Source organism: Syngnathus scovelli, chromosome 2 (assembly GCF_024217435.2).
Source record: "Syngnathus scovelli strain Florida chromosome 2, RoL_Ssco_1.2, whole genome shotgun sequence".
NCBI lineage: Eukaryota > Metazoa > Chordata > Actinopteri > Syngnathiformes > Syngnathidae > Syngnathus > Syngnathus scovelli.
The window spans coordinates 5,936,103-6,205,936 of NC_090848.1; the positions used below are offsets into that span (position 1 = coordinate 5,936,103).

The 269,834-nt window shown below is 40.4% G+C and overlaps 10 protein-coding genes, 2 long non-coding RNA genes and 44 other non-coding genes across 64 annotated transcripts; 47 read left to right on the top strand and 9 right to left on the bottom strand.

Annotated features, from left to right (window-relative positions):
* Nucleotides 1–721: 721 nt before the first annotated feature.
* Nucleotides 722–36,580, bottom strand: LOC125988663 (uncharacterized). Its single transcript, XR_007488427.2, has 3 exons — nucleotides 34,848–36,580; nucleotides 24,780–24,856; nucleotides 722–4,833 (listed from the first exon to the last, which is right to left on the bottom strand). It is a non-coding gene; the product is annotated as an uncharacterized lncRNA (long non-coding RNA).
* spry2 (sprouty RTK signaling antagonist 2) lies at nucleotides 28,131–33,448 on the top strand. The gene is made up of 2 exons (XM_049754111.2): nucleotides 28,131–28,454; nucleotides 29,569–33,448. Exon 2 carries the CDS (start codon nucleotides 29,617–29,619, stop codon nucleotides 30,496–30,498), a length of 882 nt encoding a protein of 293 aa, XP_049610068.1. The 5' UTR covers nucleotides 28,131–28,454; nucleotides 29,569–29,616; the 3' UTR covers nucleotides 30,499–33,448.
* Nucleotides 36,581–38,514: 1,934 nt separating the features above from the next.
* ndfip2 (Nedd4 family interacting protein 2) lies at nucleotides 38,515–44,093 on the bottom strand. The gene is made up of 8 exons (XM_049754115.2): nucleotides 43,891–44,093; nucleotides 42,745–42,946; nucleotides 42,483–42,613; nucleotides 42,308–42,395; nucleotides 41,490–41,614; nucleotides 41,359–41,425; nucleotides 41,159–41,263; nucleotides 38,515–40,052 (listed from the first exon to the last, which is right to left on the bottom strand). The coding sequence occupies exons 1-7, from the start codon at nucleotides 43,915–43,917 to the stop codon at nucleotides 41,160–41,162; spliced, it is 744 nt and encodes a 247-aa protein (XP_049610072.1). The 5' UTR covers nucleotides 43,918–44,093; the 3' UTR covers nucleotides 38,515–40,052; nucleotide 41,159.
* Nucleotides 44,094–48,575: 4,482 nt separating this feature from the next.
* On the bottom strand, nucleotides 48,576–91,438 carry LOC125988651 (gamma-aminobutyric acid receptor subunit beta-3). 4 transcript variants are annotated; one of them, XM_049754095.2, is made up of 11 exons: nucleotides 90,955–91,438; nucleotides 73,994–74,044; nucleotides 72,712–72,803; nucleotides 72,475–72,542; nucleotides 62,757–62,977; nucleotides 60,889–60,971; nucleotides 60,068–60,205; nucleotides 58,588–58,740; nucleotides 53,920–54,167; nucleotides 53,508–53,576; nucleotides 48,576–51,155 (listed from the first exon to the last, which is right to left on the bottom strand). In XM_049754095.2, the coding sequence occupies exons 1-11, from the start codon at nucleotides 91,071–91,073 to the stop codon at nucleotides 50,787–50,789; spliced, it is 1,611 nt and encodes a 536-aa protein (XP_049610052.1). In that variant the 5' UTR covers nucleotides 91,074–91,438; the 3' UTR covers nucleotides 48,576–50,786. The 4 variants fall into 4 exon arrangements, with proteins under 4 accessions (XP_049610052.1, XP_049610055.1, XP_049610053.1 ...); XM_049754098.2 differs by lacking the exon at nucleotides 90,955–91,438 and adding an exon at nucleotides 74,125–74,389; XM_049754096.2 differs by lacking the exon at nucleotides 53,508–53,576 and having other exon boundaries at nucleotides 90,955–91,436.
* Nucleotides 74,575–96,836, top strand: LOC125988654 (gamma-aminobutyric acid receptor subunit alpha-5). 2 transcript variants are annotated; one of them, XM_049754105.2, is made up of 10 exons: nucleotides 74,575–75,693; nucleotides 76,089–76,167; nucleotides 76,821–76,945; nucleotides 79,073–79,140; nucleotides 79,934–80,154; nucleotides 82,444–82,526; nucleotides 87,004–87,147; nucleotides 92,483–92,635; nucleotides 92,732–92,943; nucleotides 93,424–96,836. In XM_049754105.2, the coding sequence occupies exons 1-10, from the start codon at nucleotides 75,678–75,680 to the stop codon at nucleotides 93,721–93,723; spliced, it is 1,401 nt and encodes a 466-aa protein (XP_049610062.1). In that variant the 5' UTR covers nucleotides 74,575–75,677; the 3' UTR covers nucleotides 93,724–96,836. The 2 variants fall into 2 exon arrangements, with proteins under 2 accessions (XP_049610062.1, XP_049610063.1); XM_049754106.2 differs by having other exon boundaries at nucleotides 76,092–76,167.
* A 625-nt stretch (nucleotides 96,837–97,461) lies between these two features.
* Nucleotides 97,462–145,697, top strand: LOC125988655 (gamma-aminobutyric acid receptor subunit gamma-3). Of its 2 annotated transcripts, none has more exons than XM_049754108.2 (10): nucleotides 97,462–97,771; nucleotides 97,997–98,172; nucleotides 116,056–116,123; nucleotides 126,155–126,246; nucleotides 126,375–126,506; nucleotides 127,622–127,704; nucleotides 130,784–130,921; nucleotides 134,377–134,529; nucleotides 139,727–139,920; nucleotides 143,924–145,697. In XM_049754108.2, exons 1-10 carry the CDS (start codon nucleotides 97,716–97,718, stop codon nucleotides 144,206–144,208), a joined length of 1,377 nt encoding a protein of 458 aa, XP_049610065.1. In that variant the 5' UTR covers nucleotides 97,462–97,715; the 3' UTR covers nucleotides 144,209–145,697. The 2 variants fall into 2 exon arrangements, with proteins under 2 accessions (XP_049610065.1, XP_049610067.1); XM_049754110.2 differs by having other exon boundaries at nucleotides 97,466–97,771; nucleotides 98,018–98,172.
* An 8,928-nt stretch (nucleotides 145,698–154,625) lies between these two features.
* Nucleotides 154,626–154,697, top strand: trnaa-ugc (transfer RNA alanine (anticodon UGC)). Its single transcript has one exon. It is a non-coding gene; the product is annotated as a tRNA-Ala (tRNA).
* Nucleotides 154,698–154,798: 101 nt separating this feature from the next.
* Nucleotides 154,799–154,870, top strand: trnaa-agc (transfer RNA alanine (anticodon AGC)). The gene has a single exon. It is a non-coding gene; the product is annotated as a tRNA-Ala (tRNA).
* Nucleotides 154,871–154,966: 96 nt separating this feature from the next.
* On the top strand, nucleotides 154,967–155,038 carry trnaa-ugc (transfer RNA alanine (anticodon UGC)). The gene has a single exon. It is a non-coding gene; the product is annotated as a tRNA-Ala (tRNA).
* A 101-nt stretch (nucleotides 155,039–155,139) lies between these two features.
* On the top strand, nucleotides 155,140–155,211 carry trnaa-ugc (transfer RNA alanine (anticodon UGC)). The gene has a single exon. It is a non-coding gene; the product is annotated as a tRNA-Ala (tRNA).
* Nucleotides 155,212–155,306: 95 nt separating this feature from the next.
* trnaa-agc (transfer RNA alanine (anticodon AGC)) lies at nucleotides 155,307–155,378 on the top strand. Its single transcript has one exon. It is a non-coding gene; the product is annotated as a tRNA-Ala (tRNA).
* Nucleotides 155,379–155,479: 101 nt separating this feature from the next.
* On the top strand, nucleotides 155,480–155,551 carry trnaa-agc (transfer RNA alanine (anticodon AGC)). The gene has a single exon. It is a non-coding gene; the product is annotated as a tRNA-Ala (tRNA).
* Nucleotides 155,552–155,647: 96 nt separating this feature from the next.
* Nucleotides 155,648–155,719, top strand: trnaa-ugc (transfer RNA alanine (anticodon UGC)). The gene has a single exon. It is a non-coding gene; the product is annotated as a tRNA-Ala (tRNA).
* A 268-nt stretch (nucleotides 155,720–155,987) lies between these two features.
* trnaa-cgc (transfer RNA alanine (anticodon CGC)) lies at nucleotides 155,988–156,059 on the top strand. The gene has a single exon. It is a non-coding gene; the product is annotated as a tRNA-Ala (tRNA).
* A 101-nt stretch (nucleotides 156,060–156,160) lies between these two features.
* Nucleotides 156,161–156,232, top strand: trnaa-cgc (transfer RNA alanine (anticodon CGC)). Its single transcript has one exon. It is a non-coding gene; the product is annotated as a tRNA-Ala (tRNA).
* Nucleotides 156,233–156,333: 101 nt separating this feature from the next.
* Nucleotides 156,334–156,405, top strand: trnaa-agc (transfer RNA alanine (anticodon AGC)). The gene has a single exon. It is a non-coding gene; the product is annotated as a tRNA-Ala (tRNA).
* A 97-nt stretch (nucleotides 156,406–156,502) lies between these two features.
* Nucleotides 156,503–156,574, top strand: trnaa-ugc (transfer RNA alanine (anticodon UGC)). Its single transcript has one exon. It is a non-coding gene; the product is annotated as a tRNA-Ala (tRNA).
* Nucleotides 156,575–156,670: 96 nt separating this feature from the next.
* Nucleotides 156,671–156,742, top strand: trnaa-agc (transfer RNA alanine (anticodon AGC)). Its single transcript has one exon. It is a non-coding gene; the product is annotated as a tRNA-Ala (tRNA).
* Nucleotides 156,743–156,843: 101 nt separating this feature from the next.
* trnaa-agc (transfer RNA alanine (anticodon AGC)) lies at nucleotides 156,844–156,915 on the top strand. The gene has a single exon. It is a non-coding gene; the product is annotated as a tRNA-Ala (tRNA).
* Nucleotides 156,916–157,012: 97 nt separating this feature from the next.
* trnaa-ugc (transfer RNA alanine (anticodon UGC)) lies at nucleotides 157,013–157,084 on the top strand. The gene has a single exon. It is a non-coding gene; the product is annotated as a tRNA-Ala (tRNA).
* A 101-nt stretch (nucleotides 157,085–157,185) lies between these two features.
* On the top strand, nucleotides 157,186–157,257 carry trnaa-agc (transfer RNA alanine (anticodon AGC)). The gene has a single exon. It is a non-coding gene; the product is annotated as a tRNA-Ala (tRNA).
* Nucleotides 157,258–157,353: 96 nt separating this feature from the next.
* On the top strand, nucleotides 157,354–157,425 carry trnaa-ugc (transfer RNA alanine (anticodon UGC)). Its single transcript has one exon. It is a non-coding gene; the product is annotated as a tRNA-Ala (tRNA).
* Nucleotides 157,426–157,526: 101 nt separating this feature from the next.
* trnaa-agc (transfer RNA alanine (anticodon AGC)) lies at nucleotides 157,527–157,598 on the top strand. Its single transcript has one exon. It is a non-coding gene; the product is annotated as a tRNA-Ala (tRNA).
* Nucleotides 157,599–157,693: 95 nt separating this feature from the next.
* trnaa-agc (transfer RNA alanine (anticodon AGC)) lies at nucleotides 157,694–157,765 on the top strand. The gene has a single exon. It is a non-coding gene; the product is annotated as a tRNA-Ala (tRNA).
* Nucleotides 157,766–157,866: 101 nt separating this feature from the next.
* Nucleotides 157,867–157,938, top strand: trnaa-agc (transfer RNA alanine (anticodon AGC)). Its single transcript has one exon. It is a non-coding gene; the product is annotated as a tRNA-Ala (tRNA).
* Nucleotides 157,939–158,034: 96 nt separating this feature from the next.
* trnaa-ugc (transfer RNA alanine (anticodon UGC)) lies at nucleotides 158,035–158,106 on the top strand. Its single transcript has one exon. It is a non-coding gene; the product is annotated as a tRNA-Ala (tRNA).
* A 268-nt stretch (nucleotides 158,107–158,374) lies between these two features.
* Nucleotides 158,375–158,446, top strand: trnaa-cgc (transfer RNA alanine (anticodon CGC)). The gene has a single exon. It is a non-coding gene; the product is annotated as a tRNA-Ala (tRNA).
* A 101-nt stretch (nucleotides 158,447–158,547) lies between these two features.
* Nucleotides 158,548–158,619, top strand: trnaa-cgc (transfer RNA alanine (anticodon CGC)). The gene has a single exon. It is a non-coding gene; the product is annotated as a tRNA-Ala (tRNA).
* A 101-nt stretch (nucleotides 158,620–158,720) lies between these two features.
* Nucleotides 158,721–158,792, top strand: trnaa-agc (transfer RNA alanine (anticodon AGC)). The gene has a single exon. It is a non-coding gene; the product is annotated as a tRNA-Ala (tRNA).
* Nucleotides 158,793–158,889: 97 nt separating this feature from the next.
* trnaa-agc (transfer RNA alanine (anticodon AGC)) lies at nucleotides 158,890–158,961 on the top strand. The gene has a single exon. It is a non-coding gene; the product is annotated as a tRNA-Ala (tRNA).
* Nucleotides 158,962–159,057: 96 nt separating this feature from the next.
* Nucleotides 159,058–159,129, top strand: trnaa-ugc (transfer RNA alanine (anticodon UGC)). The gene has a single exon. It is a non-coding gene; the product is annotated as a tRNA-Ala (tRNA).
* Nucleotides 159,130–159,230: 101 nt separating this feature from the next.
* trnaa-agc (transfer RNA alanine (anticodon AGC)) lies at nucleotides 159,231–159,302 on the top strand. Its single transcript has one exon. It is a non-coding gene; the product is annotated as a tRNA-Ala (tRNA).
* A 438-nt stretch (nucleotides 159,303–159,740) lies between these two features.
* trnaa-agc (transfer RNA alanine (anticodon AGC)) lies at nucleotides 159,741–159,812 on the top strand. Its single transcript has one exon. It is a non-coding gene; the product is annotated as a tRNA-Ala (tRNA).
* Nucleotides 159,813–159,908: 96 nt separating this feature from the next.
* On the top strand, nucleotides 159,909–159,980 carry trnaa-ugc (transfer RNA alanine (anticodon UGC)). Its single transcript has one exon. It is a non-coding gene; the product is annotated as a tRNA-Ala (tRNA).
* Nucleotides 159,981–160,081: 101 nt separating this feature from the next.
* On the top strand, nucleotides 160,082–160,153 carry trnaa-ugc (transfer RNA alanine (anticodon UGC)). The gene has a single exon. It is a non-coding gene; the product is annotated as a tRNA-Ala (tRNA).
* A 95-nt stretch (nucleotides 160,154–160,248) lies between these two features.
* trnaa-agc (transfer RNA alanine (anticodon AGC)) lies at nucleotides 160,249–160,320 on the top strand. Its single transcript has one exon. It is a non-coding gene; the product is annotated as a tRNA-Ala (tRNA).
* A 95-nt stretch (nucleotides 160,321–160,415) lies between these two features.
* Nucleotides 160,416–160,487, top strand: trnaa-agc (transfer RNA alanine (anticodon AGC)). The gene has a single exon. It is a non-coding gene; the product is annotated as a tRNA-Ala (tRNA).
* Nucleotides 160,488–160,583: 96 nt separating this feature from the next.
* trnaa-ugc (transfer RNA alanine (anticodon UGC)) lies at nucleotides 160,584–160,655 on the top strand. The gene has a single exon. It is a non-coding gene; the product is annotated as a tRNA-Ala (tRNA).
* Nucleotides 160,656–160,756: 101 nt separating this feature from the next.
* Nucleotides 160,757–160,828, top strand: trnaa-agc (transfer RNA alanine (anticodon AGC)). The gene has a single exon. It is a non-coding gene; the product is annotated as a tRNA-Ala (tRNA).
* Nucleotides 160,829–160,916: 88 nt separating this feature from the next.
* On the top strand, nucleotides 160,917–160,988 carry trnaa-ugc (transfer RNA alanine (anticodon UGC)). The gene has a single exon. It is a non-coding gene; the product is annotated as a tRNA-Ala (tRNA).
* A 101-nt stretch (nucleotides 160,989–161,089) lies between these two features.
* trnaa-agc (transfer RNA alanine (anticodon AGC)) lies at nucleotides 161,090–161,161 on the top strand. Its single transcript has one exon. It is a non-coding gene; the product is annotated as a tRNA-Ala (tRNA).
* A 101-nt stretch (nucleotides 161,162–161,262) lies between these two features.
* Nucleotides 161,263–161,334, top strand: trnaa-agc (transfer RNA alanine (anticodon AGC)). Its single transcript has one exon. It is a non-coding gene; the product is annotated as a tRNA-Ala (tRNA).
* Nucleotides 161,335–161,776: 442 nt separating this feature from the next.
* Nucleotides 161,777–161,848, top strand: trnaa-agc (transfer RNA alanine (anticodon AGC)). The gene has a single exon. It is a non-coding gene; the product is annotated as a tRNA-Ala (tRNA).
* A 97-nt stretch (nucleotides 161,849–161,945) lies between these two features.
* On the top strand, nucleotides 161,946–162,017 carry trnaa-ugc (transfer RNA alanine (anticodon UGC)). Its single transcript has one exon. It is a non-coding gene; the product is annotated as a tRNA-Ala (tRNA).
* Nucleotides 162,018–162,112: 95 nt separating this feature from the next.
* trnaa-agc (transfer RNA alanine (anticodon AGC)) lies at nucleotides 162,113–162,185 on the top strand. Its single transcript has one exon. It is a non-coding gene; the product is annotated as a tRNA-Ala (tRNA).
* Nucleotides 162,186–162,409: 224 nt separating this feature from the next.
* On the top strand, nucleotides 162,410–162,481 carry trnaa-agc (transfer RNA alanine (anticodon AGC)). The gene has a single exon. It is a non-coding gene; the product is annotated as a tRNA-Ala (tRNA).
* A 670-nt stretch (nucleotides 162,482–163,151) lies between these two features.
* trnaa-agc (transfer RNA alanine (anticodon AGC)) lies at nucleotides 163,152–163,223 on the bottom strand. Its single transcript has one exon. It is a non-coding gene; the product is annotated as a tRNA-Ala (tRNA).
* A 449-nt stretch (nucleotides 163,224–163,672) lies between these two features.
* trnaa-agc (transfer RNA alanine (anticodon AGC)) lies at nucleotides 163,673–163,744 on the top strand. Its single transcript has one exon. It is a non-coding gene; the product is annotated as a tRNA-Ala (tRNA).
* A 683-nt stretch (nucleotides 163,745–164,427) lies between these two features.
* On the bottom strand, nucleotides 164,428–164,499 carry trnaa-agc (transfer RNA alanine (anticodon AGC)). Its single transcript has one exon. It is a non-coding gene; the product is annotated as a tRNA-Ala (tRNA).
* A 472-nt stretch (nucleotides 164,500–164,971) lies between these two features.
* On the bottom strand, nucleotides 164,972–165,043 carry trnaa-agc (transfer RNA alanine (anticodon AGC)). The gene has a single exon. It is a non-coding gene; the product is annotated as a tRNA-Ala (tRNA).
* A 7,736-nt stretch (nucleotides 165,044–172,779) lies between these two features.
* Nucleotides 172,780–183,595, bottom strand: LOC125988645 (cilia- and flagella-associated protein 221). 4 transcript variants are annotated; one of them, XM_049754084.1, is made up of 26 exons: nucleotides 182,651–183,595; nucleotides 182,467–182,567; nucleotides 181,845–181,997; nucleotides 181,603–181,703; nucleotides 181,254–181,340; nucleotides 181,086–181,181; nucleotides 180,901–181,001; nucleotides 180,698–180,801; nucleotides 180,187–180,346; nucleotides 179,716–179,824; nucleotides 179,435–179,564; nucleotides 179,264–179,351; nucleotides 178,919–179,006; nucleotides 178,709–178,798; nucleotides 177,979–178,074; nucleotides 177,733–177,820; nucleotides 177,496–177,587; nucleotides 175,986–176,063; nucleotides 175,756–175,863; nucleotides 175,557–175,676; nucleotides 175,361–175,446; nucleotides 175,195–175,267; nucleotides 175,013–175,110; nucleotides 173,672–173,764; nucleotides 173,446–173,531; nucleotides 172,780–172,928 (listed from the first exon to the last, which is right to left on the bottom strand). In XM_049754084.1, exons 3-25 carry the CDS (start codon nucleotides 181,933–181,935, stop codon nucleotides 173,471–173,473), a joined length of 2,238 nt encoding a protein of 745 aa, XP_049610041.1. In that variant the 5' UTR covers nucleotides 181,936–181,997; nucleotides 182,467–182,567; nucleotides 182,651–183,595; the 3' UTR covers nucleotides 172,780–172,928; nucleotides 173,446–173,470. The 4 variants fall into 4 exon arrangements, with proteins under 4 accessions (XP_049610041.1, XP_049610040.1, XP_068506077.1 ...); XM_049754083.1 differs by having other exon boundaries at nucleotides 181,845–182,000; XM_068649976.1 differs by having other exon boundaries at nucleotides 182,467–183,595.
* Nucleotides 183,596–185,729: 2,134 nt separating this feature from the next.
* On the bottom strand, nucleotides 185,730–186,932 carry LOC125988662 (acyl-CoA-binding protein). Its single transcript, XM_049754118.2, has 4 exons — nucleotides 186,775–186,932; nucleotides 186,543–186,660; nucleotides 186,166–186,234; nucleotides 185,730–186,085 (listed from the first exon to the last, which is right to left on the bottom strand). Exons 1-4 carry the CDS (start codon nucleotides 186,778–186,780, stop codon nucleotides 186,009–186,011), a joined length of 270 nt encoding a protein of 89 aa, XP_049610075.1. The 5' UTR covers nucleotides 186,781–186,932; the 3' UTR covers nucleotides 185,730–186,008.
* A 1,158-nt stretch (nucleotides 186,933–188,090) lies between these two features.
* Nucleotides 188,091–192,527, bottom strand: LOC125988652 (metalloreductase STEAP3). Its single transcript, XM_049754099.1, has 6 exons — nucleotides 192,392–192,527; nucleotides 191,595–191,828; nucleotides 191,155–191,421; nucleotides 190,551–191,078; nucleotides 190,319–190,483; nucleotides 188,091–188,725 (listed from the first exon to the last, which is right to left on the bottom strand). The coding sequence occupies exons 2-6, from the start codon at nucleotides 191,820–191,822 to the stop codon at nucleotides 188,438–188,440; spliced, it is 1,476 nt and encodes a 491-aa protein (XP_049610056.1). The 5' UTR covers nucleotides 191,823–191,828; nucleotides 192,392–192,527; the 3' UTR covers nucleotides 188,091–188,437.
* A 16-nt stretch (nucleotides 192,528–192,543) lies between these two features.
* LOC125988666 (uncharacterized) lies at nucleotides 192,544–194,449 on the top strand. The gene is made up of 2 exons (XR_007488430.1): nucleotides 192,544–192,656; nucleotides 194,278–194,449. It is a non-coding gene; the product is annotated as an uncharacterized lncRNA (long non-coding RNA).
* Nucleotides 194,450–196,661: 2,212 nt separating this feature from the next.
* On the top strand, nucleotides 196,662–199,203 carry c1ql2 (complement component 1, q subcomponent-like 2). The gene is made up of 2 exons (XM_049754114.2): nucleotides 196,662–197,739; nucleotides 198,055–199,203. Exons 1-2 carry the CDS (start codon nucleotides 197,143–197,145, stop codon nucleotides 198,232–198,234), a joined length of 777 nt encoding a protein of 258 aa, XP_049610071.1. The 5' UTR covers nucleotides 196,662–197,142; the 3' UTR covers nucleotides 198,235–199,203.
* An 8,131-nt stretch (nucleotides 199,204–207,334) lies between these two features.
* On the top strand, nucleotides 207,335–210,352 carry en1b (engrailed homeobox 1b). The gene is made up of 2 exons (XM_049754113.2): nucleotides 207,335–208,191; nucleotides 209,738–210,352. Exons 1-2 carry the CDS (start codon nucleotides 207,666–207,668, stop codon nucleotides 210,055–210,057), a joined length of 846 nt encoding a protein of 281 aa, XP_049610070.1. The 5' UTR covers nucleotides 207,335–207,665; the 3' UTR covers nucleotides 210,058–210,352.
* The last annotated feature ends 59,482 nt before the right edge of the window (nucleotides 210,353–269,834 follow it).

A 269,834-nucleotide genomic window follows, 5' to 3' on the forward strand; every position in this document is an offset into this window, starting at 1 on the left:
TAATTAAAATGGCATGTATAGTGCATATAAAAGTCTACACGCCCATGTTCAAATGCCAGTGTTTTGTGATTTAAAAAATGCCTTAATATCATTTCAGATTATTTTTCTCCACTATTTGTCTGACCTATGCCCATTATGGTATATGAAAGAATTAAAAAGTTAGTTGTTTCAAGAGGGAAAGCAGAAATAAATGCCCAAGAAATTGTGGTTGCATTTATCTGCTGTTTAATAATTATAAGTATGTTCGATAAATCAATCAATCAAAGGAGCTTTAATTTATTACATTAAAAGGATTGGAACATGTTTTCTTGTAACTTCGAATAGAGTGGATATACAAAGTTTATACACACCAGATCAAATATTTCGGTGATTTAAAAAAAATGGGATCTAGATGACTCATTTAAAAAACCTCTGCACCAAAATCATGTTAAATGGAAGATGAATAAATGAATGAATGTGAGTTAACAAGTCTGCGACCATTTAACGCTAAATGCAGTTTTAATGTACATACTATTAAGGTTTTTCTGACTTCCCCCCATATGTAGATATTACACAACATTACACTCTTACGGTTACTCAATTTGGATGGTATGATGACTTAATTGACTTTTGTAAACCCGCTCTGTGGTATGGATACTGCTGGGGCCTGAATTTCCCTGAAGGAGTATTCCCAAGGGATTAATAAAGTTGAGTCTAAGTCTAAGTCTAAGTCTAAGTCATGCGGTTAAGTTTTAAAACTTGTGTTATGAAGTGAGGCACCATGGTGAACAAGTGATTAGCACATCAGTTAAGTTGTTTTGTGTTTGCTTCCCGGATACTCCAGCTTCCTCCCGCAGTCCAAAAACATGCATGTGAAACATTTATAAGACAGACATACTTTATTGATACTGGCTTTCTCGTGTCTTTCATTGCATATTTGGTGTTGGAGTAAAGTACCCGCCAATTAGACTGTTCATTTTTTCTCCAATATTTTCTTTTGCTTAACATTTTGCTCAATTGCTTTGCTTTACACTCTGCAGTTGTTAACTCTAGCCACGAGCAACTACTAAAACAACTGGACATGTAATGTAAATATTTAATGCTCTGATTTAAATGTCTAAAACTATATGCAAAGTCATGTAAACACTTGTAGGAGTTTAAATGCCTACAGTTTTTTTTTTTCCCCATAGGATTTCACACATTTTAACATTTAATGGTCGTTCATAGTAAATGTTGCAAAATTTTACCATGAACATAGATGCTCAGTAGTTTGGTCGAGGTAGTATCAATACAGCCCGACACATTGTTGGATAATAAGATTAGCATTTAAATTTGCAACCGTATTTGCAAGCTTAAATATGCTTATTTCTCAAATTAAGTAGGACACGAATACTGTATGCGCTGACAAAGCTAATCACTTTGCAAACATGGTGGCTCCAATGTTTTACACGCGCTGACAAACAATTCAGTGTGAGTTTGAGACAAAGACAGCTGTGCATTTATTTTCTTGCATTCACTGAGGAATCATTTAATTGCTTCAGTATGCCAGGATAAGAAATTTGTTTCTCAAGCCTATGGGACTAGAAGGTAGGTCTGATATTTATGCTTTCAGGTACAAATATCAACTAGGAAAAAAAATAAACAGCAAAAAAAACCTGTTCACAAAAAATTCTTAAAGCCACTCACTATTATCAGTGTGAATAAAACATTGATAGCTGTGCTCTCCCTGAGCTGGCATGTGCAAGGGTCACCAATTCATCTATTTTCTATAGCACTTGTCCTTGTTAGGGTATCTGGTAACTATGGAGCCTATCACAGCAGACTTTAGATAAGAGGTTAGGTACTGTATTGAAGCTATTGTTCGGTCAAACCAGGGTTAATTTCCCACGCGAGTCCAGCCCTTTTATGCAGGTGTGACAAAGGAACCTTGGTGAGCATACAAACAACTGAACCAGGGACCACCTTTTGAAGTGGTCTCGCTGTGCTTCCAAACAGACTTGGTACGCTTCGCTACAAACCACTGCTGATCTGCACCAAATGCAGGATATAAGCAACTTTTTTTGCTTTACATTACATTTACCATTGTGGGAAATATTATCTTGTAGTGAATGCTGATTGTTCATCTTAGGTTGGTAGGTAGGTCGGTAGGTAGGTCGGTAGGTAGGTAGGTAGGTAGGTAGGTAGGTAGGTAGGTAGGTAGGTAGGTAGGTAGGTAGGTAGGTAGGTAGGTAGGTAGGTAGGTAGGTAGGTAGGTAGGTAGGTAGGTAGGTAGGTAGGTAGGTAGGTAGGTAGGTAGGTAGGTAAGTAGGTAGGTAGGTAGAGAGAGAGAGAGAGAGAGAGAGAGAGAGAGAGAGAGAGAGAGAGATTCGCAATGTATTTCAGTTATTTAACTAAATACATTTTCAGTGAACTCCAAACAAGATATAACAATTATTTTCTCAACTGTGATGTATAAATATGTGTCAAAGAATGTAGAGTAAAATATTAATGTTAATTTGAACTACCTCATATTGCAAAAAAAAAAAAGAGGAGGTGATTTTGTTTTTCATAGCAGGTAAACTGTTTTAAGATCCATCCTTCCATTTTCCATCCTGCTTGTCTCCACGGGTGCCACGAGACCGATTGAGCCTATCCCAGCAGTCATCAGGTAGTAGGCGGGGGACGCCCTGATTGGTCGTCAGCCAATCGCAAGGCACACAGAGACAAACAACCATTCACATTCACACCTAAAAGCAATTTGGAGAACTCAATTGGCCTACCATGCGTGTTATGGGCATTGGCCTTCTAACCAGTGCTCCACCGTGCCACCCTTTGTTTCCTCTTTTCGTGAAACGTATTTCCTGATTTTGTGGATTATAAAAGTGTATGATCTTAAAATCTGTATGACAACATAATAATAGACTGTTATATTATAGTAAAATCCTGAACAGGAGTGTATGTGTAACACTTTGTTCCTACGCATACACCTCCCACCAGCTATTACTGTAACTCCGCATGTTGTGAAGTGGAAAGTGAGATTTGCTTCATTTAGCATGAACAAATTGGGAGTAGCCTATTTTGCTAGTTTAATGAGCTCTCCAGTATGAGTGAGAGTGATTCAAGTGTGAGTATTTGCAATGCAATGTTAGACAAAAAAAAGTCATGAGGAAATTCACAAACTTTCATATTCTTAAATAAAAGCACCATAAGGCGCTTCGGGTTAAAAGGCGCGGACTCAATTGCAGGGGCTATTCTGGACTTAATCCACACATAGGGTGCATCGCATTATAGGGCGCATGCATGCCATGACTTACGGTAAGCAAAAAAACAAACATCACGGGAGCAAAACAGTGAGTTCAGTTGTAGTTTGGTGTCATGTTGTTCGGCGGCAATGATCCCGACTTTTCGGAAAGCTTGAATGGTGCCTTGTAAGCATGTCTCTTCTTCTATATCATTTTAGAGGGCCCAAATGCTGTTTCCTTTGCACAAACCAATAGTATTCATTTACCATCTGGGACAGAGGTACATACTCTACATATATTACATACAGTTCTCTGATTGGTTTACCGCCCCGGTCTACGTAAAATGTAATGTCCTCTGATTGATTCATCGGGTCTACATAATCCATCCATTCATTTTCTGTACCGCTTGTCCCTACGGGGGTCGCGGGCGTGCTGGAGCCTATCCCAGCAGTCATCGGGCAGTAGGCAGGGGACACCCCGAACTGGTTGCCAGCCAATCGCAGTGCACACAGAGACAAACAACCATTCACACTCACACCGACGGGCAATTTAGAGCACTCAATCAGTCTACCATGCATGTTCAAACATTTCTTACAGGAACTCTTACAAAGAACCCTTGAAAAAAGATTTTCAGAAAAGGGGTTTTCAGAAGCAAATGGTTCGAGGTAGAACTTCTGCTCTTAGCAAGAAACCCTTTCGGAACCCTTACTTCTAAGAATGTAACATTGAAGGTAATGGGGCTTGGCCTAAGTTTAAATACGTCAAACTATCTCTCGATCTGTGGATCTGTTTCTGTCGACCTATCACTGACTGAGTGCTTTAAAGGGTGGCGATTAATGCTTCCTATTAATTACATTCACATTTTTACACTTCTTCTTGCTTGTGCATTGTTTTAGGCAAGAGCAAGTAATTGATTTCCCCATTTCTTTGTGGATGGTCTGTCACTGATTCTCTTGTCTGCCTGGCTGCTCTATTGACTGTTTACTGAAAACCAAAGTCTGGCACAAGGGAATGCATTCATAGTCTGACTCTTGTCTTCTAGTTTCTCTTCCTGTTAGCTTGTAACGCGTGAATTGGTTTTGTGTCCCAGTACATTTGTCCATAGGAGGTTCAACATACAATGTACTAAATGATGTGGCAGAGGGGCTAACGAGAGGAGACAGAAGATGGAAGAACAAAAGAATAACCTGAAGACGAGAATGTCAAATAGTTTTTCATTCGCTGGCTGAAGATAAAAGAGAGCTGACAAGAGTTTTCTGTCGATTGTGTGCTCGCGAGGTTTCCACTTAACACAAATGTCAAGGGATTGCAAGTTTTGTGAGGGTTATTTGTTCAAGTGCGCTCTAATTACCACTCGTGCCATCTGAGGCAAAAATTCGTATTTGTTGTCTGAATTTAGACCATCTATGCAACCAGTAAAAGTGGTTGGATCCCCAGCCCTTCATGAATAGATTGAGCAGTCAACAGAACCACAAGTTCTTTACACAGCGTGACCCAGTGTGCCTATGCTGCACCGTAAATACCCTTCTTCACATCAAACAAGAGGGGAATCATTTCCACTTACATCCTCTGACGCACCAATGAAGAGCCAGGGTGGAGTGCCTCATAGCAGCATCATTATTTCACATTGTCTCTGAAAGAAATGAAGAAAATAATTATCGCGGATCAGCAGTATAGGGATATATTTACAGATGGGATGACACAAGAGAGTTCTTCTCTGAAGGTGTGCGCTAAAGAGAAAAACCCTGACAAAGAAAATAATGTCCTTATTTGGTTTTCAATAAGCAGGTTTTAGTAATGGCAGGGCAAGCCAGAGCACTTGAAAAATCACACACAATCAATCACGTGGAGAATTTTTAAGATTTCCACAGAAATATCTGACCCAAGATTCCAACCCAGATTGGATGGATGGATGGATGGATGGATGGATGGATGGATGGATGGATGGATGGATGGATGGATGGATGGATGGATGGATGGATGGATGGATGGATGGATGGATGGATGGATGGATGGATGGATGGATGGATGGATGGATGGATGGATGGATGGATGGATGGATGGATGGATGGATGGATGGATGGATGGACGGACTGATGAACAGATGGATGGATGATTGGTCGGAGGGACAGATGAACATGAAACTTGCCTTCGTAGCTATAAGAACATTGATAAGTTCTCTCTCAAGTCCTCCAGTCATTTTTTTATCTGTTGTTACAACTTTCATTGTTGTATGAATTCAGAAACCCATGAACGACAGTACGAATTTGAGTATATATCCCTTCTCTTGCATCAGACTCACATTGCACTCAATAGGGGTAGTCGGGCATCCAAGAGAATCAGCAACAGACCAACTATGAAGAAATGAGGAAATCAATTACCTATCGTTGCCGTGAAACAATGACGGAGGAAGACGAAGTGTAAAATTCCTCAATGCAATTAGCAAGAGGCATATAGTCAATAGGCTGCCTGGGTTTTTTTCATGTTTGTTCGTAATTGAGCTTATCTATCCATCAATGCATACGTTAATTTACCCACACCTCTGACATTCACAATCCAGTGAACTGGTAACATTTCTCACCCATTAGAATGGCACGCTATGCAAACACTGCTCACATGCATGCACAGGAAGAGCAATGAGCAAGGGAAGCTGAGGCCAGTCGACCAAGGTTTTCCACTACACGGATCTCCTCTCACCACATGTCGCACTAAGTTGTAGTTAACACTGCTGTGATTCGAGGTGCTCCTACACTCTATTGTTGCTGTGGCACTTCAAGATAAAGCAAGGTAGAGAACAAATGAAGGGGAACAAAAGAGGGAACAAAAATAATAATCATAAAAAAAGAAGGCAGGGTACAGAAGGGGATTGTGCGTGTGTGTGTGTACGACTTAGTAGTTATGCAATCAAGTGTGCGCGCATGCACATGCACGTGTCAATCATGTGTGTTTGAGGTAATGGTCGAATGAACCGAGCAGTTTTGCTGCCCGGCTGATTCACCTTTTCTCCTCCAGGTTTTCACCTGGTCACCAGAGCAGTGCGTTGATACGACCTGACACCTGTCCGCTCGGATGGCTGGGAACAAGTCTCACACATGTACGTATAGATGTGTACACACACACACACATTCCTGCTTTGCCACACACATGCGTACGTAGAACAATGCGCAAATGGTGCTAACAAAGGATGAGAGGTACACACGTGAGGACTTACAGTACACGTACAATCCATCGCCACCTTTCCCCTGACTCCTCTGCCGCTGTCCAACATGCACTAAACCCCAACAACATGTAGAACCTCGAAAGCCGACAAAACCCTGGGGTGTTAAGCAGAGCGGTCTTGCGGAGTTGTCTGTAAATATTTCACAGTTTATCTCGCGCTGTCTTTTCGTGAGACAACAAGGCACAGTGATTCACAGGCCAATGCATGCAACACCACTCTTCACACGATCAAAAACTGCACTGCTCTTTTGGATGCCAACTTTTATTTAAAAGAATCATAAATATTCAAGCTTGTGTTCTTCTGTTTGTGCAAAAATATAACAAGCTCATTGTCTTTCACCTGAAATAAACCCAGAAGTACAAAAAACCTTTAATGTGGGCATAGTTGTTGGACCAGGAGCCAGTCACGCAGGGAGATGGGCTAATAAAAAAAGATAACACAAGCGCAACTACATAACATAAGATTGTAGTATTAGGATGAGAGAGGACAATAGCACAGCAAGTTCAGTCTCCTCTGGGTAATGAGTCATTGGTGCTAACTTTAAATAGACTGCTGGCATAAGACAGCTTGGAATGTAGGCCATGTCAATAGACGACTTCACTGATGGCAGCTCAGAGAGATGTTATCTTTTGCTGAAATAAATATACGTATTTTAAAAAGAAAAAAAGAAAGTCTAATTGAAAGAGGCTGAAACATTTTTGTACGTGTACAAAAGGACACCAAGGACACAATTGAAGTCACTCCACATAGAAATGTGCTGAAGGCCAGGCTGCAGTGTACAGACATAACTAAGACAAGTATCTATGTTACAGAAAACATTTTAGCTGCTATATAGGCTATTCGGAGAAACCTGAATCGAAGATAGTTCAATGTAATTGTGTGAATAAAATTAGATGCTTTCATAGTCACACATTTACTCAGTTGTGACTCAAATGTAATGATTCAGAGATGTGGCAGTTTCAAAAGCTGCAAGTACACTTGATAATGTGCGATCTGGATGCTGTTCGCCTGCATGCCGCCAGTAGCAAAGAACAACTCTGACAGGGTGATGGCTCCCAAACTAGCCAGCCAGCAGTGCAGTTGACGGTGGACTCTGCGAGGGAAGCCCCAAAGACAATTCAGATGATAATGTGGTTAATGAGCAGATACAAATAAACCAAGAATGGATCCGGGGCGAAAATGTCACATGTTCTGCCCCCTTAAATGACTACACAGTGTTTTCCATCTGGTTTTGTCTACTCCACATGCGGTTTTTGCTTCAGCATGCCCACATGGCTCCCACAGATATAATAGCTGGAGTGCTATTGTGTTCCATGGCAACTGTTCTAATGATGCTCAGCACACATTGTTAGGTTGTCAAAGTAAGTTCCTTCCAGTTTGGGAAAGTGCAGGGAATGTGGAGGCACTCAGCAATAAAATGATGGATTTATGTGGATGAAAGCAGAAGAAAATGACAATTTGGTCACAGAAAAATAACCCATCAAACCTGCAGTCGTAGCAGACCCCCAAGCAATTCTCAGAGGCTCAAACCACTCTGGTACCAAAGTTGAACCGACCATCTGGAGTTGCAGACTTCCTGCTCACCAAGCTGTGTTGGATACATTAGTACCTGTGTGTCGGTGATTCTATTTTTGTTCTCCATCTGCCGGCCAATAAGTAAAATTTCTGTTTCTGCTTTTGAAACCGTCTGAACCTTTGACACACACTTCTGGCACCATGTACGTTCACTGATCCTGCTCATTGAATGTCCCAACATATAAGACGTGAAAGATTGCTGTGGCAGCTGCCAAGGCTAATCTGAGGCGATGTGGAGGGGGCTAGTGCATATGAATGACAACATCTAAAAGTATATGTTCCTCTTGCTCTAATTCCACAGACATGGCTCAGTTCTTAGTTTGGGGGCATGGCAGGGTAAGGGGGTTCTGTCTCAATAAATATACATTAGATTATTCTGCCCACGGGTTTATGTCTGCATCCAATCTGGAGTTCGGAATTCTTTCAGAGTTAATTGAATTCCACTCTGATGCCAGAATTCTAGGGACCCGCATTCTCTTTGCTCTACTGTGCTGGCTTCTGTGACGGTCACACTAAGGCACTAGGGAGGAAGTAAAGAATAGGTGTCCTGCCAGACTATGATAGTGAGCAGATAAGACAGGTTCAGCCTGCCGTCGCTCTCCTGACAGCCAACCTGGGTGAGGCCGGCAGCCATGGGAACAGTAATGGGCTAAGGAGTGTGAGTGCGTGCTGATCTTGGACTGAGTGTGTATTTCTGCAGTAGATGTATGGCACATGCACATGAATGAGGAAACGCTCAACGTTAAGGAGATCTGAATGGTCATGCTATCCAAGCATTATATCTCTTTTCAGCCTTTTGGCTGTTGGTGTCAGTTCCATTCCTTTTGGCTTTGGCTTGGTTGATTTTGAGGAGGGAGCCAAGATACAATAAAGAAAAGCGAGGTGGTTATATTTGCATTTGCAAAAGGTCAAACGAGGTGGTGTACTGAATGATCACCTGTCACCAATCACAGGATTGACACATGGCAGATTTCTATTTTGAATCACACTTGCAAGCACACTTTGACTACAAATGGTTTTGAACTGCAACTGTGGTTCACTTTGCACTCAGTAATAGTGTGACTGGGGTGTGAATCCTTGCCTATCTCTGTATGCCCTGTGATCGCAAGCAGTTCAGGACATAGCCTGACTTCACCAAAAGTCACCTGAAATAGGCTTCAAACCTAAAAAGGATGAGCAGTCTAGAAAAAGGGAACGGTAGATCAGAGAAAAATAAAAGGCTACAATATATTTATGGGAACTCGGAGTAAGGCATGGTGGGGGACTGGTTAGCACGTCCGCCTCACAGAGCAGAGGTATTCATTTCGATTTCAGCTCTGGCCTCCCTGTGTGGAGTCTCCTCCCCGTGCCTGGGTTTTCTCCGCATACATGGGTTTCCTACCACATCCCTGCACGGTAGGCCGATTGACCACACCAAATTGCCGTGTCATAGGTGAGTGTGGTTGCGTATGATTGTCTATGTGCCCTGCGATTGGCTGGCAGTTCAGGGTGTCCCCCGCCTCCTGCCTGAAGATGGCTGGGATACCCTCATGAAGAAAATGGTTGGATGGACAGATGGATGGACGGATGGAAACAATGATGACAGGGTCATACTCTTCATCTTGAAAAGAATACACGTTTTTGTTACAGCTATAGTTATAGCTATAGAGCAGCTTCGTCTTAACTAAACTCAGCTAGGGATGTCTGTTTTTAGGGGAGGTCAAAAATTGAAGCCTCCACTTCAAACATTTTCACACCTACTTCTTATAAAATGCTTTCTGGCATGAGGGGATGTAGCACCGCTGAGGTGTTCAGCATGCACGAGTGGGAGAGAGATTACAAGCTTGACATCACCACGCGAATTAACATTAATAACAATCCAAATGAGAGGAGTGAACAAATGCCCACATGTGCACCTGGCCTCGTAAACAGATGGGCTCACTGCAGGCCAGTTCCTGAGGAGAGGATGCTCCACAGTCACATACACAGAAAACTACATTCATCCTTTCTGGCCCAGGTGTCATCCAAGGTGATGGCAATGCCCAAAAGATGACGGAGTGCAAAGATGCCCAGTGGCCAGCTGCTGGGTGGACCTCACCTTATCTGTCATCATGGCTAAAATACAAATCCAGTACTGCTGCTTTTCCTTTTGAGGGGCCAGTTCAACCTTATGCCAAAGGAGGATTTTAATCCCTTTTAGGAGTGAGAGTTTAGACTTTTTTGCTGTATTTTTAGACAGAATGATGAAAGGACACAAAGTACTTCCCAGATATGAGCAGGAGAGGGGAATTTCATGCAAATGAGTTGAGACCCCAATGACATTTTCAGTTTACAATTTTTGTAGTGCACAGAGATATGGCAAGTGTGCATGACCTGATTGAGGAAATGATGAGGTAAAATGCTGCAGAACCACCAAATGCAATGTGCTAAACATGTTGCTTGCAGTTTCTTCAGGGGAAAAGGGTCAAGCAAATGGCGTATTTAACAGCTGTCATTTGCTGTGACATTTTTGCCAGAGAAATTCTGCAGAACCCCTGCCCTCTCTGTGGTCACCTTTAAGCACCTTTTCTGCAGTTATAATGGATTTTATACAACAGGAATAGAATTCCCCACTCTGAAAGTTCCCCGCTGTTATGCTGTGATGGTGACCTTTTTAAAAGTGTTACAGATATTGAGAAAATATGTGTGTGAGATTGCATGCATTAAGATCACCTTATTCAAGTATCATACCTAAAAGTAAACCAAAGGGTAACCATACCAAGTAGTTTTGATATCCTTTCATGCCTTTTGATTAGGAAGACAGAATGGACTTGTATTGAACCAGATTTTACTGCCTGGTGAAACTCAGCCTTAAAGATCTCACTGTACTGTCATGTGCTAATTTAAGAAGAGAAAGAAATGACCAGATGCATGCTGAGCGGCCGCATAATTCCCTTTCTTTATTAAAAATCATATCTACTCACACAGCTGAGATAATGAAGCCGCACCTCCGTCGTTTACTGGGTATGTGTGTGATGTATTTTAAGGGTTATGTGAAAAATGTGCATTCAGGCGAGCCACGACCTTAAATGATCTGCGAGGAAGAGCGTTTGGATCAACAGAGGGAATTTCGGGTTGGGTTGTCGGCGCTGTTGCAAGCGTGACAGTGCTGCAGGATCAGAATCACTCACGCTGTCTGACTGGTGTGCTCTGTGTTAATTAGCTCCCTCTGCTCCTCTGTCGCTCCACTCTGAGGTTGAGCAAGCAAGGTCTGTAAATCTGAAAACAAATGTCAGCCTTCTCTGGTCTCCCCCCTTGCTTCGCACTCATCCTCTAGCTTTTCTTCACCCGCATTTGATTGCTCCAAATGTCCCACCCTGTCTCGACATGTTAGATTACACTGTGCCGAGAGACTCCATTTTGACATGCTCTCATTTCCCCATTCCTTCGATGTAGGTGATGTTATATCGTGGGGATATATCTATATGAGATAGGAGCATAAAAAGACTGTATTCTGTCACTCGCTTGCTCTCTTTCTCATGCTACCCTTCCATCAGCAAAACAGAGAATCAAATTGCAAAGCAATAACAGGCTCAGTGTTATTAAAAAAAATCTCAGAAACTCAAAACTAAAAAGCACAGACGTTTGACAGCATGACCACGTTTAGTGCAATACACTGTGTACGAATACAAATGCAATTTAATGAGTAGATCAACAACAGTGACACACACTTGGCTTGATTGAGACATCACTAAGATTTTGGACCAACTGTTTTTGAACAAAAAGTAACATGGGGTTGATGTCTGTGTGTTCCTGACCCAGGCCGTTGTCAAACACAGCAAAAACAAAAACTAAATCAAACCAGCGTGTACATCGGGTTTGACCTAGTTGAAGAATTCAAGGAAGGTAATGACTGACTTGCTGAGGTCAGACAGATAAGGAGACTGCAGGCTATGTCTTTGTTTTGGGGGTTTGGCAGTGAGTGCCCAGGGGAGGGGGAGGGGCTTAACAGCTTCAATGAGGACAGGTAAATGTTGACACCTACTGGTAAATCACAGTACTGTGCAGTGGCATAAGAGTGAAACTGGCTACCTACCTCATGCTACAAATTGAGTTGACAATCTCTGCACAAACCCACATACACTCCATGTGTGTCAAGAATCCATTCGTTTGATGACCCCTGACCCCAACCCTTGAATGCTTTCCATGGAGTGCCCAATGCATTAATATCTCACCCAGCAATATCACAATTGTATTCAGCAGTTTCTTATTTGCATACTGCTAATTAATTGTTCTTAGATTCAGGTTTTTTAAAGCAAAACTGTGATAGGGGCTGTATTTGTATTTATGTATCAAAATGCACAATGCCGTGAATATGTATTTGCCCTCTTCACAATTTTCTTACATTCATACATTTCATACTTTCGTTTGCCCACTTTAAAATGTCACAACGAACAGTTTCTCAAATTAATACACATTATTTTATGGATGTAGTTTGTTTACATTACCATATAGCGAATTGGCAGGCACTCAATGCTGTAAGTTTTTTCTCCTCTCATTAGAGGAGATTTGTTGTGAAAGATAGAAAAGTGTGCAGTGTCCGCGTTCGGCTGATTTGAACAATTGCCTAGAAGTTGTGTGACAATTGATTATATATTCTATGCTTATTTTACATTGGTGTTCAAGGAATATTAAGCTAAAAGAAGTACTGGTCTATGATGTTCTTTACTCTATGAACCTGCTCGAACATCTGAATTATTTTACATAATCGAACATTTTTGAAAATGTAATGCAGTATTTACTTTTCCTAGTAACTAGTTACATTTATGAGGGAGTAACACAAATACTAATTCAATTACTTTTTGGGAAACTGTAACTAATTACATTTTGGAAGTAATTTGCCCAACACTGTCCGTCAGTGCTGGACTTACGGACCATCCCATCAATCTGACTGACCATTACGTATATCAGTTTGACGGAATGCCCGCATCTGCTAGTACAATAGACAGAACACGTTCCCACAACAATTATGTACAAACTATGAAAGCACATGTTTACACTGGACACACCATTTTCATGAAAAATACTCAGAGATTACAAGTAAGTCATTTTGGTTCTGGTTGCCAGGCAACATTAGTGCAAAGCTGCTGCTTCCATTTTCTTTCAGGCACTGTGGTGATTTGTCTTGTGTTGTTTATGCACATTAGTCTGAGAGGAAATAGGGGGAGGAAACATGAAAAAGGGTGTGTATGAATGGGTTTGGGGCACAAAGGTAAAGCCAAAACCAGCACATATGTCCTGCTCCCATGATTAATTATATTCAATGTACTTTGTTCTTCCCTCATGTATTCTTTGTTATAATCGTAGAGGATATATTTGTCATTGAAGCGCTCTCTCTCGCTAAGCAACACACACATGCACAGACATAATCCTTAATGGTTATACATCGCTGTTTACAGTAAATGTTATATAATACAGATGGAAGAGGGTAATGTAGGCACTGACCCAGACTGTGTATGGTGCAATTTATGTTAAGAGCCACCATTCTTTGGTCAAGTAGTGCTAAAGTGCTAATGCAAAGCTGTCTGTGTGCGTGTGTGCGTGCGTGAGCGTGTGTGTGTGTGTGTGTGTGTGTGTGTGTGTGTGTGTGTGTGTGTGTGTGTGTGTGCGTGCGTGTGTGTGTGTGTGTGTGTGTGTGTGTGGGCATGCCGGGAAGGGTAGCTCAGACAGGCACACTCCATCATTCCCCAGATTCATCCGTCACTAAGGGACAGGCCACAAACGCACATGTACAGATGCCCGTCCAAAGGTTAACAAGCACACATCGATGTGTGTGTTTAGCGCTAAGTGGCGATGGCGTGTGATGTATGTGTTGTTGTCTGCAACGGCCACTGTCACATTTTCTTCCTGCTTGAAGTAGGAAATGAATGTTCTTCTTTGGTTTTCATCTGGTGCACATGGGGAATAGAATGGCCTTCTGATTTGAAATAACTAAAGGAAAAAAAATAATGGCATCACTGTGCAGTAACACTTCGACGGGACTGAAGCAACAGTTAATGCAGTTACAGAATATGTTGCCGAATGTGGCTTTCACATTCTTTCAAGGACATTTTCTCCATGAGCAATCACATGCAGGCAAATGCACGATTTGGTCCTGTGTTGTGTGAGTCACGATGCAGTTGGGAGGGCGAATGGCCCTTTACTGGTGAAATCAAGTACAGTATGGATTTCTAACTATCCATCCATCCATTTTCTGAACTGCTTTTCCTTACAAGGGTCACGGGTATGCTGGAGCCTATCCCAGCAGAGACGGTCAACAATTTGCACTCACACTCACACCTACATGCATGTCTTTGGAATGTGGGAAGAGGTACGAGGAAGGTCAGAATCGGAATCGAACTCACCACTTCTGCACTGTGAGGCGGACATGCTAACCAGTCTGCCCACCATGCCGCACTCCGAATTCCCATAAATATATTGTAGGCTTTTTTTTTTTTTTATTTTACCATGCTGCCTAACTTTTAAGTATTATTTTTTTATTTTGCAGTCATAAGAATTCCCCTTCACAAGAAGGGTTGCACCTTGGATCAAACCAAAAGCTAATAATAATAAACAGCTGTAATGTATGTGAAATGCCCATTCGAATCATTGTAAAAGCACAAAATTGTTTGCATGTATGAGGAAGTCAATTCGATAGTTTGAAGCTAATCTATTATGACAATATTTGTCATTTCATATAAGTGCCATTATTTTAAAAGTGGCCATGCACAGTAAAATCCCTGAAGCATCATCACCACATTTGTTTCAGTCAGTAATATTCAAGCCCATAAAGCCGGCTTCACTATTCTCAGTAAAGCCCACTGACACATGAGCATTTTTGGTCAATTAGATAAAGGTTACAGATAAGCAGAAGATTCGCTGATAGCATAATTATAAGAGAGGAGCGCAAATGTCAAAGACGATGTTCAGTCTTGTTGGTGCCAAAAACGTTTGAACACCTCTGCTTTAAACCAACCATTTAGAGAAGGAGATAAATACAATAACGGATTCATGAAGCATCTTTGATGCTTCATTTTCCCATCACCACCTATAACTTATAAAACTCAATTGATAAAGAATGAGGCTTTTGAGGGATAAGTGAAAAAAAATGAGATAATGTGGTTGAATAAGTGAATACACTCTTGAAATCTTGTGGTTCAATGAACATCTATACATTCAAACTCAAGTTAAATGGGAGTCAGTCCACAAATGCCACTACACACACTTCTGATTAAAGGCAAATAAAGTTCAGCTTTTCTAGTAAGCTTTTCCTAACATTTCGTGTCACATCGAATAGCACAAACTGTCGTCCTCAAAGAGCTTCCATGGCATCTCATTGTTTTAAAGTATCAGCCATAGGAAGGGTAAAAATAATCTACAGTGTAGACAGTGATCATCAAATGATTATAGTATGGGAAAGCAATGACATTGCCAAGAATTGGACATCCCTCTAAAATTAGGACAAAAAAATGAGGCTGCCAAGTGGTTGACATTGAAGAAGCTGCAGAAATTTCTGGTAAGTACTGGCTGTTTTGTACATGTGACAACAATCTCCTGTATTCCTTAGCTATAAAGTAGAGTGGCAAGATCTTATCTTAAAGTAAAACAGCCTCCCTGCATTTTACAAAAACACACGTGAAGTCTACCAAACACAAAAAAGAACTTGTTGCGGTCTGGTGAAACCAAGGTTGAACTTTTTGTTCATAATTTCAAAAGGTATCTTTGAAACATGACACACTGCTCATCACCAAAAGAACACCATGCTTGAAGTGAAGCAAAGTAGTGTCACCGTGGACTTGGTCTATTTATTTATTTATTTATTTATTTATTTATTTATTTATTTATTTGTCGATTGATCAGTCGATTGATCGACTGTCTTATGTTGCAAGTCATATTAATAATGGAAAATGTTTAAAGGCTACCTCTCTATTTCTCATTTTTATATCACGTATCCAATAACTAGCATTTGAATAGGGGAGTGTTGACATTTTTTATTAACTGCACATCTTTTGGACTGTGCCAGAAAGCCAGAGCACCTAGTAGAAAGTCAACACAAGTAGGATATTGAAACCCAAAGCGCAACACAAAAGTTCTTTGCTGTGCTAAGCAATATGCCACTGAGCCGCCCATAAAGGCGCACTCCCCGATGTGTTGTGAGTCTGAGCCTGACTATAAAAAATTTTCAAGTCTTTTTATGTTGTCACTATTAAGTCTGTCTTTGCCTGAAAACAGTCTGCCGGCTTTGAACGTGTTTTGACGGCGTACTTTCAGATCAATGAATTGTAACTGAGGCGTGTGTGGGTAAATATTTGAATTTCATGGTTTTTTAATTAGCCTTCATCTTTGCTCGTTCTTCAACTCACAAAGCGGGTTTGTACTTACTGTTTGACTTTAATGCATGCATTTTTTTTTTTTAAGTCGGCAGTGAGTAAAGATTAGAGGCAACATGCAAATGAAAACGCGATCGTAAAAACTACTGGTGTGCAAGGGAATGTAAAAAGTGAACCCCCGCTATTTGAGCGGGATATGGACCTGGCTGGCCTGCAAATATCAAAAATAATGCGTAACATTGATGTCTATATATGAACTTTTTCATTCATCTTCATAGCCGTACAACTTTGCATGACTGCAGTTTCCTGAGAATTTCTTACAGGGGCAAAAATTCATTGCAAGTCTGTGATTTCCCCTGGCGATGACAATAATAACATCACACATTCCCACAATCAATAAAACAGATCTAACGTTCACATCGGATACTTGATTTCTTCATCTTTCATCATCAAGCAAACCAGCAGCAGCAGCCACCTGGTTAAGGTAAAGCTGAGACTAAGATAAATTCTCTCGTCATAAAGAGATCCATACGATAATAACGTTGAGAACTGGCTACTTGTTGGATTAAATATCCCCCTCACAGGACCTCTTTCTTCATTGTCACGTCGGATGAATTACTCAAGGAGAAAGAGCTCAAATAGTGAAATGAAAATTTTATATTTTGTAGGGTTTGTTCAAAGCTTAGCAGTCCATCTTATTCATTGGCTTCAGAGAATAAGTGGAAGGACAGGGAGACAAAGAGATCATGTGGATGGAATCAGCGGCAGGAGAGTGTGTGGGTGGACTGAAAGGCAGTAAGCAGTGGGCTGAGGAAGCTTATCGCACCTGGATCGGTTCCTCACATGTTTAAGATTAAAGTTCAAATAGAAGTTTGGTTAGGTTAAGGTCAGCAACTGCTCAGTGTTGTTGTCCAAAACCCACTTCAAGTGTGAATGTTTGCTGTCACATCATTCTAAACGAAAAGTGTTATCTTTTGGTGATGGTTGCCTGCTTAATATTAAAAACTGGGAGGCAGAAAGTGAAATGAGCTTAAGTGAAATTGTTAAATTAATGTATTGCAGTAAGTATGGCTGTTCGTTTTGTATCTGTAATTTATGTAAATGTAAGACTGCCAGTCTTGGTGAGGACACTTGAAATTTTTAATCTCAATAGGGGGGTAATTATCAACTGTGCGTTGATGTTCGTCAGCACCATAGTAAATTGCCAATTAAAACACTGAAATGTATATGGAATAATGAAACAACTCCAATACTTTCCGTTTGTTTAATGTAACATTCCGCTCTATAATCAAATTATAAGAATAATGTCTTTTCTTTCTGTTGCCGGTCCTTCCTTTCAGAATGACCTCCCCTTAAATATTAAGCAAGCCCCCCGCTATGTCTATTTATGAAACTCGTTTGAAGACCTATTTTTATTGTTTGGCTTTCAACTGATTTTTTTTTTTACTGTTATTGTTCTGCAAATGTATGTTTGAGTTTACTGTTTTTACTGTCCCATTGCTATTTGTGACGTGCTTTGTTATAGATGTGTCTGTTGCAAAATACTATCTATAAATAAAGTTGTATTAGATTGCGTTGTATTAGGATCCATGTTTTTGCTAAGTTTCTAAAATCAACTAAAGGAGTAGGTAATGTGAAATGAGTGCTTGGTGAAAATATCCTAGAATCTCTCTTAGAACCAATGAATTATTTTTTAAATGTAAACAAATGTGCTGACAAGTACATGCCAGCAAAACTGTTGGTACTGTCATCCCTGTTGCTAATTAAAGACAATCTGAGCCAATTAAATGCATGAAAAAGGTCATGTTTGTTTGTACATAGTCTTGACTAAAGTTATGAAGGACTTCAACACTTCAATTACTGCAGCCCTAGCTTATTTAGCGCCCTTGACGGGATTCAATTGTTTTAACATTGGTTTAATTCATAAGATAACATCACACAACTTAAAATGAAAATGGAACATTTTCTGAATTTGACTGTACCATTAATGCCAAACAAATTATGCAAGTGACTCGCTGTGTGACACCTAATTAGACCAATTGCCTAATTAAACCAAAAATGGGCTATAACTTGGCCTCTTTTCTGCAATTTTCACTATTCTTTTTTCCTTTTTTTTTTTTTTTTAATATTTTCCTCTCCAAGTGCTCAGGATAGTTTTTGTCATTTTTAAAAGTTTAGAAAGTTCTCTGGAGTATGTGTACAACCCGTCCCCAACCTCCATAATATCAATTATTCAGAGAAGAGTATTTGGTAATACAATTTTTTTGTGTTTGGACATTTCTTTAAATTCAGATCTACGTTAACTGTTCCATGTTCAGGATTAGTTTTCAATATGTTCAGCTTCCCCACTTGTAAGAGATTACTGTCATATTATATTGTTAAATTCTACCCAGTCAAAGTCACACAAAACATGGAAGAGGCTCCCCAACCGAGGCACAAGGCATGGGTGTAATGAAATGATGCCATTATTAGGTTGCAATATAATGAAAATCCTTTGCACTAATGGAAATGTTGATGATTAATGGTCTCAGAGGGAGAGCCTGTGTTAGTTTTGCACTGGAATTCAGATGGGATTGCAAAGATTTTTGTGACTTAAATAGTGTCTTGCTGCAGGGGGGTTAGCATAGCAAAGTAAAATCATTCTGTCATTGTGGATCATTTTTATGTGATAATTGATACATGATGTGACATATGTGTTATGTGACGTGCAAGAGTGGAATGTTTTCTCAACAGGTGAAAGAATGCATTGAAATGTATATAGAGTTGGTTTCGACTTGCCTCTGTATCTGTATGTAAAGATGGGAATTGAGTCGAAAATCAAATCACATACTGTAGAAACTTTTGCAGTGTGCATCCCTAGCACAATATGCATTTGGCAGCTTCCTGATATAGTAGCAAAATGCCGACACGATTGTCTTCTACGTTGTTGTGAAAAGAAAATGGTATTTGCAACTCCTTGTTGAGATTAAGTAAAATAGAGGGTTGATGGTATGCTAACATTACATGACACAAAAACAACAAACAGAGAACGTGCCTTATTCAGATAACTATAGCATAAATAACAAGCTAACAAGTTTACCAAACCATCCGCGTCACTCTAAATCATAAATTCAATGAAATATTCACCCTCTGTGTCACTTTTAAACAACGCAAACTTTGGAGGGAAAAGTTGAGACACTTCCTCTTCTACGTCGCTTACGTCAGATTCATCGTCAGTTGCAGTTCCAATTATTCCACTGGCCAAGAGCGCCCTTATGCGGTTTAGTGTGAAAATAACATGTGAAATTATATAATAATGTGGTAATAATTTCACACATAAGTCACTCCTGAGTATAAGTCGCATCCCCGGCCAAACTATGAAAAACACTGTGCCTTATAGTCCGGAAAATACGGTGCAATTATTCAACTTTAAATGTGGTGAATACTGTAAGTCGTGTCAGAGGGAAGCAGAACAAGAGTTGGCCTGTACTTGAACCGGCTGACTATATGCTATGTCAATCACATTGTTTCTAACAACATTACACTTTAATGAGCTTGAGCAATGAGGTGGACTTGAGCCAAGCAAAACTGTTGAACAAAGCGATTTGGGCATATTGTTTTCTGATGTCCCACATCTCGGCTTAATTGCCCATAATGAAATAAAAACTTGCTTTGTTCGTAAAAGGCCAAGTGTTTCTGCATAATGTCCCGTCTGTCATTTCCCAAGCACAAATGCAACACCATTGTCTTCATTTCTCCACCAAGACTAGTGTTGGGATCTGTTTCATCTGCAAATAAACGAGCTGATGTGCCTGAGAACCAAGGAAATATCTTCACCAGGTTGGCAAGTAGTGAGAAAGGAGACAGTGAATTGCAACCAAAGAGATAAAGATGTAGTGTGTGTGAGAGAGAAAGAGAGGGGGGAGCGAGAGAATGGAGAGAGAGAGAGAGAGAGAGAGAGAGAGAGAGAGAGAGAGAGAGAGAGAGAGAGAGAGAGAGAGAGAGAGAGAGAGAGAGAGAGAGAGAGAGAGAGAGAGAGAGAGAGAGAGAGAGAGAGAGAGAGAGAAACAGAGAGTGGGGGAACATAGAGAGAACGAGACAGACAGAAACAGAGAGAGAGAGAACGACAGAGACAGAAAGAGAGCGAGAAACAAAGACACGGATACAGAGAGGGAAGAGAGAGAGAGAGGGGACTACTGCAGCATAAAAAGTCAATTTTCTAAACCTTTGAAACCCCCTCCTGCTTGGGAACAATTACTGTCGATAGGGAGACCGTTATGACTAAACACGCCGGTGCCTGACAGTGAAGATAAACTTTGGAGAGAGAGCAGACAGTGTGCCATGTTTGTTGCAGATTATGATAGCGGCTTCGCTGGAGCTGGTCATTGCCTGCAGTAACAATGCAGAGAATCAGAGGCAATGAAACAATCCACAGCAGAATTTATTAGCCAGCAGACGCCAGTTATCAGCCAATGTCAAGCGTAGTTATCCAAGAAGAAAAATTACATAAACATCTCAGAATGTCTGGAGGAAAATATCTGCAGCAGACAAATACCTTGCGACCTCTGGTATTCAGAAACTCAGCATTCATGTCTTCTGCTAACATATGAGAGGCTTAAATCAATCTGGCACCTGGGTTTAACCCAATTTGAGTTAAAAATGAATCAATTTAACTTGTTTCGCCCAAAACAAACAATTTTATTGTACAAACGATTGGATTGGGTTTTTTTGCAATCCAATCCTGACCCTACTTCCTGGGTTGGTCCAATATTTAACTCAGCAGTTTTAAGGGTGTACACAAATCATTTAGGCTCCCAAAGCAATGATTGTTTTTTTTAATGCCTACTCTCACTAGATCACTACTCTAGATGTGATCAGATACATTTACGTGATGTTAAAATCACAGTTTTTGGTTTCCTCTAACTTTCTTGTCATATTTGACGATGATGATTGAAGCTACGTATTTAGACTTGGTACGTTTAATGGCTTCGGTGTAGCCAATTGTGTTCGCTATATTAGCACAAATACAGTACCTTTCTATCAAGTAAGCAGATGCATCAAACATATTAACCTTGAGTTTGCCTCAGACAATATATGCCAATAATTGTAGGTAGATTGGTGTAGAAGATAATAATGATATAATAGTGAGAGGCAAGAGACCCCGGGAGACCTTTGTCTTTTTATAGGCGTTTCATCTTTTGCAAGCTCAATACTTTCCACAAACCTAGACTCAGGAAAAAAAAAAGGTTGTGTAAGAGGCACTTGTTGAGAGGTTTAAACTCCACGCACCATTTCAACTTCCACTAAACAGATGAGGAGTCAGTGGCTTTGCCCAAGAAAAAACAAATATTATCCACTCCCAGCCTACCCTCCCAAATTCAGTACTTTTATTATTTCCTGGCAGGAGAATAAGCGCACAAGCATTCATAGATTTCACCTCTACTCTGATAAAGGTTATCTTGGCAATTTAGTTTCGGTGATATCACATTATGGAGAGAGTTATGAGGCGGAAATCAAATTTTCTTCGTACAGACTTGCAGGAGAGGAGATGAAAGCTGTATGAGACTGCACAGTAATGATATGGTTGAGGCTTGTTTAGACTGTGTGTGTGGAGTGTGCGTGAATTCCATTTTGCGCAAGTTCACTGCCAGCATGAGCTATTTCACTATAGTGCATTTTCAAAATTGCCTCATGCCACTGCAAGCTGATGTTGCACGTGGGAAATTGCATAGAGGTTTGCAAATAAGTCTCAGGACTGCTAATTGGGCTTTGCAGACACATGCCAGTAGTTTAGGACAGACAGTTTGTTTTTGGACTCAAATTCATCAGGAAGAAAGAAAAAAAAATGCAGGTGTGTGTTATCTATTTATTTATGGACGTGTTTTTCTTACAAATATTTACTAACATTACAGCTTAACTACTGCGTTAGCCTAGGTTAATGATCAGAGGTGGGTGATCGTTTTTTCCCGGCCCACATGAACAATGTGTTTATTTATTCATGTATATTCCATCCTCGTTCCTTTTCAAGAAGAGTCGCCAATCAGAACGATACACAAAATCGCTGTATATCAGTAAAGTGTCTGGGTCAGTTCAGAACAATAGAACGAAAAACCTTTTAAAAAAATGCATCATGTAGGTTTTTAGCTAAAGATCACTGATTCATTCATTTCACTGGCAATCAGAGGGGTTCCGCCTCAGCTTGATCACACTTGAATATAATCTGTCGTCATCAAAATACGACGCGTTTATGGAGTCGATGTAAACACATGCCGTGCGACTAGCACCGCCACGCACCCTTTCTTGTCAAACAAGGATATGGTATCATCCTGTGAGAACATTCAGGAATTTTAGGATAAGTTATACTGCTATAAATGGCGTTGAACCACAAGTTACTCTTAATGAGATTGCTTTTTTATTGTTTTAGTAATTTATTTGGGCTTTGCACCCTTTGCAAATATGTCTCAAATTATAAAAGTTTTCTGTTCAGAAATAACACATTCACTATAAATAAAAAGATCGTTAAAGCAAATGTAATGGAACTTTAAATGTTTTGCATTTCATTTGTACATGTTTTGTTTCCTACCTCAGTCTGTCACCTCCAGCAGATTGTTTGTGTTTGCCCATTCTGGACCGCAGCCATGTTTTTACTTCAATTCATTAAAGTAAAAGACAATTCAAATAATTTTGTCTTGTGCTTGGGATAGTAAGGTGACAGCAGCACCTGGATACTAGTGTGAATGATATAGTGAAAATGCCAATATGCCGGAGGGTAACAGGTCACAGCAACCTTTGTTTTGATTGTGGGGAAGAAAAGAACTATGAACTTATCATTTTTTAGTTAATACATTTTCAATAATGAACTATGAATTGAACTAGTTCATTTCAAAAGTTGTGAACTGAACTAGTTCATGTAGAAAATTAACATTAACATTTATTGTTAACAGGCTTTCATATACAATCATAGTGTATAAATTGAGAATAGCACTATTCTATGAAGGCAGCAGAGTGGGATATCTTAATAGATTTTTAAAATGCCAAAGACTTACTGTAGTCCTTGACCTTAGCCACAATACGGTACAAGTTCTTTCGAGCGACAAACTGATAACCTCTTGCCAGAAATAATTCATCTTGTGGTTAATACCTCTTTTCAAACTCGGATTCTCCTATCTACATTATTTTTTGCTTAACAGGGATATTGTTCGTAAGGAGAGTTGAGGGGGTCATTTGAGGGGGTGGGTTTAATCAGAGAAAGGAGCTCATGTGGGGTGGTCAATGAACAAGAAGCAAGGTACGTCTGACAAGTGCACGGATCAGAGAGACCAGAAAATAGATGGATAACAAATGAGGAAGAATAACTAAATCCATTTGTATGCCATCCCTGTGTTTAATCCAAAACATAACAGTCTTGTCTTCAAACAAAGTTAATCAACAAGATGAGACGTAACTCATTTGATCATATTTCAATTGGATTTCCCTGAGCACCAACAATGAAACAATATTGAAAGGCACTAAAGCCAAATTAAATCATTTTCACCAAATGCGCTCATTTGAATATGAAGCGCACAATAATTAATTAATTGTCATTTAGCGGCAGCGGTCACCCCTATGAATAGCCACGTTCTCTCCACTCAGACAAAAGAGAGGCTTGGATCAGGCTCACTCAGTACCCGTATCACGACTTGCAGCGCATTAGCAACTATTATGTGGCTCCCTTCTCCTCTCTGGTTCTGCCCCAGCAGAGCGAGTCACTGAGTGCTGCGTGCTTTCTTTTTGGTGCAAGGCAGAGGCTGCCATGAAAAGAGTGCAGCTCATGTTCAAAGCTGTAAACTCCATAGGGTCGCACAATTCATTTTAGTATAATTCGTTTTACAGGCATAAATTTGACACACTGTATAGCCGTTTATCAGTACCGATGGGATGTGAAGAAGGTGCACTTTCATTACAATATGTTATACGTAATACTAATGTGGTGATTTTGACATAATTCCCTCACGAAACTAAGGACTGATTAGAATTTTCCGCTTGTGTTTTTGGCTTGCCAGACTTCTGCTCAGAACAATGCGTCCATCATGTCTGACTCATAGTTCTGACGTTCAGGACTTTAATCTCTGTACCGGCCAATTTGTTTGGAGATTGCTGTTTGCTCTGGGGACTCGCACCCAAGCATGCGTGGGTGGTTTATTGAAGACAAGTGTACTGCACAATGTCCATAGGTGTGAATACCTGTGTTTGGATGCTCTCTGAGAATTGAGGGCAGCTGGAGTCGGCTTTAGCTCACTTACCACCCTAATGAGCCTAATGGATGGATTGATGATGGCAGTGAATGGACGCACACCTTATGATTATAATGAATTGTTGCCAAATAACTTAATTGCACATTCAGCATCTTCTTTCAAAGTTTTCCCTATTTGGGGGTCACCGTTATTGATGCATACAAGTTGTAATTAAATCAGATAGAAGAAAAAAACTTGAATTGACCTGTTTCTTCAAATCCATGGCATTGGCATTCAAGCAATAATCATTCTGTCAGTTTGAATATTGGTGCAGTGGAAAACCTGTAGACAGTTAGGAGAGAAAGGGGGAAATAAATTATGTGACTCGGCAGATGATGTTTGATGATTAGATGCAATTAATTTGAAGGTGCCCAATAACTGAACATCATTTATAAATAGTTGTTCCTCAAGGTGCTTGAAGATTCTGCCTTCCGTGGAGGATTTTGCAGTGTGGCTGTGGGAATTTTTGTCAACTGAGTGTGAGGTCAGAGGTGGAGGGTGTTGGATTCCATGGTCTGGCTCCCATTCTCTGTTCGTGAGGTTTCAATCATTTGACATGAGGGCTCTGTGCGGTCTAGTCTTCAAGGACATTGCAGAAAGGGGCCTTTTTGCAAGATGACCGACCTCTCTGTGGAACAGGTCAACTGCCAAGGATGAGAAGAAAGCTCTAGAATTGTTGCTTGTCAATGGGTGATTTACAAAAGTGTTTATGAATACACGCACGGAAGCGAAGCTTTCACGAGTCCTGATTTATTCGGTCGTCTTCGGGCTCCAGCTTGTAACCCAGCAACAGCGCTTTCAAGGTTTAATAGCACTGCCTGCCTGCAGTCACAACCAAGCGGCTCCAACCAACCAAGCGGTTCCAGCCACGACTGAGGATTTCCATTTCCTACCGCCATGTGGAGCTGACAAAGATCCATCTAATTCTTCTTCTTTATAATCTACTGCTATGGCGAACATTCAAGGCTACACCTGACACCCACAGCACCTGCCTACTACTTAAGAGGAGATCAAATAGTCCATCAGAGTTCCCAACCTATCTGTCGTGTAATTTGCACCACATTCACCTGTATCTTTAAGTAAGTTGACCCGAAAAGGGTTACAGCATGAGAGGGAACAGATGATAGCGGTGAAGTCACACTCAGTACCCACAGGAACATCTCAGGCGACGCAGCAACAGCATGTGAGCCAGTGAGAGATGACACGATGCACTGTGATTTGGTGTCCTCTTTTTGACCACAGAGATGCAGTTACTCTCCTTAAGTAGCAGGGGTCTTCTTCTTCATGTCAATTTGATCTTTTTTTTTTTTTCTTTTGTGCGTGCGTGCGAGCGTGCTGGGGTCGTTTTCTTAGCTCAGCAAAGTTATTCTTGATCTGAACATTGTCACAAAAATACATTAATTACAGGTTGTTAAGGCCTCACTGAAGGCAACACTCAAATGGACCATGTTTATCTATCATTTCTTTTGATGGAGTATATCCCTAGGTGTAACTTGTGTCGGTGTTTAACAGGTTCAAAGTGAATTGTCACGTTTGAGAATTCTTTTTATATCGTGGCCAAACGCCACCTAAAATGTGAAAACCCAATAAACAAAACTTGTATCCTTGAGTCTGGGAAGGACATTGCTGGGATTTGGCAGGGGAGCCCTCAAAACAAGAGAGAACAGCATCTGCTCCGACAGATAACATTCAGCATTTACTGGTTCGGAAAGAAGCACCATGGAGACAAGCCACAAATGTATACTTTGCAGCATTATTGAATGCTTGGAACCAGACAGCAAATACCATCATTTCACAAGAGGGAAACATTCGAAAAGGCACCAGTGGTCCCTAGTGGTCAACTTTGGAATCGCGGCTCTTGGAAATCAAAACAAAAATTTGAAGGGAGCAAACGCCTTGTCACATTTCTTGTATGTTGTCTGAAAAGAAACGCATTTGATTGTCAGCCTTGAGAAAAAAGATTTTTCCATTGCATTCTGTCTTTTCATGGACAGATCATGGACAGATTTTAGAAATGAATGTAATTTCAACAAAAATATACATTTTTCCACACGTTTTCATTTGCATAGTGAACGCCAGAGTGGCACTGAGGTGCTCATTGTTTCTTGAGTTTGTAAACACACGCAATCAAACACAAACAATGTGGCATGAATACAAATGCTGCATGAATGCATGCTAATTCTCAAGTCTGCAATAATCATTGCCCTTCAGAATGCCATCCAAAATACGATTTATGAAATTTATGCTTTCTTTTTGTGTTTAAGCAGCATTCTTTCACCAAATATTATTCTAATGTGGGCCAGCTGTAGGCCATAAAGAAGAAGGATAACAGGGAACAGTTGGCAATCGAGTGAAAAAATAGGGGGAAAATAAAGAGAGATGCTGAGCGCTTCCTGGTTCGATTCCAAATTGATTAAAGTCACCCTAGAAGTTGGTGAAAGTGACCTCAACCTGGAGTGTGGTGCAATGGTTTTAATTACATAAAGTGAGCTGGATTGATCAATCAACTTGAGCTAAAACAAATCACATTTGCGAGTGTGTGTTTTATTGTGACTATAACAAATTGCAGGTTTATTTCATTCTCGATTTGAATTTTCTCAGACTTGACGTTGGAAGTTGTCTTGTTAAGGCTTATCCACAAGAGATCACTACTTCATGCCAATTTGCAGCAGTCAGGAAAGGGAGATAGGTTGATTTACTAATTCATTGTATTGACCGGTGAGACGTAGGTGAGTGCCATCCTGGCACATTACCTGGGAATTTCGGCTACTCCTTAAAAAGGGCGTATTTGAATTCCTGGTGATAAATTTGCAAAAGGCACACTATAACCTTGGCAGGTGAGCTGAATAGAATGTTCACGCACTTGGAATATCAGTTGGATTTTATAAAACACAACAGCCATGCAACTATTAAGATCAGATAGGAATAAACAGCATTTTGTCATTAGTATTGTGTCAAAAGAGGTCAACACATTAGTTTAATTAGCCGAGAGAGCGTAAATTCATTTAATCATGTGTTTAATAGATGTCTCCATATTGGCCTGTCAAAATTTTCGGATGTAGGCTATTTGTTGTGAACAAACATTATGTTTACAAGTTATGTTTATGTATTTCCGCACACTTCATCCAAAGCTGATGAAGCGTTTTACAATTGAAAACTCAATTTATAGTGAATAAAATATCATGGCCAACAATACAAGAGTACAAAATGCCCATCACGATGCAAAATAAAAAAACAAACAATATTCAACTAAAATATATCTTTAAGCAGATTCTTCCAATTGATGTTTCTTTTATTGCCGCTTAAGCGTATAAAAATATGTGCTTAAAAAATCACAACGTTGCGTCAAGACGTAGCTAAAGTAGCTATAAGTTTATAACATGTTCAGGGTCAGCTGCACCCTGTTGCACCTTTGCCCTGACCAACGGGGTTCGGATCGATCCAACTGCCTGTGTGAATGAGTGTGAGCCGCCAGCCAATGACTGAGCACCGGATGCGAGATATCCGCTGGAACAACAGTCCCCCCCCTCCCGCCCCACACACACGCACACACTGCCACAACCACCACCACTCTCCTCCCCCATCATATGACGCAATTTACAGCCCCATTCCAAAACCTCAGTTCTGGACAGCGCGAGTTGGAAAGGAACTCACGAGGGCGAACAAAATACTTCTCAAAGCTTATTGGATTTAATAGGCAAAACTTTTTGGAGCGGCTTTGTAACTTGTGCCTACTTTTTTTTACTCTTCCTAAAAACAAAGTGGAGTAGGTGCATACCACGCATGCGCCAAACATGGGATAAACAGTCTTCTGTTTTGGTTGCTTTTATGGATAAACTTTCTTGAAAGCTGAAACTGAAAATAAAGTGTTGTAAACCCGGTAAGTCAGCATCTTCAATCTGGCTCTGAGTAAAAAAAATAATATTAATGACTGAATTTGAATGTGAAATAAACAGGTCTTACACATATGTACACACAGCCATTACATTCTCTGCTTTCAACCGCACCACTAACCTATCTCGACATGCGTTGTTTGTTTTTGCAACTCACAACTTCTTGTTGCATGTAGGCGTGTTCCTTAGAGGCCAGTAAGATGCACATTGCATTTGTTTTCTTCCTAATACAAACAAGAAAACCAAAGTTATGCCAAAACACACATGCATGCACATTGCATTTATTTTCTTCCTAACACAAACAATAAAACCCAAGTTATGCCAAAACACATGCTCAGCGGTTATATATGACCGTGTATCGTAAATGAACACTTATGCCATCTGTTTGCCAGGCATGTCAGTTGCCGCTGTGGCTGCATGCACACTGCACAGAAGAATGGTGGCAGTATGAAACCCCACCCCCATCCTCTTCCCTCATGAGTGAACTAACCAGTGGGGCTTTTTTGCACCCTCCTAATCTCTCTGCCCACAAAGTCACATTTAAATTCACTTAATTACAGGACTTGATTATTTGCATGTCTCTGTTTAACGTTTGAGCATCCAAATAAGATCTATGTTCCACGTTTCTATCCCCCGCCAGCTTCTGTAGGGGTACCAGCTCCTTTCAACAAAAGCTTGCCTTTTTTCTCCCCTTTTTTCCGTGTGAAAATGGATTTGCAAGCCAATTAGCACTAGGAAGGAGAAAAGTGGAGCGTCATTAACCTGTTGGATTTTGGTGTGAAATATTGATCAGAACAAAGCTGTACCTTTAACACAATGCACAAATGCAGAGTAACATGCAGTATGCAAACCAATTATGTATTCAATTAACAGATAACAGTTTTCTTAGAGGTTATTTATTGAAAGTGTGCATGCTCAAACTGTCCCTCTCATATTACAAAACATAACACAAAAAAGATATGCGCAGAGATGAGATCCAGTTTGACACATTGGCTTGTCTGAGCGCACTATTTGTCACTTTTGCCCGCTTCGGCGTCTGTTATCATTTGCATGGCATCATTTGCATGCTCGGTAAGTATAAGCTGTCTGTCCCTCTTGCAGAATTTCAAATGCGTCCCATGTCAGCTCGAGTGACCCTTCACTCCCGCAATGGATTCCAGAAATGTGAGTTTCCACGACGGGGGAGGAGGACACCGCAGGCGGTCATCACAGGACGATGGGAGCCTGCAGCCGAGGCCTTTGCTAGCCCACGATGGCATGCTGGCATTGGATCAGATGAGGATAATTGGGAGCTGCAATGAGTACACAGAAGGACCCACAAGGACTCCGGCCTCACAGAAGAGTGACCCAGTTAAGTCACAGTTTTCCGGCATTCATCAGGACACCCAGGACGAGAGGCCCAGTGATCTTCAGAACCTGCGTGCCAACCCAATGCCGTCGTCCGGGACGGAGGACTCTCAGAGTAGTGCGGGGAGCACTTGCTCGGGTCAGAGACTCCTCGACATCACGGGAAACGGTGACCGGATAGTCAGTGCCCAGCCCACATCTGCAGCACTAATTTCAAGTGAAAAAACGTTAAACGAAGAGCCAAAGTTGTCTGTGGCTGAACCCGGCAGCGGCGGGTGTAAAAGGCACTCCAAGTGCGAGCGCTGCGGTCTGTGCCGGTGCGATGAATGCAGGCGCCCTCGCCCGATGCCCTACTGCGTGATGTGCGGCAGGCGTTGTGTATGTTCTGTGCAACACGCGGTGGAATACTGTACATGCGTGTGCTGTGTCAAGGGGCTGTTCTACCACTGTTCCACCGACGACGAAGACACGTGTGCCGACAAGCCCTTTTCCTGCACGCAGACGCACTGCTGCATCCGTTGGACGGCCACGTCACTTATGGCTGTGATCCTCCCGTGTCTCCTTTGCTACTTTCCAGCTCGAGGATGTGTCGCCGCGTGCCAGAGCTGCTATGACCACGCTACACGGCCCGGCTGTCAGTGCAAAAACCTAATCCACTTTGAGGTTGGGAGCAAGCCAACGTAGAACGTGTGTGTGTGAGTGTGACTATGTTTGCATGCAAAAATGAATCAGTTTGCTTTCTAAATGCACTGGGTTTAATTGATCGACATCCTAACTACGATTACTATGTTGGGAAGATTTGGCTTTGGGGTGAAATTTTAGAATGGAAAAAGCACTCGAACCTTTTCAGGGGAACTTAATGTGACCTTTTTCAAACTTGAACAACTGTTGGGTAATTTTGCACAGGTTGGTGTTCTCTTACAAGGAGCTGGAAATTCACAACAATGGTTTGATCCATAAAAAAACATCAAAAGACTACCACTCCTCGACATTTCTGTGACTCCCCCAGTCTCTCTGCTGCAAGCTTTTGATGGCACTCTAAGATCCTTCGCCACTTTCTACTGTGATCATCTTTTGTGTTTAACCAAAATAAGACATTTGCAAACATCTGCTTTTACTTTGGAAAACAAAAGCCATTAATCCTTCTTGTGTGATATCTCTGAACTGATGTTTAGTTGTTTTCAATCACTGAATAATATCAAATAAACAAAAATAATTAGCAGTAAGTAATTGGGGGAAAATATTTTTAATACACTTTAATGCAACTGACACTGGATCCTATTATTCAATTTATCAATGGAATAGTTGATTTAAAAATCTTGGAGAGTAAAACATATTGTGAATGTTGCTGTTCAACTCCTTGTTAAGAGAAATGCAAGTTGTGCAAATGTACAATGAATAGCTCGGCATATGCATTCCAAAATTCTGAGATAGATGATCATATTAAGTTCACCAATAATGGTTGTCTTGCATTTTAGGTCCATCCTGGAATTTCTCACAAAAGCTAACTATTGCCAACATTGTACAAATTTGTACTTTGCTGACAACATGAATGTGCTAAATATCAAAAGATAAATAATAATACTAAACTGAGTACAAATTGAAACATAATACAAAATGAATGAGTCTGAAGTTTGATTAAATAGGTACAATATTGTGCTTGTTGTAGATGATCTTCACACTATTATTTACTATTTTTCCTTTGGGTTAAAGCTTATGTTTTGTAGAAGATCTGCTACTCTTGAAACTTGTGTTTCCCTTCCATCTTTATATTCTTATCTGTCCAAACACGGACCCTACATGGCATCAACTGGTCCTCTTGTGAGTGTTACCATGGTGCTCATGCGCAGAAAGCAGGTACTATAAGAGATTTTTTTTTTTCTAATCACATAATATAGACTTTTTTAAAAGTTTTGCACATAGTCAGATTCAGATGTTTATATGCATTCTAAAACATTGGTGTCCCTGTTTTTGCATGTAAACGTAGCGTGGGAGTGTGAATGAGTATGAAACTGACTGAAGCCGTGTTTGAGTCCTGCGGGTGAAGTGAGATGAGACACTCTCCATGACTTGAGCTACGGCCGACACCGTGGGTGCATGGCAGCATTTTGAGTCGTACTTGAAAGGAACCAAAACAAGCGCTGCACTCTTCTGAAGGCATACAGCCTTGCCGAACTTGTTTTTTTACCTCTCCCAAGGTGGTTGGTTGTACAATTTCAACGATGTTTGTGTGAGGGGTGTGGCACAGCCCAAGGATGAACCAATTACATTTCGATGCAAGTTCGTATTGATTTAATTCTTCTTTTTTTTTTTTGCTAACATTTGGCTTGAATTCCCATCATGAAGCTCGGTGACAAATACACGGTCGGAGGGATACCTATCAAAGTATATGATTTGGTGCTGATCCAACATGGATTTTGAGGGGGCTTGGTGGAGGAGGTCTGCACTCAATTCAGCTGTACTGTAGTTCTAAACTTTGTGGACTTATGTAATTCTCAGAACTGAAACTAACTAGTATGTTTTCATTAGTGAGATGCTTTATTTTTGTATCATAGAATATTGCCAACTGTGACAACTGCTCTTTATGTTCACTGCAATGTAGATTTCATCACTTCTCGTTTCAGGTCAATTGCTTAAGAACAATAGAGTTTGTACAATTGCACAGTGACCTATCAAACAATATTTTCTAATTTTAATATTTCTTAGTGTGAATTCAAAAACTATATACATATATTTATTTGATGGTTTACTATTTTATAGTGCAAAGTATTTATTTGTGTCAGTGCTGGGGACTAGCTGAGTGTCAGTGAAAAGGCAACTAAATTAACGTTTAAAATAAAAATAATCTTGATGTTTGACAGAGTCTGATTTTTATTTGATTGTTGTAACATAAAGTGTTTTTCAACTCTGCTGACAATCGGTGTCATCGGTTTTAATCAAAGGTTTGTTCTGGAATTCCTTTGTTTTGAATATCCCCTGCAGGCCAAACAAGAATATGACGCTTGTTGACAGCACACATTTGTGTTTGCAGCATTCAGTGTTTTGATTGACACTCAGAGGTGCAACTTGCTCTCACTTGTTTGCTATTCATCTGCAGCCTTTCTGATTGACAAGAGGGCTATGGTGGGAGGGGGGGGGGGGGGGTGTTATGTGATTATCAACTCTCACCTATTCTGTTTCATGATAGAAATGCCCCAAATCCCATTAGAGGCGGAAAAAGGGGACTTGTCCTTGTGTTTGGTCTTTATCTCGCCAACCGCAGGCCTCTCTGCAACCATTGTCACTTCAGTGAATGAAGATGGGGCTTATGTTAGGAACAAGGAGTGCGAAGGGTTAACAGCATCACTTTGAATAACAAAGACCGAACAGTTTTGCCGAGTTTTTAGTAGAACATGCATTCAACCTGTTTTGAATAACAGAAGAGGTTTACTTTGCTTCCCTAATGCTCCATGAAGCTACCTGCTGCTATTTAGGATTCAAGGAGGTGGTACTAGTCTGATTGGGTTGTGGGACATCCCAGATCTATTTTTTATTTTTTTCCATTATAAGCATATTTTAAAACAACATTCCAATTTAAGTACAAACTAAACACTTTCTGAATAGACAAAGTATATGTTATAATTTGAACACAAATGAGATAATGTCATGCCGTATTGTTTTATTTTTGTTTTGTGATTTTTGTTGTTTTATACTATTGTAGTTTTGTTTTTAGGTTGAATTGCATTTCAACATGATGGTACAATGCCATTAAATTACTTTTAGATTTATATTTTTGTTTTACCGACTGAGATTAACCACACTTCACACATGCATATTTTCTTGCTCCATAAAGAGTAAATTAAAAAAAAAGGCGCATTTGCCTTGTGTGTGCAAAAGTTAAAATGCGACTGCGTGAGCACCCTTTGTTGGTTTTAGCTGCACCTTCCCCACCGTCTGTGGCAGCTGACGGACGTAGTAGCTTATTGAGCCTGCTCACCAGGGCAGAACACAGCATAGGAAGACAGGAAGGAAGCAAAGCTTTTCTTCATGGTGGCTTTTGTGTGTGTGATGACCGATCTTTGAGCAATCAAACATCAGTGCTTGGAAGGAACTGCGTCACAGTGAGGGGAGTCACCCACCACCGTGTGAAAGCGCAGCTGTTCAAAGTTTATTCAGTTCAAGGTGAAACCAAATGACCTAAGGTCAATATGCACTGCATGCACAAAAGTACTGCAAGTAGGCACTGACAAATACATCTGTCTTTTTTTTATCATTTTCATGAGCTGAACTCAAATTAAGACAGTTTTTTTTTATAGTATGTACACAAATGACCTACTTCTCTCAATCACAAATCTTTCTAAAGTAAAGTTTAGATTTTTTAGTTTTTAACTTGCTGGAACACAATGTGATGGTCATGGAAGAACGGCACAAGTGATGTACTCTATACAAAGGAGATGTGTTAGCTTGTCCATCCATGAATTTTCTGAACCGTCAAAGTTCGCGGGTGTGCTGTAGCCTATCCCAACTGACTTTGGGCAGCAGGCGGGGGACACCAGTGAATGCCAGTGTGTTAGATTGTGTGAGGTAAAATGTGTTCACTCTCGATACTTGATCGGTTTTCTGCTGCCCGCTTTAACCACCCACAATACAGTGAAAATAAATGTAATTCCATAAGAGTGGCCTTTTATTATGGGTAGCCTAGGCACGCCTGTGCAAAAAGAGATGCTTGCACCGCGTGATACAAATGGTCACACCAGGTTCTATGATTTGTTTTTTGGAGGGGGCTTTTGTTACAATGAAAAGCAGGATGGTGCAAGGCTGCTGAATAAGTCTAGCAGCTTCTACTTGCAGAAGTGGAGCTTAATGTGGAGAAAAAAGCAAGTACCCATAAAGACAATTGAATCATCATTTGGTGTATTTGTCCATACAGGTGGCCCATCGTGTGTGGCAGACAAACAGAATTACTCCCCATTCTCACACCATTCGAATTCTCATTTTTGCCCAAGAAATCCAAATAGTTTCTTTATGTAAACTTTGAATTAAACTGCACTCACCTGTTATTTGTTGGGCTTGTTGCGGTTGTCATTAAAAGTCGATTTTCAGCTATTCCTGCAGTCTGGTGGTTTTGCGGCAGCACGGCAGTCCTGCTGGATTAAAACCCGGAAATGTATTTTTAGGGAGCAGAAACATTGATGCGGTTTCACTGTGTGCTTATGTAATTGATGATGCTTGCGCTCTGAACGTTCTAAGGAGACACATAAATGTTTCTCCTAATGATGTTACAACGTCCCAGCCTTATATTGATGTTCAAGCTTCAGGGATGGATAAGTGTCACAATAAAAGGTCATCTGACAACAAGAAACAACTCAAGGTGGAAAGAGAGGAGCAGCAAGCTGAGTCTGGGTCCGAATATAAAACCGGAATCAGCCAAGGCCCTTCGTGTGGTCAAATGAATGGCTTTATTGTTATCACATGCAGACAGCGAGGAGGAACAATGTGGGCATTGTGCACCTCCAACACCCCTATTCATTCTTATTTGCATGCATAGATGATAATGTGAGATCCTGTTATTCAACAATTAGAATACGTACATCATAAAAGCAAACAATAGCATGGACCGATGCCGATGTGGAAGTTAGGAGATCTTGTCTATGCCAAAGCACCACAGTATGGCACACTCCCTTTATTGTATTGCCCTCTCACTATGACTGTATTTGCACTGTCTGGTTCATTAGTCACAGAAAATCTTCAGTTCAGGATCAGGCCTCTTATGAATATAGACATTGAAAAACATTAGTTCTACAGTAAATAGAATCTAATCACAGAGATAATGAAACATGCTCTCAAAATGCTGCATTCAAGATGAGTCCATTAATCAATCAATAATAATAATGCGGTTACCCTCATGTATTGTACATTGGTGTGGTAGGTTGAGGGCGGGCGTAACATTTAATATTTGTACTATTTATTCATGATTGTTTAATCCTGACCAGCATTTATGTTTTTGTCGTTATTCACATGCAATTCTAGCATCTACGCATTCATTTCATGTGTTACATGCACTTCCAGTGCAGTCTAGCCTTCCACACGTAAGTCACAGACTCAATGAAGAGCAAGGCATCTCATTTGAAATTGGGAACTGGAAGTCTTCCACAATCAAATTTCAAAACCTATTCCCCAATCTTACCATCCATGTTTATTTTATTTCATCAGTTTGCCATCTGCTGGGAAATTTCAGGGCATTTGCTACTAGTATATAAGTGCGACTTATTCTTAGTTTGTACCCTTACTCCAACATCCTCTCTTGGACCTCATAAGTGGAAAATTGGGTCTGGAAAATTAGGGAGGAGAAGGTTTATGGTGTGAAGTCCCTCCACCCTGCAGAATTACCGTCTAAAAGATGCCCATAATTAATATTTGAGGAAACATTTCAAATTATTAATAGGGCCCTTAAGCAATGGCACTGAAAGGATCCCAGTGTTCAGAGGTGGAGGAGAGGTAGCAGGACTGTTTACTAAGAAAACAAGACAAAGTCGCTCTCCAGGAAATCTGCACCTCCACATGTCAAAGCTCTCCACATATGAAGGAGTTAAAGGGAATGCAGGTCTCTCCAGTAACCAGAGAGACCAGGCTTCATCTTAAAAAGTCCTCAAGTGTGAAGTGGGGTGTACCGACATGAGTCAATATTTTACTTTTACTCAAAATGAGCATTAAAGCTGTTTTTTCATTTTTAAATGAAAGCTGTTGTTGGATTGTTGATTGAAGAACCGGAACACGAATGCAACATTAACACGATGTTTAATCTCAACTCATTTTTTTTTTCCAGAAAGATACAAGTATTCAACTTTTCAGTATTCACTGATACCAAGCAACTGATACCAATGAATCAGATTCCTATTAAAACACTGACAAAGAATTTTGAGGGAATATTTATTTCTGGCAAAAGGTAGTTACTCTGCAATTCATCATTTAAATTCAAAATAAATAAATAAACAAATAAATCTGTTCAGTAAACTAATAATGAATTTGAATGTGGGATCTTCTGTTTAGTTGAACCTAAAGCTAATTTGACTGCCATTTAGTGGAAGGGCATGTAATTGCTCTGTCTATATGTGCAAATTGTAATCAATAAATAATCATTATTGGACTAATTATGTGAAATTTGATCCTTTACTGCCCCATGCCCGATGGCAATCATTGAGAATCACCAGAGTGAAAAAGATTATGACGTGAAGATAGGGCCCCCCCGTGGTTCAAAGAAACTATTACAGCCGTTATACAATGACAGTCGCATTGGCTGACCAAATACTTAAACAGAGTTAGAAAACACACATTGTATATTTGAATTCTAGAGATATTTTCTCTTTCATTTAAAATTTCAGTAAACCAGAAACAAAATGACATAGGAAAATAATTTATTGTATTTGCGTTTTTCTGACCAACTGATGGCGATCGTCATCATCCATCCAGCAATTTTCTCTGCGGTTGACATGGCAACCATTCTAGAGTATCGTCAATTTTGTCATAGTCTATATAAAGTCACCTTGAAAATGATGAAATGGAAAATGGATGGATGGATGTGTATGTAAAATCCTTCCCTATTTTTTGTCTTTTTGTGTAAAAGTACCCACTACCCAAACAACTTAATATTTATACAGTAGTCCCTTTCAAGTTTGTGACAAGGTTTATGTGAACTTTGGAGAAAGAGCCAAACTTTGACTAGATTTGACTCTCAAAGCCACCTAGTGAATCTTAAAGGAGCATTTAACAACATTAGACCTCTGCAATAATGAATTCAAAAGACAGTTCTTCTCTGACCATTAGGCCATCACCAGTGTGTTCCAAGTTTTATCTTGAACAGCGGATCAATGAGTGACTGATTTTGCTCTTCCCTCCCAAGCTATATGCAGCCTGATGAGATTGCATTTAATGGCCCGATGCCTGATGCACTGTGGTGTGAAGACATCTTTTAGTCATCTAGCTCAGAGCTAAAGGTAGGTGGTTCAGTGAGCCTACAGCACCGTGGTTCAGTCCTGTTGTAATTTCAACATCAATAAAGCCACAGAAGGAAAGCATCACATATCACTGATGCAATGTAGCATTACTGATCCTCTGAAGAGCAAAAACATTAAGATTTATATCCACAGCGATGAAACTGGAGCTTAAGATAAAATGTGCACTCAATCGATATTGTAGAAACCCTTTCAGAGTACCAGTAATGTCCTCTCATCAAAGTCACTCAAGTTAAACTGTCACATTTAAAGTTAAGAAGATGCTTTCAAGGAGGCGTAAAAGAATCCATTTATGTCAAGCTAACAGAGGAGGTTTGAAGCTCACTTTTTTTTTTTTCTGCTGAATAATGTTATTTGAAGAATGGCTTTCTGAGTCATTATTCTAATCTAGACAGTAATATTGAGTAAAATATATAACTACTAAATATTCAGTCCACCTCAGTCTAAAAGATGGGAAAGGGTCCAGCTCACCTGTGACCCAAGCGACTATAAGCGGTACAGAAAATGAATAGTTCTGCTGACATTTGGTGCATATTGAAGATTTTTCTTCATACAATCAACAATGGCAATACCTGCATCTCATTGTCTGTCAACGCGAAAAAAACCAGATGAACACAGGACAGAACATTTTCCTATCATAAATGTTAGCGATGAGATGTTTTCTGTGCTATGGATATAAAATGTCCCAAACGACAACCAAAGATCAACATATTTGTACGTCTTCGAACTTTATTGGCATTTTCCAATACATCAATTAATTCCAGTTACAATAAAGGACGTTACATGAGCTAAAGCAACAACAAATTGACTGTCATTTTGTATCATTTTTTTCTTACTGGTTCAAGGCTTTGTAAATAAATTGTGGATTCCTGATAACCCTGCTAATCATTCAAGCACAAAAATCATGCAACAAATTTGAATATTGCTGAAAAAGACTAAGGGGAAAAAGGCGATTAAGAAAAGATTTGGCAATACAGTCACAGTTCAGATGACGAAAGAAAAGAATCAGTGTGAAAAGTAAAAAGTGCTTAAGAAAACTGAAAAACAAAACAGCAGTATTTTTCACATGATTAAGATTTCAAGTTGAAAAACATGGAAAGCAGGTTTAATTTTTAAACCGCTCCACCACCACATCGAGTTAAGCAGACGCATATTCTACTGTACAGAAGTTCAAAGTGCAAATATGAATTGGTATTAAGCTGGTATTTACATTTCATTTTCAGGTTGACGTTTACTTTGTCCAATCAGGCTCAGGTCTTCTTGTCACTTGTACTGAATCCGCTGAACAATGGCATCTCTTTTACTCGTACAAATTTGCCAATATTAGGTGCCCACGTGATTCTGGGTGTTCCCATCGCCACAAATCACTTCCATTTAAAGAACGGACGTTCATATAAACATTTGTGTTAAATGCATGCCAAGTTGGCAAGTCACATTTTTAGTTGTATTGCCAAACTCGTTAAATTGTTAAACAATCGTTACCATAACTTCATAATCCACAACAATTACTGCAGGTAACTCAAAATAACTACATTGCATAGGACTTATAAAACTTGCTTTCTGGCCATGGCTTACTTGTCCTCCTAGAGCACAATGTGGCTCAGAAGCTTTCTTTTCCACCCCTTTCTTCACTGCTCGATGATCAATCACAAACACAGCCGATGGTCAGATATTTTTCTTTTCACTGTCAAAATGACAGCAGTGAGAGTAGCCCTCGTCCAGTATTATCATCTGGCTGGTGCTGCATAGGGCAGGAATAAAATCCTGAAATTCATACCGTTGACCATTTGGCTCAAACATACTATTTTGTTCACCTAAGAATAAAAGGATTAGTTTCTAATTACACTGGCTGCTGACAAAAATCTCCTTAATGTTCAGCCCTCAATGGTGAGCCACCATAGGATATGTAACCTGATCCTACATGCATTTATAAATTGCTGAAAATTGATCAAAGTAAAAGTGACTTAAAGTTTTTATAAGGATGTAGGCACTCCCACCGGAGGTGACAGTGCAACATCCTGGATGGAGTAAGACTTGATCAAAATCGTTCATTGGCTGCCTGGCACAACTCACTCACATGGAGAAAATTAAATTCTATTTACTATGCATTCAACTATGTCTATATCCCTGCATTTATTTTGCTGCCCTTCTTCCTCTTCACTTCAGCGATGGCCTGGCAGATCATTCGAGGGTGGATGGTGGTTGTTGGGCATCTCAATGAAATGGAATGGCGATGGGGCAGAACCCCTGCAGAGAATCACAAAAGGAGTCAGGGTCCACAGCAGCAGTCAGACCAGGGATGGGCAACTGGCGCTCCACAGAGTAACATGTTCATTAGGGATCGGGGGTGAGGGGTTGCAACCCACCCACACTTTTTGCAGACGATGCTTATTTGTGGTTCATTAGCGTTTTGTGAACAATTTCCTGACATCCCCCCAAAAAAAAACTACAACTTGAGTAGGGCGATGCGCCGTGTTTCCGCACTGACAGTTGCTGCGTTGGAGACTTTCGGCAACACTTTTCCAGCAACAGATTATTAACACCCATCGTTCCTGATATAAAATCAAACTTTTATGTCATGACTCTTTTATGTCATGACTCAGTGAAACAGCTGAAAAAAATCTCTAGTAAATCCCAAGTTCCTGGCTGTCAGTTCTCCAAGCCTGCTACCGTTTGATTCAGTCCCAGTACTCTTACATGGATGTGTTGTAGTTCTCGGGATGATCATCTTTTCCTGCATTTGGTTTTCTTCTTCACACAGTTCACGGGTACACGTGGTATGTTCCCGAAGCTGATTGGCTGACGCGAGGCGCAGCTCGCCTCGGAGAGGCAGAGTAAGCTTTTTTTGCCTTGCGTGTCCCACGCCTCGAACGCACCGCTCTGCAGTCACACGTGTTAACTCAACTGACTGTGATTGAACCGCATCCCCAGAAACGCGGGCAACAAATACGGTGTGAACGCAGCATTAGAAACTTGTGCTGCTCACATTGAACAGGCTTTTAAAGAGTCATCAGAGTTAGGGTGGAGTATGCATGTTCTCCCCGTGCCTGTGTGGGTTTTTTTCTGCGTACTCTGATTTCCTCCCACATCTCAAAAACGTACATAACCACCTACTGCCCAAAGTCAGCTGGGATAGGTTCTAGCACACCCACAACCCTCATGTGGATAAGCAGCACACATAATGGACAGATAGATAAATAATTCATCACATCAGCTGGAGCATATATTCATATGTAAAATGGTATTTTTGTCATGTACTGTTTCTGGTTCATAAGTGCGTGGTCCAATGTAATGCCCTTCATCACATAAGTTACCTCTTCCTGAGTTAGACTAATAAGATGTTGCTTTTTTACCTTAATATAAGAAGAAGAGACGTGTTCTGTGTGAGGAGGCCATGTTGTCTGTCATGTTGCGAACTTTTAGATAGTTGACAAAACCTCTGAATAACAGCAAGACACCTGCAAAAAAAAGATTGCCAGAAGCCCTTGAAAATTAGGATAGGTGTGAGGGGTTGGTTTTAGTAAACCATCCAAGTTGAATTGTCATAACTTACCAAGCAAAAGGAAGATCCACCACAGCCAGTACTGACCATTAAAGTAGCCAGTGAAGTAGTCAGAGAACTGGAAAAGAAGACAGTATTGAATGAATACACCACATCAAATCGAGGGCAACATCATCACATACCCTGACAATGAGAATCCACTTGATGAGGGAGAGGCCAAAGCCAGAAATGGCACCGTAGCGCCCTGCAATGGTGTTGGTCAAACAGAAGGACAAACAGAAGCCAATCCAGTTGAACAGAAAGGCCACTAGAGGGAGACAAACACAAAAGGATGAGGTCGATTGTAACCTTGCTTGCTAGTTGAATTCTTGCAGTATTTTAACCTCACAAAACCCTGAGAATCCATCTTGTTCTAAGCCCATTGTTTTTCTCTCAGGCAAACCACTGGCAGTGCAGGCCAATCACAAAGCAACAGTGAGTTGAGGGCCAGGTATGTGGCTGTGACAAAATCAAGTGACGCCAGGGAAATGAATGCATGCATGCTCGCAGTCACCGGTTTCCTTTTCAAAAAGAACAACAGCGAGATGCGCTTTGTTCATTTTCAACTGGTAAGGACGATATAATCCGTTGTTGTGATTGGTCAAAACAAAAGTTTGGTTGGCATGCACAAGATGTAGCATCGCCCAATCAGATATTTGTACCGCCACTCAATTGAATCACAGGCACAATAATCACAAAGTGGCAGTCAAGTGGCCGCTACGACCATTTATCTCTATTTTTCAACACCAACATGTGCAATAATAACTGACCCAGATGATACCGTTGGCCCCAATGCAATGTAAGATTTTACTTCATGTAAGCCATTTGGAACCGAAAATAATTCAGTAGTTAGAACAAAACAATGTGTCTGCTGATTATATTAATACATAAATGAATCACAAGGGGAATTATCATTTGCATTGGAATTCTGAACTCAACACAGCTCCAGTGTTTTACTTACTGAAAAAGGCCAGCATGAAGATTCCATCATTCCCAACTCGCAGTTGTTCAGCATCACTGAAATCATCTCTGGGAAGAAATTCATCCTCCTTATGTGGACAAAGGCACAAATGATTTTGAGAAAAAGCAAAGAAACATTGGTGGAAAAAAAAACAAGCAGTAAAATGGATTCGTACCCGTGACATCACCTCCGCAGCAGAAGCTGCCATGGCGGCAGCTTTTGCTTTTTCTGCTTCATCGTATGTGGGCAACGAAGTGGCCACGCTATAAGGTGGCGGCACTGGGAAGTCAGTTTGGAAACTAGTCTCTGTCGTGAATAAGTTGAGAAAACAGTATAATGAACAGAGGGCATACTGTGGCGACATCATCACAGAAACCAGGACTCAGTCTGAAGGGATTTCAAAAACAATCAACTAATGTGTTACATACTATACAAACCTTGTACTGCTGCAGTTGCACCCAATTCAAGACAGGCATAAGGTGGTGGCGACGCATCTGCCCCCTCATTTTCTGCAGGTGAAGGTGCAGGTAGCACGCTGCTTTGTGTCTGGCTTTGGTCCTGCGACGGTCCAGCCTGGGGGGTGGCACAGGGCTGTAACTCACTGCCGGAGGCCTCAGAGGAGTCCTCCTCGTTATGCAGCTGAAAGAGAAGACAGGACAAGTCCTTAAGAACACCATCCAATCCACAAAGGGTGTCTTTGAGCCTGGCACAATTTTATACTGGTAGGAACCAAGGCAATATTACTCGATAAAACGATTGAATAATAATCGACATGCTAATAGCCACAACGATTAAAATCAATAATAAATGGCAGCTGGTCAAAGTGCATAAATTCTCAGCGTCATCATGAGCCTCCTTCTGGGTCCAAACAACGTGGCCCGGCCTTTGTTGACAGCACTTGAAATGTTGTTAGTTACCTGAATATTGTCAGTCACTTAAATGTTGTACAGAGGCTAACATCAATCGGAGTCAAATTCCTTGTTTGGCATGCACAAACTTGGTCAATAAAGCTGATTCTGATGATATAAAGAAACAAGTCTCCGACGAACAGTACTGGGCATCGAAACTAGTGAAGGAAATGCTAAAAATATTCCCAAAAACTGCTAGCAGGGAACGCAACTAAACAAAAATGTGAAAGTACAAGTTTGAGAAAACATCAGGGGAGCCAATGTAGCTGAGCATGAGCTCACGTCATGGAAGGTCGTAGCACCCACGGTAAGATTAGGGCTTTCCATTGCATTTCTTGTCCGAACGCCGTCCAAGCCATCCAATGATGGCGGCGGCGCAACCCAAACAAGATGAACGACGTTTTACGTCAAGAACCACAACATACTAATGACGCAAAGTAACAACTATTTATCGGATCCGTTTGCCAAGACTAGCCTAACATATGCGGAAGTATTCACTCGTTATAAACACGCGCAACGAAATTCAAAAAACCTACTTTTCAAAACACCGAGCGGAGAACGTAACGAACATAATATAACGCGTTCTAATTAAATGGCAGAATACGGTGACAAGGCCCTGTTGTTTGGTTGTGTTTGGTTAGGTAGGCCAAATAGCATACCATTCTCAATACTCACCACTTGGTATCGACTTGTTGGGTCCATTTTGAAAAAAATCGACTGGCGAACAAGCCAGTCAAGAAAGCAGAGAATTTTTTCCCGTTGATCCAAATAGAATTGTCTTGTCTAACAAACACCTAAAGTAAAACCGACAGCGTAAAAATGGCCGCAGTTCACAGATCACTTGCTTCGTTGTTGCTAAAAATGTCGACGAGCGTCATCATGTTTGTTCAAAATCTAACATTTCCGTCATGTTTTTACAAAATAAAAGACTTGACGCAAATGTTTTCGACTCGTTTTAAAGGCTTGTAATTAAACATTTATATCTAGAATACGGGCTGGAATACATTTTACGTGTTTTTTTCTTGTGTGTAAAATAGCTTTAATCAAATTGAGCTACGTTAACGTATTTTATTTTGTATTCCGCAAGATGCTGTTCCGATATTAGATCGTCCTTCTCTTTCCAGACCCGGAAGCGTGAGCGATTGGATGAACTAAATGACGCAAATCGAAACCATGAAAGTCTGACAGTGTTTGTATTTTTCAATTCATATAGATATTTTTTACACCTTTGGTAGTACGTATTAGGGTAATTACTCTCCAACGCAACATTGACAAGCAAAAAGCTTTTGTGAGTACAAGAAGCCCACGCATATTTGAGTTGGACAAAGGACAAATCGTGCAAACTGAAAAGATAGGATTGCATTTAGTGCAGTGTTCTACATTTGTCAGAGGGTCAGGACAGTCACCTTGGGGACCAGACAGACAAATAAAAATCACATTATGCTACAACATTATTATTTGATGTTTATTTTTTATATATTATCCCATGACATAACTAAAGGCATCTTTATTTTATAGTCTCAGTTTCCAGGGTCTACTCTGCTTACTGCCCAAACTCAGCTGGGCTAGGCTCCAGCATATCCGTGACCCTCTCGTGAACATTTTTCAAATTATTTTTGCTGGTTGCAACGCATTGTGTGAATACGTATCTTGGTGAACAAAACAGACAAACATGACAGAAACAGGATTTTAGCTGGCGATGATTAAAATCAACATTTCATGACTGCAGAGCCTTAACTGTGATTTAAGTTTTTGTTTTTGCTCTTATGGTTTTGTCCAAAACCACAACAAGATGACATTTTTCTACATAAACGTGTTTTAAAAGTGTCATCGTGACATAGGCCGGAAAGGGGTCCACAGAACCTCCCTTTTATATCCAACAGTCACTTGTTGGGACAAAGTGATGTCATGTGAATTAACAAATGTAATTAAATTAATATAAAGACTACAGTTCACGCTATTATAAAACTACATGCATAAAATAGTAACAGGTCTACGTTAATATAGATGTATTATTTTGGGAGGCCCATAAAGTCTATTAGTCGGAACCAATACAGGAAAAAATAAAACTACATAACATTTTTACAATAGACATTGCACCTTATTCTGCTGTAAGGAAAAGGAGCAAGCTGCACCAAAACTGCAACTCATTACACAGATTTTGAAACAGCAATGTTAGAAAGGGCACAATGAGATGAGAGACACCCCTACGATTGCAACTTCCAATTTAACTTTGTGTGTGTGTGTGTGTGTGTGTGGGGGGGGGGGGGGGGGGGGGGTTCTGTTCCACTTCTGTAGAAATCTTTCATGTCCAGCAGAGGGCAGAAACTGTTAGATTATAATTTGAGGAACCTTCTGATACTTCAAAGGGTTTCTAAAAGAATTTAAGATATTTATAAATGATAATGATTGGAACCATATATTGTGCAAAAAAAGTTTTCCCTTGAAGAGGTTGTTGATACTGATCTAACCCACCATGATATTCAAAACACAAGGGTGTATAGAAGCTGACTGTTTTAATAAATTTCCCACATGGAGCCTACAATATTCATTTGCGATTTGAACATGCTTGTGTGATTCTTTGCCAACAAACAGCTGTACTGCCTCTTGTGCGTGCGATTTCTTTTGACTTGGGTGCAATGATGTGGTTTAGTCAATCATATAAATGTTCTCTCCAGGGACAGAGGCAGCTGTGCAACCCCGCATGCGGAAAGATGCTGTCATGTTCGTTTCAACATAGCGTTAATCACGTCGGTATGTGGTTGCTGATCTGACGATACAGTATGCAAGATCATCATTCCTGATTCTTTTTGTACAATTGTACAGAGCAAACAAATTTCTAGGGCACGCACGGAGGGTCAAATGAAGACCGCAAACAACACTCGGTTTTAATGTTTAATGATTGCTTCTGAAAGAAAAGCTAATAATCTGGCAGGAAAAAGGACTGGTTCATTGCCAGTACAAAATAAATGACTTATAATGAAACAGAAGAAGGAGGAGTTAACTGGTGTTACATTTTGAGCTTTGCTGCTCAAAAGATCATAAAGACACAAGTGCAACATGAAAAAGTGTACAGAAAACGCAACGTATTCCCTAAAGTACCCAAGGCCGGGTGCTTGATGCTGAAACCCTTTCTTTCCCTCGCCTATCCCACCTCCCTCTCCCACGCTCCCGCCGTCACTTGCTGTGGTGCTGATGAATTAGAAGAAAGTATGTCATTTGGCAGCCAGGCGGGGAGGAAGGAGGAAGACATCAGAAAGAATTCATTCTGTGAGTTTGCCCAACATGGGCCCAGTCTCCGCAGCTTTGTGGCTTTTCGGGGTTTGCATGCGGTTATTTGGGTCAGTTATTGGGAGCAGCTCTGTTCACCAAGCAGTTGGTGAAAACAGGACAAGTGCAGGACAAGTGATGTTTCATTTGCCTGCATTCATATTCCGGAATTCTCAGCTTCAGTGTGAGCTGGTTTGTATTTTAACGAGAGACACTCAACACTTCTGCTGCAAGCAAGCTGCTGTTGCTATGCAACTCCACTCGGAGTGAAGCATCACTAAAGCCTAATGGCAACACAGGTCTTTCAGCAGGCACCTGAGAGTTTTCCCTGTGAATCTAGGCCATAATGTTTTTTGCGGACTGTGCTGCAACTCATTATCATGTTTGCCATTATCACGATAAGTAGGGCTATGCACGAATCAGCGGTATGTCAAGTAAAGGGGCGAATTGGTCGATCAAAACATATACAGAATCCAATTTTTTTTATTTTGAGTCACATCGTTGAGTGTATTGCCACAAATGAATGGGTGGCAATGCTGTGTGATGTATTGTAGCATTGCAGAACGCTAGCAAAAAAAACCTTTAATCAGAATCAAAATAATGATTACTGTTGGCCATAAACACACTCAAACAATATTAACTAATGTGTACCTTACAGCGTCATTTCTCTCTTCCCTCGCCCTCTGACATCCATTAATTGTGTTACCATATTTTGGACTATGACAAATGTTTCAGAAAAAGTACAATTAGTAACCCATTTAGTAAACTGATTTGAGACTTGCTGGTTAAATGGTAAATGAATAGTGACCACAGATTTTGGATGCGAGTCCGATCTCGAATAAACATTTTACATTTTGGTTAATCCTAACAGAGGATGGAGAACAAAATCAAAGCAAATACCGTACAATAATTTAATTAGTGAACTCCATTCATTTTGGATTAAGAAGCTAAAATCCAAGGTCAAACCACATTAGACCAATTCTGGTTCCGAGCAAATCTCAAGAAAGCGGCAGCTTCCTGGAATAACACAAACGTGTCTACTGACATCACAGAAATTTCTGAAATGTGTTTTCCTGCGTGCCATTCCAAATATCAATCGACATAGACCACCCTTCTTGTTTCGAATAAAATCTTGATAGGAATGGCAATTAAATAAAATAAAATAAAAAATCCAAGGATAATCTGCTGAACAAAGCAATAGTGGAACGGCGTACTTACTGAGTGCTCAAAACAAGAACTAGAAGAGAAATTATGAAAATGTGGAAATAGTTCCAGTTGGTAGATGTGACGGCAGAAAGTAAAACACCTCACAATCTATCTTCTTCCTCTAACGTCTATTCATTTATGTAATTGCAGCACCAGTGTGAGAGATCACCGTATGTGGTTTATTTAAGTCTTGTGAGTTCTTCCTCATTGCTGCAACCTGGAGGCGCTTAAATGCAATTGACTTTGATAAGAAAAGGCACTACTCTTTGAAATCCGTCAAGTTGATGTAAATACATTCGATGCATTTAGTGTTATTTGAAGAGTAACTGAGGTCTGATTCCTTGACTGGAAAAGATAATGCGTTAGATTAATGGTTACACCTAAAAAAGGTGCACAGCTTGGAGTCACTTTGTAACGCTTTACCGACATCATTGCATACAACAGAAGCCCAGAAAGAAGAAGGAGCCAGATGGACTGTCATTGAAGGGAAAGCCTGTGCATGATAATTGAAGCCCGTCTGTGACGCGTCAGCCGGTTAAATCTTTCTCATGTAAAATAAATAAATAAATAAATAAATAGGCAGTGCTGGACCCGACCCCAGCTGATTTGAGGCAGTAGGTGGGGGACACCCTGAACTGTCTGCCAGCCAATTGCAGGGCACACATAGACAAACACTCACAACCACACCTATGGGCAATTCATTATGATTTAGAGCAAACCCCTCCTGTTTGGACTGGCGCTCGATGGTCTGTGATGATTTAATAAACAACATTGAGGGAGATTTGGTGGGGCAATTATGTTTTAAAACAGGCCTATGGGTGGACATATATTTGTAGTTTTATGTCAACTTAATGTGAGTGTCAAGCACGCTCACAACCAGAACATTTACAATGTATATCATTTATTCAATGATTTAACGTAGTCCTCCTCTGAAAACGTAACATACAGCCATATACAATATAAAGCTAATCCTAAATACATTTGTGGCAGCACAGAACAATTCACATTCCATGATGGGACCAAGGCCATACAACACCTGACTTTTTTTTTCTTTCTTTTCAAATCAGCAACAAAGTGTAGTCTTCTCAAGGATGAGCGTCCGTTAGTTCTCACGAGGCTGGGGGGGGAAAAAAGTTTTTTCTCTTCCTCTTTAAAAGTCTCTCCAAATGTGTTGTTGCATGCACAGTACACAATAACTTAGATAACTTAGGTGTCAGCAGTTTGTTTGCTTTCTTTTTTTTCTTTTTTACTTGTTGACAGAAACAAAAATAATAGCCCTGGAATATGAGCCTTTATTGACTGTTTTCATACTATAGATGTACAAATATTTATTTTTTCTGGAGCATGAGGATTCTTTAAAACCACCTCACATGTACGTGAGGCCTCGTCTACACAGTAGAAAACAAGACCAGCTCGGGGACTGCATCACCCCACCTGCCCCCAGAAATATTTGATCTCAAAATAAGTGCAGCCAGACAGCAACAATCCAAGTACAATACATTCGGTTATTTTAAGACTGTCACAAGTTTAAAGTTGTACTCTTAAGTATCTCTTAGTAGTCCTATTAAATATATGTTCATGCACAAAGCTATGTGAGTGTTTGGTGGGAAAGGGTGGGGGTACCAGTGGTCATGAAAAAGAAGTTTCAACTTGATCATTCATGAGTTGGAAGTTGATTATTCTAAGCCACAATCCAATTCTACATGCAGCAATCGAGTCACAGCATTTGAATACTTACGCGCAACTTGTCTGTCTTGTGCATGTGTACAGTACATGCCCCCCCCCCCCCTCGCACACACACACAAACCCTGCTCACGTGCAATATTACAATCATTACAGGTGGGGAAAAAACTATGACCATGGCTCATTATCCTCTACCTGAAGAACAATGGATCTGATACATTCAACGCCAGCATGAGCTCATCAGACAGCTTGACGCGGTTCAACTGTGGAGTCCATTGAAATCCATTTGCATCGATTGGAACTCCAGCATGGTCACGTTTTGGAGAAGAAAATAAATGGATGTTTTTTTTTTCTTTCTTTTTTGGAATTAAATAGACTGACATTTGCCAGCATAACAATCACAAACTCAATGTTGACTTGATCATCTTTTTTTTTTCAGGGTTGTGCACAAATCATATATTTATATATATATATATATTATATACATGTTTAAATATACACAGCATTTCTCCAGTGTTTCACTGTTTGCAACAAGACAAGGTCGGAACTCAAATGAACATAAAGAGTACAATAGTGCCCTAAGTAATGATGGATGAGAAATTTGCAGGATATCCAAGGAAAAAAATAGCACATGAGTAACAAACACACACATCCATGAAGATTACTTGAAAAAGCTTCTGAATAAGAAAAATTTAGCACTAAACATTTTGTTGAATATTTTGGTGAGACAATACTGGGTGGATAACAATGCCTCCCGCAAAACACTTGGCAGTTTGATCAATTTGGATAAAATTAGGTTCCACGTTTGCTTCAGGAGCCATTATACGGTGGGAAAAAAAATGGCAGTGTTGTTCATTCTTGTGCTGTTTTGTCGTCCCTCTCCACGACCAAATGATGCCAAGAATAGTAGAAACCTGGAAGCCTGAGAGTCATGATAATCCTGAAGTAGAAACTGTCGGTAAAAGTTAACCCCACATTGGAAGATCATTGCATGCATTTACAGTGCATAGGGTACCAATCAAACATATTGTTTACTGGATTTTTAGGAATTGCCTGCATTTTTCTGATCACCTATGTGGTATCAAGTTCTCTTTTTCTCTTAGAATACCACTTTTGGGATTGATTTGAATCGTTTTTTTGCAACTACTGGATGTAATCAATTGCTGGCATTCTGTTTTATGGGAAATGACTACAAGTCCCAATTACAGTACATACTACAGAAAAGAAAACAGATTCAAAGACGGCAAATATAAAAAGATACTTGACGAGAACTTGGTCTGGAACTTTCTCAGTCTTTCAGTCTGTAGTCTGATGTTGATAGATTCAATGCATGTATAAAAGCGCAGACAAAAAAGGAAGTAAACCAAACCAAATGGAAAGAAATAAAATGACAAAACACCAAAACTGTCCAGTCAGACATAATAGAGCCAGTAGATAAGATTAAAAAAGGAGAAAACTGAGGGGAAGATGATCCGTGACCAACGGTCGATGGCGTTCACGTCGGTCAGATCAGGGATTTTGATTTTTAGCTGCGAGGACCGCCTTCTCAGTCGGCTGCGTTTCTTCTGAACAGACCGATCTAGGGAATGACGACTGGCTGAACGTGGACCGATTCCACCGCTCTGCTTGCGATATTGAATGTGCGATGAGGCTGTGCTGTCCAGCTGCACCATGGACTGAGAGTTCCTGATGTCTGCTACGCTGGTGGTAATCTCGCCTCCGGCCACTTCATTGTGGATTTCCAAGGTGGTCAGCAGAATGTTCCCATGTCCTGGTTCCGCCTGAGTGAGTGAACAAATAAACATTATTAGATGGATGTAAGTGGACTCAATTGAAACTCTGCCATGAGATGTGGTATGTCTTAACTGTAATTCTCTAATGACTCATCATAATCTCAGAGCCTGAAGACTCTAATAGAAAATCAATGAGGGAGTTGATCCAAGCAGGCGTGCACAACAAGAAGGACTGACATAACGGGCTGGTAGTCTCACTAAAACATCATCATTCAACAATTTCATTGAACACATAGCAGATACAACACATTGCATGCCCACGATGTGTGCTGGTGACAGGAACCAAATTGGTAGCAATGCACGATGGGGTTCATGCAAATATGGCGGCTGAGCAAGTCCAACATTGTTCTACTTTTTTTTTTTTTAAACATCAGCTAAGCAGGTTGTGACTCCATCAGCGTGGGTTGTAAAGTTTTTGCTTGAGTATGTTCCACAGTGCCGTAGAATATAAAGTGTACACTTACACTCCAAAAGTATTGGAACAGCAAAGCCAAATGCTTTATGTTTGCTGCAATCTGTCTGGGTTTGGTTCATACGCTGAATACGAAACAAGAGGTCAACAGTTCAGCTTTTATTTACACGTACTGACTGACCGGATTGGCATGCTTTGACTGAATGCGGGGAGATGACTGAAAGGGAGGATGCTAGCGGCTAAAGTCTCCTCTCTCTCTGACGTCGGTGCGGAGAATTTGGCACATCACCCGCGAGTGCACCGTGCAGTTCAGCTTGCCCCCACTGAATCAAATCATGCTGAGAAGTACACTGCTATCCGATCGTTACAATATATTGTATTGTATATGAACGATAACCATATTAATAACCATAAAGGTGAAATAGCAAAACCTCATGGCCAAAATGTAGGGCATTACAGACCACGTCGAGAACATTCAAATTATTAATTTTATCCCATTTATTCTATTCATTTTTTTTGTTTTTATTTTATTATTTCATCCAACTGTTATTTTTTGCAATGGTTTGTTCCAGATATGTCTCATATACATTGCACGGTGGTGTGCGCAGAGAACAAACACAATTATTAATTATTTCCACTCCTTTCAGTCTCCTTAGTCTTTTGTTGTTTTGGCAGTGTTCTTTGGGTCATTACCTTGCTGAATAATGAATGATCACCCAATCAGTTTTGTTGCGTCTTTTTAAAAGCGGACATCTTTTGGAAAATTGGCTTCTTTTTCTTGTTTGTATACAAGTAGTTTGGTCTTTGAAACTCAACAACCAATGAATCTATTATTATATGGCTATTTCTGAAAATATTTCGGTGAACTACAGCAACGAGTACCTCAGCCATTGACAGCTAGGCTGGGCAAAGTTCCAGAGGAAAATTACTGCTTTGAAGAGGAGGGAGAAGCACTTTCATGCCAAAGCCAAGTGGCTGTTTATGTCTGCCTCCGTAAAATAAAAGTCTTTATTTGTCTTCAGCTAAGGGGACTCGCTTGCTTTTCCACACTCTGTGTTACGCTTCAGTGAGTAGAAGCAAACAGCCGGTTTCCTCGCACATTCACTGCTGTGTGAGATGTAAGAGGAGACAATGAAGGATGGACGGCCCAGCAGGATACTGTATGAGGTGGGAAGATAGCTGGTTGACAGCTTGGGACAGAACCACCCAATACGAGCCGTTTTCATGAAGGCAAGAAATATGCCATATTTGACAATTTGTGATCCTTGGAGTATTTTGACAAAATCAGGACTTCTCTAATTTGAGAGACATTTTTTTTTCCTGAGCACATATTTTTGCTGCGACCATGATATCTTACACCAGTGAAGAGAAATGAGCCCATCCCAGATGAAGCCATGCAAGCACAAGCCATGACACCACCTCTACTGGTTTGCACAGCTTGTATGTTTGGGATTATGAGCTGAGCCATTCCATCACTTTGGTAAAGAAAACTGTTTTTGGAAAAGACATTTTTAGGCTAGTCTTTGCGTCAAATTGCAGCTGACTTAACTCTTTTTGTTAACAAGTGGTCTGCATTGCTGTGGTAGCTAATGCGGTTCAGTCTTTTGCGAGAAGTAAATCGTACAACCTCCACTCTTGCCCCGTTGTTGGTGATCACCAGTTGTCTTTTCCCAATTGAACGAGTGGAATAATTACGACTCATTGGTGCAACGGCATTTGGTGAAAGGTGAACTGCGATTTTACCGATGCTTCTTTTAATGTAGAAAAAAAAATTACAATGCAAAAAGTCCAAATGAATGAGAGATTTTCATGCTAACCAGCAATTGAATCCATGGATGAGGGCGGATGTGTCGTATTTTTAGGTCAAAATAGCAAAAAAAGAAAGATCCATGTTGGCAATGGTGCCAATCTTAACTGAAACAACTCACCGAGCGTGAGTGGCGAAGGCCTCTAATCTGATTGGACCGTTTAAGGGATGCAGCCCTACTACCTGCCTCCTGAGAAGATGACAAAGTTCAATACTGATTTTGTCGTTCACTGAAGCCTCAGCTTTACAGAAGCCTGTTAATTAATGTAAACAAGTCATCCGGTTCAGCCATGCACACGGGTTCTTTTCACAGCTTCTGTCAAGGGTGAACAAAAGTTAATTTTAAGGGAGTTGATTTATCATTTGACTCCTGGAAGGGGAACAGAAAATACCATTAATTCTTTTTTTGACTGATTATGTAGCTGAGCGGTTCTCCAGCCTGTTTTCCAGGGTCAAAATATGATTTTTCAGCAAAAAGTACATTCCATTGCTTATTCACTAATTCTGTGAGTGAGCGATCCTGTCAAACTTACCCTTGCAGCGTCATACTTGGCTGCTCTCTCATTGTTGGCTTTCTCAGCCTTCTCCGCCAGCTTTTTTTGCATCTGAGGCCCCCTTCCAAAGAAGATGTAGTTGACAAAGGCATACTCCAGAAGGGCAAGGAAAACCATGACAAAGCAGCCCATCAGGTACATGTCGATGGCCTTCACGTAGGGGATCTTGGGCAGCGTCTCTCTCAAGTGTGTGTTGATAGTGGTCATGGTCAGCACCGTGGTGATACCTTCACAGCAACACAAACATGATATATATTGTGACAAAGCTCATAAAAACAGACTTTTGCATGTTTTGATTCAACCTTGGGTTTCCTATGACGGTTTATGAAACTATAACAGGATTTATTCTTTTTAAGGGGAAGGGGTCAAAAAGGTCAGTCACAAACATATCAAAGCCAGCTCATTCATTTGATTCTCTCTCGCCTCTTAAGCTTTAGAGGACACTACGTATATGTAATTGTGACTTTTTATTGCTTAATTTATGTCAAAAGGACAGATTAGCATTACCTTTTGACAAATAAGACAAAGTTATCAACATGGTGGTGATATTATGAGTTTGGTGATGAGTCTGCTGCAGACAGCACTCGCACAAATCTGGTAGCTAATTGACTAGGATAATTTCAATGGCTTGGTGATAAAGTGCAGCCTCCATAAGTGAAAATGCAATATTCTTTTATTATCTTAATGCAGGCTCGCTTTTCTCTTCGCACATAAGCCGAAGTCACTTGCTTCGTCACACCCCGACTCAACTGTACTCGACCAACTCAAAACAGCCTGCGTTCTGCAAATGCTTCAGAAATAAAAAGCTGGTTTTAATTCTTATTCCTTAGATTATTTTCATGAAAAGTGTTTAAAATTGTGAAAAGCGCGTTTTCTTTCAAATTGGTCTACGGCACTTAAATTCTTTTAGGATTCATTACAATATTAGAAATCTTCTATGCCGTTCGCTTTCTGTCAGACATTTTGTTTACGTCATGCACTTTTGCAATATTTGTGTCCATTCTAAACAAACTATTTCACTATGTTTATGCCTTTGCAGCACACGCTCCAGCTGCGCTACTAATATCAGGTATATCATCTTTTCTGTTCACCATCTTCCAGAAAAACAGAAAATATCACATATGCATGTTGTTCCTTAGTGTGTATCCAACTGTTAAAAATATTAAGCAGAAAATTCCAGAATTACAGTCATGTGAATACTTGACTTTCAGAATTTGCACACTTGGTCCCAAGTCCAAATAAAGCTTCTGCTACCTCATGAGCTACACTTACCGTATCTCCTGCAGATATCCAAGGTGTTACTATAGAAACAAGAACAGTTTCAAGGAAAACGTTTATTCCGGGTCTGCTTCCCCTGCTAGTTTAGTGGAAGATCATACAATTTGTTGTGCATTGGAGGGTAAGAGGACATGGAAAATTACCTCATGCATTTATACTCCTTTCCTGAGGGCTTTTTAGTTTGTGAGGTTATTTTGTTAGCGAAGCTATTTCACAATCGGCAAGAGTCCTCTCGGTTTCATTGAAATTCAAAGGTATGCCTTTAAAACCTGGCGCGACCCTTTGGTCATCATGTAGAAATAACTCATTAAAATAATCTCATGCCGTGAGCACCGGATAACCTTAACCACGAAGGTTACCAAATAATAGAGTGCTCCAACATCACTAATACACACACACACACACACGCACAAACACACGCACACACACACACACACGACCTTGAACTGATTGGCAGACATGTGTCAAGTAATTCATAAAGGCATGCAATTAAACATTGACCTCTTGCATCACATCTTATTTTATGACGTGATCACAGTCAATGCATCCATAGCACTTGTCATGGACAAATGATCATCAATTGGGGTTTGTTCAGGAGGGTGTTGTAAAACACAGTGAAGAGACAGGGAACAGTCAGTGGATTGGGATGAGGGACAACTGAGGTCAATCAAGCCTTTGGTTTGAATCATCGACGCATTTACAAGGTCAGCAAGGAGAGCATGTACACAAGCTTGTCTGAGAAGGGATGTCGATCACTCCTGCAAATATTCTGCACCGCCACAACTCAGCCTAGTGACGTTTTATTATTTTGTTCTTATTTTTCTATTTTATGGGTCTTCTCTCAGCTTTGCCATTACGCTTCTCTCCTTTTTGCTATTACTCCTACTCCCCGTCCTTTTTCTACTTCCCTCCCTGTTTGGACAACATAATCAAGAGGCCATGCACGCACCGATGGGCCTTCTTCCTCTTTCATCACGTCGTTACAGTCTCTTGGGAGAAATATAGTTTTATAAGCTTTCTCTTGCGTCTGTCTTTTTCTGTCGCATTCCATTGTGTCGCCATCCAATTCTTGCTCTCATTTCACCCATCTGTTATGTCACCACCTTCCCCATTCCCTCTACATTTATTTGTATCTCTTTTCTTTCCACACCGCATCTTGCCATCATTTAGTGGTGGCTCTCAGTGTACCCCTCCCCCAGCACACCTTTTTATGTTACAGTATATGTCCTTGAGTCTTTCTTCAACCTGTAAAAGCTGAAAAGAAAGGCACAAGGCAATCAAATCTCCTTTAATCAGGGATGACTGTGTGCCATTAGCAGCCCAGTCTAACATAATCAAAAAATAAAGGATCAGATGAAAGCGGCAATAAAATGTGTCAAATTGCATTGGATGTTCATTGCAATACACGGGCAGCATTGCAGACACATATCAAAGAGCATGTTCAAAAGTACCCAAGGGAGCGTCTTGAGGTGGTCGTCAAAGGTATGTGTGTCTAACGTTACACTAAAAGCAGTGCTATTAGCAACACTTTAACGTGATTATGAATGAAAGGCTTGACTGCAGTAAAATGGATATTAAAACAGTTACACCACTGGGTGTGTCAATTCCGACGGAATCTCTCTTCAAATTTTTTTTTTTTTCAATTTCAATCTTTTTTCCATCATTTTTCCTTCAAATTGCATTCCCACAACCAATCATTACTTTTCTCTTACAGGAACGTATCCGCGTTTACACACACACACAAACGCAAGCACGCACGCAAGTACACACACACACAGATTTACAGCAACTTGATGCAGAAAGGTGGTAATAAGCCATCAACAGAAATCGTGAATGGACCCTACAGCTATTGCAGCTCCAGGAACACCTCACACTTGCACACGTCCTCCTCCAAATAAGGAAAACAAACCCACTCAGGCGCTCATTAATTAATGGGCATGTAGTCCACGCAGGATGCAATAAAAGAAAACAAACTCTCATTGGCAAATTTGCGGTTGTAAAACAAATCCAAGTGTGACATGTCTGTTCAGCCATTAAGCTATGTAAGAAATTGATGTCTGGAGGAAGGTAATAGATCAAAGCATGCTCTCTAAACAGTGACGTGTTAAGGTCGTTACTCATCCATGAGCTAGCCACACAAAGATGATATACACTAAAAGGTACAATCAGATTAGTGGAGCAAGATTAAGAATGTGCACAGGTTAGGAATATTGATGTTTTCCTGGTAATCTGAGTTTGTGTCCTATTTTCTTCAATGCAGTCACTTACTTTAATGGGGCTGTGATGATTACAGTTAGAGGGTTAATGTTTCCATGAGGGCTGACGTCTATTGGTGGGCTGGTCAACAAATTCTTGTCCGACCAAATTCCTATTGGTTGAGCAGTCGCTGATATCAATTTTGCAGGATGAAAATTACTTCGGATTAAAACTGTTATTATGGGTGCAGGAGGTACATAAACAGACTATACAATTTCAAAATAAATATAACAGTCCAAAACTGATAGACATGAAATCCCCTCATTTTTTACTTTACAATTTTCAACTCTGCAACCAGCAGGAGAGACCACTGCGATAGATGGTACCGGTGGCCGACCTGACATTTGGATGGCCGTCATGATTAAAATTGTGACCGGACCATTCTGTGAGTGATAGATTACACCTAGATGAGCCTGTCAGCACTGATATGCGCTACCAGTCCACCGGCCCGTGTGCGTCAGCGGAACCCAGTAACGATGAGTAACACAGCTAAATACATTTTATCATGTTTTCATTATTTGGTCTAATTTTGGGTTGTGTTAAGGACCCATCGGGTTGAGAGCACGCAGTGCTCTGTATAGCCACTTTTAGGTTCACCTGACCTGGGGGGACTTGAGGTCATTTTTTCTGCTTGGTGATTCAGCCTTGTCAACCAGTGAGCTGCTGTTGCTTTGATAGGCTTTTGAAGGATGTGCAGAGGATTGCCAGAAGACCAGTTCATGTAGCATCAATATTATTCCAATTATAATCTGACAGCCTCGTTTCTCTCTCCCTATTCTGCTGTGTGTCGTGAGTTGCAAACAAACAACCTTTGAAAACAATACAAATCATGCAGACTATAATGCATAGACAGATGCAATAGCTGTCACGTCCGCATACCAATAGAGACTTTTTTTTTTTTTATTAGTAATAAGTTTTGGCTTTTGATCCTGTTCCTTTCAGGAACTCAATTTCCAAACAATTTCCTGGAGCAACCTCTGCTACCATGACTTTTGGAGATTCCTCACATTCCTCGAAGTGCATTAAGAACGTGGGAATGTGCTTGGTGGCTCCAAATGGATTCTGTCCTCATCTGAGTGAGTCAACAACATTACAGCTACTAGAGCTTCTCACCTAGAGCCACCCTGGCCGCCGAGGCGTCGTAGTTTATCCAGAAGGATACCCACGAGAGGATGGTAATCAGGATGGATGGCATGTACGTCTGCAGAATGAAATAGCCGATGTTTCTCTTAAGTTTAAAGCTCAGAGAAAGCCGAGGGTAAGCACCTGTGAGGAATGGAAAGAGAAAATACACTTACATTCTTAAATAATGACAATGAAAATATCTTACTGAGTCAATGAGCAGATAGGGACACATTGCCTTTCTATCTTTCCATGGCCAAGGTTGGATCTATTGCCATGGTAACAACACCCAATTCACAAGTGCACACACACACGCACGCACACACACACACACACACGCACACACACACACACACACAAACACACACACTTATAATGACGTATTACTGAAGATAGTGGTAAAAACTCGCATACAGTACTTTCTATACGAATCTCGTCTGCATAATTTATGAACGCGTCTTGAAGAATTAGCACTATATTTCAGCTATGCATTGCTTGGAAGTGGGAATGTGTCATTGTTTAGAGCTCAAACAATATACTTGCACACATTTGCGTGTGCGTGTGTGTGTCGGTAGGTGAGTGTGTGTGTGTAGGCGAGTGTGGGCGTTGAGCTGTACTGGCTGTACCTGCGACACAGTACAGTATCTGTGAGTGGGAGGAACGAGCATCTGTGCAGGCCGGCACACAAAGTATCCAAAAGTTAAGATGAAGACGACAACAACCGCATCAAAAGCCGAGTGGGTTAGCTAATTTTGACCTCATTCATAATTATTTCTAGTTCCAAGCATGAATCACGTAAAGATGTTCTTAGTATTGTTTGTGAAACAAACCATTTCGATCGGCCTGAACCCTTTGAGTGATTTTCCTCACAGTTTGTTGGTGTTGTGACTTGCCAGGCTTGTTACAGTCTCCCAAGACGAAGTATGCAAGCAATCCCAACCAGTGTTTGCCATAAGGACTATTTTTCACTATTTTACAACACCACTGTGCAATAACTGACTCAGATTCTACCGTTGATCACAGTGCAATCTGAAATTTTATTTGAGCCTATTTGGATTTAAACATGTACTTTGTACAATGACAGATTTGATTGCTTGTTTCATGGGATTTTATAGGGACTCCAAAATCCTACAAAAAACCCTAAGTGGATGCAGCATGTGGGTAATGTAGGTTTAGTGGTCAAGGGACTAAGTCAAGATAAGAAAACAAACTTCAGACGCACAGTTGCATTTGGAGTGAAAATAGATTATTGACGCAATATCCAGTGTTCAAGTTCAAGTTTACTTTATTGTCAAAAATCCTATGTAACAGGGTTACCACAGAAGTTTGAAATTGCGTTTAACCAGTCTCCAATGTGCAGTTTAACTAAAAATATTTAAATAGACATTGACATAAATCTCTTTCTTTCTCACACACACATACACACAACACACACAACACACACACAGTGTGGGCGTGTGCGCATATTTACCTGTGGAAAACACAACATTTCTGGAAACCAACTTGTAATCAACAATGGAAAACTGCGGCAGCTCAATGCGCGTCACCCCTGTGACGGCTGACTCGCCCCCTTTCCAGTAGAACTTAATGTCGTCTGTGGTGTAGCCATCTGCATGAGAGGAGAGACACGAGACACCAAGGTGTAACCATCTGCTTAAGAATCACTGGAGAGCAAGATGCAGCAGCCTTGCTTATTATCATCCAACAGGGCTGTCGCAAGCATGGGAAAAACAAAAAAACATGTTTGAAGTTGATTCCAAGAACCAGATGTTGCTTTGACAAGTCATGTAAGTTCATGGAAGTCAACATTTTCTGTACACTGTTGTATGTGCCCCCCAATAGTCTAAGCATAGAATTTTGGCAACAGTTGCCTGTCAAGTCATTTTCAGTCAACAGCAAGTGGAAAAATGGCCGCTCCCTTAGATGGGTAAAAACAGATGGATTTTTCTGTTTAATCCATATTCCACAAACAAAACACTAATCAGAACACTGTGGTTTGACTAATTGGGCTGCAAAGAACATATTATTACAAATAATTTTTGGGTTGACTTCCTCTTTGAATTGTAATAATACTTAGTACTGTATATAACGATGGATGCAGTCACAGTAGTCATAACAACAAATGTTTTTTAATATTAGTTTTTGAATGACTTGAACCGTGAGCTTAGTTTCAGAATGACTAAAAACATGAGCTTTGTGTCCAAGTTCAAAGTGCAGTACTTCACATGCATTGATGGACTCTGCCTGTGCAGCAAAATGACAGCTTGGGCAAAATGAGGTCTCTTGACTCACAGCTCTCTATCTCCAGAGTGCAGTTCTGCTCATCCAGGGGATACCTCCTGAGATCCATCATGCATGCTGCTGTCGTAGTTATCCTGCCAAAGGAAGACACAGGTAGGGGAGGAGAGGACATAGGAATATATTTTTTATATCGTATTGTGTGTAATAATGCTGAAGAACCATATCTGAGGTAAAATTCTGTTTTGGTAATTGTATTTAAAAAGCTAATACAGAACTGTGGCATACTGTAGACAGTATATTTGTATTCAGTCTTGAATTGTTTCCACATTATAATACAGCCTTAATCAAAAACAGATAACATTCCTCAGATGTCCTCAAATTTCAACAAATGAGGATTTTATTTTTGCAATTTTGTTAAAAACTTTAACAAAAAAAAACTGAGCTCTGGTGTTTCTGCATCTTACTTAGAGTCTAGCTATGGTAGATTGGAAAAGTACCCTCTACGTAAGGTCCCGCAGTTAACAGTGCATGTCAGAGCACAAAGCAGGCATGGAATTGTCTCTGGATGGCCAATACAGAATTGTCCCGAGGCAATGATCTGGGGTAGGGTACAGATAAATATCTTCTACTTTGGTGCAGTTGTGTAAATCTTTAATAAATGAAAGAAGATTAGAACCACGAGTACTAATTCTAACTCTTATCCTAGAACAGGCCGGCCATCTAAACTGAGCAATTGGGCAGGTGACCAAGAACCTCAATGTTACTCTGTGGACTGAATAGGACTGTGGAATATTGCATTAAGACAGTTTGGCTGAGTTTTTGGGTCATGATGAGGTGTGTTGTTTGTCAGATGTACAAGCTCAAACGGCTGATAAGGAGACAGTCGGAAATAAGCAGCAAACTGAAATGCAAATTCGCAATGATTTTGAGGCCAACTCAACCCCGACACAAAGCCGGCAGCTTGGCAGTTTGCCACTGGTTGTCTTTATTCAGTTAAGACTCTCACGAAGCTTTGAAACCCACTATGTGACAACATTACACAGCTATTATTACAGTAACATCAGGTCCACAAGATACATACATATAGACAGAATGCTCTTATCTGTAAACATAATCTTTACACATCCCATGTCATTAATAAATAACCCTAATTTTCAGATTAAATAATGTTTGTAATGCTCTAACCACGGTTCGTAAATTCTTGAGTTATTTTCTGATTAAGCAATGCGATTCTATAGCATTACAATATATTAGAAGAATAAATAAATCCGACTACACACAGACTTCTGCCAATGTATTAATTAAAATGAAACAATTGCATTACTAACTATCAATATCGTGAACGCTATGTTTTGTTGTAGTGTATAACTCCACTTGCAACGACAAAAGGTGACAGATACATCACTGTTGTGAGAAAAGCTGCATTCATTATTTGCGTTCTATGCAGTTTTATTCATGGGTCGCTCACTTGTGCTTGTCTAGATCAATAGAAATGAGGGCTTTATTAAATCATGGGAAAACAGTAGTTTGACAAGCTTGATATGATTGCTTATAACCTGCTAAAATATCGTTTTCAGGACTTTCTCACTTCATCCATCTCCCATCCATTCTAACTTAATGCTGAGATGCCCTTGACCATGTCACATAATCCTTTGGGTGCTCAGTGGCCTGCACTAAATAACTGCCAAAGTATCATTTTGGGGAAGTGTAGTGCCATGATAGGGCATTAAACACACTGAAAAACTTGACACTGGGACTTGAATTATTTTTGTTACCCTAAGATTCACTTTGAAACCATTTGTGGATGAGAATTAGTTTCAGTTTCATTCAAAGGGGCTGGTACCCAAGCAACCTTCCAAGTCAAGGACAGAAACTCCACTGAAATGTGAAAAAGTATCATTGTGGTGTAAGTACCTTACCTGAGGCCATAAAGTACGGTTCCATCCGGATGAAGACGGATCATTCGATTTTTGACGGTGACACCGTGAACAAATGACTTCTTGTCGTTGAGGAAATAAGTGTCTGGTACCCAGAGCTGGTCTGCTACTCTATTATCCAAGGTCAGGTTGAGCGGGATTCCAACATAGGCAAGTCGTTTGTCTCGCCAGTATTGTTGGAAATACATAGTCAAAGTGTAGTCCTGTAAAATTACACAAGATGAGCATAGTGTTAGTTTGGGGGAAGTTCCAAAGCACCGCTTGGAGCCAAATTATTTTTGTATTGATTGACACATCCAAAGATTCATCGGAATTGGAATAGGAGAGTCCATAGCAGTATTTCTTTATCGTTTAAGTTAACTTTACGAACACTTTTCATCCTTAGGACAACTTTTACCTTTGAATCCTCCAAAATGTTTAGATATTTCAAAATTTTTGAGTCAGATACTTTGTTTGCTAAGAGGCAGACTACACCCTGAACTGCTCTACGCAATTTTCACTGCTATGTGTGACACATTTCCTGCAGTGTAGTATGTCTGACATAAAATCTGAGAAAAACACAAAACGTGTTGAGAGACATGGTTGCTCGAAATGCTGCCCTTCAAGTGTCACCAGCCCCTAGGCTTACTGTTGCTTCGCCCTTTGACTTGTATACTTCTGCCAAAACGAACAACCAAGTGGGTCACATACAAGACTTTCCGACTGTCCCCATATTTGTCCTCTCCGGTATTCTTTGAAGAATTCATAAGCTGCTATTTTATGTCTTGGATCGTTCTGACATCATCATATCTGTAACTTTCTTTGAAGACTCTGGTAGGATTAATTCTGCTCTGTTGTTCAAGTAGACTTTAAAATTTTACGGAGAGTTATTTGCTGTTGGTTGTGACACAGATGTGGTTCAACACTGAGGATATAGTTCTCATGAGAGGAGGGTGCCTTTCAATAAGATGCCATGTCCTCTATTTCACTTTTGGGGCCAAATAGATTTGACAGAACCTCAATGACAGAAAACATTTTCTGAGAAGTTATTTTTGGTTGAGAGTGCAAAAAGAAAGAGCAAACAGCATAAAGAAAAAGGGTTTAAAATTGGTGTGTGATATCAGCAGTTCTCCCACCTCTACAGTCAGGGTTATACTAAGTTAGAGTCCTAAAGCTTTTGGATGGTTATAAAATTGTATGATTTACTGACCTCAATAACCACAACAACCAGGATGAATGCGCAAAATGCTTGTATTTTAGATACGTTCCATACAGCTCAAATTTGACTCCAACAATTACCACATAACACCCAGTTCAGCCCTTCCAACTTGGAAAAAGATGCAATGACTGAATAACTGAATATATATTGTCAATCATATATTCAGAGAGGAAAAAACATTGAATGAGTCAAATCGATGACCAAAACAATAAGAAGGTTCAGCAAATAGGAGGTAAATATAGGAACTGTTTTCCACAAACAACAAAATACTCAAGGTGTCAGGCCACATCCCCCATTCTCTTTCTGCTATTCTGCACCCCCACTCCCTTCTGTACTTCTCTTCCCTCCCTCTTGAGCTAACGCCATCTTTTCCCCTCTGCCCGCTGTGGCTCTGAAATGAAACCAGGCTGCACCAACCTGGCGCTGGCAAGGCACTCAACACCTGCTGGTTGCCGTAGCACTCAGGTTGACACATAACAGCAAAACAAGAGGCATGTTCAAGCAGCACTACACTTGTTATATAACTGCAGGCATTTTTTTTCCTTTTTTTTTTTTTTTGCACATCCCTGGTGTGCATGACCCACACACTTACAAAATACAAGACCAAAACACAAAAGACCCCAAATTAACATAAACCCTTAAAGGTCCAATGGAATATTCCAAAGTTGAAGGCATATTCATCAGTATTTAATTCTAGACTCTTCCTAAAGTTTCTCATTTATTTCTGACACCTTACTAGCACTTGATAAATGTGCAGAGATATGAACAGGGAATATCAACGCACGCAACACAGATTGTACACATTGCTTGAGAAGTAATTGCTGGTCCTGCGTCACAAGATGGTTAGACAAGGATTAAAGCACACCATTTAATGGTGTTGGATGTAGGGAGAATGTAGAACATATAAAAGAATGGCTACACCAGGAAAAACAAATGTGGTGCAATGACTCTCATTGCTGAAGTGAACACATACCAAGGCAAACTTATATGTGATATTTAACAGCAAATAAACCATGTTTAGATGTTCAATATGGACCCACACATCTTACAATATGTTATGATTTCTCACAGTCATCAAAAATAAAATAATGATGAATCAATTGCTGAATGTTGGGCTGACTTTGCATCTATAGGACGTACAGGTATGTGACGATCTATTTTCTATTTACTAATGTAGCACGGAAGTCCCCCGCCGCTATGTGTGACTCACAATGAGAATGAGTGGGATTCAGTTGCACTGCCATCTGATTTGCGTATGCACCATATGGTGCTAAACACCGCCAGATAAAATATTCGTTCTGAGCTGTAATAAATGTATATATCAACTTAAAGGTCAGACACAGTTCATTTTTGGTTACGATTTGGAAACAATCGTTCCTGGAAGAAACAATGGAAATAAAAAGTGTAGTTAGTTCAAGACTTTTATTAACTTGAGGAGGCCCATGAGCATGAGATGGGGAGATACCAGTCCTTCGTGTTCTACAACCAGCAGAGAAGAGTGGAGAGTGGATGGAATCTACTAGTTGATTATTCCCTCGTAGAGAGCACTGGGGTTGCTTGAGATCAGAGGAGTAAACCAACAAGAATCTGGTGGAGGAGATCTCAAAGCAAATGAAAACGGCATCCAAAATGGCTGTAGCTAAAGGAGGACAAGTGGTGGTTGAACTGTGCTGGCAGATAGAGTCAGAAATGAGATGAGGATGAAGCAGTAAAGTGGTGGGGTCCCAATTTAAAAACAGCGCAAACTTTCCAATTCAAACTCAAACAGATCTGACCAAGTCGAATCAGGAGGAGCCAACTTAGTGTTGTGTGAGCAGTATTGTACTAAGTAGTTCAGACAGGGAAATGTGTTAAACGTTTTATTTATTCTCATTTTGCATCTTTGGTTTGCTTCCAAAATTGTATCACCTTCAGGGCATTCAAATTGTGATGTTTGACTGTAATTGTATTAAACACTGGACCACAAAGTTGCTGAACACCACAAATCCTGAGCCAAAGTTAAGATCAGTTCTGCGCTCTCCATGTATGAAGTTAAACATTCATATACTGTACAGTCAATGTATTTATCATCTGGATGTAATAATTCTCCAGGAGCTTCCCAGGTCGAGAAGGTAGTAGCTGTGGTACATTATTGGGCACTCCATAGTGTTCTATAATTAATTTCTCCTGTTGATTTTTCCTCTATATCTCCCACATCACAATCATAACTTGACTCTGCAATCCCATCAAATGATACCACCCATACCTTTTCCCATTGAGAAGGATTGGATTTGTATTCCCAACTCAATCTGGAGTGACAGTAGGTAGGCAGTCAGTCCAGCAAGCATAAGCATGCCTCAACATAAATAATTGAATCCAACCATGTAGCCATGTATAAACACATGGCCGTCATCAATCTTGCATGGTTACAATCAAAGTGAATTTGTGATGAGGGCTAGCGCAACTCTCCGCTACCTGCCCTCTAGTGTGGGTTCTGATTTTCTATGTAAAAGATAGATTTGTGGCAATAATTCTATAGAGACAATAACAGTGACCAGTGCAGATAGATGATGAGCCTCAATTATTCAATTAAGCTGCATGGATTAACACATTCATTTGTGAGGATCCAGATAAGCAGTGTTTTGGCTGTGAAGTGACCCATATTTAATTTAATCTTTTCCTCTGCAGTGCAAGCGCTCTTACGTCGCATAAGAATTGTCTTGTCTGTCAACAAAAACTGAAATTCTGTTATCAGTGAGTGGTGGGTTGCAAAAACTCTGATTGTATTCATGAATCTTATGAAACAAAAGTGTGACTCCAAAGGTTTTGGACAGATAGCAAAATATTGCTTGTAGATTGAACTATTAATAAAAGTAATTGTTAAATTGGTTGCATAGTACCACGAGCAGCAATGAGAGGCACGGTTAGCAAAATTTGCCAAATGGCATACAATGTACTTACTATGTACTTCCATGATGTACATCTTACATAATTCTAGGACAGAAGAAGAAAATGCATTTATAAGGTGGAAAAGAAATTACGACTTCCAACAGGTGACAATGAAACTTGCTGATTTTCCTTTACTGTAACTCCCAATTTAGACTTAGACTTCCTTTATTTGTCATTCAAATATACTCAGCAATGAAATCTCATTGCACAGCTCGAGCAGAAGAATAATTAAAAAAAAAAAGATCAGCAGTGCAAAATATTGGAGTATAAATAAAGATTCAAAAACGGAATAAAATATTGTCAAATAAATCATGGCAATAATTATAATGGAATATATTGTATTTCCCATGTTGCAGAGAAAATTGATACGTAACCAGCATGTCCTCCATAGGAACCAATTTGAGTCACTTCAATGTAATTTCAGCCTATTCCTTTGGGATATCCCTGAGGCAGTATATTGCTGCAGTGCGGGGAATCCCTGAGTGGTTTCCTATCATCTTTATCTCTTGCCAAAGAAGAGTAAAAATAATCCTTACTGTGAGCAAAAAAATAAATAAATAAAAGTATCAAATTGGCCCTTTACTTCTAAATGACAAGGTATCCCTTCGATATGAAGGATAAGTTCCTTTCTAATATTGTATGATGTATCGCTTCATAAAATGCTAAGAAGGCCAAGGCAAAGAAACAGTCATAGAAGTTATTGAATGGCTTTACAAAACTACACACATTGTCTCTTTTTGGACAAGATGGTATTTTTGGATGCCAATTACTGGCATGGTCACATGGCATTTTGGATTTATAGGCAAAAGGAGACAAAGGAGAGAATGAAATCAAATGAGATGATTATTTTTCAGTAAATCAGTCAGCAACACAACTATAATTATATTTTTAAAATTTTATGTTATTAGAGGTGCAAGCATTAATCCCATACCCAACAAAAACTAATCCATATTAAAATCTGTGTTATTTTTGATGATTATTCAGTTAGAAAACTAAAAGTGCCCATATCAGAATTTCAGACTCTGATTTATTTAGCCTTATAATTGTGTTGAATCAAAATATGACATTGACAATCATCTGCTTTTAGTTTGGAAAACAGCAATTAATATGTTTTCCCATTTTCTGACATGTTAGTGATCAAATCACTGATTGAATCATAACCAAATTTGTTGGTGAAATTTCTGCAGTGGCAATTAAAAAAAGAATATAATACTGGTTTTAAGTAAAGGAATGCAAATGGATGTTTCAAATGTGATTAATTGATTAATTGACATTGTAATCAACAAATTAATCAATTGTTAAAATAATCAAGAGTAGCAGACCTGTATGTTATTATTAATATATAAAGACATTCTTTTATGTTAAGACACTGGTTATATTAATGTTTCCTCACAATAATTAGGAAAGAAACAAGTATGCAACACCATTTCTATAAATCCCTTTCATTGCAGAACACCTGTGGAACATCTGCCACCACCATTGAGATCAACAAGGAGCTTTTTCCTCTTCTAAATATTTGCAACCATCACTTTCTCCAACAGCATGTGGCCTCCTGAGGCCAATTACATTTCATCAGTCTGGAAGTAGAATGTTGGATAAAAGACATGCGAGTATATTAAGCCACACTGTAGAGAAAAGATCTGTGGGAACTATATACAGTCAGATAATGATGGTGACACACTTAGGGCCTACATTAGTTACCTTGCTAACTGTGTGGGCTTATTTTCATAACCAAGTGAAGCTGATGCAATACAAAACAGACAACCCAAAAATAATTCGATATATTTAAAAAGTCAGGGTGCAAGAAAAGCAACCAACTAGTAGGAAAATAAATGTGGCAGTATGAACATTTGGAGAAAGAGATGTTTTCAGTGCTCTGTGATGAATCGCTTTCTCTTTCGCCCACATACAGCCGTGGGATGACTCGCTTGTTCAGCCTGTTAGTGTAACTTGGTGCTGACCATTTGCCCACGTGAGGGTCTGTAAATTAATTTACCCTAAAAAAGAAGCTAATACATGCGATGGGATCAGAGGCGTTGATTACCCCTGTCAGCAAATCTTGACTGTTCACCTGAGACATAACAGTTGGAGTGTGAACTGGAAATGTCGCTACATCAACCAAAGATGAAAGTGAGTACAAGCTCCTTCTGGCAGGAGGATAATAGTCAATCAAAAAGTTTGTGTAAGTGCCTTCTAAATAATTGCACGGCCCACTCCTATCAATTTGGGTATGTCAGCCGCTTTACGAGGTCACTGGCTCAGCACAAGGCCCCAGTTGATCACTTGGGGAGCAAGGTAACTAAATCCCACGCACCTTAGCATAGTTCTACTTTAACAAAAAGTGAGTTAGGTCATTTCTACCACTTTGTCCTGTTTTGAAATTAGCAAATTTACTCCTCAGAAAAAAGCTAGTTTGAACCTTGCCATCATATTCACACTTAAACAAAACACTGACAGTTGATTTTAAGGACTTATTTTCATTTGCTTCCTGAAATCACTGCTTCAGCAGGTCCTCTTAATCTATTTTGCTTGGCTCTGATCTTGTTCCCACATGCCCCCAGTGCCCCCCAAACAAATTTCTGATGTAATTAGTGTACCTCATCTCGGCCCTTTTCACATCTGCTGAATGAGGAGCTTGTGCCCTCATAAAGGGCAGTGGGAAAGCGACAGTACCTGCTGTGCCAGATGCTCACACTGTGCTGTTTTCTGTTTCAATAAATATTTACATCTTACAGCTCTCTTTCTCTCTCTTGCTCTCCTCCCATATTTTTTAAACTCTTGATTTGCTGCCAGACTTGATTCGATCTGCAGTTCATTTAATCAACATAGGGCAGAATTGCAAATAAGGAAAATGTCTAGAGAATATATACTCACTGGCCACACACTTCATTAGTTATGCCCAATGAAATCCAAAAGAGCCGTATCAAAAGCTGCCTCACGCCGAGAACTGCATCTATAATTCTGACTTTCCTTTTAGCAAAATAATGTAGCCCACAAATGAGAAGACTCACTAAAAATGCAGTCCACTTTTAAATCAAGTGTGTTGCTGAACTGGAAAAAAGCAGGACGGCGGCTCCAAAGAACCGGACTTTGGCGTTTGTGTTGATGTGTGTGGTCCTCCTATGTGCAGCTCAACAATTAGGGAAATCATCGAAACTGCTGTCATAGTCACACCCACCGTATATTCATGCTTCACTAATGGTGCCAGCTTACTAACTGAGCATTATTACCTTTGTACATCAAAGCCTGGTTGTGAAGGTATACCATAAATGAACAGGAGGGCTCAAAGAACTAGTGAATTATTGAAATAGTCAGAGATGAACTGCAATTGTCTTACCTGAATATTTAAAGTACATTTAATGCGCGCTTTTTCATCTAATCATCCACAAGGTATTGAAAGCATTTTATTACTTGCATGTTTTATTTAATTACTTTTCTAAATGTGTGCATTTGTATTTTTAAAAGTAAATTAATGACTCACATTCTATTCCTAACCTTCAGTTTATCTGCATTACCACTAACTATATTCTTTGACATTTGCATTTATTCCCACAGATTTTTTTTTCACATTCTGTGGGAGGGGGGTGACCCCAACATCCAGCAGTCTACATGTTTTGACAATTCCTGAAATTTTAGGAGCATTTTATGACTTGTACCCCTGGGCTTCTTTGTTTGGCTGGTGAAGTGGATTCAGTGTCTAGAATTGTACACAAGCAAATACAGGAAAGTGACCATTTTGAAAGGCTTTACTCCAGGGAACCACTGAGAGCTGTGACTGTTGCTGGCTGGATAATGCATGTCAGTGTCACAGTCATTATTTCGTTCTCTCTTATGAGCCCTTAACCAATTTATGGCAAGGCCATTGTTTTTTGATTGGGTAAAACGGGGATGTGCTGAAAATGACAGCAATTTTGCACAACAAGAAGCATGCAACTCAAAAAGTGGTATTAGAGTACTAAAACTCCTATAATAATAATAATAATAATAATAATAATAATAATAATAATAATAATAATCATAATCATAATCATAATAATAGTCATAATAATAATAATAATAATAATAATAATAATAATAATAATAATAATAATAATAATAATAATAATAATAATAATAATAATAATAATGTGCCTGTACAACATTATTAAAATACTAAAGTAAGCAAAACATTGATGTGTCCCGCTTGGCTGATCAGTAGTCCAGTTATTTCTTGGACAAATTCTCATCAATCAGAAGCCATAACAGGCTGATGTTGGCTTTGGACCCCTAGTGAATAATATTGAGATATTGACTGAGTCTAATCTGCTCATAAATCTGAGGTACACAATTTATCAGAAGAAAATTGTGACACATAAATGCAACTCACTGGAAGCGGTGGTTGCTATGGGAGTGACTGCTTGAAAGGTCCAAGCCAGCAATCACCTGGTGAAGTAATCATCGAGTCTTTAGTATTGATCAGCGACCACCCACACAGACGTCCCTTTGCGGTCCAGCGTATAACAAAGCTGCAGTGTTCTGATGAGTTCTAATGACCAAATCATTTCAGAATCTCAAGGGTCCAGGAGCCAGAATACAGTTGCCATCTACAACAGCCCTTGTAATGTGTCAATGCTGATATTGCTCATTGTATGATTTTTTTTTAGTATGGACTTGAACCAAATGTACTTGATTAACCCAGTCGATTGGGCGATGCAATTCAGGTCATCATCTGCGAATGTTTTTGGAGCAGCCTCAAATGTTAAAGAAGAAAGGTAACAAAGACCAGCAGCATCCCCTTATCAGTGCAGCCAGTCGGAATTGTCTGGTAGCTGTCAGCTGAGTAGACCCTCCTGAGAGGGTGCTCCTGTATGTTCTGGCTCACAAGCTTAACAAGCAGCACCATGTGTGAGCTATAGGCTTCTGTTGGCTGCTGAATGCAAAGGTTAATAAGGTTTAAATGGTCCATGGAAACTGACAAAGAACCCTTAATGGATAAACACAATAAAATTGTGGATTTCAACCCAGTACGTATACAGTCAAGCTTGAAATTATAATTTCAAGACTCATCTACACCATAAGGATACGTGTTGGACTTAATGTTGTTTGCACCTTCTTCAGGGCAAAACTGAATCTTCCTAAACTGTAAAACTCTGTGTCTGAAATGTTCCAAAAGATAACCTAAAACCACAACAGTGACAAACCAGAGCCTCAACTCTCATCAACCCTCCACCCCATTATATCCACACATACAAGAGATAAAAATCTTCCTTCCCAGCAATTGCATTATCACCAGAATTGGCTCACACAGCTTGAACCTATTTGTTCCCGGGGCCTATACAGTAGGCACAATGATGTACGGCGTGTGGAGGCATTCAAATGTTCAGTGCCAAGAAAACCATCCAATCTGCTACACGTCAAACAGTATAATGGGCTGAAAGGCGAATCTTGATTTACACGGGCAGCCGTCACCACTTCTGGCTACATTTGTAATTATATACAAGCACCGGTGCAAATGTATTTCGGAGCAGGCAAAACGAGAAGCATAGTTTTTATGTATACACAAGCAAACGATGTTTATGATCTAAATCCACTCACCATGTTGACTTCAGACACCATGTCTATGCTGGCCACATCTATGCTCATCCCCACTTCTACCGGGGCCCCTGCAAGAGGTTAAACAGCTTGTTATCATGCACACCTAACCCTAATTGACTGCAACATACTTCATGGTGCCAAACAAACAAACAAACAAACAAACAACATAAATAAATAATAGAAAAACATAAGCTACTGGGGGGGGGGGGGGGGGGGGGCATAATGATGGGTGAATACCTCCAAAGTCTGGCCTCAGTCGGATGTCGTACCCTTTGAGGAGTTTATCCACCGTCTCCTTCACGAATGACATGTTACCAGGCTCGTTGACACTGAAACGACAAAAGAGCTTCACCGTGACTCGCGCGTCATGCAAACCTGATCAGTAACCTTGACTTAGCGATGCGGGCGCGAGAGCTCACCTTTTGGCGCAACACACTATGGACCCGATCACTAGTGCGGACAAGACGCGCAATTGGCGAGCCTTGTGCAAAGTCAACATGTTTACGAGCACATACGACGGCAAAAGCAGCAGTGCGACGAAATACAAGAATCTTCTCGATCAACAGTCTTTTAAACCACAGTCAAATCCATTGATTATCCATGAGAAAAGTCGGTTGGAGAAAGGGGGGCGCGCGCTTTGAGTCAACAGCTCAGATATGAAATATGGGGCGACATCGTTTCGCCGTCCAATACCGGTTCTTCGGTCTGACTGTACGGGAGCGTTGAGTAATCAGGAGCGCATATTGATGAGGAGGGTGGACGAGAAAGCTCCTGCTGCCGCCGCCGATGCTGCTGCTGATGCTGGCGGCGGTGAAGGCACTCGTCTCGTTCCAATGAGAGACTGAGCCCAATACTTGCACGCTGCAAGAAATGCCCAACAGTCGAAACAACAGGGGCGTTCCTGTTGTCGAGCATGCTACCCACCCTCAATTAGTTCTTCATAAAACCTTTCCGATTTCTCTTTTCCCCAGCAATTACGACCAAACTAAGTTTTAAAAGAATATACATAATTGGTGATGTTGCGTGATTGTGTTATTTGGTTGATTAACCCGATGACATCTTGGACTAATTGGTTTCATTTGAGAATGGAAAAACATAACATTCTTCTTCTCTGCAGAACTTCCAAGTTTCCTTTTTATCGAATAACAATGTTTTTTTTTCTTGACATTTTTTACAGCGTTCCAATAACACCATCTGCAGCAACCCCCTCCCCTTTTTTTCCTTCTAAAAATGGTAAGACTCGAACACAATCCGAGCTAGGTGCTTCTTTTGGCTGCATGAATCAACCTAATTTATCGACACTTGTAATTGATTGCCAAATATTATTTTTTCTCTTAAAATACTTTTAAAAAATCTTTTATAATAGTATATGTTTATTGCCCGGGTTGATTCGTTGTCTTGACTATAGTTTATTCCTTCTGTTATTCAGTGTGTGAATAGGAAAGAGAATCTCAATGGTCAGCCAGGATGGTTTGGGAGAAGGGGAGTAGGTGGGGGTTTTGGTGTTGGACCTACTTACCCGCTTGTGTCATAGATGGCGAACAACTTCTTATTTCCGTCAACGGCATTCCTGGAAAAAAATACAGTTCAAACACATCAGTTAAGGAGGTCTATTTAAGGTTTAAAATTTATTGGCAGGATCAATTAAACCTCTATAGCTGGGGGAATGTGACGTCCACGTATCAATTTATACTATTTACTTGTTTTCTCTCAGTTAAGACGTAAATTCCAGACAGTCCTTATTTGTTTGTTCAAATCTCCCTCTAGATGTCCATCCTTCCATTTTATGTAGCGCTTGTCCCCACGGGGGTGCCGGAACCTATCCCAGCAGTCATCGGGAAGTAGGCGGGGTACACGCTGAACTGGTTGCCAGCCAATCGCAGGGCACACGGAGACGAACAACCACCGCACTCGCACTCACACCTAGGGCCTGCCAAGCATGTTTTTGGGATGAGTGCCCTCAGAAAACCCACACGGGCATGGGGAGAACATGCAAACTTCACACAGGGAGGGCTGTAGGTGGAATCGCACGCTCCTAACTGTAATATTAAAAATCCCCTGCATCCACCCCACAAACAAGAGGAAGGAACCCCTCAAACCCCCCCCCCCCCTCTCTCTCTCTCTCTCTCTCTCTCTCTCTCTCTCTCTCTCTCTCTCTCTCTCTCTCTCTCTCTCGCTCTCTTCGCGCTCTCGCTGTCTGTCTCTCGCCCCTGATCAGTGGTCATTCTACAGGAGCTGTCCACTGCCCATGTGGTGCTGAAGACAGCCTCCCCTCCCTTTCAGTCTCGCTTCATCCTGGAACGCATCTTCATAAAGATAAACGTCAAGAAGATACATTTCAAAGTCAGTCTCTATTAAACCTCGAACGCATTTTCATAAAGATGAACGTCAGGAGGATATATTTCAAATATCAAACTGTTATCAATGAATCGTGGAACACGGGTACCCTCTTATGGCAACCATCAGGAAGAGTTTTCTTTGACATATTCAGCGAGAGGTGGGGGTGGACAGCTCTAGCACCAGCCAGCAACTGCTAAAAATTAGATTTTTTTTTAAGCAACTAAATTCAATGGATTAAAATAATGTAGGCTTTCCACACCACTCGCAGCCTTTATGTTAACAAAATACTTTCCTCACATTGTTTAACCCATCTTAAAGATTAAAATCAATCAATTTAGTTTCATTTTAGATGAACACATTCTAACTGATAGCATTAAATGAAGCATTGACTTTTAAGGTTTCCTCCTTGGCTTCCGTTCCTTCGAATGAGATTAAACATTTGTGATTAAATTATTGACCTCCATTGCAGCACTTTTATTTCTTCTCCACCACCACCAGTTGGCGTCATATACCGAAACTGATAGCGTGGAGTCACTCTACTGTTCTCGGAGAAGAGTCTGGCGATGATGTGTGTGTGAGCCAAGAGTGCGACCGCACGCCAGGAGAGATGTAGACATACCTACTACTCTAGCAACATCTGACAAATAGTGAGAGAGAGGAGCGGAGAGAGAGAGAGAGAGAGAGAGAGAGAGAGAGAGAGAGAGAGAGAGAGAGAGAGAGAGAGAGAGAGAGAGAGAGGGTGGTTGGGAAACGGAGCAAGTGGACGCAAGCGACCACATCGGGCATTAGGTGACTGGACCGGTGGAGAAATTCCTCATCACTCCCCAGGCAGAGGGACTAAACAGCCAAAACCATTGTGAAGGATGGAGCAGCATTCAGGTATTTTCTCTCCTGTCTTACTGCAGTTGAAGCTGTCAAAATACTGTGAAATGATTTTGATCAAGTCGCTAACGAAGAGAGTGGGACACAAAGATGGGGGGGCTCTGTAGTAGTGAATTTTGCAGAATGTGTTTCTGAGCCGCACGAGAGGGCCATGCTGCGGCGAAATCTTCTCCCCGGGTGGTGCATGATGACCGCCAGGTATGGTGAGGTGTGAAAGAGTTGTAGCCTCACTGAACAGAGTTTTAATAAGTGATTCCTCTGAACGGGAAAGCGTTTATAGCAAGCCTCACCTGAGTTTACAAATTGTGCTTACAAGCTTTGGCATAATATTAATTTTAGTGGTGCTGGTTTGTTTCATTGGTTGTTGTTTTTTTTTTTTGTACATGTTGCAGCAGCAAAGAAAGTGAGCACGATGTCAGCCTGCATGGCGTGGCTTCTATTTACCCTTCTTCTGTTTGGATGCCAAAATGGGTAAACTCAATGTAACTTTAACTTGAATGCATCGCGCCCACTTCAAGATCCTTATACTGACTGGAGAAAGTACATTTTCAAAAGCAACATTTACTAAGAAGTAATTGAAAAAGAAACCATTTTGTAAAAGAAGCTCTTGGTTGTTGGAGGACATTTTGCTGAGCTTTCCTTTTAGCTCTGCCGCTTTCTTACTGATTGATGACATATCCCTGCTGCACGGTTACACTCTGCCTTAAGTGCACAGGGACCCTTGACTGTGCTGTCAGTAAATCAGCAGAATAGCCCAATCTCATCAGTGGCTCGTCAAACACCTTCAAATCTGACTCAGTAGCTTACTTTCAATACTTTGTAACAACGTTATTTTTGTTTCAGTCACAGACGAGTGTTGCCCCAAAAAAGCTTTCAGTCGTGTTATGCATAATTTGAAGGAAGTAACATTTGAAATAGATTTTTGGAAAAATCTTTACAAGCTGAGACTTAAACTGTCTCCAATCGTGGATGCAAGCAATTAATAATTCACCACAACAAGACTACCCAAGCGTTGAACAGGCAATGAATCACATTTAACCACACAGCATTTGACATGTCTGTACTTTGACTAACAAAGTGGTTAAAGTGGCGTCAGGTCTTTGACTTCAATTCTCCCCTCACAGCGGCTGTCAGTCCTCTCCCGAGGCTCAAAAGGAGGCGGCCACAAGCGACAACAGCACAGTGTTCACCAGGATCCTGGATGGGCTCCTTGATGGTTATGACAACAGGCTGCGGCCTGGCCTTGGAGGTTGGACCATTCAACCATTCTATCTATCTATCTATCTATCTATCTATCTATCTATCTATCTATCTATCTATCTATCTATCTATCTATCTATCTATCTATCTATCTATCTATCTATCTATCTATCTATCTATCTATCTATCTATCTATCTATCTATCTATCTATCTATCTATCTATCTATCTATCTATCTATCTATCCATCCATCCATCCATCCATCCATCCATCCATCCATCCATCCATCCATCCATCCATCCATCCATCCAACCACCCACCCGTCCGTCCGTCTGCCTGTCTGTTTGTCCTTCTGTCTTCCACCCAACCCATCCATTTACCCCACCTAAAAGTCTCATTTCAAAGTCACGTATAGACAAAATTCTGCGCATCTGAAAGCCTGTTGACATTTTGCTTCGTAATTTCTGGGAAATGCACAGCACTGGCAGGTGAATATTTGAATTTTGCAAGTTAAATGGCATCAATGTTGAGAGGGTGCGTCACTCCCTGCAAGCACAACCTGAGTGTTGTCATCACAGTGTTCACCTTAGCAACAGGAGCAAACCTTGGGACTTGACGCACAATTTTTTTTTTCTGATGGTGATAAACTAAAAGCTTTTCAGTTTCACTAACAATGAGCTTACAGCAAACATATTCATCTCTTTATGTGCATTTCTATACTACGTTCCTCTATTTTTGTTGTGTACACGGTATATACACAGAGACGGCCGTATATAGGGAAGAAGTGATTTTTTTTCATTGTCAAGAGCAAAAGCCTGCCGTCACATCCTGGAACAGTCGCTTCCCTTGACATGAGTGTACATACAGTTTGTCCAATACAGAGGCAGAAAACATTCAAGGCCTCTCTCTCCATGACAAGCAATGACAGTTTGCCATAAACAGAATGATATGCATTAAGGAGAAATTTGGAGGTTTTATTTGGACACCACACTTATATAAAATGCTTCACTAAAAAAATACAAGGTGTGTTCTGTTGCTACAAATTAGGGCCTGACCAATTAATCGTCCTGCCAAATAAATCGGACAGTTATATTTTTTTCAAAATAATCTGAATCAGCTCAAATATGGCCGATTATTCTATTAGTGTCTCACAAAACAGTACAGGAGTCTGAGTGGTGCAGAACGGTGTCCTTACACTAATTGTCCACTAAGTTGCATTGCTAAGGTTTTAAAGTTGTTCCACATGTACAATAACCTTAATCCAATTTGCAGCAACAAATACAAGACCAAAGGCTTTTCGAAATTCAATTATAAATTGATTTATTTTTAATTTAGGTAAATAAGTAATTTCCAAACAGTTTAATGCTATTGTTTACTTTTTTTTTGCATGTTTTTGTCCCTAACTTTACTCTGTTTAATAACCAAACAAATACTGAAGAGCCACGTATTGTAAATTAGTCATGTTATAACTTAATTCATATATTGTTGGTAGTAGTGAAAAAAGTTAATGTATTCTGTATGTTTTCTTAGAATTAATCAGCCGATTAATCATTAATCGTTTTTATTTCTTTCAAGTATTGCAATTGGCCTAAAAAAAAATTCATATGGGTCGTGCCCTACTACAAATGCCTACATTTGTCTTTAAATATTATATTCTTTGTTTTGTTTTTTTAACTAAAAGGAGTCTATAGACATTGTTGTACAAAGGTTTGTTATAATATAACAGCAAGCAGAAAATAACCCTTATGAAATTGACATCATATTCTTTTTGAGATGGATTGGCTTTAATTGTACATATTGTTATTCAGCAACAGCGGTGTTAATTCAATTAAATAATCAGTTACATCTCATTGCAAACACTAATGAGATCATTTTTTTAAAAATAATACTTGACTTTATGCTGAAGTTTTTCAATAGATTTATTTTGTGTTTGTTAATTCTTGCTTGTGTCTTTATAATGTACACGTTTTTTTTTAATATAGCTAAATGCTAAACAAATACAATACAGATTGATGGGATTAGATTAGATATATTCTTGAAGGTTGTATATTTTGCTCTTCTCCCAATAAATAAATAAATGAATAAATGAATAAATGAATAGATAAATAAATAAATGCTTCACTAGTGTTCCAAATTTAGGCCCCATTGTGAAGCTTTCTCTATGGTCTCTCCACAGAGAACGTCACAGAGATCAAGACAGATATTTTTGTCACAAGCTTCGGCCCAGTGTCTGACACAGAAATGGTGAGTTCACCTTCATGTGGGTCATACAGTAATTAAGTCAAAATGAAGCTATTATACCTTACGGATGGCCATCTCCAACATTTTCCAAATGATTCATGCCCTTAATAGACCTATCCTGATTTTCTAATTATATATTTATGTATATGTATGCTCTGATTAGCACATCCGCCTCATCATTCAGACGTGGGGGTTTTAACCTTCTTGCATGGAGTTTACATGTTCTCCCTGTGCCTGTGTGGGTTTCCTCCCACATTAAAAAACACGAACATGGTAGGCCGATTGACAACTTCAAATTGTCTGTAGGTGTGATTGTGAGTATGAATGGTTGTTTGTCTATGTGTGCCCTGCAATTGGCTGGCGTTCAGGCTGCATCCCGCCTCTTGCTCAAAGATAGCTGGGATTGGATCCAGCATCCCCGTGACCTTCGTGAGGATAAGCGGTTCAGAAAATGAAGATGAGAAGAGAAGATGAGTCCTCTATTAGTCCAGTATTCCTGGCACTCTATGAAAAAGCAATGATCAAAGACTGATATTGGCGAGGGGCTTCTGCAGGTCTTCGACTTGATAAATGTATGTTCATCAAGAGTGTGGAGGGTAAGGTTAGTTTGCTTGATAATATACGTAATATTTTACTCATTAAGAAAATAAAGGCAACTCAATATTTCACAGTGTCATATTTCTCACAGATTCCAACTTTTCAGTTTGATCTCTCCCAATGTCAGAGTGGATTTGAGAAAGCTAAGAACAGTGTTGCTGCTCATATTTTTCTCATTCTCTTTGGTGTTTGCTCCTAGGAATACACCATTGATGTGTTCTTCCGTCAGACTTGGAAGGACGAGCGCCTGTGCTTCAAAGGGCCGATGGAGAAGTTGTCCTTGAACAACCTGCTTGCCAGCAATATTTGGACACCTGACACGTTTTTCCTCAATGGCAAGAAGTCCATTGCTCACAACATGACCACGCCAAACAAGCTGCTGAGGCTCACTGATGACGGCACTCTCCTTTACACTATGAGGTACGTCCTAATACAGATGAATTATGAAGATTGATAGATTAAAAAATTATAAACTAACCAAACAACGGTTGTTGAAAAGAAAAGGTCAACCAAAAGAATTTTGGAAAGAGAGACAGAAATTATTTCAGTAATACAACAGCGACATCCAGTGTTTTTTTTCGGACCTGCCTTCAAAGCGAATGGAAAAATAGTATAAGTAATGTCTATGCTTACATCACGGAATAATTAATGGGATGACACACATTCAAAGTTTATTTTATCCAAATTTCATTGTAAAACATTTTAGCCATCACTTCTGTAAAAGGTGGAGTTTATATCCGGCCTACCAAATTATTCAAAAGACCAAGAATTCTGTAATATTTGTTGTGTTTAGTCCTTTTTCAGTTAGTTGATCAAATTTATTTATTAATACCGTATTTTTTAAACTCACTTCATTAAATAATTGGAGAACAAATAAACAGTAAATTCCACACCCTTTACAGTGTTTTATTTTTTAAAATGGTCAATAATTTCTAATTGAATGAACTTCGTAAAATACATTCAAAAATGAGCCACATTTTTGGGCCACAGTTTTTATTTTCTATTTCTTTTTTAAATCAAATGAAATGTCCTTGAAACTATCATGGATTAGCTTGTCTCATGGTTCAGGGGTTTCCAGGGCTTTTCTGTGGGTACAATGGCTTCCTCAGGTATTCTGAAAATGTGCATTTTGTGTGCATTACAGACTCCAAATTATCACAACTGTTGGTCAGAGATGTTCACATTAAATGGTGTGAGGAGCTGTTTTGATTGATGCAGAATCGAGTGAGCTATGCTCACGTCCACAATGGCGCAAACCACCTTTTGTTAAACATGCCAGCCAATTAAATTACCTGGTCGAGCAGACCACACAGAATTCTGTCGGTCATGAAAATAGAGGCCTGAGTATTCAGACAGGACTGGACTGGATGAAGAAAAATGACCTTCATTTGTCATGTACACACACGTACACAGATATTGACCTCTGCATTTGGCCCATCACAGTAGTGGAAAGAATCACTGGAGCTTACTTCACATGGGAGTCATTCACATGGAAACACTTATTTGTCTTATCTCTTTCCAAACTTCAGTGGGCTCTGTATGACACACAAAAGCTACCATTAGCTGTGAGCAGAATGCATATAGACTTGCTTACAGCCATATTCAATTTCAAAAAGCTTTTAGCCATTACTGCTGTCAAAAATTCAAGTTCATACGAATAAGACGAGTAAGACATTCATTGTACTCAATACATTCTGGTTGTTTTAAACTGAGTAATGCATTAGTGTAGAATACATTTGCCTCTTATCCAGTTTGTTCATTTGAGTCATACAGCCCTCGATCGCTTGCGTCTGTACGCAGGATGCTTTTGAACATGGAAAGAAAGAGGTCCCAAGTGGATTCCAGCACATCTTGGTCAAACAGTTATCAGATCAGTGTAAAGCTCCAGAGAAAAATAAGATTCCTCAGAAGGATAACTAAGGTATTGCTTTGTGCTCCATAGAATAAATAAAGTTCACTGAACTTCTATCATTGTATCGCTGTATATTATCATGTAAGGGACAAGATTAATCCAAAAGATTTTGATCTAGTAAACTTTTATTAATGTATTTAAGGTATTATTCAGCTCCTTTTTATTCTGACTAACATAATAACTGACAAATTCGTTTGAGTCTCTGCTTATATAAGAAAAAATATAAGAAAAAAAGCCCATGATGTCAGATTTCTCCACCACACAAACTTATTTTTCCTACAGTCAAAATTTTTAATATTTTCTCATCCTAATCTTCCAACTCGTCAACATGTCAAGGTATATGTAAATGAGTAATTTATTACCCATGTTTGTGTTGGTTATTTATTTCTATTCTTTAACTGTTTTTATTTTATTTATTTCTCCCTTTATTAAACTTTTAATATTTTTGTATTTACATATTAATACATATTCGAAATAAACCTTTAAAGGAAAGAATAAATTGTTCAATCCCCCAACCCAAAACATTCTTTTACCATGGTAGTTACTTAAAAAAGTGCATTGTAAAGAGGCAAGTCCTACAATTCATGAGGTTGATGCTATAAACGAGAAAGTGACCACCAGGTGGCAGGGCTGTCATCTCAAGTACAACACTGGAAATGAAGAAAATTATTGAACAACCATTATTGACAGTCACCCATGTGCGCTCACCCCCCCCCCCCCAACCCCACACGCGCTATTTCTTATTCACCTCTTGTAAAAATAGTCATCTCTTTTTTTTTTTTTTTTTTTTGCCTTAGACTGACGATATCAGCCGAATGTCCAATGCAATTGGAGGATTTCCCCATGGACGCCCACGCCTGTCCTCTGAAGTTTGGCAGCTGTGAGTAAATAATGTTTGGTTCACTCTCAAACAAAAAGTGTCCGCGTGTGTCGACCCAGCCACAGTGTACGAAGCACCTTTGACTGCAATCCAATTACAGTATAAGGGGCACTTGGGAATCTGAAGCAAACTCGTACCAAATCGCCTTAGCCTTGCAGGTGAGAGGTGTGTGCATTATAGCAATAATCTGCTGTATAACAAACCCTTCCTTTTTATTGTTTTCTGACCAGCATTAGAGGTCCCGTTCCACTTAGGTTTTGTTTCAGTTTATTATTATTATTATTATTATTATTATTATTATTATTATTATTATTATTATTATTATTATTATTATTAATGTTAAAATTGATCGGGTTTACTAGATAATTCAAGTTGGAAAATGGAGAATGAAATGTTCTCAAGCTTATACTAAAATACTCGTATTATTCTTGCACTCATATGCGCTGCTGTGACAAGAGAATTTACCCGCTGCGGGATGAATAAAGTTCTATCAATTACAACAAAAAAATCAATATATGAATTATCTTTGCTTTGATTGAGTCTCCGTTCCACTAACTAATTCAGTTAGTTCCTGAAATGTGGGCGTCCTGTGCTCACCATGTATTTGTTGTTATGTTAGACTTGTTTTCCACAGTGTGCTTGGAGGCGGCCGCTGTAGGGCAATTGCCTGGACTTCAGTAAAAGAAATATCAAAAATTCTAGTGCGCTCTCGCCTGGACTGAGCGACACAAAAAAAGCCATGTTCCCCAGCTCATCCTCATGTACGCTGTACTCCTGATTTTTTTTTTTTAAATATAGTACTCCACCATGGCGTGACCTCATGGCCGCCCAGCGACTATTCTTTTCGAATTCAAATCTGCTCATTTCTGCACGCCTTTTTCATTCAAAGGGTATTGCATGAAATGACAAAGTGGGCAACCTTAAACCATGTCAGACTCATTTTGAACTATGTCATGCATAAAACAGTAGGGAAAAATGATTTTGATTGCATGGGACTTTTAACAAGACCTGTTTTAACAACGATTCATACTCCTCATGATGCATTTGACTCCACAGCGTGCAAGATCATTGTCGAAGTAATCAGTAAGAACTCTATAGGCAGTGGTTTTTCTCTATCCTCTATTTCCTGCTGGAAAGAAAAATGGCGCAAATCGATCCTCGACAAATCTGTGTTGTGACTTGGTCATTTAACTCTTGGCTCCCAAGACACAGAGTATTGTGTTAAGCCTGGTTCACACTGCAGATTATTGTTCCGAATTTAGCGGTCCGAATCTCCCCTTCCGACAATCATAGGTCAGCCCTGATTTTAGTAATGGCTCCAAAGATAATCTTACCAGATAATCATGCAGTGTGTGGTGTCTGTCTTCAGGTTGATCTCGGCTGCTCGGCAGGATCTCAATATTAAACATGTTGGATATTTTTTTTTGGCCCAACTTCACACCGTTTGCGGTGTCCGCCAATGACAAATGGGCATTTGACAGTGACGTATATCTATCTAGATCCAGATAAATTTCTAAGTAGTGTGATGAAAATGCCGCTTGTGGACCCGACCTTTTCAGCTCCAAGACCCCCAATGCGAGACATTTGAATGCATGATTTTGTAACATTTCCTGTGCTTAAATCTGCTGGATTTGCATTGAATTCACTAGGCCATGAGTGCTAAACCTACGTTGAGAACTCTAATTAGCTTGAGTTTTTGGGCTCTCGACCAGCAACCACCACACAAGTGGCAGATTAGTTGTGACGAACTGGCTTTCCGGAGCTCTGACCTATATTTTTTCAGTGTACATTGTTTCTGCTAATATTTACATTACTTGGTGATATCAACTGATGTAAACAAACAAACAAACAAACAAACAGACAGACAAAAAAAAAAAAAAAAACACCATTGCATATATGGTGTTGCACCTGAACGTTCATGAACTCGTTTATATTTATTTGGGCTTTGCACCCTTTGTATTTTTATGTCCCAAATTCGAAACATTTTCTGGGCCTTTGGGCAAACAAGATAAGAAATATTACATTCACTATAAATGATAATTTAGTTAAAGAAATTAATGTTTTGCACTTTATTTGTCCATCCTTTGTTTCCTCAGTCTGTCACCTACAGCAGATTGCTTGTGTTTGTACATTCTGGACCACAGTCATGTTTTTGTTTTTGGCAATTGAAGAAAAGACAATTCAAGCAATTTTCTCTTGCATTTAAGATTGTAAGGTGATAGCAGCACCTGGATACTAGTGTGAATGGAATGGGTGAAAATGCCAATATGCCAGAGGGTAACAGCTTGCAGCAACCTTTTTGGGGATTGGGAAAAGAACTATGAACTCTTCATTTTTGGAACGATGAACTTAGTTAATACATTTTCAATTATGAAAAATAAACTGAACTATATTTTCAAAGTTGTGAACTGAACTTTAAACTAGTTTATGTTGAAAATGAACTTTCCCAACACTGCTTGAAAACAAATGTAGGGCAAATTAAAGCAAGCAAAGAGCAGCTCTAAATTTGGCCCAGGTAAATTCCATTAATCCCCTACTCTCTCCTACAAAACCTAAATCCTAATTTACCTGCCAGCCTTCCAACAGTCAGTTCTCAATCATGTAGGGATGAGTCACTACAATTCACACAGTGTCTTGTTCAGCAAGCATGTTTTTGGGGTGAATGCACATCCGAGGGGGTCGGCCCTCGGATGTGCATTCACCTTGTGTGCATTTGCATGGTCAAACTCATTTTGGGGAAAAATAATGGTTATCTGAAAAAAAAAACCCATCATCAAAATGAACCGAATAGATGACAAAATTTGTATTCTTGATCGTTCTGACAGCCAGATAGGATTTATTAAGTAAGTAGTCTGACAACCTTTTTGGCACGTAGTGTTCAAGCACTTAGTGTGTATTGTGGGAATGTTGGCACAGGTATGACATCATGCCTGCCAAAGTCATTAGCTCTTCTTGGGAGTAAGGCAAATCTGTGAAAGTCCCTTATTCCAATCTATCTATCGTCCAATTAAAGCCAAACCGCACCACAGGTGAGCATCAACAAAGTAAATGTATTTATTATATTTATTCGAGCAAAACACCTTCCTGTTAGTTCATTCAATTGTATGTAGAGTGCGCCTGCTGTCTTAGTATGTCACACAAATGATAACACTTGGTTGACATAGCAGGTTGAAAGGCAAACTTTGAGTTTTGCACCTCATCAAATCACTAGGAATAGTAAATAGTAAAACAGATAATCAACCGCCAAACGATCCCAAAAAGCTTCGCTGGGCTGACCGCACGTGCGTTATTCACGTCAACTACTGCAGGTAGTCAGCGATTGAGGAAAGCTTATTGCTATGTACACTGGACCAGGTACATCAAGCTTACACTTCTGACAAGTATTGTTCCCACAAAGGGATCACAAGGACAGACAGAGAAGTCAAGCAGCTAATTGCTAAGATAACGTAAGATTAGTGTTGCCAAATCCCTGATAAAAATAAATAAAAATAAATAAGGAACACTTCACCGAGCTGATTACCTTCACACTTCCTGGTGTTTGTGTGTTTTTTTTTTTTTTGCTATTTTTTTTTGTAGGTGAAACAAAGTCGGAGATGAGTAAATGCATATTTCTGAATGATGTGAAGACATGAAAAAGTATCCAGAAATTTACTTGACTATAAACCAACAAAATCATCTAAATAAATATCTCTCAAACAGAAACCAGAGGATTAAAAAAATCATTCTTTACAGACTATAGCTATCTCTGGCGTTGCCTAGTGGACAACAAATCTGTCTAGGGTTCCCCGAGTTTTGTTGTGCCATGTGTTCCGTATGTGTCCACCACTGGAAGCATTGTGCTTAAGGTCAGTAGGTCCACTATGGGCTGTGGAAATAGTGCACCAACAGACATTGCAGTGCGCTTGATAGATATGTTCTTGCACTTTTTCGGCCCATGTGTTTTCTGCTTCTGAGTCCTCACTGTATTTTTGCAACTTTTTTTTCCAACAAATTTTTTCTTTTCAAAATCCCATGGCAAACTTTGCTCTAGGTAGGTAGTGAAATCACAGCAAATTAAACTCATGATAAATACACAATTTCTATCTGTGATTAATACATAATGCCAGCCCCTGCACTAAACACATGTATAGTATGTTCAATCGTGTTGTTACATTTCACTCAAGGTGCAAATGACAGATAAACTTCATTTGTTTGCGCAAGATGAAATCACGGGCTTTTCATCACAAGAGTGATGCAACAGATGATGAAGGTTAATCTGACTTGGGCTGGCTTTGGTTGACAAACTGTCATCCCTAATCCAGATGGGTACCTTGAACAACACTTAAATAACCATATGCGAACAAACAGATTTATGTTCTAATCAGAAACTGCCTGCCACCACATTGGATATTTACAAATGTTGCTCCTTTTTGAAATTTGGGTCTTATTTACAGGATGAAATTACATGAAGCGATTCTGTCTTTCTTTTTTTTGTCAGATGCCTATCCGGTGTCTGAGGTGGTTTACACGTGGACTCAAGATGCTGCCACGTCTGTGGTGGTGGCAGACGACGGGTCAAGACTCAACCAGTACCTTCTGATTGGATTAACTGCCGGCACAGAAGACATACATACAAGCAGAGGTTGGTGTGCAAAATGAATGCAAAAAGCAGTTTCTCTAATCACTGGCAATAAGGCCAAGATATCATAATTGAAAGGTTAAAGGTCAAGGCTACAAGGAACAGTTTGGACACAAGACAAGAAATTTACTGACTTACTGACTCGATCCACCCAACTTAATTTGAATTGTAACGTTTAATTTTCAAAAGGTGACTTTTCTGTCAGTTCATCAGCTAAACTCAGGAAACCCGTAGTTATATTTACAAAACTTTCTCATATGAATATGGAGGCGCATTGGATTAATCCACTTGTTATGTCTCTACCAGGAGCTATTTGTGTGCATGACCACCAAACAAAATCCTCTCTATACAGCAAGTAATGGGGTCAAAAGGCAACAATGGCGAGTCATTTCTCAGTAAACAAACCTTCCATCGACCAAACTTGACTTTTATTCTTTACCTGCTGAAAGACACACTACACCATGTGCCATTGGTAACACCCGATAAAGCGAGGTGACTAGTAATGCTAGATTTAAAAAAAGAAGAAAAAAGAGCGTGTGAGGCCGATAGTAAATGTGGGATACTTTATCGGGGGATCAGCGTCAATGAGCGGAGGCCAGTATGTGAGAGTATCCCTCACACTACCAGCTGTCTGCAGGCCCTGGGCAGGCTTGTAAAACAACAATTATGCACACTCACAGACACACACATACACACGCGCACACACACACAGAACCAGAGAGAAGCCTCGGGTTAATCCTCAAGCAACACCCGCTCACCCCCACCCCCACAGCCACCCATCTAACCACCCCCATCAGCTTTTGCATAAGAAGATGACATCACAGATCAGTGAGGGATTGGTTGGTTTGTCCCGAATGTGTGGGTGAGCAGGAGTCTACAGATTTATCTTAATGACTGTCCTGACTAGGGCATCTGCAAAGTAAGGGAAGACATCTTGGAGGCAACCTAGTGATGTCTTGAGTTAATTTTGGCATGTAGGAGATTTAATTATCTGATAGTTGTTCAGCTTGCTTAGGAACATGGACCTGTATGGATGTCAGAATGGGATTGGACAGCCAGCTGTGACACGTGGGAGAGTTGGTGGAGGGGTAGGGATGTGGGTTATTGAAAGGCATCTGCTTAATACTCTTATGTAAAAGAGAACTGTAATACAAGTCCATCCAGTTTCGAGTAGAATCATTATTAAAAGTGTGCAATTTGCTTTTTTTTTTTTTAATGTATGCCCTGAGCTCAATAGTGCCCACTGACGCATTGGCCACTTACACAACCTTGCTTTAAATTAAAAAAAAAAAACTAAGTGCAGCAACTCGTATGTGAAGTACCATGGCTTTGAGAATCTGATCAAGCTGTTTTGGTGAAGGTCTTTCTCTCTGTTGTTGGTCCAATGCACAAGCATTAGCCCACTAGCTGTACCCTTTCTTCTTCCATTTAATAGAATGAGTGCATGTAATTTACAGGTTGTTCTGGACATCTTTTCAGCTGTATTTACAAGCCATGGACTGATTTTTTTTTTTTTTTTTCAGGGCCAATACTGATCCAGATTATGAGTTGTTAAGGAGGCCGACAAGTGATCTTTTAACCTGATATTAATTTGCAATAAAAAGGAACATGTTTACATGTTTTTTTTAATTAATACAAACCCAACAGTTACAGTTATTTAAAAGCCAAAAGGCATTTGGTTATTAAACAGCAGGCTTTCATATTTGTTATTATGTTGTTTCTTTCTTTCATATTTAGAAATGACAGATTTATTTTAAAATTGGATGAAAAAGTGCAAAAGCTCAAAAATAAAAAGCGCAGAGTTCCAAGGGTTACCAGCAGCTCATAAAGTTCAATGGAAATTTGAACTAATAGCTCCCTAATGTTTCATGAAATAGTTATTATTTAAATGTGAATCTTTCACACTACCGCATCCCAGCATCTCTCATAAAGTTAACTAAAACTGAGTATCTAAATGTAAATATTATATTTTAAATTGTGATAGCAAAGACCTTGTCATTTATTAATTAAGACACATCTGAGAAAAAGTACAATAACTATAAGAGAAACTATTAATCCCTGACCCAGTTTCAAATTGAACATTTATCAGCCATCGGATCAATAAAAATAAGACAATGCCGATAATCGGCAAAATGCCAAATATTGGCCCCCATTCATTCACAGCCTTGATCATATTCAGGACAATGGAGAATATTCTTGTTGTATCGTGCACCACGCATTTTCAATAGGAGACAGTCTGAGCTGTTAGTAGGTCAGTCTCGTCTTCACATACTTTTCCCGTGAAGCCACTTGCGGTGCCTTCACACATATGGAAGTTATCCATTCCATGGTCACTAACACATCCCCATACCATCACAGATGCTGGCTTTTAAACTCTGCGCTGGTAGCAATCCAAATCGTCCTTTTCGTCTTTGGCCCAGAGGGCACCACATCCCATGATTTCCCCAAACAATTTGAAATGTGGACTCGTCAGACCACAGCACACTTTTATGCTTAGCCTCCGTCCATCTTAAATGAGTTCAGTCGCAAAGAAGCCAGCCAGTGGCATTTCTGTGTTGTTGATATATTGCTTTCACTTTGCATGAGAGATTTTAATCTTGCATTTGTAGATTTAGTAACGAACTGTGTTAGCTGACAATATTGTCCTGTTCCTGAGCAAATATGGCAATGTCCTTGTTACAATGTCTTTTTGTGTGCTGTCTGAGTCTTCGAAGGTCACAGATATTCCGTGTTGTTCTTTGCCCTTGCTGCTTTTGTGCAAAGATTTCTTCAGAGTCTTTGTATCTTTTGAAGATATTATGGGCCACCAAGAATGAAATCCCATAATTTATTGCAATTATACATTGATAAACGTCATTGGTCAACTAGTGGTCTACTTGCTAACACAGTTGCTCTCAAAAAGGTGAACCGTGCTTGTAAACAACTTTAAGGGATGCTCCTTCCACTCACTGACTTAACCTGTGTAATTTTTTTCAAACCCGTATTTTTTTTCTTTAAGCATTCTTTATCTTTCCCAATCTCTTGTTGCCTCCATCATAGAGAATATTTTCAATAAAACAATAAGGTTCATCAGGTTCAACATTATCTTGTCTTTGAAGCATATTCAGTTGGCTGTAGATTGAAAAAGTTTGCTAATGATTGTTCTGTTTTGTTGATATTTTACACAACATCCCAACTTATTGTACTTATACTTATTGTATGATGCTCACGATGACTCAAAAACTACTGATCAAAGTACTTAGCCATAGCTATTTATATGCAATACATATATCCTCAACCTTGGTGCTACATGCTTTTTAGCATGAGCTCTGACTTTGATATTAACAAAAAAGCAAGATTATTATAAATCCAACTAGGACTTGATATTTTTAAACTTATATTACCCAACAGTAGAATGACAGAAAATGCACTGATATTCCTTGCGTAGGTATTCCTGAAAAAACATTGAATGTCACTTAAAAAAATAAAACTTATTTGTCCTTTATCCAGGTTTGTGACTAAGGCCTACATTTTTTGCTTGAGGTGCAGTTAGAGAAAAAATGCTTAGTGAGATAAGTGACTAAAAATAACTGGTCTTTTATTAGCACCGTTAGTCCTCTATACCAATTGAGTGTCTGGAGGCGGGGATTAGTGTACACCCATCTTGAGGACATCACTGCTTGCGTCTCAGGTGTTCTTTAAAAAAACTCTAACCCCATCTGTAAAACTGGATTAAAAGTGACAACAGTAACATTTCTGTCAAAAGTCTGAGCTATTGTCGCAAGTGCCACGTGGCTTCACGTATGTCGAAGGCAAGAAGCTCCTACTTACCAGTTGACCAGCATTGTAGCATCGTTCCCTGATATAAAAGGAAGTTCTGCTTGGATGTGACGTATGAAGTAGTGGTTAAAAAGTGCTATGATCCACCAAAGGAACATGTTCCTCTTCATTCCTTTGCTCCCAGTGCTGCTGGGATCCTTGCATTAAACGTGACTCTGGGGCGTCCCAGGTCAGCGGTGCCTTGTGTCCGGTGTCCTCCAGCAAATGACGGGCCTACTCTCCGGCAGGGGCACTGAAGTCATCAGGGAGTTAGAAGGTGCTAGTGTTTGGGTCAGAAGACCAGTAGTTTTGGGGATCTCCGGATCCAGTCATGGCAGGCGGCCACATGGTCAAGCTTTCAGTGGGACCCACCTGCAAAACTGCTATCAGCTGATCCTGGCATACAATATATTTTTTTCTCTTTGTGATTCAGCAAAATCCACCAAATTAAAATGAAGAAAAAAAAGGATGTGCCGTCCCCCACCCCTCCCACCTAGCCCCCTTCCATCCCACCCGTATTTAGTTGAGACGACTGACGTGCTCTATGGCTGAGAGGTGTGCACTGCCGTCACCACACAAGAGATCATGCCTCATGGAGATTGGCATGGCTGAGTGGGCGGGGCACGGAGCTCTGCGAGGATCCCAGGACAGGAAGGCTCACCCTTCTGCGGCCGTTGCCACCCCCCCTCCCTCGCCCCTCCCTTCTCTTCCACTCTTAGTCTTACTGATGGCAGGATGCAGATTGTAACCGGGGATTAGGCTGGTTCAAAAATCCGATTTTGCCCGTAGAAAGCCTTGCGTATTAATGGGTGTGTGTTGTGCGTGTGTGTGCTTGCAAGAGAGTGTGTTTGAGAGCTGTTTGTGTTTGTTTGGACTTTGTGTGAGAGTAGTGTAGTCACTAGGTTTTTCGTAGTTTACTCGTGGCTGCAATCGGAAACTCCTCTTGGCAAATAGTCGTTTTAAGCCTCAAATGCAATCTTCACTTGTTTAAATAAAAATTGCATGGTCGGCCCCCCAAATTACACACCAACTCAATCCTGCCCTTTCTGTTTTTTGGTCAAGACCCTTTGCACTGTCATAACTCTTTATATAATCTCATCACATCCTGGAAAGAATTCACAGGGCTTGATTTCATTTGTCATAGTAAGAATCAGTATGCTTCATTATATTCCATTTTCTCTTAAACCTGACCTCATTTTTGGCTGCTCCATCATCTGCGATTATTGGCGACAATCCTTTCTCCTCTACTATCTGGAGAAATGAGGCAACATTGCGTGCTTGTGGTCACAAGTCTCCAACATTTCTGTTGTTTACTATTATTCTATAGAAAGTCAAAGCAAGAAACATTACTTTTACACACTATTTAGGATAAAATGGTCTATTTTAACATTTCTTGTCGATGAGAATTGCATTTGTACCTTTATTTTTTCAGGTGTTTCCCAGTTATTGTTGAGCATCTGCAATAATTGTTCAATCCAACAATAATGTTTTGAGGCTCTCACTTTTTTGTGTTCTACTTTTATTCTTTGTTTCCCTACAGGTCAGTATACAGTCATGATGGCTCACTTCTACCTGAAAAGGAAGATTGGATATTTTGTCATCCAGACATATATGCCATGTTTTATGACTGTAATCCTGTCCCAGGTGTCCTTTTGGCTAAATAGAGAATCTGTTCCTGCACGGACAGTTTTTGGTGAGTGTAGTCCGCTGACAATAGTCTTCCTTCTTAAAACATCCATTCCATGTAGCTTGCAATCTTACAAAATAAACATGTCACATTTGTTGACAGGGGTGACCACAGTGCTGACAATGACCACCCTCAGCATCAGTGCCAGAAACTCCCTCCCTAAAGTGGCCTACGCTACAGCAATGGACTGGTTCATTGCCGTCTGTTACGCATTTGTCTTCTCGGCCCTTATTGAATTTGCAACGGTGAACTACTTCACCAAGAGGAGTTGGGCGTGGGATGGCAAGAAAGCTCTGGAAGCACAGCACCCAAAGGTACAACACCTGGCACATTCTTCATTTTGATTGGAGCCAGAACCCACAAGGGCTGCAAAGCACACTGTTATTATATCTGTACTTTTCAAAACTTATTCTCGGAACAAGCTGACAGATATTATTGCACAGAAATTGCTATTTTTTAATCTGCAGTGGCGCTCCGGCAATCTTTGGACAATTTATGATTGCAATCCCAGTTTTTGCTTTTATGACCTCCATCTCTCCGTTCATGTTAATCTTAGAAGAAATGTACTTCTAGTATTTCCAGCAACAACTTTTATTTAAAAAAAATTTTTTTATCATGCATGTGTGTATCGGCATAAAAATCCAGTGGATGTCGCACTCGTAAGGACTTTAGATCAAACTCAACTGCCCGTATCAGACCTCATTTGCTGGTCCACTGGGACAATCAATGTGTTGCGGCGGAGAAACTAAGATCTTTAGCGCGTCATAAAACTTTTGTTGTCTGTCACGCTGCAGAAACGGGACCCCATGGTGCTGTCCAAAAAGTCCAATAACGTTTGCTCGGCAGCCCTCAACTGCACGCCGAACATCACCAAGGACATCTCAATCTCTACCATCTCCAACACAGCATCGCTGCAGCTGCGAGCCTCTGAGCTAAAGATGGCGGACCCCAAGAAGACCTACAACAGTGTCAGCAAGATTGATAAAATGGCTCGGATAGTGTTTCCTGTTCTCTTTGGAACCTTCAACCTTGTCTACTGGGCCACCTATTTAAACAGGGAACCAGTGATTAAGGGAGTTGTAGCCTTGCCCTAGTCCTTTTTGAAATTTTTGATTCAGGTTCATCCTGAAGGGAAAAATAACTCAGAAATGTTTGAAAAAGGCTGCTGGACTCCTGACGTATTTTGGATGGCCCTAAGTTCTTTTTGACAGCACCGTAAACTCTGATCGGTGCTATTTATCTTGCTCGTCCATTCTGCTGGGGGCCGCATGACGCATTCCTTAGAAGACAACTGAGAACACAATGTATCTGCCAATCACAGCTTGAAGCACAGGAGCACGCCACTGCTCTTACTTGACAAAGGTTTTTTTTTATATGTAGTGATACAAAAAAATCTCTAGGTCGTTATGCGTCGACGATTTGCTTTCACGTCCCCTTTTTTTGTTTGCTTTTAAAGTGAACTTTTTTTCTGTTGGAGTGAGGCATCTTGACTTTCACATTCAAACCTTCCATGTTAGATCTGGTTTTCCAATGCTGGGAGTAACAGGGAAACAATCTGTGCGGAGATAGAGGACTAGCTTTGCAAGGGATTTCTGAAAATTGAAATCATCAACTTGGGAAATTCAATGTGGAAAAATTCTTCTCTCATAAAACTTTCAGTTTCATTTAGGGCATACCAACAAGGATATTAATAAAAATGTCTTGGCCCACTTTTACTGGATGACTGGACAGATGTAAATAATGTGTTCTATGCTGTAATTTCCCATGTGCGTGCTAAATTAAATTTCAGCCTGTATAGCTAAAGTGTGAAAATCGATTCACAGATGAGTGATCAAGTCTTGGTTCGACTAGCAATGTTGATGCCGAGACCGAGAGGATGTATTACCAGCCCAGCATCGTGAGTCCAACGTACAAAGTCCAACATTTTCAACAAGTTTGTTTCTGCAACAACCCCTTTTTCTGTTCATACAAATCCAGAAAAGTAGAAATATTTGATTTAATCCAATACAACACCAAAGAGAGGCACAGCTGTATCTGATAACTTGTTTTTAAAACACCACGAATAACTGCTGGTATGGCTTAACATTATGGTCGTTGTATTTTGCAAATTGTGGGAAATGTGTGAATATATTTCGTAACGCTTTGCTTTGTCAAAAAAAAAAAAAAAAAAGAGTTGATGTTTCTCTTTATATGTTTGTGCAATAACTCTTTGGTGGGGGGGGGGTGCTCGTTAAATTTAGAAGATGCAGTTTTTGGTTTTATTCCTACAGTCAAAGTAGTGGTACAGCAGTTTGACAGTAGACCACTTTAAAGAGGAAGTCCCCCCAACATATTTCATTACAATAACATGTTGTATGTGCCCCCACTTGTCTAAACACAACATTTTGATTAATATGTGTTGCGTTTGTGGGCTACGAGTCAGGCAGCACAATTCACCCGTTTTTATCCATCACAAGGGGCAGCCAATTTGCCAGTTGCTGTCAACTAAAAATTGCATCACAGTTGCAAGGTCTCGGGTCACAACTAATCATGGCTAAGCTTCAGAAAACTGGTGAGGCGTGATTGGTTGTGACCAGAGACCTGGTAACTGTAACTTGATGTTACAGTATATTTCAGTCAAATGGAAGTGGCAAAATGGTCGCTCCTTTGGATGGATAAAAACAGGTGGATTTGTCCTGTTTGATTCATATTCCACAAATGAAATATTAATTGGAAGATTGTGTTTCAAATAGTTGGGCTGCACAGGACATACTGGGAAAAAAATGATTGATTTTCCCTTTAACACGGTTTTTAGTCATTGTGGGATAAACTCAATGACACAGCCTGCTGCTTTGAGCAATTACCAAAGTGAATTTGGTTTGTTGTCAAAGGGAACTTTCTGCTGATGAAAAGATGATGGCTTGCAGCACCATGTCAATAAAGATTAGCTGCGCTGTACCCGCTTTGCTTTGTGACTACAATCGGTTTCTTTATATCATTTGTGCCCGTGTCAATCGAAGCTGCCTTGTTTTGAAGGTTCTGTCTGTAACATGACGAGCAGCAGGTTTCAGTCAATTATCAGACAAATGCAAGCTAAAGTTGTATGAATAGGAACTGAAGCTCTAAAGTAAACCCATTCACTTGACATTATGTCTTATAGCACAGAGCGAAGGAAGACTGTTGTGGTTGAAGTACATCAGGTGGATGCCAAGGGCTACCCACACCACTGAGTTTCATTAAAGTTTGGCATGAAGGTGTGTGTGTGCGTGTGTGTGTGTGTGTGCGTGTGTCTGTGTCTGTGTCTGTGTCTGTGTCTGTGTCTGTGTGCGTGCTTGAGACAAGGAGCCGCTAAGGCTCTGCTGCCATTTGTCCCCTGTGGTCTGATCAATGCGGGAATATTATGGCATTTAAATGTCTCACAGACATTGAACTATGTGGAAATTACTCTAGTTATGTTACTGTACGTACAGAAAACTCCACCACTGTGTAATAATAATATGCAAAAGATATGTTCTATTACATCAATTAACATCAACACATTTTTTTGTATGATTGTAGGTCTAGTAAAGCTAATTATATTGCATTACATATTATCTGAAGGTACTTTTTCAAAATAAGTGTAATGCTGCTGATTAGAGGCATAATTTAGAAAGGTAAGGATTAGTTTTAGCCAGTGGATACAATAAATTGTACATCTTAGTGTAAATTGGGGTTGTTCTTATTTTCAGAATCAACATTTGTTAGTGTTCCCACAACTGCATGTCCCTGCAAAGCTGGCTGTAGGCCAGTGAAGGACAATTGAAAGGCTTCCATAGCAACCGTGACCATCACACATGCTCTTCTTAAATCTAAACATCATTCAAGACTTTCTTAAAGGGGCAGTGTGTAGAATGTTTAGATTTTTCAATGTTCATTTAGTAAATAAAAATAAGTTTTGTATATATAATCATAGGTCTTGTAATCACTAATTATAGTAGTACAATGTTTGCACCTCACCAAACAGGATGCTGCCATATTTCTGCTACAGATATTCAAAATGCATGTGTTTAGGTCTTGCATTCTGTTATTTAAAAAATCTGCACACTATTTCTTCAAGTTCTGCAGCAAAATAATTGTTGGGCGATTTGTGTTTTGTTTCATATACGCTACTGATTTAAATGAATGAAAAACTGTTGGAAACATGATGTTGGAAATGTTGGACATGTGAAATCATAAAATGTTTTATGCATATCATAGTACGACTTTTTATGCTGAATATGAAATCGTCTGTTGCACCATTTTGTGCTTTTAAGTCTATCTTATTTAATGTTTTGCAATTAAGTGTCATTAGATCTGAGTTGGGAGTTATTTTTCAAATCACATGTTTGTGCTCTAGAGGGCAGTGAAGCCTCTAAAGTGGCTGAGACAATGTCCACTGTTGGCTTGTGAACCTTTTCTTTTGCAATTAGTGTTACGATGGGCTATGTGTCATAGAAAACGGCGCTAATATTACTTCTAAGGATAATCCTCATCATTATCATCATCCAAAACACAAGGAATGTCTGCGTTTTATGTGCAAAACTAATTCACACGCTTGCAGCATAATGGCCCATTTAAAACGGTCCATTTAATATAACATGCCACTCTAGTTGATTGTTTTTTTGGGGGAAAAATAAACTAAAAAAAAAAAAATCTTCCAGACATCAAGTGCATGTAAAATGCAGGTGAAATCCACGTTATGCATGTGCGGTGTATGACTCACGTTAAATGATCGTCTCCGTACAGAAAGGGGGAGGAGGGCGCAGCTGGAACAAGTACATCTGAATCCAGCGACCCCCCCTCGCTTGAATGATCGTCAATCGATTGTCTGAGGATCCGCGTTGCCGCCTCCCCCACACACACCGCGCCCCCTTCGCAGGAGAGGACCGCGAGCCCAGCTGTGGTCGGGCGCTCACGGCAAGCGAGTGGGGGGGAGTGCGTGGGCGGATGAGGAAGTTCAGCGCACAGATTGATGGCCACACACCCATCAGAGTGACTACTTTTTTCTCCTATGAGTGGCGCACCGGCGGGGATCTCCATTCAGCAGGAGACAAATAAATAAAGCTGGATTTGTTTTCCTGTGGTGAAAATGACAATCAAGTTGGGGTTCGTCCTTTTGTTACTTCTGTCAATCCACGGTGCTCGGTGAGTTGGATTCATATCGCCTTCTAATACCTGCGCAACGCTTCTGCACACCTTAAAAAAAGTTGCTTTATGTAAATTGGAACGAATGCATTCATTCCCTCGCGCAACTGCACAGCCGTCAAACAAACCTAAACAACGACAAAAGCTGGGCACAAATGAATATCGTGTCATTTGCACAGCGAAGGGACATTAACAACGTGCACCACTTGGCCATTATGTTTACAGTTTGTCGGTGTTGTGTTCCAGTCTAAATCTGCTGCCACACGGGGACGACGATGAAGATCTCCACGATACCACTGTCAATCAAATGCTGGTGCCTAGATCGCATCAGGAGGACGCCACGCTGATTCTGAACAATCTCCTCAAGGAATATGACAGGACACTTCGGCCCGACATTGGAGGTAAGACACCAAGCGTCAGAAGTTATAGATGTGTTTATGGTCCTCAGGACCACTCATCAGGCGTCCACATTCTTTTACATTTCATGTGTGCAGTCAAGCCACCCTCAGTGTGAGGACAGTCTAAATTAAAAGGCCTAATATAAAATACAATTAACGTCACAATGTCTATAATGTCAAAAAATTACTATATTTGTCAGTGGGCCAACATTTTACTGGACTAGATTGACCTTGGGGGGCTGGACCCCAAATGAGTAAACTTATTATTTGATGTTTATTGTTTATATATTTTTTTCCCCCATTGCATCACAAAGCTGAAGACATTTCGGCTCTTACAGTCTTATTATGGCCATGAAACAACTTAAAATCACTTGATGTCAGAAAATTGTAATCGTCACCCAAATTTATGTGGCATAAATAAAGGTATTTATGCCAACTTCAACCTTTTCCATTAGAACAAGCACCTTAACGTTTAGGATTTTATGTGCATTGCACTCATGTCTGCTTTTTCATAGGCACTCACTGCAGCTTAATGTCACTTAATGAGGAAAACAATTAACGACAATAAAATTAAAAATATTGAGGTAATTTGTTATTTGCAAAGGGTGAAATGGGCATCGATAAAGTTTTTCATTTTATTATCAGGACGATGTTTGCATTACGTGTGATTGGCTGGCAAAGTCAGCTGGGATAGTCTACAGCTCGACCTTTTATTACGTTATAAAAAAAAAATATGGAAGGATGGGGAGGGGTAAGGGAGAGAGGGAGAAATAACCATCATTTCATGCTGTACCACACTGGTGGGAATCAATCCTGCTTTGTTCAACAGGAAATCTTTAGTGCATGAACTGGACCGAGAAGACAGCATGTGTGATTTTAAATAATTGATTGAATTACAACAGTGTGAGATTTAAACCCATTTGTTTTCCTCGTTTACGGATTACGTGAACACATTTTAAATTATTGCTGTTGCTTCCTTTCTCTCTGTTGAATTTATCGGTATGTTTGCACTCATTTTGCAAAAGTATCTTGCTCTGGTGTCATACTACTTTACTAAGTTGGCTGGCAAAACACAGCTTTCTTCACACCTTAATGTGGAAACACACGCTAGATAAGGGTTGAGTGTACCAGATTGCATGTTTGATAGACATGGGGATTTTCACCCAGTTGGTGAAATGGTGAAAATAATACCTTTCTTGCACCTACTTGACAACCAGCTGGAGGCAAGCGTTCCTTTGATTTCACCCACATCTCAAACTCCTTGGAGAAGAATGTTCCTCTTTCCAGAGGTGGGAAAGATAGTCGCTAATCATAGAACTCCTTCCCAGGTGCCTTTTCTGAGGCGTGAAGCCATGATTGTGAGTGGTGACAACACGGACGTCGGTCTCTCGGGTTAAGTGTGGGGGCGCCATGTTGCATGTGACTCACATGCCTAAAATGGAATATCTTTGTGTTATTTCTCCATCATATGCTGTAATCATTGTGTTTTGTGACTCAAGCAGTAATAGAGAGCCCAAGTGTATAATTTCGGAAATGACACCATAGGTGGATGTAAATTGGTTCTAGTTTAGGAAGAGTGCTAAATACTGGAGGAACAAAGTGGGCTTGAGGGATCTTTTGTGTGCAATGGATATTATATACTAAAAATGACAAAGGATGGCAGTGGTTGGGGGTTTGAAACTTGGCCCTAGTCTTCCTGTGTAGACTTTGTATTTTCTGCAGTGAAGTACTTTTTCACACAGGGCCAGGTAGCTTTGAATATGTTTTTCCATTCAATAAAATCACAGTTTTAAAAAATACATTCAATGTTTACTTGGTTTATCTTTGCTTACATTTGTTTGATGGTCTAAAACAATAAAATGGGGAAACTGAAAAAAAGCACACATTTGAGAAGCATGCAAAGACTTTTTACGGCAGTATATACTATATATTGATGCCGTGACCCAGTAGGATCTGTTTATTTCTATTTGGGCCAGCGTTTTTTCCTTTCCGCTCCCAACTCGAATAATACTCACATGTGTGGACATCGCCAGGGAATTGCTCCACTCCGCATTTTGGAGTAAACATGATGATGTTTTTTATGCTGTTTTTTTTTTGTTTTGTTTTGTTTACTGCAACCTGGTGGGACTCTGCTTTTCACCTAAATCTTGACACACTTCTACATTTGTGCATGCTGATTAAGACCTTGCTTTTGCAGGCAAGACGTTCATGTAAAGACCTAAAAATAATGACAAACAAACATTCACTTTGATTAAGAATGAGGGAGATTCGTTTAAAAACTGCCATCAGAGACACCTGACAAAAACATGGCGTGTACTTTGTCTCCAGATATACAAGATTACTGTGATTCTTGACCACTTTCCCAACAGCAAGTGAAAATGGAAAAATGCATATAGAAGAGAGCTTTCTCTCTTCTTGGAAGTCTTTCTACATGTGGCAAACATGTGCAAACCTGCCCACAATATGTGGTTGTCAAAACTAAAAAAGGCTGATATTGTGAGACAATACCTAGGAGGAAAAGTGTTGTCGGTCTGAATTTGTGTCATCCAGAAGTTGATGAATTTGGAAATGGTGTGGCTCACAGTTCACTGTAGAAAAAAATATTTTGTTGTTGCCATAAAAAAATGAAAATTTTGAATCATTCAAGCACAAGTTAACTTGTCTCATTTGAAGTATGGTATTTAAGTATATATCAACACTTGACTTAAATGGCAATTTTAAATCCCAAAGTGTGGTATGGTGTGGGCTTCCTCTATTGGTACGTGAAAGAGTCACTGATTGAAATGTTTAAAATGTGCATAACGTTAGTGTTTTTAGCATTTTTTTCAATATAGTAAAGTGCTGTTAAATACAGTTCAGTTATGTTAGCTTTTAAGTACAATATATTTGTATTTCATTATTTACAAATATGTGTTTTCAAACATTTATTTGGGTGCACTATTGGTATAATTTTCATGGCCAATACATTTTTAACTATTATTAATATCCATCCATCCATCCATCCATCCATCCATCCATCCATCCATCCATCCATCCATCCATCCATCCATCCATCCATCCATCCATCCATCCATCCATCCATCCATCCATCCATCCATCCATCCATCCATCCATCCATCCATGCTATTATTATTATTATTATTATAATTATTATTATTATAAATTAACAGTAGTTTTTATTTTCTATATTTGAGCACAGTTAATGTTGTAACTGCATTTTTACAAGAACATTACATACAATATATTTTATGGGAGTAAGACCCATGGCTTGTTTTTGATGAAAATGTGGGCCAACCACGCTAATTTTAAATGCATTACCATGATTATGTATAGAACAACAGCCTCGAGCAGTTGAGTTCTCAAATGTGGTATGGTGCGGGCTCACTCTAGTGGTATGTGAAAGAATCGTTAAAATGTTCAAATGTGCATAATATTACAGTGTGGACACTTTTTCCAAGTTTGTGCAGTGCTGTTGTTAAGTACAGTTAGTTCAGTTGTATTTTACTTTTAGGTACAATACATTTGCATCTTACCATTTACATATGTTTTATTGTGGTACTTGGAGGGCAAAGTATTTTTTTTGCTTCATTTACATTTCACAATATTATGCTTTGGATATCTATTTTTTTTAAATCCAAAGTACTTCCAAATAATGGAGGACACCTTTTGTTATCACAAAATCCTTGTACATGTTCTGCCCACTCAATAATTTGCGCTCTCCTTATAAATTCCCCTGCTGTGTATGAAGAATGCGCTTATTATCCCCATTGCGCCCGCACCTTGCATGTTTGTCAGTTGCTGGCTTCTGCTGTCGATCCACTGATAACATGAAATTAATTTTGTGATTAGCTAGCTGTAAGAGAATCTATATTGTTGATTTGGAGATATTAATACAACTCATTTCTGCAAAGTTGCAAAGGACATTTCCCGAATGTCCCTCTGCAAATTATGCTGATGATTTAAGGCATGGGTAGGCAACTCCGGTCCTCGAGGGGCCTGTATATTGCATGTGTTCTATGTGTCCTTGTTGCAACACAACTGATTCAAATGATCAGGATTGTTATCCAACTTCTGCAGACCTTGCTCATTATGTACTAATCTACTACTAGTTATCTATTATAATAATCTCCCCATGATTTAAGGCATCCTTTGATATTATATTCCAAGAATGTCAGTCAAACTTTAATTTCATGTCGAGACTATCACATGTATCAGACACGCACAGTTTAATATACTCACCTAAATATAATGGGAGCAGCACACTTGATCGCGACAGCGAAACCTGCTGTGAAGTGTCGCCCAGGTTTAAACTGCAAGCCAACCTTTCAGAGGACGGGGTATCTCCCTAAAGCTCTGCTTGCATAATGAGGGATGAATACTTGATGAGATCCAGTTGACAAACCTCTGTGTCGCAAATGAATTGTTAATGCTGAGGCAAAATCGTATGCGGCGAGTGTCTAGCGACACATCTAGGCCAATTACTCAAAGTTACTGATTTTCCAAAGACTTTTTGTTATGATGTACCTCAAACAAGTCTTACTCCTTTGCATAGAGAAGCAACTGAGGCTTTTGCAAAGGTCAGGTTATGCCCTTTTGTTTGTTGTTGTGAGGTAAAGCAACTGTTTGCCATCCAGCTGATTAGCAAGATATACTTCTATTTTCTATACTGTATCTCAATTTTTCACCTTCCTGTCAGACCTGTCTCGTTTGTCAAGCCTTTATTGTTCCAAGCATTCCATGATTGCTACTCCTTGTTTTTCTTTAAAACTACTTTATATTTAGGTTTATGTAGTGATTTATCTGATTTTTTTAACGTCATAAAAGTGCTCTCCTCCTCCACTCCAGCATAGAAAAGCAAGGAAACAGTCGACAGCCAGTATAATAGACCAGAAATGTTATTAGCTCTGAGTTCCCATGTTTGCCCCTGTGAGGCTATCCTCGAGACTAATCTTCATATAAATTGGGTGACTGGTCGACCACCGAGGAGTACTGATCCTCACCTTAGTCGATAACAAGCAGTTTGCCTCAGATTGGACTGCGATTTTGTCCCTATTGTGTCACATTTCCTTTGGATTCTGACCATGATCCTTGCATGACCCACTCGCGTCTATGCTCGAGAGTGTGTGTGCGCGTGTGAGTGAGTGAGTGAGTGAGTGAGTGAGTGAGTGAGTGAGTGAGTGAGAGAGAGAGAGAGAGCGAGAGAGAGAGAGAGAGAGAGAGAGAGAGAGAGAGAGAGAGAGAGAGAGAGAGAGAGAGAGAGAGAGAGAGAGAGAGAGAGAGAGAGAGAGAGAGAGAGAGAGAGAGAGAGAGAGAGAGAGAGAGAGAGAGAGAGAGAGAGAGAGAGAGAGAGAGAGAGAGAGAGAGAGAGAGAGAGAGAGAGAGAGCATGGTTTTGAATGCTTTAAAACAGTATATGTCACTTAGGATACATCTTTGTATTGAAGCTCATATACTCATGAAACAATGGCAACAGCTATATATATACAGTACCTTTTGTACTGTGGTAGCCCAGTATGATAACACATCAAGTTATTTAACTATGCCATTGCTATTATTAGCTCCTAAAAATGTTTAACACATGCAACCAAAGACTGTGCAACATGTTCGTGCATTGTGTTATGTTCACTTATTAATTTCTGTCAACATATACCGAGGTATATTAGAGGCTTTGAGCTTTTGAAGTCAAGGACTGTTAAGTAGTGAAATGATGCACTTGGTCTTAACAAATGATTCTGATTTCCTTAAAAATAGTGACTTGCAGTTGCACAAAAGAGACAGCAGCAGCATCTCCTCACACTGGCTTTTTCTCCACACTCTCCCTCCTTGACTGTGGTCAAAGTCGCTAAGCCTTCTATCTCTATTGAGCAGCCCTGCATGTACAAAACTGCAGCTAACAGGGCTCCTGCCACATAGTCAGGCAAAGCACAGGGGAAGTGACTGAGTTTCAGTATTTGACCAGATGGAAAACGAGAGTGCTCTGTAAAAACTTCAAAGTCCATTTTAGAGGTCACATTTGATGTAATCACTCCAGGGTGCAGGGTCATAGTGCTCACTCAATTACTGCTGTCTTCCACGTTATACAGCAGTGGTCTTACTTCACCCTTTTTGTTCGAGCAAAGGCAGCCTTGTGTACTTACACTGCTGTTTACAAGCAGCAGTGTGATGAGATTGAGGAGATGGCATGCTTGGAAGTTGATATTCAAGGCCAGTGTCCTTCAGTAATAGCTGAAACATCATAAAATCCACTTTCGTCTTGGCGCATCACCAACCATGGAGTCCCTTTTCTCCTGTCCATCAGCTACGTAGTTCTCTTTCTCCTCTACAGTATGTCATTGAAAGGCCTTCAGGAAGTTTGAACCACTGTCTGTTGTCATCTTAGTCACGTTTTTCCTGTTGTGGTACTGAATGGAATTCTTCTAATGCTGCAGCAAGTACATGAAACTCGTGATAGAGCTGCATGCCAATGCAGTTTGTCAAATGCGTGTCATCTGGCAGACCAGTCCAGTGTTGTTGGCCCTCGGAAATGACAGACCATCCCTGAACTGTCTCATAGACATAATGATCCGGTTACACAGTAGAAAGAGAAGCAGAGAAGACAATAGAACAATGGGCGACAATCTCACACTGACTATCAATTCACCTCCTTCACCCAGCACAAATCACATTACTCATGAGAAGCACCCAAAATGGCGCCAACCTCCGGTAGTTGGGACAGATATGCCTGACCCCAGCTGCCTCTACTGCGGTACAAAAGGACTCTTCCTCGACTTCTGTCCTGAGCTGGCTAAAGGCCAGGCTCATCAGTAAACAGGAGCTATTTGGATGTAAGTGTTAGATGTGTTACTTGTCACTAAAAACTCAACTCTGGCACAGGTCTTAGTTGACTCCATTGCTGATGCCAATTTCATAGAAATATACTATCATAGACTTTGTTATAAAACATAACCTCTCTGTTTACAAGATATCCACTCCGAAGGAAATACTTTCGATTGACAGAATATTATTAGAGACTATTACACGCAAGAAGAAGATATCAATCCCAAAGTAAATACTTGCGATTGGCAGAACAGTAATAGAGACCATTACACACAAGACTGACCCTCTCAAGCTAATTTCCCCCACCAACCATTTACCTACAGTGTTGACTCTATGGGAATGGCAGCACTGGTCGAAACCAAGGACCTGAAGGCAGCATTACGCTGCATGGCCTCCCGACTCCTTTCCTCCTGGTCTTTCCACCTCCTATGGGTTGAATACGCACACAACTCTTTAGTTAGCGCCGCCACAGTTATGTCATCATTTATGATTAATTGGTTCTCACCCCCTTGTATGTAGAGTCAGAGTATGGCAGGAAGGGCGAGCTGCTCTGGGCAGACAAGTGACTTTTGTGTTTTTCGCCCAGATAAATTCCGTGAAAATTCTTAACCTGGTCCTTGCTTGTCGATCACACCTCGATACGGTGCTCATTTTTTTTTACCATTATGCTCTTCATGTTCTTTGCAGCTTCTTATATTCCTCATGTATTTTACCCCTGTCATCACTGTACAGTTGGTGGCGGTGTTTCCATCATGGTTGTGTATGTGAATCACCGAAAATGTTTATTCGCTTCACATTAAAAAATTAGGCACACGCTTGTCAAACTTTGCATGTGTCACAAGCTGTGCTGGGACAGCATGGGAATTTGTTTTGCATTCTTAAAAGGAGTTTCATCAGAGGAGGACTTACGCTATCTGTGGGACTCCATTAAGTTCTGTGTACTTCTTTAGCTTGTAGGGGTGGATGCTCTGGTGGCAGAAAAGTATTATTAATGCGACAGGGAATTTAACCATTAAAATAGACTCATCACCACACCATGATATTCTGTGACCTAGATATTTGAAAAAATAATAAAACACATCCATAGACGCTGATAGAAAAAATGCTTCAGTCACTGAACGGAATACATGAAGAAGCTGCTTGTTGACCAGGATTATTGATCAAATCTAGGCTTTTTTAGCTGTTTTATAGTAGCCTACTTCACTGAAGTTTCACTACAACAATATTTAGCGTGTTTGTGTGTGTTGTGTGGTGTGGCTGTATGTGTATTATGATACGGCACAGCAGCTTTATACTACATATGTACATGTAAAATATTGACAATTTCCTCAATTTGTTTTTACTGTCATTGATGGGTCATGCCTGATTACTTACTTGCTACATCATTCATGGAAAAATTGTTACCACTGGCAAAATATGGTGTTATTTTATTGCAAACAATTTCCATCTCTAGTTTCACAGGCTGGTGCATCACAATGCCTTTTATGCGCTTTATTATCAGAATGTCTCCTGCAGCCTGTTGTCCATTTATGATTTACAATTTAGGTTGCAATCTTGCAATGTGTTCACATTATGCACCATCTATGTCATCTTGGGCAAAGTTATGTTACCATGGTGATCGCTTCCCTTCTATATCATCCAGTTCAATGGGTTTTTCTTTTTCTTTGTACTCCATTGAAAACCCTGCTATATCATATTTATTTATACACAATGATTGTGTCCTACTCATTTAAGTGGAATTGAACCCAAACATATTTATTATATGTTCTATGCAGCCCAACTAGTCTTAAAATTAGTATTCTGATTAATGTTGTTTGTGGAGTGTGAATTAAACAGCAAAATCCACCTGTTTTTACCCATCTACGTATTTTGCTACTTGCTGTCAACTGAAAATGACCTTCACAATTACTCAGAAGGTAAAACCAGTCGCAGCAGGAAATCTTTTTTTTTTTTTTTTTTTTAATAGCCTTTGGAGTTTGATCAGTTTACTTCACTTGGGAAGGTGATGAAGCTTCAGAAAACCCTTTTTATTGTCAACCCCTTTTGAATTCCTGCACTAATAAGAAAGGAAAAAGGAATGGCTTTGGCTATAATGTAGCGCCTTGACGTTGAGGCTTCTACCAAACTGGGGTGCAATATGTGTTGACAAGAACAGGCCGAGACTGAATGAAGGCTGACACTTTCCTCCTAATCCTTTGTGAGTCATGACCACTTAATTGATTTCTGTTTGACCCTCACGCTGCCCTGTGTCTCTCCTTTTACCACAGCAGTGGTAGTTCACATTTCCACACTTGCTAAAAGCATACTGTGCTGTTTCTTCGAAGAGACTAAAAAGAAATATGAGCTGTATTGACCAAAGCAAAGAAAACATGGATCCCCTGCCTTCGACCTTTTGCAAGTGTCACTTAAAAAGAAAATTGTCACTTTTGAAATTGAAATGAGGATAAATAAACCAAATATTCACTTCTTAATGTACGCTAGACAGCAGCTTATATTTGGCTCTTTGATTACATTTTTATGGTTATGATTAATAAACAGCAAAATCATTTTGTTGCCCTCCTCTCATTACACCTTCCATTCTCAGATCTACTATAGATACTTGCTTAAAAGCCGCTTACCCAAATACAGTCAGGCACCTGTGCAACAGGTTCTCATCCACACAGCAAACACACAAGAAAAGCACTTGCCGCTTCTACAGAGTATTTCTTTAAAAGCATTTTTTCTGTGTGTGTTTGATGTATGCTGCTGCTTTTGGAAGAAGATAAACAAGTCCAGTTTCTCAGGGTTTGTATGATTGCATCTGAATTGTTTCCCAGCTGTGTGGCTGCTTCCCTTTTGCTTGAGTATCTGGAGAAACCCAACAGGTTACCTATACTGGAGTAGAAAATTAAAACAAACATCACATCATAATTATGTAACTCTCAATACCTCAGTGATCATTAAATACATACAACCAATCATGGCTCATTTAACGTTTGAAAGCTGAGCTGTGATTGTTTGTTACCTGACTTCTAAGCACGTAAGGCTATTTTCAGTCAACAGCAAGTAGCAAAATGCGTTTTTAAAGGTGTTAATTGTAATGGGAAATCATTATTAAATTCACAAGAAACAAAATGTTACTGCTGAAAATGGCTAAATAACTTAAGTATCCCTTTAACCTGTCATGATTGAAGGCATTGATTATGGTGAGTTTATTTCAAGTGCTGTTGGGCAGACAACAAGTGGAAAGGAGTTGCAATTGGCAAGGCAGACCATCACACTGAGTGCTTTTCTTGCACAGACCAATGAAGCACAATCACAATTTAGCTCGTATCGTTGCATCCACCTCTGCTATGTCATGCCACAGACTGTACCTCACCGACTGACACCACACAATGTTTTGTAGTTTCAGTTTTTATTTTGACTCTGATTATGAATCTAGTCCTGAATGAGTAATTATTTAGTTTTCAATACTTGTGTTTCATTGAGATTTGGAACGTGTCATTTAAATGTTTCATGTTTATACTTATATATCTTGTCCATAATGATTTCCAGAACTGGTGGAATCCGCTGGTGAAAATTATTTATTTGAATTGGAAGATAAGCCTCTTCACTGCAAATTTAATTATTTATTTATTTATTTTTTATCTAAGGGAATTGTAGAGTGATGTAAAATGAAGTGTTTTGGCATTTAGCTCAGATGTTAAGCATATAAATCTATTATCTTGCAAATGAATACCATCAATGTCAATTAAAATGTTTTTTAGGGAGCTTTTTCTCAGAGTCCTTCAGATCGTGTTTTCCAAACACACATTTTTTTCTGTAATCAGCCGTTTAATTGAAAGAGACACCAACATCTTTTAAGGGAATACAAAGTGTGTCGTATCACAAACTCAAATAGTGCAACAGGAGTGGATCGACAAAGAGATGAATGGTTTTTGGAACTGCCAGCATTACGGTGACTTGAATGATTTGTTCCGACAAACAATGACTGTGATTTTTATAAAAATATTTTGAAAATGTATGCGAAAAATTAAAATAATTTTCAACTGTTTTGTTAAAAATGCTCATTAGCTGTCTTGAAACTGGATGACAAAGGCAACTTGGTCTTTTCTCTGGATTTTTCATGCTTGCTCATTAACTGTCGACCTTTTAAAAATGTGCATGCTAATTGATCATTTCAGTGCTCCCTGACTGATTTGACTTAATAGCTCTATGACACCTCCCACCCTCCCTCCCTTATTCAGATATAACTATTACATAAATAATATGCTCACAAGTTTAACAAACCATCCGTGTCACTCTAAATCATGAAATCTTCATCCTCTGTTTCAGTTTTGAACAACTCAGCTAACACCAGAGATAGAAGATGCAGCTGCTTCCTCTTCTACGTCGCTTACGTCAGACTCATCAACACAATTATCAACACATGCCTAGAGCGCCCTCTTGCGATTTAGTGTGAAAATAACATGTAAAATGATTTAAAAGTGTGTTAATAATTTCACACATAAGTCGCTCCAAAGTATAAGTCGCACCCCCGGCCAAACTATGAAAATAACTGCCATTTATAGCCCGGAAATTACGGTAATCCTTGCCTTCGTTACATTTCGTTTAGACTACTGTAGTGCACTTTACTTCGGTGTCAGCCAGTCCTCCATCAAACTTTTCCAGTTTGTCGAAATTCTGCTGTTCATCTCCTAATTGGAGCTCGTAAGAGGGAACACATAACCCCAATTCTGGCATCCCTCCACTGGCTCCCAATACATTTTAGAGAGCATATATAAATAAAATTGAATTGTATTGTGTTGTATTCACAGATACAGTTAATAGTCTCACTGGCGTCTTAACACTTTAAAATTTCATAAAATCAGAATGACTTGTTGTTTATAGACAACCGTGGGAGTTTATTTTTTCTGCCAGGTCAACGTGAAGTAATGTGAGTTCGAAGGGCTTCTTCACATATTAACGAGCAGTCGCACACGAAATGGCGCATGACGAGAGTGGCTACGTTTGTGGAGAGCAATGGATTATGGTGTTTACAAACTACTCTCCTCCGTAGCCCACTTAAACTCTATGAACCATAAATGTGATTTTAATTGAGAGAGGGATTGAGGTTCTATGTATTGGTCCCACTGGAATAATCCAAATGGAAATGTTTACAGGACACAACAAAGTAAGACTATTCAGCAGAGATGACAATACACAGAACACAGACAAAAAAAGTTGTTTCAACTTTACCTAAGTTACTCTATGGCAGTCTTATCCTATATGCAGTATGTATATACTATACACAATGTAAGGGAGTAGTTGGAATTCCACACACCCAAAATCATTTAAAACATTTTTGAAATGGTCATTATGAATTGACAGGAATACATGATCAGTATGATGTTTGAAAAACATCTGCGTGGTTATATCCAGCTCATTTTGTATTTAGTCATGCTGTCTGTGTCCACACCGGCCAAGAGCAGTGCCAATGCCTCTGTTACGCACGGATTACTCTTCCCCACAGGGATATCTTCATGAGATACTGTCATTGCACCATATTTAATACTTGAACTACCTTGCCGTCATTTTGACGTTTTCCCCAACTTTTATGTGTTATTACGCTGCACATACAGTATAGATTGACCTGGTCTCTTGATTTTCTGTAAATATGTCATTCCTATAGTATACTTTATGGTAATATAAAAATGGTTTTGAGTCAGTATTCTTTGAAATACCGAGCGCCCGCCAATTTGTTGACTCTATTCATCTTACGCACATTGCGATGGGAGGGCGCCATCAGGTTTACATAGCCAGCGGCTGCATTGAAATGCTACTTGTCATCATGAGCTATAAAAAACATTATAGAGTATAGGAGGCATTACAGCTGCTAGAAAATATTGACAAGTCTGAGGATGAATTAGGAGGCTGTCCGAGGCAAAAAGTCCCCATGCCCCGGCAAAGAGGAGCCGTGTCGCGTCAAGTATAATAGGCTATGTGATATTTATGACATTTTAGACAGTAACGATATAAAATAGTAAAATTTCTATTGTCTTAAAATACGTATGCTTTTTTAGAGGTATATTTGTAATTAAACAAATGGTGAACCATATTTATTCTGTGCTATTGAGTGTACTAGTTTGCACAGTGTAAGTGAGCAAATGATCAACTTACTGCAGCTGAATCACCAACACTGAGGACGCTGTAAACTAGAAATATATGATATATATAATGTTTGGATGGATGGATGCTTTTAATAATGCTACGCAAGCTAACTTGGCTGTAATATTAAGTCACCGTTAGTTCTTAACGTTAGCAGTACATCATCGCGGGTTCGCTTTATCACATCAGCGACACGACAAAGTATTTATTCCTAACAAGTAGTCTAATATAGCATTCAGCAAGCCAATTTCCAAACAAAGCTCCAGGTCACACCGTCCCTAATCAAGACGGTAACGAAGCAGAGTAACAAAGGATGCCTATCCCTGAGAGAGCCTTATACAATTCATCAAATGGGCGTGTTTGTGTGTGTTCTGTTGTTACCAGACGTTGGTGAGTTGTGTGTGTGAGGCCGGTTTGCAAGGAGGCCCAGCTGCGTTACCAAATAAGGAGTTGTTTTGTCTTATCTCCGTGGGGCCATTCCGGTGAAGATTCACTTTTGGTTGTGCAGTCGCATCGTCTCGCATCTGTCGGGTGCTTCCTTTTGCAATCATCCACCACCTTTTGTTTTTCCATACATACTCACAAACCCACTCATCATTATCAATAAATGAAAGTGAAAGTGATGATCAAAAACAGCACTACAATTGTGTCCTTTTTATGCATCTAAATGGCAGCATAAATGCATGTCCCTTGAATATAACTTCCTTCAGAATTCCTTCATCCCCCCTTTTAATCCCTTGTAAGAGGTTATGACTTCTGACCCAAGGTCATAGCTCCTTGAGTCACGTTCCTGATGAGGGCATCATGTACTTGGGGCCTTCTCTGTCTGATCCCTCTGTGGTAGTAACAATAAATCTGGCGCGTAGCATAGTAATGTGATGGGTGTGTTCTGTTTCATTTTATTAATTTGATTACCAAGCAAGGTCAGTGGAGTCCAGACAGACAATGGCGCACATCCCCTGCGTATCTTCATTCTTAACAGACCGCCCATAAACAGTCAAATTTGGACACCATTTCCTCACTATAACACTCAGCAAAGGTTCCCAACAAGGATGTGTAGTGAGTCCTTTACTCACTGTACACTTACAACTGCACACCATTCTCTGGCCAACTCCATTTTCAAATTCACCAACAATACCACTGTAGTCAGGCTCATCTTAGTGGGAGACAAGTCAATTGAGAGACTGTCGGTGAGGAGTCAAGAGCACAACCTCACTCTGAAGACCACAGAGACAAAATAATTCATCCTGGACTTCTGCAAACACAGCACTCAATTTTTTCAAAGGGTTACCAAAGATGTGAGACTAATCTTGAGGGCAACATTTGGCTCACTGATACCTGTAGCTCTCCCCGAGTGGAGCTGTGTAGTCACCTGGGATCTATGCTCACAATGCGTAATGTATTTGTCACGCACCGAGCTGGTATGAATGCTCTTTCTTCTTAATGGAGGCGCTCAGGGTAATTTTGTAATACAAAAGGGGCCAGCTATTTTTCTTCTCCAAAGCAAGATTGGGAGGAAGATGAGAAAAATGAAGAGGAGGGTGATGAATTCACCTGGCCTCTGTGGATCTGCTACTCCCATTAGTGGAAGTTGTTTGATCCACGCAACTCAGTTCATGCTGTACTTTGTTCTTCATCTTTTCCCTTTTGTTCTCATGAATGAGATGTCAAAGAAGCTCTGCAGAGACAGGTTTCAGACCCCGTCTATAGTCTCCTTTCTGTATTACTTTGTAAAAGGCTATTCAGGTGCCATTGAGCTTCAGACTACAATGACCACAATCTGCACTTTGCTTTTAGTCATAAATACATTTTAAGTATGATTGTATCATTTGGAAAAGTTGCTGATGATATATTGTCCTGTAACCTTAGGGTGCCAGAATACCCCAAGTGAAAAATCAAGATTTTATTGTGGGCCTGAATAGGCACTTGTTGCCCACTACTGTACTTGCCTTCATTATAAGGTTAAAGAGTGTGGGAGCGGCCAACAAAACTCCAAAAGAAAATAGCCGTAATTTGGGGATGTTGTGAAGTGAATTCTGTTCAAGGTCTGGTAAAATACCCGGTCTACCACAGTGGGTGTTCATTGCATTGGTGCTTCCATTTGATGCATCCAAGAAGTCTCCAATTGATCGAGTTCAAATCTGATCAAGTCCAAATCAGGTGTTGTGTCTTTTTAAAACACACATAACACAAAAGTCCTGAATCTCTAATGTGGCCAAACATCAAGAATACGTCCCCTATTTTTACCAACAGACTTGCAAATGTGAATGACAACTGAGGAGTGGCACAAACTGAAAGGTGGACATGTAGCGAAGTTCCTTTTGCAAGAGAATTGTTATCCCTAATTGGACAGTTGGTGGAGCGTGACACATTCCTGGAATGGAACCAAGCCTCCCAGCAGGCATCCACCAACGCATGTCCAGCACAGCAGGTTTCTTAGAGGCTCAACACTCTGATCCACACGCATGAACACACCCTAGAATCTGTTATGTAGAATGACCTCTTAGATTTGTGAATTCTTGCATAATTAGGGGAAATACAGAACTCTAGAATATTGAAAAGCATGACAAATTACGGAAATTAATATTGTCATGGATTGATGTAATTTTTTATTTCACTCGTTAGATTACATGGAGACTGTTTGACTTCCTTAATTGATTTGGCTGCTGTGTCAAAGTATCTTTGAGGTACTAATTGCGGTCTGCTCTTCTTAGCTCGCCTGCATCTTTATTTGCTTATGCGTAGCATCACCAAGCATAATTTCTACCCTTTCTAACCTGCAGTCAATCCTGGAAGCTACCTTCGCTTGACAATGTAGATGTGTGCAAAATTATCCCATCATATTTAAACTCATGTTAAATGACTAATGTTTATCATCAACTAAAACGTGTGAATGGAGAAAATTCTAGAAATGTCCTCAAAATCATTCTCAACATTTAGTATCCAACAAATGAATGATCTCGCCACTTTTACTGTCATATAGACGCTTAAACATCATTGAACATTTGCTATAGCTTACCATTCCGACCGCATTAATACTCAGTCTCGCGAGGTTACCTTCGCATCTTTTCCGCTCCACTGGGATAACACTGCCTCATTTTCCACACAGCAACAGTTGTTTATTTTTACTTCCCCTCTTGTGAAACAAAGAAAAAAACTCAATTGAATTTTACAGTTAGTAGGTCACATTAATGGTGAAAAACAGGGGTGTTTAACGTATCCTTCAAGTACCAGAGGCCTGGGAGCTTGACGGTTCTGCCCAGTTTTGGCCAATGCATAAAGCAATGGAAAATAAAGTGTTCTGCAATAAGTATTTAGGAAAAAATTTACGAGAAATACGTACCCCACTAGGAAATGATGAATCCACTCTGAAGTCCTTTGCTGAAATTGACACAAATGACGATTGGGGAGTATAGGAGCCAGTCCAGGCACTTTGTATGTAGGCACCAAACAACGAAAATGTGTCCTTGTCCCAAAAAATATGAAACTGATTTCTTTTTTTTCCCTCCCTCTTATAATTATTGCCTGGAAACTTCCAATCGCCTCAGTAGAAAAGAAAATGCACATGAATGTACAGTGCTATTTTTTGTCGACGATTTCGCAGGTTAATAACCCTGCAAGACTGAAAGACTCCTATGCATTATTCCTTTCTTGAGTCACTTTAATTTCTTCCATTAACGGTATATTTACACAATTATTTACAAGCACTTGTCTTAATTAAATGTTTAATGAGTCAATGCAGCCCCTGGCTGGAGGTTTTGCGCTCTACTTTGCTCTTCTACAAACAATAGTAACCAGATGCAGCTAGTGGGGGGCAAGTTTGCTTGTCACAAAACAATTCACACTTGTCAGATTTTTATTTGAAGGTAAGTTATTCAAATTAGTTACTTTTACCAACCTGTTAAGGACTGAACTTTTTATGAAATTGAGGATGTCCATCAGCAAGATTTTACACCATATCAGTGGTGTTCCCTTGTCTGGTCTTTCTAGCATATTTCGCAGACAGGCTTTGCAATATTTTGTAGCATCAGCAAAATGTTTCGCTATGTCACAGATTACACAAAAAATGCAAATGCAATGGAAACAATACATTGTAGTGGGATGGCGCATGAGATAAATAGGGGAAAAATATTGTCACGAATCCAAGTAAATGTGCTGATACACCAATGTAAGTTTTAATATACATATAATAGGACGTTGCATCTTTATGTCATCATTCATTAACCAGGAAGGAGCCTGCTAAGTAACTAACAAATGGATTCTCAATCACATTCACATTGTGTTTTTTATGCGTGCGTGCGTGCGTGCGTGTGTGTGTGTGTGTGTTTGTGTGTGTGCAGACATTGTCAGCAAAATAGCATTGTGGTTAGTACTATATCTGTCTCACAGTCCAAAACCATGAGCACGTTCCAGAAAAATTTCATCGGAGTTGCCGGATGGGAACACCTAGATTCTTAAGGTGTACACCCTCTGCTTATGAGCGATAGGCGGCAAGGGAGCTGTAATTGTAGAGAGTGGCCCCTAGCCGAAATTTATTCGTCGACTGGGACACACGCATCTGCTTCAACCCTCCTGGCCATTTTTGGAAAATCCATACATTTTCCTGAAATTCCAGATGGCCACAACACCCCTGTATATTCATTTTAAACAAAATAACTCTGCTTTGTAATTGAAAGTTGGAATGAAAAACATAACTGACGCTAATATATTCGATTCTGGCCAGTGTCTGTGTGCTGGCCAGTAAATTTATAATGGCCACCCCTGGTGGCACGCCTGTCCAAAACTTCCATTGCATAGGTTTTTCAGAGTACACTGTCTGGCTTCCCCCATTCCAAAGTCATACTATAGTACTGTAATATGATGTAATGTAATATTATGTATAATATTATTTGACAATATTTTAATGCAGATTGTACTCACTTTTGGTTACTCTTGACTCTTTCAGTGAAGCCAACAGTCATTGATGTGGGCATATATGTCAACAGCATTGGCCCTGTTTCATCCATCGATATGGTGAGTTCAAACACTTTCCTGATCTTCTTTTCTGTCGATGTGTCATTGCCAATGAACTTTTCTGTTTACGTCTCATGAAACTGTCATGAGCTTAGAATGTTTTTTTATCATGAATTATGAAACCTCTGTCGTGACGTCACACTGTGATGCATGGCAAAACATGTAAGCTGCTGATGGCGGCTGGATAATATTGTGTATGACGCCGCAACTTGGATTTGATTCTACCCTTGGCTACAGTGAACCGTGTGTCCTCCTGGTTATTAAAGTAAATCATTTTAAACTTGAACAAAAGGTGGAGGATGGACTGGCAAAATTTCGTAAAGTGCCCATTGCTAGTAAAGGCTTTTTATAGTCCTTGAATTCCCTTTTATATATTTTCCTCAAACATTACTTATTGCTTTGCTTTGATTTTTGGAGGCCTTAGAGGCTCCCACACTGAGTGCAATAAGTTAACCTGTAACTTAGTAAACGGCCTTGGTCTATTACACTTGTATTTTAATAGACATTACAAAGCCTAACATTTCTGTAGACAGTGCCAATTGATTAATTTACTTACATGATACAGTAAATAATTGGTAAATAAACCGTAAGTGGAACAAAGTTGCAGAACAAGCATACTGTTTTCATGTTTACTAGATTGCTGTTATTTGCACAGTGAAAGAGTAATGGGTTGCCAACTGGCCATTATTCCAGCTGGATCCCTGCAGCTCGGTTTAGCAATTAAATGGACAACTCACCGAGACCATTAAAAGCTGAGGAAAAAGATAATTGTAGCTTCAGATGCACATTCTGAAGCCTGATTAAATGAACTCAATCTTTTTTTTAGATAGTATATATACTGCATCTTGGCCATGAAACATCTGACCAGCCAATACTCCCATTACTCTTAGTCCCTTACAAAGTGTGACTGAGAGTGAAAGTCTGCAGTTAAAGGACATCTTTGTTTTATCTCACATCCACTGTGGTGTAGACCCAAAAACCTGAGAATTGTGTCACTGTCTTGATATTGATGGCTCTGTATGATGATGCTAGTTTCATGGCATGAGCAGGCATGGCTGCCAACGTAATTGGTTTCCTTGTATTTGTTGATGATGTGACTGCTGACAACAGCAACAGGATACATTTGGGCCATGTTTGCTCATAGGCTTAAAAATTATTGGACAGTGCTTTACTATGCAGAAGGACAATGACCCCAAGCACACTGGAAAAGCAACCCCAGAGATATTCTTTTTCATTTAAGGCAAAATATAAATAGATAAATAGCCAAGTCAGTCACCTTCCCTGAATCTGACTGAACATGCATTTCACTTACTGAAGACAATACTGAAGGAAAAATGCCCCAAGAAGCAGCAACCACGGAATTAATTTACAGTAGAAGCCTGACAGAGCATCACCAGGGATAAAACCCACCATCTGGTGATGTTGCTGCAATCCACACTTCAGGGTGTAATTGACTTCAACTCAGAATAAAAAAAAAAAGGCAAGTTTGATTTATGATTGTTAATTTATTCATTTCTGATGCTATCTTACAATACACAGGTAAGTCCAAAGATACAGCTGTTTGCCTTCAGTGTAATACCAAATTGTGCCAAGTAGTGTGTGGGTCTGAAACAGATCCCCAGCTATGTTGTTAAATTTCACACTTGATATTTGTAATAGTACACTCTCGTATGTATGCATACCGACATTTAAAAAGTACATTTTCCAGAATGTGTTAAAACAATCAAAATGTACAATATATAGTGATGCCTGTGAAAAAATGTAACAATGTGCTTATAAAAATCATTAATGGGAAATATCAGCATTTGATGAGACTATTGCTATGATTTATGTTCATTTATGTTTTGTGCAAGAGGATGTTTTCCACAAATTTCCATTTAAGGACCCCCTCACATTATATTGACGATTGCATGATCGTTGTATTGTGATATGTCATCATCACGAGTCACTCTGCGGTTCTCAACACCAATCAGTAGGCCGATAGGTCAGCCTACTCTACACTGAGCGCAAACCTTTACAATCATGCACAGTGATTGTGATTCACCATTCCTCCAATTTTTTTCCTCTATGTTGCACTGATTGGCGACACCCTGTCAGGGATAGCGAACAGTGGGCACCACAATGCAAATCCCCTGCTGTCCTGGGAGTTTGCTGGAGTGGATTTATCTCTAATGCTCCCACTCTCTGTCTGCCTCGGCATGTCTTTCACTTTTGCCAATTTTTTTCTGCTCTCTTTCCTCACTTAACTGCACACGTCAGGCTAAGACTCACCCGAGTCCAATTGGTCATTCGTCTGCAGACCTCGGTCTCTCTGAAGTCTGTCTGGTTCATATGAAGAACCACTTCAAAACTACCATATCACCCCACCTTCCGTTGCATATTCTACTAGCTAACACTGTCATTATATAGTGGAAACTTGATTTAACAGAACTGCAACCAACAGAATATGGATTTTATGGTAAAAAAAAATATTGTCCAGTTCGCTCAAAACGACCATTTGTACAGAAGTTGTTAAAGTCTGTTCGTTCCAGAATAGACCCCTTGATAGACCACTACGTCACCGTGACGTCACATTGTTAGCTGGAGGCAAATGAAAGAAAGCCATCAGTTAACATCGCTATTGTTATGTAAAAACATGTCATCTTGTTGCAGTTTTGGTTGCCAAAACCGTAAAAGCAAAAATAAAAACTTGAAATGATATCACAGCCCAGCCTCTGGCAGTTATGAAATGTTGAAATTGATTATTGCCAGCTAAAGTGCTGTTTCTGTCACATCTGCTTGTTTTCTTTCATAAGTCACCAAGATTCACAAGTACAATGCGTTCCTAGGGGCTGTTTGTAATCTGAATTGTGCAGAAGTGGTTATTTACTCAATTGAAATCTGTAAGGGCTCATTTCACTTATATTTCCCCTGAAGTCCGCAAATAGCCTAATCTCTCCATGGCCTATCCGGAAAGGAGGTGCTTTAAGTGGCCACACTCAGCTGGCCACACATGTATCTGTGGCTAGAGCAAACTCTCATCATGTTGTAGGTGTACACGTCTTTCGAACATCCCATTTTTGATATAGTATACATTTTTGTTGTCAAGCTATTTTCTAAAGACATCTAAACATTAATGGGAGTGAAAAAAGGAAGCCCACTCACCAGCGACCAGTTGCACCACCATTAAGCGCCCACCCCTTCCCACAAAGCAGCAGCGAGATAGGTTTGGATACAACTTGAACAATTCAAACAGTTTCAAACTATTATAATTATTGTACGGAGCTCTGCGTTGCAAGGCTGAGATGCCCCATGATCGACCCTGCTGTGGATCCCACCACTTCATCGGCATCCCTTCCTCACCCACCCGCGGCGACGAAACTGGATGCCGTGTGAGCCTGCGGCGGGCCTTCCGGTAAACGCTGCGTTGCTTTTCTCGAGGATTAAGTCATGCAATCCTCAGTATGATTGCATTGTAGTTCTGCCCATCTGCTGTAGTCTCACGCTTGTTACGGATCTGTTTATCCGACTTGTCCAACGTGCTCATGTATCTAATTATGTCCTTGAATTGAGAATATGTTGACTGATTTTCATCATTCTCCATTATTAATCCTTGCCTTGCTCCCGCGGCTATGCAACCAGGATGTCTGCATGTGATGTTTATTTATTTATTTATTTATTATTGTTATTATTTATATATTTATTTATGCTTTATTGTTTTAAAATAGGGGAAGGGTAGATTCTAAACACACTTTTTAAACACACTGTGGAGAAAATGTAATGAACGTTTATGATAAAAAAATAAAATAATAATATGGGTTGATTAACTACCAATGGGGTGGCAAAACATTTGGTAAAGGTGACAGCTGCCACCACTTATCAACTTGTAAAACTGCCAATGCTTCGCATACATTTCTTTCCTACTGGTGTTGCCTGAACCACAATGAATGTAACTCTGGAACGTTTGTCAGCTTTTTGCAGCACCCTGACATTGTCTTTGTTGTTTTTCTGTATGCTGCTGTCAGAGGGAGCTCAAAGCTTGCTGATTGAGACAGAAAGTCATTTCATACGACATGCTTGCTCATTGAGCTTTGAGATGAAGGTCATCCACTGCAAAGGAAAACTAAGTGGGTTGAAAATAGCTCAACTCTCCGATTATAAGGACACATTTATCATTCCACAATTAAAAGAAAGAGGGCAAGAGGGTCAAGCATGAAGACAATGAGTTGTTATTCAACACCATTAATGCAGCTCAACCTTCAGCTGTTTTCTTCGCAGAGATCCATTTGAAGATACAATCAGTGAACCAAAGATTGTCATTCGAGAAATGTAACTCAAACATGTTTTTAATTTGCTGCAACTGGATGAATGTCGTTAGCGCTTAATTGTTGTGCTTGCAGCACTCTCCTTTGCCTTTGTCGCACCAAAATATAATTGTATTTGTATAGATTAACTTTCAAATGTTCACTGCACTTCCTGTTGTTGAAGTCTTATGAAATGTGATGCAATATGATGAATCTAAAAATATACAGCCAAGTTCATTCAATTGTGGCAGTAACAAAAAAGGCCTTTATCTATCTATAAGGGGAGACATTTCATGGTGATGCTGGATCTCTCGAATCTCTGGATGACACTTGAGTTCCTACAGATCTCTGTGATTAAGTTGAATAAAAATAGGAGGGCTATTTTTACCTGAAGGTTCATCTCACAATAAATCCAGATGCATCCTGATCATTATAAAAATGAATTTAGCCTTGTATAGGGCTGCAACAACAAATCTATATTCTAGCTAATAATCGGTATTTAAAATAGTTGGTGACAAATTGAAGTATTGATTTGTTGTGTCACACGGTGGACACATAATTTAAGAAGTCACTGTCCATGCCATTTTTAACAGGTTTAAAAAAATTGTGTGCAACCTTTCAGGAATCTAGACAAAATACGTTTGTTTTCCCTGAGCTCTTCTCGGAAGACAAATACTATCAATAAGATCCTAAACTGCATGACAGTAATACCATATTTATGTCTCCAAAAATTACAATATCGAAGATTTTATTCAGGATATTTGCAACAACAAAAGAAAAAAGGCTGTTCTGTTCAGCTTCCAGGTCGCTGAGCGTGTAGGTGTAGACACGCCTGACTTGTGTGCGGGCAGCGTGGGATCGATTCCCGCACAGTGGCGGTCTGCATGTGTGTGAGACTGGTTCTTCATCTCTACATGTACCCTGCGACTGGCTGGCGACCAGTTCAGGGTGTAGTCGGTCGGCCTTTACCCCGATGTGAGCTGGGATAGGTGGCCAGCATTCCCCGTGACCCTGAACAGGATAAACGGTGCTGAAAATAAATGGATGGATGTTCAGCTTCCATTATACAAACAGGTTTGATGGTGAGAAAATGACATACGCACACCGAGTACCCACTCCACATTTCATGTCATTTTGAAGAGCTGTCTGTACAACAACGTCCTTGTGCTTGTCAATTTTTTTATGGCTCCCCTACTCCAACAATCCTGGAGTGATACCGTATTGAACATAAGCTCCAAAAAGCGCATCCAGCCACACCAAGAAACCAAGGTCATTGTAACCAGAGGTGTGCCAAATGTGTTTTAAAAAAACTTGTTTTACAAGCGCCCTGTCAATTCCTATCACTTTACACTCTTCATCTCTTTTTTAGTATTCCAAATGCCTATGTGAATGTGAAGCAGACCAGAAGGCAAGAAAGAACCTTTTGTTGGAGAAATTGACCACAGAATTTGACCTCAAGAGAAAGACAGTCTTTACTGAGGAATTGTGACCAAGTAGCCTGCAGTGATTTTCTTTGACACTACTTTTAAAGAAGAAAATAGAACCAATGATGAATGAATAATTGATGCTCAAGTAGAACCAAGACATCAATATCAAATCATATAAGATGCACCACATTGAACTCGAGTTTTTCTAAGGGTGCCATAATTTGTGTGTGTGTGCGTGTGTGCATGTGTGTGCGTGTTAGTGTGTGTGTGTGTATAAGGGTCAAAAGCCTGGTGTGCAGGTGTGAGTTACAGACCGCTTTAGTTTGCGATCATCATTCATGTGTGACTGCATCACATCGGTGTGGCTAGAAAGACTCGATGTAATTAAAAAAATGAAAAGAGTATCGCTAAAATCGTTTTTAAAAAAAAACAAAACAAACATTTATATGCTCTGTATGTTGCCATGGCATTTTTTAATTTTTCTTTTTTTTGATGCAGTGCAATGACTATTGGAACATTGCTTTGTTATGGAGGCTTAATGTGGGTAGGTATCTTGATTCAAATATTTATTGCTAACAAAAGATATTGTATCGCTATAGAACAATATTGTTGAGGATCAATATGTGACTAACGCATATATTTGTTTGCTTTGAAGTAAAAGATGGGAAATTTTTCATTCGTTTTCATCATGTGTAATTGATGTGATGTTCCAATTAGATAAATCCAAAATACGGAAAAAAAAAAACGTTATTTTCCAATGTCTACAATATGTAATTGTATTTAATCGAGTGCCAATCTGTATCAGCACTGTTCAGCCTTGGATGTTGGGAGGTGATGTGTTTATTTTAAGATGCCATGAGTCGTGGTAATAGTTAGCTGAACTCTTCTTTTTAAATTTGTGCTGGCCAAATCTTTTATTCTCACTCACAGTCAAGGATAAAGGTCAAGTCAGATCGAAGACAGGTCTTTTTCATGAGACAGAATGAAAAGCAAGGTTGGACGGAGTGGAGCTTGACAACAAAATTATCATTTATCGCAGAATAGCAGTTATCAGCCGCCTGGTAGCAATGATAAATTAGATGATTGTGAGGATGGGCGTAAAGAAACTCTCACTTGCACTATCATGAGACTGGAGCTTTCATCACCATGGAGACCTGGAAGGAGGGCAGGAGGTGAGGGGTGTGCGGGTGGGGGGGCAGCAAATATAATGAAGCGTACAAAACATGCACAGACATGGACTATTTTTCCGTCTTGTCTACAGTACATGATCGTGTGAGACTCATGAGTGACATGTGGTTTTGCCGGATATGCTGTGATTGATGAAGTCTCATAGATAGATAGACGCACATTTTGTGTTCAAGAGAGATCAGTTTGACAGGCTGTTGAGCAACAGGCAGCTGTATTGAAGGAAAAATAGCATGACTGTGCTATCGCTCGGGGATGAGGTGACGGAAGGAGTGCTTTGGACAACCATGTTTTCAGTCTAAATCAAACACTAAGCAAAACCTCTTGTTGGATTAAATATACAAATTATTTGCTACACCAATGCACATCTTCTAATGTGGTTTGGGGTTTTGCGGGCGTTAGTAAGAAAACTATAGATTTGACCAAGGTGAAGCATTTCTTAGAAACTAGGTTTTTTTTATTTACTGTTTTTTTTTTGTTTTTTTTTATGACAGTCTGCAAGCATACTGACAAAGCTTGCCAGTCTAGCATCTCTGCAAAAAGGTAGAATAACAAAATGTTTTTCTTGGAAAACAGTGACTGAGCAATAAATTGGAATTGGAAGATATTAGGATATCTCCTTGCAACCATGATGATCTTGGATAAGGGGGAAGCTATTTTTTTCCCTAGCAGTTGAAGTCAGTTTAATTAATTCCAGTCACATGCACATTGCTGTCAACATAATTTTCATTATTATCACACTGGTATTTGCATCCCCGAAGAGAGCTTTCGCTTATCTTAGCACACGCAAGTCTATTGTCACTGTTTGCTCGGAGGAATTACAATGAAGATACCACCAGTATTTTAAAATTGACTAATATGAGATTGTGCTCTCTACCATAAAAAAAGATTGTGCCCTCATTGCTGAGGTCAGAAAATTAATATAGCCTCAAGGGTGTCCTTTATTTTCAGACATTGCTGTACATGAAGCCCAAATATTACATTTCAATTAATGGAGGTCTCTTAAAGAAATGAATGGTGTAAAAAATTGTGTCATTGTCCTTGATTGATTGAAATTCACAATCAATCAACAGTTATGGGGTTTAAATATTTTAATACCGATTTAAATGGCAGATGAACTTGGAAAGTTTTGTAATTCCACATTCTCACCTGTGACCTTGACATGCTTACAAGCATAGACAGAACTTGTAAACTCCAGACAGAGAAGACCAGGACTAAACTTGAAATGCAAACCTGTGACTAACCATGCTGCTTCCAAATTAGTCAATTCATGTGAGTCATGGTAAGCAGAATAATTTGGAACACCTCTTACTTTTACCTGTAACACCAGTATTACAATTCAGTGTCACCACAAGATCATCCATTGAATAAATCTACATTAATATTCTGACAAATTGGATTTATTGTAAGATGTGCTGCTTTACAGCCATGTGCTGCTTTATAGAAAAAAAAAAAAAAGAGCAGAGCTCAAAATAAGTGGTTTTGCATCACCGATTTTCTTCTAAATTAATATATTGCACCTCATCATTACATATTGAATAGTAAAACTGAGAATCAAACACCAACGGTCAATAACAGTGATGTGTATTACGAACCATCTCATATTCAATTGAAAGAACCACATATAATTGCCAATTACAAATTGTCCAAGACTAATTGTTAATTAGTCACTGACTGCAGGAGCTGAATGCTCGGGGCAGGAAGAGCTCTCAGAGGAGAGTCAAAGAATAGTGGAGAAAATGAGAGACAGCAGGCAAAAGAGTTATATCTGCACACACGGATCAGCTGCTCAAAGCACAGGCACATTTTAGTGCCAATCTTATATTCAAAAGTTACCCGTAAGCCATTTTTTGTTTGTTTGTTCCTGTAACACACACACACACACACACACACACACACACACACACGCACACACACACACACACACACACACATACACACATACACACACACACACTAAATATCCAGCTGTGTAAGAACTATCATAGACAAAAGGGAATTTAGTTGATCATGGTCTGAATCTTTAAGGCGGAACATCAAATATTCATGTCCCTGATAATAAACTTGCTGCTTTCTGTTTAATTTCCCTGCTGAGAATACACAACAGCAGCCCCTCTTTGTCATCCCCCTGCCAAATCGGTCTTTGTCTCTTTGTTGTCCAGCCATGAGTAATGCACTTTCTTGAACTCCTTAATTTTCTGCACGTGTCTATATCCTGTTTGCTTCAAAATGTACCTATCCTCTGGGGAATTTTGCCAGAACCCCCACCTGATTTTACCTAGATAAGTCCAAGCACTGATCTTGATTGTGTTGCATAACACATATGAATAATTCAGTGGCTGCAATACCTTCTCTTGTTGGGATTTTCCCAGGAAGTACAGTCGCTCAGAAATCCCCTTCTTGTCAATCAGTGCAACAAGTCAGCGCACCGCACTTCCTATTTCACTATCGTTGCTAGCATGCTTCAAGGCTCACCAAAGATCATTGGTGGGAGACAAGTGAGGACAATGTGTCTGATTGTCAGATACCAGTCAGTGTGTAATACTATTTGAGAAAATCTGTTTGTAATTAGTACACTGTATTTTTAAGTCAAAGTCACAGAAAATATGACCAGTAAACAAGCTGAGTCGCATTCGTTCAATGAAAGCCTTGAGCGAATGACACCTTCTGCAACAATTGCACAAAAATGAATCAGTACAGTATTGAATCAAAATGATATTGCCATTACTACTGGCTTACTGCTTTAGACAGATCCGCCCTAAAGGGAGCCGATTTCCCCATTGCAATAAAAATGCTGTCAAAATATATGTATTCATTACGTATTGATCTATATGGTATTTTAATGAAAGCACGTCATGGTCAACTTATTAAGACACCTTGAAAGTGTTTTAAAGTATGCAAAAGTATAATATGAGGCCTGATAATATCTTCCACTTGGCATGCCAAAAGTGATAAACTACAGCTCAGGAAATGCAACTGCCATTCCAAAACTAAACCGTCTGCTTGGTGGAATCGGGGCTCTAAATCTATCCTGAACCAAAGGAAGTAATTAATAACAGCTCATGCAAGTAGAAAAAAATATGCTTGTTGTGAATGCATCTTACAATGGCGAGAAAATAAATTCTGATTTCCACAGGAGTACCAAATCGATATCATCTTTGCCCAGACTTGGGTGGATACACGCCTACGTTATAACAGCAGCAACATGCGGATTCTCACTCTCAACAGGTACTCCATTATTGCCTGAGTCAACAATTTCACATGCTTTTTGGAAGCCTTCAGTCATGGTGCAAATTGGCTGATTGGCTTCAAACCTTGCCTAGAAGTCTGAGGTATCCTCTCTCTCTGTCTGCCAGTAACATGGTGGGCTTGATCTGGCTGCCCGACACCATCTTCAGGAATTCCAAGACTGCAGACTCTCACTGGATAACAACACCCAATCAGCTGCTCCGTATCCGAAACAATGGAAAAATTCTCTACACGCTGAGGTGAGAGCTGTGTGTGTGGGTTACAGTCTTAACCTTAGAATCTTTTGTCCTTGAAGTGTCATTTAAATTATGAATGTCCACGTCTGACTTAAAGGCCATTATTTGAATCAATATGTTGTGGATTTTAAAGGACAACTTGTGTAAATAGCAAACACAAGTGCGAATGACTGTTAGTTGAGGCGTGTTCTGCTCCATTTAATGAAGACAACAGTCAATCCAACATACATTCTCCTCAGACACTTTGTTCATAGTGTTTGCTTTCAAGCTGACAGATATTGCTAAGTGTGAGAGGCAGTGTTTGTCCAGACCACATGCCTTTTTTCTTTTGGTTCTGATTCCGCTCACACTTTGAGCCATTATTTGCTGACGCTCATCGCGAGCATGCATAGAGAATCACTGAAACGTCCAAGTTATTCTATTATTCTGGTTTAGGGTTGCTGTAACAGTCTTTTCCGGTTGATTTAAGGTGAGAGGTGAGACATTGCACCGCTGGACGTATCACCTGTCAACCATATTGATTGGGTCAATGACTGGAAATGAGCCTGCTTCTGCTATGTGAACTAGTACGCTAGCAATGCCCCAAGTCATATATTGTTAAATCAAAAGCTGCCTGATGGTGCCAATCAAAATTGACCATTCTAATTATTTTTTTTGTAAAGTTGTGTTTTTGATTCTGCTATTGCACTGGATCAAGTTATACCTAGATTATTCTACAAACATATTAGATTATATAGTTTACAGAGGATGGTTAATAGCATAGTGGGTGAAATGTCAACACTTTCCAGCTTCTTTCAGATGTTGGGAAAAAATATGCTAGCTGTTCACACCTCAGCTCCATATTTGGGCTTTCTGGCACATCAGTTATTGCAGAAAGTAAATCTGCAAGTTGGGAAGACAGCAATGTGCACTTACCACAGAGAAAAGCGGGATGCGGGCTGCTCGCTGTTCTGATTGAGGCACCACTTTGGTGCATATTTTACATGGCACAGAGCTGTCAGGCAACTCACATCATTACGTTGCGTGGCAATAAGTTCTTTTCAGGCAATTGACTGAAGAACAGGACGTGACTTGAGTGAGCGATGTGTCTTTCTACTTTTCTCTGTCTGTCTCTTTAGAATGACCATCAACGCTGAGTGTCAGTTGCAGCTCCATAATTTCCCAATGGACGAGCACTCGTGTCCTCTCGTCTTTTCCAGTTGTGAGTACTGACAGTCACAAGCCCACAGACACATGAGCTGACACTTATGTTTATAGGCGTCTGTAATTCCTAACCTTAATAGAATAGAAGTCAAGTCCGCAAAAATTTCATTGTAACAATATTGTCTCTGCAGCCCAACTAGTTGAAACACAGTGTTCTGGTTAATGGTCTGGTTAAAAATTTGTTTTGGGTTGACTTCCCCTTTAAGACAGGGAAAAGTTTGGGAAGGTAGCAGACAGTTCTGCCTCCCAGTGGCTTGCAACAGTCATAAGAGAGATCAAAAGATGCAGATGATGATTTTGCAAGCCAAAATGAGGAGAGCAGCTGCACTATCTCCAAATCCATAACCGACTAGTAATGTGCTTGATGCTGGAGTCTCCCTCGCACAACTGTTTATTTAGATGTGTGGTTTAGGATGTGGTTGCTCCCCGCTGAATCAAATATGATTAAATTAATTTCAGGTAACCATTTGAGGCAACACCAGCTGTGCTGTGTGTATCTGAATTCAAGCAGCAGGTGTTTCCATGCAAAAATGACAAATTAATATGAATTAAGAACCCTGACCTTGAACAAATCTACTGTAAAAGAAATCGGAAACATAGTTATTAATATCAAGGCATAAATTAAATGTTTGCAGTTCAAATGAATAGATGACTGACTCATTTTCCATTGGATTTTTTTTTCCAATCACTACCAGACTCTGTTTTATATCTTTCCTTCACAGAAAACTCATAACTGTGCTTAATACTGGATTTTTAAATCAGCGTGTGATCTCCCTTGTAATTAAAGAACAACGGAAATTGCATTTGGAGAAGCTGCTCGCTCTGTCACTTTTTTTTTCATAGACCAACAGAGCCTCTGTTTCTAGAGAAGTAACCATAAACACCTTGACACACGCATGCATACATGCTATATTGTTTTTTTTTGTTTTTTTGTTTTTTAACAATGATTACAAGTGATCGATGTGATGATTAGGTATATCTATACAGGTCCCCAAATCACAGACATGGCAGCGGTCACACTGAAGAGGTCCTCTTGTGTCAATTATATACTGCCCACATATACTCTCATTCGCTTTAGGTACTGTACAATATGACAACCAAGCGCACATTGATTGAGGGTCAGAAGCTAATTTGCCTGCAGGTAAGAGATCATGTGTCATTGTGTCACCTTTCAGTACTACTCCGCCTATCTTTTAGCAGCGGGGAATGGGATAATGAACATTTCCAACACAACTGTAGTCATTTCTTTCGGTGAAGCTGACATTTTATGTACTTTGCATGCCAGCAGGTCTACATATATTTCTTTATATATTTACAAGGTAGGCAGACAACTGCCCCTCCATCTGAAAACATTTTAGATTGTACGATGTGATGATTACGTATTTCGCAATTTGGGTCTTTAAATGAAGAGTGGCAAGCAGAGCTGCTGTGATTCGCAGCTGAATTTACTTTCACATGTGGATGGATAAATAGATGGATGACTATGGATGGTATAGATTGGTGGATTAGAGCAAAGGAAAACTATTTTTTTTTTTTTTTTTTTTTTACTAAAATGGTGCTGTAGTGGCGTCTTCAAGAGCTCTGACAGAGCTCTGTTGTTTTCTGTTTTTTTTTTTGGGGGTTTTTTTTGTCCTGAGTAGTTTTTTTTGTCAGGTGTGATTTTATTTTTATTTTTTTTTGGTGTAATGTGTGGACTGTTCCTGCATTTTGGCCGTGACATTCCCTCGATGGATCAATTTCTATGCATGATGGTAGCGCCTTCTCAGCAGCATGCGTGTGGTAGCACTGATTTTGATGGAAGGAATGTTTGCACTAATTGACTGTTGCCATTTGATGGCCATGGGGCTGCATTATTCACGTCCCTGTTTTGTTCGGGGGAATATGTTGGAAGGTCTGCAATGCTGTGGCTGAAAGGTGGCTGGTTGGAGCTGAGGATAAAGACATAGGAGCAACGCGGAGTGCCTCGAAATGATTTGAAATCGAAGCCAATCTACAATATGTGACAGGAGACCTGAACCATACTCTCTTAGTCTCTCTATTTGTCAATGGACAACAGATAATTGTTTATCTTGAAAACCTAGCGAAAGCAGATGCCTTTGATCCACTTTGAATCTCTCCTCCCCTCAAGGGAGGGATAGCTTTGTTTGTATTGTTGCCAATGTTTTATGTGCTATTTTCCATGGTAAAGATATTTTATGTTTTTGTAAAGTGCTTGGTTATGTCAAAAGCCTTTGTGAAAGCGCCATATAAATAAAGATGTATTGTATTGTATCTAATGGAAGGCCATTGTCTTAATGAGCGTACAACAAGGACTCACTCTCCTCTAGCTCATTATTGCTGTCATTCATTTCCCCACGTTACATCTCACTGACCCAAGCTCAGCCTTCCTGTCAGATGCAGATTTATTTTTATATATTTCTGTGGCGTGCATTAGGCGTGCCTCCGACTTGGAGCTTAAGTAGTTGGATTTTCCACACCAACTCAGGCTGGTGCAGTCCCAACTAAGTTGTTACATGAATTGGAGAGGTAAGGGTGGGTTTGAATTTTGGGTCGACGCTCCTGTTTGGTCTTTATATATTCCTTGCTTGTGCGAGTTTTCTCTCTTTGAACATCCTCTCACATCTCAAAAACATTCACATTTGGTTAATTAAGGTTTCTAAATTTTCTTTTGTGAGTGCAAATACTTGTTCAGCCTTATGTCGTCTGATTGACCAAACCAGGGAATACCCTGCCTCAACTCACTCTTGTACTTAAAGTGGTCAAGCGATACAAAAATTAATTGGATGTAGAAATGTAACACTGACTTCCTGATCATTTTAGTCATTGTTATTTTAAACGCATGTCATATGATCACACTAACGTTAACATCAGCTCTAGCATGAACACAAGTGGTGTCCTGGCTAGTCGAACATTATAATATTAGAACATTCAAGGCTATCTGGGCCACCGACTCTCTCTCTCTCTCTCTCTCTCTCTCTCTCTCTCTCTCTCTCTCTCTCTCTCTCTCTCTCTCTCTCTCTCTCTCTCTCCGGTGTCCTCCTTCCAGCAATCTAAAAGAGCATATGTGTTGTTTCTAGATGGCTACCCACGAGATGAAATTATATACAAGTGGCGAAGAAACTCAGTGGAGACATCGGACCAGAAATACTGGAGACTCTACCAGTTTGACTTCATGGGGCTCAGAAACACCACTGATGTACTGACCACGACTGCAGGTATAAAAGAAGCAAAAGCGTGCTGACCCCATTTCATACATCTGAACCTCATCTATGGCTTCATGGCAGTTGCTTTGCCCTATGTGATGGAGACTGGTGTCGTGGCTTCAAGCCTGAAAAGGAAAAAGGGATATTAATCACCAATAATAAAGATGAACCGTAAAGTTAAATTATTCAGTTCTTTTCACTTTGTGATGATGTTGTTACTGCTTATTGTTTGGGGGCGGCAGTTGTAATGTTGTCACTCCAATAGGTGCTACTAATTACACCCTCGACTAGCTTCACGTAGGCCGGTGCCCAATTCATTTGTAATGGTGGTTTTAAAAGCTGATTATGCTGAGCACTATAAATGAGGGGGATCGGGTCCACAACATGACAAGGTTATTGTAAACCCCTTTTTTGCTTGCTGATGAACCACACTGATCCTACTTTCACTTTCCAAGAGCTTCCTTTATGAATACTCTCTTTTGTCACCAGTGTCAACTGAAAAATCAGTAAATGAACAAGTAAGAGCATAAAGCGGAGTAATATTTAATCCAAATGCTTGATTCTGATTCCGTGGGATAAAAGAGTAAAAACATCGTATAGAAGTGCAACATATCACAAGTAGAGCCTGTGTAATTTGACAGGAGCACAGTATAAGTGTCAGGACATGTTGAATGGCCCCTTTAAAGGTTAACGTTAAATCACATCACGATAGAACTCAGACATTACGGCTTCTTAGATTTTTTTTCCTACGAAAAAGAAATAAACAATCCTTCTCTTTTTCATTTTGAAAAACAAAATGTAATAGTAAATATTCTTGGTGAAAACTACAGTTTGCACACAAACAGGCAACTCAGCCCCAATGTACACATGACCTCATTGGTGGGGGTAACTAAATGATGACAGATGAGCGCTGTCATCCTTACGGCTGCCTGGGCTCTCGCTGTATTTTTACAACACACTCACTCATTGTCCTTTGGAGATATAGTGATCCCTCGCCACTTCGTGCTTCACCTTTTGCGAATGCTGTACTTGGCGGGTTTATAAGTGACAGGAGAACAGCGTTTAATACACGCTAAGAGGTAAGTTTGTTAAAAAAGAAAGATTTAGACTAAATGCATACTGCAGCTCAATTCAGATTATTTTGCCCATATGTGACCAGTCAGATTTTTTTTGACAATCTGAACGGCTCAACAGAGCGAAAAGAAGGAAGATTGACTTTTGATAGGCCGTGGATCTGAAAATTTTTATTCAATAACTTCCGGCTTGAACACGAAGCATTAAGTAGACATTTGTATTCATAGTAGTAATTCAGTGACATAGACGTTTTTTTTTTTTTTTAATTTGGCACGGCAATGCATGAAATGGATTGAAAATCCTCACCTCATTCCCCCAAAATCTGTATTTCCACCTCACCAATTCACCAATTGCTCCTCTGTGGCTATGAAATATCTGAGAGATACGCCTGTGGCGCCTGCTCAATGGACCACATTTAGTACTTCCACAAACACTACGTTGCACGTGACGTCTCTTTCTTCTGTGCATGCGGTCACCTTAGGGGTGCATATGTTCACACATCAGAAAAACTGAAGTTACAATTAACATGGAATGTGAACACTTACACACACACCAAAAAAAAAAAAAAAAAATTCGATCACACTAAAAAATGACAAATTAGGCATTAAGACATGTGGTGTGAACGTAGCCTTAGACTTCACCTCACATAAATATACATTTTTGAATAAAATATCTAATACAGGCCAACTTTCTTTACTTGTCACAATTAACTATTAATGTGGTAAAGCTGCAACATTTATAAAGTACATTGTTCATAAATATAACAAATCTGGAGACCTCCTGCAGTCTCAGACTCTGGTGGGACTTTCTCTTTTAAGCTTAAATGCATACTGTACTGGAATCCATGTTTTTTTAACTTACTGTTGACAGCAGACCTTGTTGTTTTCAGCTAACACAACCTCATAATAATGACTATATTTCTAGCTTGAAAATGCAAATTTCCCTCAGTTTATGAAGTCTGGTATGGACACGTGATGATTCGTGAAAACATGACACGACACATTCGTGACATCACTACCTCACATAAAAATTTGATTTTTTTTTTTTTTTTTTAATCAATTCTTTCTCAAAGCTTCAGTTAATTGCAACTGCAGTTGATGGTGAAAGATGCTGCTCTTTGAGATATACTCTACTAATTTCACATTCAAGTAGAAGTAATTATCTTCTGCATAGTAACTAGTCTTATTAGTTGACTGGCAAAGTAACTCGTTAGATTTGTCATTAACTGAAAACGTGCACCTTTTACAGTAACACATATGTTACTTAACTTATATTGTGTTTCTTTTTATTTTTTTCGTCCTGTTCCATTTCACATCTTGCTCTTTGTTCCTTCTCCTGTTGGGTTTAGTGAGTAGAGTGGCGAGAGTCACTGCCCTTTAAGTCCAGCATGTTGACAAAGCTTCAGGATGTTGCAGTTTGGATGACAAATAAATAGTCTTGTGCATTAGGATGAAACAAAATTTATAGTTAGAAAAGTAATCTTAGTTGTTTCATATTACCTTGAGACATAAATCTTTCATTCCGGAATACTTCAGGCAGTTTAAAACTTCAAGGTGCTTAAGCTTTCATCAACTGACAGATAAAAATAAAGGCAGTTTAGGGGTGGTGTTTACCAGGTAGTAACTCATCCCAAGTCCCCAACTAACATTGCATTACTTTTAGAACTTGGGGCAGCACACCTGAAATACTGCTCAAGGCAAGGCTTGCAGCAGACAATTGTCACAGTGGACTGAAGTGATCCAGACCCAAGGAAAAGTAAATTATAAAAGAAGTTTTGTCATGGGACACGTGACATGATTCCTTCCTGTGACTAGCTCCAAATTAGCTTTTAGATCATTCAGAAGCTTTAAAATGGCATTGCTGAACATATGTCGTAACTTTATGTTGGAGAAGACCCCGGACGCCTCTCATCATGCCTACACCTACGTACTTGTATGGTGGGTCCCATTCAGAGGAACTATTTAAAGACTCAAAATCAGCCCTTTGATAAATCACATTGCGCCAGCTAAATCAATCAAAATTAACTGCAGAAATGTTTGGTGGATGCAATCTTGGGTGTGCCTGTTTAGTTGACCAACTTTTCGACTCTTTTATGTAAACAATGACTGTGCTTGTTTTTGTACATGCTGGTAAAACTCCAAACTGTTTGTAGCAGACAGTCCTATCTTGTGCAAATGAGCCCCCCGCTCCATCTGTATTGTAACATCAATCAGAACTACGACTTTTCATTACCATGACGAAGAGGGGTGGAGCTGAGTCAGGAAAAAAAAAATGCAAAATGTCCCATTGATACTGTCACTTTAATCATCTAGTATACATTGTCATGATGTGGTTTATCACAACTATAGACATCATTTTCAAGTGACAAATGTCTTCTAATTTCCTTCCAACAGGAGACTATGTGTTGATGACAGTATACTTTGACCTCAGCAGAAGGATGGGCTACTTCACCATTCAGACTTACATCCCGTGTATCCTGACTGTGGTCCTGTCCTGGGTCTCCTTCTGGATCAAGAGTGATGCCACACCGGCGAGGACAGCCTTGGGTAAGCTGCACATTTGGTGCAACTGGGCATTATGAATAACATTTTTTGTTTTTAAAACTTGCTACCCATCAGTGACACTTGCTTTTCCACAAGCATTAATAATTTCTTTTACTTGCATGATTAAGTGTCCTGCATGTTGACACTTTGTTTGTTGCTGTCTTTTGGATGATGAGTTCTGCCTGGAAGTCTTATTGTGGTAAGTGACTTCATTATGCCTGCATGTTTGTGCATATCCACAATATGTTCACAAATACCAAAGGGATAACACAAGTTGTATTCTAACAAGTCACTGAAAAAAGATGAACACTACAATTACAAATCCAGACCATTATATTGTGAATCTGTGTATATTATAAATACTGTATTCCTTCAATAAATCAATATTGGTGAGGAGGGATTAACGGATATATGAGCATATAAAATGTAAAAGTCAAGTACGAAAAATCGTTAGTCATTGCACTCCAAATACACCAAAAAATGTCAAACTGAATCAAGTAATCTTGATGCCACGTGCTTCAGTTATCATAATTAGATTTACTGTGGCGCATTTTCCATTTCATTTAATCAATTAGATTGATGGCATGTGCAGTAATCATACCGGTAAGTGTAAAGTTCTTGGAACCAGAGTAATCATTTGGCAAAAAATCTTTAGTCCACTGAGTTCCCAGTGGCCCTAATCAAGCGCTGTCACAGAAATTCTGTTAAAACTTCCCTACAACAATAAAGACAGTATTAAGAGATTAAAAGAAAAAAAATCACGTCATGCACTGTCTGCTGTTAGCGCATTCCATGAGGCATCCCTGTTATGATTGTTTTTTTCTTTTCACCTCAAACTGTAGTGTCATAATACAAAACGTTTTGTGTTTTGCTGAGCTACTACCGCCCATAACGCAAGGCAAGATGGCAAATCACTTGAGCTATAAACGTCAAAATGTTGACCTTTGTGTGCCTGCCTCTCAGGCCCCCCACACGCGGGTATTTCTAAATGAATTTTTGATGAGTTTTGACCTGTCGGTAAGCAAACATTCCTTTTGTGAGGACGCCGTGTTTCAGTGGTAGACTTGTTTACCAACTCAGATGTTGATGGATTGATTCACAGCCATTGCGCCCATGTCTACATGTGTGTCTGAATAAAACCCTAAACCCCGGGTTTCTCCTGATGGTATGTTGTCAATGGAAAAAAATGAAGAACCAAAGTGAAGCGCTTTGAGTAGAAAAGCACAATATTTATATAATTTATTTTTAAAAATATTTTATAATTTACCATTTACAAAATAAAAACTAAAAAAAAAATTTAAAAAAAGCTTTGAGAAAGTCAGACCTAACTGTGTTTCCTTTATTTGTGGACATTTTTATTTACTTAAAAATGTACGAAAATGTCATAAGGTGTTTAAACCTTATGCGTGGCGGACATTTTGTGCTGCAAATGTACTACCTGGGTATGCGTGAACATAATAGCTTCAGTCAACCCGTCTTTCAGGCGCATTGAAAGGCAGCAAATGCTCCCAGCGTACAGGCGGTGTTGTGATACATGGCCACTTTCTGAGAAAGGCTTGTGATCACTTCCAGCGAACACAACAAACAGGCAGCACCAGGAAGCGAGTGTCCCACCCCTGATAAACACCCCCATTCAACTCAGCGACACAAAGTCATTTACCCTGCCTTCTCTGGTTCACCGCCTCCATTTTCAAGTGATGTCTGAGAGCTGATCTCGAGGCCAGAGGGCAAGAAGAGGGGAGATAAGAGGAAGAAAAGGCAGACATAAAACAAGGATGCCAAACAAAGTGGGACCCAAAGTGTCAGTAAGAAGGAGGAGGCCAACACTCAAATGAGGAAGGCAATGCTACAAAATCCCATCCTGAGCAGCAGCGCTTAAAATGGTAGTGCCGCCAGGTGGCATTTGCAAAGAGCTGTCACTCAGCCACTCCTCATCCAGGCAGGACATTTGGGGAGCAGCAGGTTGGGAGTAGGAGAGGCGAGCTGGGGTTGATTCTTGTTAGAGCTCAATCTGTGCAGCTCAGATGGAGTTTAGAGGTATAGGGCCTATGATGGGAAATCACACAGCTCGTGACTCTAGTAAAAATGAGGAAATTAAGGAACTGTAGAGTTAAATGAAATAGTCCAAGAACTACAACTAGTTTCGCTACTGTGAGACATAAACACATATTGATGTTTAAGGTGCCATGCAATATGTATCGTATATTTTAAAATATGTCTCTTATCTTTGATATCCTTTCTGGTTTATCCTGTCTAATTTAGATAGATTTGACATGATCTGGGTTGGCAATGAGCAGGAGGCAGTTTTTCAAGCTATTGTTGTTGGTCTGAAACAACGGTCTTATATTCACTATGTAAATAAGCTGTGCTCCAATTGAGTCTCTGTTGTCCTTAATTTAATTTGCTAGCGTACGTGCTACAAATACATTTGTGAGTTTTAAATCACGCAGCCACACACAATGTAGGCTACACACACATTGCTCTCAGCTGTGCACGGGAACTGTGACTGACAATTGCGCCGACAGCCTGGTCCCCCTGGGGAAAAAAAATTCCCACCTCCATGGTGATGCCCAGCGACCTTGCGGCCATTAAGCAAGCATTTTGATTGGCTGACCACTGCAATGTGAGCGGGATTGTTCTCCTGCTGATTCTCGATGTACTGGATGCATTCATTGAAAACATAAATAATATCGGTACACCCCCATGGTGACGAACCCACCAGAAGAAAGTGATACTGTTCAGATGATACGGTGCAGATGTAGAGGAAAAAAGGCTCAACATTTAAAAAAGCATTGATCGATAAAATTAAATCTGACACAAGATAAAGTTCCAGCACAGCTTTCATCAGATAATCTATCTAAGGTTTCCCAAGAAGGGCCATCATTCACACAAATGCTTTTCAGAGGCAACATGTCAAAAAAAAGCTGACAGCGCTCCTCTAGGGAAGAGATGGCAGAGATAAACGTTGGCGGTATCGGCCCTTCAAACTGGACTGCAAGTTTTTTTTTTTTTTTTTCAAACACAGGTGATCACGTGTTTCACAGCAAAAAAAAACAACCTACTTTTCTAGAGTCAACAAATGAATGTATAGCCCAGTAAACTGCCTTAAAGAAGTGAATGATCATGGCAGGGTCAGTGGAAATAATGCCAGACTGAATGCATAGCAGATGTGGCTTTAAATCACCTTTAATCAGATTAAACTACGCTTGCCAAAACTGCCCAGTTGCATGTTATAAACACCATTAGCGAAAACGAGGCCAGCAATGAGGAGCAGCATTTTATGTGTGTGAAATTGTCAGTATTTTTAAGAAGAGTTTCTATGTAGAACACAAAAATGGAGTGAAATTGAAGTGAATTGAGCAGTGATATCCTCTATGTTTGAAATGTGAAAAAACAGAGGAAATAAATCGGTTCCAAAGTCAAACTGTTGTGATCATGACATCAGTGTTTTTTATATCTGATGACATGATTTGAAGACAACACCTTGTGTTTGACCTGACCTATTTTTCACTTAAACTAATTCTTCACTGGCAATGACAGCACTAAAATGAACACAGAAGTCTTAAGTCTACCATTTCAAAGAAAAATACAACCAATCAAGTTGGGAGATAACGATATAAAACTCTCTAGCAAAGATTGCAAGCAAATGTTTTGTAACCGGTGCTCCACTGCCATTTGTGGGAGATGGAAACAAAGCCCTGCCACAAAAACAGCAAAAATCAGCTTGCAATCGACATCTACTCCAAAAAGGCTTAGAGTTGCCTATACTTGCCATAGGATTGTGGCAACTACCTTTATATACGTATAAATTAAATTCCTCCACTCCATTCAACATAGCTCCCTGGCACCAAGATGCGACAAGTGGGTGCCAAAATAATTTATTGATTTAGCCCGAGTACAACAGAAATGGCAATATAAGATTCTTTAAGTCAATAATGTATAATTGCTTTTTAAAAAAAATGATTTGAGAATACTAAACCATGAATATGCAGTGATTTAGTGTAAATTAAAGTTACTACCATTTCTCTTAGATTGATCTGTTAATACTTTTGCTATCTTGGTGTTTTGCTACAACTGATTATTTAAAAACTGTATCAGATTCATTTATAAGTACTTGGAAATAACAGCTGAAACATTCTCTTGTCTCATATTCATCTCAAGGTGTCAAACTGTTAAATATTTTTAGTCTGGAGAAAAAGAAAAAAAAAAAAAGGAATTTGCCTCACTGTTCCAATACTTCCGGAGTGATGTGTGTGTTCTGTCACTCCGTTGCCTATTTTGTCACACCACACGTTCTTTTCGGTAGTCAATAGACAAGGTATCACCTTTGTTGCCATGGCATCACTGAGAGACAAGTTCCAAAGAGTGAATGAACCTGTGAAAATAAGATTAGTGGATTTAATTTGATGGCCAGAAGCAACATCGTGCCAAACACCCCTCGCATGCACTTAGATTTGAGGAAGAGTTCTTCATTTACCTTAAATGTAATGAGCGAGGGGAGAAAATCTAAGACGATCACTCGACCAGTCGGTAGCTCAAAATAGAAGGGAGCAACTCGTCTCTATGGAAACGCTGGGTGAAAACAGCACCATGAAAGACATGTAGAGACGGAGATGAGAATGAAAAAGGCTGAGGAAAGAAGAGAAAAGATGAGAATGAAAAGCCAGAGACGGTGATTTGTGCATGTATGACTATGTGCAACACTGCCATTTTCCTGCCTTTCGTTTGCACCATTCATTGACAGAATTTATTTTACTTAAGGTCTCACAGAGCCCTTTTTAGCAATCTTTCTAATAACGGCAGGATTCATTAAAAAAGAAAAAATCATGAAAACACTTCAAAGCTGTCCTTCCATGCCAGCAATATCGATGTTGTGATGACAGGATTATTGTAAATGTGTACTAAAGTGAACACTTTAAAAGTGCACAAATGTATTTAACTTGAGAAACCTTGCAAATAATCTCCTCAGGGCTGATAGCAGCAGCACAATGACGTTGTTTGATCTCAGTTAATAAGTGCTCTGATTTAGTGTGTCTTTGAATGCCTTAACGGTTGTGTGATTTGGAAACTAGTCCAAATATTGGGGACTGGGGGTTAATATCCTTCAAAAGTGTAATTAATTGTACAACTACTGTGATCACAACCTGAAGTCACAAAGCTTTCGTGTTAGCATCCCTCACCCATGCTTTGACCTTTTCAGGCATCACCACGGTGCTGACCATGACCACATTGAGCACAGTGGCCCGCAATTCCCTGCCTCGAGTCTCCTATGTGACGGCAATGGACCTGTTTGTCACTGTCTGCTTCCTGTTCGTCTTTGCTGCCATGATCGAGTACGCCATGCTCAACTACTGCTCTGGTCCGCGCAGACCTCCAGCAAAAATGCAAAAACTGGTAAGCCACTTACGTCTTCATTCCGGTCAGACGCCACGGTTCGTCTTTAGGTTCATAATGTATTCAAAACAACAAATCCACTTTGGAAATATAGTGTGAGCCATTTAATGAAGACCAACGATGCTCCAAGGAGTTCTGACTTCACTAGTGGAGCCTGCGCTGAGGAATTGGACCCATCTGTCTGATCAAAAGGGGTCAAGTGCTTTATTATGTATTCATGTTCATTTGATCAAACATTCCAGATGTGACTGTGATTCATTGAGTCACAAAAATCACATTGGTGTGAAACATCGCCACTCAGAAACTCTATTGAGTGCTGACTGAGGCTGTCTCTTTGTACGTATATAAAGTGCACCATGCTAGCGAGCTCACCATGTCTTCAAAGGTGCATGTCATTATGAGCAAAAGTGTGCCACTTGAGAACCTTTCTTGCCGTCACCCAACGAGCGCTAGAAGCTCAATGCGTGGGAGTTCTCAAGGCTGCTGCACCTGTCACCATTGATTCAGTGGCAGCAGCACACGTCTACTTGTCAAGCTGCTGTTGCCATTTGGTCGGGGGTGTCGAAGCTCACGGCTAATAACGACTTTTGTTTTCGACTGAGCAAGTCACACAAAGTTGAGCTTGAGCAACATATTTGAGAAACCTGTAGCTCTCTGCTGTACTGCCTCTGTGTGTGCGTTTTGGTTGTTGCGTTACGGGGTGGGGCCTTTTCATCACTCCATGTGAAAGAATGTGTTTGCTGTTATTATTATTGCTGCAAAGCCCATGTCAGGGCTCCTTTAATTGTTTCTGTGACTTCCAAATAATTGAGACAGGAGTTAATTAGTGTACAAGGAGAAATGTAACCATGTGGAGCACCAACGAGAGAGTCAGTTACAAGTACCTGTTGACAGTGGTCAGAAATTAAATTTCTGGCAATATGTCTAAGACCTCCATATAGCCCTATTTCAATGAGTCGCAGCAACAGCAGCAGCGTGTGAATCTGCATGCTGTTGAAAGCAGATGTAAAATCAATAAAACAGCCCAGAAGATGCTTAGTCAAGGTGTTGAACAGAGTGACAGTAGCATCATCAGTTCCCCTCTGACTTTTATAGGGAAACTAGCGATGATCTAAGCAGTTAGTAACAGATGCTGTAATTCGTCTACTGATGACTCTCACAAAGCATTTCCCCAGAATGGATGTAATTGCAATGGGTCTCCAATCTTTTACTTCAGTTGCTCCAGGCTTTTTTGGAAAAAGAAGTGAATAATTGACTTTTTCCACATACCTGAAATTCTTAAAGTACTGAAATAGCTTCGAGACAATACCTTTGAGTTCATGAACATTTTCTTTCAATACTCTCCCTCTCAGGTCATCGGGCCAAGGTGAAGAGTTGAGCTTATTGTTTCTAAGGTTCATCGAGTCTGATAGGAACATACTCAGGAATGGACCTGCACACATCATCACGCTCACAATATCCACTAAAAAAGACATTTAACTCAATGGCAAGGAATGGAGACGTCGTGCGCTTTGTCGTTGTTTCCCTGCCCGTCGTCACATTTAAACCTTTACAAGCTTGCTTGGCATTTCCTGAAAAATATTGATACTAAACTTTATCTTTTAATCATTTTTTATTTCCTCTCCTCTGATTTGATCATAATTCACATCTTTTTTCCCCCCTAACAAACTCAGCATTGACATTTTTAAAAACACAATTTTCCTCACGGATGCATTCCTTCATCTCACTCAACATCCATAAATTGTTATTAGGGAATATTGTAACTGTTTTTGTTTATGTGATTTTACTTTCATTCAACAATAAATAGGATTTTAGGGTGTCAATTATTTCATGAGGGGTGTCACATGAGTTCAGAAACAGCCAGTCAATAGTTTGGAACTCGCATCATGTTTCCTCCCTTCCGTCTTCGGTCCAGGTCACTCTGTCCTTGGTCACTGTCTCTTCCCATCTCAGCATGGAGCTGTCGCATGGAAGTAGGTGGATGACATTATTGTCAGATTTCCCCAGAGCAGGCTTGCAGGTGGATTAATAGGCGTCTGGTATGTTGCCATCACACTTCTCTGGGGTGCGTGCCAGGCGGGTTGGACAGTCCACATATTGGTCTAGTGTACGCAGGTGATCGGACACATTAATTATTGGTTTGTGATTGTCCATGCAAAAATAATGAAACACAGGTAATTATTGTGTGAATGTTGGGAGTATAGTCTGGACAGAAAAGAATGTGGAGGCAGTCATGCAATTCCAAATCCATAAAGCACATGCAGGATTCTGGTAGGTTACGGTGGCGCTTCCAATATTGAACAAAGTCTAATCATTTATTGAATTGAGTTATTTATTTCTTCTGTCTTCATTTCAAGCGTCTGTTGGCTGATCAGCTTCCTTTCGATTGAGCAAATTCTAGCTTTGCTATGCGTTGCCAATGCAAATATTATTTGCCCATCACATTGAGAAATCCAAGTGCCGGCGTTGAGTCTTCCTCCCCCTCCCCACCACACGCACACACACACACACGCACACACGCACACGCACACACACACGCACACATGCACACGCACACACACCACACACACAGATGAAATTGGTTTCCTTTTCTTTAAATCAATCAGATTCTAAATTCCACACCCTGCTCTTTCATATTCGAATCCTTAGAGAGACATCAACATTTTTCCATCCTCTGATTGGTTCAGCTATGTTTATCCCTCTGATTGGGTGGGCTTAAAACTTGCACCCGAGACTGACTTTCAGGAGGACGATGTCAGACATGATTAAAAATTCATTTTTAAGGCACAACATTTCAAGGGAAAAACTGCACATTATGAAGCTTTATATTTTTGACTGGACCAATTAGCTTACAGGGACAGACAGGCAGACTGCTGCATCTGTATAAGCATCTATGTTGAGTGCAATGTATTATATTTAAAGTTTTGATCAATGTTGCTTGTGAAATGCTGTATTGTAGTGTAGCGTTTATTGTGTTGCTTGCTTTAGTGAAAATGGTATTAATGCTCCAATACGTTAAATATCTCTTCTGAAAATAAATTACCGGTCAGATTAATATTGAACCCAGTGCCCAATTGTTGCTTGGCAGGGATAATATACGTACCTCCTTCCCTGGAACTTTTTCTCAGTGATTGCAGGTTGATTAGTAGTAATAGAGATGACGAGTGGGTACTGTGTAATGTAATGAGTGGAGCCGGCCACCTGTTGCTCAATAAAGTTGACTGAATAAACTATTTTTTTTAATCTCACACACAATTACATAGTAGTGTTTTTGTATGTTTGTATTTGAGAGGTGTGTTTGGTGTCGTTACTATGTTGGAATACTGCCTTGCTCTGCTTTCATGTGTCACAGTACCTGCTGGCATTCATGGTGCCCCCCAATGAACTGTACGGCCCCAGTGCCGCCAGCACGATCATGACTCCCCCAACATCATATTTGATTGAAAAGCAACAAACACTTGTCTGTATTGCTTACTTGGCAGCCATCACACACACACAATAGACACCATCAGAACCAAATGAGTTTACCTGGCTCTCATCAGACCACAGGACATTTCAGTAATCCATGTCCTCATCTGCTTGTCTTCAGCTTTGCTTACAGGTTTTCTAGTGCATCATGTTTTGAAGAGATTTCCTTCTTGGTCCAGACCAATTTATAGCGTCTGACCTACCCCTTCAATTTGTGTACCAATGCTGGCAGAGGAGTCACCTTCCACGGTTCCACCATACACCAAATATATTTCAGTTTATCCTCACAGGTCAAAGCATGTAATCAGTCTATTAGAGGCTCGTATTTCGAAAAAGCACTGTATTTATTACTGGTTTACTGTATATATCAGGAGACTAGCATGAAATTGGCAGATATGTACCGAGTCCCATGCATACAGTAGGTGTGGGTATATGCGTGCATGCGCGCTACTGCTTTTGCAATTTGCCATGTACAGTGGCAACACAATCCTTAGATTCCTGAAAAAAATCTCCATATTTTTCTCTCCTTCTGCAGACATATTCGTCCTTCAGCACGGGTCGACTCCCTCGTCGACACATGATGCCCACGGGCAATGCTCTCTTCTGGCAGGACTATGACGATGACTGCCTGGACCAGTGCCTGGATGGGAAAGACTGCAAGAGTTTTTTCTGCTGCTATGAAGAATGTAAAGAAGGCGGCTGGAAGAAAGGACGCATCCACGTCAACATCAGTGAACTGGATTCCTACTCTCGGGTATTCTTCCCGACTTCTTTCTTGCTCTTCAACATTGTTTACTGGGTCAGCTACCTCTACCTCTAGTCACACTCCTGACATAGAGCATTGGAGCGTCTGGATTTGTCATGTCGCCTCTGAAATTGAGGATAGTTTCTTTTCAGAATCGAGGGGAAGGAGGGACATGAGTAGGAATGGACTAAGTAGACCACAGACATCTGGGTGGCGATGCAGTATTTTGACCCACCAGGTGGCAGAGCACCCATAGTGCCTTCTCTAGTAAGGGTGCACAAGGTCACCGCAGCATTGCCGTTTTTATTAGCTCATACATCACGCCGCCGCATGCCGTTTTTTTTTTTTTCTCTATGGTTCTGACTACAGGAAATGGTAGGACGCTCACCATGCATTTTGTGATACTTTACAAATATAGTAGTGCTCAATAGTAACAAAATGTTCCTAGAATTATTGGTATTTGTTCCCAAAGACACCTATCAAACAATGCAGTTTACATTAAAGGGATGCACAAAAGCTGCAAAACTACAAAGGGATCTTGAACGAAACTGGTATGTTTTGTAGTAGTGCAAGTGGTAGTAGTCGTAGTAGTGAGGTCCACCCATTCAGTTCCACTTGGTCAAACTGTTTGTCCCCTAATATAAAATAAAGGGAATTTCTAATGGCCTGCCATTTTCGGGACCCTAAGATGCCTCTCGTGCCCGTCCAGCAACAACCGAGGTGCCGTAAAATACCTACATATGTAGGTCAAGAAAGAGAGAGAAGTGCTGAAAAATGGATGAGGCTGAATTGTTGGGGATGGAGTTGTTCAAACAGTCACCACAATGTATAATGGATAACACGTGTGGAGACATACATACAGTATGGACACACATGAAAGCCAGTCTTAACTTTAATGTTGTGTTTTGGCTTGGTAGAACACATACACACACCAGCTTCACTCAGTGTGTGCGTGGGTGTTTGTGTGTGCGTGTGTGTGTGTGTGTGATGAGAGAAATGAGTTACTGTATGTGTCTAATGTTTCCTTTTTCATAAAAATTGAATATAAGTAGGCTGCTAGTGAGTTCCAGTTTGTGAATTTACTACATATTGATCAGGCCTCTGAACAAGTTTGTGTCCAATTCAGAGGTGTTGACTTTTTGTGCTGACCTTTGACCACAAAGCCCCGCCCAACCCCCCCACCCACACACTGCTGGTATTTCTACTACACTTTATAAGTGTTAGGCCATCTAGATAATCTAATATAACAAAATGACTATTTTTATCTTTATCAGTATTTACAAAGATGCTTTGAAATCTGAGTACTGAGCTTTGGTCAGCATTAGCAACCCCCTCGCACATATTAAAAACTTAGACGACATTGCAAATATTACAATAAATGTATTCTCATTTCAACCTCTAACTTTAAGCTACAGTTATATCGCTCACATCGTTTGGGGGGGGGAAAGGCCAAGCTGATCATGGATCAGTACTCCCAGAGAAAATCTTATGTCTTTTAACTGGACAAGTATGTTTTTCTAGTGTGTGGTACATTGCTTGTATGAATAAATAATGTTTTGGTCAACTATTACTGTGAAGTGTCTTTGTGGGGAAAAAAAACATTTCACTTCATAACCAAAACTGACAGAGGCAATCTGCTCTTAGACAGCTGATAAGTTTAGTAGAAACTGAAATATTGCAAGGATTTGGACACAGTTTAACAGGAATGGAAATACTTGTAAGGATTTGGACATTACATCGATCCATATAGTTTGCCATTCTTCTTATTGATATAATTCTCAAACAGGGTTGATCCTTCCGGTTATTTTTTTGAATGTTATACACTAGCATGCCAAAATTCGCTGAAAGTTAAAATGTTTTGGTGGTGTCATTTTGAAATAGATAAATAAATGCATACATCCCAATATATTTACAACCCTTCAAAATTGTAATTTCACAATGTTCCAGTGTTTAAGTTGCAGTTGACTTTTGGGCTCAGCCTGAAAGTTTTTCATGTTCTTGTGGATACTGAGAAAGCTTGTGTGAAACGCTGATTCCAAAGTATAAAATGTGATCCTTGTCAAAACTGGAGCAAAGACTTATTTACATATTCCAAATGTGTCAGGGCTCAACCTGACTGACTGTGGCGATGAAAGTAAGCAAATGGAAATTAAGATGAGTGAGACTGCAATAGATACTATTATGGAAAGTACGAAAACGTTTGTGTAGGCGAAATGCAAGTTTTAACATTCAGTTTTCACACTACAGGTATGTAAAAAAAAGGCAGTTCATATGAATCATTTATTTTATTACTTGGGCTCAATCCCAATATCACTCCTTATATCTTGCCTTCCTCTGTCTAGTGTATATTTTCCGGCATTGTGCTTCTTTTCACTGTTGTCCTTCCACTGATGAATGGATGGATAGATTCTATTCGACTGCTACCTTCAAAATGATTGATTGGCTGCTTCCCCAAAAAAGGCAACCACACAGCATCACCCCATCCTTCCTGTTGATTGCCAACATTGTGACTTTGCCCATCTGGTCGGCTTTGTTTGTCAGTCGTATATATATATTACTAACATGAGGAAAGAGGAAACAAAAATAATTATATGATATGTGCATGTGAAAAAATATCACTCCAACTGGAAAATCGCTTCCCTTATATATATATATATATATATATATATATATATATATATATATATATATATATAGAAGTGGCGGCATTCTGTCAACACAGCAGGCTGTTTAGAAACTTTATAGCCTCTTTTTTGGAGACAAATGATATATTTAGGCCTCATACCTGATTTCTGAAGCCACTCCGGATGAATTTGTTTCTAAATGCACACTGCCTTTCTCTGTCTCTTTGTGTTTTTGTCACCGGCGTGTGCCACAAACATACGCTGGTTTTCTGCGTAGTCTCTGCACTGCAGCTAATCTGTCTGAGCCAGACACCCCGCAGACTGTATTTATATCCCAATCAGATCGCTATTCAGCTTTCTCCTCTTTCCACTGTTTCTGCTCTTGTTTCCGCGGGAGTGCGACATAAATCACATTGTATCCGCATTGTAGAGCAAGTAAGCAGGTGATGAATCTCCAAAGAAGTGATTTTTCAAACAGAAAAGCTTGTGAGTACCTTCACCTGACTGCTGAACTAAATTATCTATTTAATAGCTTAAAAAACAACCAGTGTTGCAAATTTGACTTTTTTTTTTTTTTTGGATGTTTTGAACATTTTCAAGGAAAAACTGAAATATGGCACCAAGACCAAGCTGTGCACATCTTTTTGTTGTGTTCTGTGTCCTGGCCTGGGTGGATTTTTTTTTTTTTCCAATCAAAGAGCGATCTTATTTCATATTGCCACAAGCAAATCAATTTTTCATTTCTTTTGGATTATTTCAACAAGTTCGCCCTTCGTCTTTGGCTTTGATGTTTCTTCTTATGGAAAATATTGTACGTGTGGCTGAAGTACACTGTCCAGTTTTAGTTTTATTTAGGTCTGAATCTAATTTGTGTGTTTGGATGATACGAGGAAGTCAGAGTACCCGAAGAAAAGCATGGGGCAGGCAAACCTACGTAAGGCTAACCACTGAAAGGCAATGAAGGCGACTATACTGTATGTGCTCCTAGCATGCTAGTCAGACGTTTAACCTTTAAAACACATATGCCCTTCAGACCACTTGTTGTTCAAAGCCAAGTTGCACGCACAATCATAGGTCACATGAATTATGCATATGGAGTTAAATGGAAATTGGGACATTTGTTGTTCTAGGCATTTTTTTTCCCTGATTGAAGTCAGTGAGGCGTAGGAGTGGTGAATTTCTCACAGCTGGAGTCTCACATCCGAGCTATGAGTTGAACATGGCTTGTCCCCCACTAAAATTCACCCTCACCAAGGGGTTCAACACTTGTACCCTCTTGCACAACCTACAGAATGTTTCATTTTCCGTTTTATCAATAAGTGTCAGAAAAATATGAAGCATTCTCACAGTCTAATCTCTTAGTTGGACTAATCAGATTTGAATTCCACTATTGCAGGGGTGGCCAACCAGTCAGAGACTGAGCCTTATTTTTTACTGTGTTGCCGCAAGGAGCCACATCATACACATGAGCACACATGAACTACCAAATACCATATTGAACTCAAGTGAAGCGAACACGCACAAAAAAAAAAAAAATGTTGATATGACTGTAAAGGAGCCACATGAAAACAGCCAAGGAGCCGCATGCAGCTCGCGAGCCGCGGGTTGGTCACCCCTGCGCTATTTTAACGTATTTGACTAACCTAAGCCGTTCAGTACATACATGCTGTACACAGGGTTTCATCACGTACTGTAAAATACATGCATTCCTATCACATTCCATTCTCATTACTGCTTCTTGCAAGGAAGCTGAAGTGGCTTGTGTTGGCTTTATGCACAACATCCCATCATGTCAAATTTGATAATGAATCTACCAGAAATGTGACTTACAAGAATTGTCTTACAGTATAATTGAAGAGACTGCACATACCTCCCCTATTTGCTGGAATGTGTTGGGTATACTTAATTTGTCTCCATTTGGTACCCCAGCATTAAAGAGGAAACGATGGGAAGTTGACAACAGGCATTTCCATAATTGGATTTGGTTTAGGCTGGTGTCTCCGGCATGTGTTGGTGACCGTTTTTTGTATGGCACCTCCTGACACCCAAGCTTACAGCTCGGTTGTGAATGTCTGACAAATTGTTACTCAGCCATACCTGTTCTTGTGCACTGGGGGTGTAAGGCCATCAGCCACTATTGGCAATAATACGCATTTGCGTCAAGTCCATGTTATATGTCTTTGCCATGACAACTCAGTAATAAGATAAATAAAAACGAATTGCATTAAAGCTTATGAACGTGAATTCACACACCCATCCATCCATTTTCTACCACATGTTAGGGTCACTGTTAAGATGGAGCTTACAATCCTAATTGGTTGCTTGTCAATCAAGACATGTACACAAGCAACCATTTGCATTTTCATAAATTGGTTATGAGGATTTGGGTTAAAATGGTTATGAAACGCTGAGGAGGTTAAGTCTATTTTCAAGCAGTATATAGAATCTATACCCATGACAAATCTCAGTGATATGATGCAAACAAATGTACTGGGAGGTCATATATTTTTAGAGGTGTATTTTCTTCATTAAAATAAAAAAATTGGTGTAGCAGTTGAACCATTTCTCATCTTCCCATCATCACTAATACCAGTGGCCTTGGGCCCTTAATCTATTCATCTATTCTTATCTCCTTATTAGATCATTAGATACTGCAGCAGTAAAGCAAATTTTAAAACCTGCAGCTAGACTTTTAACCTCCATTTCATTTGCCCGCTCAAACTGCATTTGATAAATATCAAATCTATTTCAGGGCATTCTCTTTCTCTTGCTGTCACTTCAGTAAATATCCTGAGGAAGTGGAATGGTGGTTCTGTCCCTGAATTTTTCCAATATTGCCGTGGCATGAATGTAGTGCACTGATTCCCATTCAGCATTTTATTGCTGACAGTTGGCAAAACAAAGCTTCGATTTGTTTTGTAAAAAAGTTTGTTTGCAGAGACTGCTTATCAGAAAAGTTGGAAGAGCCGAACAGTTATAAACCGAGGTGGTATCAAGGAAAAAGAAAACAAAAAATCCTCAGATTAAACCCCACTTCAACAAAACAAAAAAGGAAAAAACTGGGTTCCACTGAAATTATTAGCCTAAAGGAAAGCGAGTTTCTGGGCAGGCTGCATTCACTAGGAGAGCTAATAAACTGAAGAGCCGAACATCCATGCATACATTATCTGAACCATTTCTCCTCAGGGGGGCACGGGCATGTTGAAGCCTACTCCAACTGACTTCGGGCAGTAGGCAGGGTACACCCTGAACTGGTTGTTAGCCAATCGCAGGGCACACATAGAGGAACAAACATTCTCGCCCACACTCAATCCTACGAGCAATTTCGATTGGTTCATTGGCCTACCATGCAAACTCCACACTGGAAGGCCAGACGTAGTTGGAACCAAACCCTCAACCTCTGAGGTGATGTGCTAACCAGTGCTCTACCATGCTGCCCAGCATAACACATTTTCAAAAAGATTTCCCAAAACGTTGCACCAAAACTGCAGAGTGGGAACAGCTTTCATGACGGCACATGAGAATGCAGCACTTCTAATTGGCACAATTCTTTTTTTGTTTTCCTTTTCCTGACTTTTTGGAGATTTGGAGGACATAGGTCGAATAGCGAATATTGCACTCACTACATCACAGTAAAGCAATACAAACTCAATGACTCACAACATGAATACATAAAATAAAGTAGACAATAATGGCAAAAAAGAATGGATTGCACACAAAAAGAATAGAAAGAATATTGTATGGTGTCAAAATTTTAACACTCATCATTAATTCATTTTGTTTTGAAGAGCAAAGTCATTAAGCATTAAGGATGGTTGCTGTTGCTTATTATAAACCAAGTGGATAATGCATATGTTTTGAAATGATGATTGCTAATAAACCAGAAGTGCCTAATTTGTCTGACTGATGCATTCAGATGGGCACATTTGATATTAATCAATGCTATGAATTATATGTAAATTAGGAAAGGCATTAGATCCAACATGGAGAATTGTGTCTTTATGCAGTTCCCCTTTATTATTGTTTGTATTGAAAATATGTTTATACATATACTATGTATGGCATATTGCCATGATGTGTTAACTGTCAATTGTGTTGTTTTGGGGTGTTTTTCAATGTGGTCAAATTAAGTGGAAGGTACTATATATTTTGTTCTATTTAAATTCTTTAGTTGTTATTTCTGATGAACAGTATGCCTTGCACTGGCAGAAAATAGCCGAGAAAATCACGGAATTCAAAATGGAGTATTACTTCTGTATTATATGAAACGTTATTGTTTTGATCAGATAAGCAGCAAGGTCTGCTGAAGCTGGCCAATGATCCTGATCATATGAATCAGGTGTGTTGCAACAGGTAGGTATACAAAACATGCGGGACACCACACTCCAAGGAACGGAATTGGTGACCCCTGGTTTTGAAGTAGGACTGGCAGCCATTTCAAGCCTTTCAAAATTCAAGCTTGATCAATTTTGGTGTGTTGTTCCAGTCATAGTCCATTGAGAAAGTGCAATAATAGTGCAGTACAACATTTGGGTCATGAGCCAGCATTTAGGAATCACTGAAGACACACAAGCTTCTCCCCAAAAGGGTCCACACACTGTTTTTCAGTCAAGCTATTATTTGAACACCCAGTGTGACAAACAAAGCAAACGTTTTAGCAACACAAAAACCATGGTGATAGAGAAAAAACGAAAAGAAATGAATGGATTCTTGCTGAGCTTTTAACGACCAAGATGGCTGAAGAGAACATTTTCCTTGTTCGAAAAATCGACTCCCAGAAAGCCCCTCAATGTTAGAGTTGTCAAAAATAGAAATGTGATAAAGACTGGGAATGAGAAGTCAGTTGGAGAAACACTTTGATAAATTGCTCCAAGTAAACAAAATTATCCCTTAAAAAGCTAACACAAAACCTGTCCCGACTAAATAAATGTGCTTGCGATACTATGGGGTAAATTGTCTTATCAGCGCTCAGAATACGTCCACCCTAAGCGCTAACCCTTTAGTGGGGATATTCTTTAGCAGCTTGAAGATAAATAAATCAATTCTTTGTTGAAGTTACTTGATTGAATACGACAGCTCTGGTGGCAGGGAAGGTTGAGATAAGAGCACTTTGTGATAGGAACATTTATCACGCGGCAGTGCAATCGCACGTAGCTTCTATTCCCACGTGTCAATTTATTAAGTACACCTAGATAGAGCTCGTGCATTATAATCAAACAGGAACTCGAGCTTCCTCTTAACACCTTTGGTTGATGTATTTTGCATGTTTTTTTTCTTTTGTTTTCATTGTTTTCCTTCAGGTAGGCCACTTTAATTGAATCATGCATGACCACTGACACAGAACAAATTTCTTGGCTAGCACAGTGACTCTACAACAGGCACCAGAGGAATGATGTAAAAAGCTTGTGCATCTTATTTTTAGGGGAGATATCTGGACTTTTAAAAGAGAAAGGGGACTTAGAGACCTACCGTTGTGCAGTGTGACGTAAAAGGTTTAAATAAATCATGTCCCCTCTTAAAGGCCCGGTGCTGTAAACCTGAACCAGTTGAAAAAGAAAAAGAATGGAACAAACATGTTCCCCAAGTCACTTCAGACCAGAAATGACAACATTGTGCTGCACTACGGTTTGGATTTCCAAATCTGCCATTTTTACTCTGTAATGAGTAACAGCGAAACTTGTTTGACAGAAGCTTTAACATGAACACTGACTTGACTGTGGAAAAAACTTCAGTAACGGTTGAATAAAAATTGTACTATATACGTATTTAAAAACAGTAATTAATTTTAAAAGTCAAAACTGAACTGCACTTACGTAGCAGTGATACTTTCGCGCACTGCTTGTAGGAGCTGTCATACCACTAGTGATACTTGTCCAGATTACGAGGTTCTACTGGTTTATTATTGTATCTAGTACACTAGTGCCACCAGAGCTGCAGCTGCACTGTTCACTCCTCCAATCCTTCATGCCTCCCAATTATATAACTGAACATAAGTGTGACCTTCAACCAATTACTGTATGTAGAGGTTTTGCACCACCTGTTCGTAAAGGTCAAAATCGTGGTAATTCCGTCAAAAGGGAAAGAGTGTAGGATCAAAAATTACTGGAGTGATAATTAATGCTAAACTACGCAGAGCCATATAAATACGTTGAAAAGCAAATGTCAAAAGACATAGCTATCCTTTAGAAAGCCAAGGATGTCGCCAGCCATAAAGTATACAGTGTGTGACTTACTGTGTGAAGAGTTAACTGCAAAACCAACACTCAACCTGTTTTTAAGTTGCAAAAAGAATGATAGAATATTAGTTCAATTATTCTCAAATTTCAAACTGCACAAAGTATGAACAAAGTACACAATTTATTTGCCAAAGTAGAAGCTCAGATTCATCTCATTGTCATCTCTCATTGTTTATGCTTTGTCAGTTTTAAGTCCTGTCTTGTGTTTTATGTTGTCTTGGATGCTTTTATTTTGTAGTAATTGTCTCTTATTGGTTCAAAAGCTTTACTTCATGCCCGTGTGTTTCCTTTATGGTGAATGTATCCTTGACACTCATTAAATAAAAATCAGGCGAAACTAAATAAATTGTAATTTGGTTTTATTAGTGTGACTGATGTGATAGTAAAATTGTCTTGATTCCGTTTGGAGAACATGTAGGTAAACTGCTTAAAGATTAATTTTATATCTGCTTTCTTTCGTCTGTTTTTGGTTTATGTTAGTATGATCGAGCAACCAATCAAATCAAATTGTTACAGTAAGAGTTTACACTGCTACTTGATTGCTCTTTCTGCGTTTTAGTCTCATATCTCAAAAGAATCAAGCTTCAAGAAACATGGTGAATGTGACTAAAGTAACTCCACTGTAGTGTGACCATTCTGGTACAGTGCCCAGGGCACTATCCAGGAGGAAACAACAAACCACCATACATTAAGATGATGGACCCCTGGGACGACCTGCTAAGTGAATGCCTCGGGCAACAGAAGCCCAGTAAGGAGAAGGAGCCAGATGGACTGTCATGGAAAGACAGGCCCTTGCATGGCATGTACCACCGTCAAGTGCCTGACATTGAAAAAGCATACCAATGCCTTGAAAAGGCTGGACTACATGACAGCATGAGTCTCTTAACATTACAGCAGCAGGCCCTAAAAACAAGACCAGCAGAGGCTGGGGTCTACCACATCAGACATGATCCCAGGTGTAGTGCAAAGAAGCCCCAGTGACGGTGCAGCACAACACAGCCGGGTGAAAGATACTGGCAGGTAAGGCATACATGGAGCGGCATAACCAGGTACGTAGCAGGAATAGTGTACCAGAATATCTGTACCAAATATGGATGGATTAGAGGTACCAGAATCAAGATGGCAGCCAGGCCATGATCCTGTTGGACTTCCAAATTCATCCTGCAAAATGGAATGTGAAAAGCTGGGGAAATACCAAGGGCTGAAGGAAGAACTAGAGAAAATGGCAAAAGTGGTGCTACCAGTTAATCAGGGGAATTGGGGGAGAATACCCCCAATTTCATTGCTAACATTTTAAATTGGGCAATTCAATAAAATATTGAAAGTTTTGCTAATGTGAAAACTGTCTATTCTGAATTTTCAACAAAAAATAAGACTTTTTAGAGCTAATTGTCCCTTGTATTGCCCGCAATTTAAAAAGAAAAATCTGATTACTTCTGAGTTAACCATGCATGCCACCTGAATTTCACATGCATCGTAACCAACCACTTGCCCATGTAGCTCAGTGGTAGAGGCCATACTTTGCATGCATGAAATCTTGGGCTCTATCCCCAGCATCTTCAATTTTTGGTAGTTCAATCTGAATGGATTACCTGATTGATGTTAACCATGCATGCAAATTGAACTTCACATGGGGATGTAGCTCAGTGGTAGAGCGTATGCTTTGCATCCATGAGGTCCTGGGATCGTTCCCCAGCATTTCCATCTTTTGGTAGCTGAATCTGGATAGACTGTCTGATTTAGAATTGGGCATCGCATAGAACCATTATGGTGGCTTGGGAAAAAACAGTTGTTCATTGGCAGGTGGGGATGTAGCTCAGTGGTAGAGCGCATGCTTAGCATGCATGAGGTCCTGGGATCGATCCCCAGCATCTCCATGTTTTGGTAGCTCAATCTGACTAGATTTTCAGACTTTTAGGAATCGCAGAAACCGCCATGGCGTCTGGGGACCAACCGCTTGCTGTTTTGCAGATGGGGATGTAGCTCAGTGGTAGAGCGTATGCTTTGCATGCATGAGGTCCTGGGATCGTTCCCCAGCATCTCCATGTTTTGGTAGCTGAATCTGGATAGATTGTCTGATTTAGAATTGGGCATCACATAGAACCATTATGGTGTCAGGGGAAAAAACAATTGTCCACAGGCAGGTGGGGATGTAGCTCAGTGGTAGATCGCATGCTTTGCGTGCATGAGGTCCTGGGATCGTTCCCCAGCATCTCCAGATTTTGGTATCTGAATAGATTGTCTGATTTAGAATTGGGCATCACATAGAACTGTTATGGTGGCTGGGGAAAAAACAATTGTCCATTGGCAGGTGGGGATGTAGCTCAGTGGTAGAGCGCATGCTTAGCATGCATGAGGTCCTGGGATCGTTCCCCAGCATCTCCATGTTTTGGTAGCTCAATCTGAATAGATTGTCTGATTTAGAATTGGGCATCACATAGAACCATTATGGTGGCTGGGGAAAAAACAGTTGTCCATTGGCAGGTGGGGATGTAGCTCAGTGGTAGAGCACATGCTTAGCATGCATGAGGTCCTGGGATCGATCCCCAGCATCTCCATGTTTTGGTAGCTCAATCTGACTAGATTTTCAGATTTTTAGGAATCGCAGAAACCGCCATGGCGTCTGGGGACCAACCGCTTACTGTTTTGCAGATGGGGATGTAGCTCAGTGGTAGAGCGTATGCTTTGCATGCATGAGGTCCTGGCATCGTTCCCCAGCATCTCCATCTTTTGGTAGCTGAATCTGGATAGACTGTCTGATTTAGAATTGGGCATCGCATAGAACCATTATGGTGGCTTGGGAAAAAACAATGGTCGAGGGACAGGTGCGGATGTAGCTGAGTGGTAGAGTGCATGCTCAGCATGCATGAGGTCCTGGGATCGTTCCCCAGCATTTCCAGATTTTGGTATCTGAATAGATTGTCTGATTTAGAATTGGGCATCACATAGAACCATTATGGTGGCTGGGGAGAAAACAATTGTCTCCAGGCAGGTGGGGATGTAGCTCAGTGGTAGAGCGCATGCTTCGCATGCATGAGGTCCTGGGATCAATCCCCAGCATCTCCATGTTTTGGTAGCTCAATCTGAATAGATTGTCTGATTTGGAATTTGTCATCACATAGAACCATTATGGTGGCTGGGGAGAAAACAATTGTTTGCAGGCAGGTGGGGATGTAGCTCAGTGGTAGAGCGCATGCTTCGCATGCATGAGGTCCTGGGATCAATCCCCAGCATCTCCATGTTTTGGTAGCTCAATCTGAATAGATTGTCTGATTTAGAATTGGGCATCGCATAGAACGATCATGGTGGGTTGGGAAAAAACAGTCATCGATCGCCAGGTGGGGATGTAGCTCAGTGGTAGAGCGCATGCTTAGCATGCGTGAGGTCCTGGGATCGTTCCCCAGCATCTCCATTTTTTGTTAGCTCAATCTGAATAGTCTCATTTAGAATTCGGCATTGCATAGAACCAATATAGTGGCAGGGGAAAAAACAATTGTCAGCAGGCAGGTGGGGATGTAGCTCAGTGGTAGAGCGCATGCTTTGCATGCATGAGGTCCTGGGATCGTTCCCCAGCATCTCCAGATTTTGGTATCTGAATAGATTGTCTGATTTAGAATTGGGCATCACATAAAACCATTATGGTGGCTGAGGAAAAAAACAATTGTCCATTGGCAGGTGGGGATGTAGCTCAGTGGTAGAGCGCATGCTTAGCATGCATGAGGTCCTGGGATCGTTCCCCAGCATCTCCATGTTTTGGTAGCTCAATCTGAATAGATTGTCTTATTTAGAATTGGGCATCACATAGAACCATTATGGTGGCTGGGGAAAAAACAGTTGTCCATTGGCAGGTGGGGATGTAGCTCAGTGGTAGAGCGCATGCTTAGCATGCATGAGGTCCTGGGATCGATCCCCAGCATCTCCATGTTTTGTTAGCTCAATCTGAATAGTCTCATTTAGAATTCGGCATTGCATAGAACCAATATAGTGGCAGGGGAAAAAACAATTGTCAGCAGGCAGGTGGGGATGTAGCTCAGTGGTAGAGCGTATGCTTTGCATCCATGAGGTCCTGGGATCGTTCCCCAGCATTTCCATCTTTTGGTAGCTGAATCTGGATAGACTGTCTGATTTAGAATTGGGCATCGCATAGAACCATTATGGTGGCTTGGGAAAAAACAGTTGTCCATTGGCAGGTGGGGATGTAGCTCAGTGGTAGAGCGCATGCTTAGCATGCATGAGGTCCTGGGATCGATCCCCAGCATCTCCATGTTTTGGTAGCTCAATCTGACTAGATTTTCAGACTTTTAGGAATCGCAGAAACCGCCATGGCGTCTGGGGACCAACCGCTTGCTGTTTTGAAGATGGGGATGTAGCTCAGTGGTAGAGCGTATGCTTTGCATGCATGAGGTCCTGGGATCGTTCCCCAGCATCTCCATGTTTTGGTAGCTGAATCTGGATAGATTGTCTGATTTAGAATTGGGTATCACATAGAACCTTTATGGTGTCAGGGGAAAAAACAATTGTCCACAGGCAGGTGGGGATGTAGCTCAGTGGTAGAGCGCATGCTTAGCATGCATGAGGTCCTGGGATCGTTCCCCAGCATCTCCAGATTTTGGTATCTGAATAGATTGTCTGATTTAGAATTGGGCATCACATAGAACCGTTATGGTGGCTGGGGAAAAAACAATTGTCCTTTGGCAGGTGGGGATGTAGCTCAGTGGTAGAGCGCATGCTTAGCATGCATGAGGTCCTGGGATCGTTCCCCAGCATCTCCATGTTTTGGTAGCTCAATCTGAATAGATTGTCTGATTTAGAATTGGGCATCACATAGAACCATTATGGTGGCTGGGGAAAAACCAGTTGTCCATTGGCAGGTGGGGATGTAGCTCAGTGGTAGAGCACATGCTTAGCATGCATGAGGTCCTGGGATCTATCCCCAGCATCTCCATGTCTTGGTAGCTCAATCTGACTAGATTTTCAGATTTTTAGGAATCGCAGAAACCGCCATGGCGTCTGGGGACCAACCGCTTACTGTTTTGCAGATGGGGATGTAGCTCAGTGGTAGAGCGTATGCTTTGCATGCATGAGGTCCTGGGATCGTTCCCCAGCATTTCCATCTTTTGGTAGCTGAATCTGGATAGACTGTCTGATTTATAATTGGGCATCGCATAGAACCATTATGGTGGCTTGGGAAAAAACAATGGTCGAGGGACAGGTCCGGATGTAGCTCAGTGGTAGAGTGCATGCTCAGCATGCATGAGGTCCTGGGATCGTTCCCCAGCATTTCCAGATTTTTGTATCTGAATAGATTGTCTGATTTAGAATTGGGCATCACATAGAACCATTATGGTGGCTGGGGAGAAAACAATTGTCTCCAGGCAGGTGGGGATGTAGCTCAGTGGTAGAGCGCATGCTTCGCATGCATGAGGTCCTGGGATCAATCCCCAGCATCTCCATGTTTTGGTAGCTCAATCTGAATAGATTGTCTGATTTAGAATTGGTCAGCACATAGAACCATTATGGTGGCTGGGGAGAAAACAATTGTTTGCAGGCAGGTGGGGATGTAGCTCAGTGGTAGAGCGCATGCTTCGCATGCATGAGGTCCTGGGATCAATCCCCAGCATCTCCATGTTTTGGTAGCTCAATCTGAATAGATTGTCTGATTTAGAATTGGGCATCGCATAGAACGATCATGGTGGGTTGGGAAAAAACAGTCAGCGATTGCCAGGTGGGGATGTAGCTCAGTGGTAGAGCGCATGCTTAGCATGCGTGAGGTCCTGGGATCGTTCCCCAGCATCTCCATTTTTTGTTAGCTCAATCTGAATAGTCTCATTTAGAATTCGGCATTGCATAGAACCAATATAGTGGCAGGGGGAAAAACAATTGTCCGCAGGCAGGTGGGGATGTAGCTCAGTGGTAGAGCGCATGCTTAGCATGCATGAGGTCCTGGGATCGTTTCCCAGCATCTACATGTTTTGGTAGCGCAATCTGAATAGATTTTCAGATTTTTAGGAATCGCAGAAACCGCCATGGCGTCTGGGGACCAACCGCTTGCTGTTTTGCAGATGGGGATGTAGCTCAGTGGTAGAGCGTATGCTTTGCATGCATGAGGTCCTGGGATCGTTCCCCAGCATCTCCATGTTTTGGTAGCTGAATCTGGATAGATTGTCTGATTTATAATTGGGCATCACATAGAACCATTATGGTGGCTGGGGAAAAAACAATTGTCCATTGGCAGGTGGGGATGTAGCTCAGTGGTAGAGCGCATGCTTAGCATGAATGAGGTCCTGGGATCGTTCCCCAGCTTTTCCATTTCTTGGTAGCGCAATCTGACTAGATTTTCAGATTTTTAGGAATCGCAGAAACCGCCAGGGCGTCTGGGGACCAACCGCTTGCTGTTTTCCAGATGGGGATGTAGCTCATTGGTAGAGCGTATACTTTGCATACATGAGGTCCTGGGATCGTTCCCCAGCATCTCCATGTTTTAGTAGCTGAATCTGGATAGACTGTCTGATTTTGAATTGGGCATCGCATAGAACCATTATGTTGGTTTGGGAAAAAACAATGGTCGAGTGACAGGTGGGGATGTAGCTCAGTCGTAGAGTGCATGCTTAGCATACATGATGTCCTGGGATCGTTCCCCATTGTCTCCATGTTTTGTTAGCTCAATCTGAATAGTCTCATTTCGAATTCGGCATTGCATAGAACCAATATAGTGGCTGGGGAGAAAACAATTGTCTGCAGGCAGGTGGGGATGTAGCTCAGTGGTAGAGCGCATGCTTAGCATGCATGAGGTCCTGGGATCGATCCCCAGCATCTCCATCTTTTGGTAGCTCAATCTGACTAGATTTTCAGACTTTTAGGAATCGCAGAAACCGCCATGGCGTCTGGGGACCAACCGCTTGCTGTTTTGCAGATGGGGATGTAGCTCAGTGGTAGAGCGTATGCTTTGCATGCATGAGGTCCTGGGATCGTTCCCCAGCATCTCCATGTTTTGGTAGCTGAATCTGGATAGATTGTCTGATTTAGAATTGGGCATCACATAGAACCATTATGGTGTCAGGGGAAAAAACAATTGTCCACAGGCAGGTGGGGATGTAGCTCAGTGGTAGAGCGCATGCTTTGCATGCATGAGGTCCTGGGATCGTTCCCCAGCATCTCCAGATTTTGGTATCTGAATAGATTGTCTGATTTAGAATTGGGCATCACATAGAACCATTATGGTGGCTGAGGAAAAAACAATTGTCCATTGGCAGGTGGGGATGTAGCTCAGTGGTAGAGCGCATGCTTAGCATGCATGAGGTCCTGGGATCGTTCCCCAGCATCTCCAGATTTTGGTATCTGAATAGATTGTCTGATTTAGAATTGGGCATCACATAGAACCATTATGGTGGCTGGGGAAAAAACAGTTGTCCATTGGCAGGTGGGGATGTAGCTCAGTGGTAGAGCGCATGCTTAGCATGCATGAGGTCCTGGGATCGATCCCCAGCATCTCCATGTTTTGGTAGCTCAATCTGACTAGATTTTCAGGTTTTTAGGAATTGCAGAAACCGCCATGGCGTCTGGGGACCAACCGCTTGCTGTTTTGTAGATGGGGATGTAGCTCAGTGGTAGAGCGTATGCTTTGCATGCATGAGGTCCTGGAATCGTTCCCCAGCATCTCCATGTTTTGGTAGGTGAATCTGGATAGATTGTCTGATTTAGTATTGGGCATCACATAGAACCGTTATGGTGGCTGGGGAAAAAGCAATTGTCCTTTGGCAGATGGGGATGTAGCTCAGTGGTAGAGCGCATGCTTAGCATGCATGAGGTCCTGGGATCGTTCCCCAGCATCTCCATGTTTTGGTAGCTCAATCTGAATAGATTTTTAGGAATCGCAGAAACCGCCATGGCGTCTGGGGACCAACCGCTTGCTGTTTTGCAGATGGGGATGTAGCTCAGTGGTAGAGCGTATGCTTTGCATGCATGAGGTCCTGGGTTCGTTGCCCAGCATCTCCATGTTTTGGTAGCTGAATCTGGATAGATTGTCTGATTTAGAATTGGGCATCACATAGAACCATTATGGTGGCTGGGGAAAAAACAATTGTCCATGGGCAGGTGGGGATGTAGCTCAGTGGTAGAGCGCATGCTTAGCATGCATGAGGTCCTGGGATCGTTCCCCAGCATCTCCATGTTTTGGTAGCTCAATCTGAATAGATTGTCTGATTTAGAATTGGGCATCACATAGAACCATTATGGTGGCTGGGGAAAAAAAAGTTGTACATTGGCAGGTGGGGATGTAGCTCAGTGGTAGAGCGCATGCTTAGCATGCATGAGGTCCTGGGATCGTTCCCCAGCATCTCCATGTTTTGGTAGCTCAATCGGAATAGATTGTCTTCTTTAGAATTGGGCTTCTCAAAGAATGGTTATGGTGGCTTGGGAAAAAACAATGGTCGAGTAACAGGTGGGGATTTAGCTCAGTGGTAGAGTGAATGCTGAGCATGCATGAGGTCCTGGGATCGTTCCCCATATCTCCATGTTTTATTAGCTCAATCTGAATAGTCTCATTTATAATTGGGCATTGCATAGAACCAATATAGTGGCCGGGGAGAAAATAATCGACTACAGGCAGGTCGGGATGTAGCTCAGTGGTAGAGCGCATGCTTATCATGCATGAGGTCCCGGGATCGATCCCCAGCATCTCCATGTTTTGGTAGCTCAATCTGAATAGATTGTCTGATTTATAATTGGGCATCGCATAGAACGATCATGGTGGGTTGGGAAAAAACAGTCAACGATTGCCAGGTGGGGGTGTAGCTCAGTGGTAGAGCGCATGCTTAGCATGTGTGAGGTCCTGGGATCGTTCCCCAGCATCTCCAATTTTTGTTAGCTCAATCTGAATAGTCTCATTTAGAATTCGGCATTGCATAGAACCAATATAGTGGCAGGGGAAAAAACAATTGTACGCAGGCAGGTGGGGATGTAGCTCAGTGGTAGAACGCATGCTTTGCATGCATGAGGTTCTGGGATCGTTCCCCAGCATCTCCAGATTTTGGTATCTGAATAGATTGTCTGATTTAGAATTTGGCATCACATAGAACCATTATGGTGGCTGGGGAAAAAAACAATTGTCCATTGGCAGGTGGGCATGTAGCTCAGTGGTAGAGCGCATGCTTAGCATGCATGAGGTCCTGGGATCGTTCCCCAGCAGCTCAATATTTTGGTAGCTCAATCTGAATAGATTGTCTGATTTAGAATTGGGCATCACATAGAACCATTATGGTGGCTGGGGAAAAAACAATTGTCTATTGGCAGGTGGGGATGTAGCTCAGTGGTAGACTGCATGTTTCTCATGCATGAGGTCCTGGGCTCAATCGCCAGCATGGTTTGATGGCTCAATCTTTTAGGTTAGTTAGGGTTTAGGTTTAGGCTACAGACATGGGGATGTAGCTCAGTGGTAGAGCATATGCTTAGCATGCATGAGGTCCTGGGCTCGATACCCACCATCTCCATGTTTTGGTAGCTTGGTCGGTTAGGGGTTTAGGGTTATGGTTCAATTTTAGGTTTAGGATATAGGGTTAGGGATTAGGATTAAGGATAAAGGCAGTGCTTCTCAAATAGTGGCGCGATATCAAGGGGGACGCGTGTGACACCAGGGAACATGCTTTTCTTTTGGCTGTACTAAATTAAAGGATAATTAGACATCCACTGCAGTAGGTGGCAGTATCACTGGAAGAGTGTGCACAAGGAGTGTGTCAAGCTCTAGTCCTTGGGGCCACATTCCAACATGTTTTCCAAGATTCCCTCGTTAAGTGCACCTGCGTGAAAAGTTTTAGCTCCTGCAGACGTGAAAATGAACAAAAACTTTTCACGCAGGTGTGTTTAACGAGGGTAACTTGGAAAACATCTTGGAACGCGGCCCCTCGAGGACTGGAGGTTGACACCCCTGGTTTAAGTGAAAAGTGCCACACCCGCCCTCACCCCCACTTTCTGATTGGCTGTTTGATCTGTGATGTCACACGGACACTCCATTAGGTACACCGCCATTTTCAGGTGTACCTAATAACAGGCCACTTCATTAGGGAAAAATCATGGCCAAAGCTTAACTGAAAGTGAAAAGTGTCTAACGCTAATACCCGCAAAATCAGACAAGTAATCTATTCAGATTGGTCTACCAAAAGATGGAGATGCTGGGGATCGATCCCAGGACCTCATGCATGCTAAGCATGCGCTCTACCACTGAGCTACATCCCCATCTGAGAACAGACAATTGGTTGTTCCCCAGCCACCATGAGATAGGTGGTTCTAGTATACGATTATGTGAAAGTCAGTTTGCATGCATGGCTAACTCATCAATAGACAGGTCATCTATTCAGATTGAGCTACCAAGACATGGAGACCCTAAACCCTAACTCCTAACCCCTAACCCTAACACCCTAAACCTAACCCCTAAACTTAACCCCTAACCCTAAACCCTAACTCTAATTTTCCTAACCCTAACCCCTAACCTTAACCCCTAAACCTAACCCTAACCCTTAACCCCTAACCTTAACCCCTAAGCCTAAACCCTAACCTTAACCCTAAATCATAACCCCTAACCCTAAATCCTAAACCTAAAACCTATAGCTTAACCCTAAACTCTAAACCTAAAGCCCTAAAAGATTGTGTCACCAAATGGAACAACCAATGGACTGACCTCAGATGGGGATGTAGCTCAGTGGTAGAGCGCATGCTTAGCATGCATGAGGTCCTGGGATCGATCCCCAGCATCTCCATGTTTTGGTAGCTCAATCTTTACCATCACAGATCAACCAGCCAATCATGAGATGGGGGTCAGTGCGGGTGTGGCACTTTTCATTTTCAGTTAAGCTTTGTCCATGATGTTTCCCTAATGAAGTGGCCTGTTATTAGGTACACCTGATAATGGCGGTGTACCTAATGGAGTGTCCGTGTGACAACACGGATCAAACAGCCAATCAGAAAGTGGGGGTGAGGGCGGGTGTGGCACTTTTCACTTAAACCAGGGGTGTCAACCTCCAGTCCTCGAGGGGCCGCGTTCCAATATGTTTTCCAAGTTACCCTCGTTAAACACACCTGCGTGAAAAGTTTTTGTTCATTTTAACGTCTGCAGGAGCTAAAACTTTTCACGCAGGTGCACTTAACGAGGGAATCTTGGAAAACATGTTGGAATGCGGCCCCAAGGACTAGAGTTTGACACACTCCTTTTGCACACTCTTCCAGTGATACCGCCACCTACTGCAGTGGATGTCTAATTATCCTTTAATTTAGTACAGCCAAAAGAAAAGCATGTTCCCTGGTGTCACACGCGTCCCCCTTGATATCGCGCCACTATTTGAAAAGCACTGCCTTTATCCTTAATCCTAATCTCTAACCCTATATCCTAAACCTAAAATTTAACCATAAACCTAAACCCCTAATCGACTGAGCTACCAAAAGATGGAGATGCTGGGGATCGAGCCCAGGACCTCATGCATGCTAAGCATGTGCTCTACCACTGAGCTACATCCCCATGTGTGTGGCCTAAACCTAAACCCTAACTAACCTAACAGATTGAGCCATCAAACCATGCTGGGGATTGAGCCCAGGACCTCATGCATGCGAAACATGCAGTCTACCACTGAGCTCGATCCCCACCTGCCGATGGACAATTATTTTTTCACCAGCCACAATAATGGTTCTATGCGATGCCCAATTCTAAATCAATCTATTCAGATTGAGCTACCAAAACATGGAAATCCTGGGGATCGAACCCAAGACCTTGTGCATGTAAGGTATGTGCTCCATCACTGAGCTACATGCCCATTGGACAGCTGACAGTTGGTTGTTGCCCGGCCACCATGAGATAAGTGCTTCTAGTACTGAATTGCATGTGAAAGTCAGTTTGCATGAATTGGGAACTGCCATGGTTATTCTATGCGATGCTTACCGCTAATACCCGCAAAATCAAAGAAGTAATCTATTCAGATTGGTCTACCAAAATATGGAGATGCTGGGGATCGATCCCAGGACCTCATGCATGCTAAGCATGCGCTCTACCACTGAGCTACATCCCCATCTGAGAACTGACAGTTGGTGATTCTCCAGACACCATGAGATAGGTGGTTCTATAATACGATTATGTGAAAGTCAGTTTGCATGCATGGGTAACTCATCAACAGACAGGTAATCTATTCAGATTGAGCTACCAAGACATGGAGACCCTAAACCCTAACTCCAAAACAGATGCTGGGGATCGAGCCCAGGACCTCAAGAATGCCAAACATGCAGTCTACCACTGAGCTAGACCCCAATCAACAACGGGCCAGTGGTTGGTCCCCGGCCGCCATGGTGGTTCTATGCAATGCCTAACGCTAATAACCACAAAATCAGACAAGTGATCTACCAAAAGATTGAGATGCTGGGGATCGATCCCAGGACCTCATGAATGCTAAGCATACACTCTACAACTGAGCTATATCCCCATCTACCAAGGAGCATTGGTTGTTCCCTGGCCACCATGAGATAGGTGCTTCTAGTATGCAATTGCAAAAAGTCAGTTTGCATGCATGGGTAACTCTCTGTTATTAGAGTTTTTCCTTAAATAATTTTTGTCCCTTTCAAGGTGACTGAGCTTGGCGGAAGGGTCACGGTCTAGCGCCCTCTATTGATGAACCACCACTGGGTGTACTTGTCACTTTTGTTGGCAGTGATTTAGACATTGAAAAACGGACACTGGGTGTCATTTTTTTAGTGCTGCGCCAAGGAAAGATAATTTACATTTGTAAAAATGCTAAAACTGTACTCACTTTTGTGAGATACCATAACTCTCACAGGTGGCTTGGTAAACGTAGAGGTCAAAGGTCAATTAGAGCAACCTTTTCTTTATAAGGTACACTAAAGGACACAAAATGCTATGAAATCGACTCAGAGGTTGAGGTTTTATTAGGAGGGCGGACGTAGGGTGTGAGAGTGATAGTGTGGTTGGGAAATCAATATTTCATCTCACAGGGTTTTTACCAGAAGGTCTACGCAATAAATACCACTGATGGGTGTGTTGGTGGCTGATACACACGAGGACACACGCACGCATGCATACACACACTTCTGCTTTCATGATGGAATTCTGAAATGGGGTGGTTACGTGTACGCGTGTGTTCACAGCAGCGTGAATCGCATGATAATAGGTGAAAGATATTGAAGCACGTGCTTATTAACGAAATGCATGTGTGCATTGATATTGGTAGGTCTCAAAGGTGAAGCTAAAAGTCCTTATTATTTTTTTTTCCCCCACATTCCATAACTTCTAAGGGAGAAGTGGTTCTATGCTCGTTTGATAAATAATCAAAAGCATATTTCAAATAGGACAACTTGAAATGCATACATCAGATTCAATATGTTTTTGCCTGGCGTGTGTTTTGTAGGAACTACATTGTACTTTATTTCATTGGCCCAGAGTGTTAAAGTTTTATGTTTACATGCAACTGTTTCCTCATTTTGTGGGCACCCTAGAGATGATGATACAAACCTTTAAATGTCGGGTATGTGCATGGTGCACTGGAGAATTCAGTGATGGGCAGCAAGTTTATGTACATCGATGAATGACTGGCATTGCGTGAATTGATTTGTTTTCCCCAAATTGTTTTATTTTTTACAAAAATGTCACATAATGTCACACTTTAATTCTCTTTTTGACCCTGGTGTTTTGAGTATATTTGGGTCGGACTCATTAAAAGTGAAAGTTGTAAATTATTGAGATTGGAAAAGTTTTAATTCACAGATGATATTTTTTACACAGCACTCCAAGAGTTTTGGAATCTAGTTTTGTAAACATGCAACTGATTTTGAGGGCATGGGAGTCACAAACAATCCATCCAAGTTGCAGCCCAGCAACAAACCATTAGCGAAGCTTTCTGCACATGCGGAAGGAGCCAGTAGTCCCGGCCGCACTCAGAGCTTTGGGAGTACACTTGCATCCATTCTACAAATCTATGTTAGCACTCAGGAAACTGACCCTGTCTGGTATTGGAGTGATGAAAATTTTGAGCTTGTGACCCAAAGGCTGGTCAGATGCCTGATGTGCATAACCATCACAGGAACAAACTATAATCAGCAGCAAGGTTGTTAACATGCTGCATAGTCACACACACACAGCTGGAACAACAGAAAAAAAGTCAGGAATATATCATGTTTTTTTATTTTTTCTATCGATCTCACATAGGCAGTTCTACAGTACGTATTTTAATTGAAAGCCTCGCATATATCTTAAATTAATCTGCCACTAACACTGCTGTAAGCGTGCCAGCAGAATTTCATCTGGGATCGGAACAAGACATGAAGTCCTTTTGGACGATCATCTTTTGTGAATCTTGGAGCTGCTTCTGCAATGTATAAAAAATATCCCGTATAGTAGAAGAAGAGCCAGCCTTAACACATGTACTCTACTGCACTGCCTTCTTGCACAGTTTTTCTGACCTTTCCGCAGCCTCTCGCGCTACTCTCTTAAGGGGAGGGTGACCTCATCCCGCAAGCATATGCGTCAACGCGCCATTAAGGGCAGCGCTTGACAAGATGGTGCCTCCTGTCGTCACGAGGCTCTGCAGATTAGATGATAGTGAAATTGAGTGTCAGGGTTAAATCGAGTTGTCGGCTGATTTGGCGCATTTGTGGCTGGGTGACGTCCGCCGGAGGCCGCCGAGATGAAGCTCTCTTAGTAACACTCGCCGTTATCGTCAAATAATACCTGAACAGAGCTAAAGGCAGAATCAGAATTGATGCTCAGTGGGTGCTGGGGTTGACATGAAGAATAGTTGAATGGACATGTCATCTTCAGGTATATCTTGTTAAAACAAATGCAAATGAGCTGCACACCGCCCTAATGAGACGCAAAGTTGCAGGGAAGGAAGTATAGTCAAGTTTCCCCAGCAGCTATTCTTTCACACTCAGTTCAAACTTTCACTCTCGTCACAAACCAAGTCCAGTGCAGATCAGGCGCTCCAGGAAAGAAAAAGGATATACATTTTTAAATTGCCGGTACTGTGAAGAATGGTTATATTTTAAAAACATTTCAGAGCTGTTGGAGTTGCAGCTTCTTAAAATTCATGAGTGACATCATGAGGTAGAAACCTGTAAATGAGTTCCATTATGGTTCAAATCCTAAATGAGCCGCAGCGTTGTTCCCAATGATTTAAGACCAAGTAACAGTAAATCGGCCTGGACTGTCAAACTCAAAAGCATTTTTGGTTCATATTGGGATATGTTTAGGAACGTCAAGTTGGATTGCAGGTGTTCAACGATTAGCAAACTCATAATCAATGTGGAGTTTGTTTGGTAAACCTTTGATAGCACATGCTGGAGGATCCTCAATTTGCTTGACCCCAAAATGTATTAGCGTTGAGATAACAAATGTGGTCACTAAACAGAACACAAACCTCGAAAATGGTGCAAACAAAATGACAACACCAAACAGGTAAAACACATCAGGACTACCACTGAGGATGGGACAATGAATTTTGGTTCCGTTTTGGATAAATATTAAGACGACGCAAGGTGAAATACTGGATGTCAGTTGATTTGCAATTGCGGTGGCCAAGCAAAGAAAATTGACAAAAGTAGAGGTTGAGCAGATTTCAATTGGACCCATGTCACAAAAAATTGTCACGTATAATGATTTTATACAGAAAGGATTGTTGACAAAATGTGTGGTTTTTTTTTTTTTTTGCCACTGTTAGAAAAACGTCTGAGAGAAGAGTTCTCTGCGTGTGTCCTAATTAATCATCTGAGTATCATTTCAGTTTACTGCCGAATGCGAAAAAAAATGCATACAAGCAATATAAATGCAGAGAAACTGTATTTTTAGTAAGAGCACCGACACATATTTACAAATGGGAATTCAATGGGCTTTTTTAGTTCTATAATTGGAACGGGCTTAGAACTTGTAACTTCACTGTGTTTGTGCAGGGGGTTAGTGAGCTAATTAGCCATAAACAAGCAGCTCATAATGACTGATTCTATTATGTTGTTGTTGTTTTCACAATCAAGACTTTTATACAGCGCTTAATTTTGTTTGAAGCAATGCTCCTCACTTGGTCCCTCACTGAAGGGATAGAAAATGTTTGGAGAAAGATCTCTGCCAGTAAACATGCAACTCTTATGCCACAGCAGCCCCATTTGTTCCATATTGCAGATACCATCTATCGTGGTATCCGTGGCTGCCCGTGGGGGTGGGGGGACTGCTGAAATCCCGGACAATTTGTGTCAAGTGTACCCATCCTGTCCCCCTGTGGTGTGTCATGTCCATCCCGTTTTGTTTACGGTGACCTGACGTGTTTGCCGTGGCCACAAAGAGCAGAATATAAATTCCTATGGCTAGAGGAGAAAATGGAGCAAAAGCATTATGGAGTCACTGTACTCTGCTTCCCGCACTTTGAGTCATTCAACCGTCAGAAAAACTTGGAGGCATATTCACATGAAACGTCTGCTTACATGACAAGCAACATTTCCACTGCTCAACTGTCATCCCAAATACTTTCATCCTCAAGCTTACTCAGGTCAGTTTCTTTCATCTCTGTTTCAACGACATTATACGCATTGCTTTGACTTCAATTACATTTCAGGATACATTTTTTAATGGCAAAATGAAACATAGCTAAAGAGTGCAGATATTATGACAATTGGTGAAGAAATCCAATATATGCCTGGAAGATGTAGCGAATCGGGCTTCGGCCCTAACGTTGCTTTTAATCTCCACCTCAAAAGGAAAGTGGGGGTGTTAATATTCAAAGCAAAACATCTCAAAATAGATGCAAGTCCTCCCTAGGAAGGGATTTTGTTAAAGATGCACAAGTGAGATCAAAAAAGCAGATGGCTCAATGAATGCTGTCTTATCTCTTGACTGTGGGGCAGAGAACAACGAGCTTTCTAGTGCACAAGTCCTGTTTACTTTTTTAGACTCCTCGACGGTGCAAAATTGACCTACAGGCTGCCATCTTTGAAGAACAAGAGGTAAAAATGACATTGCTCTCTCCTGAGCAGAATATTTGGGGTTATGTCTGTCAAGCTCCATTTGAGGCTAAGTACATCTACTGGTGCCTCCACTGAAGGTCAACTCAAATGCAAGCACATGCTCACTTACAATTTGGGCTTTGATTGAACCAAAGCCTAAAGGTCACCTGGCTCATCAGTACTTGAGAGTCTTTGACACTGTTCTTTCCCGTGATGTTTTGATTGGGCCCATCCCTCCTAAGCCACCAATTAGGACGTTGCATTGCACATTTGATGGGATCCGCACTCAGCTTCCACTCCACGAGCGAGACGAGGAGAGAATCTATTCCACTCCATCTCCACCTGACAGTTATAAAACCGTCACGTCTCAACATTGATCACGGACGCAGAGTTTGCAGGTAATAAGCTAATTTTCAGGTAGTGACTAATGTTTCTGTTGCACAGATTAATGGTGCCCATGTTCTTTTGACAAATTTTGTCATTGTCATTGGAGTGGCAGTGATGCGGCACAATTTCAGAAGGCAGTAATGCTGGCGTTCAGGAAAATCCCAAAATACCAGGTGGCCATCATGCCCCCTAATGCAGCCCTTGCTTCAGGTCTCTGTGATAAATATACAAAAAAATAGTGCCTTATAATTAAGAAGTTGCTCCTCAAATTAAGTTATTGATAAGCAAAATTGCTCATCTGACAACACCTGTTCACATCCCAGGTTTTGTAAGTTTAAAAAAACGAAATCAATCTTCGCGATCAATCATTTCAAAACTTTGTTCCACCATCAATGTAAACTGTGCAACTAGAAAGTTGTTGCTATTTTTAAAGCCTTTCAAGAGGGGAAATAAACAAACTGTGGTTGCACACTTATAACTGTGATGTGTTCAGAATTAATCACATGCAAGCTCATGTTAAATGGGGGTTAGCACACACAATCCACGACTTAAAGCAACACAACTGAAGTTGCCTGACATTTTTCTAATATTTAAATTCTTGTTTTCTAGAGAAGCCTACGGGTTTTGTGCGAACACTGACTGCCGTTATGAACTACTCATAATTTAATAATAATAAATTATAATAGTAAAATAATTATAAGTTCCAGCTGAAGGAAAAATAACCTGAAAGCATGCTGCTGCCACAACCATCTTTCACGGCCAATATGGTTTTCTTTTAGTTACAAAGCAGTGCTGTGCTTGTGCTTATGTGTTATACATACTTGTCATCAAGTTCAATTTTGTTTTCATCAGACCATAACACATTTTCCAACATGCTTGGGAGATTTTGCTAACCCTAACTGTTTAATACAAACCGTCTTTCTCAGGTTCAAACCATAACATCCTAATTTGTTAGATGCATCTTTGGAAAGACTGAAGAAAAAGTCTGGAATTATTGTCTCAGTCATTTTTTTTATGCAAAGTTTATGTTTGCTTTTGTTGTTCCAAGTAGGCGTTTAAAAGCAGCAGCAGTTCTGGATTCATCCTTGTGTTGTTAAAGCTACGTGTAGAAGCAATATGAACAAGGCCATCAGTGTAATGCTGACACTTGAACTCGGTGGCACAGCTTCAAGGAAATGATTTTACATCTCATATCGCCAAAGTTGCGAGGTGGAATCAGGTAGAATTAATTTGGGGGGGATGAGGCGACACACCTTGTCTCCTCAGTCAATGGAGACGTCTACTAAAGTTGATGTCACGTCATTGTCCACTTTATGCTTCATTTTTTCAACCGGGATTCAATTGAAGTCAAATGTTAAGACAATAATTGTTAAATTTGCAGATTCACGGACGATGTCAGTAGTCTACGGAGCACTCCCCCTCCTCCCACTCACGTGGAGTATATTAGTGACGTCTAGGTGCAGATGAGCGTTTATATTGCAGACGCATCGCATATATGTCCAATTTATATCCACATACAAAAGAGGCCAGGTCGCATTTGAACAAAATAAATTGTACTGTTTGCACTGCATGAAAAAAAAACCTGATTATGCGTCGCAGGTGGGAAAAAAAAATCTAAATTGAGCTTCAATGTGAACCTATCCTACCTAGTGTCAGTCCTGTGATTGACAGGTGATCAGTCCGGGGTTATGTCTCAGCTGGAATAGACTCCAGCTTCCCTGCGGCAATGAACAGAATAAATGGTACAGAAAACAAATGGATGGCGGTATGAATAGCTTGGAAATAATTATTATTTGGGATAAGTGAAGATTGGTGTACCTGTGTTTTCAATCAGGATGGCAATGAGAATACTGGCAGACTGGCTGACGCAACACATGCTGTGGTCTGTGCTGACTTACTGGATAAAATGCACATTCCACTGTTGAGTGTCACAACAAAAACAGTCATAAAATATTGGCTATTACTAGATGCTTGCAGCTTTGTGAAATAATGATACTGAGCGACTATTATTGTCTCGCTTTTTTGCTTATATCTACTATGGCACAATCGTATGACTTGAGTAAAGGTCTGCTGTGGTTTTCATGAAATATGCAGCTACTCTTGCTTGCCTTGGAACACACAAGTACAGACAAGTAAAGATATGACTTCATGTTAATAATATAACAGGTTTCTCAATGGCGTTTTACTTTCTAGCTGCCTGTGTCTTTTAAATGAAGTGGATCTTTGCCAAAGGGTTTCGCATGTGGATCCAAGCAAACGCCAAAGCAATTTATGCCAATGCTGTTCTTTCAGGTCTATAACTGAGTTGGAGTTCCCTCTAGGGGTGAGGAAAAGTAGCTAATGGACCACCCACCTCTTTCATGCAGAAATAACACCCAACCCGTGAGTTTTTAAATGGCTAGCGACATCATTCAAACTCATACCCTTGAAAAAAGTATCTTTTTTTTATTACTGTAAAAGTGTGCAAAAATCGTGTGTGAGTGTGAGGGGTGCTAGTCGGTCTTGTGAAAATCACTGGGGTCTTCAGTTTCCTCATCTGTCAGAACCCAGACTAGATGCTTCCTTTGGTGCCTGTCACAGAGCAACCCAGCTTTAGGACTCAATCTTTAGCAATCTATCTATGAGCTGTAAATATAAAATAGAGTGGCTGAAATCGGTGTACTATCAAATAAATATTTCATTGTCAGACACCACCCGCAACCCTGAACAGGATAAGTGGTGTTGAAAATGGATGGAATGTTTTTTTTTTTTGTTGCCGTATATTTTTACAGTAACATGTTTCTCTGCAACAACAAAATGCATCACATAAATAAAAGCAGCATTATGTAGCATATTTCATTAGGAGGATTCAAGTCATTCATTTGCCTTATCGACGTAGAGTATGGTTTATCCAAAAAAGACGCAATGTTCCTATTTGGCCAGTCCTGGACTTATCTGTACTAAAATGAATGCCTACACATTAACATCCTATTTATCGTAGAGGAAGTACTGTAGTTGTGTGAATAGACTCATTCAAGGGTCCAAATAAAAGCTCTTTTGTCTTTGTGGCTAGAACATACAGTACAATAAATCATGTTAGCAGGCTCACCAGATGCTTCCCCTATAGAAATTTGTCAGTGGAACCCAGAAAGGAATACTCTTTTGATCATCTCTGGTGTTAGCGTCACTTCGCATCTGTGTGCAGACACAGTCCATATTATGGGATGCAGGCAGGCATTTTTACATGAAAATAAAAGGTTGTAATATGTTTAGAAAGATATGGATTGAGACCAAATAAGGTTTCAAACTAGAAGATCAATCACCAGTGTGTTTACCTTTTGTCTGTACATCCAGAAAGATAAGCAGGAGGCTGGGTGAAAGCAGCAGGTGATGTCATAGGAAGGACGTCTTTATTATAATTGGCAGAACTGAAGGACATACAGAAAAATACATGCTGATTGATGCAGTAGAGCTGGACCATACGTGACAGAACAAAGGACAGCTATCCACTGGGCCTCACTTAGATGAATGGTCTTTCAACCGCTGTATTTGAACAGTGGAGATAAAACTACAATCGCCTAAAAGCACTTTGAGGGACGGTTAAACTGAATGAAAGCGTTTTACTTTCTGCCTCTTCACATACACTTTTACTAAGGAGTTTGTTTCAGTTCAGTTGAGTATTTTTTTTGCATTTTTAATGTGGAAGAACTGTATAGGGCACAGGTGTCAAACTCATGGCCCAGGGGCCAGACGCGGCCCGCCACATCATTTTATGTGGCCCGGGAAGATGAATTGTGCATCAAATTCGTGTGGCATTACTAGAATTGCAAATTGTCTTCACTCTTAATAATATCTTTTTTTTTTTTTAATATTTGACCAGTTTTTACTTGTCTGATTTGAAAACGAGTTATTTGTCAGTTTGTTTTGTAACTTTTACTGTATATAATATAAGGTGCTCATACATTTATTTGGGTTGACAGTCCTAATGGCCTTCCGAAAGAAGCTATGACTACAATGCGGCCCGTGAAAAAATTGAGTTTGACACCCCTGGTATAGGGTATAAAAAAATCCAATCTATATAGGGTAACATGTGAACCAATGGATTCCACATTTAATGGGCATAAAATAGCACCCACTTAAAATGCCCCTTTTTGCAGTACTTGTCATAGTATGTGAGTTCCAGAAATGATGTTTGTGGAGTAGGAGAAGGTGTTGTAGGGGGTACATCACAGAGCATTTTACTGAACATACTTATCAAAAGATACACAACGCTCTTGGAGGACAAAAATGGGAAGTAAACTGTATGTTCAACACATGAAAAATTCTTGTGGGGAACATATTAATCCATCTTTCGGACTCAGGGAGAATTAAGTCAACACCCATTATTAATCATATATAATTTCTGAAGATTAGACATTAAATATATTTTTTTTTGTTTTACAACCCTGAGTTATTCCCGTCACACCAAGACAATTTGATCAATTTTCATGCTTTTTCTTAAACCTACTATATGTATATTACCCAGCCCAACCTCTTTCTCTGATTTAGAATTATTTCATTTGTTCAAAAAGATATGTTAATTTTGAGAAACTAAGGTAATAATAATGCTATTGTTAATGATGTTACTGATGCCACCACTGGTATTATTCAGTCCCGATGGAGGCTCGGTTACCTACCCATGCAGAATGTTGCTGGTTAGAGCAGCCTCTCTGGACACACATGATGCAGTTACCAAATCGAAATTATCCCATGTCTTCAACCCTGTGATTGCTCCCTATTATAAAGAAAGGAAGCTTTGAAGTGAAGTATTCCAGATGGTTTCACTTAAACCTCAAGACAAATAAAATGTGCAATTTACCTTTGGGTCCAGAGTTTGCATTTGTAAGCTTTGTGACTCCATCCCACTTGTGTGGCCTGCAGGCGATGAATAACTATGGATAGAGTACAAAGATTATGCTGCGTAGTAAGCAGGTCCCTACTATGGAAGACTGTTGCTGCAATGGAACTCAGGAGGAAACATTTACCGAGGCAACGGGCAGAGGTGAAAGTCCACATCGCTTTCGAGGTATTTAGGGGTTGGCTTGTAGGCCTGGAGGCCAGGAGCTGGGTTCTACAGCACACAATGAAAAATATAAAAATGATAGCAAAATATATGAACCTCACCACTGCTAGGTGCCATCCATCAATGATCGAGGAACAACAACAAAAAAAGACCCTTACAAAAATTCTGAGTGGGTGTGCATGAGTGGGACGAAGGAGAGCGCTTGGGAAAGTGAAATTCAGATCACTGGCATCTTTCTCATTCTCATCCTCTGGTGTGGGTGACAGGGAACCATCCACCTGGGGAAGAAAATATCAAGAAAAAATTAATAAATAATCATGGATGACACTGGCTGATGATTATGTGTTGTAACTTTACTGAATCTCCGGTACGTAGTGGTGGCATTAAGGATATGGGAATGAAGGCATTAAAGGCTTCCCAGGCTGACACAGGCTGGTAGCCCATTAGCTTGTAGTACTGAGGAACCTAAATAACAATATAAATAAGAATAACAAATACATAAGTACATCTCAAGAGTTCAGTGAGGACATAGAGTGTGTTGCCATGGTGACGTGAGTGACGCTTAGATGAGCAGTAACTGCACATACTTGGAGCTTGAAGGTAGGAACATGAGTTGTCACTCTCACATCAACATCATCCACAGGCAAAGCGGAAAAGTCAAGAGCCTGAAAATAGAAAGCACACACCATTTGCACAAATTAAAGCAAAGCACTTTCATCTCTCTGCAGGGCATTGTGGTTGGGTCAGCTACAGCAGTTCTGTGATTGTAGAGCGCAAAGGTTTTTCTTTTTTTACTGATTGGTCATCTATAAGGTTAAAGAAGGAAAAATTAGCCTGGCCACTCTCATAAATTGTAGGAAAATATTATGTGCCCACAGGCCTTTCTCAAATGGAACCATCAGCAAACCTGGAAATGACCTTTTTGTGTTTGACACACAGTGCTTCATAATACATTATTTCCAAGAATGTTTGGGTCCAGAAATGCATCAAGGATATAGATTTATTGATTTGTCCCATTTTTACATTTAAATTCATAATGGATTTCGGCTCTTTAAATGTCATCTTTGTTTTTTTTCAAAATTGACATCAGAGGGACTGTCACCAAAGCGATTGAGTTTATCTGTGAATGGGCCTCGCCACAGCAAAACAAGTATGTGAGGTTAACGCAGAGGTGGAGCTATGGTGGCTGCTCTCCGGCAATTCCACTGGCCAAGCCAAGGGGAAGATTTTGATTAACATGTTTCTGCAGTGCAGATAGTTTGTTACATCATACAGCCATTACAGCATAGTTGCGTACACTGAGGCACTCTGATACTCTACCATCGTACATTTTGATTGACCACCTATTAAAATAACATTGATAAAATTAGACTGCAGAAAGTGGCTGTCTTGACACACATCATTTATAGATTGCTTGACTCAAATTTTCAGAAACCATAAACAGTAATAGTAGCACTGTGGGCTCAACCCACAGTCATTATAGAATAGATTTTTAAAGCGGTCAAATATGGGAATGACATGAATCTCATGTCTCCACAGTCACATAACCACTATAAGGGAGGCAACTATTGGTAAAAAGATGTTTTTAGTTGGGAAGCTGTATTTCAAGAGTACGTGAGAAACCGTTTCCACATTCATTGACCACTTCATTAGGTAAGCATACACCTGCAAAATATAATGAGGGCCCTCCACCCCCTAAATCTGCCTTTGCACACAGAACTAGAATCAACCAAAGGCACGTACAGACTTGTGCAAATGTTGAACAATCTTAATTTCAACCAGCATCACATTTTATACCTTCATTGATACCCTCATCCTGCATATTCATGTTTTGGGAGACTCGTGTTTTTCACAAAGAAATAAGTAATGTAAATGCAAAAAAATGTTGTATTTTGGAGATGCACCAAAATGTATTCTTTTGGCATTACGTTTTGTGGAAATTCTCAGTCACTATAGACTTCTTTTTAATGACTTTATGTAAACGCTGATATTATGTAGTACCACTCCTGCTTTGGAAAAGTCCATTGATTATTCAAGTACTCTATAGCTAATGATGTGGCCCTTGAGTGTATGTTAATTGGTGCTTTCAGTACCAACCAGTGGATCAGCTTCATCTATGAAAAGTGGGAAGGAAGATGGAAAGATTCTTTCTGGGGAGATCTTCATAACACATGCCTCCTCCTTTTCGACTGAGACAAACACAAAATGACAGAAGTTAACTTCTACAGACACAGAGGCTCACATTAGCATCATGAATCAATGCACACAGAGACTCAAATAGCAGCTTTGGGGGGGGACATTTGTCTCAAGGGCAGGCTCAAGAGTGATAAAGACCTTTGTTGGCCGAGATCAAGCCTGCCACAGCGCCCGGGAGATTTCTCCACAAGGCCAGGATTCGCTTCATGCGACACTGCATCAAAACCTGTGAGGGGAGCACAATGCAGGTTTAATCAGGCAATCCCTAACCGGTTGAGGCGAAGAACTGTGCAAGAAGAGTAAACAAATTAAAGGAACTACCTCTACCTCAAGAGAGTGTGTGTATGCATGCGTTTGTTTGTGTGTGCATGTGTGTGTGCGTACCCTGCGTGCTGCTTGCTGGAAGCGTTTTAGCGCCCTCTGTTTAAGCGCCCACTGAAAGCTGGGGTGAAACTGGAAAGATGGGGTTCCCTTGGGGACCTAGATGTGGATTCAATGATGCATGTTAGTTACACATGACGACATTGGGCCCCATTTCCTAATAAATGCATAGAAGTGTTCTTACTCAACGCAAAATCAAAATCAACACTGGATTCATGATGCACGTGCACATGTTGATGATTCAGATTTTATTCTAAAAGACAGCTCATGCTCGAGGTGCTCGAGTTTGCATAAACCCCGCCCCAATGTCCCTATAAATGGAAAACAGCATCTCAGCCTGTGCTAATCATCAGGTCGAGATATGTTGTTTTGTTGCATGCACTGATCAATATGACAATTGCAAAGTGTTTTCTAATTCTTGCCATTTTCATGGCACAACTAATGATTGAACATTGCACAGTTTGTGCTCAGTGAGTCAGATTCACATACACCACATATAGATGTTTACACCTACTTGAACAGCACAAGTGAGGGCGTGATACACAGTGTCCTTCACGGCAATTTTAGACATTTGTCATTTCATTACCAAACGGTGGGTTATTATTGTAAAAATTATTATTGATTTTACAAATGACTATTTTCAGTACGGCCGCACAGTGGTTGACTGGTTAGCACGTCCGCCTCACAGTTCAGAGGTTGTGGAGCCACCTTCCCTGTATGACACCATGTTTACCTGCCCTGCGTCAGAAATTAGTCGTATTGAGTAAAGTCTTGGTGGTCCGCTGGTAAAGTCTCCCTCTTGCCTTACATCTCCCTTCCTGACCTACAAACAGTCATGACAATATTTTGTCAAACATTAGGAGTTAGAAAAAGCCGTGTTTCAAACAGGACTTTTCTGGAATTTTACAAATGTATAAATGTGGTTGAAATAAATATATGTTACCTGGTACTGATGTAATGCAACCAGTCTGTCCTCCAGTACTTGGCTCCTGGTCGAATCTGACACTGGATCTTTACCCAGATGTACTTGTCTAGTGATGATATTATATTCATGACATAAAGAAAAATACAGGAAGTATCAAATGGAACAAAATGTGGAGTTGAAACCTTTCACTCAATTTTTTTGTCAAGAAAATAATCTCAACTGAGACGATGATGTTGGATGACATGGAAATGAGCTACTAACAGGTGTGTATCAACACAGACGTGGATGAGGCAGAGATTGATTTGAAATAACAAAAAAACACACAGAGTTCAAACAGCAAAGCTCAATCAAGGAAGAACCTACAATTTCAAGCGGTTGACTTGCTCTTCTTTAACATTTTGTTGAACCCTTTTTAGAAAAACAGCCTCTTTCTTCTGCCTATTCTGGAGACCTGACAATGATAAAAAAAAAAAGGGGGTCTTAGACGAACAAAGAGTCCGACGTCCACAACACTATGCGCCAGCATGCACATACCCTCGTTTGGATGTTCGACGCCAAGTTTGCTACTGTCCTTCTGTAGCATCTTTGCCACCCCTCCATGGGAGGAGGCATCTACAAGTGGCTTTGGTCCTGGCTTGCTCCCAGTGGGACCTCCTGTGGCACCCTACAGGACATGTGAAATAATTGAAGTGAAGAGAAGAGTTTGTGGTGCAGCAGAGAGAAAATTGCATTCCGCCGTACATGTAATACAAAAGCGTATCATAAAATGCATATATAAGCAGCTCAGCTCGAACTCAAGACTTCTCGTGCATTACCTTGGGTTTGACGACATCCTTGGCAAACTTTTGTTTGACTGGACTTTGGACTTGGATGGCTGGTAAAGATCCTTTACTTTTGGCAGCTGAGCCTTGAAGAGCAAGCTCCCTATTCCAAGCAGGTGAAATAAATGGAAAATATGCAGAAGCGATACCGTCAAGCAAAAGATAAACATCTGCTTTTTTTGCTTAAGTTATAAAAATGTGTATTTGGTTCAACTCTGTGGTTCAAGCACTGAATATCTTGGAATAATTACAGCATTCACTTCAATTAATCATTAACTTTAAGTTGATATAACATCAAGGGTGAAGCGGTTGTGGATGATGGATAGCATCTGCTTTCTCACCGGGATACAATTAAAGCAATGCATAAAAAAAGCAGAAGTCACACAAGGTAATCGATTTTATTTCCAACCTGCTGCTGTGTTTTTTTTTTTTGTTTTTTTTTATGCTTGAGTGTATTGCAAATACCTGAAAGCAAGGAGAGGGATGGAGCTTCCGGTAATAGTACATAGGTAGGATTTGGTGTTGAATTGTGAGACAAGCAACCGAACGGTAACCTGACAAGTCTCATAGCGGCAGGGTTTGAAGGTAATAGTGATCTTTGATTTACCATTGGCTGGGATCACACCTGGAAAACATCATCATAGTCAAAATGGATAATGATGATGATATTCACAAAAAGCAATTATTCACCTATTTGTAAAGAATAACGTGGGTTTCAAAAGCATCAGAAATAACCTCGCGTTATAACACATCTGGAAGAGTTCCAATTCCAAGCGCTGATGCTTCCCAGGGCATGGACAAGATTAATGCGCGGAAAGTGCGGCTTCCTCTGCCATGATTTATTTAATACACAACAGACAAGCAAGTATTTGGGATAAAACACAGCATAGGGGCACTCCGGGAAGGTTGTGTTAACTCTGCTGAGCTGAGGAAGCCAGACAGACACGTCAGACAAATGTTGTCAAGTTATTCCTACCTGTGAGTGGGTGGATGGAAAAGGCCTCATGTGGCTCAATGAAGTTCACTTCAAACTCCAAATCAACGGGCGATCTGCAGCTCAATGGAAGGATGTGGCTAACACTACAAGACAGGTCACACATTAAAAACATGAGGATTGTTCTTGCTTGTATGGGAGAAATGCATTTTCCAAGATTACACATCATAAACAAAAATGCACACCTCTGTCCAAGCGGTGCCGCTGGTAGGTCAACGCGTGTCGGGATATGCACATGAGCGGTGGCGGGGTAAGCGTGAACTGGAATTAAAAGGTTCTCATCATCCTTAAAAGGGGCGCAGATCAAGAACAGAGGTCATGAAAACACGCAGATGATATCAACGGGAGGTTGGTTACATGCTTACCTTACCTCACAGTGAACTCGAATACAGTCCGAGACACGGGTCCACTCATGGGGACAGAATTTGACTTTCACTGTGTAGGCAAGGCCAGGAATCAGTCGACACTTGAGGAAAGTCAGATCAGTCAAAATGGATACACTGAAACTGACTCTTCAACTTATTGAAGTCAAACATACCTTTTTGGCATAGTTGGTTCGGAAATGCTTGGTTTGAGTGGGGATGATGTGAATATTTAGCACTCTAGATGAGATGTTGATTAGTTTCTGAGGAGGAGGGAAAAGGGTTTCATTTTAAATTCATCATGCGCACTCGAGAGAACTATTTAGACACTCTCAATGCTTACATCCACATTCATCAAGCATATATGATAGAAAATCATGTCTTCATTCATGCATCAAGCTACTAAATAAAAGGTTTTAATGATGTGAGCTAATTTTCTATTTAATGTTAACTTGTGATTAAGAAATTGGGATAAAATACAGCCTAACATTAACAATATTCAGATTTAGGTGATATTTTTCTCACCACGCTCTTCACATAGTCCTTCTCTAGCTTGAAGCCACTGAAATGTAGTTCAGAAGGATCCACTTGGATCAGGCCATTACTCTTCTCTTTGACATAGATTTCTATATGAGTAAAAAAACATACACATAATTTTGAATGGCTAACAAAATTGGTTCAATTCATTTAGTTAACACGAGTAGGCATGGTGAAATAAACAAAAATAAGAAGTAATAAATGCAGCCATCATGGGACTCTATATGTACTGGATTCAAGTAGATGGTTCGGCACGCTGCTCCTTCCGTCTTCCACTAACTGGGTCAGGGGCAGTGGCGTCAGGGGAGCAGAGACAGCCATCCTCCCGGGAGTCACGGGTCAGTTGCAGCTGTGCAAGACCAACGTCAAGCAGATGGAGAACTCTACTGGAGACAAGAAGTGCACTTCTTTGAGAAGACTGAACCAGGTCATTCAAATGCACTGATTAGAGACACTCATATCGAGACCAGAGGTGTCAAACTCATTTTTGTTGCAGGCCACATCGTCATTATGGTTTCCCTCATGGGGCCAATAATGACTTGTATTATCGCATACACATAATAAAATCCAGTAAAAAAAAATTCTAATTCACTTTGAAAGTGTGTGAAAGATCATCGCAATATCTCAGTGTTATTAAGAGGAAAGACAATTTAAAGTTTTGGCATTTTAACTGGAAACATTGAGTTGACACTCATAGTTTGGTTTTGCGGTCCACATAAAATGATGTGGCGGCCCAGATCTGACCCCCGGGCCTTGACTTTGACACCTGTGATCTAGACAATGGTACCATAATTGACAGATGCTAAAATGTTGTCATATTTGTGTTCACTGATAGTGTAGTGGTTCACTCGCCTCAGTTGCCACTCAGTGACTGTTTTATATGTGCCCAGTGACTGACTGGCGTCTAGTCCAGAGTGTCGTCTGCATGGGATTGACTCCAAGCCCCCGTGAACCTTGATCAGCGGAAAAGAAAACAAATAGATGAATGTAGAAATATACTATTCTCACAGAAGGGATTTTATCAGTAATTTCGTACCTTATACCTGGTTGAACTGGTGCCATTTTTAACACTGGTTTGCCATCCTCCCATGGAAAAACAAAACAATGTGGAGCTCGTAACAAGACACACGCAATTTAGCAAACTTTATTGAAAGAACAAAAACAACGATCTAACTATATTGAAATTCTTCTGCCCGTCACCACTTGCTGCTGACTTCGTCAAAGCCCGACGTTGGTTCTTCGTGACGCGTTATATTCTAGAAACTAAATATATTACCATGCTGCGCTGCGCTCACATTGTTTGATTCATGTTGCACAGGTGAAAACACAACCATCTTGACTCGATCATTTGTTGACTTCAGCATGGAATACAATCCAATTGTTTTAAAACGACATGTTTTGAGTTTGGCACCTTTGCTTGCAAACGCCACCCGTCAAACACGGCCGTTACCAAGGCGACGGACCTTGAAGGGGTGGGGTCAAAAGCCATGTGGAACCAATGGCACTCGCAAACGCTCGCCTTTACCGGTGACGAAAAAATAAATCCTGGAGAATTTTAACTTTAATTTCAAAATAAAGGTTTACTTTTTCGTTAAAACATTTTTTTGCGTGTCCTTGGTGTACAGAAATGATTATGAATCAGTTAACAAATGTAGGACAATTCATAAAGTACGTTCATTCCGGTAATTTAGTCTCTATTTGGAAAATTCGGACAAGAAGTTTCATACTTTTTGTGCAACTTATAATGTTGAATTTGATGATGGGGGGAACGCTGACGCTCATTGCATAATTCCAAGCGAGTTCGTTTGACAAAATGCACTGCTGAATGACTGCATGCAATTTAGGTATATTCTCATTTTATAGTTCTATGACTTTATAGTTTTATAGAAAATGCACTTATGTGGCATGATGAGCAAAGCAGGACTCGTTGATGTGTTAATTTCACAGGTGACCAAAACGTTGCATGCCCGAAGGAAGGAAAAAAAAATAAAAAGAAAGAAAAGACAGCCCCCCCCCCCCATGGTATTATTTATTTTGCAGGCAACATGGTCATTAAGGTGCCATCCGCACGTTCACCTCTTGAAAGATGAAAAATGCATGGAGGATCTTAAAATTCTTCAATCCAGGTTAAACTGCAAATTTAGTGAAGATCTTCCTCAAGCATGCTCGCCCCTCTAAAACGATAAGCACTAATGGAATTTAATATAGTGTTTTAGTGGCATCTAGTGGTCAGAGCTTGACATAGTTTATGTATGCATCATTCAAAAACATATTTTTCTTTCAATAAAAAAATCAATATGTGTTTATTTTCATCGAATGTGGAAAACCTGAATTGTTGGCCTCCTGCTTGTCTTGGGGAAACTGTCTCCCAACCATGTCCAGAAGATGTTCAATTCTGAAGGTAAAATAAATCACCCACCAAAGATTCTGAACATATACCTCGTACGGTTACCAGCTATTACCGGTCGTTAATTATTAAAAAAAAGATTACGAGTGTCTGTAAAAATCGTAATTCATTTTGTCATATTTTGTTGTTTTACTTTACACTGTGCTGGTTATTTTGCAGGTAAAGTGCATCGCAACTGCACCTGGAGGTGCATATATATATATATATATATATATATATATATATATATATATATATATATATATATATATATATATATATATATATATATATATATATATATATATACACACACATATACATACATACATACACACACACACGACCGGATATGCACTCTGGCTCATCTCTCTAATCCTTGCAATCACATTTTCTGTCTCTTTAGGGGAGAACCATGAATCCGCCTCTCAGAATATTGTAAATACCACATTAACGTTGCATGTCTTTGCTCAGGAAATTGCACTCTACCAGGAACCACATTCACATCCAGCTGTTCATGTCCTTCATTCTGAAAGGAGTCTTTATCTTCCTTCGGGATTCACTGCTATTTACAAACAAAGAGCTGTACCACTGTGACTATTATCCGGTATCAGTATTCCTTCCCCTCTTCAAATTTAAAAATACTGGAGCACATATTGTTCCAGAAGAAACAGATAGATTAAGAAATAAATATCTTGTGACTGATGAAGTGAGGGGATTGTTACATGTTTTGGTGATGCTGGAGGTTGAAAGACAGTCTTTTTTGTGAGAGTTTCTTACATCTTAACATGCGCCTTTCTGTAATGTATGTAACTTTACAGTACACAGGAAAGCTGCAGCCTTGATCTGGACCCTAAACCTCAAAACTGTAATTCAGAGTTTCTCTGCCCTGCAAAGATAATCCTCATTCAGATCAGCATCAAATGGTACAGGTTCATAGCTTGAGTAATTCATAATATTTTTTTGGCCAAGCTAAGTAATTAAAGCTTCAAATGATTCAGTATTTTGTTGTATGCTGGGAATTCAAATTAATTATAATGAAAAACCGGCATATTCCTTTGAGAATCACCAACCCTGCTTTAAAATTAAAGAATGTTTAGCACACAATCTGAAGAACATTACGTCATTTATAAACTAAAAGTTGGAGACAATGCTAACGGATGCATTATTCTATCCAGCCTTTAGATGTCAGTAGAATCTACTACTTTTAGTATAACAAGGAGCCATAACATTAAGTTGTTAAATATGGAAAGACACATTTCTATTCAGTATGTAAAACAAAGACAAAACATGCCTTCTAACTTGGCTGACAGGTGGCGTGTAAAGTTGCATTGATGCTATCCAACATTTCTGCGTGACCTTTTATTTATTATTTTCTGGCAGACTAGGCCTAACGTTCACATGAAATGACGTAGTAAGACACTGCAATGACAGAAAACGACCAGCAGATAGATGGTATATATCAAGATTTGGTTGGAGTCGTCTGTTCTCTCATTTGGCTCTGTCATTATTCTCTCATAAATGGCATTTTACAAAAATCACGTTGCCTCAATTGAGTACCTGGCCACATGACAGATAATAAATGCCGGGTACTTTAAATAGGCGCCATTACCAGTAGTCTGGTGGAGACAGTGGAGCTTGATAGCTATATTTTTGTTAACTGTTAGGCTATGCTTGTTTTCACCTTCCTCTTTGTTGTCATCATCACTGTGTCATAATGAAACTCATGTCAGCAGGAAAGCCACTGTTTAATTAAATCACTCAAAAGGGCATTCAGGACTCAGTACATATGCTTCTATAGTCGAGCCGGTATTATGACAGCAGCATGTGAAAATAGTATTTTTTTTCTCCCACAAAGTCGTTTGATTAAAATTGCATGTAAAAAAAGAGATCAGTGGCAAAGTAGGGTCAAGCTTCAGCAGCAGAACACAAATTTAGTACTTCATATTTTTTTCAAATGGAGCATCTCATTTTAAAAAAATCAATACTTATTTATGAGAAATAGATTTTATTTTATATTTTGTTTTGTTTTCAGCTTCTCCACCACATCAACATAGGCAGCCATTGCCTCTTCTTTGGACATACCTGGAGAATCAAAACCACCAGTCACTTTCTGCAATCAGCTTGTCAGTCATACACAACTGACATAAGTATATAAGATATACCTTTCTTTTCCGTCCACGAATCCCATTTCCGTCGTGCTATGATGTGAAAGCTCGCTGGACGAGCTGTGGCTGCAAAGAATGTGGTTGATTTTCTCTAGCTGACGTGCAGTAAACATCAATTCAAACTCACTGTCACACAGAATTCTTGATCAGTAAAGATCTGGACGGATAGTTTTCAAATATTTGAAGAATGTCTTACCGGACAAAATACACTCCTTTACGCACACTTATCAATCTTTTCATCATTTTTTACAATGACACCTAACCTGTCTAGCTTCTTTCTGTCCTCAGCGCTTGCAACCTATTAGGACTTTATGTCCAAAAAAGGCCGGATATCTGTCCCGAGACATCGTTTGTTAAAACTTACATTTACTCACCAGAATCAATGTCCCCAATCGTGGCCTGTTTGTATAAACCGTAGAGTGCGTTCACTTCTTTATCGCTAGGGCGTGTTTTCAAGGTCTTCACTTCCTCAGCGGCTTTCTTAAAACTTTCCTGTATGCAAAAAAAAAGTGGAGGTGGTACTGAACAAACAGGCTGAAGCAGACAAGCACACTCTTGCACAATGTTGAAACTGTCAGAAGCACCTCTCATGGCTAATATACTTACAGTCATGGCAACGATGAGAAGGAGGCACCTTAAAAGTGTAGAACTTGCATCGAAGTTTCAGCCTTGTCAATGTGTTCCTGCTGTAAGGTAAAAGTGGGAGGTACCTGTGTGGCCTCATCAACAAGCAGGAAGGCAATTCCTATCTCTTGTTAAAGTTAACCCTAAGTTAACTAATAAGTTGTACTTCTTCCCACTCCTTTTCAGGCATGTGAATATGATTTATGGTTTCTTTTTTGGTTATATCTTGCTTATATATATATATTACTGTTTGTTTTCCATGCATGCACATAATTATGCAGTACAGATATTTTCAATACATGAATTAATTCTTAGTCAGTGTTTATGGTTTACACTACTCATTTTTAGATTGAAACATCAGCTGGTCATTTTATTCTTCACAGTTTGTGTCAGCCTTAATAAGTCCTATCATTGTGTATCAGCTTGGGTGTAGCGTCATAAGCTTCTGACCGGGGGTCGCGGGCGTGCTGAAGCCCATCCCAGCCGTCATCGGGCGGTAGGCGGGGGACACCCTGAACCGGTTGCCAGCCAATCGCAGGGCACACAAAGACGAACAACCATCCGCACTCACACCTAGGGGCAATTTGGAGTCCTCAATCGCCCTACCAAGCATATTTTGGGGAAAAAAAACAGAGTGCCCGGAAAAAAATAAAACACGCAGGCACGGGGAGAACATGCAAACTCCACACAGGGAGGGCCCGAGGTGGAATCGAACCCGCACCCTCCTGTGAAGCGGATGTGCTAACCAGTGTCCACCGTGCCGCCGGCGTCAATAAACTGCTTGATATTAAAACTAACCAACTCAGATTCAAACACGCCGTCAATTTAATATTAGTTGAAACAATGTAATTGTAGCTAATGATTCTTTTATTTTGTTGTTGTACCGTATTAGAATTGAACGAGCTAATGCCCTTTTCCTGCTTTTATTCAATTTAAATGCAATTTGTGTTTTTACCAATTCTATATTCTCATTTGTACCCTTTCTATGTACGATTTCCTGAGTGTTGTTTTACATTTCAAAACGGCAAAGGCATGTTAGTTGTAGACGTTGATTAATCTAAGCGGAGGGGCATTTTAGGAATTAAATTCATTTGTAAAAAAAAACAAAAAACGTTATTCCTTTAGTAAGCGTGTTTAAATCGCCTATGGGGTTGGGGGAAGACACTTGCAACGAAAACTTGAGATCTTATTGTGCCACTAGATGGCAGGATCGCATCACTTGCCTAAACCAGGCCAATCTTTCTTGTCCGTGCTCCCTATAAAATTTGGATGCCCATCAACAGCAATTACCTCTCAAATTGTTTTAAGTAGAAAAAAAAATACTTTAATCCAAAATTATGTTACAGCAAACGGATTTCAGGCACAATGATGACAAAATATATTTGACAAAAATCACAATACCAGCAGTTTGAGACAGGTTTTTGGCACAGAGTAATCTGAAGCAGGAATCCAAATCATCAGTGATACAGCAGAAATAAATACAAGTCAAAATCCTGCTGAAAAATGCATAGTGATCATTAAGGTTGAGGAGCCACTATTACTAGACATCATTATTAAATTATTTCTATTCTCACATTATTCTAATAATACATACATTCCATATAAGTGCAAGAAATTAATTGAAGGTTGTCTGTTTTACTATTCTTCAAACATGGCTGATATTATCAATGCCGTTATAGCAGTTATCGCCGGGCAGGACGAAGCGGATGTGCCGACTTTTCTCCCATCCGCGGCGGATCTTCCGGAGTTGATGCGCAATACAGGGTAGCAGGAGAATGAGGCGAACCATCAGAACTGTGACGGGGAGGATGAGGACCAATAAGAAAGTGGGTGGCAGGAGGAAGCGGTATTGGCCCGGGTCAAAGGCGCGGTCCCAGCCGAAGAGGAGTGTATGGACAGTGGCCATGGACAGGGCGCAGTAACCTAAAGTGGACTGTAGGGGGTCACAAGCTTAGTTTATTCATGTTTAATTTATTTAAAACCTAAATATTTTAGTTACGGTTTGAAAAAAGTTTTGTGTTTGTGCCAATTTAGAGTTTCCGCTATTCACTGGGTCATAGGCCACCAAACAGCTGTAAGCAAACACTGCGACCTTCGACCCATGCCCGGAGTGAGTACCATAAGTGCAATCCATATTACCGATCACAGGGTGCAATTACAACAACTTCTCAAGATTGTAGTGGTCGGGGGTCCAAAATAGTCGAGGTCTTCTCTACTCTCATGCCAGAGATGAGTGTCTCTTTCCAATGCACATGAATTTACTTCTGCTTAACAAAGCCTCAATTCAAACTACTTCTACCTACTGTGCACTAAAAATAACCACGGTGAAAGATTAAATGGTTTTCTTTGTCTGTGGCAGATCTGGCAAGGCTGGAAAATCAGCAATTAACCACTGGCAATTGGGCCAACTTCCCGAAAATATGTGAGAGCCATTCTGCGTCTGAACTCTTTAAAACATCATATATATACAACCACCTGTTGTAAAATGAGAACTACTTCTTGGATACTGCAAATGCAAAGGGAGACTAGGGTTATATGGTTTGGTCATATGCTCCAAACACCAACCTTGGAACCTTTTATTATTTGTTGTTTGTGATTTTCAATTTTAAACGAATGTGAGTGTGACTATAATAGAATAGCAAGACAAAAACATTTGCATTGACAGTCTTAAATAGGTTGAATGTGGGTGCTTCCCTTTTTTGAAAACTTTTCAGAGTTTCATGTTTGAGCGAGTATTTGACTCATTTCATTCAAGATCAAGTGTCTGTCCTGAAGCGCTGCACTGCACAGGAACATTCATCGGTGGCAAGTGCTGAAAGGACGGCAATAATTCATTGCTGGCCGGCAGTTGGGACATGACTAATCTGACGGCCAGAGGATTAGTTTAGTGGCGTGATGAAAGGGGGGGGGGCAAGGAGGAGAAAGCAATGTGTGCGCCCCAGCAATGATGGCAGCTTTGAGTGTTAGCATCTAAAATGAGTCAGCTGCAAAAGTGCAAACATACTAATTGTTTGGATGCGTGATTTATCTTCACGGAAACACCCTCGCGAGAGCATATGTTTGCATTTCCACTGTCTTAATTTGTAGTGGGTACTAAAATTAAATCAAACGTACGCGAACTGTGACACCCCCGTTGCAGTACTGACATGTTATGGTAGAGGTGGGGTGGAACTAAACACACTGCAATTGCAGATATTCGTCATGCGTACGAGATAATCAAAATATTAACGCAAAATTTACCACTTTAAAAATCACAATCGATAAATCAGTCATATGTGTCTCAGTTGGTCTTGACTCAAGCTTCACTGGTCGCATAAATACGACAACGTTATTGACATTCAATTCATTCCCAAGGTTGGTAAGTCTACAACATGATTTAGCCTTGACTTCTTCCTCTTGTTTGCATGATCTGCCATTTTGTGCTGATAAATTATCAAGGTCAAACCAATATTATCAAATCCTGCCTACACATCTGATTGTTGAAACACAAGGCAGGTCGTCCTGACCTGAAGCTCTTTCAGCTTACCTGTACAAAGTTGAACTCTCGCCAGTTTATGTTGTCGGCCACGGATGGCAGTGAGGTGATAGCCAGCAGGGAGAGCAGCCCGAGCGCTATGATGCCCACTGAGAGGTACAGCTCCATTCTCCACACCCCCTCGTCACTCCACGAGTCCTCCACGCCTTCTTTCACCTGCACACCACACAGTTTCACACGATTGATAGATTACCCTAGCAACAGGTGTGATCATACCACTCACCTGCTTGAAAGCATCGTTGAGCAACTTGAAGCGAGCCGACCGCCGCATAGGCAGACACAGGCTGTAGATGGCGTGCATGGCTGCACACAGGAAGCTGCACAATCCAAACTGCTTCCTCTTGACGAGCCACTTGGCGAGCCAATCGGGAAAGCGATCGTATTTGGTGCCCCGCCTTAGCTGGAGCAATGCAGCAAGTAAGCCCGGCATATAGACGAGTGCAAGCATCACCAAGGCGACGGATGGTAAAGTGACGTTGACGGTTTCAATTGGCATTTTGTAGAAGACACTCTTCTTTGCCATGACGAAGGGATGTAAGACGTCACGGACAAAGTTGTAAAGGTAGAAGAAGATAAAGAGAATCGTGCTGATGAGGATGGGTGTACCCCAGGAAGGAAACAGATACAAGGGGAGGTTTTCAATTTCCACAGAAGAGGAGAGCAGACCCATATCCACAGGACGAAAGCCCATCCTGTGACACATTGCCAAGACTGAGCTCTTTGCCTTACTGCTGTCACTGCACAAGAAAACCTACACAAGGAAGACAACCAAAAAAATGGCTTACTGGATTTTGCAGACATCAGAGATATTTCTGCAATTGTCCTACCTGCCTGCTTCCATCTCGTGGTCCAGTCTGAAGCACCCATGCTGATATCGTGTTAAAGCCTTTCACTATAAAGCTTTCTGGAAACATGCCAGCCAGTTGTTCGGCATAGGACGGCCCACCTTGCTTGATCTGGAAGCCGTTGCTAACATCCACCAGTATTTTTCCCGCCAGCGCCGGCTTCAGCTCCAACAGGGTGGAGTGATGCTCAGGGAAGATCGCGACAAAGACTATGTCTGCCTGGCTGGCCGCTTCCAGCTGGGAGGTCACCTGGGTGCCAAGAAAAATATTAGAATATAGGGCACAAGTCTGACTAGGCCAAATGACACAAATGAATACTTCTTTGTCTGTCCAATTGTTTATTAGTGAGCAGGTCACTCCCTGGTTCAAATCTGCTATATAATTCAGATGCATTATAATTATTATTATTATCAATGTCTTACCTCTGCCTCTTCAGGAAAAAGAGCAACAGAGCGTTTGGGCGTTCTACTGCCCACCACTACCTGGTAGCCAGAGGCCACCAGTCTTCTGGCAAGCGAGCGGGAGAAGTCACCGGTGCCCAGGATGCCGACAACTTGAGTGTCGAGCTCAGACACACAAGCTGCAAGAGGCCTGCAACCACCTGTCTCACCCCCTCTCTGGATTAAAGCCCGTTGCATCTCATCAGGCATGGTGGGCTGACAAATAAGAAGGAAGAATCAGCTTTATGATCTCTGTTAACATAAATGAACCTAAGGTGTGAAAAATTATTCTCCACATTTAATTGGGGTTGGATCCATTAAACTAAATTCTAGTAAGGTGGCATGGGTTGAAGAAAAGACAATTAACAGTAAGAGCGCTCATCAAATATTGAAGGCAATTGGAAATTGACCAAATCTAATGTACAAATAAAGCCAAGTAAACAATATTTAATTGTTTGCGTTCTTCTCATTTGATAATTGTTTGAGTCCCATGCGCATTCTACTCTGGCCAACTGCAGAAATTATTTTGGAATCAGCACGCAAACGTCTATCCTGCAACATCTCTCAGTTAAACTGTGATCTAAATGGCGCAACATTACTAAAAGACCAACGTTAATGTTGTTGCCGCTAACCTATAACCAGGTAATTTAATTTCATTGGCGTTGCAATTCAATTTGCGGCTTGCCACAGCACTTTCAAGCAAAAATTAAACTTAATGTCATGGCGGTTTGCCGAATGTTCTTGGCCGACCTCTAGTTAAGTTAACTTCAAATAAGTACCTCTTGAAACAAATCGTTGGATCACAGAAGACTTTTCCTGAAGTAAAACCAAAGTTACAGCGCCTAAATACGATGCAATGGTAGGTTGCAAGTTTTTGACGCGTTTATATGCTGTTCTCTTCCTGGTAAGATGACGACATTTCCGAGGCCACCCCCTAGCCGCGCCCCCTCATGTTGGAGGAAGATAAAAATGGATTAGGCATGTGTTCATGCGTGTGAGCTGTCTGAAGGCTATTTGTCACCATCTCTTCACTTGATTGACAAGGTATGATATAAGTACCCCAGGGAAGACAAAAAAAACACGCGTCTCCGCATGGTCTTCCAACAACTACATATTTGCAACAGTTTGGTGAGCTTTTATGTGCAGCCAAGATGTTTTAGTAAAAAGAAACATTGTCTGCAGCCTACATATAAGGTGCTTGGAAAGTCCTGCAGCTATGAAGCAGGGGTCATCATCATGGTCCCTGCCCAATAAATAGGTCACCAGTGATGGAACATTGTGATTTTTCTGGAAATATTGCAGAAATAAAATGATCATTTGAAATTGTGAACAGTGATAAAGGTCTATGAAGATTGTTTTGCTACCTCTTTTTTAATTATTGTGGAATAGTAGGAAACGCAATTTCGATCTCTTTGTGTGCCTTGATATGTGAAGAAATTAACAATAAAGCAGACTTTGACTTTGACTTTGAAATGATCATTGTCTTCTCATAAATTCATGCCATCAATAATATTTGTTGTTATGAAAGGTAATTTGGAGAATTTGAAGTGTGTATCAAACCAGCCTTCGCATTGATCAGTGCGTGAGTAGCTCACATTTTTAAAAAGGGTTGGTGATTGTTGCTATAAAAATAAATCTGTCAATCAAAACATAAGAGTTCTGTGTTTTTCTGAGCACCCTATATACATACATAGTTTATCATTTTGATCCACTGAACTGAAGTCGAGTTACATATGCTCACATCTTACATGACAATATGATTCTGGTTAAACTTTGTCGGTAACATATAGTCATACTGCATTATTTTAGGTCATTTTTACAAAAGGGAACATTTTCGTCTGTCTGTGGAAATGGAAAAAAAAACAATAAAAAAAGCAAATATATTGACTATATATTTCTTGTCATCATGCTGAGCTGCCCCCACAAACACATTGGAAATCTAAAAGGTCTGAGGGCTGCACGCATTTATCACATACTTATCACCCAGGGGCTCTCCTTGCACATGGTGGACTGAGGGCTAGGTTTCCTTCAAGAAGCCACATGACGTGCCCTGAGCTTCATGATTAAGAAAAACATCTTATATAGTTTGATTATTTTACTCACGCATTTTCTTCATCTTAATTTGGTGTTGGCTATTTGATAAACTGGCCCTAGGATTTGAATCATGAGCAAAAGCAAAATTGTGTTAAAGGATGTCTGACCGAAGGTTACAGACTGTCAACAAGACTTCATCATGTCTGCCTTTGCCACTTGCAAAAGGTTGAATCCCTCTGGCTCACAGCAGTGCATTACTGTCACGCCCCCCCCCCCCCCACACACACACACACACACACACACACGCACGCACGCACACACACCACACACACACACACACACGTGCATGCACACACACGTGCACGCACACACGTACACCCACAAACTGGGCATGTCCTGCCCCTTTGTCATGCTCGTTTTGGCGTGGCCACTTGTTTGTCTCACAAGCTACAGTTCTTTGAAATACATTTGCAATTTCCTTAGGCGTCAGTCACTGCGATCTTTCTTATTCACTTGAGATGAAATTCCAAGGTTTTGCTTCTTGTAAAATATTACACAACTTAGCACCTTACTATCTTGTATCTTCTAGTACTGTGTAATATGTCCCAAAATTTTTGTTTTGCTCTTTCAGTGATCTCGAGAGCCAAAAAGAAGGCGATGATCAAATTGAAGAATGCTGTACGGGTTCTGCACCGACTGTTCAGGTCAAGATCTGAGGTGGACCACCAACTGTAGAGGAGCTGCTATGGAAGCTCAGCTGATGTATTTTTTTGATCAGTAAAATAAAATCAATTGCCATTTTCTATTTTATCTATTCATTCTAGTGAAATAATTAAATAACCAATCCCTTCAGAAACGCTCACTTTTAATGAGGAATATGAGTGACAAATGAGTGAAGTGCCCATCTCTGCAATATGCATTAAGATGCATGCTTTCCTGCCTCTAGACAGGCTGAGATGGAAAAAAAAAAAAAACAAGCGAGCTCCAAAAGTGAGTGGGTCAGTCGTATATTGCATCCCCCAAAAGCTTTTAAATCACTGCGGAATGTTTTATCCTTTTATGTTAGTGCTAACATCATTATAAGTGCCAATGTTCAGTCTATTAAAGTGTATCTTTAAGGCCATTTACAAAAGTGGTTCTCAACTGTCTTCCTATAGTTGCAAACCTGCAACACATTTCAAAGAAGCTAAAAACATAAAACATTATTTTTTTATGATCTCGTAATAAATATACAGTATTTTACAGTTTTACACCACCCTTGAATAAGCTCAATAAGTCAAATCAACCAAAAGACAACCTCTGGTGAAAAACTTTCCACAAAAGCATAAGAAGATGATTGGAGTGCTAACTAACAAACTTTGATGATGAGATCTGACAAGTGGGACAAGATAGTTTCATCCAAATGCAGGATGATACAAGGATAATCATTTAAGGTACACACAAGTGAAAGCATGTGGTCATAAAACATTAACGTTTTGTTGACATGGGATGGGGCGTCAGTGTCACAAGGTGTCATGAAGACAGACAATATTCTATGTGCTTTCCAGGGCAAGTCCCCAGCGTCTTCATCTGGGATTAGGGTCACATGTTGAGACAGGAGCTGATGCCGCAAGTTCTCATAGTTGTGTCTCAGCAAGAGTTTCACACATACTCCATGGCACTTCACATAATATGCTCATCTTAATAATATTCCCTAGAGTCTTCGTAGTAAAATTGGAGGTTTATTTACAATGGCAGGCAGTTAGTTAGCTAACATTGTGTTTCCTGTCTTTATGACAATCTTGGAAACCATTAATGCAAGTAGGAACAGATTCAGATTGATGCAATTGTCTCACTTCATGGTTTGTGTGCATTACTTCACCATGCATTCACATGCAATGTGACAAAAAAGCACAGCAGTGCCACGAGGCAGCAGCAGTGCATAATGTGGACAGTGCATGTGCATGGCTCATCATAGCTGGAAGATACAGTTCACTGTACTAATCCTGAATAAAGGTCATTTGTGCAGCCTAGTCAGGAAGAAAAAGCCGTTGGTTTGCCTAAATCTGAATTCTTCTAGTATTTCTTTTATATCCCCCTAAAAATCATGTTCAGTGAATAAGCAAAACAATGAATGCATGATAACGGTGCTGTATATTGAATTCTTGGCTTTTCCAGGACCTCCATCTTTTCTTTCCTGCTTTACCCTTCTGACTTCTAATGGCGTTCATGCCATTTCTCAGTGCCAGTCATGTTTCAGGAGTAAAAGCTGAGATGAACACAATCTGAAATTGCTTGGGGGGGGGGGGATGTGCCGGTGTGACCAGCAGGCTTCAGTAAAGCCTTATGTTCATCCTCAGAAGATTTTGGAAAGTATTATGGTCGATATGAGGACTATGATCCAATATCAGGCGTTTTAGAATGTATTTTAGTAGTTTTGGTCCTTCACATAAAAATGTGAATAAAACCAACAGAGTAAGGGTTTTAATGGACATGAAGAGCTTTTAACAAACAAACAAACAAACAAAAAAAACCTGCACTGAAAAGCATAAGCATGAATACAGCTGTTGAGGATTCTCAAGAGGATTTGGCTGCTTCAATGCCAAAATAATCTGTGTACCAAAATGCAAATGCCCCAAAATCTAAATTCAGTTCCTGTTGGCCTCGACCTCATTGAAAAATATCTATTTAATTATTAGAGATAGACTTATACTCAACTTTATTTATCCGTTAGTCCCTCCTGAAATTTGGGCGCCAGTAGCAGACATGGAAAAACAGAACAAAAAAGTGCTTTTAAAGAGTTGAGCAATAAATAAATAAATAAATAAATAAATAAATAAATAAATAAATAAATAAATAAATACAGCCTTGAGTAATAAATAAAGTGTCGCGTAATAAATAAATTATCATGTAATAAATCATTGTTGAAGGTCATTCCCTGGTCCTATCGCCTCCTTCCCCCAAGTGAAGAGTTCTACAGTTTGATGGCTGGAGGAACAAAGGAGTTCAGCATTCTGTTGGTCCTACACTTGGGTAGGAGCAGCCTCACACTGAACAGGCTCCTCTGAGTGATGATGACGGTGTGCAGAGAGTGGCTGGCATTGTCCATAATGTCTCGCTGTATCGTTTAATTGCATTATTTTTCATTGCATTGAATGTGTTTTTTATTTATATATACATCACGCTGTTGTTTTAATTTGAAAGGCAGGCGTCGTATCTTTTTCCGGTTTCGTCTTTGGCATCTCTTGACGTTTGGACGCAGCTGGTCTGGGCGCATCTGGTACCGTGTGACCATCCATCGAGACTGGTTCCAAGGCTCTCTTCACCGTTGCCCATTGAAAGGCGTTGGACCGAGTGATGCGCGCGCGACCAACTTGATCTTTTGTTTCTTTCTAAAACTATTTAACCCTCTTTCACCATTGCCCCGCACCGAGGCTCCGCGGATTTTCTGTCGTCCCTTGGTCTCCGAACTGCGCGGAGGAAGTGGTCACTGTTGGCTGTGGTCACCGCTGTCGTGATGGTTCTGCTGGCTCTGGCCATTGCGGTGCCGCTTCTCCTCCTGCGCTCCTCGGAGACCTCCGCTCATTATTACGAGATGATGGGCACCTGCCGGATGGTGTGCGACCCTTACACCGCTAAACCCGGGGGAGGCGCCGCTGGAGAGGCGACCCAGACCGTCAACAGCGTCGCGCCACTACCACCGATGGCACAAGGTAGCCGCGGGGAACCGGGGCGACCGGGAAAACCTGGAATCAGGGGTCCGCCGGGAGAGCCTGGACCCCCGGGCCCCAGGGGTCCACCAGGGGAGCGCGGCGTCAGCAAACTCCCCTTCCCCGCTTTAACCGCAGCAACGGGAGAGCACAGCGAAATAGACGGGACCAACTCTACAAGTAGCGGAAATCGTGTCGCTTTTTATGTCGGTCTTAAGAATCCCCACGAGGGATACGAGGTGCTTAAGTTCGACGACGTGATTACAAACTTGGGAAACCTCTACGATCCGAGCACCGGGAAGTTCACCTGCCATGTGTCCGGGATCTACTACTTCACTTATCATGTGCTGATGAGAGGAGGAGACGGAACCAGCATGTGGGCCGACCTGTGTAAAAATGGACAGGTAAGTTTACAAGCTGTAAATTGGCTGTACCTTGCAATAAAAAAAAAAAAAAAGGATTTAATGACTGCAAGTAATATAATGAAAAGACCACTTGCGCGCAAGCAAGACGCGCACTTTTACGCACGAAAAGCCCAGCTCCGTGCATGACATCCACATATTCAAAAACCTTAGATGAGCATTTAAGTCGTTCTCCAAATGTTCTTTAAACAAAAAACATCACCTTTAAATGGAATCCTCTAACAGTGGGGCCATTATTATCAGCATAAGGGTCATCTGAATGTTCTGTAATAACAAATACTGTCCCCTATTTCCCAGGTCCGAGCAAGTGCCATAGCTCAGGATGCAGACCAAAACTACGACTACGCCAGCAACAGTGCCGTGCTACATTTGGACTCCGGCGATGAAGTGTACGTGAAACTGGATGGCGGCAAAGCTCACGGAGGCAATAATAACAAGTACAGCACCTTCTCTGGGTTCATTTTATACCCTGATTAGGTCAAATTGTCAGCAGATGTTATTTTCATGGACGTATATGGTTATAATGTGTTTTTGTGTCCTTCAAAACACAAGCTGCTTATATTCATGTCTATTGATGGACAGCTTACTCGGTGCAGATGTGAATATGATATTCTACTTAAAGGCTCTGGTGGATTAGCAGTGCGGAGTAATATTCCTCGGAAGTCAAACATCAGTCGGATGAGCTTGTGCAATCATGCTGTTAAATCCGGGTTTTATGTGGTAAAATTTTAAATATTGATCTGACACAATGGCACGAAACAAGCCATCTAAATGCATCAATTTATTTGCTGCTCCAACTGAACAAACTCTTCACAAATGCAGCAGAGCACTTTCAAGTGCAGTCAGATAAACTCCAGACAAACTCATTACTACACAAACAGCCGAACACACACACACACAAAAAAAAAAAACTAGCCTATTCTTGTTCTCCTATTCTGTCCAGGTTTTGCGTTCTGTTATGTACTGTTAACACTGTTGTGCTTTATACATTCTTAACCATTGTGAGTCTGTTGTCAGATTCCACTTTAAGGCCATTTCACAAATATATCCATGGTGGGGTTTATTCTGTGTGTGTGTGTTTTTATTTTATTCCAAATGCAAGCACGACATCAATACCCAATTTGGAACTCACCCTTACCAAAGGCAGACACACACGTCCATTCTTGTCCTATCATCCAATTTGCCAAAGGGGAGCTGGACCCATCTGATAATCCAAAAAAGTGTCAGCAGAGAACAGAGTGGTGTAACAGAAACTGTCATAATTTACTATCCAGCGGCTAAAAAATATATATATATTTTTTTTTTCCCATGGGGAGAAGGGATATTGTTTGTTTGTTTGCTTGTTTGAAAATAGTTTTGTGCGTTTGACAAAACTCCTAATGAATCACCAAGTCATTTATATTTTGAATCCCTATCATATGTGAATAAATATTGTCTAACAAAGAATGTGTCTGTTTTCAAGACTTTTTCTCTTCTGTCAAGTACAAATATGTTATTGCTTGGACCTTATGTGAAATGTCAAATGACCAAACCAGTAAATAGGTTGGCTGACTTCCTGTGTGTTCAGTGCTGATAACTATGACTACAGGCTGATGACATGATAGTTTGAACACACATTTAGTGAAGAATTATTTTTATTGCTGCCGTATTTGGGCAAAAGTTAAATAGGTTACATCTTCTTATATCATTTATTTATACAATACATGCCATATATAATATTGTGTATGTAAACTTGAACGAAGATTAAACATCAGTATGGTCATCTTTGAAGACATTTTGTGGGAAAAAAAAAAAAACTTGTAAACACTTTTGAGTTATAGATTTTTTTTTTCATTTATGTTGTTTGAGGAATGTGTTTTTAAATTGACCTTTTCAGTACAATGCAACCATTCCCTCTGAATTCACATTGTCTTTGCAATATCAACTTCCATAAATCACCAAATGGCAAAACATAGATGGCTGGAAAAAAAAAAGACCACCAATCATGGCAAAGTCTACAGGTAATTGTCTCACCATGTGTTTTAAACCCACATCAGAGTTTTGTTTTTTTCCAGGCTGCTATGTTTGCCCATTGCGTTGCAGTGTAGCCTCGAGACTTTAATAAGACAATGCAAAACGCGTCCCGCACTGCTGCTCCAAATTCCCTGACTGTCCTTTTCTCCACAATAGCCAGCGGGTGTTTTGAGTCAGCAAGCCCTCCATTTGTTTTTAAAGGTTACACTGAGGACGTAAGAGAATTTTTTTCAGAAACAATATTCCTATAAGCGGCCAAATACAAGGTCATAGAATACCACAGTAATAGTAAAGTGTCAGAACTACTTTCATGCACATCAGATCATTTGAAAATATTACAACTAAACGTGGTTAAAAATCATCAATTAGTGACTTCTATTTGTGCATGAGTGGCAATAGTGGAGCCGGGAGGTGTGCATTCTGGGATTGGCCGTGGAAGCTCCCAGAGAGACGATAAAATATGCAAAAAAAGATGCTTGTTGCTTCTGCACAATGAACTGTTGGTCGGAAGCTGGAGGCTGCCACCTCCTGTGCTTCACCTTCCATCTGCTTTTTTTAAGACGCAATCACTGCACCTGACTCATTAGGACGATGGCTGTTTGTTGTGCATTTTATTCTTCTTTTTTTTTTTTTTTTTTTAGTGGGAACACCTGGTTCTGCCTCAAACTTGCCATCAATATATATGGAAATCATGGAAAACAAATATTAGCATGTCGGCTTTTATAAATGTCAATTAAGACATTTGGGCGAACATCGCTGCACTCGACCACATGAAAATTCATCCCGAGGTGGATGTGAAAATCAGTTGTCGGAAATAATAAGCATGATTGTCCAATCAACAGGAATCTCTAGCTGCTATTTACTCTAAAATGAGCACTAGCTTACATATACACTATATTTTTTACTTCCTGTTGGTGTAATGGCCACCGTTGCAAATGTTACACTGATGTACCAATGTGTTCATACTGTACTCTTTTTCTCAACGATAACAGATTTGTCATGGGATATATGGTCATTATGTTCAATCAGTCCAAAATAGTGACCATTTAATTGTGTGATTTATTGTTAACATATATTAGTATTGTTTTAATCATTGAGAACTACACATCACCCCACTGAACATGTGAGTGATGGTGAGCAGTAACCTTTTGAACTGGTTAAAGATAAGACCGTACAGACTACTCATTTAGGATGAAAAGTCGAGTGTCTGGCGCCGACTGAGGCGTCGCCAGCAGCGTATGTCGCTGACTGCCAGAACGATGCTCTCATAAGAGCCAGACAGAAATACATCAGCGACACAGAGGAAAAGTTTCAGAGGACAGCATAGGCAATCTAACATTAAACAGGAGAGTGTCAAGTGCCAAAAGTTGTCTTATGTGGGGATCGTTGGTTGGTGCACAGAGCTCTACAAAGTCTTATTTTTGACAGGTGATTAGTCTGGTGTAGCACTCACCCAAAGTCAGCAGGGATAATTTACCACTCCCCTGTCATGCTGAACAGAATACAGTAAATGGTTTAGAAAATGAATAGATACAAAAAAAAGTGCCCTGAAGAAGAATTGCATGAAGAACGTACAGTACACGGCAAGTGATTCAAACAAACCTCTAAAATTCGTACTCACTTTTTTACGCGTGAGCCAAATTGTGACTCACTTAGTCTGTCAGTCTGTACCTAAGAAATCTCAACTCAGTCTGAGCGTAATCGGGCAAACAAGGAGGAGGACTTGCGACAAAGAGACAAAGCGCATTGGACTATGGGCTCATCAAATAAAATACAATCCATCGTGTTTAGTTTAACTTCTGTCTATGTGGTGACCCTCTCCAGAAGAGTCTTACTAGTCCCATATGTAGGTCATTTGGGGCTTTGTAATGTTAAAAGGTATTTTGCTATCCTTACAATCATTTGATGTTTCCACTAAGCACAGTTTAGCAGTCCACAAAAGGTAGTTAAGCCATTAGCCTCATCAGCAAAAAGATGCAAGTGATATCTGTGATCTCCCTGCAGCTCCAAAGCAGGAAAATGTCATTTCCCTTCTCACATAATCCTGACTTTCAAATAGAATAAAACAGAAACCCAGGCCTTTGCATAGTCAACATTCATTTTCCTGAGGCAGTTATAGTTCATCTCGCAGCGATCTGGACCACACCCATGCAGACGATTTGCAGGTAGAGAATGGTACATCTCTCAAAACAGCATATCCGTCATGCTATGGGAAATTATGGGGGGTGGGGAGGGGGAGTGAAGGGGGCTACTCAGATAAGTCTCACACACACACACTCCATTATTTACATATTTCAGAAAGCTTAAGAGGCATCAACTAATAGCATTAACCCTGAAGCGCCCTTGCACTAAAAATACAAATATCTTGATATAATACAGGTCTAAAATATTCTCTTCCACATAAGAACAATCTGCATTCATATTTTTACAAATTGATCCTTTGTCCAAGAAATATATTCCATTCCATCCTCATCTCCAATTACTTTTTGTCATCTCATGACACGCAGTCTGTCACACCTGAATATTAGGGAGAAAAGGTTACAGATATAAGTCTTCACAGCACCAAGGTAACGTTTTATTGTAACAACGGCAATAAGAACTATGTCTTTAATATCTCCTCTGGTTGGCAGCTGCTGACAGGCCGGCGATGCCTGATGAGAGAGTCACGGTCCTGAGAGACTTGACCGAAAGGTTAGGGTCGCCCTGGGCAGCAGCGCTGATGAGGACAGGCACGCACATGCATGGACGAGAAGAGACAAACGCACGCACATACACACACACGCACACGCACATGCACACACGTATAACAAGACAACGTTCGGCGGAGGGCACAGACTGACACATACTTGTGGGTGCAAGGCAGTATCCAATTGCCCACGCAAGGGGAGAGCTTGCAATTTACCTGTACAATGCACAGACCCCAGCAAGTCTATCCCTCCTTCCATAATGCTAAGCCCTCAAGCACAGCGTGCACTTAGACTGACTTGAAAATAATGCAAATGAGGGGATCAGCTAAGATTTGTATGGTACGTTCCATCCTACATTGGCATACAATGGCCGACGCCCCATTTCTATCTAGATTTGCGAAGGATATGAAAAATAGGGCAGAAAATTATAAAGTTGATCTGCAAGAAATGATTTGGGGGTGACTCTCCTTTAATACAAACACATGGTGGCTTAATTGGACATGCAATTGTTGTGCTCCTTTGGCACATTCGTGATGATGCACCAAGGGCGAACTTCACTCCCCATTTTCTGCTGTGTTCACACAAGTGAGGGAGCCAGTCTGCTACACCTGAATCTCGATTTTACACGCTTCAATTCCACGCGACTTTCTAATGCGGTTTGGTTATGGACCTTGATTTTTTTCCGTCGTAAGTACGTCTTCAAGTAATACTTTAAATGGATGATACAAGGATCATACAAAGCTAAATGACTAACGCGTAAACCTTAGTGCTAGTGTCTGCAAAATGTGTAATCCAAATTCACTTGTAAAACACACATATTCTTGAGAGTTTCTTCTGAAAAAGTCTCAGTAGAAACTATTTTGGCGGTCTGTTATGTTTTTCTGTATGTTACACCTTGCTAAAAGAAACTCCAGGTTTCAATAGTTCCACAAATTGGTCAGTCACTTTAAGACGAATTGATCCTGCATATCATCTTGGTGTCTGCATTGAAACCACAATGACATGAGTGTATCCTTTGCACTAGTTTCAGTGAAAACCCAGCAAAAATTCGGCATTGATTTAATTTGCCAGTTATTAGATGGGACCGTTTGTCCTCCCCTTAAGCTTAAGCAAACTTCTCAGCAAGACACAATAAGACGATGGGGGTAATCTGTCACCGAAGTCTCATTAGGACTCTAAAAAGGTTCCCCAAATCTTAATTATTTATCTGCATTAATATTAGTTTAATTATTGATGATAGGTTAGGGTGTGTGTGCACGTATAAAGGCCAAAGATCAGCTCTTAGCTTCGCTCCTGATTAATGGATGAGTATGAGGAGCCCTTCATGTATTATTACTGGAGAGAGCCTGGACCTTGAAGGAGGCCTGGCAGATAGCGAGACCAAGACCAGAAACTCTGAGAATAATAATTAACATTTAGTATGCAAACTTGTCCTCGAAGGTGGCACGGTGGGTGAGTGGTTAGCTCATCTGCCTCACAATTCTGAGGTTGGAGGTTTGGTTCAGACCCGACTATATGGAGTCTGCATGTTCTTCCACTGGGTTCCTAATTTACGCCCATATTCCCAAAACATGACCTAAATTATCCTTAGGTATGAAAGTGAGTTTGGATGGCAGCTTGAATATATGTCCGCGATTAGATGGTGACCTGTCCATGGTATACCCGACCTCTCGCCCAATGTCTGTGAGGAGAAGCTCCAACAGGCCAAAAACTCCAGTGAGCATCATCAGTATAAAAGATGGAAGCTTGTTCTCTGTACATTGAAGGCATTACAGTGTTCAAGGGAGTACACCAAAAAACTGTTTAAGAAATTTTCTCCAGTATTTGTTATTTCAAGTGAGCCTGAACTAACAAATGGTTTAATCTTAAAAACCGGAGCATGTCAAAACAAGCACTCGGGATTGAACATTCACATTGCAGCGGCTCGACGCTGACATCTATTGGACAAATACAGTATTACAAAGCAAGGTTACCAACCTCCTCTCATAACCACGTCAGCCTCGTCCGCAATATTTTTTTTTCTTTTGCATACGTATGTACTTGACAATAATATAATAATAATAATGATAATAATAATAATAATATTAGTAGTATTATATTATTATTATTATTATTATTATTATTATTATTATTATTATTATTATTATTATTATTATTATTATTTGAAACTTATTGAAGTTAGATAATCGCAAAGAAAAATGTGCATGAAATAAATGGGCCACGTGTTCCACTCGCATATTTGTCTGGATCTTTCATTCTCCCTGAGGTGTGTATGCACAGGGGAGTGTATGCACCCTAAAACTCAAGTCAAAATGCATTCTACACTTCTGACAGTAGATGTCACAAGAGGACTTTCTATTTTTTTAATAAAAAATACTATTTCCATGCAGAAAACGTCATGACTATTACCCATTGTAAACGTTCGTCCATCCATCCATCCATCCATCCATCCATCCATCCATCCATCCATCCATCCATTCATTCATTCATTCATTCATTCATTCATTCATTCATTCATTCATTCATTCATTCATTCATTCATGTGGAGCCTATTCCAGCAGTCATCGGGCAGGAGGCGGGGGAAACCCTGAACTGGTTGCCAGCCAATCGCATGGCACACAGAGACGAACAACCATTCGCTCTCGCACTAACACTTATGGGCAATTTGAAGTGTTCAATCGGCCTACCACGCATGTTTTGGAGATGTGGGAGGAAACCGGAGTACTAAATTTATCATATCGAGTCATGTATTTATTTATTTATTTTTACACATTTGGGCACATTCAGTTCCCCAAGTTATAAAACTAAATTAAGGGGCTAAGGTCAAAAATGATTCCTGCGACTTCCTCTTTCCACCACTCGGTGTCAGCCAAACCGTCACAGAGAACACCCTATTGCGATCGTCTCAGTTATTTGGTCGTCTGAGGGCATGAGACATAGAGTGCATCTGGTGGTGTGGTTTTCATGTATTCATTTCCACAGACAGGCAAGATTAAATGTGATATATTTACAAGTGGAAGTGAAACAAAAAGTAGGGCTTGAGACTGTAAAAGCTGCTGTTGCAAAAGAACGGCGGCGTCTCAAGTCCATCAGCTATATAAACACAGATTTTGAAAGTCTGTTTTGATTACATATATGTATCTATAATAATGAGAACAATTGTTACTTTGATTTTAATCAAAAACTAAATCTATCTGATTTGATTTCACTTCAACCAGGTCTCGTATTATAAACACTGTTGGCTATTGACATTGAAGAGTGATTATTTTACATAAAGTCGATATATGTCTCTTCGAGGTAAATAAATAAAACAGTGACTCTATGATGGACACGAAGCCAAGGAGTATTTTAATAATTGTAATAATTTTGAATACATTTTTGAAAAGTGTTAACAACTTGTGCCGGATATACGTGTCATAAATGAAAGTATCTAAAGTATTACTGTTAATTTGCAACACCGCCATGCGTTTTGCTTTCACGAAGACCATTACATTTCGTCCTCCTCCCAGTGTGTGTGTGTGTGTGTGTGGGGGGGGGGGGGGGGGGGGGGTACGCGTAGTATATAGGCTACTCAATAAAAGCGAGGCTGAAGTCCGTCCGTGCATTTATCATCCTATTACGGCGACAAATCTGACTCCCAATACATGAGCGCTAAAATGAATTACCAACGTGAAGCCGTCAATAAAGTCATTTCTGTAAATGGTGTCTCTGAGGGCCCCGGCTATTATTCAACCAGCTTTATCAGCACCTTGGAAATGACGTGGCTTGTAACGCGGGCCCCTGCTTCACTTTGATTAAGGGCCCTGCCAGGGACCGGTGACAGCGCTTTTCACTGGGCTTTTATTCAGCCCTTTGCCGGTGATGAACACCGGCCCGATCGGGCGGAATGAAGACTAATTAAAAGCAATAAATTATCTTTTTCAGGCCCTCTCAAGCAGCCCCTCTTTGCGGCACAAGATAAGAGCAGACTGAGTGCTCATTTGCGCACAAAAGGTGCTGTGGCTAAACAGCATACTGATACTGTCCTAATTGGAATTTAATTAAGTAGCCACGGCTTCCGACTCCGGCCTGTGGGATAAAGATTTCATTGCGTTAAACATCAACACGTCTGCGCTTTCGTCCTATTATGATTATTAATAATGTTATTATTCCAAATCGCCAATTAGTGCGTGAAGCAACTTTTCCCTCAGACATGTTAAGACCATTATCGAAGCTATAGGATTGCTGTTTTCCGGCTTCTCTATCTGTAAACATAACGTTGACCTCCTCCATAGAGGATGATAAAAGTTGAAAAAGCTAATTTGTCATTTTTAAATACATTTGCTGTGATTCAATATTAGAACTAAGCTTTAGCTTTTAAAAAAAAATAACTTGGGAATGTGTCCGCATGTTATTTCTTTTACTCCCATGTGAAAACTATTGTGCCCCATATGGATCAAATGTGTAATATTTCATCATCAATGGATCTTAAGATATTGTAAGTACATATTCCTTTGTAGGCCTATGTATTTATTTATTAGTATTTGACTTTTTACTCTCTTTTCCTTTCTCCTTTTTTACTATGGCTCATTCCCTGGGGGGCGAGGGGACGTCAAAAGTGAATGATTCGTATGCAAGTGACCGATAAGACTGCAATGGAAATGTTTTCTGCTGGCTTGCTAACCAAGTGTTGAGTTAATTCGTTGTTATTGTTTTTTTTATGTGGCGCAAGTGCAAGTGCGCCTTGAGCTGGCCGCTGCATGCGCGAGACTGGCAAGTGCGCTTGTACGCGCTGTCTAGAATCCTGCGCTCGGATTGGACGAGGCGCGTTATGACAGGAACGAGCTCGCGATGGGATTGGTGGGGCGCACGCGTGTACTTGCCCTTGCGCTGCGGCTGGGTTGTAAGAGGCAGACCGGAACCGGAGAAGGACGACACCGCTTAGGGGAGAGTCCTCCACATATTAGCCTGCAGTGGGCCGAGGCAGCCAGTGTTTAGAACGCGGAGCTAGTCGCTTGCTATGACATCTCTTGGAGAATTATTAAGTAAAGGCATGCGTCGTTGCGGGTAATGCTTTAAACTTATTCGATTGGCTTCACTAGGGCCCCAAAGGTTTATTTTATTATTATTTTTTTACATGCGGTGCGACTAAATTGGATAACAAAGGGGCGGGAGAGCAACAAGTGGAGTGTGTCCCGGAGAGGCCGACATTTGTCACCTTCACTAGCCATGGAAGAGCAAAAGGAGCCCGCAAGCGGCCGGGACTCAACCGAGGATGAGAGCGTGTCGCTGTCCCCGAACCTGCCATCGCCTCCCATTATCCTCCCGCACCAGGCCGCCCAGCAGGCTCACAGAACCACCAACTTTTTTATCGACAATATCTTGCGACCAGACTTCGGCTGCAAAAAGGAGCCGGGTTACCGCGAGCGGAACCAGACGGCGGGCAGAGAAAACATCAACCCGCTGGCTGCGAGGCCACACGCTGGTAGCCTTTGCTTGGACTCGAATTGCAGCAGCGACAGCGCCTCATCGTCGCCGTCCTCATCGTCGTCGTCTTCGTCGCCCTCGTCCAAGCAGAACTCGGCCAAACAAGGGGAAGCGGCGAGCAACGGCAGCGGCAGACTCGCTGACAGCCCCTCGGCCATCGTGGTTATGAACGGGAGCAATGGAGCGTCTCTGCCCGCGGCCAAGGATCAGCCCATGCTGTGGCCAGCCTGGGTGTACTGTACGCGCTACTCGGACCGGCCCTCATCTGGTAAGGTGCTAAAAGCCCCCCAGCCACAACACGACTTTATTCCATCACTTATTGTTCACCACCAGACTTTTATCAGACTACAGAGCACCACTGACACAAAACATCAGCATAAGACTTGTCTATCATGTTTCTAGATATAATATACAATAAATATATATTTCCATTATGTGCCTGCAATTAAACATTATTGACCTCAGTCTTCCGCAAATCTGTGACATTAACTCTGCCAATCGCAGCTAGCCTACATTTGATTAAAATAGAAAAGAAAAGGATGCGTACATTCAAATTGTTTTCATTAAATGTCAGCATTTCGTCGACAGGCATATCGACTCTCATCATAAAAATACGTTTTCATTAATTATTTTGCATTGAATCACGCAGACTTTTAAAATCGGAATTTATGTGCAGTGTAAATCGATGTACACCATAATACACTCATTTTATCAAGAATGTATCATTAATAATGTTTGAAAAGAATATAAAACCATTACAGACAATTATTGCTATAACACCCGAGGAGCACAATCTCAATGTTGATTTTTTTTAAAAGGAATATTTTCTATTATGAATATTTATCAATTTATTTAGTTGTCGTGAAGCGGTGCTCACTATTTATTATTTAATATTTAAATATCCAAAACAAAACAAACAAAAAAAACACAGTATAACGTTTATTTCCATTATACATTACAATACAATACATCTTCATATAGCGCTTTCACAACAGTCTATATATTTAATACAGAAAGTCTGTAGTGTTTTAAATAATAACAAACATTATTAATTACAATAATAATAATAATAATAATAATAATAATAGTAATAGTAATAGTAATAATAATAGTAATAACAATAATAATAATAATTTTAATAATAACCATAATAATAATAATAATAATTATTATTATTATTATTGTTATAACAATAATAACAATAATAATGATAATGCAGTAAGTAATTAATTTACTTTTTTATCACACGGTTTACTTTAATTTCGATAGCACATATCACGTGCTATTAAGACAGACTTCAGTTTCTTGGTGTGTTGACTGCTTTCTATTTTCCCCCCTTTTGGCGATTAGTGTTCAATGTTATTGTCAGTCTGGGACGTCATTTGTTGATTATTTATACCCCCCCCCCCCCCCTTCCCCAGGATCCAATTTGTTCAGATTTAGGCTATTTCAAAACGAAGCTGTAATGTGACTCATAAATTGTCAGCGCGGACATGAGTGAGGTAAAGCCTACAGTCGGATTCTTAAATTGCGGCGTGGAAGCAGTCTTGCTCCTTCGCAATCAAAGTCTTTCAGCTGTCAAAGGAGGCTTGCAGTCGGTCGTTTTATTTTTGTACTCGATTGGAACAACAATCACCGGAGCGTTTTCATGCCAATGTGCCTTTTTGAGTGGACGTGAAGAGGAGTAACGTTATTGCGGGGATGCTCGCACCCGCGCATGAACTCCCCCGGTCCGCTTCGGCGGCTCGCTCACACGCTCTCTCGGCTGACACGTGGATATTTACGTGTTCGTGCCATTGTTGTTTCCACACCAGGGCCGAGGACACGAAAACTGAAGAAGAAGAAGAGCAGCAAGGAGGACAAGCGGCCCAGGACGGCGTTCACGGCCGAGCAGCTCCAGAGACTGAAAGCTGAATTCCAAGCCAACCGCTACATCACAGAGCAGCGAAGACAGTCGCTGGCTCAGGAACTCAACCTGAATGAGTCCCAGATCAAAATCTGGTTCCAGAACAAGCGGGCCAAGATAAAAAAGGCCACGGGCTACAAGAACGGTCTGGCGCTGCAGCTCATGGCCCAAGGACTGTACAACCACTCGACCACCACCGTGCAGGACGAGAAGGAGGACAGCGAGTAGCCGCGCGTTTACTCGCGTTACTATATGGACATCGTTGCTATTAAAAGTTTATATAGCCGCTGCAGTTATCATGTGGTATACGAGTATATTTAATTACCCCCCCCCCCCCCCCTCCCTACATCCGCCCCCGTGGTCCCCCATCTCTATCCCGTGGTTGTTTTGAAGATGCATAATGTGCCCCTTCAAGTTTCCTTCACACATCGCAAACTCAGAAAAGCCAAAGATTTTCATATGTTCACATGTATGGATTCAAAATGTAAAATTAAAAAGAAAAGAGAACGAGAGAGAGACGCAAGATCGCTGGACTTCTTTCCCGATTTCTTTTTAGTTGACGCGACTCAAGGCGTTGATGTGGTGTGGCTCGTTGTTTGTGAACAAAGCCAAAAATAATGCTCGACTGTTATTCAAAGTGTGCGACGCTCTAATTTTCAATAGCGCTGCAAAATTAGAAGGCAGACCAATGTGACGGAACCAATTAGAGGAAGCGTCCTCGTCAAGCTGAAGCGCATTCAAACTCGTGCGCGCGTGCGCGCACACACACACACGATTGCGCCGCCTGTGTTTACACAAATTTGACTTCTACATAATGACGTGCATTTCATTAATTTCTCATAAGAGGTCACACGGTACACAAAAAATGAAATTAATAATTTTAATAATGCCGTAAACAAGCTATTAAATATCCGTCTTAGTGAAACAAACACTGTCTGCGAAAGAAACTTTATAATATAACATGACCGACCACGTCCAAGTTTGATAACATGCTTTTAAAATGTTAAAATAATTTTTGTCCTCCGTCACAAAAACACAAAATCAACTCAGCATAATGTTAGAATATATATAACAGAACCTCGTGTACATATATATATATATATATATATATATATATATATATATATATATATATATATATATATATATATATATATATATATATATATATATATATACATACACACACACACACTCACACAAAATAGTATATGTTTTTTTCAAAATATTCAAATTATTCGTGATCTTTATTTATTTATTTTTTTGATTATTGTTATTGGACCAGAAATACATGCCCATGGGCTTCTGGATCATTGGTTGTGATCTGAATTATTTTTATTATCTCCGCTATTGGAATATGGTCCGTACACAAACGATTGTGGATATGATATGGTGTAATTAAGAGGTAACAAGCCTATGCGGCAGAGGAGCGCCATATACACTTCACGGCCCTCCGCTTTTTCGGCGCCTTTAATTATTTCAAGCAGCTAGTGTTGGGTTCTGCCTATAAAGCAGCAATTTAATAAGCCCGCTCTGTGTTTCTAATTGATTTCAGTAATGATAAACAGGGACTTGCTGCATGCTAGTTTCTATGCGGTTTACTCGACTGCTTTTGAAATTTAATTGATATTTCACCTCAGTGTTTCAGTCGCTTATATGCTCCACTGGGCTTTGTGCCTGTAAATCAGTAGGCCTATTATATAGAATAGTAGGAAACAAAAGTGAATCTTTTTTCCCCTCTAAATGGAAAATAATACAACACTGCACTTAACGGCTTCCATTTACCGCACCTCCACACGGTCCAATACAAGATCATTTACAAAAGTATTAATGACACTTTTGAGCGATTGCCAGAAAATTTGCAGTCATATAATATAAATTCAGATCGTACTGGCCAGTTAGTTCAGACGACAACCAAAATACCTTAGCGCAGTTACGAGCCCAAGAATATTGGATTAATAAATTTCTTAGCGTGTCACTCAAATTCGTATAGGATAGGGTGTCTATTAGATCTTGTTATGTGCGTATGTGGTATAGTCAGCGCGGTATAGCTCTTAGAATGACGAACCAATATGTTATTAGCGCGCGCGCGCGCGTGTGTGGGTGGGGTGGGGGGGACATCAAAGTTAAAGTCATCTTTTTTGTGTGACTCACCGAAATTCCGGGAGGGGCATTAGTGAATATTTTAATGTCAATTCACTAAAATGTACAAATGAATATTCATGGTCTTTTTTCCTTGCCGCCATTCTTTTTTTGCCATCTAATTCAATATAAGCCCTCACAAATGTCTCTGTATGGATTGCATTGGTGCTGTCGTCAAGTGTTCATGTCAATTATAGGAATGAATTCGGAGGTTTCTGATTGGAAAAGACACGCGCGTCCGCCCAGCGTGCACGCGCGAGCTCACACCCATACACAAACATACGCGCGCGCAGGCCTTAATGTGCCTCTAAATTCAGTTTGGCCATCTGGCCTGCATGTGTGAACGGAGGTGAAAAGGCTCTTCACGGTCAGCCAAGCCCACAGCTCGAACACTATAATGATAGTCAAATTCCCTGCTGTGAATGCGGAAGAGGATCTTATGACAGTGTATTTAAAATTCATACAATTATGAAACAGCGAGAAGACCCCCTCCATCCCACCTCGTCATTTAGGGAAGCCAAGGGTTTATCTGTAAAACAAAGAAAAGCCAGGGATCGTTTGCATAGTTAGCATAGTCTGCCTTGCAGGCACAATATGGATTTAATTTATATGCAAATGAAAGCAATAAAAAGGAGAATACACACTGGAAATTTCACATGTTTAAAGGGGAAAAGAGTTTGGATTCAGATCAGGTAGCGTCAATGATACAAGTAGCTCAGCCAATCAGGTCAATGCTGATGTTATATAACGCGTATAGGTTCGCACAGGTGCATCTCAAAAGAGGAATATTTTCTTATGACGTCATGGGGAAAACTAGTTGGGAAAAATTGCGCTCATGAGTCTGAACATGCCCGCTTGCAGGAAAGCAGACACGCACACGCTTGCGCGCGCGCACACACATTCGCATAAACGCACAGTCGCAAGCGCGCTCACGCACATATCTCTGAAGTCTTTGAATGTTGCCAAAGCACATTGACATTTTCTATTCCCAGCTATGACCAAATCAGTATTTTCATATTATGATGCAATCTTGCATTTTTATCACAAACACTTTCACAGACACTGAATTATGAAAGTGACTCACATTGACTCCATCTTGACATGTTACAACATGAAAACTGCATATGGATAACATCCTTTTTTGCTTGTTCTTTTTTAAAGGTAGCACCACACGGTGAGATTATTTTATCTTTTTTTCTCTTGCATAAGATCCAGAAAATGCATGTAGGAAATATTTATTATTGGTTTCTAGAGTTGAAGTTTGCAAAGGCTAAGTGAGTTGAATTTTTTTTTTAACGTTTTCCAAATAATAAAACCAATAGCCATACAATGCTTTAGTCAAAACAAAACATCAAACTAAAAAAAATAATTTCAAGAAAACAATTCAAGAACGTGCACAAGTTTAGAAAATTAGTGTGAGAAATGCTTTCTGTCAAAAATCAGGTGCAAAATGTAACAAAAAAAAAAGAAAAATTAAGGGATTGGTAATTTTGAATCAAACAAATTAGACAAATTACCAGGTGTCACCAAATCTTACAATGCACTTTATAAAAATGGTCCTGTCTTTTTAATTTACCATCTGCATTGATGTACATTTACTGCCACCTCCTTTTTTCCGTTTCAGATAGAAGTTCACGTTTGTGTTCTTGTATTCTTCTTATTTCCTTTTCTATAACAATTAACGATATAGTGAAAACTAACGTTGTGAGAGTGCAAGTGTGGCAGTGGCAAATTCTTAAACACCTTTTCCACAAACCATTCTCACCATGGTCAAGTTTGCTCTGGACGGCTGTCATCCTATCACGCACGCACGCGCACTTACACGCACGCACTGACGCGCTCACACAGACAAAAGGTGGCATGGTGAGTGAACCTGCCACAATGCAGCTGGGTGGCAGCCATCATTTTAGCGAGCTAAATCCAGATTACATGGAGGATTCAGGCAGCGCAATTTGTTTATTTTGCCCTTCAGGGATGATTGGGATGGGGTGGTGGTGTGTGTGTGTTTGGGAGGGGGCATTATTTGTGTTTACAATTCTTACATTGGTTTCTGGGCAAAGAGCATACTCGTTTTACCTCAAAGTGTGAGGGTGAGATGTCATTTTCTAAGAAACTACATCAACTACGTGAAAGCTGGTGATGTTAATTTCTTAAAATAAGACTGATGGATTGGAATAGCATAAATCCAATGGAGCTCTTTGTTCCTGTGCACCGAACTCTTGTTTTGATTCGAAGCTACAGATTTCCTCTAACATAAAGCATAGCGTGTCACTTCGGAGGCGGTCCACTTAAGGAGCGAGTTATTCTGGTCTGATTAAAAAGGAAGCGTCAGGAAATGAGAGTGCATCTGCAGCCGCAGCTTCATTGGCAGACGCATAGACTTTGCGTTGGCACGTTAATCAGCACGAGGAGCTTGACTGCAAAGTGACATGAAGATACAGACGGACATGTGGATTAATGCTTAAATGCAAATTCGGGACAGGTTTATTAGCGCACACACATACATTGCACGGAGAGACACACACGGTGAGAACAAAGGCGAAGGACACCTGGGATTCCCTCTTCTATGGGTGGTCATATGCACCTCAGCCACTTCTTCATGCTTTCCACATGTGGAAGCACTTCATCATCCCTCTTCTCCTTTGTGTGTGTGCGTGAGTGAACTACTTCATGAGGAGGTCTAGGCGGGAGAATATAGTGCACAATGATATGTGCACTAACATCATGTCAATTCTTCATCATGAAGAACAGGTTGACTGACTGTCCTTTTTTTGTTTGCGTGTGTATGTATGTGTGTGTGTGTGTGTGCGTGTGTGTGCGTGTGTGGTTTCTTGGAGTTCATGGGTGGCATTTATATAAATACATACAAAAAGGCAGATTTACTGGCCCTGGCTGGCCACGGTCTTGCCCTCTTCTCATCCGTAAAAAGAAGACACACTTGTGGAGCTTTCGAATCTTGTCCTTCCCTTTTTCCTCCTGAATCGTCTCTCATCGCGCCGGGCCTGTGTTGGCGGGAGGCGATGCGGGAAAGCGATTAGTCATATTCAATTTACATACGGCTGTCATGGGCTCCTCCAGGCTGAGCGCTGATGTCATGTGTGCGTGGGGCCCTCTGAGGCCACCCGCCATATGGGAAGAAAACCTTCCCCTCATTCAGCGGGGGTGATGGTTGGGGGGAGGGGGGCATATCACTTTGGTGGTGATGTGATGATGAATGTGGCACTTTAATCTTTAAGTGTGCATGCATGACTTGTAATGTTTGTACGTGAGGTCAACAATCTGAGAACTGAAGGGATTTACCTTTACTGCCATTTTACAAACTAATATTTCTACATCTGCAACAAAAGCCCAAAATAACACTCTGGTGTTTTTGTTTTTTTTTCCTTTAAACTCCTCCGTTAGCTCAGACAAACGCAACCTCACACTTGCCTTTGTGACTGTAGTCACATAATGAATAACAGCTAACCGAAATGAAGATGAAACGGCTGCACACTGGAGTTTGATCTCACACAAGTGTGTGCGTGTGCACAAACATCCACGCACGCATACATGGATGCGCACACATGTATGTATATCTATCTATCTATACATACATACACTGGCAGACAGCGTTAGGCTTCAGACGGTATGTCACAGACCACACATCATGCCAGCTGTGTGATAAAACAGTGCTGGCAAGTGGATATAACTTTGAAGCCATGATGTTGAATCCAATGTGCGTTTATCAAGTCAAAAGACAGAAACTGAAGAAGTCAAATCAATGAAGTCTAAATACTAACTTGTATGTGTTGTCACATTATTGTTTATACAAGCTCGGCAGTTGGCACACGAGTGACCAGTAGTATTAGTACAGATGCAATAGTGCACAACATGAAAGGTGTCCGGGCTGGTCCACTAAAACTGTCAACCACTAAGGTAGTTTGTTCAGAGTTGCCACGACAACGACAGAAATGTGGTGGTGCAGCAACAACAGATTTAAAGCTGTGCTATTAGGTCAATAGCCCCACTAAATAAATGCTACTTCATGTTAATACTTGTTCTAAAATAACATGAGGATTACTGCTGTTGTTCTGTGTGGATCACTAAATATGAGATATTTTATAGAATTTTGTTTAGCGACTTGTCACAAATAGTCTTTATCTCTTGGAACTCTGTCAGAGAATCTTCAATAAGCTGTGTGGCTTTGCAAGGGCAGCAGACGGCAAAACGGACGGCCGACACTTGACCCAGTGAAGAGTTCACGGCATCAATAAGCTAACATTTGTCTAAGGGAGAAAGAAGTGCGTAGGTCCCTATGCATGCTCATATATTATTTAAATTTCATTACTGAACAAGAACAGAGTTAGAGTTAGTTTTTTTCACTTTGAGTGTGTGTGTGCGTGTTTCAAATTCAAAATGTACTTTCGAGTTCATGGGTGGCATTTATATAAATATATATACAAAGGCAGATTTACTGGCTCTGTCTGACCACCATCTTGCCTACTTTTCAGCCAAAGAAAAATTCTCACATTCTGTCCTTCCTTTCTTTCCTCTGAATCTTTTCTCGTCACGGCTGAGCTACGTTGTTGGGAGGTATTGCGGGTAAGCGATTAGTCATTTTCACTATATAGATTGTCACTGTTGGGTGGAACCTTCTATTCCAAATTTGTTCCATTTTATTCATTAAAACGAAATCATTATGTACTATTAACCAGTCCCTATGTGGGTCTGTCATTTCATTCTTTCTCCATCTTCATCAGGTTAACACTTGAAAACACAATCTACATGTCCAAACCAAATAGTTGTCTAAAATGCCACAAGTAAAACCCAGCATGGTACAATTTATTGAAAGTATATTAGCATAGAAAACCGTGTGCAATATGTCATGTTGCTATTATTTTTTTGTCTGCCACCAATTTGACTTGTTTCTTGACTAAAAGGTGATTTTATTCATATTTTTCCATTACATTTTATTGAGGTGTCCAGTGTTGTATTTTGCACATTACATGCTTTAAATGACTAAATCATTTTTTTATTGTACATGTGTCTTAGGTAGCTGTACTCTAATATAATTCATATTCTTAGAGATTATAATGTATTATTGTTAACTTCGCATATCCAAGCATTTAGATGGATTACTGAACAAAAAATACATATGGCAGTTGAAACAACACAGAGTTGTAATTGATTTGACTCAGCATTTCAAGAAAATGAAAACATGTGGGTGAAACAACCAAAAACTGCAGTTAACTTGACCAAGCCATTTAAAAAAAATATTAATTTCACTTCTTGGGTTCAATTGACCAACTCATCCTGCTGGATCAGATTAACTACTGTTGTTGTTAATATAATAACTCAGTGGCTGGGTTATAAAAACACACACGCACACGCACACGCACACACACACACACACACACATCCACACACATTTTGGGTTATTTTTTACCTAAATGTATTTAACACGTGTGTTGCTGCTAAAGTTATACCTAATGAATTTTTGAAAAATATGTGTTGAATAAAGATAACAAAGTGCAGGTGCTTGCTGTTTGCAAAAAATGACTGAGGCTCAAACACCTGCAAGCTGCCTGTGACCAATCGCAGGGTTCAAAGTTCAAACATGTCATGTGAAAGGTGCGCCGGACAGGCCCAGCTGTGAAACACAAAAGAACTGGCTTCACAATGTCAGTGATTTGAAATAGAAGGAAAATCCCTGTAAGTAGACTACAAGCAACAACTGAATGTGTTCTCCAGCTACTTCCGCCTGCGTCTGCAGTAGATTCTGAAATCATGGATAGCAGATGGTCGCGAGACAAAAAACAAACTGATGTTTGAAAGCAAAGCAGAGCAGGAGTGAGCTGATGCCCTGTACTTCCTGTCAAACTGTGGAGACAAACTGCAGATGTTTGCAGACAGACGATGGGTCGTGTAAACAGCTGTTTAGGGAGCCCATTTGTGTTGGTGCGAGTATGACCTACAACAATACTGGAAAATTCTCATGCTAAAACCATACTGGTGACAGGTACCAGTATGAGTTTTAGTCAAAATATTCTCATATTGTTTGGGACTATAAAAATTGTCACTTCAATGGTCCCAGTAAGGAATGGCAACAATATTCCATTTTTTTTTTTTTTTTTTTTTAAATAGCTGCAATGCTGCCAGCAAAGTCGCTGCTCTCCAGCATTATGACAGCATGCGGTTAAAGGGCCATTAGACACGACGGAGATTGAAATGTGAAAAATGCGTCTTGGCCAGTCGATGCACATTTAGAGGTTTGTGTTCCTCACTTGCAAGTATGTGTGCCGTTTTTGCTGCAGTTAATCTGCAGGAATGCATAAATACAGACTTCAGAGCAGGGTGACGTTGCACCATCAAGCTGTACTGGCAAAACAACTTATTACAGCCAAGCGCAACAGTTTATACAAGAGGCATTGTTGCAATTCAATTCTTTGAATACATCAAAACTGCACAGTGACACAAAACTTTGGCGTTAATCATATGTACCAAACAAGAGCTCATCACTTTTACATCTGGAAAATATTGGAAGATCATATTTGTTTATTATTACTGTTTCAATAACAATAGAACTATTCTATCCAACTGCAATAAAAATAATTAAAGCTTATATTATCCTAATGTCTTTCTCCATGAACCCAAAAGTAGCTTGCCATGTAAAGCAAATGGACACGGAAAAAATCCCAAACAAAACAAAACAAAAAAATAAACCCAGCCAGTATCCTGCCCCAGAAACAAAGGTTTCCATCATTTTAAAGTTTCAAATGATCTTATAGTCAATAAGTTCACAAATATTCAGTCAGACGTCAGCCCTTTTGCACATGAGGGAAAATTTGGTCTGACAAAAAAATTTGACAGTGCTTTTAAAGTTAGATTGTTCACTGATTTGCAAACGTTTTGCAATACTGGTTTACGTTCCCAAAGTTTCCAAGACAGAGGAAAAACATATGCCACCTGATGACATCAACATTTGTACCATATAAGTGTGGGGCCCATGGTGGTTTTTGGGACATTTGAATGGACATTCATACTAACCCGCCATGTTAATTACTTTTTTTTTAAATTGCTTTGTGAATATGTTTCCGAACACATTTGGGGATTTCAATAAGGCACCTGGGACAACTACAGGTTTCCTCTGTACACGGAAGTTAGGAGACCGTTTCACAGGGTCTGACTGTAACTGCCGCTGTTGTGCGACATGTTTCAGGTGAGTAACACTGTTGAAATGATGATGATCAGAGCTCGCACTTTCGCGTCCATGCGTGTGACATATAGCTTTCATGTTGCTGATTTGAGACAATATATGATATTGCAATTATTATAACAGTTTTGGAACATTTGTTATTCTGAATGTTTTGTTAATTATTTTCTTAAAGTATATATTATTATTTTTAATTAATCATGGAGCACGGTTGTGCGCCGCATCTACGAGTTGCCCATTCCTTATTTTGATAAATGGATATATGGCCATTCAGTTCCATCCACACCCTCATATAGTGCTGATTGCACATTTGTCACAACATAGACAAGCATGCACACGCGCACACACACACACACACACACACACACACACACACATACACACGCTCACATTTTACTGAGCGATTTTAACTGCTGCTTTTGAGTTTTGCTTCACACATTCCCAATGTGTCGCACTGTCATACGATCCAAACAATGCACTACATTTATGGCAACAGCCAGTGCTGTAAAGTGGAAAATGTGGGTTGATTGTATTTCCATTAAGCTACAGCAATATATACAGCCACAGGTCAATACGATCCTCATTATGACTGCGTGCTGATGGTAATTAACCACTAATGTGTGTAGAACAAAGCTCCCAGTGAACTAACGAGAAAGCAAGGTACTCCCAGAGGAAACTCACAAAGTGACTTGATTCAAACATTTGCTTCACTTGCTTGGAAACAGCACCAAAATAAGCCCCACAACCAAAGAGCATGAAGCAGGTTCATTCATATGATCTTTGCTCTCTTGGCACTCACTTCTTGATTCTTCTTAAGAATGAAACAAACAAAAAATGTATATGTTGTTCTTAACCCATTGTGTGAGTGTGTGTGTGTGTGGATGTGCGTGTGTGTGTCGGTAGTCGGGGGGGGGGGGGGGGGGGGGGGCATTAATGGACCACCTGTACCGAGGCAAGTGTTTGTATGTTTATGATATTATGTACCGTGTAATGAACACTTTGTGTCACTTGTAAACTTTTTTTTTTCCACTCTCTTGCCAATTTACATAAAATGCATGTAATAATATAATACGCATTAATAATATACATACATGGTTGACTTTTGCATTTATAACGTAATTTATTAAAGTTTAGAATCATATAGGCGGGGTACATTGTTGTGGTTAATTCACTTCAGTGCAATATTTGCTTAATGAATGAATGAGTGAATGAATGAATGAAAACTGAATGATTTATCTTACTAGAAAAGAAACCAAAGTCCAAGGAACCTCGGCAATAATAATCTGTTGACAATCCACCATGCGAGTTTAGTCAGTGCCATGCCCACAAGTCTTAGAGATAAGTGTCGGTGTTTAAAATCTGTTTTGCTCAAACCTCATTGGCTTTTTTTTACACAAGCGTGTTTTTGTACTTGTATGTACACACTTGGATTCGTCTTTACACGCTCAGATGTGCCTGCGCGCGCACTTGCTAGTGTGTCTCCCTCTATGCGTGTGTTCAGCAATGGCGTGGGGATCCATCTGTGTCAGGTTAACCCTCTGGGAGCCTTTCCCAGCAGGTAGCCCTAGAGAGCCTAAATCATCTGGATGGCCAGAAGCGTGAAATCCTTCCAGGCCCAAACAGATGTCTTTCTGTTCAGCTCGACTTTGCCTTCAGCGACCTCACAAACCTCCTAAGACCCTCGATGCAGACACCGCTCCCAAAATGCAGACCAGACCGTAGCGGGGCGAGCCTGAGTCAATTCACAGGCGAAAGAAACCACCCACAATCTCAGCTATACAGAATCATTTAAAGTTAGAGGTAAACCGATTAAGTCCAGTTTGTAATTTGACACTGCAAACAAAAACTGTTTATTGAGCAGACAGGAGGCAAAGTTGTGTCTATCGAATTTCAGTCCATACATCTCTAACTTGAGAACACCAGAGGACAGACGACCCATTTATGTGACGTGACTGTCTCGAACATAAAATGCTTTCGATGGCTTCCTGTTCGCTTCCTCTCCACTGGAGGCCTCCAACACCAGCTGATTGAGGTGGTGTTATGTTCTTGGCCTGAGCGACTGAGCCGTGGGCCTAATGGCTTCCAGCTGGGACTGTGTGTCTGCATTAAGTCTTCAAGTGGAAAAGTGGCTGCAAAGTCAAACCACCTGGTGAGGGTGAGCTGCCGAGGAGCTGTGAGGTGGCGGTGGACGAGGCGAATACTGCCGTCAGCCTACCGGCTTCTTTTCGACTTTCATTTCAAGCCGAGACTGCTTATTTCGGGTGCTGACGCCTCCCGACGCATGGACTAATTCTTATGACCCGGCTGGGCTCATCAGTTGTTTCATATGTTAGGTCATTGCACTTCAACACAAAGAGCCTGACAATAAGCAAACCGCTTTTGGCACCTGTGACCACCGCGCCTGACAGCTGTAATTTCATTGGCCCGATTCCGCAATCTTGTCACAAGTGCGGCTCGCAGACAAGAGCGAATAATTCTCTTACAAGCAGCACAAGCGTACAAATGGCAACCAACTCCCAGATTTCACGTTTGTCCGAGGAGAGATCACAGCAACTAATAGATTTTGGCACAAGCATGTAGTGGTTGTCACATTAACAGGCTCCATGTTAATGTCTGCCATTAAATACGAGAGTCAACTTGAGCATCTTCCGGAGCCTTGAGGAAATACCTCATAGGCGTTACACTCTGGAATTTCCTTTCTCTATAAAGATGAAGAAACATGAACCAAAAACCTGCGGTGAGCAAAGCTAATAAGCAAGGCCAGGGGTTTGCAAAGTTTTGTAATCCCAAAGTAAAAGCCCAAAGTAAAATCTATTATCAACAATTTAAAATGTCAATGCAAGGTTTTTGTCATATACTCTTTATAGATACGTATATATTTTTAACATAGTCACAGTTATCTATTCACCAGACTCTCACCAATAAAAGTTAATGGAGTGCATTTTTAACATACTGTAGCTGCAGTTTGGCTAGCAGGTTTAAATCATTTATATTTTCCTCAAGCTTTGGTGTCGGTAGTCCTCCAGTGGCCCCCAAGGGCAAGTGAAAGCTGTGTGAAAACATTGTAGCAACGTATCAGATCGAATATTTCTGCTGTACTCTTTGAGAAGTATGGCTCAAAAGACCTCCTGTCACGATCGGGTGGAGCATGGAGCAGGACGACCAAGTGCAGCTTGGACCAGGGTTTATTGGTGAACTCAAAAAAGGCAAACTAACAGACTCGGCAACTGACATGACTTAACAAAACCTAACAACGAGATTGACCAAAAAGACAGGGTGACATTACCAATGACAGGAACCAAAAAGACATCATGACATGAACACATAACATAAATCCAACACCGAACAACCACAACCAATGATCCGACGGTGAGTGAGGGGCCTTATATACACGACAGGTAACGAGAGGCAGGTAACGAGAGGCATGTGGGAATAATCACACTGATCATGGGCAAACAGGAGGGGAGGGGCGAGCACACAGACAGAAACCAAGACAACAGACACATAGTGGAGCAGTTGGGGACGAGACGTGACACCTCCTAAATGATTTTTGTCTTTGCTATGATTTTTCGTTGGGAATTTTGGTTTCGGAATATTGACCGCAAAATCCTCTTTTACACAAAATTCATTGCTCACGTAATTGCATCTTCACACTTATTTTTGATACAGTACATTTGGTAACATAAAACAGTGATGTTACATTTTCTGTCTGTTCATACAAAATCAGCAACTATATTTTGAATCACATTGAATCTATATATAAAAAAGAAAAATTCTAAATCTCATCAAGGCAATTTTGGCCCATGCTGAGATCTCAACAGCTACTGTTATATTGTACTAGGGAAGGTCACAGCTCTTTGTCTTTACTACCTTCAGTTATTCATAAGAAATGCACTTTTATCACAGTCCATTTTTTATTTACCACAGTGGCTTAATAAAATGACTTGTTACTTTACATTTCATTTTCTTGGAAAAAAAAAATCTAGCAACACATTAGTATGATTGTCTTCCACAAGCTGCATCCCACCGGTGTTATCAGCCGGGCTAACGGCGCCAAGAGCAGCGGCGTCACACTGCATCCATCACAGCCCGTCTTTGCCAGCCCACAGCTCAGGCTCACGCTGGAAAATGGCGCTTAGTGCGGCTGATGATCTGGTGAGAGATATTTATGAGGATCCTCATAAAGGACCAAGCAGAACCCGGGCAGATGAATTCTAAGGTGCCCCCCCCCCCCCTACTGTAACACTTAACTTATTACCTCCCGCTGTCATTCACATAGTGTGTTATAGCACACAAGGCATAAAGAGACCCAGCTAATCAGTACCAAGCCCCTTTTGAAAGACCCTTACATGTAGAAAACAGATGCTGATGTAGCTTTAAGCTGCAGTGAAACATGGATTGGTTCAGAATACTTTGACAAAACACTGGGCACTTAGAAAAAATATATATGCTGGAGGCCGGAACATGAAAAGTGCATTTACAAATAAGTGCAGAGAGACAGTGCATCTAGAGTCTGCCAATTTAAGCAGAACATGTTCGAACTGATCTTGTAATTTTATTAGCTGAAATAAATTGAAGATTATTATTATTTCTATATATTTTTCATTATTATTATCATTATTATTATTATTTAGCAGAAAATACTAAATTCATATTATTTTGTTTATTTGGCTATTTGGAGACCAACTGGGATTTGACTGGGGAGTATAAAACCTTTTCTTGATGGCGTTCTGTATGGAGGAATAAAAAAACTCACAAATCAAATTCCAGTTATAGCTATTACCAAGTTCCAGCAGAAGAACCACATTATGACGTGTTGCACTAATTGAAGTGAGGAACAAGAGGAGTGACATTTGGAAAGCCATCTGGAAGAGGATTTTGGTTCTTGTTGCATTTTAGTTGTCCTGTTCGTAAAATAAGATGGAAAGAGTTGAAGATAGGAGTAGACAACCCAGGCCTGCCTTCTGCCCTATTTTGACCAAACTGTTAAAAAAAAAATAGATTCAATATAGCCCACATCAAGCAAGTCTTCCTGCTGCAGGGCTGCCCTTTAAAGGCAGAAGTAGAAAAGTAGAGGGTGTGGTGTCATTGCTGTGAAGCACATAATAGCAGACAGTTCTTAAGTGTAGTGTAATAATAAGACACAATGGTAAAAAAATATTTCCACTGAAGTCATAAGGAGCTGTGGCTGTTTAATATTCAAGTATCTACCATGCACAAAACATAAAATAACAAGAATTGCTTAAAGTTTCTTCACTGATTGATTGGTTTTAACATGTTTAATAAACTAATGGTGAAGAATGTCAAAGTAGCCCCCCGCATCCTTCGATTTTTCTTGATGCAGCCCTGGATGGAAAACGTTTGGAGAGCCCTGCTTTAAGCCATCTGGCATCCTTATGCTCTCGTTTTGCTCTTGTGGTGACTTCAGAGATTGAAGATGAGCATGGAAGAGAAATAAAGAGAAGCCCGTTCGGGTGATTAAAAAAAAATCTGGTTTTAATTTCTTTGACAACAAATTAATCAATAGCTGTCGCATGCTTCTCCCTAAGTTCAGAAATTTCTTGGGAAATGAGGCAAAAAAGCGAAATGAAAAGCGCATCCATTCGAGAAGAATTTTTGCTCAAATGAGGTGCAAATTGGATTGCACGGTCATGCTTTTGTTGCTCCATGCTCATGTCGGAATGCTCAAAAATATGTTGCTCATCAGATTCATTCTTTTAGCCCATCTGAAACTTGACTTTGAACATACGTGTTTAAAAAAAAAACAAAAAACATTAAGACACAAGGAAAAAAACAGACAGGAATTTCAGCTTCAATAAACTGCGTGTAAACGTACTGAGTGACTCACTGGCACCTATTTAAGTGGAAAGTGGAACCATCAAATTATACTGACCAGATGTCCTCTTTTTTTAGAATATGATTTTACTGAAAAAATAAATCATCAGTAGCTTACATTACTCAGCAGGCATTCTTCTGCTCTGCAATTCAGTTTAAAGTCTCCTTTTTTTTTGCACGATCGGACTGTGCCACGACTGTCCCATTTTTTTGCTGAACAGCCTGATCAACAAGCACCTGATCTGCAGGAACACCACTCAGATAAATTTACTGACGGATGTCGATGCTATTTCAATTTGTGGCTGAAAAAATTTTTTTTTTTTCATCTGTTTCAATAAAAATGATGACGGTAGAAAAGATGGTACCAAACCAAGTCAATCTCTGTCTGCAGAATGACTCCATGGTGAATACTAGCATCAGTCACCATGAGATCATGACAATATCAAACCAATGAATGCTCCATGTAGAAACCATATTTTTGTAATAGCCATTAAACAGTTGTAATTTTTAATTTACGTATTAGAAAATTGAGAGGCAAGCAGTAACCTCAGTGATTTTGTGTCAAAAATATACACCGGGTAGAACAGTACCTCACAACATAGACACGCAAGCTCTCATGGGGTGGTAGTACTTTTCTCACAAGTGGTCCACTCGGTAATGTTCATTAGAAGAGACACTTGGACTTCTTTCATGCTGCCATATTTGAATGTATCCACAGCCTGAAGGACAACCCGAGACCTACTCAAACACTTGATAGAAACATGGCCTCTCTTCTATCCAAATACACTTCTCCTCTGATTGACGCGCCTGAAGCGAGCCGGTTTCACCTCCATGCCTGATTATGAGAGCCATTTATTTGTTCAGCTCTAATTGTTGAAGCCTCTGTCAGCGAGGCCCGAGAGCACAGCTGCGGCAAGGTGACACGTTGGCTCGTGATCAGGACGATTCGATACCGCGTTTCAGAATGAACAGCGCTACGAGTAGAACGCAAAATTGCTTCGCACTTATACGTTGCGGTGTCAGATGCTGTGCGATAAATCCGCAATCGGCACGTGACAGCCACTCTGTGCGGCAAACTAATTGTAATGTATAGTTTGATCTAACTTGACTAGCAAACCCCATCTCTCCCCCTTCATGTCCTGAGTCACACACACACAGACACACGCACGCACACACACACACACCCACGTCCACATGTCTTACAGTCAGGCTGAGATTGACACACGCAATTGCACACACATGCAATCATGCTACTTCAGCTCAATTTGAAGGCACAAGAGGGTCAAGGATTTCTTTCAACCAGAAAGTTGTGACATACAGGAACGTCTTTATCCCATGTCATGAAAACAATCAGTAAAATATTTGGATTAAAAGGGAAGCAACATTCACATCTGGGAGCTGCTGAGTTGTCTTCTTGCGTGCAACTTCTTTTCTCTCCGCAGGCATGAGAAAATAATAAGTCGAAAGCTGAATTTGTGTCAGCGCGGCGCAGGAAAATAAGATATCATGTCGTGCTGTCGGTTTGATGTCAGGCTCTCAGAGTCGTACCCAAATGCCTCAACCCGTCGAGGCCGCCAGAAGTCGGGGAGGTGGGGGTGGTTCAGCCAGAGTTCACGTCTACAGCCACTAACCAGCTCGCTCTTCATCAGCTTGAATTCCCCGCAACTCGCTTTGTCTCTAAGTGGGAGCGTTATCCGGTTGCTAAATCTTAAGTTGTCTTTGATATGGTCAAAGTGCTGTCAACGAAGTGGCGATCAACGATCTCGACAATTCTACCAGTCCGTGGTCACATTCCAGAAATAAAACTGCTCACTGATGCATGTATGCTATGGAAATGAGCTTGCTGCGTGTTTTGTGGTTGAGTTCAGCTGCTGGTATTTTCAGCACTAGAACTTTTTGAATGACGGGAATGCAGACCAACTTCCTCCGCAGTAGAATGCTACGCATAGCTGGGGGTACGTCTCGGTACGTCTATGTGGTGGTCATGTAAGTCAGACTACTTGTTCCTGTTTCCACATTAATTGTGGTCCAAACAACATCAATTTAAAGACTCTTCCCTCATATGATAACTAGCGCTTGCATTTGTCTCTTTCTGCTGAGAAACACTGAGATAACTTTCATTGGGATCACAACAATCATGATTCTTTTCACAATAAATTTGTATACAGTTTTTTGACTTCTTGACAGCTTTATGGGAATACGTTCTTTTTTCTTTACTAAAACTGTCCATAGTTTTCGTTCCAATTAGAGCGATTCAGAATTTTCATCTATAATAGTACTATTTACAAAACCCTAACTCAGAACTTTATTTCAAAATGATCGTGACAAGAAGGACCTATGAAAACCTGTCAAATTGAATCTCTTGAATTGAATTGAATCTCTCTGGATCTTAATTTTTCATCATCCTTTGTCAAATCTGAAATGTAGTAATCAAATGTTTGGTTATGTTTACATGCTGTCAGAATCCAAATAATCTTTCAACGCTTCAACAGATTTGCCTTCCTTGTCAATCCAGCTCGATCTGCAGGATGCTCCTATCTGCCAATGAGGCATCCGAGGCTGAGAACTTGCTTTGCACTGAGTCACTCTGATAATTCACTCGACCGTGGACTCTTACAGCCATGCATGCCGGCATGTGAACCACGTCCGGACCTTTTTCGGATGCACTGGATTTATCCCTTTTTTGTAGGATTTGCTTCCAGCAAAGCCAAACTGGACTGCTTACCATTTTTCACCACAACCACAGTCTATACATCACTGGGGGAGGCAAAGGAGCATTTTCATCCCTCGTCTCAGATAGACGAGCCATGTTACGTGTCAGATTAGACAAAGCGAGAGCCTGCTCTGACATCTGCATTTGGGATAAACTGATGTGCAACGTCTCGTGTAGGTAGAGCCAGCCAAACAAGTTTGATGAAGCATACAATGATGGTGCTCAAGTGATATCGTACTGTAAAAAAAAACATCAACAACAAAACAGTGCAGTGCTTATGGAAATGTGCCAATGGAAATTAAGTATGCTTTGTGCTCAACATTGTGGAATATAGCAGCAGCTGAGAAGTCCATGAAGGATCCACTTAGCTGAGGAGAGCAGCACAATTCAATCCAGGTTTCTTAATTGAAATTCTCTACCCCCAAGCTCCCTGATTAATTTATACCCTGGCTGTGCTCTAAATTGACCCATCCAGCCGCGAGGTATACAAGTAGCCTTGCACTAATATGTCATTAGAATCCTGTTGCGATCGTGCCCTAATATTTCACACAGTGAGGTAGGCGTGACTATCAGGTTGTCTGACATGCTGTAGATTCACTTTGGATAGGGAATATGAAATGAGCACATCGCAACGGCGGAGTTATTGTAAAATTGAAATGAATCACTGATAAACGCTTCTTTCTTTGAATCTGAACTTTTGCACGTTTGGAGCCCAATAAAAAATATCGATAACAAAACTGCATGCATAGGTATTCTAAACCATTACTTGTAATTAAAAATCGGAAATAAATATATCAATAATAAATAATAATTAATAATAAAAAAAAAAAAAAAAAACAGCAACTGGTAATTTGCTTTGACAAATGATTTTCTCCTGAATCTTAAATCTTTTTTCTCCAGCATACATCAAACAGCTTTCGGGGATGAGCTAGACAAGAGATTGTGAACTTGATCCTTTCATCCAATGTTAGGGACTACTAAACTCACAAATGTTCTTTGCACGGAAGGAAAATCATTCCCACAGACACATCCCAAAATCCTATGAGAAATCTTCCCACAAGAGTCTACATTGTAACATTGACTCCATAATGTAATTCTAATAGCCTGCTGTCACAACATTTTGTTTATATTGACAAATTATCACCATGAGGTTAAGGCACGAGATGAAGAGATATTTCAGAGCAGACTGTAGAATTGTCCATGAGAGAATAAGTCAGAAAAGAGCTTTAAGTGGCTGGTCGGTCAAACGTAGGAGGTGACTCTGTCATTTCCACGGCTCATATTATAACCTCTGCGTCCGACTGCGCCACTCACAACACGCAAGATCTGGCTTCTATAAAGACATAGGATAAGATTACAGCTAAATCAGTCTTGCGGCTTTTCTCTGGGAAAACTTATGAAGTTCTAAAACTCCCCTGCTTATGAGTGGGCCCAGCAGGGCTGCATGGGAAGGTTCCTGAAAGCGACTGAAATATGATCCGAGCGTCACTGATCTTCCAAAAAATAAGGCACTGACAGTGTGGAATGATGGGATGATAGCTCATGGGTGCTTCTTAAATCCTGCGCAGGTACACGACCCTCATTCGGTAAATAAGTCATCGAGCATGATATAGACTCCTCTAATTCCTCTGGCACACGCTTTGTTTTTCTCTTCTCTACCCTACAGGCCCATTCCCATTCCTTTGGATGAAATGTGGAATTATTTGCACTGTTGCACACATGGTTTTAGATAGTGCTCCTCTCTTATAGTGGCCCTAGATGGCTGTCTTTCATTCAATACAAGCCATGGATGAAAACAGCCCGAATCCTGGTGCATTTAATGAGACGAAAAACCAGTGGAACCGCTGTTGGTTTACACGAAATCAATTTGAAGGGGAGGGAGGAAAGCGCGTTTCCAATTGGCCATTCGGGCAATCAATCTCAAGACTGGCAGATGATTTTCATTAGCAGTGAAAGAACTGTGAAAAGATGCCTGCATGTATTTAGCCTATCAGAACAAGGTCCTCCATGATTTCGCATCAAAGCAGAGAGCGGGAGCCAAAAGTAACAGTCTCATTTCTCCTTCATCAGTGTCTGATAGCTGTTTATTGGTTTAGGACGTCAGGGGAGGGTCAGAAACAATCCATCGCGATAGAGCCGAAGTCCCGCTGAGGTCGATGTGCGATTTTATTAAATCCACACAGTGCTGAGTTCTGTGAAGGGCCAGTCAACGCCTATCAACTCAGTCGGCGCAACCTTTTATTTCAACCGGTCGTCCTTGACAGCCGACACTCCCCTGATTTCCTCAGTGCACCAAACGCTTTTCAGAGGACTCTTTCCAAGCAGCGCCATTATGACTAGATGTGATTCCCTGACATGTGGGAGGAAAGTATGTGTGCTAACATGTCAGTGATGACACAAAGTGCTACTAAATTACTTCAAGTATTATTTTCAATTGTAATCAGGACTTATTTCAACATTATTTCAGTCACGGTGGCCAGAAGATGGTTTTGTCGATTGAATCGGTGAATTCTCTGCTCTGGTTATACAAACACGGGACTCTATATTGTTTTCTTTTGCTCCGAAGCAACGAAGAAAACCATAAAAGAGACAACTTGGCATCACGTTACCATGGTATGCGGGACATATCAAGAGTATCTTGTCCTCCTCCTCTCCAGGACTTTCATTGGATCAGTTCGAGATATAATTCACGGTGCCTCGCCGACCGACCTCTGCCGACTATGAACTGACGGCCCAAGATGCTAACATGCACACACGGGCCACGGCGCGGAGTGCAGCTGGTAACAATCAGCAGTGAGCAGCAACTTAATGAAGCTTTGACTTTAGAGGCTCACATGCTGCCGTCCCGCTGCCAGACGGTCCTACAGTACCTGGCCCAGACGGCAAAGGGGATGAATCTATAGCGGATTTATGACAAAACATGACATGAGTTGTTGCTGCTGGACGGAAACGTTGCGTGTTCAAGAGGTCATACTTTTATGCTCTATGGCTGACGATTCCAAATGTCAGTATATCTTTGTCAAATTAACTTGAAACTTTAGATTGGGTGATAAACAATTGAGATTATGGATGAAGGTATGGATGATTATAAGCAAAAGGGCCTCATTCTTCATAAATTCTTCTTGTTATCTATGCTATGTTTCAACTTAGAAATAACTTTTTGTTGCTGCCAAGTAGATTGAAAACACAATTTTAATAACGCAGTAAAAGCAGATTTATTGATATACCCTACAAGGCAGTACACAGCATGAGACGCAACCACATAAGCTCTTGGCCCTTTCTGAGAACCGATTTGATCTTTTGGATGTTTGATATGCATCTTTGTGTTAAAATTGCAAAATGATCGGTTTCATGGGCATTATTGAAAACATTTGCGGTACCATGGTGGTTTAAGGACTACTCGATGACATAGGGTAATTGAAGGTCATACAAATGAAGAGACTCCATCTTAATTTTGCTACAATTAATTCTGTCAAACTGGTGAAGTTTGTCGATATTGTGAAATGTGCGATGTAAATAAAGTTGTATTCAGAAGATGAAGGAATGGATCTATTGCATTTTACCTGAAGTGGTATACTCTTTCAGAATAAGAGTATATTAGAGGAGGTCATATGTTAACTGCCCTAAATATTGCTAACGTAACAGTGCTCTTGATATCAGTTGCGAGTATACTCATTTAGCTATGATTATTTATCCAATGTTTGTGTTCACATACCAATCTGTATTTGATAATTATTTCTTAAACCTAAAGTATAAAGTAGCACCAAAAAAAGGTTGTGGATAAGAATAGTGGTTAACCTTTCTAGGTTTGACTGTTTTGATTAGAGGGGGGTTGGAGGTGCAGGTTAAAATGTATTTATATACCACCAGACCGGCAGCATCTAAAATGTGAAATTAATATTGTGTTAGAAAATATCAATTGTGTCACCTGTTAATTGACATTGGCTCGACTTCCATGACATTAGCATCACTACAACATATCTCAAACTCTACAAGTCACAGCATCATCGTCAACATGGTTGCAGGACTTAACAGCAACTCAGTCATCTCACTTTACAATATCCAGATTGTAGTTTGACAAAAAATGCAAAACATGGTCAATCAGATTTGCTCTTCTGAAAACACTCTCCAGAAGAGAAAGATTAATTTGCTCAAATGTGACAGACTTCATTGGTTAAACATTTGTCTGTGCTGTCTGTCACCCAGGATGGAGAGGGAGGAGGAACCATAGGAACAAGTGGTGCAGAGGCAATGAAAGCTCACAGCCTTTTTTGCCATGCTTGCATTTAGACTGCGGAACACGGTAGCATCTGGGGGAGGAGAGGAAGAAAAGGTAAGCGACACAGACTCATCCTTCACTCTTATCAGGACAGCGAGGGTTGTCAGGTCATGTGTATAACCTTCCTGGTGCCCCACTAATGATGTCCCCCTCCTCTTCCTGTGGACTACAAGGTCAAGTCTCCCACCCCGCTTCATTTTATCATTTTTCAGCAAAAGGCTGCAGTCCTGACAGCGTGCGGCAAGACCATGATGTGTCACCGCAGGTTTAAAAAGTCATTTTTATTGCACTGGCTGTGATTCAACACACACTCCAAAGTTATCTCAGTGACAAAACACTAAAATATCAATAGCTGAGAGTGGAAATCTGTATATTTTTGATTTTCATTTGGGGAAATTACTTCTCCCAAAAAGTTCTTTGTGACCTACATAGGTAATTACATGTTAAAGAGCCTTGCTTAAGGGCAACTTAACAGTAATTGCAAAACACACCTTGAAAAGAGGATGCTGGTAATAGTTGGGAATGGAGAAGCCGATAAGTGTAATTGTTACTGGTCCAGTAGATGTTGATCTTCTACTGACTCTGGCATGACTCAAGGCCTGCACAGATCAGATAAAGCCTTTCATGTCAATATAGGATGCACGGTTTGATGCTGACAAATGTCGGAATGCTAAAGCAGAAATAAGGAAGATTCTTAACTTCAGGGCTCCTCCTACAGGTGTAAGGGGACCTCGTCAGTGGCTAAGCTGTTTTTGTATAATGTGTCATTTTTCCTATGTCCAGGCCAAGCTTTATCTAAGGACTAGTAAAGATTGAAGCCAAGGAAGTATTACTGCAAAATGGCAAAACAAATATAATGAAAATAAAATTAATAATAATAATAATAATGATAGGGCAGCATGGTGAAGGACTGGTTAGCACGGCTACCTCAGTTCGATTCTGGCTTCGGCCTTCCTGTATGAAGTTTGCATGTTCTCCCTGTGCCTGCGTGGGTTTCCTCCGGGTACTCCGGTTTCCTCCCACATTCAAAAACATGCATGGTAGGCTGACTGAGGAGTGATTGGGAGTGTGTATGGTTGTTTGTGTATGTGTGCCCTATGTGTTTTTGAAACAAAAAAATATAGTGCAGTACAAATGTAATACAATTCAATTTAAAATTATTCACGTTTAAATAAGTATTCACATTCACATGAAGCATCTCTCTGTTTGAGAAAACTTCCCACAAGGTCACACGGATATAAATATGTTTACAGTACATCATAATGTACTGGATAAAATACTGTCATTTTCTAAGCAGTTAACAAGTTTTGGGGATCCTGGGCCTCATATTAAATCTTTTTTTCAAGATGTCTATAATTTCCTCAGAGGCCTAAACAAGTGGTGGCAGAAGAGCTGTGAGTGACATGTGTTAGGCGTTAGAAGTGCAGGGCTAAAAATAAAGTGACTTTACAGAAATCAGCTGGATGACAAATGGTAAAATTCCTGCTCAGTGGGACGTCATGAACGGCCATCCACACATTTGACCACACAATTTAGGCCACACCTTCAGCAGACAGACAGCAAGCGGAACGACTCATTACACGGCAGGATTAAATAGTATTTAGGATTCTGATCTTCTGTAGGAAAATATGATATGATAATGATTAGCAGACTTTAACCGTATTACCAGCATCAGCTTTTGATACCAGTACAAAGTCAAATGCTGGAAAAAGCTGTCGACGTGGGTGAGTCGATTTTGTATTTGCCAATGCACCGATCTGCACTAATTGTTTAAGTAGTGTAAATCATTAGCTTGGTGAAAGAATCTTGCCTCCATGAGTCAATCAAATATTTGGAGTCGCTGGCTCAATGGGAACGATGTGTTCTATTTACAAGCAGCAGTTTCACACAAACACAATTCATTTTTAGCTTTTAAAGACCATCGTGAAGCTCCTGCTCTGAAAGGAGTCAGAAAGTCTAATTATAGAGACAAAGTCACTAAATTGGTAATTCTCAGTAGCACCCACTTTGTTGCACCATTTACGACCGCCCCTGGTTGTCATGTAAACAAAAGCGGTACTTGCATTTGCATGAGACAGAACCACCCCCTTCAAGGGATCATCTGGTCCACTTTTTACTGAAGAGGTCAGTCTATGTATTTTTTAACCAGGAAAATAATAGTAGCTTGAATTTTCATTTCTATCAATTTAGTTTTGTAGAAATCAGTGAATAATTATCTATTTGAAAAGTTAACCGCCCCCTGGGAAATAATGGCCACGCCTCCTCCCCGTCTTACATATTTTGGTAGGAGTCACGAGAGGGACAAAGACTATTTGTCCATCCAAATCATTGTAAATACATCAATAATAATGTCAAAATTTTGGTGATCAATCGGCCTCAAAATATATGTGGACGTCTCTATTTAGGCCCACTTCAATCTCTAAAAACATTCCAAAACGATTTCCATGGCTGACTTCAAAGAGCAAGAAATAAGTATGCTGTCACATCTGTCTGCTTTCTTTCATAAGTCACTAAGATAAGCAACATAATGCATTCCTCAAGGCCTTTTGTAAACTGAATTGTTCACATGTTGTCATATATTAAATTTAACTCTGTAAGACTTAGCTTGACTTACTTTTACCCCAAAGTCCACCTCGCACTATCCGAAAATGAGGTGTTTGAAATGGACACGCTCGGCTGAAGAGTCACCCTCATCGCTGGAATTCTAGTGCCCTGAAACTTTTAAGTGCAACTTTGAAAATTCAACAAGCTGACTGTCGGGTATGTCCTGAAGGTACTTATCGAAATTGACGCTGCAAGGACTGTTCGTTCCATCCAAGTGTCCCTCTAAAGTCCTTTTTTTGATGGGAGACCTTTTATTAGGAGACCTAGACACAGTTTAAATTGTGTGTGTGTGTGTGTTCTTAATATGGCTCCTTTAAAGTGTTGGTGACAAGAGGTTTACTTTATTGGACTGTGGCAATGGGAATAGGAAAGATACATTGATAGAAAGCAGCATCTTGTGCTTTGACTAAGACAGATTTGCTCTTCTCTCGCCAGCTTGATGACTAATCGGCTGTAAAATTATCTGAATTCTGAGACCTCTGAGATATAGCCTGCTCTTCGGGAGCTCATAGCTCAACAGCAATGAAATGATAAAGCCATTAGCTAAGATACAGAGGGCTTCCCTGCCGGCGCATAACTGGAGTGAGTGTGTGTGTGTGTGTGCATATCAGCGTATCAGGTGAATCTTGAAACACACCCGAGAGCAAATGTAGCCCAAATTGCTCTTGACATCAACAAAGGAACAGGAATATGATTTTAATCATGAAAACAATTCAACTGTCGAGGTTAGCCAAGTTCAGTCAATCACAGATGAATCAAATAGGCAGAAGGTTTTCCTGGGTACAAAAAAACATCTTGCCCGAGCAAATGAGAAGCAGAACAGAGAACTCCAACAAGGTTCAATTCTTAACAGATATGAAAAAAAAGAAATCTTGGCGCTACCAAGGAATAGAAGTTTCAATTGAAGCGTGTACTCTGATAGGAATGAGATGACAAATGACAATGAATGATATCTCTGTCCAGTTAATGTGTGGTGCAGCAACAGACACACCTTGAATGGCAGATGGTGGGATTGTACCATTTTATATGCTGTGGTAGAGAAATGTCTCTATTTATGTACCTAAATAGAAAAACAAGTGGAAGAACAAGAAAATTCATTGGAGACTAGGCCACAATCATTTGACCTCAAACAGCAAAAATAAAATACTAATACAGTACAAGTGGATTTTTTTTAAATCATTTTTTAAAAATAATTTAACCCCAAACAGCAAAAATAAAATACTAATGAACTACAAGTGTATTTTTTTTTTAAATTGAGGTATTCTTCACCACTTCAATATGTGGAAACCATTTTCAATCCAATAAATAAATGGCAGTCAAAAAATTGCATCTTGCCTTTGCATTGATTCTGAAAGTGACATTTTCAGTTACAAAATTAGAAAGACCATGATTACAAAGCTAACGCGTATTCTGTTCACATACAGTATCTCTAATTTAAGAACTGGTAGGAACCAATCAAAAACATAACTGGACAATATATGCTCTTCAAACATAATTTTATAAATGTATTCATTTTCATCCCTGCACTACAATTTAGTTGCCACCTTTGCAAAAATAAAAGAAAGAAAGAAAACAAAAGAAAAACATGAATTATAACTAAAAGTTAATGATGCTATTATCATGCTCTCTTACTATGCTGTGCGCCCCGCCGCACCTTTCTATTTGAATAATGATTTATAATCATATTAGTTCTCTCCGGAGCCCTGCTCTGGAAAAGTAAAAAGCTATTATCCAGTTGTCAGCTTCTCGGGGAAGCCGAGGGAGATGGAGCGCTGATGCTGACACATGCACATACTGGAGACGCAAGTGCACACACACATACACACACGTACACACACGCACACGCACACACACACACAAATCAAATACTAGGCGTTTCTGCAGGAACCGTTTTGTTTGTTGAGCACACTCACAATTACGCTATCAACCATTCATATTGCTACTGAATATGCTAGCCTTGAAAGTGGGCACAAAATTGGTTCAAAACAACGTATTTTCTTGTATGTGCTCTAAGGCGCAGCCAACGAGTGGCTTGGTAAACCAATGCGCAGCATTTTAACACAAGAAAATACGCAAGATAAAATCTTCAAGCTGCAATGCGAACATTGTGATAGATCGCAGGAGGAAAAATAAGATATCATGCCTCACTGATCAGTCACCCAAGTCTAATCCTGTAAAACACATCTAGACAGTGTGATGATGGGGTTATCAGGTGTGCTGGGAAATGTGTTTACCACAAGAATTATGTCATAGGTTGCCCAAAAGTCTTATTTGGTTGGTTCGTACTAAAGTAGGGGGACTCGATTTTCAAAATTAAAAACCAGGACCCTAAAATTTTGCTGCAGATCAAATATAAGATAAAGTATTTATAACAAAGTTAATCGCTAGTCAATCTGGTGAGTGGCAGTGGCGGAGCTAGTGGGGGACTGCGGGGGCACCCACTACCCTCTGAAATATGCTTGGATGTGCCAGGCCAGATACACACACAAATATTACCGATAAACAACACACAAATGCATACACACTTCAAAAAGGAAAATGAAGTCGATAAAGCTTGAGATCAGTGATGAATCCGCCCACATGCTTTCTGGTGAAACATCTCACTTGTAGATGAGCAAGCTTCCTAAAAACATTGCATTCATTAAAACGTCAAGTGGCTGAGGTGCCTTCTTACTTAGCAGAACCTCAATCAGGTCTTATTGAGAGGTTCTTCAAGTCTATTTCAGGACACTCAGATATACACTCGTTTCCCATATTTCTTTTTACTATACAAAGATAATATCCATCTTCGATTATTTAACAATCTCTCAATTATGGAGCAATACTGTAGTGTGGTTACCTTATGTACTTAGACTTAAATGTCTTATATGTCTAACAGGATGATCCGTCCCCCCCCCCCACACACACACACACACACACGCAAACACACACACACACACACACACACACACACACACACACACACACACACACACACACACACACACACACACACACAAACAGAGACACACAGTTTTATCTGGTGGGATTTACATATGCAGGCCTTGGCAGCTTGTGTCAGGGTGTCATGTCAGCTGAACGTGATCTTCCACATCAGAAACATTATTATGCCTGCAAGGAATTTAATAATGTGTGTGTGTGTGTGCGTGTGTGTGCGTGTTTGTGCGTGTGTGTGTGCGTGTTGGAAATGCATCTAGGTGTTTTTAAAGGAAAGAGTGACATACAAAAACAATAAAAAATGTCAAGCAACGGTGGTGGCCTTCGCCCGGGCTGGACACCTTTCGCCGCCTCCTTTCATTGGCACCCTCTCAACGCTCATTTCTGAACAGGCCCCCGATGGCTGCGGACACAAAGAGCGGGGCAGCCAGTGGTAATTACGCCATGCAAATGCCATTCAGGCCTTTTAATATGGCTGGTGTCTCATCGCTTCAATTGGCCTGCCGTTTATCACCCAGTGCACACGCACATGTGTAGCAGCGACTTAGGGGATGGGGTCGAGTGGGGTGGGATCACCACTCGTTTTCACCACAGGATTTCCATTTCCTCTTCTGGTTTTTATTCTTCTATTGCCATGCAGTATTTCTTTTCTCTTCTTAATCTTACCTTATTCAATTTAGAGCCCTTTGTGAGAGTTTATGAGAACACAACTATTTAATAAATCATTTCTTTTTATATTTTTAGACCCGAAGCATAAAATGTTATTCACAGTGTGAGAGGAGAATTTCGAGCTATCTTGTGTCAAAAAAGTGCAAAAATAGGGACGTGCCATTCTTCTGACATCCATTCTCAGCACAGCGGGAAAGATGATCATTTCAGGCTTTGAAAAATTTGGAATTCAAACTAATTCCTCAAGAAAAAAGGATCCAACAATATTACATGTAATAAAATAACAAGAAAGAAACTCAGGTAATAAGCAGCAATCCTCCCTTTATACTTCCGCATGTGCTTTTGTATCTAAAGGTATATATACAATTTATTCTATTTAAATTTGACTATTAACTGCAGTTAGTAACTTCTTTTTCCTCTGTGCTGAAGGACAAGGATACTAAAATTTAAGTCAAAACATTGCTTTCACAGTATATAAAAGTTTTACTCTGTGTATAGTCTGAATATACATATATCACAAGATGTACTGTTTCACTGTTGAAACAAGGACAACGTGGATTGGTAAAATGATTGCATCGAATATAAATGAGATATTAAGACTATTTATTTCACCTTGTTTTTAGATGTCATACCGTATCTAGGCAATACACTAACACACACTAATACACTCACTGAAAGCGTGTGTTTGTGCGTGCATACGCGTGTGTGTTTGTGTGTGTGTGTCTTACACAAAAAACAGGTAGCATTGGCCAGCTGGTTAGAACAGGTGTACAGACTGCACGTTCTCTTTGGACTGATCTATGCATTTGGCTGTCGACCAGACAGCAAGAGAGGGTCTCGCATCTCCTTCAAGCTTTTGTTTTTTTTCCCTCTCTTTCTCCATCTCCCGCCATGTTTTCCCCTCTCTACGGACCGCCTCCTCTATCGCCACATGACGTCCGTGTGTGTGTATGCGCACAGATACTGCAATTCTATCATGAGTGGTCCCGTCCTTTGTCTTGAGTGCATGTATGCAAACACACACACGCACACACAAGTATAGTGTACACAGACAGGCATGAGCAGACAAACAGTGTTCAGTGCCAGAGGCTGATGGGAGTCTAACTACGCATGAAGGAAACCTCAGTGCAGACAGAAAGAGACAAAAGAGGAGTTTTGAGATGGTCCACACACAGTGCTGTCAAACCAATAGAAAGCTGTGTTTCCTTGCGTATCACGGTGTTGCAACATTTGTTTGCGACTGTGAGGTGGGTTGAGAATGGAGATTTCAGCCCTAATTGTGGCAAAACAATATAAAATGATTTGTCGTATGACAAATGAAATCAATAAGATGCACAGTGCTCCATGTATTGTGGTCACTGAGATTGACATATTTAATACCCTTGAGACAAACAAAGAATCACTTCAATAATGGTGTCCTGTGAGATGTTAGCTATCTCTTTCCATGAAAAAACAGACCTCTGAGCTTTCACATCTGCAGATGGTCCCACAGGTGCGATCAGGAAAGACGGGATATGACCTCATCTGTGACCCTGTGACCAGAGGAAGGGCTTCAAACAAAAATTGGAGTTCATTTCGACTGGACTTGCATGAACAAAAGGATTACCACTTGACCTCTCAAGGAATAAACGCTTAGATTTTGTTATAGTCTGTGAGCACATGTCACGTAAAAGAATAAATGCATTTTTTTGTTCATTTTGTGTAGCTCTAGCACATGGTGAATCATTTATTCACACTCTGATAGCTTTTACATGAAGAGAACACGTCAGTGTCCAACTTGTTCCTATTTATCGTGTACCTTCAGGGGGCAATAGTGAGTGTCAGTGAGTGAGTGCCGTTCACTTGTATTTAATTTCATATCAATAGTAGGACTCAAAGAGTACTGACTTAATCCAGTACTTATTGCCATTCTAGATTCACTATGAAGCAGAGCTTACTGACCTTTTTGGAGCTGAGGGCTATTTAATGTGAAGGGTCACCAGTTTGATACACACTTCCGAAATAACACATTCAAATTATATTATTGCCTTTTTGTGTTTTAGTATTAAGAGTAGCTGAATGTTCAAAAGTGAGATACATTTGATTTAGACGATCAGTTTAATTTAAGGTTGTATTGATGGTGTACAATCACAGGGTGATATCTTACTGTCTGTGGAAGGGCTGGGGGATTATGAAAATAATAAAAATCATGGTTTTAATAGAGATTGAAATTATGATCAATGATTCAATGTTTTCAAAATGTAGTATTTATTCATTTACCCCTCAGTGTTTGTGTATAAGGAAGGAATATCATCCCCAGCAGTCGATTCTAATTTACCATTAGCATGTCAATGGAATTTTACATTGATTTTAGCATTAGCACTGTCTTTTTAAACAAAGCACATCACAATGTGTGAAATGATTTTGGTTGTGTGGTTAATTTCACGGTAAACTCCAACTGGGGTGTCTTTAAACTGATTAAAGCATGCACACGGAGTGCGGAATCACATATACATCACACGCTTGCTGCACAAGGAACATGGGTGTATTCAAGGTACTTTCACAACGTCGGGAACTTGCAAACACCACGTTGTTCAGCGCATTATTCGTTTTGCTTCAATTCTTATGGTTGTAAAATCAACCAAACATGCCTAAATTGAAATTAATTTCCCAGTCCTACTCTGTGGTTGAATAATCACAATCATAAACAACAAATCAGAAAGAATAAAAATACAGCTTGACACATGCTAAAACTGTAGCAAGGAACAGTGCTCCTCATTCTTCTCATTGTCAAAAAGTATGTAAGGTGCTTCCACTGAGATTCAGAATCTACAATTGCAAAGTACTCCCAGGAAATAAGTAGCAATAAATGTCCCCTGCGAGATAACAGATGAGCAGGAAGGCTTGTAGACACTTCCAATGTAATACCTGGCCACTGCTTTGTCAATAATAGTGGTGGAAGTGCTAATAGAGCATTATGGGAGCCAAGGGACCGGGGCTGACAGGTGATTTATGTCGCTCCAGACGACTTCGGCCCTTGAACAAAACCCTGATAAAGGAAGAACTAGATTGGAACAAGCAGAATGATGAATAGACTACACGATCCAGAAGCCCGTCTCATTAGAGAGGAAAAGAGAAAGACCGAGCGCTGGCCATTTAGCTAATGTAGCGAGTCATTGTGTGTGTGCGTGTGTGTGTGTGTGTTTCTGTGTGTCTGTGTGTGTGTCTGTGTGTCTGTGTGTGTGCAACCATCTGCATGTGTACGAGTGTGCACGGGGGAAAACGTGCAGTGGCAGCTTGCTCCCGCACCAGTGCTAGCAGGTTGGAAATTAATGACACACTGAATATACGGCTAGGAAGCTTGACCTCGCATAATGGCGACATATAGGATTAACCTTGGCTGTCACTTGGGGCCTTTGTTAGCCGGCATGCTGTTACAAGAAAACACGTGGCTATGGTGACATCAGGCTTGAAGGGGGGTAGAAATCAAGCTGATTTATTTCCTCACTGCTTGAGAGGGTTAAGCTCTACATTTAGGATTAAAGGATTCAAAGTTTGCATTTCATAACTAGTTAAAGGCTGGATTGTCAGGTGAAGGAGAAAGGTGGATTAAAAAGGAAATTTCACAAAGGAGATGTCCTGGATCCTTAAACATGAGAGGAGAGCATATCTATGGCTCAGGCGCAAAAAAATACTATTCCTCTCATAGTCTGTCAGAAATCTGTGGGTGGGTAATAACACAGGGTCTTGAGATCGGGTCTCACAACCTTTATTCAAAAGCTTTTTTTTAAATGCTGCGATAATGCTTCATACATTGTCATACATACCTTTATAGGAGCAACACATTTTCCTCTGGCAAACTTTATTTCATGTCTACCTTTATTTGCATCGATAAAGGAATATATTATTCACACAGTCAGTTCAAATCACATTGTATTACGTGCTATGTATATGAATCTAATAATAAATACAGATGGATAAACATTTGTTTTATAATGTTGTAAATGTTGATCTTTTGCTTTTCACACACTGTCTCCATGGAGGTTACCATTGTTGAGTGATTTCAGGCTGCAGGTAAAGTCAAGCTTGTTATTTTATCCCCGACTTTGCAACTTGGACATTCTAGTTCAAAGTGAAGCTCTGGTGAACCTTTCCTGGTCAAAAACGTCTGACTTTCCACGCTCCTAAAACGTAGCATTACCTGGGCCATGATGGATCAAGACATAAAAGTTGGATCTCAATTCCTCTTCCTCTCTATGACTGCAACCGGACAAAAAGAGATGAGCCAAAGCCTTTAGCAGAGAGCAGTGTGTCATTTCAGAGACAGTTGACCACTGTTGTGTTCACTGGCAGGGTCTGAAACTGTGACTTCCCACAGCATTATTGTGAGCATTTTGTAACCAAGATACCGCAATATAAACAAAACCATCTCAACCCCAGTGTTTAAAAGACACTAGGGTAAAAAACAAATACCAATGGGTTATACTGGTGTATCGTTTGCAATATTCAGAAAAGTCAAGCCTTCTCCCGCTTAAATTTGAAACTAGTTTGATACATTTGTAAGGGAAGGTCCTCTTGTCATTGCGGTATGGTAACTTGTATTTCGTGACTGCGGCCAAGTGGGTCAAGAATCTAGTAGTAGATTTGAAACTATTTGTCATCAATGGTGTACACTCGTCATGCATTCAGTTTGCGTTCAGTTTCCAGTCAATAGTCCAAATGTAAGAGCGAGAGTTTGATCCGGCGGTGCTGTCCTGCACTGTCCTACTCAGCTAGGTCAAAACATCCCCAGCTGAAACCTCCTGCTTTTATTACCATGATGGATTTCCCATTTAGCTTGACCCTATATTCATTAAAAGAGGATTTAAAGCTGTTTGAAAGGGAGAGAAGAGAGGCCCCATGGGGACTGTGTTTGCTCTGCTGGGCCCCCTGCTTGCGACACACACTTTCCCCTTACACACACAGGCCTATAACTCTCTGTCAGCCAGGCCTTGTTAGGTGTGGAGGGCCGAGGAGGGGGAGGAGGAGGAGGAGGAGAAGGAGGATGGTGGAGATTTTATTAGTGGTAGCAGCTGCACTCCTCTCTCGCCCTATAAAAGGTAATTACTGCTGGTGGTAACAAGCTAATTGATTGCTAATTAGGTGAATGAGTCCTCTAAGTGCTGTGCCATTTATTGACAGATGGTGACAATGTGTGTGCGTGTGTGTGTGCGCCATAGATAGCAGGTCAAGGTTTCCTTCATATACCGTTTTGGTCTGTAGTGCCCCTGAAATAAAATGCTTGTGTTTAACGTGTGGATGACACTGTAGCTCAGTCTGCATCAGAAGCTGACAGGATCATAATTACAAAACTCTACGAGCAATGGAGCCAGCCCCCAAAACACAATTTTCAATCCAAAAAAAAAAAAAAATACAAACCATGGATGCTTGTGGAGCCAATGTGTGGTACATATCATGAGGAGGGACATGTGTAAAACAAATCAGTCCAGGGATAATAAAGTGTTCATAGGAAAAATAGCATCTGCATAAATATGCTGAGGCAAGCTTGCAGGTGTTGCCGGTTGATTTGCTATTGGACAGTAACTGAGCAAAACTCTGAGTTATTCACTGCGGACTCACCGAATGGGGATGCGCGTTTGCTCTGGGGACCACCAAGACCCTTCCCCCCCCCCCCCCCCTTTTTTTTTCCTGCACACACTTTCATATGAAAATGAGAGGCCAAGCAGAGAGAGGGAGCAAAAGGGACAGCGCCCAGGAGAGAGGAAGCGATGCACAACAGCAGGGAAACAGAAAGGAGACCACTCACATGTGGAGGGACAGTTCAAGGGACAAAGAGTCAAAGCATGTCAATGCCTTGTAGAGAAAATAAAACACATTTTGTGGAATCATGAAATTAATCGTAAGTTTTGTCTAAATTCAGGCACAGGATGCATTGCTGCAAATGTTGCGTGTGGATCGACATTGATTTGTTTTTGCGAGAAATAATTTGACACACTTGCTGATTTTCCCCCTTGATGATTAATGACACAGTTGAAGAAACAAATGATCAGATTAGTCAATAATGAATGTAATCATGATCTAATCAAGACAGCATTTTCACCTCTGACCTATGCATGCAGTGGAAATGCAAAATAATTTACAACAGAACCACAATTAATCACTTCAGTTTATCATTTTAGGAAGTATGTAAAATACATTTCATCTAATAACAAATACATTTCCATTAACTACATGTGAATTAAAAATAGATTTAAAAAGGAACAGAAAAAATAATCTTTAGTCTAAATTCAATTTAATTTAGTCCCAAGTGCCATTACAGATTGATAGGTCACAACATTATAGACAGCCTAATAAGATGTAATACAAGAGCTGTATGACAAAAGCTAATCTTGCTAAGATTTGATAAACAGTGTTTATTAATTTAACAATACATTCAATATTGTAGTTTGCAGTGGTATGCAGCTGTATTGCATTATGCCAAGAGGTGTTATATGTGAGAAAGTTTAAACTATTAGGCACAGCTTTGAACAGCTATGCTGCAGCCCTGCAAAACCATATTGATGAAAACAGAACATTGTTATTTAATCTTTGTATTTTGTGTATTACTTTATATTATTACATTACATATTGATATGGTGCACGTATTGTTGGATTCGGTTGGCTTATTGTGGCCAGCAAACATGGGCCACCGATCTAGCTCAAAATAAAGTAAAATTTCTCTCTTTTTATTTTAATTTCTAGCTCGTAATTTTTTAATACACTCATTAAACTACTCAAAATGTTGTTTGGCGCATATCAGACAACTTTATTTTGTCATAAATGTTTTAAAATGATTTGAGTAACATGTTGAGTATTGGTGATTAGAATGCAGGGAAACTAAACTAAAAGTAACACTTTCTTGGGATAAAGAGAAATGCAATTTTTTTTTCAAAGATAGGAATATTTAGAAATGATTGAAACTTTTAGGATTTATATTCATTTGTTAAGTAATAATGTTATGGAGAAAGGACAGGCAACAAATGCTACTTTTTTAGACATCCTGGTACATTAGATTAATCTTTATAATTGTATTTCATAAATATGTAGTAATTATAGAACATTCTGTATGACACTTTGGGTAAATATAAAAACATTTATTCGTGCATTCAGTGGAATGGCCCATAGAATAAAAGTATGTATTAAAGCTACAGTTAGTCTGATGTTTATCCAAGAGGTTTTTAAGATATCAAATAGAATGTTAATTTTCTGACTGCAACTAAAAGACAGCAAATGAGATTTTGGGGGAGGTTTATTTACTTGATTTTAGCTATTACATTTAGTGGTAGCATTTTTTTATGTTGGTGTTTGTTTGTCTGTTTTTCAACAATTTAAAAAAACACTGATACAGGTAGAGAACTAACCTAATTTTAGAGGAGCTCCAAATGCAAATCTAAACATCGCTACACCCTTTGATATTCTCCTTGATTTGCCAATCAGCAATGCATTATTTTTGAGTGGCAAAATTCAGGCTATGCATGTGATTTGTATCAGCAAATGTGTATTTCAGCCAAACTATTTCTTCATTTGACCTTACTTGACATACGCCTATTTAGATTCCATCTTGTGTTAAGAAATGTACTTAGAATCATTATTGTCACGACTGCTATTATTACTACCAGTTGGGCTAAACTGCTAAATCTCCCAGGAGCCAACCTGCATGTTTCGCCTAAGCTTCTCCAGAGAGCCTCCGGAGTTTCCCCTCGGATGGCATTCGACATGGCCGCCGTGTCATGGTGGGTGGCAGGGCCGACCACAGCAGTTGCTTGGCGATTTACAGCCCTCAGGGTGAAGGGTTTATTGGAACGGACTAGTTAGTGCAGGACGAAAATAAGTAAACGATGAAGAGACACTTCAGAGTCCCTGCCACCTGCCCAGAGTTTCCAGCAAAACACACACACACCCGTGCCGGCATTAATGAACACAATGGAGACTGCCTTGTAGAGGCTAAGCCCTTGTTTACTAGAGGCTTTATGGCGACACCCTGTTTGTGAATCAAGTGCCATACAGAGACTTGATAGTCCTGTAATTTATACATTACAACAATTTGTTGCTATTGTGTGGAAAAGTAGGCTAATTTGTAGATAGATTTTTCGTCTCAGACTTGAATCATGAGTAATTGGTAACACCCAACGATTTTAAGAATCAAAACAAAGCATATTTGAAGTATGAATCATGAAACAATGATCATAATTGACCCTGGATTCATTTTTCGTCACGTTCACAGTTTTTATCTTGTCGCGAGAGCGCAAAATCACAGCTGTATCCATCGCTATGCCTTCACATTCCAAAAATGACAGACTGACCTTTTTGGCCTTTGTCAGCCTTTCCTGTTTTCTGTCAAGGTCATCCTCAGACCACCAGAGTGCATTCCACCCCCCTTCACCACCTAGTGGCTTTTTTTCCTTTCCATTCTTTCTCTCACTTTTCATTTGTTTCTGAGGCCCTGCGTGGCGTATCAGCGTCTAGACAGAGCAGCCCAAAGGAAAGCATCAGCGAGTGCTTGCTCTTCGTTTTGTCCGGTGCCTCGCCAGCCCGAACCATCCACCCGAGCCCCCCACGACTCCTAGCTCCCTCTGTCTACCCTCTATTGTGAACGAACAATACTGTGTCAGAGCCTCTTCCTAAACATGTTGGGGTATTAAAATCAGCCTCAATATGAGCCAAAAGGGGTGTGAGTGGAGTAAGCAGGGGGTTAGAAAGGGGTGGGGGAGGGTTGTCAAGTCAACACACAGGCGCACAAATATACGTACACACACTTTGACCAATGAGGAGATAGCAGGTGGGGGGCGGTGGGGTGGGGGGTACCGTCTCAAACCCATTTGTGTCAATCAGGAGGAGTTCAAAAGGCAGGAAATATTCCTTTACAAACACACACACACACACACACACACACAAACACACACACACACACACACACACGTACATGTACAAACGCGAGTTAAACATGGCTGCACAGTGTCAAAAAGAGGTGTCAATCAAATTGAACAGCCAGCCAGGCCCTGTGTGTGCATGTGTGTGTGTGTGTCTGCGTTCAAGTTCCTGTGAAAACACAGATCCCACCCAGAGATTCCCAACCTGGCCGTGCAGCCTCCCCCCACCCAATGTCCCGGGCTCATCCGCAGATGGAGCCAGATCTCTCCTCACTCCCTGCTTCCTCCTCTGTGACTAAACACACGGTTGCCATAGTAACAGCGCTTTTTGCTGTGATTTTGGGTAATTGTCAAACCATGTCCAACCCAGCTGCCTGTTTGAGGCACCTCTCTTTCCACATCTTTAGCCTCACCTTTAAAGAACACGGTAGTGTTCACGAAAAAATACCTCTACACTTTGCTACAGTGTCTGCTTATCATTCTCTATGGACGACATCACACACGCACACATACGAGGGCGAGATTATTCATTTTGTGACTCACTGCCTCCTCTGCAGTGACCCAGGCATACAATAAAGGATCTCCACAATGGAAATGTTAATTTCCTCATTATCAGCCCTCTTAATTATTTGTTGTGACAGATAATTGCATGCGGGGCGTTTGATATCAGCAATAACCTTCTGCCTACGTTGTCAAGGGGGCCTTGTCGCCCCTCTCGCCCCCGAGCGCCGCTTTTCATGGAGACAAAGAGCGGTAGACCTTTTTGAAAAGACGCACCTCCTCTTCCTTTGCCATAATAGGAATAAATATTATACATTAATTAATCCGTGCTGATTATAATTTAATCACGTTGCCTCCTGGGGTCACTGTATTATTATCCCACTTAGCGTGTGGCTTGTACATGCGTGCAAAAAATGGCATAATTCCAGAGCCAATTTTTTTTCTTTGCTGTTTTATTGATTTGTTAATTACCAGTCAGTGTGTGCTACAAGTCTTTAGGCTTTTTTTGCCGAGCACATGCTGCTGCTCCTGATTGTTAATTTTAGTCTGGTTTAATAAAATCAGCATCATAACAAAGGATGTCTGTCAATGTAAACATATTCATTGTCTCTCTCGTTTCGCACACGCTCGAGGTGTCATGTTACGATTTTCCTTAATTACAAAATTTGCCTTTGTGATTTTTTTCCTTTGATATTTGATTCACGGTTTAATTCAAAGTAATGCAGTCTGTCTTTCCAATGCAACTGACAGCATTCGGCACTCCGAGTTAGCTCAGAAATAGAAATCCCAATCAATACCATTCTTGCATGTACCGCTGGAAAATTGGTGCAATGGCCCCTTAAAAACACTTGGCAGTGCAAAAAAGGTTGTCATTATCATTGTAAATATTCTTCACTGGAGATGCACGAGAGCCAAAGATGCTCTCCAACATGAAATCTGGCTCTTCTCAATGCGAACCTCCATGTAATACAGAAGGAGCCCCAACTCTTTTCAATGCAGCGGACTTGGCAGAACCACGTCGGATCTGCTTCCAAGAAAATTTGGGAAGTCAGACACCGAGGAGAGGATCCACACGTGGAAAACAGAAGCTTCCAGCAAATGCTCACAACAAACACACCATTAGACCAAACATCAGATCAAACTCCTGTCCACAACAATATGCAGCAGACCAAAGCGCAAGGAAGTGTCTTCGAGAAGTGCTGACAGCAAAGCAGGCTATTTTTTACCATCCAGCACTTATGTTCCAAACAATGCTGCTGTTTTTGTGTTGTTGTTGAGGTTACATGTCATATTTTTATGCTGCTGCCCTGTGGGCTGCATTTTTGGCTCAAAAGGCTCATCTGTATGTAACTCTATACATGGAGTACATATTTTACAAAACATATTTTTGTGTTACACACAGCTCTATTTTAAGCAGAACACACACACACACAATATTGTACTATATAATAACTTATATAAGGTAATGTATACATAATTATATATTTACTTAAGGTAATAATTTATCATTTATTAACTGCAACAATTATCGCAGAAACTTCAAAAATATTTAGTTTTATTTATTTCATTGCAGGAACATTTCTTGGTGGTGGTTTCATATATTTCTGAAGCAGCGCAGAAACCCCTTATTGGAGCCACTTGTATACTGTGAAGGAAGATCTGAAAGGCTTTTTCAGATGCACAGGGCACAAAAATTAATTTCAGCATGATCAAAGATTTAAATCTCTCAAAATCTGGACTTTTATTATTATTATTATATTATTATTTCCTGAGTGCAACACCTTTATTCTGCTTTATAAGCACTGTTGAGGTATCCTTGAGCAAACCTTCGTGTCAGCTCATGTTTGCAGCACCATTGCATCTCCCCATTCCTTTATATGTAACCTCGCCTTGGTGTGAAAAGATTATTCAGCAGAGTGAAAGGGAACGTTTCCCTCTGGAATAAAACAATATAATATAGTGAAATGCATATTGAAGCTAAGCAAATGAAAATTCCTAGCATGTCTTGCAATGAATGTTGTCTTTTCAGGAAGCACGGTGTGAATTTTCACAGCTATAGTGACAATATGCACCTGGACATTTCCATGTCCCTCGATATGCACCAGTACATTTCCATTTATTAACTGTATTTTAAACACCAAATCCTGGATGACGAAGAATTTTCCCCAATTTAACAGTCCTGAGGCCCATCGATAGAAACTTAAAACTAAATTAGTGCTTCACAGGGAAAAAAAAACTTAAATCATTAAATCAGACCCTGAGCTCACTTTAATTCCACAGAAAAAAATTGACTCACTTCAAGAACATACTCTGAAGCACATTTTATTCAATTTAAAATCACTGCATTTCTTCTTTTCAGTACTGATTTAAACATATTTTGACTGGTGTCAAAATGTCTCAAAGGTCTTTTGTCTTCTTATCTCTTTAAGCTGTTTTACTCTATGAACCCTCTCAGGCCCCTCCAGTTCTGGTTATTTAGTTTTTTGTTTTTGTTTGTCAGGACACAAAATCATCGTTGTAGTACTGAAGGGATTATTCAATCTCAAATTCATTTAGCTTTTAATTAATATTTCATTTCAACTGTTTCATTCCTTCTCTAAAAATGCTTGGGTCAGAAATAACCCAACTTGGGTCAAAAGTGGACTGATATTCTCTGGGTAAATTTGATGCAACTTTCTGGTTTGTTTTGTGCAGTGCTTCTGCCTCATTGACTCCTCAGTTGCAATATAAGCCGCTGCACAGGGGCTCCATGTCTGTGTTCGTGGCCGCAGGATGTTGTCTGCTTCTGCTTCAGACGGCCCCCTGAGATGATTTTTTTTTCCCCCAGTTGGATTCTCTGTGCCCAGCCATAGCTCATTACATTATATGAGCATGTGTCTGTTGATTGAACTATGCTTGAAGTTGCATTATATTGTATGAAAGTTTGGGTTGGTTGATTGACTGCTTTTAATTTTAGTTTGTACATTCTCAACAGTAACATTAATGTCAACGTAATGTTGCGTAATGACCTCCTCTTTCCTCCTCTGACGAGTCAGTGTATCATTTATATTGTTTTAAACTTCAAAAGAGATTACATGTGCTCTTTAAATTTTCAACTAATCTAGAAATGAATACAGCATATTGCGTTACCATGAATAATGCAGATCTTTGTTCATTAACCATATTTTCAACAGATATATTTAACATTGACAATGTATGTTTAAAAGTGCATACTAAAAAATTTAAGATAAAGTATTCTCATGTTACATTCAAATTACCTCATTACAAATATCCTTCAAATATCCTCAGAGGCCCGTTGAGGATTGCATACAGGTGCAGTGTGCAAGGTGTTTCATCTCTGTGTCAACAAACACTCAAGCATGTGCGACAGAATTAAAGCGCAGCACATTCTGGACATTTTTTTTCCTATCCCACGAGGCACGTGGGTGTCATCTTGACCCACACGAAGGCACACACTCACACATAGGCTGGCAGCTTATCCTACCTCCCACATATGTGACAGGTGTCTGGCCCAGTGGGAGCATTTACAGACCCTAAACCCTTGACATTTGACCTCTGACCTCATTTGCTCTTTCGAACCCAAGACACCTGCAGTGGCCACAGGAAGGTGACACGAGCTGTATCATCTTTAAACATTGAAGCAAAACGTTACAATAATTAATTGCTATAGACACACACACTTGATTCATACACAGTTTTAAAATTCCAAATCATAACAATATGAGTTTTGAATACCCTAAATAAATCACCCTTGTTCTTTATATGTACATACACATATTGATGGCTTGAATAATGTCAAGCCATCCAGCCATCCGTACAAAATTGCATTTTCTGTAATAAAACCAGTACATGTTGCCCTGCATGTTTATTCAAGGCTTGCAAGACATAAGGGGACCGCACTGAATTCAAACATCTATATTGAAAAGCTCTGCAATGCACTTTGAACAAGACAGGTGAAACATGATTAAGATTCACAAAGTCATACAAGAACAGTGGGCATGCTTTAACTCAGACGGAGGATAATGCGAGCAGTTCCCCCCCCCCCCCCCCCCCTTCAGTTTCCTCACTTGGAGGCTCCCCAGTGCGCTGGCTGTGAAGTGAGTTTAAAGAGGATAAACACCCCCGTTTAACTCTAACCTCATTTCCTCCGCACCCCCTTTGGGTTAATCCTAACAAACACACACACACACACACACACGGCAAATACACACCCACACGACGCACAAGACTGGTTGGAAGTCGACCCCTGACCTGGACAGATTTCACAGATTATCCCTTTTTTGTTAGAGCATTGGCTCTCTGATCTCTCTGATCCACTACTTTGCCTTTAAGTCAAAGAATCCACCGCCTCTCCTCTCTATCGCTTCTACTGGTCAAGCTCATGAGGACTTTACCTGAATTCCCAGGATATTGGATCTTATATGATGAGCAAACTGGAAGCAAAACTGGCACAAAAAAAAGAGACACTTCATTTAGAAGAGACTACTGTTTTTATTTATTTCTATTACTGCTGTGATTGCATTGTCTTTCGCCAAGCTTCAGTCCAAAACATCATGTGCCTAATTTCCTAAATGTTTATGAGTCTAAAACAGTCTGAAACCTGTTTGTTGCTATCGTGCATGCAATATGTGAGTGAAGATTTAAAGCATAGTAATTCTTTAGAAATTATGTGATTCAATTGTGGTCCAGCATTTTGGCGAGACTGGTTTTCAGACTCTAAAATGCTTTTGACATGTCAATGTTCTGCCAAAACGGTACTACGTATCTGTTTTTGTACAAACGAACCCTAAAGTTAGCTGGGATATGCCGCAGTCCCTCCATGTGATCCTTCACAGGATAAGAGCTATAGAAAACAGATTGATGGGTGGATTTAGGAGAGCAAAGAAGAGGGTTACAATAAATGTAGATTCTCCCCCTGAAGCTTTGAAGTGAACAGATTGCTTCCAGGGCAGAGTGAAAAGCCATTTGCCCAGCATATATTCATGTCCCTGGTTAAACAGTTGATTTAGGCAGAAGAATGGGGATTAGCTGCACCCTCAGCATCTCATTACATCCTAAAGGATCCCATTCAAGAGGGCTTTCGCAGCACTTTTGCACCCTTTCCCTTTGAGAGTGAAGCAACAGTCACACAAATGGGTGTTGTTGCTGTTGCTAAGTAACAGTTGGGCTGAGTGATATTTCAGGCAGACAAACAACAACAACCTGTGAGTGACAGAGGAGCTAATGGGAGCGTGTTACTTGTCAATCATTGGGGTAAAAATGACATTGTATCCCTGTCTGACCCTCCCTTCATACTGTGGCTGACACTTTGATTGGACATGGCGCTTTGAAAATAAAATCTAATGGGGCCTTGTAACCTGTCAGTCACAGGAACAGAGGCCATGGTAAGAGGCTGCTCCTGCCTGAAAAGCACACGCGCCATCGTCATCAGCATCATCATCACACACTACCCATTCTATGGGAGCTTGGTGGTCATGGCAGTCTCCGAATTAGTTTGAAAACAGGAAGTGATTACTTGCAATATCTGCTATACTAAACAAAAGTGCTAAATAAATCTTGCTAAATAAAGCATTCATGATTACACTGGTCAACAAATTATTACATTTTTTACATCATCAGATGCAAGATGCAAATAGATTTTTCTAAATGATGTTTTTTTTGGTGTTGATTCTGAATCTGCCCTTGTTTTTTTTCTTAAGCGCAATAAAAATAGCAGACAACAATATCATTTGTATCACAGTAACACATGGAGAAAGAAAGAAAGAAAGAAAGAAAGAAAGAAAGAAAGAAAGAAAGAAAGAAAGAAAGAAAGAAAGAAAGAAAGAAAGAAAGAAAGAAAGAAAGAAAGAAAGAAAGAAAGAAAAGGTTTTCATCTGACTTTGAATAAAATATGTTACAGACCACAGCAGGAATAAGCCATCACGCACACAACTCTTATGGGTCTATTAATTCACAAAAAAGAGAGGATATTTTGTAGCAAAAAGCATTACTGTCTTGCTGAACTCTTACTTATTGATACTGATCAAGACTATTGAGACTCAAAAGAATATCTGGCTGTGACAGTTGTTTGACAAAATGGCCCAGTGGTTTTGGGGCTTTGTTGTGTCAATTTTCAAAAGTTTCATTGTGTACTAAAACACTCTTGTCAGTATAACAGTCCAATGCTCTATTGTGAAACCGTTTTGAAAAACGTTCAGTGGAAGACATGGAATGTTTTTTTTTTTTTTATGGAATAATAATCTGCTGATGGAAACCAAATCAAGCCAATAGGCAAACGTTTTTGTCAAAACAAATGTGGTCAGGATGAGCAGATGTTGTTGTGAGTGTGTGTGTATTTATGTCTGTGCGTATTCTAAATAATAAAAACATGAAAGAGACTGGGACGTATCACTACTGAATGGCAGTAAAAAGACGAATGCGTTCCATGTTGCTTAATCTGAAGTGAGCTCAATGCAGTTACCGAGGAAAATATCATGCGTGCGCAAAGTTCCATGCACTGATTTGAACATTCCGATCGCTTTGTCAAAGGGGTATGGAGACCTAAAATAAACCTTGAGTGAATTGTTTGTCTGATTCTCACATCAAAATAATGAAAGATGATGGCATTTCAATGTGCTCTTCCAACGAGCGTCCGGGGTTCACAACTGTCAAGGCCAACTTCAAAGATACATGCACTTGGCATGCCCTTGCCTCACTCAAAAGCTGGATGTCATTCCTGGGTTGTTTCGCCTGCTTTTTTTTTCCCCTTTGCACCCTGACATCCAGCCGTATGGCTCTGAGCGCAAAATTATCGCAGGAAAAATTAGGTGAAGGGCTGATTCGGAATTTAGTATGCTTGCCATCTACTATGGCGAAGTTTTGCCGCAGCATTGTTTCTCTACTTCCCGCCTAGAGTGAACACGGTGGTCGGCATACGCCAGCCCGAATGCGTTTTTCAGAGTGTGCAAAGTTTGAATAAAAAGAAATCATTACAATCAGAGTTGACACATTGAGATGCATGCACAGAGAAGTTTGGTTGAGATAGAGGACAAAGATGCTGGTCTGGTCTTGATTGTCAGGGTCTTTCACTTACTCTTGTACTTTACCAAGATAGAGAGAGCGACCAACTGAGCGACTGGCATGCATGCAAAAGGCAAAAGACAAGACATGTATTGGATGTGAGCGCACACTTGGTTACACTTATCATAAACATATTCTTTTGGTCATCGCTTGCAGGGGTCTGCAATCACGAGCATGAGTTGCTGGAGGACGTTGACAGTGAAGGAAAATAGCTTAAAGAAACAGGTAATTCCTCCACTCCATCTTTAAAAAAAAAAAAAAAAAAAAAAAAAAAAAAAAAAAAAAGTGAACTGCCGCTGTCAAAATAAGTTACAACTTTCAAGCAGTAAAACACATAACCTTTGATCCGAACAGCTTCAGCCATCTTGAATCAGAACTCATTCATTATCAAAAGATGTCTTCCTTGAACTGTCTGACTTAAATGTTGGAAGATTGCTTCTGAGGGGATAAGGAATGTGTCCTTAGATCTTTGATCCTTGCCGCATGTCCCATTTCAAACTTCAGTCAAAATCATAGAGCTCTTTCTCTGGCATGTGAATGTTGAATACCGTTTGGGAATTTTGAGAGCACTGTCCAGACACTCTTGTGGAGAATACAGATTTTCTGTTTGTATTGAAAGGAGTGGAATCATTGGCATGAATGTATCGTGACATCGCTTGCATGTCAATATGGCATAAAAGCAACAAATTAAAACATCCATCCATCCTGTATGTTATTTGAACTGAGGGTCCAATCACGTTTGACTAGGCAACGAATGCTAGTTTAGCAGGTCAGGCAATCGAGGTGTCATTGTAGGTCAGCACTTCTCTACTCATCAGGATCCTGTTCCACAGCTCGTGGGAACCAGACGGCAAATCCAAGAGGATAGCCGACCCCTTTGAGGGGAGAGGAACAGAAATCTGAAATTAGTATTTAAGGTAATTTGAGATCGGTCAATGGACTTTTGAGCAATGCTTATGTCAGTCTTTATGGCTTTTTGGGATCATAAAATGTATACTATGAAGAGGTTGTGTTGCAAGACTGTAGGAGGGTGGGAGGATAAGCAAACACCCACTCCCAAAACTTGGAAACTTGATACTGATGCATTATGACCAAAACTGTGCGTTGAAAATATGTAGAGGCACCACAGGAAACATACAAAGATGTTGAGAACTATAAAACTTAATGAGACTTTCAACAAATTCATCTTAGAGTGCTAAAATCATTTGGTGGTTTTGTATTAAAGACCAACATCCTGTTCACACAACCCTGTGATGGAAACTCAAGCAGTTTTTTTACAGCTGGGAGGTAACAAAGACAAACTATGCATACCCCACAAAAGGCAAACCACCACCATGCTTGTTCAGGTCAAATGAATGGCTAGTGAATGATGCTCGTTCAGATAATTCGTTTTTATTTAGCTCATCATATTTCACTCGGTCTCCATCCACACTGCCAATATGTTGAATTCCAGTCATGTAAAAAAAGCAAATTCTCAATTGAAACCAGGAGCAGAGACACAAAGAATGGAGAGAGAGTCACGTCCGTCAACAGAGGATCAGCATGGAAAAGACAAATCAGATGTTAGTTTAGCGGGATTTATGATTTGCAAAAAGAGTTTTTCCCAGCACTTATTACTCTACCATTATGGTTTTATTTATTATTTTATGGGAAAGTTGGCTTCTTTAGTTGTTTATGAGATGTGATGACAACTAAGGGGAGAGGAAGCTGCTAAAGTTAGATTTCACCTCTCAATTTATATATGACCCACTAATACTCAGGCAATGTGCACCTACTATAATCTGACGTGGGCTGTCTTGAGTCATTGATCAGATGGTTGCAGTGATAACTAGAAGCCTCGGCATGGGGCCGACGGTGTCAGGCTCTGAAACATGCAAAACCGAACTTTCTTGGCAAAGCTTAAACTGACATCATAAATGTACTCAGGATGTGAAGACTGCATCGTAAAAACCTTTGCATGTGGTCACAGTTTGAAATTCAGAGCGATGGACACAAATAAATCAACTCCTTCCTGTGGTTACTCTATATGCCTTGTGTGTAAAATATTTAACCTGTTACTCCCCCCTTCCCCCCCCCCCCTTTCTTTTATTAAGGAAATGTAGTGAATCTTGAAGCCGGCTCATGTTTCTGCTGAGGGATGTTAAATTCCACCGGTAGTATCTTACATTCTATCCGATCAAATGATATGTCATCTGATGACATAAACACACGCAGAGTAACAAACTCCCATGAGACACGTCGGCACCATTAAACTAAAGTGAGGAGCTGGTAGCTGAGAGTAGAATCTTCACTGCAAAACTATAAGAAGAAAACGGGTTAAAAATAGTGGAATCGGATTGATTTTATGTAAAAGAGGAATTGCAAATGTCTTGATAATGTTGCAAGGCCACTGTTTCACTCGACGAACTTTGTCCAGACGGCTGTTTTTGAGTCCCAAATATTTGTTTTTGTGGAGCTGTGAACAAGACTGAAACAATAACAAACATGTCAACCACACCTCACAAGAGGCCCGATACTGTATTTCTACCAATGTCCAAGAGTTGTTTTTGCCAACATCTGGTTCCGCTTCCTTTGAACGTGAGAATGATATTTTGATAGCGCATCCCAGACTGAGACATAACTCCTATGTCTCAAATACAAACACACGTGCGATGTGTAGTGCGGCGGACTGATGACTACATTAGCTGCGAGGCAAGCAGAGATGTTAAAAAGGGAGACTTAATTCAAGGAGGAATTAATTTTATCCGTATGCTTGAAGGAGCCTGACAGGCAGACATTTGACGAAACACACACATGGGGTAAAATAATGAGGGAGCCTTGGGTAGGAGAGTAAAATGATGGTTGGAATGTCGGACACACTCTGGCCCACATGGTTCCTATATGTCCAAGTGTCCACGACCATGCGGACATTACACAAGTGTCTGTTCCATGTGTGATACTGCAGATCATCTCTCAGATATTATTTGGGAGGTCAGGAAGGATGTGTTGCATATGCAGTCGATATCTCGAAACCATTTGTATACTTTGCTGTCGTCCCATATATCTTGATCGCGCTGTCACTGAGCAGCCCCTCTCACTTTGAGTACACATGCCACCGATTCTAGAACATAGTGTCACATGACATGTTCTGCTGATGATCTGTGTGTTGTCCGGATCCCAGCTAGCTCACACATATAATTATCAATAAGCCAATAAAGATGTTGTTACTGTCATTCATCCCAAGACACTACTGAATGTTTGCAAGTCGTTGGACTCATCTCCTTGACATACCTTGGAAGTCAGAATTGAAATGTCCTCCCAAACATTAGGCAGATTTTCCCTAACATGTACTTTGGATTCTCATTTTCCTGTAAGAATAAACAATCATCTCTCTGCTGCTCCTTTCCAACAAACCTTCCAGTACATTTTTCCCCCTCCACGCAAGTCTCCTTGGTTTATGACAGGATGCCTAATAACATACTTGGGAAAACTTTTATGCATATGATATCTTTGTCCTATGAATTGCTTTTTTTTAGTTTTACTTATTCTTTAAGGAGGATCAACCTCCAAAGCATGGTGGCAAGAGATAAAGAAGTAACTGCACGATTTAGTAAGAACCCAACTTCACATTTGTGCAGTCCCTTATTATCAATGTTAAATTGAGATGGTATTTGATATGTACCGCTTGGCAGAAGCTAATGGTAATCTGAGCGTCCAACAAAAGTGTTTCAGATATAGGTATAATCGGCGGCAGCAAGAAACATTTAAACAAAAATCAGAAGCGTTGCTCATGGATGCTCAGAGAAATAGATGAATAGCAAAGATTTACTAATTTTGTTTAATTTCACACTTGATGTGATGACAAGCCCAGCAGAGAAACAACTGTTTGGATACAAATAATTACAGGTTTCCATAGTATGTCTCAAAGGGTCGTGACAATGCAAACCTTGATTATGAACAAAAAAATGACATTGCTGTATTAGGCGAGCTACCAAGATGCTCCCGCCGGAGCCGATGGTGACCTCTGACCTAATAGATCAAGGGGAGCATCAGATACAAGTCAGTTAATTAGAAAGCTAATCGCTCCTCAGATGGGAAAAATGTGTCGTCTCCCGGCAGATCGTTGAGTCCGTGTGAGCCCTGCACTAAGCTCTGTGTCAGTTTGCGGTGACCTATTCCTGCTGCGGGTTACTTCTACCCCATAATTAAGTGAATTATCTGCCAGAGGACAGTGTGACGGCTGGAGAGGCTGCCCTGACAAAACACTCTCCCTGTATATAGATAATGAGACAGAGGCCTGACAGGTGGGCTTTGATTAGGAAGGAAGGTCCTGTTCTGGGTTGGGAGACACACACACACACACGCACACACACATGCACACACACACACATGCGCACGCACACAGACACCGAGCCTATCCCACTGCGGCAAACACACTCTTTCGAGCAGAGGCCGTCCTCAGAGAGGGAGAGCATGTTTGACATTATTAATTGGCTTTTTCAGTGCACCGAGTCGGGCAGATGAAAAGCTTTATCAAGCTGAAATAATTAATTTTGCCTTCGCCCCTTCTAATTCGCTGACACTTCACTTCTCTTAGAAAATGAAGGAGGAAAATTACTATTTTTAGGCTTTTCTCTCTTCCTCAATTTAAACGCTTTCAGATTTTTGGGGAGGAGCGGCAGTAAGAGCAATAATGTGTTTTTTGTGTAAAAATACAATTAAAAGGATATTTAATTAACTTGAATTTGCAGGAGAAAGGTTAGCTTTATCAGAGCCATGTACAAAAGCCATGTGCCCAGTGCACCGTACATATGATTTCCAATTAATTCTAAATTACAGTGAAAACTAGAGAATGATGATAATACACTATTTAACACAATCACTTTGACAATCTAAGCTACTCTTGGTTGGATAATTAGTTTAATTAAGCTCCTTTGAATTGGTCCAGAATACTGACATGGTAGATGATTAAACTAAAATGACATTTTGAATATGAAACATACAGGTAGGGCTCTTAAGGAAGTACAAAAAATTAATACAGGTACTAATTAGAGTTATGGTGCACTGGCTTGGGTGTAATTATGAACACTCAAAGGTTGAAATAATGTTCCGCTCTAGTATATACTATGCATATATATATATATATATATATATATATATATATATATATATATATATATATATATATATATATATATATGTATAAAATGTGTCACCTTGAAACTTGTGAGCATTCACCTAATTAGTTATGCTGAATATGAAAAAGGGAATTTAATGATTGCCTTAGTTATATGCTGATTTTAACTTATTTCCCATGTTGCTAGCTTCTAATGTTCAATAACAACAATACTAATAATCACCAGCTCCTATAGTCCTCTAGGGTCTCCATGTGTTTTTCTTTCTGAAGCAATAATATGAATATGAACAGGCTGAATAATAGATTCAAGTGTGGTCACAGAGACAAACACGCACACACACGCACACGTCTGCAAATACACACTAGCCTTCTGTTGGGAGAACAGCAAGGGTTCTGCTTCACTTCCCATTTGGAAAAGCTACATATTAAACTGAATTTGTGTGTGCTTGTGTCCTCAGAAGCACATCTTTAGGCTACTGCCTCGCCTCAGCACCTCTCAAATATACGCAATATTTACCCTTCTTCTTTGTCACACGCCTGTGCCGTTATTGTGCTTGCTGTTCTGCAGCCTGAGACTCCCACGCAGAGACAAAAAAAAAAAAACACATTTGCTCTCAGGAAAGTAATGACTGTCCTACTTTAAAGTGTCACCATGACAAAAGAGTCATTTACAATGACTACATAATGTGATTTTAGCTGTCTCATTTCATCACCATTTGGTTCATCAACATTTCCACACATTTCCATGTCCTTTATTTTTGTATCTATTTTTTCAATCAATTGATTGACTGCAATAGACTAAATTAATACAGTAACATTTAAGGCGGTATCCAAAGGTAATAATGCCATTTCAGTACAGAGTAGGAATTATCCTTATTGTCCTAATTAAAAGCAGAAACATATTGAAGTTTTCCTAACCAGTAAGGATCATTTTCTAAAGCTTATTTCCCACCGCAGTAAATGATGGAAAATTGATGTAATGTATGTTCATTATGCGTGTAGTGGTGCTATGAAACCACACCACGGCATGAGGAAATTTTAATTAAGACCAATTGTTTTCTTCATTGACGCTCGACGAAAAAGCTAATTAAACATGAAGCCGGCAACATTTCCCGCAAGAGCACGTACGAATTCACAGAGGGGGGACCGCTATCCCCAGGTTATGCCAATCCTTTCATATAATGTGTTGGTTCTCTTTCCAGACTTGAACTAACTTGCATTGAGTCGTAAGGTTGTGCATAATGCACATCTAGCATTAAACTTATTATCCTATTGGAGACTTTGCGTTTGATGTGCCGAGGCCTCCCGCTGATGTTCCACACACAGCTGCTGCACATGGGACCTCAATCAAATCACTTTGGCTCCAATAAATGCAGTCTGACATTTGGTCCTGTTTTTGATCGACTACATTAGAGCAGAATTCATGCATGCTTGACAGATAGATGATGATCTGGATGAGAGATTTGGTACTCAAAACTGCCTCTCAATAAAATGTCTTGCACGCAGTAACGTCGGAAGAAAAAGCATTTGATTCTGACATTTTCTAATCCTTCACCGTTTTCCATGGAAATACATGTATATTTGTTTCGCAAGAGCAATGCTGCTGAGCGGGCCCTCTTCATTATTTGTTCAGTGGATTTTTGTCTTGTAATTATCGAGTAACTCGAGGTGCTTTTGTCTTTCTTTGCATGCGCTGCGCTTGCCAACTCCCAAGTCTTTGTTTCTATTTATGCAAAGTGAGCTGAAAAACAACATCTAAATTTGGCTGCAACAAGACAGTGGTCACAGTGTCGAGGTTAAAAAGAAACAGATTGACATGACTTTTCATTGGTACATTTGGTACTGAACTTTGCTTTATCTTCTAAGCTTGGCTGAGTTGACAGCAGTTTCGACAGTCACCAATTTAGAATTAATTTGTTGACGCTGAGAAAAGTGTCCCCAACAGTTTTATGTTTCTTTCATGTTGATGCGAAACATAACAACAACAAATCATTTCCAGTAAATATTGCAAAGTAATGATACAAAAGATATATTGATCTCATTACTGGGTTTGTCAGAAGAACAGTGTGTGCCAACCCCCCCAGTAATGTTTGATACTAAATCACAGCCATAAAAGAGCCAATCCTCTTATGTCAGGAAATAGCCACATCCTCTCTGGACACATGGTGTCAGACGCAAATTGAAAACGAAGAAATAATTACTGTCCTAAGAGTGATAGAGGACACACTGGAGACTCTAGGAAAGTCCTCTGGGACAGAGGCCCAGTGGGAGTGCCCCCATTGTAGTAGATTCAGCACCCAATGAGATCAACATTCATGGGCATGTTTATGTATTTCTGAGGACATTGTGGCTCTATGAAGAGATGTTTCAATAGAAACGTTTTGGTTAAATACATACAAATCTAATAAACCGACAGGTCCTAGCTTATTTACAAATTTCTGGCCCATCAATCTCAGGATGATGATGTGTGTCTTTGTGCCATTAATACATGGCCCTGTGTTGCACGCTAGTGAAGTTGGCTATAATTGTCCTTATTTACTATTTGCTTTGCAACTAATAAATATAGCAGTACAACTGTGTGTGGCAATCAAAAGCCTGTTGCAAATGTATCACATAATAGTGTATAGAACTACCGACATGGATTCTTCTTTGAGTCCTTACTGAGCCTGATTGGACTTTTAATGAAACGGCAAGCTGCTGATGAACTGTGGACAAAGAACAGAGACAGATTTTGGGAGAATGGAGTTGATGAGAGCCCTCCCTCCATCCATCTCGCGCACAGACACAAGACACAACCCTTTTTGCTATCGGTTAAATTTAGCCCCACCCCTCATCTCTGTTGTCCAACAAATCTGTGTTTCACAGACAAATAAAATCAATGCAAGCTTGGTACTGAGAAGCCACAAATTATGATCATTTGTACATTTTAATGGCAGCCAATAAAAGATCTGCATCAAATATTGTGCCTTTACAAATGAAATTGATTCACATTTTGACTGACACAGAATGTTTTCATGGAACAGCATGTTAATTGTTGTGGTTGTAAATTGCAGTTGTGTAATATTTTAGTGACTTCAGCTTGCAATGAGAAATAATCAAAATGTGCCACAGCTCTGTACAATTCAACACCTCCATGGCATCATTGTTTAGTTAACATTTCCTTTTAGGGAAAATCAAAACCAAACCCTTGTATAGGCACAGTATTTAATATGGCTTTTGTATAGAATGTTAATATATACAAGAGCAAGTGGTCATAATGTTTTATGAAATATTTTGGTTTAGATTTTCTGGGTTAGAATGTAAGAATGTGTGTGTGAGCACCTAAAAGTAGAAAGAAAATAAATCATTTATAAATACTGAATTAAAATAAATCAGTTAAATAATTTTGTAATATGAATGAGACTTTTTACTGTGTTTTTTTTTTTTTTTTTTTTTTACATTTTTATTTCCAAGACTGCTAACTGATTTTTTTTTTTTTTACTGTGTGAAATCCAGAAACCTGCGGTAGGGCACGTTCTAGTGGTGCGATGAGAGCACAACAGTGCAGCCTCTATGAGAGCAGAGCGCCTCGGTCTGTTGTCTGTTGCCATTTCTAACATCAACAAAGCAAAACATGCACCCACACGCACACACGCACACACACACACACACACACACATAAATACAAATATCTGCCTTTGAGAGTTGGCTAGCTCTTCCCGAACGCACACACTCACCATGCAAAAGCCGCTACACAAATAGCTGCTTGGTTTTGAACAAAACATTTTTTGATGTGGAGAGTTTGTCACGACAATCATGCATAATCTGCTATCTGAATAAGGAGAGCAAACAACTAACATTGCTTTGTCATGATTTTCACTGCGTAAACAGACGTTTACTTTTAAGAAAGTGCCCTATTTAAAAAAAATGTGTTTATAAGATGTGAAAACACAGCCGGCGAATCTCGCCACTTCTTTAAATAGTCATTTTGTAACCATTACAACGTCATCAAACCTCATTGACCTCAGGCAAAGAGCCAGGGTTCGTCCTCAATAGCCCTCTTTAACAAAGGCTAACAATAGGACCAAATGGCCCGGCTGTTTGCATCCACAACAACAGACCACCAGCATCCACCATCCATCACAGTCAGAGCACTGCTGGTGTCCTGGATGAGCTGGACGACACAACACACTATTTTGGGCGGCACATTTTGCCACCGCGTATTATGTAGTCAATCATGGCGCTCGGTGTGGTATTGGAGCAGCTTTGTCTGGGGTCCAACTGTAAAACACATAACGAGTCACGACATGGTTGCAAAATTCATCTCCGGGGGGGGTCGCACATTCATTTGAAAGCAAATTGTTTTAATTCGATTCATCGATAACCAGCCGTTGGATTCATAGGCCGCTGGCAACAACTATTAGAGGCTTTCGTTTCACACGGAGTGCTCTTTTGTGCTATGATGTCGTTGCACACTGGAGGCAAAGTCATCAGTCGGCCAGCCAAATAGTCCAAATTGGACAACCATCTCATAGGCACGCACACATCGCCATCATCTCTCAAGGTGGAGTTTTGGTAATTGCAAAGGATTTTATGTTGCCACAATCCCAGTATAGCATTACATGGACTACCGTTCAAAAGTTTGGGGTCAGTCAGAAATGTCCTTACTTTTAAAATAAAATCCCAATTTTTTTCAATAGGATAACGTTAAACTAATCAGGAATACACTCTGTACATTTTTAATCTGGTAAATGACTATTCTAGCTGCTAACGTCTGGTTGTGTATAAACTCCCATTTCCAGCAACCATCCCTCCAGTGTTCTAATGGTCCATTGTGTTTGCTAATCATGTTAGAAGGCTAATGGATGATTAACAAACCCTTGTGCAATTATGTTCGTTTTCATGGAAAACACAACATTTTCTGGGTGACCCCAAACCTTTGAACGATAGTGTACATTATAAAGAGGACAATCTTGCAGCTGTACAGGCCAACGATTTCAGATGATTTAATTGGGCTATAATGGTCACTGCAGTGTGTTACAATTTAATCATCAGTAGGTTTGGCAGTTTGACTGAATTTTCGTGATTGAGGAAATTAACAATGAAATTAATTGATTATTTTTATTATTCAAATTGATGTCAAATTTAAATATCTTTTTTATCCACAAAGTTATTTCTAATATTTAGAATTTGTTACAATAATTACAATAACGAATATGAGTCTTGCCCAAGAACACTTTGAGAGTGGACATGTAGAACTGGGATTTTAAGTGACGACTCTTTCTTACGAGCTTTCCTTATCACAAAGTGTGGTTTTGCTGTCTGCATTTTGAAATGGTAATGGTAAATGTCATGGTCAAGAGACTACATGCTTCTCAGTTCATACATTTCATCCCACTGACCATTCCCCAGCCTGTCATGTACATTTTAGTGTCTTTCACAAGGCTGGGACTGAATTATGACATGGTTGACAGCGTTTGATTCCCCTCCCAGGAGCCTTGAAAGTGCTCCATTAGAGTTATTGCTGTCGGGCTGTGGCGCCAATCCTTGCAACCTGTCACTATTACCCACAGACTCACCTGCTGGGCATAATCTGTCCTTTTTCAAATTAAGCCAAGTTTAATTTACATGCGCACAAAGGTCTCAATTCGTCTTCAAAATGATGAGTACTGATAACTGCTGCTGCTGCTTTGATAAGTTGTTACGAGGTAAAATATTTTCAGCCAGAAACAAATAAGGTCATGAAAATTCAGATTTTTTTCTTTGAAATATATTTGGGATAGAATCTCATATGTCTATCCGAAATAATTTACAAATCACAGCTTATATCCAGTTCCTTATTTTTCATCAGGACAGTCCCTGCTGTTCTGACTCAGTATGGAGTAGGTAGATGTACCACAAGTGGCTAAATACAGAGCTCTAATCTTAGAATAGTATTATAGCCTCAGTCAAACCAGCTCATTCTCAAAGAAGACACGCAAAGCTGACAAACCATAAAGCAAAACAAGAGTCTTCACACAGATTCATGAAAGGAGGCCGGTGCGGTAAATCATCTGCGAATCCTGTTATTCATTCTCTTTCCATTTCTGCTTTTCATGTTCTTTTTTTTGAAGTCGAAAGAAAGGAGGGAGCCGTGTGGGTGAGGCGGGCAAGGCAGGACGGTGACATTCACGCGTTGCGACGTGGTGACACTGGCAAGGTGTCCTCCCTACTGTGAGGCCAAGCTGCTATTTCTGATGGCTCCCGTTTCCAGGTCGCAACCCTCACAGGCAGTAGCATTATTGTGTCGCCGCTTGATGCTATGACCCAATCCTGACGTGGACCAGAAAAGCCATTGTCCAACGGTGAACTGTGGCTTTGAGATTACACGCACGGGTGTAATGATCCGCCCTGGCAACCTCCATAACAACCATCTGTCCTACTCAGCCGTGGCTCTGGCTCAGGGACAGCGAGCGAGCAATGGGCATGCCTTGACAGTCTGAGTTAATGGGACCAATTGGTGAGCGAGAGGACAAAGGACCGCCAAATTAAGGAGTGTCGTTTTCAAAGAAATGCTGCTAAGAGAAAATGAGAAATGCTTCACATCAAACAAACTACAAGTCAAATTCACTCATATGGTCTCTAAAGAAAGCCAAAATGTTATGGCCAGAAGAAGTTTTGTCTTGTTTCTTGGCCATTTGAATTGCATGCATATATGCCATAAACTTTGATCAGTATGTAGACAGAATATGCTTGGGCGTGCTTTATTTGGACTTTACAAAATTGTGTTGAAAACATTAAAATGTATTAATAAATGTAATCATACCACTGGATATGTCGGAGTAAATGCAGCCTCCTTTGTTTCCTGAGATGTGTCCGAACCCTGCCAGTGCTGGTCTTATGTCTGTAATTTAAATAAATAAATAAATAAATAAATAAATAAATAAATAAATAAATAAATAAATAATATGGCCGGTTGCGTCAGGGAGGACATTGGGTTAAAAGTAAAAACTCACCCAAATAAATAATTTAAGCGACTTGCTGTAGCAACCCCTTATGGGCTGAGCCCAAAGTCACATTAATGAGTGTAAATCGTCGCCAACGCAGATGTTGAAGTCGACTTGTGATTAGCAAATGAGTTTTATTTTGTGACACGATAGATTTAAGGTTGATGGGGGACGACTCCGAGTCAGTATGTGCGGCTGCAACGGGCGTGGCGCGATATCACAAGTAGATACATCTTCCCCCTGTCGAATGTGCTGGCTTAGGTTGCCTTATCATCCACGGGCTCAAGGCCCCTGAAAGACTGAAAATGTGACCTTGACGCCTGCTGGTTACCTAAAGGAATATTCTTTAGCATACAAACACTCAGCCTTTGTTACTCTGAATGCTTGGATCAATTCCCTGCCCTGGGAGCGTCCAAAAGGCTTGGCCTTCCCAAGATACAGAGGGGAACCTCAGACAGCTCGTGATGGAGCCTCATTTGATTGGATTTAATTCATCCCGAAGCGTCCACTATCTATCTAAACAAGATTTGTCTCATCGAGCTACCTTTTTTTTTACTTTGATAAATACGTAAATGCCAATTATTTCCAAAAGATGCAGCCGCTTACAAATACTTGCAATGTGCAGCTCCTTGATTGGCCTGTGATGATTTCTGTGATAGTTGCATTAGACTTTACATATATTTCAGCTGACAAGAAAACACAAACTATTTTTTGGTCATATGTAACAACCAGATTCAAGTCATAGCTTCCCCCGTTGGCCTTCATTGTTTTCTCTGTGTAGTTTTTGTTAAATTTTGCTGACACACTGACAGACACACAGACAGATAGACAGACAGACAGACACAGACACACACAGACAGACACACAGACAGACACACAGACAGAGACAAAGACGTAATTTCCTTGGTAACTGTAACAAGGACTTAAAAAACGACTTGTGTATGTGATGTGCTATTTTTTTCCTCTGTCTAAACCACAGAAAATCCCTCAGAGTGGCTCGGGGCATTTTTTTCACATATTTGCACCATAAAAATTCCCAGGAAGCGAGCAATAAGAATGAGCACAGAAAGAACGCTTTTCCCCCAGCTTGCAAGTGCTGGAAGATGACACGCATCATTCCTGACTGTGGCGTCGCTTCCTTCTTATTATTGACTTCCCCAGCAGAGCTCATGAAGGAGTCGAGGGATTGATGGTGACTTAAAAAGTAAAAGTACCAATTCCCTGGGTTATATGACGTGACTAGAAAGGAAATATAAGGAGAATGCTTGCTATATCAAGTGTGGGGCCCCTGTTGTCCTCTTCCCTTCCTGTGCACACGGTGCATTCTCAAAGAGCTCAGAAGCCATCGGCAAAGTGAGTGAACCATGACCGCAGGCAGATGCTCCCCACATCTCTCCCTCTCATCATGCCCTTCCCACTTTACACCCTCCATTTCTCTCAGCTAAGATAACACTCCTGATCCAACAAGACGTCAACACGTTCTTGGGAGGACTTCTTCTTTTAGCGTGTAGACAATTTTAATTTGATCGGGATTTGATTCCAGAACTTGAGAGGTAAAAGTTTTGATCCTACTTTCAGCCTTGGGTGTGTATTGGGTGTGTGTAGTTTGGTTTACAGCTTCAACATATTTGGTCGTACTCGGCATATGCGTTCTATAAAGTTTTTGACGTAGACCCATTTTTTTTTTTTTTTTTTTTTTTTTTTTTTTTTTTTTTTTAGTGAGTCTTAGTTGCTCATTTCTCAAAATTCCCTCTAGGCAATTAGCACAGATGGTACATTTATTCAGAGCAGTTCATTTGCCAAAATATGGATGTAAAATATTCCACACTTTACAGACCTCTCTTATCCATCCAGTATTATATTTCTGTATGTTGAAACACACTAGAAATTGTTCAGAAAACACAATATTGCTTGTATTAGTCTCACCCTTTTAATTATCCTTCACTGCTACAAAACATTAGTCCACATGACTTGAGGCAAATCAAATATCATACCCGTTGAATGCACAATTCGTATACAGTACAAGCCAAAGCTACTATGTTACAATTCACATTTAACACAACCAATGGTTTGCTTTCCCCTTTATTTGAGGCATTCAAAACGTGTTGGTTACAGCAATGCTCAGGAAATGTTTCATCAATAAAAGCATTTAAGAATTAACTGTACATATTATGTTTTTTTTCCAATGACTTTAATGCACATTGGACTGTTCATCACTGTAAGAAATTACCTCAGAGAAATTGAGCTGACTGGCCTGTGCTGCAGGACCGATGCGGAGGATTCAAATCACAAATTTGGCCTTGAGAGAGTCAGCAGGGATAGGCTCCAGCTCACCTGCCAACCCACTGAAGATAGGTAGTTGATGAATAAATATCTGAATGTTCTTTGCTACCTATTCTTATAAAAAGCAAAGCATCCTTGACTTCAAACAAAACCGTTATGATAAATGAAGTGGGAAAACTTTTATTTTGCTCAGCCAAGACACACTTGAATCTGCATTTGTAATCTGCTGAGTTTTCTTAAGAAAAATGTATTAGTGGTTGTTAAAAAGTGCCAAATGCGTTCTTAACTGTTCAAGGCCCAAAGTTTCCAAACTCATTTTGGTTCTTTCATATTTTGTCTCTTTGCTGTCCTTGTTTCAAGAGATACTTACTTCAGACATACATACATTCTTGTTATGTTTCTTTAAATACCAGTCAAAAAAAGTCACAAACTAAAATAAACGCTGGACAAACATTTATTGCATTATGAACTTTCTGCGGCGCCTGTTTTAGGTCCGTCCTTACTGCTACACACCTCACTCATATAATCATCTCATCGGCAAGCTTTTAGAAAGCCTGATAACGATCCTAATGGTGTGTTGCAGTAGGGATGCATCTAAAACTGGCCGGATAGGGGCTCGCCAGGACCGGACTCGGGTAGCCCTCTTCAACCCCATGACATTTTTGTATAATTATTTTCAGGGCATTTTATTGTGGAAAATGTAGATTTAACCAACATGAACCTTGATGAATAAATCTAAATAAATATAAAACCACTTGAGCAGTGATTACTTTCTGACAAGGACCCTTGCACTTCAACCTCAATAAATGTCCGTGTTCTAAA

Coding starts and splice junctions, on each gene's coding strand:
- LOC125988645 (XM_049754084.1), bottom strand. CDS start 181,935: ATGGCTGTCTCTGCTCCCCTGACGCCACTGCCCCTGACCCAGTTAGTG. Junction 177,821..177,978: donor TCCAGCAAGCAGCACGCAGG/GTACGCACACAC, acceptor CTCCCCTCACAG/GTTTTGATGCAGTGTCGCAT. Junction 175,677..175,755: donor CACTACGTACCGGAGATTCA/GTAAAGTTACAA, acceptor TTTCTTCCCCAG/GTGGATGGTTCCCTGTCACC.
- LOC125988654 (XM_049754105.2), top strand. Junction 76,946..79,072: donor GCTGCGGCCTGGCCTTGGAG/GTTGGACCATTC, acceptor GTCTCTCCACAG/AGAACGTCACAGAGATCAAG. Junction 92,636..92,731: donor TCCTGCACGGACAGTTTTTG/GTGAGTGTAGTC, acceptor ATTTGTTGACAG/GGGTGACCACAGTGCTGACA.
- spry2 (XM_049754111.2), top strand. CDS start 29,617: ATGGATTCCAGAAATGTGAGTTTCCACGACGGGGGAGGAGGACACCGC.
- ndfip2 (XM_049754115.2), bottom strand. CDS start 43,917: ATGGACCCAACAAGTCGATACCAAGTG. Junction 42,396..42,482: donor CTGCGGAGGTGATGTCACGG/GTACGAATCCAT, acceptor TGTCCACATAAG/GAGGATGAATTTCTTCCCAG. Junction 41,615..42,307: donor CTTCATGCTGGCCTTTTTCA/GTAAGTAAAACA, acceptor GTCTCCCTCTAG/TGGCCTTTCTGTTCAACTGG.
- c1ql2 (XM_049754114.2), top strand. CDS start 197,143: ATGGTTCTGCTGGCTCTGGCCATTGCGGTGCCGCTTCTCCTCCTGCGC. Junction 197,740..198,054: donor ACCTGTGTAAAAATGGACAG/GTAAGTTTACAA, acceptor CCTATTTCCCAG/GTCCGAGCAAGTGCCATAGC.
- en1b (XM_049754113.2), top strand. CDS start 207,666: ATGGAAGAGCAAAAGGAGCCCGCAAGCGGCCGGGACTCAACCGAGGAT. Junction 208,192..209,737: donor CTCGGACCGGCCCTCATCTG/GTAAGGTGCTAA, acceptor TTTCCACACCAG/GGCCGAGGACACGAAAACTG.
- LOC125988655 (XM_049754108.2), top strand. CDS start 97,716: ATGACAATCAAGTTGGGGTTCGTCCTTTTGTTACTTCTGTCAATCCAC. Junction 97,772..97,996: donor CTGTCAATCCACGGTGCTCG/GTGAGTTGGATT, acceptor TTATGTTTACAG/TTTGTCGGTGTTGTGTTCCA. Junction 98,173..116,055: donor ACTTCGGCCCGACATTGGAG/GTAAGACACCAA, acceptor TGACTCTTTCAG/TGAAGCCAACAGTCATTGAT.
- LOC125988652 (XM_049754099.1), bottom strand. CDS start 191,822: ATGCCTGATGAGATGCAACGGGCTTTAATCCAGAGAGGGGGTGAGACA. Junction 191,422..191,594: donor TTTTTCCTGAAGAGGCAGAG/GTAAGACATTGA, acceptor CTTGGCACCCAG/GTGACCTCCCAGCTGGAAGC. Junction 190,484..190,550: donor TCAACGATGCTTTCAAGCAG/GTGAGTGGTATG, acceptor TGTGGTGTGCAG/GTGAAAGAAGGCGTGGAGGA.
- LOC125988662 (XM_049754118.2), bottom strand. Junction 186,235..186,542: donor GATTGGGGACATTGATTCTG/GTGAGTAAATGT, acceptor CATTCTTTGCAG/CCACAGCTCGTCCAGCGAGC. Junction 186,086..186,165: donor TTCGTGGACGGAAAAGAAAG/GTATATCTTATA, acceptor TTGATTCTCCAG/GTATGTCCAAAGAAGAGGCA.
- LOC125988651 (XM_049754095.2), bottom strand. CDS start 91,073: ATGAAGAGGAACATGTTCCTTTGGTGGATCATAGCACTTTTTAACCAC. Junction 58,741..60,067: donor AAATGTTGTGTTTTCCACAG/GTAAATATGCGC, acceptor CATTCCTCACAG/GTGCTTACCCTCGGCTTTCT. Junction 54,168..58,587: donor GGCGGCCAGGGTGGCTCTAG/GTGAGAAGCTCT, acceptor GTTGCTGTGAAG/GTATCACCACGGTGCTGACC.